Source organism: Equus przewalskii, chromosome 21, assembly GCF_037783145.1.
Source record: "Equus przewalskii isolate Varuska chromosome 21, EquPr2, whole genome shotgun sequence".
NCBI lineage: Eukaryota > Metazoa > Chordata > Mammalia > Perissodactyla > Equidae > Equus > Equus przewalskii.
The window spans coordinates 45,361,241-45,576,653 of record NC_091851.1 but is presented as its reverse complement, the minus strand read 5'-3'; the positions used below and the strand labels follow the sequence as shown (position 1 = coordinate 45,576,653).

Here is a 215,413-nt window from a genome sequence, read left to right as displayed (position 1 = left end):
GTTTCCACCGCAGATTTCACTAATAAACGGTCCTTCTCCTCTAAAGTCGACCAACACTCCTTGATCATCCTGCACTGTCTCTGCCATCAAGTGTGCCCCTATGAGAAGTGATGTATCAGGACACTTCTGGGCCTCGGCCAAGGGCATGGCCAGGTCACTCTGCTGATTTTTCATCAACTTTTTCCAAGCTGGCAGATGTGCACTGTTCTTTGAGACTTTACCTCTCACTTAAATTTTGATTCAAAATCCAGCCTTGAAGAATATTGTGATTTATCTGGATAAGCACCCCCTCAAGTCGCCTCTTCATGTGCTTTATGACTCTTTTGAAGATTGTTTTCCCTTAAATTTAGGGGATTTAAGTGAGAGTAACATAGTTATGTAGTTTTCCATTATCCTGAAGTTTCTTCCCCCCGCCCACCCTAATCAGCGGAAACCCTGGACTTGCTCAGAAACCAGATAATTTAGTGCTTTTCCATGTTGTCTAAGTCTTAGCTATGCACCTCCTCATCATCATGTGGTTCATGGTAAGACGTCCTCGAGGAGGTACCAGCCTCCAAATCCCTTGCTTTAAAAGCGATATAAATTATATATAAACTTCTCAGTGAAATAACATTATCACAATGCGTTCCAAACTTCAGCCCTGCTGATTACGTGTGTTTAAGGGCTAAAGAAATCTGCCGATCCCCAAAAGAAATCCGACAGTGAGTCTAACAACAATTATTTAAGAGAGTCCCCAAGCTTTGTTCTGTGTTCTGTTGTGGACATTTGCTGCTGTTGCCTCTTGGGCATCCTGTTCCTCCAGGTCTGGTGTGGACTACGTCTTCCCCTGGGGAACCACCTTTCCCCGTGCTCTGTGTGCTTTGGGTGGGGCTCCAGGGCCAGGCTTGTGTCTCTGGACTAACCAATCAGAGCATCACATCCCCTTTGAGACAGGCAGACCTCCAGAATTGTAAGATAATAAATTTGAGTTGTTTTAAGCCACTAAGTTTGTGATAGTTTGTTACAGCAGCAAGATGAAGTTAACACAACCTTGAATACAATAATGGGTTTGGAGATAGGCCTGTGAGCCCAACCCAGCCCTATCAGAGCCGATGAAATTAAGTTCTGGGACGTTGAATGTGATGCTCTTCTGGTTTTCCGTGGAGTTGCTGAGAGGATCAGATGGAAACTTGCAGGTCCTGGCAGCTATCTTGTCACCATGCGGGGGAAAAAAAATCTGTCCAAGAAGGGAGCCAACACAGAGAGAGCAGCAGTAGAAAGTAGAAGTAGGGAGATGAGACTGAGACGGAACCGCTGGGTCCGACATGGTGCCCCAGACTTTTCACCTCCATCAGCCAGTACAGCCCCAGCTTTCTTAAGCCAGTTCAAATTAGGTTTCTGCCACTTGCAGTCAAAAGCATCCGGATGTATTTTGTCTCAACTTATTGTGACACTGGAATAGGTTGTCAGGATGACGAGTACAGGGGTGAGGGACGGCGAGTGTGGGCGGGCAGGAGATGCAGCTGCTGGTGGTTGTCTCGAGAAATGGTAACGAGATCGTCATGCTGGTTGACTTGGTCAGGGGATGAGAAGCACTGCCAAAATATTTAAAACTTTTCTGGAAGGTCTGAGGTCCCACACTTCTAGCAGGCAAGGCATGAGTGCTCGTTCAAAAACCGTTTCTTGTGGCAGCAGAAACTAAGCAGGGAGGAGGGAAGAGGGCAGTTCTTGGAACCCTGGGCTGTGTGTTATACAACCATCAAACGCAACACCAGCCCAGAGCCTCCTGGTTGCCTGGCACAAACAACGGACCGCAGAGGAATTGTTTCCTGGTGGAAAGGCACGGACTCCTTCGTCAAAGCAGGAGCCCTCAAGGAAAGCAGATTTAGTTTGGGAATCTCTGTCCTGCATTTCGATGCCTGCTTTCCTTCAGCAAGACTGCCAACTCATATGCTTCCCATCCCCTCCAAGGATCCCCCACCCAGACCACGCTCACACACACACCCTCTCAACTTATCTCCAGCCACATGTGTGCGTTGTAACTGGCGCCTTCAATGCCGTACCTACAGGTGGGAATTTCAGGCATTCTGGCTGATTAATGACAGATACTTTTGAGTAAGTTAAGTCAACATGCCACAAACACACCTGCTCGTTTTACCTACCTTGAAGTAGCCTTGACTTTTATCAGAGGAATTTTTCACAAACTATCCTTCTAAAGCTCACATACTGGTGAGTTCCTGTGTCCAGCAAACACAGCCAGTCAGTAGATTTGGGAAACCTGATCTCAGCAGCTGTCAAATGCCTTGATCTGTTTGCAGAATAAAAATATTCATGAAAGCACTCCTCCATTCCCTTCACTTCATTGCATGAAATCCTACCCAAAGACCAAATGCTGTCCCTTCTAGAAAGTTCTACCTAATTTCCTTGTTTAAAGGGAATGCCTTCTGACCCTCTCATAGCTGCTAAAACATTTGGACTTGGCAGTAACGCATAATGGTAACACGTGTGGGCATTAGAGTCAATGGCATTGAAATCCTGACTCCCCCTAACCTTGCCTAGCTGTGTGACCTTGGCCAAGTCACTTCGTCTCCTTGAGTCTCAGTTTCCTCATCTTTGAAATGGGGGTAATAGTAGTAACTACCTAGTAGGGTTGCTGTACAGGTTAAATGAAGAATGTAGGTAAAGTGTTGAATAAAGGGCCTGGCACAAAATAAATCAGCATTTAATCAATGTTATCCAGCAGTGGTAGTAGTTGTAACTATAGTTGTGTGCAAACTTTTCTCTCCTGATAGATGGAAGTCCTTTGAGGGTGGTGTATTCGTTATCTATTACCACAATATGTGCATAACAAACGTCCCCCAAACCTCAATAAGGGTCAAGGAAGCATCTGTTGGCTAGGCAGCTCTGTGGTCTTGCTGGACTCACTCGTATGTCAAGGAATCGGCTGGCTGCTGGGGACCTGGTTGACCTTGGCTCGGACAACAAACATGACTCAGCTCTGCTCCATTTGTTTCTCCTCCTCTAGCAGGCCAGCCCAGCATGTCCTTCCTATAGCAGTGGAAGGGGCTCCAGAGAGAGAAAACCCAAAGCACAGAGGATTTCAAGTCTCTGTTGATGCCACATCTGTGAACAATGAATTGGCCAAAGCAGCCCCCATGGCCCAGCCCTGGGGACTAGGGAAGACACAGCAAGGTTATGGTCAAGGGCATGGTAGAGGAGGTATGAAAAATGGGGCCCATTTGCCGTCTACCACAGGCAGGAACTTAAATCCAACAACATGCCTAAAACGGTCTCTCGATCCTGGGAAATCTGTTTGTAAATCTTGGCTGAGTTGAACAGAAATTTGGGCTCCAAAACTAAGTTGCCAATACTGCCAAACATCAGAATTAGCAATTAAAAATAGAGGAATTTATAGAGTACAGGTAATTCATTGTTATTGAATTTTGTGGGGATTTTTTTCCCCCTCAAACAGCTAGGTTTATTTCCTTACATGGAGATCTTTAAACTTTTGTTCCCAGGGTCAGAGGAAAAAGACATATTGCATTTGCCTGGATTCCCTGCTGTGTCACCCACTTTGTGTCCTCATCCAGCTCTCCCTTACACCTGAGGAACTGTCCAGACTCACAAGAGAAGAAACTGAAGGGCAGGAAGGATGTGAAAGTAAATGGGATGGAGGAGAGGTTACTGGGGGAGTGTGGAAAGGTGGGACAGAATTCTAAGGGGGCCACTTGAGTCTGGAACTTTCAAAAGTTAGAATAAGGAAGGGACTTCACAGAACTCTTAAGTTATGGCACAGATGGGTTTTCTTCTGAAAACAATTTCACAATCATGTCTTTAATGAGCTCCGCATTTTCTTACGTAAAAATGATTTCCTTCTAAAGACGAGAGGAGCCGCCTCAGCAGGGCACCAGTTAAAGGGGTAACGCAATTAAGTCTGGAAGTCATAACTCAAATTCAGAAATCCACAGAGGGCAGGATTTGACCTGACACCTTCTCAGAGACATAGAGCCCTGAGATGTAGCAAACTCTCCTGCCAGAATGTGGTGATGGATTACGGGAGGAAATGGAAATAATTTGGCTTTTTTTTAAGTTTAGGATTAAATTCTTACTTTCCAGAGATGTCAACTAGTATCACAGTGAAAATACACTTAAAAGGCTTCTAAGTTTGTTTCTTTATTCATTCAACAAGTATTTGTTAAGCACCTATCAGAAGCCAGAGACTGTTCCAGATACTGATATTGGGACTGTGAACAAGATGGATGCCTCCATGATGCCTACATGCTCATGGCGACGAAGACAATGAACAATAAAAATGCAAATAATTAATTAATATGATTTTGGGTTGGGATAAGTGATAGGAAAAAAAATGCACAAATGGAAGGGGTAGAGAATGACAAAGAGGGTAGGGAGAGGGATCCCATTTTGAATGCTGTGGAGGGGAAGTCACTCTGAGGACATGCCATTTAAGCAGAGACCCAAAGAGCTGAGAGAGCCAAGCCACACAAAGACATGGGAGAGTGTTCCAGACAGAGGGGACTGCACGGCAGGGATGAACTTGGCGTGCCCCAGGAAGAGCAATAAGGTCAGTCTACTGCTCTCCGTAGTGTCAGATGGAAGGCGGTTCACTCACTTGACCTCTCAGGCTAGGTTGGGGCTTCGTTATCGATGCTCTTGGAAAGACTCGGGGCTTCATTGTAGAGTTCTTCAGAGTTGTGACAAATGCGTATTTCTGTGATGACCTGGTGAGTGCCTTTTTGCCCTGACATTGCTGGAAAGTATAGACCCTGTCTCCTTGTTCACCACTGTGGCTTCGGTACCTGCACCCGGGCCTGGCACTGAGTAGATGCTCCACAGACACACGTGGTGCCTTCCCTGCATCCTCTCATGTAGTCCTCACCACAGCCCTCCCAAGGGGTACCGCCAGTATCCTGCATTTCACAGACGAGGAGACTGAGACAGAGGGGGGAAGTGACTTGCCAAAGTTCACGCAGCTGTGGGGATAAGGGTTGTGTGTGAGGATTTTAATCCAAGACTGTTTGACTCTAAAACCCAACCAGCACACCTCACCCTCTGGAGAGGTGATTGTTTCAGGGATGAGCACATGACCCAGTCAGAGCCAGTGATGTGCCAGGCAACATTTGCTCAGCCTTCTGGGAAGGAGAGGCCATCTCTCCCCCTGTGGAGCCGTCCCCACTCCCTACTGTGGCCATCACCACCCCAGAAGGAATGAGATGCCTGGAGATGCTTGTGATAAGAGAATTCTGGGCCTTGTCTGCCTTTTCCTCGATATCGTGAATAAATGATTAATTTGTGCCAAATGCTAAATTCAGGTACAGTCATGTGATGGCAGTTAAGCACACAAGAGATGAATCCCCAGCAAGTCAAGAGCATCGTGCTTGGTGCTCAGGGTCATACAGAAGTGTGACACGGTCTTGGCACTTTAGAAGCCTGTGATTTTCCAGGGGCATAAAGGAAATGGCAGGGAATTGTTAGAAACACTGCGAGACAGAGGCAGTCAGGGCCTAAGCGTGTCCTGCGTTCCTTATGGGTGATGGGCATTCAGAAGAGGCCAGGCCAAACCTCAGCCCTTGTCCGCAGCCCCTGCAGCAGAGCCGCCACACGCATTCCACCACGTGGTCTTGCTATGGCTGGGGACCCGCCTACTGTTATCCAATTCATAACTTTCTTTCACCCCAGAACTTTTTTCCTCAAAATTTTTGCTTTAGAAAGAGACGAAGCCAGTTACACAAATGGAACCCAGTCTCGTGTGCCATAAAGATAAAGTAACCGTAAAATTAAATATATTGAAAGTGTAAAACATCATCATCAAACGTCTAACTAGATAATTGTGTGACAAAGACTCTCAGCTCTTGGCTGGCCCTCTCTTCATGCAAAAAAGGAGGTAAGCAAAAGTTAGGGAGGTGTTCAAGCTATGCCATCTGCAGAGAGACTGTCCTGGGGGCGATCAGGATTGAAACAGAACTAGGAAATGGCCTTGTCATTATCCAATTAGTGTAAATGTCATGTCCCTGTACCATCTGAAGCTCTGTCATGCCCTGCCCCTGAGCAACCCTGCAGGGTAGCTGTGGGCGAGGGCGGTCCGGTTCTGATGCCCCTCAACTTGTTGCCTATGAGCACGCTGATAAGCCCTCCCAATCTCAGTGTCCTCCTTGGAAAAATGGTGACAATAATGACATCTCGCTGGCTCGCAGTGTTGTTGGGAAGATTTTACATGAAATGCCTTACGTGCCATAATATGCACATCGTAACTCAACAACAAGTTGCTGTTTTTGCTTCAATAAGGATGGTTACACGGGACACCCACAGCCCTCCTGTGGGGGGAGTGGCCAGAGCTTCATTCAAGGTTTGTTTATCTGGCACACACACTGAGTGCTCCCTCAGGCTCTGTGCTCACAGCCATTGTCTCTTCTGTCTAGGAGCTTATACATTAGGAGGGGAGCCAGCATTAGTCTGACAAAAATCAGATGACGGCTGTGGTAATGGCTGCAGGGTGTTAGAAGAGGACCATCCAGGCTTGTCTGGGGCATCAGAGAAGGCCTGGGTGCTGGTGAGTGGAGAACAGATAAGAGGGAACATCCTGGCCATGCAAATGAGCAGGTCTGGGCAGCCAATGGGAGAGCAGCTTCAAGTACCTGGAGGAGACAGGTCCGTCCTGGGGATTTCCAGCTGGTGGCCCTCTGGGCGAAGGCCAGGCGGGTGCCGAGTGATCCTGGTGAGGGTGTGGTCAGACAGGCCTGCGGTGTGTTCATTCCAAAGGGCTGGCTGGGTGTTGTCTAGCCATTGCCCAAGTGAAGTGCTGCCACCACCCCTCCATTCACATTGCCCAGCAAACCCTGCTTCCCCCAGCAAGAGTTCCTCACAAACCACACGCCAACAGATCCTGAGATCAGGTACTCCCAGGCATCGCCTCTAAAGCAACCCTGGCTCACTCCTTTTGCAAAGTGTAGGAATTATTTATGAGGTTGAAAACTTTGATACAGCATGTCTGATTCGAGGAGACTTGGGGCACTGCAGGAGAGTCTGGAGGCGGTTCCGGAAGACAGTCCGTCTCAAAACCAAGAATTCTACTTTGGCTCCCAAAATGCATCTTTGGAGCAGCTTTCCACGACAGTGATACTGAGCATGATGCCAACATGGGAGGGGAGGCAGTTTCTCCTCCACATGGCCAGATATGAAACCCAGAAGGTAGGTTTCTGCAAAGTTGTGTACAAACCGTTAACTTATTATGATGACCAGCGATCATTTATTGAGTGTCCAGTACGTGCCAGGCACCACGCCAAGCTCTTTTCATATCTCACTTCATTTAATCTTCATGTTAACCATGGAGTAGGTGTTCTTATGTTCCCTTTTCACCATCTGGGCAACTGAGGTACAGAGAGATTAAGTAACTGGCCATAGCTCATAAAGCTCAAAAAAAAAAACGGAGGCACTGGGCTGGGATTTAGGTCTGTCTGACACCAAATCCAGGCTTTTCATCACATTCTCATGCTCCTTCCTCTGTGATAGCACTCCCCTGCCCTGGCACATCCCCTCTGATGGAAAGGGAGCTCCTTGAGAGCAAGGTCCGTGTCATTGTCACCTTCATATCCTTAACATCTTGCAGTACCTGACAGGTGTTGGCACTAAATTGAAGCTCATCAAATGAGTTTGCTGAACTGAGCTGACACAGCAAACTTGGGGACAGGAGTGGCTCATGTCAAGATGTGCTCTAATATCTAGAGTTTATGTGAAAGATAAGTGAGCCCAGCCTCTCCTCCAGAGGAGAAGGCAGGAGTCCCCTGGCCTTGGGGACCTGTGTCCTGTCTTCACCCATAGCTGACTCATCTCTTGGGAGCAGAGGCTGCGAACATGCAAGGTGGGATCAACAGGACCCTATGACAGTGCCACTAGATCTTGTGAGGACCTCTTCAGAGCTCCCTGGGCCCAGCCGTTGGCATCCAGGGCAGCAGTGGGTGATAGGGCACAGGACAGCCAGGAGCCAAGCACGATGGAACCCCAGACCCCTAAATAAGAGGCTCCAGCCAGAAGAGGAGAGAACAGAACAGTGAGGGGCAGGGGCCCTCCAGCACCCAGGCCCTCGGGAGTGTGCTCTGAGCGCTGTCATAGACTTGCTGATGGTCTTGAGCCCTGGGGTTTTCTTCTGTGCACAAGGTAAGAGAACACGAGGTCTGCAAGGGCGGGGCCTTCTCTGTCTTTCATTCATTCATTCATTCTTTCAGCAAATTTACTAAAGACCACTTGTGACACAAGTACTGTTTTTGGTGCTAGGAGCAAGGTCCCAGCCGTCGAGTTGCTTATAGTTCTGTTGGAGGAAGGTGGAGGATAAACAGGTAAATAACATGGAAGAACATAGTTAGACTGTGAAAGGTAAGATAAAGAAATTGGACAGGCTGAGGCCATGTTGAGGAACTAAGGGGGGGCATTTACATCGGTGGTTGGCAAAGACCCCTCTTGGTAGTTGATATGAGTGGACCCCAAGGATGGGAGGGAGCCAGATGTTTACAAATCTGGGGGAAGGGTGTTCCAAGCAAAGACAACAGCAAGTGCAAAGACCCCGGCAGACATGGAGTCAGGCTTGGTGCTAGACAACAGAGGGAAAGGCAGAAAGGTTGAAGGGCAGTGCATTACTTTCCTATAGCTGCTGTAACCAATTACCACAAAATGGGTGACATAGAACAACAGAAATTTATTCTCTCAAGCTTAGGAGTCTGAAATCAAGGTGTCAGCAGGGCCACGCAGGCTCCCAAGGCCCTAGGGGAGGATCCTTCCTGGCCTCTTCCGCTTCTGGTGCTTCCAAGTTTGGGGCAGTGTAACTCCAATCTCAGAGGGTCTCCTCCTCCCTGTCCTCTCCCATTGCCTTCTCTTATAAAGACACTTGCCATTGGATTTAGGGCCCATGCTAACCCTGAATGATCTCATCTCTTAATCTAATTATATCCCTAAAGATCCTATTTCCAAGCAAGGTCACGTTCACAAGTTCTGTGTGGATATATCTTTTGAAGAGGGTCACCATTCAACCCACTACAGTCTGGCCTCTGGCTCCCCAAAATTTACGTCTATCCCGTATGCAAAACACAATCACGCCAACCCAAATCTCCCAAAATCTCAACCCATTACAACATCAATTCCATGTCCCAAATCTCATCTAAGTCTCCTCAGCTCAAAAGTCCCAAATCTCACCATCTAAATTGTCTAAATCAGGTATAGGTGAGACACTGGGCATGATCCATCCTGGGACAAAATTATTCTCCACCTGGACCTGTTCACTAGGGAATAAGTTATCTGCTTCCAGAAAACACTGGTGGGACAGGCATGGAATAGACATTGTCATTTCAAAAGGAGAAGTTGTAAGAAATAAAGGGATCACTGGACCCAAGCAAGTTAGAAATCCAGCAGGGCAAATTCCACTAGGTTTCAAGGCCTGAGAACAATCCTCTATGGTTCTCAGTTCTGCCCTCTGGACCCAGGCTCTGCCCTCTGTGGCTCTTGGCTCCACCCCCTGTACCTGTGGCCCTACCCACTGTGGCTCACCCCTGCCTCCTGGGCCCTCTAGCAGCATGTAGAGCGTGGACTGTCGGTTTCAAGGACAGAAGCAGGGACACCAGCTGGGATGCTTGTGTAGACCAAACAGGAGATCTGGTAGCTTAATCTGGAACATGGTGGAGGGAACAAGAATCATGGTCAGATCAGATTCGTAAAATATTTTGCAGGTATAACCAACTGAATTATGCAACACTGAATTTGGGAGGCAGGGGAAGAGTGATGGACAGGACTCAGAATGCCCTCTAGGATTTTGTCTTGAAACTTGGTAAGAGGGAATGGATGTGGCAGTGTTTTCAAATGTATAAAGTTCTGTCTGAGTGAAAGGAATTCTTCACACCCTTTCAGTGGCTGAAACTATGGGGTGGGCAGCTCCTATACCCCAAGATTAGAATGCTATATCCCAAAGGCTTTTCCTTTAGTGCTCAACCAGTTTCTCTTTTATTCCAACCCTCATCTCTACTTCAAACTCAAAGCACATTTCCCATAGAAGAGCTTTGGGGGCAAGAAAGAAAAGAGTTATTCTTGGAGGCTCACCCATAACTCAGAGTGCTGAGAGGGCCTCCCTTCAGCTCTGGGGCTCCCTACTCACTCCTCCTCACACCCATTCCTGGAGACATTGTTCTTGGCTGGGCCACCTTAGCCTACTTCTGTCAGCCCACTAAACAGACCCCAAGCATTGGTTACACGACCCATCATTCTCACCAAGCCATCCATCTCTCAACACCACAGTCATTTGCAGCCCAAAATAATCCTGGTATTTGTTGACATCACTGCTCTGAACTTGTTGAAGGCAAAAGGAAGTGACTAATGAAAACCATTTGGAAAAACAGATTAATGAGAAAAAGTACCAACAGTACACATACTTCACACTTTGAGGTGACCGGGGGTGGCTTTGTGCTGTGTGCCCTGCATGTGAATTTCAAGAACAGCCAGAGACACTGGGATCTACCATATTTTTAATTCTTGCTTTCATTTTTTTCCCCTAAATGTTCTTTATTAAAGAATGTCTGATAATATAAATCATCCTGGGGGCTTCCTACAGCTGAACCTTAAGAAAATAAACTGAAAATAGTGCTTACCACTTCCTGGGCACCTGGTGGGTGCCACACATTGACACACAACATCTATGATACATGGCAGCAAGGAAGGTCATTTTACCCCTGTTTTACAGATGAGGAAACTGAGGTTCAGAAAGGCTCAGAGACTCAACCACAGTCTTACAAAGGAGAGCTTGGATCTGGAGATTTGACTTTGGGAGTTGTCAGCAGATGGATTGCACTTAAAGCTTTTGGGATAAGCTTGCTGTGGAAATAAATAAATATGGACTGAGAAGACATCTGAATACTGAGACCTGGGTTTAGAGCTAGAAAGAGGAAGAAGATCCAGAAAAGGACCGAAAAGAGAATCCAACTTTGATTCAAGCCCGCTGTGCCACTGCTCCCCGCCAACAATGGGGGGATACAGATCCAGATACCAGTGGGCACTCCCATATTCCCAACATCCATTTATCCACTGGCTCAGTTGTTTACTCAACAACACTTTTTGAGAAGTGAGCAATGGACAGGGCCCCTCCAAGGTGTTCACTGCCCAGAGGAGGAGGCTAGCAGGATAAAATCACTAGAATACTGCCTGGCCTGCCTACAACACTCCCAGGATGGCAAGTTTCAAATAGGGATGAAGGTAGACCCAGCGCTAGGTCACTTATGTCAATAGCGCACCTGACTACATTGATCAGATTAATCCCAATAAATAAAAAAGAAAGCCACTAGGCAACCCCAAGATACGAAATAATAAGAAAATCTGGGCACCGTTCTTGAAAAGATTATAATCTAGTGGAACAGTTAGACAGGAACTGAGATCACACAGATGTTGTGAGAACATAGCAAATTCAAATAATGCATAAATACAGTAAAGGTTACTAATGGCCAGCCCAGAAAAAAACACCCCCGCACACATAGTCAAATGATTTTCTACACACCAAGACCATTCAATGGGGAAAAGATAGTCCTTTCAACAAATGGTACTGGGAAAACTGAATATTCACATGCAAAATAGTAAAGTTGGACCCTATGCAACACCATATACAAAAATTAACTGAAAATAGTTCAAAGACCTAAACGTAAGAGCTAAAACTAGAAAAATCTTAGAAGAAAACACAGGGGAAAACCTTCATGACATTGGATTTGGCAATGATTTCTTGGATATGACACCAAAGGCACAGGCAACTAAAGAAAAAACAGACAATTTTGATTTCATCAAAATTAAAAACTTCTGTGCATCAATGGACACTAGCAACAGAGTAAAAAGGCAATACACAGAATAGGAGAAAATATTTGCAAGTCACATATCTGATAAGGCATTAATATCCAAACTATGCAGAGCATCCTAAACTCAACAACAGCAACAAAACAAACAAACAGATTCAAAAATGGCGTAGGACTGGGGCTGGCCCCGTGGCCGAGTGGTTAAGTTCGCGCGCTCCGCTGCAGGCGGCCCAGTGTTTCGTTGGTTCCAATCCTGGGCGCGGACATGGCACCGCTCATCAGACCACGCTGAGGCAGCGTCCCATATGCCACAACTGGAAGAACCCACAGCGAAGAATACACAACTATGTACCGGGGGGCTTTGGGGAGAAAAAGGAAAAAATAAAAAAAAAATCTTTAAAAAAAAAACAAACAAAAAAAACACATCAGGAGGAAGGAAAAGGAAGAAAGGTCATGTGAAACGGGAGGGCACAAACCCCAATGTGGCTTTCATTTTTCATTTAACTCCAATACTGGACAGTGAGCACTGGCTTTCCATAAATGATACACAGAGATTCCAGACGTGGCTGCGGCCCAGATGATCAGACTACATAATTTTGTTGTAGAATAAACTCTTCCCTGTGCGGAACCTTGAAAACCTGGGTCACGTTGTTTCAACAGATGCATTGAGGGCCGTTTCCCGGCAGGAACGGTCTCTTTACACTCAGGCGAGAAAATACTACCCTTCCGAAGAGGACAAAGCAGCAGTGCCAATTTGTGGCTGGGGTTCACCCAGCAGCTTTCATCTCCTTGGCTTTGGGCTCACTCGAATTATAATTTTTAAACTTCTCTGGCCTTTGAACAAGAACCAACCTCTCTTTGACAAGTTTCTCTCTCTTTTGGGCAATCTTACTGTTAAGTACCACTAGGCCTGTAAATGAGGGCTTCCGTTCCAGCGTGGGCTTTGTTTGCAAGAGATACATTATTTAATGATGTTTTTGAAAATATTTCAAATTAAGGGATTCTTTTTATGTTCAGACAAATAAAAGAGCAAATTGCTTCACAGTGTTGTCAGTGACAGGAAACGAGATTATTTGCCCGGTTTTTTGTTTGCTTAAATATTTATTCTGTGTTAGTCTCTTAGATTTCCTTGAAAAATCAATTTTCAGATATATGTGTACACGGGTTCCTCCAGGCAGGACCTCAGGTTCATCCATCAATTTGATCAAATCAGTTTAAAAACCTGGCATATTGGGTAACTGGTCTTGCTGGGTTTTTTGTTGTTGTTTTCCTGAATTGGCTAATTAAATTGATTTAAATTCAACTTTCACATGTATCATTGAGGAATATAAAATTGTCTCCTCTCATTGGCTGACATATTCTCTTGACTACCGCCCTCCTCTTTCCCCAAAGTTTGTGTGTTTGGGATGGGAAAGAGGTGGGAAAAACCAGTGGGAAGTTGTCTCAGGGGATTAAAAAATAAATTCTGGGCAAAGCACGGGTGATGACATTACAGACAAAACTGAGGCCGGGCGCAGTCAGTCCCGAGAGTTTTTGATTTTGTTCTTGCTGAGGGTACGTTTCCAACCAGAGTCAACAACTCGGACACTTTTTCTGGGAAACAGAACAGCATTGTGGAAAAAGGTTGGATGAGGGTAGTGTTGCTTTTTACCTCTGATGAGGTTATGTAGACTTGGTGCCTTTGTTCAGTCTCACAATAGAGTTAGAAATAAGATTTTATGATTTGAAGTAGCTTCAGACACCCTGGGAAGCAAGGCATGGGTCTCATAAGAAAATACTTACGTAAACTGAATCGGGGGCCGGGGGTTGTCTAAATAAGCTTTGACAAATAATAATTCTGAAATAAGCTGAGACCAACTCTGTGGTGTAATGAGTGTTCAAAGCTGCCCAGATCAACAGAGGAGATGACTGTGCTGTAAGGGGAATCTGCCCAACGTCAAAAGCCAATTAAAAAACTGAGGTGCTGAAGCATTGGCCTACAAAGTCTGGTCCTCTCAGGTGAAAGTGAGGGGAGGCTTCACTTTGCAAGGCCATTTCTGAGGTTTTTCACGCATTCACACTGAAGGAAAGGAAAGTATGCATTCTAGTGACAGAATCCAATTAATTACAGGATCCGTTATAAACATTCAGCTGCATAACTTTGGCAGAAAGCAAATTTGTCGTCTCAAGAAGAATTCGACGTTCTAAATAAATAAGTGCGATGAGTATGATAAGCAAACTTCTGCCTACTTGAAACCCCTTCATTATCAAGAGAGAGTAAGGCAGAGATGGTGCAAATTTGAGCAAGGCAGGAAGTATTCAGCAAGGAACGAGGTGACTCCAAAACAGACCAGCGAGTGAGTGTTGAGTGGCAGCCTCAGATGAAGGAAACCAATTTATCTCCCAGAAGCTCCTGGAATGTGAATGGCTTGGATCAGCTTCAGCATCTGCATCTGAAGATGGTAAACCTCTTCTAAACTAAAAGCAACACAAGAAGCAAGATCTTGACTTTCATTTCATTTCACCTTATTTTATTTTTTGGTGTTCTCTTCCAATCCACGTGGTACTTTTTATGGGAGATATTCAAAAAATCCTTCAAAATGAGGTACTGCAGGTTTGTTTACATCAGTGGCTCTCAATGGGGGTGATTTGCCCCCCCATGGGACACTTGGCAATGTCTGGAGACATTTTTGACTGTCACAACTTTTGGGAGGGATTCAGCTACTGTTGTCTCATGAGTGGAGCCCAGGGATGCTGCTGAACATCCTACAATGCACAGGATGGCCCCTGTAAAGAAGCGTCTGGCCCTAAAGGCCAAGGTTGGGAACCTGGTCCCCTGGACTGTACATTTTAAAGCATTCAGTCACTCAGGAAACAACCCCTTGCTGAGCATATCTTTGCACTCCAGGCTCTGCGTTTAGAAATCAGAGAGGACTCTTTAGATTACAAGAGACAAAACCCAACTTAAATATAAGCTCAGGCAGAACAGGGAATCCATTAGCTCTAGTAAGTAAAATCTATGACTAGAACCTTTAAGGAGTTGAGTACACCTGGTACTCTCACACAAACTCTGCTCAGGTGGACCAACGTGTCTGCAAACAAAAATTCAGATATGCCTTCACTTAATGTGCTTTATCCTTCTGAGGCCACGCGCGTGATCCAGGCAGAACGTCTTTGCTCGTCAATGGAAGGTGGGAGAAAAAAGGAGCCTGGAGCCCCTCAGTTTTCTGTTGTCTTGAAGATTTACTCTAGGACTGGTTGATATACCTCTGGGGTTTGAACTTTTCCCTGGAGAATAGTGACGAAAATAAACGCAATTTATACACTACAGAAATTTAAAACTCCCGGAGCTTAATCACATCCATTGTGCAATATAACGCCACCTCAAGACGTTTTGTGCAGCCTTGCTCAGCAGCACTGTGCTGAGAGAGTAACTGGTAAGCTTTGGGGACATTTTTAAGTTCTAAGAGAACGGGCTGAGCATAGCATGAAATTAGCATCTTTCTCTTGCTCTCAAAAATAAAAAATAATTGGTTTCTCCTAGAATCCATTTTCACCTGTAATCCCAAATGTGCCTTGAGCTCTTTAACAATTAGGAGGATATAATTAAAATGTTTCAATAATTGCAAAGAGCAAAAGGCAGATCACACACATACTCATCACTGTTTCTTCTTCAGCCAAAAAACAATCTGAGTTCAATTGGACATTCACTGCAACTTCAGAACGGGGAAAACCAGAGCTAGGAACATTTGAGACGCTCTTCTTAAAACCATAAAGTTTGCTGAATTGAAACAAAGTTTCTGAACTGTTTCCTTTGAGATTTTCGACAGGGAAGAGATGATGCATTTGAGTTTCAGGGAGTCACCCTCACGGTCTTGTGTCTTGGTTGAAAGATTGTCACATCCTGTGAAAAATGGAGATTTTTCCTCCTTACGCATGGCCAGCCACTGAGAGGCAGGGAAGCCTCCCCAGCAGTGTTTTTCATATTCAAAGATGACCTTCGCAATGAGACCACCATGCTTGGGAGAAGGAGTAACTGGAAAGACAGATGAAGCCCTTGTACCCTTTATTCAAAACATCTTCCATTTGTATTTCACTTCCTATTTTAAAGCATTTTATACATGTTTTGTACCTTTTGAGTCACAGTATTCTAAGAATGAGCATTTTGAGGACTGGGACTTTTTTTGTCTCTCTATCTACGTGTACCCAAAGGATAATCAACTTAAATCGAAGAGAACCTGGTGAGAAAGGCCAGTCAACTATTGCTGTGCAAGGAAACCAGCAATGGGCTGTTTTGGGGGATTCTCCTGAGGTTACATGGGAGCTTAGTGAAGGAGCCACAGTGGTTGTATTTCTTGGCCATATGGTTCTCCTGAGAGCTGTTTGGAAAGAGTCTCCTGGGGCCAGCCTGGAGGCTGAGTGGTTAACTTTGTGTGCTCCACTTTGGCACCTGGGGTTCACAGGTTCGGATCCTGGGCGCAGTCCTAGCACCGTTCACCACACCATGCTGAGGCAGCGCCCCACATAGAGGGGCTAGAAGAACCTACAGCTAGAATATACAACTATGTACTGGGGGGCTTTCGGGAGGAAAAAAAAAGAGGAAGATTGGCAACAGATGTTGCTCGGGGCCAATCTTCAAAACAAAAAAGCTTAAGAAAAAAAGAATCTCCTCTCTTGAAGCTCGCTGTCACCACTGCGTGTAAGCTGTCACTCTCTAAGCCTCTATCCTTTTGTTCAACTGGGCTGTTCATCCTTGGCCGGAAATTATTGTGTGGCTTCATATTCTGATTCCCACCCGCCCTGGCTGCCAGCAGCCACAGTCCTAACTGGGAGGCAGCTGAAGGAAGAAAGTGAGCAAAGCATTATGATCGGCGGTGGAGGCAGCCCTCCACATTCCAGACTGCAGGGTCCGAGGGGCAGGAATCAGGGCTGATTCATCTCTGTCCATCACACACACACAACCTGACAATGAAGATCCTCAGTAAACACTTGCTCAATTAATCCATTTGTCTAATTCTCACGGACCTGTTATGAGCTGGGGACTCCTCCTAGCATCCTACAAGCTTGACATCATTAAATCCTCAAAATGACCCTCTGTGATCAAGGTAAGTGATGACGTGGACCCTTGATATGGTGTGATGAGAAGGTGTGGTCTTCCTCCCCAAAACCTATGTCCCACCCTAATCATGAAGAAGACATCAGGCAGATGCAAACAGAAGGACATTCCACAAAACTGCTGACCAGTCCTCCTCCACACTGTCAAGGTCATGAAAAGCAAGGAAAGTCTGAGAAACTGTCACAGCCCGGAGGAGCCTAAGGAGACGTGACGACTAAATGCGATGGGGGGTCCTGCCTCGGGTCTTCGACCCAAGAAAGGACATCAGGAGAAAACGAGTAAACTCTGAGTAAACTGCAGAGTTTAGTGAATAATAAGGTGCCAGTGTTGGCTCTGTAGTTGTGGCAAATGTCTTATAGAAATATAAAATGTTAAAAATAGGGGAAACTGGATGAAGGTTTTACAGGAATTCTCTGTGACGTCTTAACTTTTCTGTAAATCTAAAACTTTTAAAATAAAAAATTTATTTCAATTAAAAAACTTGCTAAAAAGTAAAACCCTCTAAGGTAGTCACTATTAATTACCCCAATTGGATGGGGGAGGGGACCGTCCAGAGGAGTTAGGAGTCATTGTCTCCTAGCCTGGTTATCATTCTAGCAACTTCTCAGATCCTGCGCTAAGGCTCCTGTTTACACCACAGAAACCTTCCCAGGGCTCCTGAGAATTAGGTCACTAGAGGAGATCTCAAAGGGGTAATTCGCTGCTTGGAAGCATGAGGGACCAAATGGCTCTGAGGGGAAGACGTGAAGGTGTCTGCATGGCCCGGGTGCTGGGAGCTCGCACAATAATTGAATCCTTTGAACGCTCCCAGGGAAAAACTTCCCAAGACTGATTTAGAGGGATGTTCGGAGCCCTCCCCAGAACCCCTGTAAAGCTCAGGTGTCTGAGTAGGTTGAAAAATGGTTCCAATTCAGTGGGGCCTGGGTAGCAGGAAATCATCCGGAGTAACCTCTAACACCAACAAGACACCAAACCTTCTGCGTCTCTGCAAAGTCAAAGGCCCACAGCTGCTCCCAATCAGGGCAGGCAAACTCCCATCCCCAGCACCACACTCTTCACATCGCCGCTGCGGCTCTTCAAAGCGCAGCTCCCTTGCCCCCGTGCAAGGAAGAAAACACACACCCTTCAAGGTCTAGACCCAAGGTTCCGTCCTTCTCTCATCACTAACTTTGTTGTGTTTCTGAGTCCTCGGTGGCTTCCAGCATTACCCACGAGGAATTCTCAGAAGGTATCCTTTCTTCTGGGATTTGAGTCTGTCCACTGAATCTCCCTCATTGCGCTCGGGTCTATAAACTTGCAGCACTGCACAAATATGCACGGACTGTAATGGAACCTGTTGGTTCTACCTTCCCAGCATCCATGCTCCCTTCCTCCCATTATAGTTTAGGCAATGCTCCGTCCTCAGGAGGTGGCTCTCGTCCCCAAGGTTCTAAAAGAAGAGGCCTCGCCTCCCTGGTCCAGGCCTGGCTTCATCACAGTCCCAGAGAATGACAGGCTCATAGACAGGGAATAAGTGGGTTTGAATTGGATTTTGTCACTAGCACGTGAGAGTCCTGAGTGCTCCTCGACAAGAAGGAGAGTCCCCTATGATTTGCCTCAGATGGCTTGTGTGGCTTCAGGTCAGTACCTGTTGTGCAGGTTTAGCAAAGTGTCCTGTCTCTTCACTCTCAAAAGTGCCCCAATCTGGCCAACTAATTATATGACCACATTGCTTAAGATACCTCTTTCCCCTGAGAAGTTACCAGCAACCATTTGATTCATATTCATTTCACCACTTTCTTTTATACTCAACTCCAACAAATTTATTGCTTCTTGCTCATTTTTAAAAAATGCAGGCATCTTATAAATATGGTTTCACACTTTTCTTTTAGGACTCAGTCACCCTTCCCTATCGTACTTATCAATCTGCTCATTCTTTTAAATGCTGCAGAATATCCATTGAATGGATGTACTATGGTTTATTTAAGATTGACCTGTTGATGGGCATTTTGGTTGTTCTCACTATGTCACGGTTACAAACAATGCTGCATTCTCATAAAAATGTCTTGGTGCACTTGTAAATGTGGTTTTGTAGCACAGATGTCTAGAAGTGGAGATGTTACTTGAAAGAGAAAATGTGCAATGACCACACCAAGGATGGATCTCCTTGACCTTGACTCTCTGTAGCTAACTACCCAGCTGGCTTTCTTGTGGCTTTTTCTGTGAAAACTGAGCAAAGTGCTTGCATTTAGTGAGCACGTTGTGTTGGGGGAGCTCAGATGTGCACCTTCACATTTAGAACTGTATGTGCATTTAACTCTGTGAGACAGGTTAATTACTCCCCCCATTATACAGATGAGAAAACCGAAGCTCGGGGAAAGTAAGTAATTTGCCCCGAATCATATAACTGATACATGAGAAGGTATGGAGTTGGCTCAGGTCCTGCCTACTCTGGAGCCTGTGCTCGTCACTCCTCCCCTCTCTTCCCCGTGGCTGTGCGCCTTGGAGCCGGGTGCATTTTCACAGTCCACTCTGCCCCCGAACTCTGCTAATGCCATTTCCACAATAATCGATTATAAATCAGGGCAACTGGTGAGGGGTTGGATATGAAGTTCTTTTCAGCTGGTTTGAATTATTATGAAATCAGGATTACATTGATGTTTTTCATGCTACATCCCGGAGGATAGTGATTATTTTCTTTTATTCATTTATTTTCTTTTTCTATCAGCTTCAGCTACTAAATCCTCCTCAGTATAACCTTCCGGATCTTCCCGAAATTGCACAGGATGAGGAGGCTTTACTGTGTCCTGAGCAAGTCAGCTCTGGAGGGTGGGTCAGGCGGCCTCACAGGCAGAGGGCACCTCCAAAGTCTCTGCCTTTGGGGCTGTTTTGTCCATAAACTTTTGGCTTCAGCAGGGAAAATGCATTTTTCAACATCCCCAAGCACAAACCTACATGAACTCTTTCACAAACAAAACACGTCTGTAGTCAAATAACAGCAAGTTGTGTCCAGCGGGACTGTGGCCGCCATGTTCCTGCGCCACCGCTCGGACGCTGGCACACAATGGGAAACTGCGAAAGACTCCGTGGACAGCCTTAGCTTTACTCTCCGCTCACTCTTGCTTCCTTCCCTGTGGCTTCCTCGAAAGACTTCCCTTCGAATTTCTGGGCTGCTGAGTGGCAGGCAAGATGGATGGGCCTCACAAGAGGGAGCATGAGCTCACCACAATCACCAATGTCCGCTTAGCACAGCTAAGAGGAAGGAGTGAGTCAAATTAGGGGGGTGAGGAGAGGGAGATTCTACCTTCAGAAAGGATGGCCACATCTCCCAACAAATCCCTTTTCTGTCAAGAGGGAGGCACTGACAGATTTAGCAAAAGCATCAAGGTTGTAACACATACAAAAGGTTCACTGGGAACCCCCCCTCCCCCATCCCAGTGTTTGAAACTTGACCTTCTAATGTGTGAGCAAACTGAGACATCCAGCAGACTCCCACACACAGCCACACTGGAGACATTTACAATGCTACCACCAGGAGTTGAGGCAACCCGGAGAGTGGGCAGCTATGAGCAAGCAGGGCCACCCCATTGAGTATTCTATATGAGTTAGAAGTGATCCAACTAGCAACATGGATGGGTCTTAACAACACAAGACTTAATGAAAAAATAAAGAAACAGGACAAGATATATAACAAGACCATTTATGTAAATTGAAAATACAGGCACAAAATTTGCCTAAGGTAACTGAAGTCAGAATAGTGGTCACCTTGTGATGGAGGCCAGTAAAATTGACTGAGAGGAGCTTGAGAGAGACTTCTGGGTGCTGGAGGTCTTCTGTGTCTTGATCCAGTGGTCACTATGAGTACAGACATATGTGAGGTCCATTGAGCAATACACTTAAGATTTGTACGTATATGTATATATGCTTACAAAGCAATAATACATATTTTGCAAAAATACAAACAAAATGGCAAATACATTTGTATGGCAGTCAATGGGGACAAGGGCAAAGGGAGTGGAGTAGGGTGGTAAAAGAGGATGGATGGATGGGTGGATGGATGGATGGATGGGTGGATGGATGGATGGATGGGTGGATGGATGGATGGATGGGTGGATGGATGGATGGATGGGTGGATGGATGGATGGATGGGTGGATGGATGGATGGATGGGTGGATGGATGGATGGATGGGTGGATGGATGGATGGATGGGTGGATGGATGGATGGATGGGTGGATGGATGGATGGATGGGTGGATGGATGGATGGATGGGTGGATGGATGGATGGATGGGTGGACTGAGAGAGAAAGAAAGGGATGGGTGGACGGATAGGTGGATGAATTGATAGATAAAGCTAGTTCGTGGAGATGGATGATATTACCATTCTTGATCCACCAGAGTGGGCACATTTTAAGTTGCAGATATCAGAGGCTGACTCCAGCTAGCTCAAAGCATTGAAAGATTGATCAGAAGGACATTGGTTAGCTCACAGAACTGGCAAAAATGTTGGTGAATCGGGCTCAACACGTAGGCCAATCCAAAGGGAGCTGAGAAGCCACTGAGGTCTAGCTGCAGAGCCCATGATCTGGACGCCCCAGCTGGCCCTGCCCCTGCAGGCAGAACTCCACTGCCAGGTCTTGCGCAGGCTCTAGTGGTCCCAAAGTCTTTGCGTCTCCCTCAAGATTCAAAGCCCTGAGTGAGAGCATACGATTGGCCAAGTGAGGACACAGGCCTAGGCCGGAGTCACAGCGGTGCAGAGAAGGCTTGAGCATCTCCATTGCCCTCTGGCTCCTGGACTGATGGAGGAAAGCCACACTAAGGGGATTCCCCCAAAAAGAATGAGTGTTCCCATGCTGAACACCCTCTCCGGCCTCACTGCTCTGGCATAGCAGAGGAGGGGAGAGTAGAGGAGAGCAGATGTCCTGGTTCAGGCTGTGAGGCCAGTCGTGGCCAGCAAGAGCAAATGCACTCGTGAAACATTAAGCTCCAAGCAAGCAGCAGCCAGAAGGAAAACTGCAGAGATGAAGAAAAGGGTGGTAGTAGACCCAAAGTGTGTGACGTTAATCAGGGATTGTCAAACGTAGGGCGACCAACCATCCTCGTTTGCCCAACCCCGAGGGGGATTCTGGGACACTGGGCTTTCAGCAGTAAAACTTGGGAAGTCCCAGGTAGACTGGGACAAATTGGTCACCCTGGCAAATGGTTCCATCCAGTTAGGGGTGAGAGCATGGAGCATACAGAAGGCTCAGTCTCCATCAGTCCCCAAAGCTGGGCCTGGGCCTCTTGATTCCCAAAGGCAAATTCTAAAAAAGTTTGATCGAGTTTGAGAATGCAGCAAAAAAAAAAAAAAAAGTTAAATATTAATGACTTATTTCCCCCAGATGCTTCTGGTTGAATCTAGAGTGTTTATCCATGATCTGGGGCATGATGGTAATGAAGTAAAATCCCTGTGCTATCCTGCTGGTTCCACCCAGGGCAAAAACTCCATTCCACGCAGCTATCACAGTTAAATCCGTGGAGTATATGACAGGGCCTTGTAAATTATAAAGCATTATGCAAATGAAAGTAAGATATTATTATCATTCTGGTTTGTGAAGCTCCCTGTGGTATTGATGATTTTTTATATGACAAAGACCTATGCTTTTTCTGTGCTGAATTAATAATTCACTTATGCTAATAAAACAAAGAAATCCAGTTGCCAGTGTCTCAAAAACAGTCTCCATTTCTTCTCATGAATTCTAATGCAGCTGGTTTTTTCCCTTCTTTCTAACTGGCAAACAGGAACAGGTGAGTTGCAAAGTCTGAGGAATATTTGGAGCCAAACAGTAAACGGTCCACGGGCTGGAAACAGAGAGAGTGAAAAGTATTTCTCTGCTTTATTTGGCGTCACAGCATGCACCAGCTGTCGGTTGTTTGAGTTGACTACCCACTTTTTGGTAAAAGGTGAAAGACCCGCACTGATGTGGCGTCTTCGCCCTTCCTCCCTTAAATGTACCTGCTTCCTTTGTTCCCCACAAATGTGCCAGGTCAGTCGGCCCCGCAAGGCAAATTGGGGGAGATAGCTGCTCTGATGGCTAAGGGATTTCCAAAGCTTTCCAGGCAGTCAGACAGACAGACAGACTCGTCCTCTGTGAGCAACTTCTAGTCCCTGGAGATGTTCTAGAATGAGGGTTCGGGTGATTAAGAAGATCCGGAATCTTAATGACTATTTTCCAAAGCCCCATATCTTGATTCCAATGGGCTCTTGCAGTCCATCCCTCCCTCCATCCATTTCTTTGAACAGTGAGATGGACTGGCCCTTGGAGTATGGAGGGAGATCATCTGTGTAACAGCGGGATGTCACACTATTCATGGCTGTCCAAGCTGCTCACGTTTTCCAAGAGCGAGCACGTCTGGCACTGTTCTGGTGGTGGTGGGAAGACCTTGGGAGCACACAGGTGGGTTTAAATGCCGCTCTGCTGCTCTTCATCGTTTGGCCTTGGGCAAGTTCCTTAACCTTTTTGTGCCTCAATTTCCTGTTCTGTAAAACGAGAATGAAAATAGTACTTACCCTGGAGGGTTGTAGTGAAGATCAATGACTTACCACAGTGGTGCTCATGGTGTGATCTGGGGTCCCCCAGATTCTTTGGAGGGTTTGAGACCATTTCACAATAAAACTAAAATGTTGTTGGCCTTCTACACTCAGATTCTTTTAGAAGCAAAAAGTGGAATTTTCCAGAGACTACATGGAGTATGATACCACAACAGACATTAAAAGAGATGTGCAAAATGGAAAATAATGCCTTCTTTTCACTAAATTCTTGGTTTGGAAAATATCACTGTTTTCTATAAAAAGTATGTGATGGTTTATTATTGCTCTTTTAAAATGAATTAATATGGAATTTAAAATGTTTCAGTGTTAATTTGTAATATGATAAATATCTATCTAGATTTTATGATAGGGGTTTTGTAACAAAAGCTGTTTCGGGTTCTCAGTCATTTTTAAGGGTGCCAAGGAGTCCTGAGACCAGAGCTGCTGACCAATCAGTGTAAAGCACTCATTTAATGCAAGAAATCTGAGAGGTGGGTCTAACTGTCCCCGTTTTACAGAAGGAGAAACAGAGGCACGAAGAAGACTCAAAGCCAGAGAGAGATTCAGAGTCCAGGCAGACTCAAGGCCAGGTTTATCCAGGTCCTCGGTCTGTAGGTTTCCCCAGACATTGAACTTATTCTCATTCAATCCTTCGTTTTGTCCACTGACTGCTTGACTATGACTGCATATGCTAGGCGCTCTGGAAAGGCTGGCTGGGTGAATGAACAAATGAACGAGTGTTCCAGCTTACACGCTATAACTGAACACATCTTATTTTGAGCCTACCACAGGACAGACCCTGTACTGGGGCTGACATGCTTCCCAAGAGCGGGAGCAAGTCTGTCCATCTCTGAGTCTCTGACGTCCAGGATAGGTAGACTTACAGCAGCTACTCAACACGCGAATCAGGAAGCCCAGGTGAGTGTTGCGGGGGGTGGGGGGGTCTCTTCTCCATGATAGCAAAAGAATTTCTTTCTAAAGGAAACCATCATCCATTCTTATAATCAGCCCCATCACAAAACCTTGTCTTTTGTTTGAATACCGGAGGAAAACTCTGGAAGTTTAGTAGGAGAGGCTCTTCTAAACCTGGATGCTGAAGAATTCATGTGAATTCGGAAAAGGCTCCCTGTGCTGTCCCTCATCTTATCTCGACATTTAGTGGACTCCTGAAACATCATTTAAAGCTAGACACAAGCTGCCTTCTGTCTCTCTGATTTTCAGAGTAGAAAACGGCTGAACACATCTAGAGGTATTTCATATTCAAGGCAGATCTGAAACCTATTCAGGCCAGTGCTAATGCAAGGGCTTTGCAGGAAGGAGAATAAGCCGTGCTCTAACAGAGGGCTGACAAGGTGGGGGCCTTCAGATTGGGGCTTTACAGCCCCACAGTGCTCACCCCCAATACTCCCTAATTGCATCGTTTGTTGGGGTGGTGTGGTTCTGCTCAAGTGTGTACAGACATGGGTTGCAGCTCCCCATCCACACAAATTCTTCTCTCTGTTACACCAGGTAGTCACTTGAAATTCATATGTATGTAATTGAAAGCTACATTTCCTCCCGCTGCGCGTGAAACCACCAAGCAGTGACCACTGTGGTGATTAATAATATAGCTTCCCCTCCCCCAGCTCCTAGGTTTAGGGTAGAAGTCAATTAGATTTCCACGTTTAAGTGTCCTGCTGCTCCAAAGCATATTATTTTATTCAATCTGTCAGTAATTTCCAACAATCTGGTTATAAAATCAGAGTACAATCTGTAGGGTTTTTCCTCCATCCGTCCTCCAAAAGGCTCTTTCTGCCCCAGATGAGGGACTGATGAAACCCGCACAATGAGGCTCTGATCCTTTGCCACACATTGTTCTTCCAAGTCCCCGTGTCTGTGGGTTTCTCCTGGGAGAGGACCATTGCTTCTCCAGCTCTGTTAATGTTTTGTGACAGACGTGTCCCATGGGAGGGGACGGAAGATTTCCTTTCTTTGCCACTTGTGGAAATTGAGTTGACACAGCAGAAGGAGTCGAGGACCATTTCTAATCCCCCTGGCTAGGAAGTAGTTAGCTGTGGCTCGTCTACACAGGCCAACGCAGGTATCAGGACACGGGGACAGCAAGCCCATCTTTGTTACCCAGGGCCTTCATGCCGCCTTGAAGCCACCGGTGGCTTAAGATGTTAAATGTTCTTCATTCTCAACAGTTTCCTTAATTAAAGACCAATATGCACCTTCTGTTCCCAGGCTCCCAGCCCTGAAGTGTTATCTTCTGACACTTTGAAGACAGCACATTTTGAAGTGCCTTTTCTGATGCACTTCTTGTCAGATGTGGACCGTTTTTATAAGTACCAAATAAAAGACGACTCATTTACACTGACCAAGGAATTGGTTTTTTAATTGAATGATCTCTACAGGGGAGAGGTCAGCTACTAATTGAAAGGTTAAGCTTTCCAAACTTTGAATCTATGTGAAATAAGGTCTGAGAGTACTGAGCAAAACATAGCAGGCGGTGGGTGAGGCATTCTGAGTGAATCCTGAGCAGGACCACAAATCCTTACAGCCTGTTCCTCATGCCGAAAATAGGCTTGTTTTTCAAATGCTTCCCCGTCATTCTCTCCGAATGAAGAGAGAATGAGGGAGAGAGAAAGAAACACTCCAAATGTGAATCTAATCTTCTGGAATTTTACCAGACCCCAAGCCATTTAAATTCTGTTCCTACATAAGTTGGAAGAGAGACTTCTTACTCTGCGAGGCCCATAAGACCCAGCAGACATTTGGAATCTTCTGGATGTTACAGTGACTTTTTGCTTTCATCTTTTCGTTCAGATAAATCAAAAAATTGCAAGGCGGTTCAAGTCATCTAGCCCTTCATTAGCGGGTTTATAGCCTGCAGTTCTCACATCTTGTGGTTGACTGACCCTTTAAGTATTTCATTTTATAGTTTGGATTATTCCATTTAGACGAGCTGTTGTGAAAATTACTATGGTCGGGTTAAACGGGACGCTGAGACAGAAAACTAAATGGGTCGCTATGGAATTGTGCAGCTCTGAATGGCTCCCCTTGAGCCACGTTGAAAGAAGCTGTTTTAGTCTTAGGTCCCTCCCATTCTTAAGAATGCTACAAACCTTGCAGGCTGAAGTGTTCATTTACTTTTTAAGCCAATTTCCAGCTTTCCAGCCCCAGAAGAACCTCTTTCCTAGATCTCCAAGCGTGATGTGGATTCCTTGCTCATAGTGTTTAGGATAAAAACATGTTCCTTAGCTCCTCCCGTGAAATCCTCCAGATCTGGTCCTTGTACCTTACAGTCTCACTTGCTGCTTCTCCCCAGCCCATGCGTCCCACACTGTACCCTGGGGGCCACACATTGTCCTTTCTCAAGGCTCCCTCCACCTGGAACATCGGTTTCCTTCTCATCCTAATTCATTCTTCAGAGTTCAGGCTGATGTTTCCCCATTCTGTTGGTTTCCCCAGTTATTTTCTCTCTTCTCACCTGATGTGACCCCTTCTTAGCATGTCTCAAATTGTAAGCAAATAATATGTAATATTGTGTTTAATCATATCTCCTCTACCAGGCTGTTCCTGGCAGATGGCAGATGCTCAATAAATATTTGTTGGATGCATGGAAGTAAGAGAGGAGGGAAGGGAGGAAAGAAGGATGGGTGGACGGAAGGAAGGAAGCGGGGATGGAAGGAAGGAAGGGAGGAAGGGAGGAAGGGAGGGAAGCGGGAAAGGAGAGAAGGAAGGTAGGAGAGAGGAAGGATGCGTCTCAGTGGAGCTTCACCGTAGTGGGCACTGTGAAGTGCCACGTAGATCGCCCTTAATGGAGGACTGCTACCCCCGCTGTGGAGGTGCTGTGGGCAGGCACTGTTGGTCCTTTCAGGGACTGCCTCAGCTGTAGACAGCTACCTCCCCCTAGGTCATACCCCTTCTCCAGAGCATCTCATGGGTTGGCCAAGGCTGTGGTTGTCTGTATTAGAGCTCAGCTTCTCCCTCTGCCCATCCTGCTTCCCTGTTCTCCTTTGCACAGCTGTGGATCCCAAGGACACTCCCTAGTAAACCTCTAGCACACCGAACTCTGTTTCAAAGTCTGCTTCAGGAAAAGACAACCTGAGACTCTCATAAACCTCTCCTTGTAGATGGATGCCGCCCAAAGCCTGGGATGAACCAACCTCTAAAACTCAGGTTCCCAGGTTGGAAAACACCAAGTGATAGTCTCAGCAGCACCTCGTAAGAAGAAATGGCCCTCCTGGAACCACTGTTGGAATCAGCAATGAGGCATCTAGAAGTTTCTTTCACATAATTGAAAGTAATTTTAAAAGTAGAAAAAGCCACAGAAATACAGCCTGGTGCCTGGCAACATCCTAAATACTCCATAAATGTTTGTTGAGACAATGAAAGCTTCTTTTTCCCTTGTTCTCTGTTTCTCCCCTAAGAATTCAAAACCAGAAAAAGATAATAAGACTAACACATTCAGCCCCATGCAGTTATTTTCTCCAAATCATTTGTTTTTAGCACAAAAGGGATAACTACTTTTAATGTATTTTTCCATTATTTTCTGTGTGCAGGAGGTTTTAAAATTAATTTATTGTCTCTCTGCATCAGGTTGTCTTATAATTGAAGAAGTGAAGTGTTTGTCTTCCAAAGGCTGTCTGGCGAGGTCATTTTGCTGTTAACATCGTCTTTGTCTACACTTGTGATCACTGCCAAATTGCTCATGGAACAGTACCACAAGTGTATAAATTATGAGACCACATAGGCACCGCTCACATCAATTTGAGTCTAAATGTCCTAGGAGAGAAGTTTTCTTTTTGCAAAACAAACGTCATCAAACCTTGATTAACTAGAACGTTTGGGGAATGGGATAGTCTGGATAATTTAGCTTCCTGGGTAATTTCCAGACAGCCAGGAATCCGTCGGTATTTTCAAACCCTGATGCGGAAAATCTTTATAAAATGTATTGTTCTTCTTTACGCTTCTTACACGGTAGAACATAATGAAAATTTCGGAGGCAGAATGTGGTCATGTCATAGCAAGAATGTTGGTCTCTAGGGCTAAAGCCCTGTGTCAGTCACAGCTTTGTCTCTGACTCAAGCCAGGACAAAATCCTCTGGTTTTCAGTTTCCCTTAAAAAGGAGAAGGTGCAAACCAATGAACTGGGTCACCCCAATCAAATCGGAAAACTTCTTGGCGCCCAGCATCACACTCCATTCTCCTTCATTCCATTTGGCTGTAGAGGTCAATGGAGACTCTAGGGGAGTTTGAGTTGCCTTCACCCTCACAGTAAAATCCGATCTTTTGATTTACAATATTTCCTGAATGTCTACTCAATGTTCAAATACCTGTTCACATCGACTTGCCTTCCTATGTCCTGGTTCTTTCTCCTGAAGGTGGAATGAAGAGTGAAAAAAAAAATAAGGTTAATTGAACTATAACCGATATATAGTCTACTGTGTGTAGACTCTAGAAGCGTGTCTTAATGCACCTGTGAAAGTTCCAGTTGTGATGTTGTGGAAAGCATCCTGGACTTGGATATGGAGCCCAGACTCTTCTTCTGGTCTTACCAAGGCAAGTCTTTCTCCCCACTCTAGTACTGTCATCAGTATGAGGACTGAGCTGTTCTAGGATCTCTGGTAGACTGTAACCTCATCTCCTTAGCCCAGGGTGCCTCAACCTCCACACTATTGACACCATGGACTGGATACTTCCTTGTGGAGCTGTCCTGTGCACTGGAGGATGTTGAACAGCATCCCTGGCCTCTACCTACAGATGCCAGTAGCACCCCTCACCTGAGCTGTGAAATCAAAACTGTCTTCAGACACTGTCCAATGTCCCCTGGGAGGTAAAATTGCTCTCTTTTGACAACCACTGCCTCTCAGGGTAATCTTCTAACCTTTCTGAGAAAAAGAATCAGGACTGAGAACATCAAGGCATCAAATATTTGGCGGTTTCTCTCAAGGAAATTAGGTCTAAAATAGTGCCCACCTGAGTTTCTTTGCTACTGTAGGATCCGAGAGGCATTCATTCCTGATGTGTTGAGGTCCCTGAAATCATCATGTTAGTGCAAGCAGACCCAGGTTTCCATGTTCAGGTGGAGGAAACGCTTACTGACACCAATTGAAGCTACCAAGAGAGCAAGAAAAATTAGAAGCCCCAAGACTAGTGAGACATCATCCTGCAATATTCTCTGCTTCATGTGAGAAGAATCGAGGTTGTTGGCATGAAGTGGAAGAGATGGATCTTAACGCACAGGATGATTTCTCCCTCTTTAGTGAGGACAATAAAACAAAAATGTTTATTTGAAACAAATGTTTTGAATTAGAGTAAGAGAAACTAACATCACTTAGCTTTCGTAGCCCTCAGCACCATTTGATATTCTATTGTTTAGTATTTGCTTGCCTAGTTGGGTTCATGATTGACACTTCCTCCCCCGAAATAAAAGCTCCATGGTTCCTGTATGTCTTTTTTACTTCTATATCCTCATATCCCTGCTACATGCTAAAGCACTTGATAAATACTGGCTGAACAAATGGGATGGAGCAAACAATGGAAAATTGTTGCTAAATTCTGAAACTGGTGGACAGAAACTTCTCTAGATGCCTTTGTTCATCATGGGGTAGAGCTCTAGGAAAGGGATTGGCCTAAATTACTCATCTTAGATCTTTCTTCCCTCTCCTTGACTTCCGGTGAGCCACTTCCATTCTTTTACTTATCAAATGTGCATTAATACCTGCTATGAGCAAAGCACTGTTCCAGCTGCCAAGAATACCAGGATGAAGACACTAGGGGGCCTGCCTCCAGGGAGATCCCTTTGGGACCATGTATGTGGCTTTCTCATTTCCTCACTATTGGCCCCACTCCATCCAGTTCTTCATTTTAACAAGAAGAGGGCTTTTTGAGTAGGTCCTCAATGTATGGCCTGTGCATGTGTGTGTGTGGGTGGGTGTGGCGGGTGCTCCTTAGAGCAAGCATGTGTGACTGGAACACTAGCATATAGAAAAAACAAGCCTGGATGTCTGACCTTTCATTTATGATGGAGTCAAGAGGCCTCATTTCTGCTTAAAGTGAACCCCGTTTCACACAATGTACACACAGAAGACAACCGTATCTCCACTGTGGCCAGAGACAGGGCTGGATCATGCTGTCCCAGATGCTACACATACAAAACCGCCAATTCTCTGTGGAAATTTGTTCACTGATGTATTTACGCAGAAAAACAATTCACCTACCTCTGGGCAGAAATAGCATGAACTACTCCCGGACGCTCAATTGTAAAGGGAGTTGAATTTGCCTCTGGCAGAAACTGAGGAAAACTGAAGGCAGATGTCTGTGCCAGCAGGAGACAAAGGTCCTAGAGGTCACAGAGCAGCCCCAAGGTCGACAGGCTCCCACTGAGCAGGAGACTAAAAGTTGCTCTCCATGGTTGTTAGCGCAGCCAAATCCATTTGCTACAAATCCGAAAGTATGGAAGCAAGTTCTTTCGGTAGAAGTGATGGTAGTGCTTGTGGTTCAGTGTGAATCCCTGACGATGCTTTCCTGTATATCATTTTGTACTCACCAACCAACCAACCAACCAACCAAATACCAAAAAAGCCACATTTATACAACAGGACATTATACGATTACTCCTTTGAGACTAAAACATATGATAATCCTTTGACTTGGAATATTAATTACTCAACTATAAAATCTGACTGAAGAAATTTATATGGTAAATCTACAATTCTGCTTGTGGTCACAAGTTCTATTGGCTTGGAGAAAAAGTGAGAAGAGCACTGTGCTTAACAGGAACTAGAATAATTAGAGAAACTAACAACACATGTACCTTTTAGATCCGTTGAATGTTTCCCCAAGTGTGGGGGATGTACCACAAGTAGTATGAAGATGATATATATAGTTTTTTAAAGATTGGCACCTGAGCTAACAACTGTTGCCAATCTTCTTTTTTTTTTTCTGCTTTATCTCCCCAAACCTCCCCCCACCCTGTACATAGTTGTATATCTTTAGTTGCAGGTCCTTCTAGTTGTGGGATGTGGGATGCCACCTCAACCTGGCCTGACGAGCGGTGCCATGTCCGCGCCCAGGATCCTAACCCTGGGCCGCCACAGCAGAGCGCATGAACTTAACCACTCAGCCACGGAGCCGGCCCCTGAAGATATTTAATTGGTACATGGATGAACAATTTTAGTAGTTTTATTTTATCTTAATGCATATCAGAAAATATACATAACTACCCAACTAAGGCTGAGATTTCATAGATTTTATTACTTAAAGCAATAATCACTTCTTTAAGACAGAGACGATTTAAATGAAAGTATTAAGTAAATAACATACATGTGGACACATATGGCAAAAGCATTAAGATGGTCCTCAGATAACTGAAGTTTGGAAGTAATGGATTAATTTATCACTACTAGAATTTGATGAGTTAGCAAAAAAGCTGTAAAGACCCATCAATTAGTGTACCTGTTCCTTCCATATTCCCATTCCCATTTTTTCTCCCAATGCATTGTGTCTTCATTGACTTCAAGTGGTTTCAAGAGGTATAGACATAAAAGACTAATATTGTGTTAGTATGTAAAATAAGTCTACTCATTCTTGCAGAGAACACGAATTATCTTCATAAGGAAAAATTGTTTTGAATTAAGGATATTTCCTCTATTAGTGAATAATATTAAATATCCAAGAAACATCAATTCTAAAGGGAAAAGTTTTGGATTATTGCACTGTGGATAGTGCCCTCATGTGGTTTCAAAATTCAGCTACATTTAAGAACTAAAAACAGATTTCTAAATTATGAACTCTAAAATGTGACAGACAATGACAAACGAAACATGTTAGAAAAGGAAACAGCACAAGAAAATGTGATAATTTGCCGTTACCTAATCCTTTCGTCAAGTGGAATGGGATACCAATATGGCGGACAGGATGTCTGGTCAACTACTTGGGAATAATTGGATATCCAATTCATACAGAATATTGCTTATAGTAGTTTTGATTGGAATGTTAACAAATCACACAAGACACTTTGATTTTTAGTTTTATTTTTATCAAAACAAAATAATTTAACCATATAAAGAAGGAAATAAATTTCAACAACCAACCAAGAAGCCAACTGCTTCCATGATTATGAACAATCGATAGAGTAGTAAGTTCTGAACAGTTGACTGCATATGTAAGATATTGAGTCATCCCCTAGTGCTCCAAGTGACAGAGCTATTTTCCCTGGCTCCTTTTCTTCCAATGGTGAAGCAATATGCTCAAGTGTTCTTATACTTCTTCAGATTGAATTATATGTATTCCTACGTAAGTACAAAGCATGGCTGAAAAGAATTGCCCAGGGCACAAATCTAGCACACAAGAGTTTCTGGGTCCTGACACCTTTAATTAATGAGTTCTGAAAGATAAGGACAAGAAATTGTGCTTAAGTATCGAGAAATGTAGTGTTTCAAAAGCCAAAGAATCTCCGTCATATGAACTATGGGAATTACAACTGAAGTGAGGAAAAACCCACAAGCCCTGTTGCTGCAGTTGTAGAAATACGATCGCCATAGAGCCAGGCAGACCATTTTCTGCTCACCATATTAAATTATGTCTGGGGAGTTGAGCAGCAGTACATTCCCATAATGATGACAGTTTCCATAACTATAAAAATCTGCTGCACCAGGCAAATTTTGTGCAAAATGCAAATTTCTATGCTGGGGAAAAAATGAATAATGTGATCATTCTAAGTAATGAATGTAAATGCAAGGAAATACTTTTTGGCATGAGGCTGCAAGTCGTTCATCTTCCATGCCAAGACCTGTGGTCACAATGCATTGCTGCACGGCTCCTCTTGCCATCTGGGCTTTAGAAGAGGGATTTTAGGAAGAGAAGGCTTAGCTTGCCCTCGGTTGCCCACTATGCTATCGGCTGGGTTTTGACTAGAACCAGTGGCACCGTTCCCATCTTTTTTTTTTATCTCTTGGCAAATGAACTGTAGGTTCTCCTGGGTTGTGAATCAAAGGGATGTTAGTTTCATCCAGAATCTCAAAGGTTACACCTGACATGAGGGATGAGTTGTTCTCCACCCCGCCCTACAACTTGGAGGATCAGGCTATCCATTAAAAACCTTGTGACTTTAAGAGTCACTTAAGCGTATAGGTTGCTAAGCGGGGAGGTGAAAATCTCTTCCCTCCATGCGTCTTTAACAAGTGAGATCTGGCCAGGTGTAGGTACAACTGGAAAGATAAACCTGGTGATGAATCTTGAGCATCACGGCTTATGGCACTTGTGCACTTGCTCTGAGAGAATAGTAAAGAATTCCAAGTTGCCCTGATCTTAGTCCATGCCAGCATCCCTGGAGCTATCCTCTGTGGAAGAAGCTGAGGCATCAGTCGGTGAAGACCCTTACGTGAAGGTACCATCAAATTAACAGCAATGGGGAAAAATGGGAAACGCTGACCTTTAAACTCCGATTTGCCCCGTTCTAACATAAATTTGTTTTCTCTTAACCGTTACACAGTACACACTTGGAGAGTAAAAAACTGCAGCAATTATCAGTTGATAATACTGAAATTTGATTTTCAATAACCCAAATTGGGTTATAGGTCTCTGATGTCATCCTTAAAATATATCCCTACAACTGCATTCCACTTTAACAAAGCCCATAGGAAAATTAAGATTTATAAAATCAGAGATTGTTTGTTGCTTTATAAAAGGGTTCTTCATTAAAAAAAACTTTACCTTTGGATGATTTTCAATAGCCAACTAACCCCCCTCCCAGGGTCATTCAAAATATATATATTTTTAAAGTGGCTGAAATATAGCTTTTCACAAATGCGTGTTGATATAAAGTAAGGTGTGCTTGTAAACGTTGCCGCCCACTAGCTAAATAGCCAGCTGAGACAGGATGGTTTGGCAACCTGCTCACCTTTGTAAGGAGAGACCCAGGGAGTTAGAGCTGGCATCAACATTCTGCCGTGTTTGATCTGGGTTGGGATGTGGCAGCCAGCACCAGTGGTTCATAGAAGGACATAGCTCCCACCACCATCCTGAGGTCAGTGCTATTTGGAGCTGTGACTTACTGACTTAGGTCCAGTGATCCAGTTGACAGCTCAGCAGCCACCAAGGAGAGAAGGATCCGGAAGGTAGTGTTCTCCCCGTGACCAGTGCCTCCCAAGACAAAGGAGCCAGTTCAGCCTACAGACATGTCTTTCACTCACACGGTAGTGTTCTGTTTTTGCTTGTAACTATTTAATTATGAGTCAAATTATAAAAATTTATGACTGCACCCCCAAGAACTTAGAGCATCCCTGAGTCGCGTTCTTCATGGCAATAACTGGCTGAAGGTATTTGTGCTGCAGTTCCTGAAGGTCCCCACCCAAACTTCTTGCACGTCGGACCCCTCCACGTGGGAACCCTCTCTGAACCACTGAGCCCTCATACGTAAAGCAGAGGGCAGCTCCTCCACTCTCACAAGGATCAGAGCCTGCAGACACGTTCAGGTCATCTTGTCCAACTCTCTCATTCTCGGTTGGAGAAACTGAGGCACAGACAGGGCATGCGTCTCAACTAAGATTTCTCAGCTTGTTAAGGACAAAGTTAGGCCTTCACTCTCTCTCCCGCCGGGACTCAGATCACTTTCCTGGATGGCCTCTCTCATTACAGTGGCAGATAATCACACATCACTTTTGTTTGGCTTAAAAAGTGCAGTAAGTGAATGCCTAACATCCTTTTACTTCCCTTCTAATGTTTTTCTTGACTGGGCTTGAAATCACTTGGATATTTATGAGTGCATATGAAATGACTAGACACATACGCTAAGTCACTGGGGGGAAGCTGGTCTCACATTGAAGTTTCCTATGATAACCCTAAAATTGGAAAATTCACATGAAGATACTTGATATTTGACCATCCTGAGTCACAGCCAAGGACATGTTAGAGTATATTCATGTGTGTGAGATGTTTTGCATTGCTGCCTCGCCTTTGAAGTACAAGATGTCATATGAACATCATTACATCAAAGTTAAGCCAAAAGAGCTCATCTATAAATTTCAAATTGTACAAAATCATACCAAAAGTAAGTATAAAATTTTATTGAAACGCAGCGGTGTAAATCTCTTTAAGTTTTTCCTCTGCCATTTAAGGAGAAGAAGAGGAAAGCAGAAAATCTGAGCCTTCGCTCAGTGAGTTGGCTGACGTCGATCAGCTATTTTCTTCTGCACAGGGGTGCACTGGCTTGGAATACTGGGGAATTTTATCTGTGCTGTTCTGACTTGCACAATACAGGGGCTGATTTAATTTGACAGCAAAGTAACACCAAGCCCCCAAAATAAAATTACTGAGATGTAAAACAGCGTCAAAACTCCAATTAGTTTTGTATCCTTGAAGCTTCTGGAGAAAATCTAAAAGGCTCCCGTCACGATGAACAGGCATCAATTTAAGCTGTAGAGATTACTAAAATGTAACCCTCTAATTGAAATTGCTCAGAGCACAATATGACAGAAAGAATCAGAGGAAAATAAGCGAATTTTTCCCCCTCAAAAAATGACTCATTACAGACACTCTTCTATTAACTTTTAACACAGCGTTCCTTTGCAGGAGCTGGAAAAACCAAGGGTTTCAGAGGTCTTAACAGACAAGGCACCGGGCACAGGAACGGTACATGCTTGTGTCATTGTATCATATGTAGGCATTGACCATTTGTGCAACATTTACAAATAATCAGCATTTCACCAGATTATAGGCATTTTGAAGGATATTTACAACTTCCACTAAGGAGGCAAATTATTCTGACCAAACTTCAGTTTTTGAATTAATCTGGATTTTGTCTCCAGAGTGAACAGAAGTATCTTGATGCCCAATTCACGCCTCGTCTCCTCTACAAGCTACCCCAGTTATCCCAAGTATGCCCACACCTTTGAAGGAAACCCTCAGCTCACTAATGGAGGAAGTCGGTTGCGTTGGCTCTGAGGGGTTCACTTGTTCATAAATGTGTTGATTATGGCTTTCTCGGTTAATGCCATTTTACTGGGTGAGACAGTGGGAAACCGATGCAGAGGACATGACTGGGAATCAAGCCACAGTCACTGTGTGTTGAGCATTCTTAGACTTTGCTTCCTTGTCACCTTTGCCCTGCCTGGCACCATGTGAACACCAGCGGGGTGTGGCCCAGGGGATCTGGGGAATGATGAGGCTGAGTTGGGGGTTCAAAGTTGGCTGGGGATGTCTTGGGAAGAACCCAAAATGGCTTTCCTAATCTGCAGGTGCTTCACGGATAGAGTTCAGTTCTCCTGCCAGCTTGACATTCCCTTGTGAAGCATCACCAGTCTTTGACTGTAGAAGCGGTCTTTCTCTGGAAGCTTCATATTTCTATCACTAATCGGTCTTCGTCATCACTGCTGGTGTCGCTGAATTCCACTCGAGTTTGCTTTCTCATTCCTTCCAAACTCCTCTTCCTGATTGTTTTCAAAGGGGCTTCAGGGAATTCTGTGGGCTGCCCTGGGTTAAAAGGAACCACGCAATCTTTCAGAGTGATTAATCCAGACACTTGACATTTCCCACTGTCCTTTCCTATAGGAGGGCAGGAGACAACCATTTCCCCACACTCGTACTGCCCCCTGGAAGGAAAAGATGTCTTGTGTCTCCCTTCCTCTTGGGGTGAGCTAGTTGAGTCTGGTCCTGAAGCTGGTATTTCAAGATGAGTTTTTCCAGTTGAACCCAATGGAACTGAACCTGAAATTCTTTGTCCAGATGAAGATTTCCCTGGCAAGAGTGATGGTGATATGCCCTCTGCTCTGGCTTTTCTGTCTGGGGAGCTCTGTGTCAGAGTCTCTCCTGCAGCCTGGCTGTAGTCTTGTGGCTCTGCACTGTGAATTCCCAGGGTTGTGTCACCTGCTCTTGCCCCGACAGAAGTACAAGTGGCGGCCACAGAGGTAGCAACATCATGGCGGGGAGATGTTCCTTTGGACTCCAAGGAAGAAGGCTCTTGAGCATCCAAGAAAACGCACAGTTTGGGGTCTACTGAGACTTGCTCCTGAGAGGGCAGGAGCTGAAGCTCGAGCAATCCCATGTCAAGACCTTTGCCACAGGACAGCAGGCTGTCGTTAGCCACTGCCATGCGGGAATCGGATTGCACAGATAATCCTGACCCAACAGCAGTGTTCTGAGGACAACAGTCACCGTGCTCACCAGCAGATGGAGAAATAGCCTGGAAAAAGTGCAAAGGAAAATAAATGAGGGGAAAAAAGGTTAATTGGTACAAAAAGCTTGTGGTCAGAAACATGATCCTCAATGAAAACAAGGTCCTGAGGTCCTAATGATTCTTCACCTGGCGTGGACTCAATATGATGTTCCCAGTCAGTTTCCATTAATAACTAATTGATGCATTAACTTGAATAAAGTTTCCTGTTGACACAAAATAGCTTACTGAGATTTCTATGTGTTTTTATCTGCTTTGTGAAAAATCAAATCATTCAATTTTCCAACCAGTTCTGAGCATCCAATTTTAAGTTGCCACTGCTCTTGAGGCAGACATGCTATTTCATAGGACTGTGCATTTAAGTTTTTCCAGATTAGCATTTTTAAAAATGTGGTCTGGATTAGGATTTTCATATTTTTTGACATGTAGTGCCCCCGGTCTACCTAGTGGTGATGTCATGTCACAGTGACATCTGCAGCTTGAACATCTCTATTCTATTCAGATATGAATTAATAATGTAGCTAGGATTTTTAATAATCCGTCAGATCATTCCTACAGTTTCACAGCCAATCGCCTATCCTCTCAGTACAGAAGAGTTGGAGGGATGTGTCTGCCTAACAGGCTTTCTGTGCCAGGAAACTTCAACGGGAGCTTGGAGCAAGTTCTGCCACACTGGACACCAACACGAAAGGAGAGGCATAAATCTAGAAAACAGACAGGCAGAGACAGCTCGGAATCAGAATTCCCACCTTCACGGTTGTTTCCTCTGTTTCCTCGGCAGTCCTTGAACTTATGTCAGGAGAGAAGCTTCCTGAGATTTGTCCACCGCCATCCTCCTCCTCCTCTCCGTTTCCACAACGAAGAGACAATTCTGAGACGGCATAAGATGGCTCCCCTTGCAGATTTACACCTGAAAGGAGGAAGGCACATTTATATACACCTGAAATTATGAACTCAGCAAATAGTAATTTCCCAGGAGTTTATCTGTGTCTTCACGACCAGCTCTGAGTTCATTAACCCACATCTCACATGGTATGTACGAGAACTCAATTTACCTTGAATCAATTCACACAGTCAAATAAAATGTCTCCATTTCTACTAAGGAAAGAAATGGCAAAACCCATTACCAAGGCAGAAAAATCCCTAAATTACGTATATTTAAAAAAATACTTCAAGTGGCTCTTTTTTGTCAGAGTCATCTTCCTGGCCACATCGTTAGGTTCATTTTAGATTGGCTTGCATTCTCTGGACGTACAACCAGGAACCGAGAGGAGAAATTTCCCTCTGTGTTCTGCATGGTGTCGTGGTCTCCACCAGAACAGCGGGCAGCAGGAGGGGATTGGTTTTTGCTTGGCTGCTGTTTTGTGGTGGTTATTGCTGTGATTTGTATGGGGAGAGGGGCGGCCAAGGTGCACCTTTGGCAACATGCACAAACAGCATCTCCCTTTCAAGGGAACAGCTGCCTTTCCCTCATCCCTCACCCTTACTCTCTCCTCCATCTTACCATATTGGCTTGGGATACAGGTCAAAAGGACCAAAGGATTTCAGAGAGTAGATGCTATCATTAGATGAGATCAGAAAAACATTCCAGAACGGCTTTGTCACCAGAGAAAAGCATTAGACCCACTTTTAAATCTGCTTTCATTTGGATTAACGTTACATATGAACAGAGTTTTAAAAAGTCAAACCTTAGTACTGACGAAGAAAAACAGCAACACCTGCCCACACACTCATTTCTTCCCACTTCGGGTTCTTTTAATATTTATCTCCTTCACTCCTAATAACACACTTACAGCATTACTGCTCGATTTCTTTTTTTCACTTTGAGGAGAGCTTATGACTTCTGATGAGGGGAGGGGAGGGTCGAGGATGAGTTGCCCTCGTCCGCAGCCTTCATCATCCCCACAGGTGGACGCACTGCGCAGCCCCCTAGCCCCTCAACAGTTCCATCACTATGATGTCATAATTTGTTTAGAATACTCAGTGCTTTCACTATTATGTTCTGGACCACATTTTTCACCCAAGTCATGTAGTATACTATGATTACATTGTCTTTCTTGCCAACACTGTTTCCCTTGGAGTTAATAATTACTTTGTTTTTTTCTTTTGTTTAGTTTTCTACGGACTTATCACTAAAATCATCCTCCAAACTCCTTCTCAATTTGCCTCATTTCCTTAGAAATATCTCTCTTGGAACTTTCTGACCTGCTCCCAATGGACTGCTGCTCCCTGGCCCAATGCATGGCTGTGTCCCTGGATCTCCCTCCACCCCATCCTGGCAATTCTTTTCACCTTCTTGGTTCCTAGACTCCCACATTTCTTTTTCCTTGGTTGACTCTCTTGTTTTTCTAACGCAAAGCCTCTGGTAGCTTCGTGAGAAAGGGTGGGTGAAATAAAATTGTTTAAACTTTAATTGGCCACTTGTCTGGGTATAACATTCTGAATTGGAATTCATTTTCCTTCAGAACTGAAGACACGGCTCCACTGAGTTCTAGTTGTTGAGAAGTCTGGAGCCAAGGTGGTTTATGACTCATGATCCTTTGAGTGCAACCCTTTTGTCTTTCTTTGGAAGCTCCTAGGCTCCTCTTTGTTCCACTGTCACCATGGTCCATGGTCTATTTTCATTCATTGTCTGAGCACTCATTGGGCCCTTTCAATCTGAATCATGTCCTTCGGTTTAGGAAAAATATGGTATTCCTTTGATTTTTTTTTTCCTTATATTTTGTCTTTGTCTCTTTCTAGAACTTCTCTTATTGGGTTATTGGACCTGCTGGCCTGATCCTCTATTTTTCTTATCTTTTCTCTCCTATCTTCTATCCCTTTGTCTTATTATTTTACTTTTCAGGGAATTTTTTCAACTTTATATTCCAAATCATATGTTTCTATTTCTGCTATCATGTTGTTAATTTCTAAGAGCCCATTATTATTATTATTTATTCCTTCCTTATGGCATCCTGTTATTATTTCATAGCTCCCGCATGTTCTCTCACATCTCTGGCGATACGAGTCTGCTGTTACTGTTGTTACTGCCACCGTTTGCCTCTCCTTACACAGTCTCTATTTCTTCTAAGTTCCTTTGTTTCTGTTGGTTTTCATCTTTCTCTTTCAACGAAAGGCTTTCCTGAGATATCCAGCAATCTTATCTACCTACCTATGTTTCAGCAAGAGGCACTAAAAAGCTGGTTGGGAGCTCTTCACAAGTGCAATTTGTCAACCGTGGGCCGCCCTGCAGGGTTATCTGGACACCCTGTTTAAGTGGGAAACCCTGAAGTAACTCTCTTCTGGTCTCCACACAGACTCACTGCCTTCTACACAAGGTGTCCTCCAGCCTCCTACCGGGAAAGTATAAGCCAGGCTGCCAGCATTCTGGAGTCTACATTGGGGTCGAGAATCAGGGGCTCAATATGCAGTGTTAACCGTCAGGTTACACCCTCTGTCTTCACTAGGGTCCCCTCACTCCCTGCTGAACCACCTGTGCCTGGTGTCCCTAGCATTTTTGATGCTCTGCAGAGAACAAGCCCCTGGTACCCTGTGGGAAGAGAGCAAGGGAAGTGACCACACTCTGAGGAGAAGGAGATTTGAAGGGTCTGATGCTGCTTAGTCTTTCAACCAATCTTCCTGTTTTCAGCCCCACCTGATACCATGAATTTCTGAGTTTTTAGGGCTTTATCCACTGTTCAATCAGGATTAAGTTCTCTTGGGTCTGCTAAATCAGTTACCACTCCACCTCTGCATTCCAGCCTCCACAATGATGGCATCCTTTCTTCTCCAGTCATTTTGTCCTTGTGGACCTGTGCATTACAAACATACACTTTTACTAACTTGTCCTGGGATTTTAGAGGAAAGCGGAGGTAAGCAAATGTGTTCTGTCCTCCGTCTTGAGCTGAAAGAGCAGACTTGCTCTTTTGTCTTGGGGGAGGTGACAAGAATATCAAGTGCACTAATCCCGAGCAAATGAACTTCGAAAATCTATAGAAGTGCAACAGTTTGGAAAAGGAAGGAATGATTTTTCCATTAATACAATATTCACTTGAGCACCTGCATATCGGGATTGTCTAATGACACAGAACCAGGCTTTTAGTATTCCATTCGTTTGCTACACAAATATGTCAACGAACCAGGCACCATGCTCGACCCTGAGGAGTTGGAGAAGAACAAGACAGAGGAGCTCTGACCCTCAAGAGCTTTTGCTCCAACAGGGAGGAGAAAGAAAGACAAGTAAACTGATAGATAAGATGATGTCAGGTTGTGACAGGGGTCATGAAGGAAATAAACATATTGATCACAGGGAGTAAAGATAACTGAGGGTATTCCAGAGACGGAGGATAAACAGGGGGTATTCCAGAAAGCAAGAACAAATAAAGAGTACAGTACAGAGAGTAATGGGGGACGGGTAGCTGTTGTACAGAATTGAAGAAGGCTTCTCTGAAAAGGTGACACCTGAAAGGAGAGCTTCAGGATGGGAAAGAACCTGCCCACCCAGGCCACTCCAGACAAACGAGGAACAGGTGCAGCGGTCCCGAGGTGGGAAGAGCTGGGGGGATTAAGGAACCAGTGGAGGCCAGTGTGGAAGGAGGGTGGAGAGCAGGGAGCAGACAGCAGAATAAATGTCAGGAAGCCAACTGGGGCCCAGGCCCAGAAGGGTGCAGGCAGCCATGGGTGGGGTTTAGATTTTCTTCTGCATTTGTTGTGAAGAAGCCAGCGTGGTCAGCAGGCAATCTATCTTTTAAAGATGATTGTTGCTACTATCTGGAGATGGAATTGGGGGCAGAGAGAAGAGAGGTGGGAAGACCAGTTACAAGGCTACCAAGGTCGTCTGGGGACAGATGAGATGGCTTGGCTAGGACAGTGGGCATAGAAATGGAGAAAATGGATGGATTCAAGATATGTTTTCATTCTCACCCATGAAAAATCATCAAAAGATAATAACGATGATAAACGTCTCCAGTGTCCCGGAGCTGACCAAGCACAAGCGCCTCGCTCTAAGCGGATTAAGCTGTGTCCCCACGGTGACAAAACAACCAGGCAATTCATTCAATTCAATGAAGAAGCAAAACCAATTAGTATAGGGAAAATAATCAGATTGGCCAAATGTCTTCTCAGCAGGTTGTTTTGGTTTTTAAACGTAACGAAAGGCCATGTGCGCGTTTGGCCAATAACTTCTGACTCATCTGAGAGAGCCAGGCAAGAAAATCTATTGATTTAATTTGCTTCTGACCTATAGTCTACAGAGAAAACTGAATTATCTTTAATAATTGTGAAAAATGCCCAAATAATGTCACTGAAGTGTGTTAAACTAATTTGGATTATTGAAGAAGGATGCTAACTTGCTTTTAAATGAATGGCCCTTTTCAAAAAGTAAGTCATGCCCTGGCTGAATATTAAAGCACAGAATGTGATCCTGTTTAGGGTTTAGCATCACTGTATGAATCACTTCCTACCTCTTCAGAAATTACGGATTCCACCGTCTTAATGCAATCTTCAGAAATCCGACTGCTCTTACGCAATTATGTGAGTCTTATTAGAGAAACCATGTCATCACAGTTCTGAGAGCCGTTCTGTTCTCCTCCTGATTAAAGGCTGCGTTTTTAATAATTTCCCTCAGAAATAATTGCCAAACCTCGTTTAGAGAGGAGGAGACTGTTGAAAGTGTTGCAGCAAATTTAAATTTAGCCATCTTGAAAAGGCTATAGGAAACTGTAAAATAATTAGAAAGAAAATGGAGTAAAGAAACAATATGATGAAACTTCCAACATAACTGTAGACATTTTTAATGCCAAACCTTCTCCCAGCTGTCTGATTCCCAGGCCTTATTAAAATGCTAATAGACATATTATTCAAATATCATTATCTGAAAATGTAAGTAATTGGATACGTTTCGTTCAGTTGCCCCAGTACGCCGAAAACTCCATTAATTTGGAGTCCAAAGACTCTGAATTATAAGGAAAGGGTAAAAATGAGTCTACCACGTAGGACTTCTAAGCAAGCTGTAAGTGTAAACAGGAACGTGGGAGTAATCTCCTAGACTATTAATTGATCAGAGATTAAATCACGTAGAAGCATTCCAGCCATTGAAGGATGCATAATGTGCTAGCAATTAAAATCTGCAATTACTTAAGGAACACTAGGCAGAACTCAAAGTAATCACTATGTGGGCAGTTATTTGTGCATTTGTTCAAATATTTGTTGAGTCCACTTTTTTGAGTCTGTATTTTCGAGCACATTTTTGAGCCCATGTTATTGAGCCTAAATATTTATTGAGCCCATATTCACTGAGTACCGAGCACAACCAATATGCTCTCCTAAACACAGGCAATTTATTCAGACGCAAAAGAGGCAGACGCGCTCTCGTGGAAATCATGGTCTAAAGGGGGAGAAATTCAGTCAGCAAATAATTGCACCAAAAAAATTCACCGAGCAAATGTAGCAAATACCGTGAAGGAAAAAGCAAGGGTGCTATGAGATGGCAAAACGGCCCCCCCACCCCACCTATAGCTGTGGGAAAAAGGGAAACCCCACGTACTGTAAAATCATTCCACATTACACTGTCCTGGCTGCTTTTCTCCCTACTGAGTCTGAATCATTCATTCATGTAATTATTCAACCAATATTTTCGAAGGCTCTATTTCATGTCAGACATTGCAATAAATTTTTTTGTAACTAAATTCATTTCCACAATCCCTTTACAATTTTTGTTTACAAAACCTCTATAGAAAAAGATATATATGGCTAAAAATGCAGGAAGAAAGAGGCTTTCTTTCTCTCGGGCAGAGGCGGGAGGACATCGATTCTAACGAGAAAACGATCAGAAGTGGGTGGGCAGCGAGCAGCGAGAAGCAGCCTCAGACGTCAGTTGCACAGGCGGAGAGGCACCCCAGGGGGGACCGGAAACCATGCTCATGGAGCGCAGCCTCCACACGGTACTTCCGTAGTATCCTGAGGCGGCCTCTTGAAAGTTTGCTTCTAAGTAATCACAAACAAATCTTTTATTTCAGAAACCACTTTTCTGAGTGGCTTTCCTCTCTTTTCTATTTCTTTGATGAAAAGCAACACGACAGGAGCTCTTACCACACAGAAATTCTTCACCGGAACCATGTTTAGTGCAAAGTGGTGTCTAAAATCTTGCTTTAAATGAAAAGTTTTACCGTGCCCAGACAACAAGAGCGTGACTCTCAAATACAGAGCAAAAATAGGCTTAGGAATTCACGTCAGGAAAAGAGATGACAAAAGAAATGCCATTTGAAACATTCAATGCGGAGACTGAGCCTAGCAAATCCACCTTATGTATCATTATTTTAGAAGTTTCTAGTTGTTAAATGAAAATTGTCTATGCGGGTCTCTTCCCTGGGACATAATTGATATACTTGCAACAGCTTCTCATCTTTTCTCAAGATTTACACCCTAGAATGAAGGAGAAATTATTCTGTTTCAGCAATTTCAGAGCACTATGACTTAACTAATAGCTTTAAGGAAAGAATTAATACTTCTCTATTAATTCTAATGAGAAAAGATGTAGGGAAGTCATTAGCTCCTGTCAGAGAAGGAGAGAGACGGCAAAGGGGGAGAGGAGCCCTGGAGAGCCCAGCCCCCAACCTTCCAGATCCTTCCCGACACTCTGTAAGGCAGCTGAGGAGAGCCGTGTGAGAACAGGGAGCCGGAGGCCAGCCACCGAGGCCAGGAGGGACTCACAAAGGACACCCCCTCGAGAGAGAACCGAGGGAACAAAGGCGGCAGCCATTCCGGGCACTTGTTCCAGGCTCTTCATGAGGGTTTAGAAATGGTCCCTTTTGTGGGCGTGTAATTAGGCAAAGCTTTTACCGCAGAAAACACCTGTAACCACGGCCCTCTCCCCCGCGGTCTTCCTGAGATGAAAGGAAAGTGTTTTGATCACTTTCTCCTCTCAGAGATTTTCTCTAAACTCGGTGAATGGCGGCTGGTTTGAAATATTTCAGTCACTTTAAAGCTTGGTTGTGCACAGAATTCAACAAGATTCCTTCATAAAGCGAAACGGAAGCCTGCAGAATAACGAGAAATCGTGAACACGGCTCACAGACACTCTCGGAAAAGTTTGTCGAGAAATCTGCTGAGGAAAATGGGATTTGTGGATCTATTTAATTCAGTGGTTCTCAACGGGGGTGATGTCCTGGGACTGTGCGGTTGTCCTGACTTGGCAGGAGTAGGGGGTGGGCACCGGGAACGCTGCTTAGCACCCTGCAGTGCACAGGCTGACCCACCTCCCAGAGCGACCCGCCTCCAAAGGTCAGCAGGCCCATGATTGAGAAACCCTGGTTTAAACCAAGAATCACAAACTTCAATGCTACAAATAACCAGATGAATAACCTAAACGAGGGAAGTTGACAGTGGGTGGGACTGTGATGAATGGAGGGTACGTCCAAACTTAAGGGTACAGCTGACCCTCAGCTCCCTGGACTGAGACCCTGAAGGAACAAGGGTCCGGTTTTCCAAGAGAAGTCAGAATTCTGGATTCGATGTGTTTTGTTTTGTTTTGGTTTTTTGCTAAGGAAGATTAGCCCTGAGCTAATACCTGTTGCCAGTCTCCCTCTATTTTATATGTGGGTCGCCACCACAGCATGGCTGACTGACAGGTGGTGTAGGTCTGCACCCAGGATCCAAACCCACAAACCCGGGCTACCGAAGTAGAGCATGTCGAACTTAACCACTAGACCACAGGGCCGGCCCCCATGTATTTTTAAACACTGATAACAAATTAATTTTCGAACAACAGCACTGTGCTGACCTCCGTCCCTGTGGTCCGAATGTGCTGTGGAGAGGCCTCTTGTGACCCCTTGTTAATCAAGAAGCTCAGTGTGCCCACTATGATGGCGAGACTTCAGCCTTCGCTCTTCTGCTGAAGCAAAGTTTCTTTTAAAAAATACTGTTAAAAAACTATTTATGGGAGAGGAAACTTGTTCCTGCAAAGTAATTTGGTAGTATCTTAAAAAATGAAATATATAATTATAAAACATGCATGCTCCAGCAATAGCTCTTTGGGAAACTGAGCAACTGATGCACCGTAAGTTGTGGGAGGAGAACAATAGCAATCAACAGGAATGTCCATGAACAGGGGAAGGGCTGAATAAATCGTTATGGTACAGCTATCCTGCGGGATTTTATGGCATTATTAACCTATCTAGAATATAGGCTCTAGGCCTATATATATAACTCTAGGTTATATAACTTTTATATATCTTTATACATATATATCTATCTATATATATCTTATATATCTTTTATGTAACTCTAGGTTATATAAAAGATATATAAGAAGAAAAGAGTTGCAGATTCCTACATATAGTATGATTTATTTGTGTGAAAAAACAAAAACAATAACAATAGCATAAAGTGTCTGTCCATATTTGTATGTATGTGGACAAGGGTGCAGAAGGAAAGTCAACCTAGTTCTGGCAGCCTCGAGGGGCCATGAGGCAGGGAATTGCCAAGCTTTTCTTGGACACGTCGATGTTGCTTTCTTTGTTGCCACAGGCTTGGTATTGCTTTATTAGTTTGAAAGAAAAATAAGAGACAAATAATGACATTGGCTCTAAAATTCAGATTGAAAATAATGAGGAGAAGCCCTAGAGCACACCCGAGCATGCTCGTGCGAAGCAGTGGTCAGGCCGGCTCAGTCAGAACACGCTGCTGCTGAGGGAGGGGAATCCTCACGCCCTGGTAACAAAAGTTTAGTTTCTCACCCAGAGAAAAGTTGAGAGACTCACAAAAGGAAGAGAAAAATATATTTTTCCACCTCTAACCAAATCTGGAATATTTCTGTACTAACCTCACTTTTTTAAAATTTTGCCTCTACTGAGCAATCATTTTCCAATCTCTTTTTTCAGAAACCACTTTTCTCCGTGGTTCGCATTTCTCTTCTCTTTCTTTGATGAAAGGCAATCAGTTTGAGAACACTTCACTTACCATTTTCTCCCAAAAAACATATTTAATGGGCAAGTATGCTTAAAATCTTTTGGTAAGATGAAACTTTAATCATGCTCAGACAATAAGTGAATGCACCCTGAATAAAGAGAGGACAAATTGTGAGGAAAAAGAAAAACTAAGTGAAGAACAAAAAAATCACTAATATTATTTGAATTATTTAGTGCCAAAACTGAATCAAGAGAACCTACTTTATGGATCATTACCTTCAAACTTTTAACTCTAAATGAAAATTGTAGAGAAAAAAGTTCAGGCTTTGGAATATAATTGATGTGTTTAAGCAATTGGCTCATCATTTCTTAAGATTTACATCCTGGAGAAGGAGGTGTTATCCTGTTTCAGCAATTCTGTAAGCAATATTACTTAACTAATGGCTTTAGGAAAAGAATATCTCCCCATTAATTCTGACAGGAAAAATAATGGTACAGAGCCATTAGCTCTAGTCAGAGAAGCGGGGAGGGAGTTCACGGAAGAGGGAACCCTGGAGTTCAGGCTGCCATTTTGTTTCTCTTAGGAAAACATTATGAGGTGATTTGTGACAGAGAGAGCAGGGTACGAGCAACACCAAGCTCGTCTCCCCAGCCGCACCTCTCCCAGTCCACTCGTGGCCGACCAACAGAAGCTTAAAGGCTAAAAAGAAAAAAGAAATTCTAATCCACTTAATTTCAGAGAATTACATCACCATGCTCACATAATATTCAGCTGTCCTACCTCTTCAGCACGATTAGGTAAACCTTTTATCTCACAAAGTACCTGTCAGAGATGTTCTCTTTACCTTTCTATTTTTTCAATGAAAGACAGCTGCTTTGATAATGTTAGCCCCAGAGGAATTTTCCCTAAACTGTGTGAGTGAAAAAAAAAATCCAGTTAAAATATTTCAGTCACTTAAAAGCTTAGCTATGTACAGAATTCAAAAGAAGAGATTCCAGTGAGAAAGTAAATGAGACAAGAAGGAAGAAAGGATAGAAGAGTCCTCCTCACCCTGGAATTAAAAAAGGGTTTATTGTTAATGCTTTAAGAAGCTTAATTGTACCTAGCTGATGTCGTGTACAGGTGGCTGAAGAGAAGAAAATGAGGACATAATTATACAATGATTGGTATTGTGGGAAACGCCACAAAGGAGATGGGTTATGAATCATACCACAAGGACAACTAATCTGGCTCGAGTCAGAAGTGACCAGCCTGAGAAATCACTAAAATTGTCACCTCACAAAACTGTCCAAGGAGAGCCGATATGATGAAGTCTCAACCCAGTTCTTCAGAGAAAACACAGTTGAAAGACCCATCAGAAGGACAGAAAAACACGTATATCAAAATCTCACTACGTGCCAGAGTATTTCTTTCTCCTAATGCAATTTTCTGAAAGTTTCTCTCTTAGTATATTATCTCAGAAACGACTTTTCTTAGTGGCACGCATTTCCTTTCTATTTCTTTGATGAAAGGCGATCAATTTAAGATTTGCCTCTCAGAGAATTTTTTTTTCCTCTGAAAGATGTTTAGTAGAAAGTGATGTTTAAAATCAATCTTTAAGTTAAAAGTTTGTGCCCAGACCATAAGCAGGTACCTAAAATGGAGAGAGCATTATGCGGACAGGAGGTGAAAGGGAAAAAAAATATAATTATTGAAAATACCATTTGAAATCAATAATGCCAAGATTGAAATCAAGAGTATCTACTCTTTGAATTATTATTTTCAATGTTTTTCATTACTAAATGAGTCTGTAAAAGACAGTTCATTTCTCAAAATATAATTGAGGTATTTGAGAGAGCTCATTTTTCCTCAAGATTTGTATCCTTAAAAAGACGAAATTGATCCATTTCAAGGATAATAGCTGGGAAGAAAGCTCTTGCCTTTTCTCCTTAATTATTCCTGATAAGGGAAAAAACAGACTAATTTCAAACAGGAAGCAAAGGCAAGAAAGAGAATACTGGAGTTGGTCTCATCAATTTTGGTTTTCCGATCAACTTAGGAAAGAGAACATTCCAGGTCCAGCCTCTGTGAAACGATCAATGTTAGGGAGAACGCGGCTCTCCCCTCCAACCCAAACTACAGACTAGGAAAACTCAGTTTGACAAGAAAACCAGGAAAAGGGGATGAGGAAACACTGTCCTGTTTTCACGGCGAGTTCAGATCTTCTATCCTGTGTGGTACTTGGGTATTTTCTTTTTTACCTCAGAACACCTGCCACCAAAGTTCCCTTTGGCTTTCTTGAGGAAAGGCAAGCGTTTCGAAAGCTGAAAACTTTCTCCCACTCAGATGTTTCTTTTAAACAACGTTAGTGGGAAAGCCAGTTTAAAATATTTCAGTAACGTCAAATCTTGTACACACACAGAATTCAATAGCATTTTTCTTACATATCATTTAGGAGCAAGAGGACTGAGATAAAGGGAAAAGAATAAAGGTGGCCCCAAAATACTCTTTAAAAACTTTCATACCAAAATTTACTCGAGAATGTATGCTTTCTGGCTTATTTTATAAGTGTGGTTTTCTTCATAATAAGAGAAACACGGCTGGGTGGACTATGCCGTAATTGAAATACTTTCATCTGGGCTTCGTCTTTTCTCAAGATTTCTAGCTCAAAAGAAAGTGTGCTTCTGTAACCGTCATCCTGAGGCAACGCGACTCAACGAGTGTTTTTTGAGCAAAACCCTCTCCGTGGTTTCTATGGATCCAGATAGAAAATAAGGGAGGATGGTCATGAGTTCTTTCCGACCGAAGCAGGGAATAAAATATCAAGAGCTGGCTCTGCCCTGCTGGTGGAGACCTCAGAGACTTGAACTTCAAGGCGATGAGTAACTCGGAAGCTGAGACGCGGCAACAAAGGGGAGAAGAGGAAGAACAGGAAAAGGGACCAAATTCTTACAGAATTCAATGAAGCCACTCTTTTGTCCTCATGCCAGCTTTAGAAATCCTGTCTTTTATGATGTGAAACTTGAATTACAGGACTTTTTTTTTTTTTTTTTTACCTCAAAAACTATCTCCTAGCCTCAGAGCAGCACCCTTTATCTTCCTCTAAATTGAATCAGTCCGATAAAACGCACCGGAAATTTTAAAGTTCAGTTACATACACAACCAAAAGCTTACCTGAAAATACAGGCAAGACCACCAATGCCATATCACGGAAAGAATACTGCACCAGAAATAATTTTTAATCCTACCAAACTAAGAAATCTGATTTTTACATTTTTTTTTTAGAACAGCAACTGACATATTGGGACCATCTAGAAAGTCCACACTTTGAGGCATTTAAAAAATCTTTACATCTTTCCTGAAGATTTCTACACTACCATCGGTGAGAAGAATCTGTTTTGCAGTTCCAAAGCAATACAGGAAAAGAAATCCACGATCTGACAGAAAATGGGAGGGGCCCCTTAACTCTCGTCTGGAAAAGTGTAAACATCAGACACCCAGAAAATTCCACCTGAAGAAAGGGTGGAGAAGGAAGAGGGAGATGAATCTTGAGGAGGATACACAATTATGCACAAATTATATCCAGAAGCTGAGGGGTTGTGGAAAGAACAGAATTTAAAATATGCAAACCTTACAAGAGGGAGAGAAGAGAATTTTCAGAAACTCTTGCCTTCAAGCAGTTCCTGGTATCATCCCTGGGGGTGGTCTTGGGCAGGGGTTGGGTTGGGGGCATTGGCGCACCTTACCACACAGCTCTCTGCTCGGTTTCTTGAATTTTCTTGAATGAAAGACAGCTAGTTCAATAAGATTACCGCTCTGAAATTTTCTCCCAAGAGAAGTCACAGGGTCTGTTTTAAAAGTGTGCAGAAAGAAATGATAACTAAATCAAGTAGATAAACCCGCGGTCCAATAAGAGAGATTAAAGGAGGGGAAAAAACTGAACCTTAAGCAGTTGTCATCGAAAATTTATTCAGGAAATCTTTTCGACTTATCTTTAAAAATATGTTATTACTAAATTCAAATCAGAAAAGGAATACACAGCTTAGATTATTATGGAGTAAACTAACATAATGGCTTTGAAATAAAGTACTTTACACTGTTTCTGTGAATGCTGACAGAAAAATAATGAGAAAATTGCATGAACATCCATCAAAGAATGAGGGCTGGAAGCACTGAGAGTGGGTTCTGGGAGGCTTTCTCTCTCAGACCCCTCATGAAAATCAAAAAAAGTCAGTGTGGAGAAAGCAGAAGAAAAACATGAAGTGGCCTTGAACCTCGAAGGATGCTGGCACACGGAAAGAGAAAACCCGCGGCGGCCTGCCAGGGCGGGAAATAACAATAATTATAATATCCCACACGCTTTCTATCACTTCAAGGAGTTTCCAACTTCTCTATGCAAAAGCAACCCTCAAAACTTCTACTTTGAGAAATTATTAGTCTATTTTACCTCAAATATTTCTCTCATACAGAGGAAACAAGGCTATCCATTTTCCTTGCAGAATATCCTCCAATCCTTATTCACCGTGAGCGACTGCCAAGTACACTTCATTGTTAGGAAGGTGCTCTCAGGGACAGAAATCCATAGCCAGCCTCTAATAAATACAAGGGGGAGAGGACGAGAGGAGATGAAATAGCATGCGGTAGATGATAAAATTTAAAATAGGTTTTAGAGTAGAAATGTACATAAGATCGCAGCTCCACTGATTACGGTGTCTGAGTGCATTTTCTGAGCAGAGTGGTACTGATGCTTTCTCCCTCACGAATTTCAAAGAGAAGAGAAAATTAACCCCTTTCTTTCCATAGTTTAGCTTTGAAAAGAAAGACAGTGACGGTGGCCTTTCTTCATTGGTGAAATAGTGGGGGAAGGCCCTGGAGCATCCCCACCCCCTCCCACCCAGCTCTCCTCTGGCCGAGGCGCCCCGCTGAGAGGCTTCAGGCAGAGACACAAAGAGAAGTGAAGAAACAGAGAGAGAGAGATCAAAATGGACTGATTACAGGGGATATTGGGGGGTCCCGGTGCCCAGGCCACGGGAACAAGCCTCCACCCCTCTTAAGAGGTAATCACTTAAGAGTCTAAATAGCAGACAGCCCAGAATCAACCAAACTGGAAGAAGGGCCCAAGGCAGACTGGGCTGGCCTGAGCGGGAACCCCAAACCTCATCAGGATCAGAAGTGAAATCCAATGTGAAAGAAAGTTCAGGGTATGGTTCCAATCACATGGAGTCCTCCAGGGACCCCAGGAGGTCTATGCCAGAAGGCTGGTCGGAGGGCCTTAGCGAGGGGTTCCCAGATAAAATGTGGATGCCTGAAATTTGAATTTCAGGTCAACAATGAATTATTTTTAGCATAAGTATATCTCATGCAATGTTTGTGGTGTACTTATGGTAAAAAAAATATACTCTTTGTTTATCTGAAATTCAGCTTTAACTAGGTGCCCTGTGTTTTCATTTGCTAACTGTGGCCATCCTGCTTTAGGGCGTAGGGAAAGGCAGAGCTGGCGGCGGACTAGCTTTGCTCAGACAAGTCTGACTGAAGATGCTGGGCTGGGCTCCAGGTGCTGCACGCTGTGAATCCAGGGATGGCCGTGGCATCTGGATTGATCTGGGATGAGCAATTATTATCAATACAGACATCTCCTTAATTTTGATGGAGAAATAACATATAGGGGCTCCAAAAAAACCCAGAAGTCAAACCTACAGGCAAAAGGCAAAGCAGAGACAGATGTGGAGAGAGAGAGCCAGCATCCCACAGCCCTTCTACCGTTTTTAAGAATGTTTTATCACCACCATGAAAAAACAACCTTCAAAAAGTCTATTTTGAAAAATTATTAGTCTCTATGATCTCATAATTATTTCTGCCATTCCCATGTATACACAGCCCTGAGGCTATGCATTTTCCTCCCCAAATGGCCCCCTGACCCATACCCACTAGGAAAGACCATCGAGTCCAGTTAATTGTTATGAAGGTTTTTTCTGGGTGAGAGACCTTAGTTAGCTTCGGATAGCCACAGTGGGGGAAGGCTGACGATGAGAAGAGCGTCAGCGGCAGGGGGTAGATGATGCGCTGAAAAGGTGCATTATGCAGAGAAGCATTCTAGGGGCCTCAGCACAGCGGCCACACTCCAGCAATGCAGGTTGGGACACATTTTCTAGATGAGAGTTTTGTTATGCTCATAACTTCTCCTTCAAGTATTTTAAAGCGAGGGGGGAAAGGAGAGGAAAAGAATAAACCCCTTTTCTTCTCTTTTTAAGCCAAAGGGAAAAAGAGGGCAAACTTCGGCTTTTTATTGTTAAACTTGTCAATGGCATGTACTTCAGAAAAGGGCAAGAGTTGACATTTTTTCCAGCAGAAACATCTCTTCTCGTTCTCCTGTGGGCAAAGGGCTCTTAGAAAGGCCCCCCATCCAGAGGGGAGGACTCAGCCTCCAGGACAGGGCTCTCTGAAGGGACAAATCAAGCAGCCCCGCAAGACGCTTGTGCACCCCTTTCCCCTCCTGCACGTGGAGAGGAGAGAGAAGCAAGCAGAAGGACGAATGGAACGGCTGGCCCAGCCAGCTGGAAGGGCTGGAGGCAGACAGACACACTCACTTGGCTGTCTGTTGCGTGGTTACAGATTGTCAGAAAAAGGTACAGCCACTTCATGAAAACATCTGGATTTTGGAGGCATCTTGGACAGGTCCAGAAGGCGGAATAAATTTACAAGGACCGTAAATGGACCGAGGAGGCCACAATATGGAAAACAAAAGATTGACGGATGTTCAGGCTGAAAAATCGGTATCCCATCTCCTGCCTGTCAGTTCACGACACTTTTAACCCCACCACGCAGATCAGCCTTCACAACTTCTATTTGAAAAACTGTTAGTCTATTTACCCCAGAAATATTTATTTCTCTACCATATATGAGAACCCAAGGTGACCCATTTTTCTCATTGAACATGGCCCTACCCTGCTACCGTGGACTCATGGGAGAGAACCGGACATGTGCTCCATTATCCTGAAGGTCCTCGGAGGCAGAGAAGGCTACGCCCACCTGCTCATAAACTCAGGGAGAGGAGATGCGAGTCGATGAAATAGTATGAGGTAAATAACAAAATCGAAAATAGGTTTCATTATGGAAATGTACAATGTACCCTATGATTCTTTATTTTTTTCCTGGTAACATCACTCCTCCCATTAGAAGTTCTGGGTATATTTTCTCAGCGAGGATTCTAATGCAGTTCATATGAAGTATTTTCAAGGAAAATAAAAGTGATTTGCTTTTTCAATAATGTTTTGGTTCCAGTAAAGACTATGGTGAACTTGGGCTCATGGAACAGCTCCAGGTTACATTCATTTCAGAAATACTAATTACGTCAAGCCTCGCAGAAGACGTGAACGGGCAGTGGAGAGAGACCCTTCAGGGCAGGGGGCAGAGTTTGCCACAAGGAAACCTCAGGAGAAAAGGGAAACGGGAGGGAGGTTCTGGATACTTCTGGTAGAGAGAAAAGGGATTCCTGTGGGTAAAAAGGCTAATGACGGGAGTAGTTCTCAGGAAGGAACCCAAAATCCCACAGTGGAACCAAAATGACCAGACGGAGGAAAAGTAGTGAGAATGGAGGGTTCATCTGGGTTGTTTTCTCTTTCATTCCTTTCTAGAAGGTGGAGGCAGGCTGGCGGAGGTGTTGGAGATGTGCGTGCACGTGTGTGCATGTGCGTGCATGTGCACACACACACACACACTTCACATCACTTCGTCAACGGTGGACACACGATGAGCGCAGGCGCCAGTTTTGATCCTGAGGAAAATTGGGAAGAACCTGAGAGAGTTCCTCAAGGTGTCCTCCCCATTCGGGCCATGTTTTCGGGACAAGGCAGAGGAACGACAGATGAAACCCTCACCAGACCACAGCCCCCAGAGGGGCACCCGCTATTCCATGTCTGTTGAACTGGACCTACTCTGGACGGGGCAGAGGCATCGATGGCAACTCGTTTGCTCTTCTTCCTCTAAAATTATCATTTTTGAAAGGCTTGGCTTTGGTAGCGTTCAAATTCTTGGCTATTGCCTGGTGAGACTGGGATTTTGTATTTATTTCTTTGTGTTGTTTTGGGCTCTCTAATTGTCCAGTGTGGAAACAGGGGCAGCTGAGTTCCTCCTAGTTCTGGTGAGACCGCCTGTGTCCTTGCTGCTCGAATGTCCCCCTCTACAAGAGAGGCCCAAAGGCAAACAATGGGCGGGGACCCTTGGCCAAAATGGTGGCTTTGTGAGGCATGAGGCCAATCGTCGTGGGGCTCATTCATCTGCCATTGCCCGGTGCCCGGTGAGATGGGAAGTCGACAGACAGCGAGTCCTGTACCTCAGAGCTGTAGAGAAAACCTCACCTCCATGCAGAGGCCGTGTGACCTTCGGGAGGTCCCTCCCTCTCTGTGCCTCAGTGTCCTGGTCTGTGCAATGGGAGGAACCCTAGCACTTCCTGCAGGGCTGGTTGAGGGAATTCAATGAGTTGACACCACAAGCACCAAACTCAGGATCTGGAAGACAGTGCTCCACAAATGTGGGGCTGTTATTCCTGTTATTAGCACTACCTTTATCATCATCACTGTGCGTTGGGGTCTTATTCATCTATTTGTGGTTTATGGCCCATCTCCCCTCAACTGGAACATCTCTCCATGAGTGAGGGGACCTGGTCTGTCTTGATGATCAGTTTTTCCAGCACCTGAAACACTGTGAGTAGCATACAATGGGTGCTCAATGAATACTGCTGAGTGAACTTACTGAGTGAACACTAGTCTGACTCCAAAACTCGTACCCTACGCTGCTTTCCCACTTCATCCCTCAAAATCGCAAATATAATCCCTGCCCAGAGAGCTCCCACTTTGACGTGACTGCAGATCCTGTCACAGTCCTGGGGAGGATCGTGAAAGAGTTAACCAAGCGTCTGGCATCTTGGGGGTCTCAGGGCAGAGCCAGACCGCAGGGAGGACTCACAGTTGGATGGGCTTTACAGAAAAATCTCCTTTTCTGATTAATTCACAGCAGTCCTTCCCTCCCCCCCCCCCACGAGTGAGATCAATAACGATTTGACTTTGCTCCACTATCCTCACTGATTATAATCATATTTAAAAACCCTGATGGTTTTTTTAAACTCCAGTTAATGTCAATTTGCATTCATCAAGGGAGTTTTTTTTTTTTTCTTTAAAGAGGTAGTTCTCTTTAAAGGCTAAAAATGAATTTTGAAGGTAAGAGGTCCTATGTCTGAAGGTAATTTGAAGAAGAAGATTAAAGCTGGCCATGGTTTTCAGCCCTGTCCGCAGGGAGCCTTGCGGTGACGGGAAGCGCAGCATCGGGGTTACAAGCCAGCTCCCGCTCCTGTGTCCCATAGAGTGAATCTCCTCTTGGTGCCATAGGATATGAATTTTCTTCTAAGGGATATCGGTGTATCCACGAGCTCTCCCCGGGTGATCAGTGTGGGTACTGGAAAGGAACAGCACGACACACAGGAACAATGGCCTCTCAGGCAGTTATGACAGTCTCACGCCTTGTTCTGTGTAAATAATAGCAAGGTGTTGTTACTACTGTTATTACTGTAGCTCACCATATAATTTGAGCTTTCTTCAGTGGGCGACAGTGGAAAAGCAGCAGTGACTGAATGGAAGCGGCAAGGACAAAACCAGCTACCACTAGGTGCAGTGCCCGGAATTATTCGGAAAAAGGAGGAAATCTTGTTCCTTGTTTTAAAGTTGGGGCGGGGGGCACGTGCAAAGGGGTTCAAAACAGAAGCATTTGAAAGTGGGAGAACTTAGGAAAGAAATGCTCATCCCCAGGCTTGTAAACATCCACATGGGTGTTTAGTAACAAGACTCCTGAAGTGGTGTCACTTGCTTCCTGCAGACAAACAAACAAAAATGTGTTTTTCTCTAACTAGAACCTCAAAGTTCTATCTGTAATTTTTGGTTAACTTGACTTTTTACGGTGCTAAGGAGACAATAAAGAATAAGATTTTACTACATCCTGAAGAGGCTCATAGTCAAGACGCGAAGGGGGATCTTAGCATATAAACAGCACCCGGAAAATGGCATTACTCGCATGAATATTAACTGAAATTTTTCTTTATAAGGAAAAAGATGTTGTGCTTTCACCCTGTCTCTATCTCTAGCCCGTGTGGCAGAGCGCATGAGTGGCCTCCCTACTTCTGATCCTTTTTCTTAGCAGTAAGAACTCACTTTCCAGCTGGAGTATACTGCTGCTCTGCTAAAAACTCTATTTCTCAGTTTTTCTTGCAGCCAAGTATGACCAGGTAACTAAGTTCTGGCCAAAGAGATGTGAGAGGACGTGATACATGCAATTTCCAAGGCTGGCCCTTAAAAGGAGGGTGGGTACCCTCTCCTTCCTCTTTTCACCTTACTATCGGCTGGAATGCAGACCTATAGGCAGGAGCTGGAACAGCCATCCTAGGCCACAAAAAAGGAAGACCTATGGTGAGGAGAGCAGAGTAGGCACCTGGATCCCCACCACGTGGAGCCACCATACCAGACCAGACTACTTAAACCCAATGGTTATTTGTGAGAGAAACAAACTTTATGTATCTTTCTTAATTCATTGTTATTTTCAGCCTTTATGAGAGCAATCAAAGCTTTATCATACTTAATACCATGGTGATGAGAAATATTATAGTGCAAGAGTCTAAACTTTAGCCCAGCTCCTAAACCTTGGCTGTCCCCATACAACCTTGATGGATTTGCCATGTCTGCTGACCTCCAAGTATTAAGCCTGCGCCATTTTGTAATATCTGCAAATTATTTGGACCAGGGACCAGCAAACTACAGCCTGCAGAGCAAACGTGGCCCTCTTCTGATCTTTATAAATATAAAAGTTTTATCGAAACACAGCCAGCCCATTGATTTACCTGTTTCTGGGGCTGCTTGCCCCCTACGACATCAGAACTGAGGAAGTGCGACAAGGACTGTATGGCCAGGAAAGCCAAAAAAATTTACAATCTGGCCTTTTACAGAGAGTTTGCCGACTCCTGATCTACACTATTAATTACATAAAAATGTTTAACTCCCTTTTTCACTTAAATTTATTAATTACATAAAAATGTTTTAACTCCCTTTTTCACCTAAATAAGATTATTTTAAAAAATAAACTTACTGCCTCGGATGGAACACTGATATCACTTGCTGTGAGTTGCTTATCCATCATCATTCTCTTTCTTTCTTATCAGCGGAACCCCAAAGATCTTTAGTGCTCCTCCAGGACATTCCTCTCCCAGACTCCCCGCAGCCAGGGGTGGCCTTATGCCCCAGCCCTAGACAAGGAGATATAAGTAGGATTGCTGGAAGCCCTCCAGAAGGCTTTGTAAAGGCATACCCCTGGGGGCCTTGGGCCTTTTCCCTGCCTGGAATGCAATCATGATGCCTGGAGAGGCTGCAGCGACCATGCCACCCACCAAATAAAGGCACAGAGTGGGGACAGTGGGGTAGGAAAACAGAAGGATCCTGGGTCACTCGTTAGCTCCTTGGCCAGTTGCCCTAGCCCAGACTGCCTTTCTCTGGTCTATTTGTTATATGAAAAAATGACCCACTTTTTTTTAAGAGCTCCTGGCAAATGTGTTCTAAACTGCTTCACATGCCTTAAACAGAAGATATAGTTGACTGATTGCAAAAACAAACAAACAAACAGCCTCAATTATTCACCATTCCACATGTCTAAATCTTTTGCAATGTGATTTTTAAGGTTTCCCATCAGGAGGCGGAGTCATCTCCCCAACCCTGAATCTGAGCTGATCTTGTGACTCTCCTTGGCCAGTAGAACGTAACAGAAGTCATGTTGTGCCAGTTCCAAACCTAGGAGTTCTGTGCTCTCTCTCTCTCTGAACCCATAAGAGGAGACATATTCTTCATTCACCCCCATTCCCCTTGCTGGCAGCCAACCAACTTCCATGCATGTGAGTGAGGCCATCCTAGACCAGCCAGTCCCTGCCAATCTGCCAGTAGTTCCCCCAGCCGACCCTGTAGATACATGAGCAAACCCAAGAAGATCATCTGAGCCTGGTTCAAGTCGGCAGAATGCCCAGCCAACCCAAAGAATCTACCAAGATGAAGCTAGCTAATGCTGTACAGCAAATATATGTAAGGTTGCCTTTGATATGAGATATATGCATATATTTATCATGATTAATATGTATATTTTTTTGAGAATTAAAATTCTTTCAGAATATTTGTTTATAAATCACAGAGGTAAGCAAACTACACTTTGGGGCTTCCAATTATAACTAGTGAGGTTTGGAATGACCTGGGTCCAGGATCAGGCTGCCTAGATTTGTAGTACTTGCTCGTGTGTACCCTCCAATCAGTCACTCAACCCCTCTATGTCTATATCCTCATAAACAGAATGAATATAATTATAGCATTTACATTTCTGTCAAAAAGCTTAAGGGAGATGATAAAATGGCTCAGAATAGTGGGTAGTTCATGGTAAGTACCCCACTGACATTAGCTAAGATTCTTCTTCTTATTATTCTTATTAGATAACATAAGATATTACAAACAAATTATAATAATGCTGAGCAATTAATAGAACAGAAGTTTAAGAATAAATATGTTCATAATAAAGAAGGTTAAAATGAGTGACTGTTTAAAACAATGCATGAGAAACTACAGTAGTCCCAAATATCCCCATATAATTGGATCATTATTTAGATATTGGGCCTTTTTCTACCTATGTTTGTACTAAAATAAAGAAGGCATTCATTCTCCATGTCCTCCCAAATTTCATTTTATTTTCAGAACGTCCCATCTGAGTCAAGCAAGGCCAGTTGGTCCCATTTCAGCCCCCTTGCTGATCACTCAGAAGATGTGTTATGCTAAGGACTACACATGCCTGAGTGTAAGAGAGGTTTTCCTCCCAAAATTTATCCCTCAGAAAATGACTCACCTTATAATGAAATCCTTACAAGTCATCGCATTTTGTAGGGAACTCTCCCATTACTTCATTTTGAATTACAAAATACTGTTTAGGAAGACACACATTAGCCTGAAACAATGCCAATCAATGCTACTTTGAGTCACTCACGGGTATCACCTGACAGAAATGATTTGAAAAAGATGATGGGAGGAGGGACCTTTAACACAAATTTAGTCATCTTTCCTTGGCACTTGGGACACAATTATAAGCATTGGATGCTGTTGTAAACAAGACTCTTTGAAGACTGCTTCGAAAAGCAAAACAGCACGTTTATTTGGTGGAAATTGCGAATAGACACCTATCTGAGAAATGAAAGCGGCTGTTCTAATGTTATGTAAATGGATGCTTATGGCTACGGATACATTTCTATGATAGTATTGTACTCAGAGCCTAAAAGTACTAAATCTCAAAGAGCTGGGATGAAAGTGAAGATGCTGTGCTCTGAAAACTCTATTAGATGACTCAAACAAGGGGCTCTACTGACGACAAAGGCTGTGTCAGAGATGCATGCTACAAGTTCAGCCACAAGGGCTTCGCGAAATGTGAGCAGAAACACACTATCACTAAACTGATATTTTATGTTGACATGTGATTTAAAGGGGAATATGCAACTAGATTAATACATTAAATATTGTAAGTAGAAATTTACCTACTTCATCTGTATCTTCATGTTATATTCAGGTTGGTTCAAAAACATTTTTTGATCTTTGTGTTGAGAAAATAGAAGACAGCCTTATATTGAGACTTAAGTGGTAAGTAGCTGCATTTCATGGTTTATAGATGATTGGTATCCTGGGTTCTTGTGTAAGTCATTTACTGGGGGGTTGCTCCTGGGAGAAACTTTCAGGGAGTGGGGGAAATGGGAAGAAGTTAGACAAAATTGTGATTTCTGGAGAAGTCTAGCTTCTGCCTGAGCCCGCGGGGAGCTCTACAGTGTGAACTGCATCACAAATTTATCCCACCCAGAGGCAAAGGGCTGGGTGGTCACATGCCCCCATCAGTCAGTCAGTGGCTGTGGCCACCCCCAGTGTCTGCATGTATGTTGAGGGCAAAGTGGTTCCCATCAGCCAAGAGCAGCGCTTTGGAGAAGAGTACGGACAAGAGACGGAAGCAGCAACACTCTCAACAGCTAGGACGTGGTGGGGCGGGGGATGCCTGGCCCGAAAAGAGATCTGGGCGGGGCACCAGCACCATCCACCACAACCATTAACGCGTAGCACACAGCACATGGAAGGTAACTACTGCACAATCTTTGATCTCCTTTACCTAGGAAGCAAGAGGAGGCTGTGTGCCGCTCCTCCACCTTGCTTCTCCTCCAGAGAACATCCCTTCCCAATATAAACTGGCTGGCTCACCAACAGCACCACCTCCCATCTCCAGGGTGGGCATAGTCTACTCATCTGGACAAAGAGAAAGCTCCAGGCTAGGCATATGACCCAAACCTCAGTAAATTAGTCAATACTTGCACTTCAGTTAGAAAGCTCTCTTCCTACCACAGAGACGAAGTGGGTAGGATGTAAACTGAGGTCACAGGGGCCACCACATGCCTAGGGATGAAGGCCACCCAGAGGAAAGCCAACTCAGATAGGAAGAGGGATGAACAGAGCCCTGGTGACATTATTTGAGTCCCTGGACCCAGCCAGGGCTTTTAATTACATGAGCAAACAAACTCTCCTTTGTGCTTAAACCTTTATGAGTTGGATTTTGGTCCCTTGCTACCAAAAATTCTAACCATACCAAAACATTCTCCCGACTCTCACAGACATTTCTTACTTTCCTTGTGCCCCAGAGGATGAGATGGGCGAGTATGATGGATACCTGCTGGCCCTCACCCGCTTCCTAACCATATTAAAGCTAGGATTAAGGACTTACCTAATGTTGCCTAGTGACAGACTTAAAATTCAAACCTTGATTGCCTGCCTCCAGCCCCTAGAAAACCATCTAATATGTCTGCTTATGAGACACCCTCATGACTTTGATGAAAGAAGCCAGTCTCTTCTATACAGAGGCATTTCTAACAGACATTGATTAATCTAGTTTCCCATTCTTCTCAACAAAATAATAGAGAAATCATCATTTTCCTCCTTATCTAACTACACAAGTGACTGCTTCATGACTCCTCAAATTTATTGAGTAGCAAAACTGGAAACAAAGAAGAAATATGTCCTGTGTCCTCAGAAGCATCGAAAGCCTTGAGCTGTCAGGACCAAAGCACGTCTTACTAAAACCAGCCGTGGAAAATCCAAGAGCAGCTGGGGAAGGTAAACACAAGATCAAAAAGAACCCCTTCTCCCGCAAGGAGACTTCCCGAGTTAACCAGGTTAAGTGGCCGTTCTTCACTTTAAGGCAGAATTACTTTAAACTCACTAAAAATGTTCCCCATTTCTTATTTTTTTAAAAAAAGAAATTTATGCATTGAATCTATAATGAAATGCTGCTTAAATGAACCCAAATTAATTGAAATTAAACATGACATAGAATGCAAAAGGTAAAGCAGACAGAGATGAATAAGTGAAAAATGAAGAGCCTTCCCGCTCCACTTAGCAGCACCCTGCTACCCTACAAAGTGAAAAGGGGGGAAAGCGTACCGGCCCACAAAGAAGTTTTAAATGGAAAATAATTGTTTTCACATTAAAACATACAAAACGAATTTTTCTTGAACCACTAACGTGTGGATTTTAAAAAATCAATAACATATTATCTTTAATCCATTTGAACGAAGATAAAGGGGAATGCAGGTCTGGCTCTCAGAAGCCTTCACTATACTGCTCTGCAGCATCACTATAGGATGTAACTCCTGTTGCTGTTTGCTCGATTAAACTTGGAGAAGCTTTAAGGTCTCAACATTTTAGGAGACGGGAGCTCAGCGAAATGTGTTTGATTTGCCCTTCAAGAAACCGTGTCAAGGGCACCGTAGATGCTCAGTAAAGAGCCCTGAGTGCAGGGATGACTGAGTGAATGAAACCACCTCGCCCAGGGCTGGACCATGTGCAAACAGCAGTCAGACTGATCAAAGCAATGGGGCAATAAGAGTAGATGAGTTCCTCCCTCCCCTCCCCATTCTTCCTGGCAGCCTGTAACATAAAGGTCTCAAACAACCTGACTATATTTGGGGCCCAGATTTGTGTGTGTGTGTGTGTGTGTGTGTGTGTGTGTGTGTCTTTGAATGGGAAGTCATTACCATCATGTAAAAACTGGGAGATTTTGCTTAATGGAAAATTCTGGGTCCCTGCTTCTCTATAGAGATGGATTAGGAACAATGAGCTGGCATGCTCATCATACAGGATGCTGCTAAGCAGTATTTTAAATTATTTATGATATAAATGGTATCTCAACAGCCCTACAAATGGATATTGCTATTATCACCTCCATGTTATGAATTGGGAAACTGAGGCACAGAGGAGCTAAGACACGTTCCCAAGACCACACAATTCCGGGTGATAGAGCTCAGCCTGGAACCAGAGCATCTCCGTCTTCAAGCCGGTCCTCTAGATGCTGTACCACTGCTGCCTCTGCTGGGCAGGCTACTGCAGGCTCTGTCCTCTCTGACTTCTCTATTCTAGAACATTTGCTTTTTAATACTTTTACATGTGCTTTTTAAATACATGGCCAGTTCTGAAGGAGAACCAGTGTGTCTCCAAGTTGGAGAGGATACAAAAATCTCACATACTCGGGTCGGAGATCTTTAGAAGTCCTGTTCAGTGTGCAAAGACTGGGAGCCTGTGTTTGCAGCAGATCCCGGATTCTGCATCACGTGCGTCAGGACAGGGAGCCCCAAAAAGGTCCTCCAGCACCGTTTAGTCCTTTCTTCCTTTCACCCCTATCTTCTCATCCTTCTCCTTTCTTCCCCTCTGCTTCCCTCTTGTTCTCAGTTGGGGCTTCTGCCTCTTCTCTTTCAAAGATCATTATTATTCTTGCACATCTGGGTGGTATTTATGTGAGTGCAATACATTAAAAAAAACTACGTAAAACTACATCAAAAAGCTGGGGTCGCCTGCGTGCTGAGACGATGGCAAGGGTCGCTTTTCAGCAGGGGTCTTGCCTATTTCAAAAAGCATCAGGCTCTTGTATCAAAACTCGCCTCTCTTTTCCTTTGGCTGCAACCGTGCACATCAGTTCAGCCACCTGAACACCTAAGAAGACAAAATAAATTCGCGCCGAGGGGGTCCCCTGGTATTCAGAGCAGGTCCCCCAGTGCACAGCCCCCCCACCCCAAGTGAAGTGAGGTCCGGGGCTTGCCCACACACACACACCTGGGCGAGATTGGGGCCCCGAAGGGCAAGAAGCGAAGGTGGAACTGCGACGGGCGGTTGCGGCGGCAGAAGCGAGCCTGTGTCTCGCGCACGGACGCTAGGGGGCTCCCTTGACGTTCGCAAGACGATTTCGCATCAAATAAAAAGTCGTGCTTGGCTTCTTCCGGCTAATAAATTCACAGGGCTTGTTTTTTAACCCCCACCAGAGGTTAAAATAGTTTCATAAAAAGTTTTGGTAAATTCATGGGTAACTTTTGAGGTTATGTGAGGTTTTGTCAAAAAAAAAAAGAAAGAAAGAAAGAGAAGAAAAAAACAGAGCGTTTCTTTCTGCGCAACTAAGACCAGAGTCACGAAGCCCGTGAGGGCGGATGGGAGGGGGGCTTGGGGCTTTCATGTTCCTTCTAGAAAGGGCCACCCAGAGATGGGGGTCTCAAGACCCTCTAATGCCCATCAGTGGGGGGCGCGGGGCCCCCGGAGACCGCGCCGCTCAGCCTGCCCCGGGCTCAGCCTGCCGAGCTGCCTGCAGCCAGACCCTGCCCTGCAAGGGCTGCCTCCCTCCGCAGGCTTCTTGATTTTTCCGGGGCTCCCACCCGCAGTCCGGGGCGAGCACTGGTCAGGGGCTTTCGCACTTCCTGGCAGGTAGTCAGGAATAAAGCAAAAGTTCCAGTCCCTGAGTAGGGGTTAAAAGAACAAGAACTTTATGGGATTGATAAGAAAGAAGACGAGAGGAGGCAGAAGGAAAACAGCGCGGTTGAGGGAGGGGGCGTCGCGCGTTAACTATGATTCAGAGACTCAAAAGCACCGAGTTCGTTTTTCAATCTGCCTTTAGCTAGGGGAAAAAAATAAGGAAATTATAGAAAATTGAGAAACAAACATCTCCGAGAGTGCTTTGCACCCGGGGGTGCTTAATGAACACTTAATAATTTCAAATGCTAGTACTTAGAAAAATGGCTTTTGTCCATTCCCCGCACGCCAGGTGCCTCGTAGCAAAAGGGAGAGCTGAAAATGACTGAAAATGATCACTAATGTCTGCGTGGAGGGGGAACAAAAATTACTTTTTCATGTCTTTGGAAGTTAAGGAAACAACGCAAGCCAAAATTTTGAGAGTTTTAGCAAAGGAAAAACCTTGGAATTAAATTTGCATTTCTTCTCCTCAATGTCTGAACTTGGGCAAAACTCCTAATCAGGACAGAGAAAGGCCACGGCACCCCTGCCCCCACCCCACAGGGCCATATTGAAAATTAGGTGAGGAAAAACATTCGAAGGAAACTCTCCAAATGCTGGAGCAGGAAGCAATGCTGTTGTTGGAGCAGATTCTCCATGCTCCCTGCCAGCATCCAACAAGGGGTAAAGGCCAGTGTGAAGGCATTTATTCAGAGGGAAAGCAGCGTCCCTAAGCAGAGCCCCTGGTTGCCAGGGAGGCCTGAGGTGGAGTGGGGCTGGCTGTGGAGGCTTGTTCAGATCCCTTTGTCTTGTCTACTTTCGGGGCCAGTTTCATGGCAGCAGGGAGAGGGCTGTCTGTATCTGTGCCCTCCAAGTTAAAGCGCCCCCGATAGCCTCCCAAATACCAAGTAACTCCTCATCTGAATGTCACTGTTCGTTGACTCGTTCCTTTGGCTTGCAGATGTCCACTCCAGACCTGGGGTGGAAATTTAGCCCAAGGCCCCAGTGCGGGTCATGATAGCCACCACATCTGCAGAGTCCTTCACAGTTCACACAGCACCTTCCACTCACCCTTCATGCAACTGGAGCTGTCAACAGTCTCAGAGGAGATGAGTGGGGTATTCCTAGACTGGCTTCGTGGGATTTTCAAGGGCCAGGTCAAGTGAACCTGTGTAGTTAAACACCTCTGAAAACTATAGACTCGGAAACTGCACCCCCATTTTACAGATGAGCATCTGGAGGCAAAGAGAAGTAATGACTCTTGCTCAAGGAAGTGGCAGGAGGAAAAGTCAGGATTCAAACAAAGTCTTCTGAATCCAAAACGAAAGTTCTTGCCCTGCATCCTTCTTAGCCTCACAGCAGACTGAGAGAGGGAGCTGGAATAGCTGGCTTTCCATGGTCTATCGTAGGAAAGAGCTGGGGTAGATGGTTCAGAAGGCGTTGAGGTGTCTGGCATAAGAAGGCACTTGTAAAAATAAATACAATAAAAACAGAAGTGTTCTCAAATGCTAGACAGACGTTCAAACCTAAGCTCGCTCTGTTCACAAGGGAGATGACTAAAGGGTTAACTAGGCAGGTGTTAAGGACATGCTAGCATCCAAAAAAGACTTTCTCCATGATGGAATCAAGGGGCTTAAAAGGAAATTGAGAAGAGAATGACTTTCTCATTATGACTCAATGTATTTTAACATTGATCTATGTATCATTGAAAGTTATTTCTCCTCTAGGCTCACCATTGATACCATTCTGCCTCATCTTGCCACTAACACTTTAGTTAGAATTAATCCTAAAGATTAATGTCTCTAAAAGTAAAAAGGCTTTGCCCCTCCTTGAAGACCAGGTACCAGATGGAGGTGGGAGGGGAAAGACCCAACAAAGTAAGTTTTCATAATTTTGTACCCCACCTGTAATTCTGTTGAGTACCATACCTCAAATCACCACTTCTCATCCTGCCTTAACCTCTGATTCCGTTTTGCTACCAGCACTTCACCTAGAAAATTCTATAACAAGACCCAGGCTCCTTTTGTGGACTCTGCTGAGAAGGGGCTTTCCCAACTCAAAGGTAAGAAGGATTTTTAGGAAGTCCTTCAAAAGCAGAACAGTCTCCATTCCAGGTTTGGGATGGAAGGTATGCACTTCTCTTTTTTTTTTTTTTTTTTTAATTTTTAACTTAAACAAGCATTTGTTCTTCAAATACCCATGTTTCAACCTATCTTTAAATGACTGTATTGTCCGGCCCTCCCACCTCCCCAATGGAACCAACCGTGGGTACACTGGTGATTTTTGTCTTCCCACCTTCTGTTGGTACAAAAATCAGAATTCAGAACGTGTCACTCTGTTTCTACAGGAATCTATTAGTGATTGCCAAGGGAAACACTTAGCATTTTAGATAAATAAGTAAATAGTAGTTAAGTGCTGTGTGTCTCCATTTCCAGCAGTTTAGTGTGTATGGCAAAGAGTCTTTATGATCCAAGGAGGGAAAAAGGAATGATAAAGAGTGACAGACTTCAGGCCCCCCGCGTGCCGGCATCACTCCCTTGTGCAGTGGGGGCCCGGACAGAGGGGCCTTTGGGATGGGCGTCGGAAGCACGGCCCCCTCATGGTTATGTTCCTGTTTATGCTAGCCCACTCTCCCTTCTCCGCTCCAGCCGGCCTTGTCAGGATCCCTCATTTGGAAGCTTAATCATATCAGCGAGCTTACCGCATTGCATTTGTAATGACTTGTTTACCAGTCTGTGCCGGCTCCCTCTGCCAGACTGGGCTCTCCCTAAGGACAAGGGCCGTGTCGTGTTCTTATTTGCCTCTCTTCCTGCTCCCACACACTGCCTGGCACAGAGCAGGCCCCGGTAATTGCATGTGGACCTCAAGCTGTGAGACTCTAATCTATTTCCCAAAGGTGTCTCGGTCCACCAACCAGTCCCCAAGCTCCTTCAGAAGAAGGCTCCTGCCATCTTCTGCTTCTCTCCTCTCCAAGGGCATGAGGGGGCTCAACTGCTCACAAACGCTTGCTGAATTGCATTAAACTATGAGTAAAGGGGGTCTAGGGACCTGTGGTTCTTACCTGCCTGGCCCCCCTTCTTTTGGGAAACCACCTCTTCTTTACTCTTAATGGCTGTAGCAGAGGTGGCCCCAACCCATTCCTCCACATGAGGACAGATGCATGACCCAGACTGGGCCACTCAAATCCCCAGTGATTGGTTTAGGAGAGACACATGGTCCCAACCAGGCCAACAAGATTCAGTTTGGGGACTCGGGTTGTGAAAAGGAGTCAAGCCAAAGTGAGTGTGGACAGGCCGGGCAGGTACCCGAGGAGCTGACTGTGATGACCCAGAAGAAAGAGGAGCCAAGAGAACGAGAGAAATTGAGTCCTGGTGACATCATTGTTGCCTCTGGATTCAGCCAAGCCTGAAGCCATTGTCTGTATTACATTTAATAATGAATTGTTTTGTCCAGGTCTGTTTAAATTGAGTCTCTTTTCCTCACATCCTAAAGAGTCCTTCCTAACACAGGCATACAGAATTTAAATCTCTACCTCCAGTAGCAACATTTCAGAGTAAGAGAACCAGGGGATAACAAAAGCTTGCAGAGAGAACCAGGGCTGTGGTACCAGCGGCCGCAGCCCTGTGAACCTTCTCATTTTATTCCAGGAGTCTGGACTGTGGCCCCAAATCCCACACTAAACCAGGAAGGGCTGAGAAATTCATCTCCCTGGCTTCTGCTTATAATGAGGAACGAAGACGCTGCACAGCCATGGCCTGTTTGCTCTGTCGAGCTCCCAGGCGGCCTCGGCTTTCTGGGAGGGAGTGAGTAACACTTAGGGCTCAGCCGCCTGCAAATCAATTAATCTCTTCTGCAAATTGCTAACCGGGTGTAATGAATTGGCTGGGCACAGAGGAAGTCCTGCGTGGCTTTGTGTCCTTCGCAGTGACGGAGCAGACTGAGACATCGTGCCTCGGCTGAGGAACAAATCTATTAATATTTGCAGAGAACATCAGATTGTACCCAGAGGACTTAAACTTTGGTCAAGAGAAACTCACTTCTCTGTGATTTAAAAAAACAGTCTTCTCATCAGTCCATGTTTTTTTCCACTGACAATCCCCTCCTTCCGCATGGCCTGTCTGGGCTGTGGATCCCCCAGTGGGATGCAAGGGGGCACGGAAAGGCCCTCCTGCCCACGGGCATCAAAGGTAGCCTCTTCTACCCACCCTAGGGATTGATAAAAAAGTTTGATAAGGTCAAAGAAAGAAGAGCTGCTCTAATATGGTAGCGGTGGGAATGTAAATTGGGAAGCAATTTGGAAATATCTATTAAAAATGTGCGACATAACACTCAAAGACCCAGCAACTCGTCTTCTCGGGCCTTCCCTGAGAATCCCTCTGCTTGGGCCAAGGAGTTCCGAGCAGCGGGTCCAAGGAGCGCAATGCAGTCGTGCAGTACTGGAGAATACCAAACTATCCATTGTTAGGAGAAGGCAATGCAAACGAGAGTGGCCGCCTCTCCCGGGAGAGGCTCTGTCCCTGTTTACAAGGTCGAGCTGGGTCCCTGTGTGTTCACAGTGGGAAACTACGAAATGTTGTCAAGTGAAAAAAAGCAGGTTGCACACGGGATGTACAGTGTGGTACCACGCGTGTTGTGCGCGCACGCACAGACTCGCACAGAGATCACGTTCTGGCAGATGCGCTCCAAACCCCAAATGCCCGTCTTCTCTAAGGGCCTGGGAAGGGGCAGTTTGATCTGAGGGGGCTCAGGAAGGGGAGTGGGGGTCAAAGTGGACATCAGCCTTGTTACTGTCTCTTAATGCATTAAAAGAAGTATCATTCATGATTATATGTGTAATTAAAAACTAATAATTAACTTTTGTATTCCTCTAGGTGGAGCATCACTTTTTCCAAGTTCTTTTTAAACGCCAATGTGCCCAGCCAGTTTCGGGAGCTTTCTGGTCAGACTCCTGGTGTCCACTCTATCTGCCCCAATCCTTGCTCCACTGTGTGCCTCGAGTGATCTTTTTAACCCCTACATTGAATGGTCCTCCCCACCCTCGTTCCCTGCACCCCACTGTTCTCAGGAGAAAGATGAACCCCACCACCGTGGTCTGCAAAGATCTGCAAATGTGGCAGCTCCTTGCACCCCCTCTCACTCCACCCTGGGCACACTGGGCATATCTCACTGTCCCCTCCCGCCACAGACAGCACATCCACAGTGGGGTCTGGGTCACTGTCTCAGAATCCTAGAAATTCAGAGTTTAAAGCTGCCTGGGAGACCCCTGGCAGCCCCCAAGCCCCCATCCCAGTGAGGCAGAGGGCCTTTGTAGAATGCCACCCCATGGCCTCTGCAGCCAACTCTGTTGAATGCAGAGTTTAAACCTATAGAGGTCAAGACCTTGCAAAAGTTGAGGAAATACTAGATTAGACGATACAAGCCAGCAGCGATCCTATTGACAGAGAAAAGAGGATATGGCAGCACAGGAGTCCCCGAGAGGGGCTCCAACCCCAGTGGGGGTGATTCACAACCTTAGAGTTAACTACAACTGAATTGCACAGCGAGAAAGCTGTTCTCTTGTGGTCCCTCTGACTAAGGAAACAAGAAACTCTCTGCTGATGCTAACCTGTCTCCAGCACCTCCCTGATACTTCCAGATCTCTCATTAGCAAAGACAGTGTGCTCAGGGCCACGACCTCTGCCCACAACAGATTCTAGCTGGAATTTATTTACCAAAAACATTGTTAGTAATGTTTTTCTTTTCTATTACATTCTCTTAATGGCATGTGATACTGGCTTTCCGTTTCCAGCGGTGATAAACAGTTTCTCTTTAAAATAAATGTATTTACGTTTTTTGTGAGAGAGCCTAAAGGATAACATAAGTGAATAATCGCATAGGTGACATGCAGAGGCGACAACATTTCTGAAGGTGGTACGTGAATTATTTGAATTTAGGAAACACCGCTGACCACCAGATTTATCATCCTGGTGGCCCTGGGCAAATCACTGACCACCTCTAGGAGGCTCAGTCTTCGCATCTGCGAAATGAGAATCAGAGTCACTCATCACGAGTTTGTTGGGGGCATTAAATGCGGATGAGCCTCCTAAACTGAAAGTGCCTTCTGAGTTTAGTTGTGGGGAGAGTTTTCTAAAATCTCACTTTGAAATGCAGCCCCGAACGTCACCGTGTTTACTGCTACAAGCTATGCCAGCTGCAGGAAATTGCAAAACCATAAACTCGGTGTAGTTCTTATCGTTCAATAAAACATCTCCCTCAATCAATATGACTTCGGATGTGTCATCCGGGCACAGGGCCATGCGCGGCTCCTCTTCAGCATTCCAATTTTAGTCTGTGTACCGGCAGAAGTGGCACGACTGCCAATGTGCCCAGCAAAAGCCCGAATAATTAACCTCAACCACATCAATGTTCTCCATTCAGTTCCGCAAAATGCGTTTCTGAGGAAATATATAAGAGCACTCTTTATACCACGGAATGTTTCAATGTATCCCGGCATTGGAGTAAACAGAACGGGTCTCCATTAATGGTCCAGGTCCTTTTAACACAAAGGATTTCAATTATAAAAAAAAATGTAAAAGCTGATATGTCATCGGCTAGGGAGAAAGAGATGTGCATATAAACACAAAAACAGAGCAAACCTAATTATGAGATTCTTTTTTGCAGCCCAGGGTCAATAACTGTTATATTAGGAACTGTAATAGGGCTGTATGCCGATGGATTTTAAGCTCCCAGAGACTAGAAAGTCCCACTTGAAATGCAAACAGAATTCAGTGATGTTGCGTTCATCCCCACAGCGCCCCACGTTCTGAAAAGGAAAGTATTCATTTCAGAGCAGTGACCTCATCAGGAGAAATGCATCAGGAATTGTGTAACCACAACAAAAGAGAATCCGCAGTGCCTTCCGCTCAGATGGTGTCACCGACTTTGTATGGACATGTGGGTTTTTCAATTGCTTTTTCTAATGGAAAAATAACACTTGAACACGAGCCGTGTGCGCAGACACACACGCACACACAGACACCTGCAAAGCTTCTCTTCTTAAGTGAGACCCTAACTTGGGAAGTAAACATTAGAGGAACCACTTTCATGACAAGACTTGATGGATGACTTTCCCTTAAGCCAGAAGAGATGGTCTGCCCTACATTTGTTGGCCCAATTGGCCACAGAGTAATTGCCAAGTGAAGAACTGCCCCCCAAATCCTAAGCTGGCAGCAGAAAGACAGGTGTTCAGGTGAGATGAGAAGCCACCCCAGCAAGGTCGCATCACACATTTAACCTAAACCCTGACTTTGAAGCTCTCTGCCCCCTCCCCGCCCCATCGCCCAGAAGACACAACTCCAATGTCTTTGTTAATCCCCACCCCCACAAACTAACCCCTTAAGATGTCATAACAGTTGTGGAGGCTTTAATGATGCAGCAGACGGCATGCACGGCACAGACAAGTGCGGGCGGTGGAGAAGCCCTCGCTCCCCTCCTCAGGGGGAGGGCTGGCTGTCTATCCTCAGAGTAGCTCAGATGGACAGATGGCTGTTTCGTGTCCTCCGTTTACCCCCATGTTCCTCAAACATATTGTGCTTGAGAATTTCTGCCCAGAGTTGTGGACACCAGTCATACGCTTATGACTGATTTACAGACTTTTCAGAGATAATTTTGACTACAGGTGGTTTTGACTAAAGTGCTGGCTTTGGAGACAAATCCCCCACTTAAGATTTGGTTCCACTGGAGCGTCAAGAGGATCCCGGGTTAAAAGACATCAGAGTAAACATCTTCAGGTTCAAAGTCGCCATCTTTATTCCTCCAGAGCTTTCATCAGTAAAACTGAGGTGGCATTAGATAGATTACCCTTAAGGTTGAAGATGGCAATTCCACAAAATTGAATCCAGCAAGGGGGTGGAGGAAGCTGGAGGTTTCTTTTTAGATGAAAAAGTTTCTTTTAGGAAGAAAGGACAGATGAAGTTTCTTTTATGCTCGTTAGCACACCGCCATCCAAACTAGATACCCACTGGCTCCTTCTGTTGTTGATGCGTCTCCAAAACACTATCAGAAATGAAATCTCCAGGGTACACACTTCCATCTTTGTTCTCAAGGAAGATTTGGGGCTTCTTTTGATTGTCTTTTCAACTGAAGCTGAGCTTCAAGGAAGCTTAAAGGAAGAGGTTTACTTCTACTTCTTCAGTTATTCATTCAGCAAACACTCACTGAGGACCTGCTACCACGCTGAGGAACCAGGTACAAAAGTGGAGATGATCTATCCAGCTTGGTAAACAAGGTCCTTATTAACCGAGATCATGGCCACCGGGGAAAGGCCACCTCAGATGAATTCGTTCACAATGGATCCAAAATTTCACAGCAAATAGTGGTGAGTTAGGGACATTGAGAATTTGTCTTGAAAAACAATGAAACCAAAAGTCATGAAAATAAGCTGATAAACCTACATAGATAAAACAAAAACAAACCTTCAGTTTATGGGGTATAATGGAAACCTATGAGCTAATTGTTAAAATCAACAAAGGTCAATTAAGGCCTAATGGGGCAGAGTACACTTCTACACAAAATTGTGGGGTAGGCCAATGGGGCTATTCTTCCCCTTGTATCTACTTTCATCACAAGATCATTGAAAGGGACTTTTTCCCACCCAAAATATATTATAGGGTTTTCTAAATTTTTCCAAGGGCTTCTCTTAAGTCTCTGATATTCACATGACTCTCTTGAAGTTGTCTTCATCAGTTTTCTCTTGTTCATTTGTCACCTCATCTGACTCTACCAATGGGTATCAATCAACCCAATGGTCACTTCCATCAGCTTCATGAAAATCTATGTCTTGAGCATGATTTGTGGTTTCACTTGGCAATCAATGCACCTTATATTGTGAAAATTAACCCGAAGGGCAGGGATGGATGCTAATGGAAAAAGAGAAGAAGAGTACGAGGGAGAGACATTTGAAGAGGGTCTCAATTTATCAGAACTCAGCCAGTTCATCAGGGAAGCTTCTCACCCTGTGACAATCATTGGCTCCCCAGCCACCCACTGACAGGGGCGTCCCATAAAGAACATTTGAATTATAAGGTTTCCCCTCAAGTAGGTGTTTGCTTTCCTTGGGATGTTCAGTCACTTGATATCTAAGAACCTTCTTTTCACCAGTCCCCTCAAAGAAGCAGCTCAGGTGTCTGAGATTAATTCCGCTAACACCACATCTCGGCCCTCGTCCTGCAGCGAACATGGGTGAGGAGGGGCGTGCTTCCAAATCGCGATGCTTCTGCCCATCCGCAGGGGCACTTAGCCTGGCGTGTCTGCTAAGTCAGCTCTGCTTTGTATCTAAAAGGAAACTGCCAGCTTCCCCCATCCCCTTGTTGGAAACTTGGATGGGATGGACCACTGAATTTAGGTTTAAAAAACAGACTCTCGGGACAGTCTCAAAGACTGCAATTACTATAAAATCTTATAAATTAGGTCTTTATCCTTCATAACTCCTCTGGCCTTCTGCTTGCAGACGACTTCACTGCCAAGCCATCTGTTAATTCGAATGATTAGTACCAAGCTATCAGGATAGTTTAAAGGAGAGGGAAATTAAGCATCCTTTTAAAAAATATTTTTCAAAAACATTCTCTGTCTCTCATCCTCATAAATTATTGACAGGAAGATTCTCCAAAAATAAAAAGAACAAAGAATCAGTTATAACATCCTATTACAGCCCCTGCACACGAGTATCCCTGACTGCTTATGTTTTACTGATTCCAGTTGGCCTACAAGGATCAGGGTCAAAGGTTTTCCCTACCTTTTCATTGGGAAATTCCTCCCAAAGGTCATTCTCAATTTCTTTGTTGGATTTCACCAAGTCCCCCCAAGTTACAGCCCCCTAGGTCACCCAAAAAGATCATCCTTTCGTTGTGCTGCCATGGGAAACAGGTCCTCTCCCCCCCAAAATATACACGCTTGGACTTGCAAGCACATGCGCACACAGTCACACACACAGACACGGAGAGGTCAGTCCCTCACTGAGAAGCCAGCTCTGATCTCTCCATCCAGGACCTGCCAGGTCAAAGGAGACAAGAAAGTTGTTTGTAAGTGGTGGATGACCAAGGCCCATCTTTAGGTTACTTTGAAGTTACGGTACTTTGTCTTCAAACACCCAACACTCTCAGACCGCCTGTCACTCCACTGTGAAATATTGATATGGGCAAGCTGTGGCAGTAAAATCCCCAATCCCCTTTGATTTCCAGGTGGTGTTTATTTTAATGCACTCTACCACCCTCCGACTCGATGGTGTCCATCATGATCTGTCCACCTCGGGCTTGCAGGTTTACCCAGCCCCTCATCCCTTCTCCCACTCTGACACTTCAATAAGGAATAGGGGCTGATTAATATTCCCTGGGCCAGTGCTTAGACCTCATCCCGCAGGCTCACACCTGCCCTTAGTGGACATCTTCCATGTTCTTCCTAATTGTGGGGGAGGGAGCCCTTTGAAAATGGGCACCAGTGACCCAGACCTCTGGCTCAACTCGCTGCTCAAATAATAAACATGAAAGCACGGACATTTGTCACCACTCCAGGCTGTTGCTGAGACATTATTACCTATGTAGGGCGGCTACATTCCCAGGGGAATTTGAACTATAGATGGCCTCTTGTTTCTTAGCTCCAGATTCGGATTTTATTTCTGATTTTTATTTTTTTTCTGTTTGGACCTGGTTTTACCCACCATTCATTGGCACCCCTAGTTTGCTCTTACAATTTTGGTATGAGAAACTGATGTTGAGACAAGACGTGTACAGAAGTGGGATTTCTCCCACTGTGGAGGGAATGTTAAGATCTCCACCACCATTAGTCAACATAGGTGGGAGGAGGACCATTTCCTGAGGCTGAGAGAAGCTTTTAAAGGGACAGAGGGATTTAAAGGACAATGAAAGATCAGAGGCTTTCCAGCTGATCTCTCTGCTTACACTGGGACCCTCGGGGTCACCATGAGCACACCGGGTACATGTGCAAATTAGGGGGAGGCACTTGCTTCCATTGGAGGATGTGTGGAAAGGCGCCCTCTGTGGGAGAAGGAGAGAGGAGTCAGGGCTCCTTGCTTTGGGCCAACACAGCCCCATAGCCAGAGCACAGGGTCAGACAAACAGTGTGGTGGCTGGATTTCAGCCCCTGTTGGCACAATCCACACAGCCACACACGGAGGCCCTGCCCAGCCCCTATCCAGCCTGCCACCGGGCCTTCTTCCTAAAGAGAAGCTATGGGTCCCATAGCCCAACACATCCATTTTGGGATTGAAGCCACCTGTAGCCACTTGGATAACACTTCCCCCAAGTATGGAACATGTCCTGCTGCTGGTGGACTGGAAGATTCCGTTTCAATGATTCTATATTGATTTAGGTTTATAATAGAACTTTCCTACTAAAACTGTTTGCACACAGTAAGAGCACAGACAACGTGAATTGTTATATAATGAGGGTCCATGTGTGCCACAGCCTTTTTCATGTAGAAACACGTTTTAAGGCCATTTCTGTTGGTTCACAGAAAGGGGAAAATTGTAAAACTGATGTGGTTGAATCATGGCCCCTAAAAAATAGGGCCAAGTCCTAACCCAGAGAACCTGTGACTGACCTTACTTGGAAAAAAGGTCTTTGTAGAGGTGATTAAATTAAGAATCTCAAGATAAGATCATCCTGGATTTAAGGTGAGCCCCAAATCCAATGACAAGTGTCCTTGTAGGAGAAAGAGGGAGATTTGATCCACAGAAACCCAGGGGAGAAGCTGTGTGAAGATGGAAGCAGAGACTGGAGGGATGCGGCCAAAAGCCAAGGATGCCTGGAGCCTCCAGAAGCTGGAAGAGGCAAGGAAGGAGCTTCTGTTTGAGCCTTGGGAGGGAGTGTAAGACTCCTGGCCTCCAGAACTGGGAGAGAATAAATTTTTGTTAAGTCACCAAGTTTGTGGAAACTTCTTCAGCAGCCCTAGGAAACCAGTCCACGTGGTACCAAGTGGGAACAACGGCTTCAGCGGCTCCCACATCCACCGCGGGGCCCAGTGCACTCCAGCCCGCCTGGAGTCAACCCACCCTCCAAGATTTGGTTCTTGGCCCTGAATCTTTACTCACCATTCCCAGTCCAGAAAGCCTCTGTTCTATTCTCCCTACATCTGAATTTCCTGGAGAAGCCCTCTCTCTCCCAAGAAAACTCCTGCTTTGGGTTCCGTCCCCAACACTGACCTCGTCTTCTACTAAACAACACAAATGTTTGTTACCATGTGCCCCACTCGCATCTGGTACTCAGCATAAGCCAGTTTTTATGTACTTATGCACATTATGCTCAGTAGATAATAACAATCAGCTTTTATCATCTGCTTTAGAGTCTGTAAAGTGCTCACTGCCCTCAGTAGCTTGCTTCATTGTCACGTTGAGCCAATGGATAGGTAAGACCCACATCAACTTGCTCTATGACATAAGATTCCAAGGAAGAAGCTTACAGACCTGCCAACGTTATTCCCCATGTGATCTGAGCAAAGGGTGAACAGCTCGTTGGTCTGTCTGTTTTCACCCTGTACATTTATCGAGAGCAGGAATTTTCTTTTCTGCCCCTTCAGTGCATAGCATGGAGCTTAGGAATATAAACATGGAGGCTGATGTGAGTTTCCAGGGGCAGCTTGATTCAGCCCTCTTTAAGGTGCGGAGAAGAGAGCTGGTGGGAAAGCTCTGCCTTTTGGGACAACTGACCGATTTCTGGTTGGTTCTGTTAGGTTCTATGGTGGAGATGGTTTCACCCAAGCACACCCCAATGGGCAATTCCATTGGCCATATCTATTGGAGAAAGAGGAAGGTAGCAGAGTTGAGGATGAGGGCCACAGACAATCAAGAAAGGACAAAGCTGTTCCCTGATAGCATCTCTGCCTACCCCTGCCCCACCTCATCCCAGCCTCTCCTACATCATCCGAACCCTTGATGTTCCCTATCAAAGACAATGCTTTTCCTTGCACAACTGGCCATCCAGTTGAGTAAATACCTACCTTGGTTTAAATTCTCAAGGAGAAACAAAAGGCTAATCCTCATCCTTGCCTCCTGGGGGATTGGAGGGGAGAGCACAAAAGTGCCATCTGCCTGCAGGGGGCCCTGGAGCTACACAAAGGTGGATGAGAAGATGTCCCAGTCTTGTCCCCAGGGGTCAAATCATCGGGACATCAGACAGAGCCCAAGGTCAGCCCTCGAGCCAAACAGACAACAGTTAGCCACAAAAAGATGGTAATTCAGTCACCCCTGGCCAGATGGGACCCTGCAGCCTTTTCACAGATGGGCTTCACATTTCCCAGTCAACCCCCTGCAAGCAGGCTGAGATTGGGCTCATTACGTCTGGGGAGAGGGAAGAAAGGGAGGGGAAATTGAGGTCCGGAGAAGTTAAGCGATTTGTCCTGGTTGCCCAGTGATTGCAACTTAAAATAGCCCTTTTTCCAGGAAGCTGTCCCCATTAGTTCATCCTTGTTTGTCTCCAAGCATGACAAAGGGCGCACCTCTTACCACTTCACATGTAAGCAATGTACCCTCACTCTCACACGTCATAGCTATTCAGATTGCTATTTCACATGGACTCTAAGCCCATCCTGACCCATTTTACCCTCACAACGGCCCTGTGGAAAGAATCAAGTGAACTTCCTTTGTAAAGATGGAGGGGTGGGGGGGTACCAGGAGTTCTGATTCATGTTTTCCAGGCCCTGGAGAGAGCTGTACTGAGTACAGGGCCCAGCCCACGTGGCCAGTACTCAGGAGTGTTCATTGTCTTCTCAGTGTTGGATTCTCAGTATTCTCACCCAGTACCCTTACCCCTAGTTTAGGGTCACGTTGACTGTTCCACAGATATCACTCTTTTTTTTATCCCTCATGCGTCTGTCCCCCTGCTGGACTTCAGGCTCCTGAGGGCAAGGATGGCCATCTCCTGCTCATCCTGCATCCCCAGCAGCCTGGTGCCTTTGTGTGCCCAGTCTGGATCCACCTCCAAGGAGACCGTTACCTGCCGTTTCTGAAGAAGCCTGCTGGAGGGCCCTGCGTGGCCCCAGCCCCTTGAGCGGAGGCGGGGGGCAATCTTTCCTCGGCACCCAGAGAGGCTTGCGCAGTCTGCCGGCTCGCAGCTGAACTCGGCTCTGTGAGAAATTCCCTTTGTACCTGTGGGACAGAGACACACGTATGCAGTAAGCAGGCTTGAGAACAGCCGCCCAGAAGCTCATGCCCACAAAAAATCTGAAAAGACGATGCTCAGACGGTAAAGCCCAAGTCCCTGTGGGGTGCCTGGGAGAACACACGGGCTCGACCTCTAAGTAGCTCGTCTGCTCTTGGACATTCCTCGTCCCTCCTATCCTCATTTTCCCCTCCGTGACATGCGGATAATAACAGGACCTAACTCCCAAGGCTGTGGCAGAGACTAAATGAGATAGTGCTCATGAAATGCTTCCCAGCTGCTTAGCACATAGCAAGTGCTTAATAAAGGTAGCTGCTGTAATTAAATGCTGAATCACGTGGTCTTGACTACTTAATAAACGGGCTGTCCAAAAACTTTCTGCAGTGATGGAAATGTTCTATCATCTGCATGACCAATACAGTAGCCACTAACCACAGGCAACTATGGAGCATTTGAAATGGAGTTAGTATGTCTGAGGAACCGAGTTTTACGTCTGGTCTCATTTTAATGAATTTAAATGGCCGCATGTGGCTAGTGGCTACTATATTGGACAGCGCCGGTCTCAAGGGTCTCCTTTGAAAAAATGGGTATTGCAGACTTTCTATCTAGAGAAGTCCTTCCAGATCAGCTGGTCTAATCTCCAAAACAGAGTATTTACATCTCAGTGGGATAGCACAACAAGAGTAAAGAAAGAAAATTCTAGAGCTTCTATTTATATTTATTTTCATCTTGGCTTTCTGATATTTATTGTTGCATGGCCTTTATAATGTACATAATACATTCGTAGAATAGAACCTATGTATAATTTGTAAATAAACAATTAGGCCTTTATTAGGGGGCAGACTCAAAATTTTTTACTAATAGGAATGTGCTACCAAAAACAGACAAGCTAGTCTAGCGCCCCCATTTTGCAGGCGAAAGAGCAGAGACGCAGAGCAGCTGAGATGTGCCCTAAGAGACCAACCGCGTGGCCACGTGGGAACTAGACTCCAGATCCAGCGTTCTGTACCATTTCGCTAGGGGTCCCCAGTGGTGCTCAGCTGTTGGAAATGTCTTTGCACTGCTTCAGGCTGCCTGGTCGAGCCACAAGGACTCCCTTCCCTTTACAAGCCTCAGTTTATAAGAATTCTGCTCCCTCAATGCTCTTCAGAACCACCTGGCTGGGGAGTGTGGCGAGGCAAGCTGCTTGGCCATTTTCCTTTCTCCTCTGTCTGAGCCGCTGCCAAGATCCAGCCGCAGTCCCCTAATCACCAGGGCTGCGGGCAGAATTTTAAGTAAGATCTGTGGAATGCAGTATCCTCTTGGGCTCTGATTTTTACAGTAGCAACAATGAGAAAGTGACTTTTTACTCATCTTTTCTGGTGTCCATGTTTGCGGGAAGCTCCACTTACATGGCCCTGTGGCCTCCCCAGCCTTGGGCAGGAGCTGCATTCCCCAGCGGTGCCTGCCTTGCTCTTTGAAGCAGTCTGTCCCTGCTTGTCAAGACCACAGGTGCCTAAAAGAGCTATCTGAGCCAGGATGGGGGGGCGCAACAGGTCTGCCCTTTGCTGATCACAAACCTCTGCACCAGTCAGAGTTCCTGCTGGGCCGGGCATGAGTGGTTTCAAAGTGCAGAGACAAAGGGAGGGAGGGGGGCGGGGGCACGTGGGACAATTCTTCTTCCGTGTGCTGCAGGGCACCTTTGGCCCCAAGTCAGTGGGTGACTGCCACAAGCTTGCAAGTGTTAAGAATGGCACAGTCTGAACTGCAGGGAGGTTTCGATTTTGGAAAATGGATGTGCAAGGGACTCCACTCTGAAAACAGCTAGAGGACTGCTGGGAGAGCCCCAGCCCCTGACTTCAGATCTCATTAAGGTGCAATTTGGACCATTTTGCAGTTAGAGGAGCCCGAGCGGATCTTGGCATTGTCTTCAAAGCAACATTTTGTTTAGTCACAGGCAGAGTCTGTTTCTTTCTCTCTTGGGTTCTCCCAGAACATTCTGCATGCAGCTCTCCTGGAGCAGCAAGCCCCTAGGAATGAACAGCCAGGGTGAGACCAGGGCTGTGACCTGCCGTCACAGTCAGACAAGGTCTCTTGCGGTTTAGCAGATGCTGCGAGGACCTCGTCCCCACCGCCTACCCCAGGCTGCACATCCATGCCCAGCTGCTGGGATCTTGGCTATGAACGGCTCACACTTCCTGCCTTCTCAAGAGGATCGCCCTTGGCCAACGGGAGCCATCTTGCATGGAGAGGCCTAGGGATGGGAGGATGGCACACCCCCCAGGAAAGGCCCCTAGCTGTTGCCTGACTGTCGCAGGTTGTGACAGCTCAGTCCCTTTGCCTCTGAACAGGACAATCTCTGGGGTAAATTTCGCACTCCGGAGCTCCTCATAGGATCAGGCAGGACTGGACCCCCAATATCCCATGTTTGCTTGGTTCTTCCCTTGCCCTGTCGACTTCCCCACTCCCTCACAAGCCTCCTTAGAGCCCACCCTCTGTAAATCAGTCGTGTGAGAACCCCGTGTCAGGCGCTGCTTCCAGGAGCCCCGCCTCAGGCACACCAGGGAGTGTTTCCTCCTACTTCCCTCCGCCTCGCTCTCATTCGTCTGTTTCCCCCAGAGACATTCACTCAAGTGTGTTTGACAAACATCCTTAAATATGCACACGTCCTCATAAATATGTAGTGTCACTTTTGTGTGTGATCTTGTAGCACAGAGCCATTCTTTACGTCACTTTACTTTTACTTAAGGCTGTGTTTTTAAGATCAATCCAGATTTCTGTATTTATGTCTAATTTGCTGCTTTTAGCTGGCCTGTACAATGGTTCACATCTTTTGAGAATAAGCTGCCATTTGAGGTCCAGATTTTAAATCCCGCCCCTACCCTCGGCGCCCCTCTGCTCTCTCGGGCTCTCTCGAGGACACCCTTCAAGAGCCTACATTACTGACACTTGCGGAAGATCAGTACAACACTGTAGCTGATGGGCCTCTTGGAAGACGCATCAGAAGAAAGTCTTCTCACCCCACATCAGCTCCAGCAGGGACACTGACGGCTAGTTGGCCAAGGTCAACAGCTCAGGGGACACCGGCTTTGACTGGAGTCCAATGAGAAGCTCATGAGAGGAGGCAACGTACGGTTTTTGTCATGTACCTCGATGCCGGCTGAAAGCCACTGACCACCCTGCCTACTCCGCCCCTACCCCGCCCCCCACGCCCGCTGCCCCTCTTATAAGCCAACTCTGAGGGCAGGAAGTAGGTCCCAGGAGAGGGTCTTACAGATTTACATGGCCTACCTTGCACACACTCATCCTGGGGAGAGAATATGTGGTCTGTCCTATTATTCCTCTCACTTTCCTCTCTGGATCCCACAGGGAATAACAAAGCCAAGAAAAGTGGAGTGGAGGTGTGGTGGCCCTCCGGATCCCATCAGTCAGGACCTGGGACTGAGGCCAAAGCTGCTGGTGCTGTGGAGAATGTGACAAAGGGTCTAGGCCATGTGTAGTGGCAGCCACCATGTCTCCCGGTTTGTGTCTCAGTCTCACTTCAGAGATTGTGCTGTCATTTCTGAGAGAGCTAGCCATAGAATAAGTAAATTGTGTGATGACTAGAGAGCAGACTCCGGCCTCAGACAGACAGACTTCTGCTTTGTAAGGAAAAACACTATCAATTAAGAGAATGGCATTCTCAGTGCCGGCTTTTCTCCTTTGCTCTCCCTGCAATGCCACATGTATATCTTAGGGTTTACAGAGCGCCCTGCTCCCCTCGCTCCAACCTCTAACCCTCCTCCTCACTCATCCCGAATCACCTGGGACTTCACAATTCACTGTCCCATTTGCCGGAATCTTCCTGGAACAAGTCTCTGAGTGTTTCATGCCTCATACAGCGCTGTACACAGCTGCAGATTAATCAATAAAATCCAATCCCATGGTCCAGCGCTTGCTTTGGGCACGGCAGAGCCGCAGCCTGTGGGCCCCTGAATCTCTATGCCTCTAGTTAATGTCAGGCCAATTAGGCATCCAAGTATGAATTTTCTGCATTTTTCCGTTTCCACTCTGAAAATGGATCCTGAATTTTCTTATCCCTCTCCTTTACTCATGTCCTTTCATTAATGAAACCAGCCATTTTCACTTCAGTGCGGTTGGAGTTGGCAACAAACAAAGAGATGAATGAAATGGAATGCAGTGTCCTGACAGAAACTCCAAATGTAAAGCGGAAGTTAAAATATAGCAAATAAGTGACCAAAAAGTGGCTTAAACCAGGCGTCTGCAGACTTTTGGTATAAAGGTCCAGATAAGAAGTAGTTTAGACTTTGCAGGCCACGTACAAACTCTGCCACACATTCAAATGTAAAAACCATGCCCAGCTCACGGAGGGTGTACAGAAACAGGTCAAAAGCCAAGTGTGGCCCATGGTCCATAGTTGCCTATATGGACAAAAATAAAAATAAATCCTTCCTTACATTAACAGAAAGAGAGAACATAAGAGAATATATTTTTGTATTGGTGATTTTGAGATATTGAGAGTAAGGAAAGATTTCTTAGACAAGACCAAAAAATAATAATCCTAGAGGAAAAGGTGGCTCATTGACGACATCAAATATATAGCTTCTTGATGAGAAAAGAATAATTAACGAGGTTAAAAAGAAGAAGTCCATTTCTAACAGTCCGGTGAACTAGTTACCCTGACTACCACCACACTTACCCTGATACTGAAAACAACTAAAAATGCAGATTAAAATATAAAAATGTTTAAAGCTTATATTAAATGTATTGGTGTTCTGATTAGAAGGTAAGATATTTAAAACTCAAAAACCAAGTGAAAACTAAACCCTGGAAAGGGAAGAGATCTTTCATTTTGAGGCCATCTGCCACACCAGGTTAAGCATGATCTCCCATTTCCGTGGTCTAGTGGGTGCAGGGTGCAGGATTCCAACCCAGAATCTACTCTAGGTGAGTCAAGGGGAAGACACAACCTCTGCTCCTGCATAAAGCTGAGACCTCAGAGGGTCATATATATGAGTGAATTAGAAATCATACACTCTACCTCCACCACCCGCCACAGGACATTAAAAAATCTCCAACCTCATTACTGAGTGAAGGGAGCAAAAGTCTCTCCTGTTAATTGCATAACAATAAGACAATCTTCTCATGGGTTTGCAATCTGAATTCACACTACACAGTGACAAGAAAGAACCTAAAACCAAGAATTTTATTTAAAGTAGTGCCCAGGGAGTGCCCCCCGGCACCCAGCAGAAGCAAAACAAATCATTACTGGAGAAACCTACCTCCAATCCAAATCTCAAAGTTCTAGAAATTTCAGTTCACCATCAAAAATCCAAAAACAAACAAGCAAACAAGTTACCGTAAGTGAGAGCTACTACATAAATCAGAGTCACACATGCCAAACCTCCTATGTTGGCATTATCAGATGCAAAATATTAAGTGTGTTTTTTAAAAAGATTGAAAATAAGAGTAAAAATTACAGAAATAGAAAAAAAATCTCAAAATTCAGGTTGAACCACAAGAGACTCCAAATAACCAAAGCAATCTTGAGAAAGAAGAACAAAGCAGGAAGCTCACTTCCTGATTTTAAAATATCTTACAAAGCCACAGTAATAACAATAATATGGTACTGACATAAAAACAGACATATTGAGCAATGGAACAGAATAAAGAGCCCAGAAATAAACCCACACATTTACCATAAACTGATCTTCGACAAGGGAGCCAAGAATACACAATGGGAAAAGGATAGTCTCTTCAATAAATAGTGTTGGGAAAACTGGACATCCACATACAAAACAGTGAAATTGGACCCTTATCTTACACCATACACAAAAGTCAACTCAAAATGGATTAAAGACTTAAACATAAGATTTGAAACTGTAAAACTTTTAGAAGAAAACATAGGGGAAAACCTTCTTAATATTGGCCTTGGCAATGATTTCTTGGATCTGACACCAAAAGCACAGGCCGCAAAAGCAAAAATAAACAAGTGGGACTACATCAAACTAGAAATCTTCTGCACAGCAAAGGAAACCATCAACAAAATGAAAAAGCAACCTACAGAATGGGATAAAATATTTGCAAACCATCTATGGAATAAGGGGTTAATATCCAAAATATATAAGGAACTCATACAACTCAATAGCAAAAACACCAAATAACTGAATTTTTTTAAATGGGCAGAATACCTGAATAAACATTTCTCCATAGAGGATACACAAATAGCCAATAGATACATGAAAAGGTGCTCAACATCACTAATCATCTGAGAAATGCAGATCAAAACCACAATGAAATATCACCTCTCACCTGTTAGGATGGCTATTACCAAAAATCAAATGACAGCAAGTACAGACAAGGATTGGAGAAAAGGGAACCCTTGTACTCTGCTGTTGGGAGTGTAAATTGGCACATCCACTATGGAAAACAGTAGGAAGCATCCTCAAAAAATTAAAAAGAGAACCAGCATATGATCCAGCAATCCCACTTCTGGGTATCTACCCGAACAAATTGAAATGAGGATCTTGAAGAGACATCTGCACCCCATGTTCACTGCAGCATTATTTACAATAGCCAAGATATGGAAACAAACCAAATGTCCATCAATGGATGAATGGATAAAGAAAATGTGGTATGTACATCCAATGGAATAATATTCAGCCTTAAAAAAAGAAGGAAATTTTTCCATTTGCTACAACACGGATGAACTTGGAAGTCATAAGGCTAATTGAAATAAGACAGACACAGAAAAAAAAATACTACACGATCCCACTTATATCAGGAATCTAACATAGTTAAATTCACAAAAAGAGAGTAGAATGGTGGTCATCAGGAGCTGGAGGGAGGGGGTATCAAGGAGGTGTTGATCAAAGGGTACAAACTTTCACTTACGCAAAATGGATCAATCCTAGAGATCTGCCGTACACTGTAGTGCACATTGTCAACAATACTGCATTGCACACATAAAAATTTAAGAGAACAGATCTTATGTCAAATGTTCTTTAAAAAAAAGAGGAAGTGAATAAACTTGTAGAGATGATAGATAAGTTTAGGACATTGTATATGGTAATGGTTTCATGGGTGTATACTTATCTTCAAGATGTGTACATGAAATACGCATGGATTGTACGCATATCATTCATACCTCAATAAAAAGAAGAAAAGGGGAGTAAAGAGCAAAAGACTACAAAAATCACCAAGCAGATTTGAAAAATAATTACATGGAACTTTTTGGAAAGAAAACGTAGTATATGTTAACAATTACATTTAAAACCTGACAAATCAGTAAAAGCAGGGGGACAAATTCAGAGGCCATTGCAATAGTCCAGGGACTTCTTCTGGGCAAGATGGTGTAACAGTAACTGGATTTACCCTCCCCAATAAAAAACTGGACAAATGTTTGAAACAGTGGTTTTCAGGACATTGGACATCAAGCAATGAAAGCGGTGATACCTGAGAGGAGAGAAACAAATGAAGTAAGACTTGTAATTGCCTCAGCTTACTGGTGGACATGGTTTCCAGGTCCAGCACCATTTGTTGAAAAGACTAGTGCCTTCGAACGCTTGTCAAAAAATCAATTGACCAGCTACATGTGGTCAATTTCCATATTCTTTATTCTGTTTCATTAACCTATTTGTCTGTTTTGATGCAAATACCACACTGTCTTGCATACTTTAGCTTTATAGTCATCTTCAAGTCAGGTAGTGTAATCAAGACAGTGTGGTATCTGCATCAAAACAGATGGATGCACAAATGGTACTGCAACAATTAGATATCTACATGCAAAAATAAGAACTTTGACTTATACATCACACCCTATGCAAAAATGGATCATAGCCCTGAATGTTAAACCTAAAAGTCTAAAACTTTAAAAGAAAACTTAGGAGAAAAATCTTTGTGACTATGAGTTAGGCGAGGGTTTTTCAGTTATGATAGCAAAAGCACAATCCAAAGAAAACAATGATAATTGGACTTCATCAAAATTAAAAATGTCTGCTCTTTAAAAGACACTGCTAAGAGAATGAAAAGATAAGGCAGAGACTAGAAGAAAATATTTGCAAACTACATATCTGCTAAAGGACTTCTAACCGTGTATAAAGGACCCTCCAAATTCAATAATAAGAAAACAAACAAGCCATTCTTTTTAATGGGCAAAAGATTTGAATGGGTACTTCACCAAAGAAGATACATAAATGGGAAATAAGCACATGAAGAATGCTCAGTATCATCAGGCATTAGGTAAATCCAAGTTCAAACTACTAGATACCACCGCACACCTATTAGAATGACTAAAATTAAAAATAACGCCATACTAAGTGCTGGCAAGGATGTGGAGAAACTGGAACTCTCACACACTGCTGGTGGAAATGTAAAATGATACAACCACTTGGAAAATAGCTTGGCAACTTCTTAAAAAATTAATCATGCATCTACTGTATGATCCAGCCAATCCACTCTCAGATATTTACCCAAAAGAATTTAGAGGGTATATCCATACAAAGACTCATATATGAATGTTTATAGTAGCTGCTATTTGTAACAGTCCTAAACTGAAACAAACCAAATGTCTACCAACAAGTGAATGCACAAATTGTGACATATCCCTCTGATGGCTTACTCCTGAGCAATTAAAAGGAGAGAATTATGGGTACACACAGTAGCATAAATGAACCTCAAAATAGTCATGGTGAGTGAAAAAAACCCAAGCCAAAAAAAGAACATATATTGTATGAAGTCTATAAAATTCTAGAAAAAGTCAACTAACATGTAGTGACAGACAGCACATCAGCGGTTACCTGGAGCTGAGAGGGTGGCAGGGTGGGCAAGAGAGAGAAATTATAGAGGGACATATGGAAACTCTGGGGATTATGGATAGATTCATTATCTTGATTGTGTTGTTGGTTTCACAGCTGCATACATATGTCAAAACTTATTTTAAACTGTACACCTTAAATATGCATAACATTAAAATTCAATATACCTCAATAGAGCTTTTCAAAAACTAACCCAGAGGATTAAGAAAACTAGTGGAATTTTGAAAAGAGATCTAACCAAATTATCTAGATGACAGCACAAAGACACAAAGTTACTGAAAACAGAGGCTGAAAGACATGAAAGATAGAGGAGATCGAAGACACGTTATTCCAGTGTCCCGGAAAGACGGGACAGAGCATGGGAAAGAGGCAAGGTGTGGAGACTGAAGGCTGAGAATTTCCTGGGTAGACATCAATCCACAAACCATAAAAGCCCAATGGGTCCTAATGGAATAATAAAAGAAACGTGGACCTGTATACATCAAAGTAAAATTATGGAACACCAAAGATTAAAAGAAGGTCTTAAAAGTAGCCAGAGATAAAAGACCTTCAAAGGACAGATGAGTAGACTAATAGCTGACTTCTCCACTGCAAAATGGAAGCCAAATAAAAGTGCAACAAGAGCTTTGATGTGCTGAGAGAAAATAGCTGTCAACCAAGGACTGCACGTCCGGCAAAAATATGTTTGAACAACAAGGATGAAATAAGTGTATTTTCAGACTAATAAAAACAGAAATTTTTCTTCTCTAAAGGAAATTCTAAAGATGATGCTTCAGCCAGAAGAAAATAATCCCAGAACGAAGGTGTTATGCAAAATAGAGTGAAGAGGCAAGATGTCTGTAATGATGTGGGTCAGTATAAATGAATGGGCTTCAAAGGACAAATAGACATGGAAAAATATTTGCAGTGTATATAACAGGCAAAGAATATATACAAATGTGGAATATATACAGAATCCTACAAACTCCGGATGGGCAAAACATTAAAAATTTGCTAATAACAAGCATTAGTAAGAGCATGACAGCAGGGCAATTCTCACTCACAGCTTGTGGAAACGAGCCATGACACAACCACTCTGGGGGGGATTTGCTGATAACTCGTAAAGTTAAAAATGATTATCTTATAACCCAGCAATTTCACTTTTAGGTGTACTTCTTAGAAAACCTCTTGCATTGTGCCTAAGGAGTCACGTGTAAGCATGCTCATTGTGAAGTTAGCCAAAAAAAGTTGGAAACAATTTAAATGTCCATAAATAGGAGAATGGGAAATAAAATGAGCCACCTTCATGGGATGGAACACTCTGCTACAATTCAGACAAATGAAGTTGATCTGTACATACCAATACAACCAGATCTTCAAAAACACAGTGTTGAGTTTAAAAATCAAGCTGAAGAATGATAAATTCAGTATGATATTTCTATACATAGTTTAAAGAGACAAATCAATAGAATATATTATCAGTGGATAAATTGATTTGCAAAGTATGAAAACATGGATTGAAACAATTAGTGCCAGATACATCAGACTACATCTATTATCTTTTTTGTTTTATTAGTTTTATTTTATTTAATATATAATATAATAAAGTAAGATTTTTTTTAAGACTCAAAAGCAAATACTACAAAATGTTAATATTTGTTCATTCTAGATCGTGCAGGAGGAATCTGTTACGTATTTTCTGAACTTTCCTGTATTTTTAATTTTTTTAAAAAAAGAAGCGAGAACAGACACTCTGATACAGGAATTTTACCATTCTCTGTGAGCTGAGGCCTATAGTGGAATCTTTGCTACAGTATTTCATGTTCTGTAGAATGTTAAGACAACTCACATGAAATAGAAAGTGATTTTAAAAAGAGGCTTCTTTCTTGAGGAGAGAACACACAAATTGATAGATGACAAATAGAGATGCATGCACACATACATATGTGAGTGGGTAGATGGATACATAAATTGACACGTAGATGCACATATACAATCACACATCTGTGGGTGGATGGATGGATAGATGGTGTCACAGGCAGAGTAACGCACTCCTACAAGTTGTCCACGTCCTAGTCCCCAGAACCTGTGACTATGTTACCTTGCATGGAAAAAGGGATTTGCAGTTGTTATTGAGGGGATGGACCTCGAGATGGTGAGATTATCTTGCATTATCCGGGTGAGCCTAATTTAACCAAGTGAGTCGGTAAAAATGAAAGACGAGGCAGAAGATTGGGTCAGAGAGATGAGACTGAAGAAGGAGGAGAGATGTGAAGTGTGGAAGAGACTTGACTCATCCTCACTGGTTGGGGATTTGGCTGAAGGGAGCCACAAGCCACGAATGGAATTCTGCCAACAACCCAAGAGAACAGGAAACGGGTGACCCCCTCCGACCCCCCAGAAGGGAGTGCAGCCTGTGACACCGGATTGTCATCCAGGGACACCTGTGCTGGATTTCTGACCTACAGAACAAGACAGGAGTAAGTTTGCGTTGTTTAAAATAACCCACGAAGTTGATAATTTATTATAGCAGCAACAGAAAACTAACACAGACAGATGATAGATGATAAATAGATAGGTAGATAGATAAGCAGAAAGACAGACAGATGATAGATCCCTTACTTCGTGAAATAGAAGTATTTCTGTTTGGTTAGCTGCAGAGCAAATACGTGCAAAACAAATCCTATGTTACTATTGACTTCTATTACAAATTGGTCATGACTTACTATCTGAAAAATGGATGGATTTCAATATACAGAGTTGAAAACTTTTTATGAGAAAAAATAAGCTCCGTGCATGGCTTCCCGAACAGTGAACTCGAAGCCCTTTTGTAAAGCACTTTTCGACTGGGCACCAACTTTCGGCATTTTCCCAACACTGGCGCTCAGAATTGGGCACCAACTCCATGTTTCTGAAGATGGGTTAAATGTGAAAGAGAAGTGGAGAGGGCATTTCTCCAAGAAGCTCTATCATCTAACCGTGTCACTCCACCACCAGAGAATTAATTAAATTTGAGACCTCACGCGGGTCAAATTGGTAGTCTTCTTTAAGAAATCTTTGCAGGCCAAATGCTGTAGAACCAGTGGCCTGATAAGAAATTTGCCTTTAAAGGGAACTTTTCCTTATAAGCCCAGCATATTCCCTTACGAACACTTCCCTAAATGTGTGTCCCCACATTAAAATCTTAGCAACCGCTCACCATGTGTATGATAGAAGATACGGGGTCAGAAAACTCCAGTGCAGTCCCAATTCCACAGCAGGGTGAGCTGGGGGAACCATTTCTGGCAGACGCACCCGAGGGTGGCCCCATGAGTCACAGCCTTGTATAATCCCCTCCCCTTGAGTGTGGTGGAACCTGTGGCTTGTTTCTAACTAATAAAATATGGGAAAGGTAAATATGTGACTGAGGCAATTAAAATTCCTAAGAAGCTTGCTTCTTAAAAGCCAACAATGGAGAGAGCATGTGTCTCTGCTGCCTCAAATCTCTGACCTCTAGATCTTCTTCTAAAGGCCTCACCTGATTAGGTCAGGCCCCCTCAGGATGATCTACCTTTCTATGACTCAAGAAAATGAATCTACAAAGGAAATAAAGCCAGGCGATGGATAGAGAATAAAAGGGGGAACCTCTGAGGCCTGGGAAGCCCCTGCTGCCGTGCTGCTGTCTTTGCTGGGACGGGGGGCGCTGGCCATGTGAGGAGCCGGGGGCGGGGGTGCAGGTGGAGGCAGAGGGATCTGCAAGTGGAATTAACTCAAAGGACGGTCCTGAGCCGATAGAGTCATAGATGATGGATGCATGGTGGCCAACCAAAAACATTTGGTGGATATAAAAATTTCAGTGGTGTCATCCCCATTTCACCCACTCAGGGGCTCCAGGATAGAGCTGCTAAGTCTTGGTTCAGACCCCTCCTTGTTCTACATGGGCGCCCACTGCCCCTTCACTTTCCCACCCGCAGGCTCTTGCTGAGGAGCTCGCCGACTGGGAAGGCAGTCTTTTGGCTCCCACAAGACCAGATATTAAGACCAAGATTTGCAAGCTCAAATGCCTAGAAGCGACAGGCAGATGACGTGACTGAGAGAGGCAGGCTGAGTGTAAGGCAATAGGGGGAGGTAGGGACTGAGGCAAACTGCAGAGCACAGGTGCTATCCACAAGGGGTGGCCACGACTCAGCTCCAGCCAACTGCTGCCAGGCAGAAAAGGAGGCCTCGTGTCTTCAGAGCTTCAGATGTGTCAAGAGAAGCTGAAAATCCAGATTTTTATGTGAAATCCCCTGATAATTATTATTTGGCTACTAAGTGTCAAAACTTTTTAAAATGGTCCGGGCCTAACGAGATTCCTACCTGAGCCATGTTTGGCCCCTGGGCTGCTGGTAGGCTTTCAAGGCATCCTGGAGAGGTGTCTCCAGGCCTCTTGGAGCACCAGCCTGGACCATCAGTCTTATCTGGGAAAGTTTCCCTGGCGGCCTCCTAGCGGGTGCACGATGAAGGTTTGCTGAGTTAGTCAAGTTGAAGTCTCGGGAAGCAGGGAGCTGTTAATGAGGCAACCCATCCTTCCCCGCCCCCCCACCACATTTCCCGGGACCCTGACAGAAGCCTGGAGACTGCAGGCTTGTCAGTCATCATTCAGAGGGAGTTTAGCATTTCCTCAATGTCAGTTTACGCGTGAGAAGCTGAGGAGGAACAAAGCCAACTGCCAGTGTCCCTGTGCTCCCAGAATCCCGTGGGTGGCTACTCTGGTCTGGCCAGCATCCATCCCACGTTTCCCTTAGGGGGCTGTCCCTCCCCACTCCCCACAGTTTAGGTTAGGGCTGGCTGTCCCTGTTACATAGGCAGGGGTTCTTCTTTTGTTCCGGCTACTTAGAATTGGTCTTCTGTCACAAGAGCCCTGAATGATCTGTGAAATAAAGAACATGCCCCCCAAAATGATGGGCGTGTTGGAAAGGACAGGATGTGGTTTGGGGCAGCATAAGACATTGCTCCTCCAAGCGTGCTCCCTGAGCCAAATCCTCAGCACCATCTGGGAGTGTGTGAGAAATACAGACTCTCAGGCCCCACCCCAGACCCATCGAATTCCACCCAGAAACACAAGAAAACGCCAGAAAGCTCCAGGCGACTCTCATGCCCATTACGGGCTGCGAGCACTGGGGCAAGCTGCTGTTCGGCACACGGCTCTGGAGTAAGATGTGCTGGTTCAAATCCGAGTCTTGGGGAGGTCCCCTGATCTCTGTGTCTCAATTTCCTCATGGGAAAAATGGGGAGTCATCATAGAGGGCCTGGCACACAGCAGGCCCTCAGCGACGTCAGCTCTGGAGACATGGTCCCGGCAGACAACTGAAATGGGGGCAGGGGCCCCAGAAGAGGGTCTGCCATCTGCAGCCACTAAGGGTCTGAGCAGCTGTGGGGAAGAATTAGGAATCTGTGTTCTCGCCTGAAGACTATCTAGGCTGTGGACCCAATACTGACAGCAGGGGAAGAAGGCTGAGCGGCCCAGGCAGGGGAGCGTGCGGGGGCCGAGGCATGAAGGGGGGCTGCAGGAGAGCGCCCGGGGTCTGGGTTTGGAGAGGGAATTAGAGAACGAGAGAGGCAGAGACAGCACGACAGCACGCTGAGTGGTAGAGAGTGTGGGAAAATGAGCCGGAAAAGCTTCGTGGGGGGCCGAGAGAGGGTGGGGGCTGGTTGGAGAATTTGCTTTTTAGCTTGTGTGCCGTGGGAGGCCTGAAGGGTTTTGAGCAAAGGAGCAAGACAACCAGCAAAGACATGATGAGCCAGTGGTATGAAAATCCACACGTCCTCCCGTTTGTTGGCGGTAGATGCCCTGCATGCACGTGTCACAGGGAAAAGTCCTGAAAGGCGTGCACCTAAATGTCAGTGGTGGTTATCTCCGAATGGTGAGATTACCAGGATGTTTCATTGTCTTTTCTTTGCTCGTCTCTATTTTCTAATTTTTCTGCAAAGGACACGCATCGCTTGCATAATTAAAATAGCAATAAAAGCTGTAAATAATTAACACACTCTCTCTTCAGGACTTAAGCTGGATGGATGTGTTTTCAACTCAGTTATTTCAAATATTTGCTGGATCCCTGGCCTTAGAAAGGCTCCATTGAAAACACATAGCCAGTGAGGCCATGCCAGGTGGGCGGACGGGGAAACAGAATGAGCCTCTAACGGTGAAACTGCAGACCCCGGTTCCCACACAGGAACTCTTTCTCTGGAACACAGAGATGCCTTTTGAGTCCCATGTGAAGTTTTGCTTGGAGGTTTAGCAAAATCAGAGTTTGCAGTTCCTGACACTATGGGCACATGTGGACATGACAGCTGCGGCCTCACACCCTACCTTTTGGAGTTGAGGCTCAGTTTTTTCTGCTTGCTGCTCCCACGAGACATCTTCACTCTCCTACGACGCAGTCCTTTTTTCCACTCCTGCTCAGTCACCGGGTCCTGGGACGCCATCCCTGGGGCTAACGGGTGGGAGAGCTGAAAATACCAGGCATGTTGGCATCATATTGCTCAGAGCCCTCATGGTAAGAACAACACAGAAGGGTTCTCTCTCTACAGATAGGATGCCTGTCTGGGGAAATCAAGGCATGGAAATGCTGCATCACCAAATGGTCTGAGCGTTCCTGGGTGGAACCTTCTGGAACTCTGCCAGGGCTGGATCCACAGAGAAAAACTCAGACGTTTGGAGTAAACTGGAGGCTAGGGAACACCATGGCCAGCTCTTTCCCCTCCCCCAACTCTACCTTTCCGGGGACCCCCCACCAATACCTAACTGCCTTTTGGAAGAAGGAGGGCCAAACTGGGCATTGGATTTCCCCTCCCTCAGGCCCCACACATTTTTTATCAACCCACCACTCTCAGGATGAGGAAAGTGCTGCCACTCCCTCAGGCTCTGCCTGGGAGAAGAAGGCAAGGCTCTGGAGTCCAGGCCCTGTCATTGTTCTGTATGGTTAAATTAGAACTGAGGTCCAGGACCCTCTTCAGTTGCTCTGGCCCAAGACATTATAGAGCAGGACAATGCCCTCAATTATAAAATCCAGATGCACAGACTTGCTTTCAAGATGAGACTATAAACTTATTTAACCACCAAGTGAGAACTCTCTAGAGCACCCATCTCCTTTCCCTTTTTGCCATTGCTCCCAGGAAACTCAGATGTAAGTTAAATCTGATCATAGTAATTATTTCTCCAGAGTCCCTGGTACAATAGCTCTCTCCTTTTAAAAGTTGGGGGGTGGTTTTTGCCTGGAGTCCATCTCCCAATAAGAGTTTCTGGTTTATAATCCTAGATTACCCAGAGAGCTCTCCTGGGCAGTATCTCATTTCACTTTTTGCCTCCATTCCCAGGAAGCTCAGTTAAATTTGATGTCCAGTTATGAAAAATATTTCACCCAGAGTTTAGGGTACAATAATTCTTTCCTTTGAAATTTATTTTTTCATGATTTTCTTTCACTTTATTTTGCATTTTTGGCCTTTATTCTCTCCTGCCCTATATGTGGTAGCCCCAACTTCCCTGGGGAGCAGGCTGAGAAGACATTATAATGGACGGCAGATGCTACAAGGGATGGCTTCACACTTTCTCTCTATCATTACAAGTCCTGCCTGCTAAGCGTGCTCCCTCAGCCCTCCGGAGCCCCAGAGCAAAGCCGGGTGTTACCTTCAACGTCTGTGCCTGCCCTCCTTCTCCTGGGCTTGTCCTGGGCCATCCTCCCGACACAGCCTTGCGCCCCGGCTGGGCGTCCGGGCCCTCGTCCCGGGGGCTGCCCCCAGGGGAGTGCAGCGCCAAGTACACGGAAGCAGCCTTCTCCTTCTGCTCCATGGGCAGAGGGAGGCTGCGGCTCAGACAACACCAGACGAGCAGGGGCTCTGCCCTCAGGGTAGGGAAAGGACCCCGTGCCCTGGAGCTCCCAGGGGTCTCTGAGTGGGGACACAAGGCCAGCTCAGGCCAGCCCGAGGGCATGGGGGCCGAGAGGAAGGAGCTGGGCCAGAGGGAGCAGCAGGCACTGGGCCCTGCCAGGGACCCAGAAGGAGGGTCTTCTGGGGCACTCTTGGGAGGAGCCCTCAGCTCCCTGTTGGGTGCCCAGGGATTCAGGACACCCCCAGAGGGCCTGGCCCTCGCCAAAGTGCTGCCCATGCAGAGGTGGTGGGTGTCACGGGTCGCACTCCTGGGGGAGTCACACACTGGCGTAGGCAGGAAGGAGGCTGTCTCCCTGGGGGCTCCGGCAGCCAAGCCAGGAGACTCTCCAGCTGCTGGGGTGCTGGTGTCCAGGTCTCCTTTCTCGTCTCCCTGCACCCCCTTTCTCCAGTCCCCCGGCCTGGACCGGCAGGGATCCTCCTCGAAGCTGTCTTCTCCGCCGGGGGCCAGGCCCGAGACTGCGCTGGGAGGCAGGAGGGCCCCCAGCCCTGACTCCACAAATGATGCCCGCTCTTCGGGACACCTTCTCCCACAGAGAGGGGCCTGGCCTTGCGCTGGTCCCCGGGCATCGAGCGGAGAGGGGTGGGTCTCTCCCTGAGGTAACCTGAGGAGGTACTTAGGAGGAAAGGCAGCGTCCGCCGGGGCGGCAAGGGCACCAGGAGGCCGAGGCTGGACAGCCGGCTGGGAGGGACTCATGGTGGCTGCAGCTGCAGGGCACAGGGAGGGCCCCTCGGCCCTCGGCCCCGCCTGCCACAGCGCCACTGAAGAAGCAGCGGATGAGGCGCTAGAGGTCTCCAGGGGCTTGCCCTGTTGTCCAGCACTGCCCCTCGCCATGCAGTCGCTGCTGCCATGCAGCCCTCCTAGCTTGTTCCCAGGGCCACTGTCCTGGTTCTGAGATGATGGGGAGGCAGCCTGCATGGGGCTGCCGGGCGCCTCTCCTTCTGCTCCCGAACACTCCGATTGCTCCTGGCAGCTCAGCTCCTCCACTTTCAGCTTCTTCCTCTCCGAGGGGAGCTTGTCTTCCAGAGCCTGGGGCTCCCCAGAGTTACTACTGGGCTGCCTGAGGACGGTCTGGGCCCGCTGACAGGTCTTTGTGCCCCTACCATTACAGGTGCCTCCTTCCAGCTTGGGGTCTGGTGAAGCCAGCCTGGGAGCCTGTAGATCACTTTCTTTGAGGGGACCAGGTGCTGGGGACAGCTGACACCCCAGCTCCAGCCTCCCCTTTGGAGGAATCTGAGGGCTCTTGCTACCCAAACAGGGGGGTTCTGTGCAGCTGAGAGTTGGGGGTGAGGTGGCCCTGTTCACCCCAGGCTGGTCACTGCCTCCCGCTCTAGCCACTGTCTCCCTCTGCTTCTGGGGCTCAGTCACCAAGAAGCCCTCTGGGGCTGGCAGACTTCCCCAAGGCCCTGGCTTGGCCCCCACAGAAATGTCCCCAAGGACAGGGGTCCTCTCATCCTGGGCCGGGGCTGCGCCCTTGCACCCTGCTGCCTCCGCCTGGAGAGGATGGTCCAGCCCCGTCCCACTGCCCACTGTCTCCTCCTTTGCCTTCCTGCTTCCGTGGTGGCTGGCTCTCATTTTCTGGTAGATTCTCTTGAACGTCTCGCTCCCATACACCTGCCACTTCTCTTGGGAGAACATCTTCAGCTTCCTCTGGCTGCCTTTCCTACTGGTCGCTCTGGCCTGGCCAGCACCCCTCTCCCCTACAGCAGTTCTTTTTCCATCCGGGGCCTCTGCAGGGGCCGGAGTGTCTCCAGTGGGCGGACACGGCAGGTCCTCCACTGCGGCCTGTCTGACCAGGGCCCGGGGGTGACCGCTGGGGACACCCACCAGTCGGGCAGGGGTGGGCCTGGGGCTCAGAGGCTTCTGCCCCCTGGGGCAGGTGTCCTGGGGGTCCAGCGGCTCCTGCCACATTCTGGTGCCCTCGACGAAGGGCAGTGAGTTGCTCCTGGTGACCGGCACACACTCCACGGTGGTGGAGAGCTGAGTGGGGACCGAGTGAAAGAAGAGGGGTCGCGTCTTGTCCAGGGGGGTGAAGGTGGAGCGGGCCGAGCACAGGGCGGCCTGCCTCCTCCGTCCAGGCTCCAGGGCCCGGAGGTCAAAGTGGAAGGAGTCCTTGTAGGTGTAAGGCATGGGCAGGTCGATGCTGCCCTGCTTGGACAGAACTGTCTTGCGGGGCCGCACGTTGTCCAGCTGGGAGTCGTCCACCACGGCCTGGTTGTGTGAGATGAGCCTGGCGATGCGCTCCTCCAGCTGCTTCTTCTCCAGCTCCAAGCTGGGCCCCTGCTCCCCCGGCTCAGCCCTGGCGCCTCCGGGCCCTGGGGCGCCCTCCCCCTCGGACTCAGCACTGTGCTCTGAAAGGCTGTGCAGGGGACTAGAAGGTGCCAGCGGCTGCTCCACGCTGTCTGAGCGGGACAAGTAGCCTGAGTCGGTGCTCTCGCACTTCCTCAGCCGGCCCTCCGAGGCCTTGGGGTCCCAGGGCTTCTCCGCGGACATCGCCTGCTGCTGCTGCTGCTGCACGAAGCACGACCTGCTGGCGGTCGGAGACTTCTGTTCCAGGAGCTTACGCCTCGGCTGTGTGCCGGCCACTGGGAGCCCAGCGGACGCTGTATGGGTAGAGTCCAAAGGGGCCTCTCTGTCAGTGAATGTGGACCCTGGACAGGGAATAGCTTCCAACTTCAGCTCTAGGTTCTTGGCAACAGGGAACAGACGCGTGGTGGGCAGTGGGCAGTGTCCAGCGCGCTGGGCGCCTGGAGAAAGGGGTCTCTCTGATTGGGCCGCATCGCGCACTCTCTGGCTCCAGCTGTCCCCTCTGCCATCTGCTCTGGAGGTCTCTCCAGCCTTGTCCCCCTCCTCCAGGTGGCTGCCTCCACCACCGTCGGACTCCGAGGACAGCCGAGAGTTGTTGAGGTGCGTCTGGGTGCGCCTGTGCTTATACAGGTTGCTCTGGGTCTTAAAAGCGATGCCGCACGTGGCACATGGAAAGGGCCGCTCACCCGTGTGGGACCGGATGTGCTTCTCCAAAACACTGGGCTTCAGGCAGTCCCGGCCACAGTGAGGGCACAGGTACTTGCCGGCATTCCGCACCTTGCCCGGGCTGCCCAGCGTGGGCCCCAGGCCCGGCGACAGGACAGGCAGAGCACCCACGATGTTCACGGTGAGCGTTGGAGCCACTGGCTTCCCCATCTGGGTGGGGCCAAGTCCTTCCGGCTGCAGCAGGGGGCTGAGAATGAAGGGCACGTTGCCCCCATCCAGGCTGCCTGTCACTAGGGGGGCGCGCGGCTGGAGGCCCCCAGGAGGCACTGTGTGGTACAATGGGATGGGCAGGGCCTTCAGGAACACAGTGGGGGCCAGGCCCTGCTCTGGCGGCAGGATGACAGGGCCCAGGGTCAGGCGAGGTGAGGCCTGCCCACCTGGGGCCCCTGGGGGGCCAGGAGCAGGAGCTGGCTGGTCCCTGGCAGGTGAGGCAGGGCAGGTGAGTTCTGGCACCTCCATCCCACATCATCTGAGTGTCCCAGGATGCCAGGTAACCTGTGGGCAACAACCAAACTTTACCATGGGTACCTCTTTTCTCTCTTCCAACTGTAAATTCTTCCCTGTCCCCACCAGACATTTCATCACCACTTTGAAGCCAGACAACTATCCCCCAAGAAAAGTACTCTTATTTCCATGTTAGGAAAGGGGAAACTGAGGCTCAGAGAGTGGAAGTGACTTGTCAGGTAACTGATACACGTCTCTTATTTAACATGTCTAAAGGGAACTCTCGATTCTTGCCCTCTACACAGGCTTGTCCTCTATGTCCACAGGCTGCCCTCTATGGCAGGCTTGTCACTGTTATCCCCCGACACCCAGCACAGTGCCCGTGCACAGAAGACGCTCACAAAATATGCTGACTTCATGAAAAAGAAAAGTCATGTAGCTCAGCTCAGTGAGGTCCCCAAAGTCCACAATGATTCCATGTACTGGGGCCTGTCTCTTTCCTTCTCTGGAACTCAGTTTCCAGATCTGTAAAACGGGAAGAGAATCAGCACCTCCCCAGGGCCACTCCCCACTCTGAAGTTCTGAGTGTCTGCTGTTGGACGAGGGCACTAAGGAAGAAAACTGACCTGAGGGGAAGCTTACCAGATTTACCAAGTGAAAACACAGGACTCTCAGCTAAATTTGAATTTCAGATAAATAATGCATAATTCTTTAGTATAAGTATGTCCCAAATCTTGCATGGGTCATGCTTATGCTAAAAAAACTATGCATTATTTACCTGAAACCCACACGTAATTTGGCATTCTGTATTTTATCTCCTCACCCCACCAGGAAAAGGAGCACTTCCTCAATCTCAGGATCAGGTTGGTCTCTGCTTCAAGACGGGGCTTCCAAAGCCCCCTCAGATCCAGCTGGAAGACAATCAGGTCCCTCTTAGCCAGGAGGAACAGCTGGACAAATGCCGGGCAAGGGAACAAGAGAAACTCAGCCACACTCTTTGAACCACGGGAGGGAAAGCCAGATGCAATGGGAAAATGTCAGACAGGCTCATGGCTAGAGGATGGGGGTCTCCAGATCCTTCTTCTTCAGATGCCCATCCCCCAGGAGCTCCATAAGCACACAACAACCATCCCCCAGCTCAGCTCCTCAAGAAAAACAAATCCAAATGCCAGCCTTCAGCAGCAGGATTGTTTAAGCAGGGTGAGGTGGAAGTAGTGGCCTGCTGGAGCCAGCTCACACCAGCTCAAACTGGCTCACAAGAGCTGAGTGTTAAATTTTCAGAAATTTTGCAAGTCAGGTGTTAAACATGATCATAATTAAAAGTCAAATTATATAAACTTACAATTAAATAGATTATATTAAAAACCAAAGTATTACAACTGGATACTCACATGTGAAAAACTGAAGTTGAACCCCTGCCTCACACCATATACAAAAGTTTGTTAACTCAAAATTGATCAAAGACCCAAATGTAAGAGCTAAAACTATAAGACTCTTGGGAGAAAAGATAGGAGTAAATCTTCATGACCTTGGATTTGGGAGTGAATTCTTAGATATGACACCAAAAACACAAGCAATTTTTTTAAAAGATTAAAAAAATTAAAAAAAAGATAAATTGGACTTCTTCAAAATTAAAAATTTTTGTGAATTAAAGGACACTAACAAGAAAGTGAAAAGACAACTCACAGACTGGGAGAAAATATTTTCAAATCATGTACCTGTTATACATGTAGCCACTATACAACTCAATTAAAAAGTGAGCAAAGCAGGCTGGCCCCGTGGCATAGTGGTTAAGTTCACATGCTCTGCTTCGGTGACCCAGCTTTTGCAGTTTCAGATCCCGGGCACAGACCCAGCACCCCTCATCAAGCCATGCTGTGGCAGCATCCTATATAAAATAGAAGAAGATTGGCAACAGATGTTAGCTCAGGGCCAATCTTCCTTATAAAAGAAAAACAGCAAAGGACTAGAGTAGATACTTCTCCAAGGAAGATAGACAAATGGTCAAAAGCTAATGTAAAGATGCTCAGTATCATTTGTCATTAGAAAATGTAAATCAAAACCACAATAAGACACAACTTCACATCAGCTAGCATGGCTAGAGTAATAATAATAATGACGAACTGAAAATAAGCAGTGTTCGTGAGAATGTAGAGAAATTGGAACCATTAAACGCTGCTGGTGGGAAGGTAAAATGGTGCAGCCACTGTGGAAAACAATTTGGCAGCTCCTCAAAAAGTTAAACATAGAAACACCGTGTGACCCAGCAATTCCACTCATAGGTATATACCCAAAACAACTTAAAACAGGTATTCAAATAAAACCTGTACATGAATGTTGAGAGCAGCACAATTCAAAATAGCTAAAAGGTGGAAACAACCCATCAGTGCATCAATAGATGGATGGATAAACAACATGCAGTGTACCCATACAATGGGATACGATTCAGCCATGAAAAGGAATTAAGTACTGACACACGCTACAACATGGATGAACCTCGAAAACATTATGCCAGGTGAAAGAAGCCAGACTCCAAAGGTCACATCTTGAAAGATTTCATTTACATGAAAAACCCAGAATAGGCAAATTCATAGACACAGAAAACAGATTAGAGTGGGAGCCAGGGGTGCAGAGGGAGAATGGGGAGTGACTGCTTAACTGGGTCCAGGGCTTCCTTTTGGAGTGAGGAAAATGTTCTGGAACTAGATAGAGGTGGTGGTGGGACCACATTACGGATGTAGTAAATGCCACTGAATTGTTCACTTTAAGAGTTTAAGTGGTTAAAATGGTGAATTTAGTGATATATGAATTTTACCTCAGTAAAAAAGGTACTAAATACTCAAAGCTCATCACTTACTAATTGTTTTATTACGTCTTACCATGGTCAATGCTCTTGAACTTATTTATGTTGATTGCATCAGTACAGTGGAAATACTGCATCATGGTGTGGCACTCCACATCTCCATCTCTTTGCAACTTTGAATTCAGTAATGTCAAGTTTCTAGCTTGGAATTGGCCATGGTGAGAGTATTTACACAACGGGAATCAGTCAGTCCTTTTTTTTTCAATCCTGAGACCATCGCTCCCATTCTCTGTTCCTCATAAACCTGTCTAACATCATGGCGCTCGCAGCATCATGCCACTGCCTCAAAACATTTGAGACCTTATAGCTTTTTAAGGAAAGGTTTAAAGACAGAAATCTTTTGAAATTAGCAGGTGGCTATTATAATTCCTCAGCACTGATGTCAATGGAAGACATCGGCATACCTCAAGGCGCTTCATACTCGCTACTAGCCGAGGTGTTTCCAGATGTTTCCCGGGGGAACCATCAGACCTGAGTTCCTGTCCCCACTCACCCAGCTTGCTGGTGGATATCCCTGAGACCTAGCTCCCTCAGCTCTGAGAACAGGTCACTCAAGCAAAGCTACTGGGAGAACCAGGTGAAATAACAACTGAGTGTGGTGCCGGGCACAGAGTAAGCACTCAACTCGCTTGAGTTTTCAATGATGTGCCATAATATTTTGAACTATTAACTAGCAATTCCTCCCCATCCTATCTTTCCTCCTACCCATCTTTTCTTCCCCATCAGTCAACGCAGCAAGCTCCCTTCACTGCCTCTGGGAAGGGATGCTATCTCAGGTTGGGTTCTCAAAATAAGGATGTCATTACAAGGATCTTATTTGGGAGGTGATCCCAGGAAACGCTCATAGAGAAGCAGGAAAGGTGGGGGTAAGGAAGCTAAGTGTGTCATTGAACAAGTCCCACGGTGGGCAGAGGAAGATCAGTCTGTCTGGGGAACGCTGAGAGATCACATGGAAGACGTGCCTCAGTTACCCCACGTGGGGGCCAGGGAGCTGTCACGATCGAGGGTCACTCTTGAGAGTGATGATATGCTGGCATGTCCGGCTGGCTGAGTGGATGTGCTGAGCCAGCCCTGGTGCCCCCAGAAACCCATCGGGCACAGCAATGCTGCTCACAACTGGTTCCAAAGTGGTCAGTGCAGAGGGACATAGGATGGGCAAGGCTTCTGGGCAGAAGCCGAGTAAGGACTCCTGAATTCCACAGCCCAAACCCTAATGGGAAATCTGATGAGGACGAGCCAGTTCTCCCAATGCTCGGGTTATGACAGTCCCCGGGTTGGGAGGAGGTGAGAAGGAGGAGAGTCAGGACGGAGGAGAGGAGACCCTCCAGCTTTGGCTTCAGTGGGGAGTTGGGTGGAGGGGTGACCTGGACTCCATTCCATGGAACTATAGCGAGAGGCCCCAGGACAAAAAGGAGCCACAGCCCCCAGCATGTGTCCGGGGGAGGGACAGAGGAAGCCCACAGGATTCTAGCACCTGGAGCCATGCAGCCCCAGAATGCATTCCAGAGCACCCAAGAGGGGCCCAGAGTGACAGGACAAAGGGTCAAAACCAAAGGTGAAGCTGTGTGAATGGGGTCTCGGTGGGGGCCTCCCTGGGTTGCTGAGGGCTGAGTGCCACCTTGGACCCCCACACCCCTGCCCTGGAATAAGACCACCCTCAGAGGAAAGAGAAATGAAGCCCAGGACTGCCTGCCTCGGGGTGGGAGAAACGGGGCTTCAAAATAGAAATTCCAGAAAAAGAGCGCCACATTTCTGACACACCTGCCGCGATTATTATTTTGCTCTCCCCGCAGCCTGTTCTGTGATCACAGCAAAATCGACGCCTTTTAGTAGCAGCTGATCCCTGCCGGCAAGATAACAAGCCAACTCACACCTCCCCCCAAGGAGATGGCACTTTTCTCAAGAAAACCTCAAAGGGCTGCCGCTAATTTTTCTCACTCTGAATCGAGGAGATGCCGTTCACATTATCCCCAGTGGCCTGATGGGAAAATGGAGGGACCAGGTTGGGAAGGTGGGTGTGTCAGGGAAGGCTCTGGGAAGACCGCCTAGTCAGATAGACTCATTGTCAAGTGCTCACCCCCGTCACACGAAGAGCTGAAGGGGGCCCTCCCTCCCTTCGTTCTCCCTACGTGTGCGGCTCCCCACCTCCCCCGAACCCCCAAGCTAGCCATACTCCTTGGAGCGAGTGTATAGCTTTCTGAGAGGTGAACAGAGGAGAGAGAAGCTGGAAGGGAAGAAGTGACTATTTCCAAAGCCCCCGTTTTCAGAAACGACCCGTAAATTGGCCTGGGCAAAGAAAGAACATGGAAATGACGCAAATTGGTTTTAGAAATTCATGTTTGGGGCCCTGAGAGAGAAGACCACGGGAAAACGTGCTAAACGCGTTAGACAGATTGGACTTTGGGCAAGACCCTGGTGCTGAGATTGTTGTTTCAGTCCGTCCTCCATCCGCATCACTTGCTGTGCCATGTGGGGACCACTCAGGCCGTCACCTCCTGCCCAGCCCTGGGTTCTGGGGTCTATTTTGCTGGAATATCATTACTTTAAAGGGAACTATGTGCACAACGTGAATGTACTCAGGGCCACTGAACTGCACACTTAAAAATGGTTAAAATGATAGATTTTGTGTTATGTATATTTTACACAATTTTTAGAGAGTGAAAAAAGGAGGGAGGAGGGAACTATATCATTACCCAATGAGCCAAAAACTTGCATTCATTCAGAAACCTGCACAGGTGTTTACAGCAGCTTTATTCATTGTTGCTAAAACTTGGAAGCACCCAAGATGTCCTTCAGTGAGTGAGTGGGTGAACAGACTGCGGCCCATCGACAATGGAATAGTGTTCAGTGCTAACAAGAAATGAGCTATCAAGCCATGAAAGGCTCAGCGGAACCTTAAACGCGTGTAACTAAATGAAAGAAGCCAATCTGAAAAGACTACACACTGCATGATTCCAACTCTATGACGTTCTGGAAAAGGCAAAACTATGGAGACGGTAAAAAGATCAGTGGTTGCCAGGGGTTTGAGGGGAGGGAGGCAGGGACAGAGGGAGTACAGATGAGTGTCACGGCAGTGAAACTACTTGAGTGACACTATAATGGTGGATACATGTCATTATACATCTTTCAAAACCCACAGAATGTGCAACACCAAGAGTCATCCTAATGTAAGCTATGGACTTCAATTAGTAATAATGCATCAAAATTGGCTCATCGATTACAACAAAAGCACCATACTAATGCAAGTTGCTAATAACACAGAAAACCGTATGGGGGATGGGGGTGAGGCGGCGGCGTATGGGAACTCTCTGTACTTTCCCCTCATTTTTCCATAAACCTAAAACTGCTCTAAAAAAATTGTCTATTAACTTTAAAAATTAAAGGACTCAAAACAATTTTTAGAAAAGACGTCTATCCTCACCAGCCAAGAAATGCAAGGTGTATACCGTGAGGCCACATTTTGCCTATCAGAGTAAAAAAAAAAAAAAAATGCCAACAAATAAATGCTTGTAATAACTGGAGAAAAAAAGGCAGGAGGACACTATCATTACCAAAAAGAGAAGATTATTTTTTTTTCTAAGAGCTATTAAAATAAATACCTAACTACCAATCTTTTAAAATCTATATCTGTGGGCCGCTCATACGATCTGGCATACCCCAGTGGTATGGTCCTATACTTGGGGAATGTGCCTCTAATTTAAGACCTTGACCCAGGACACCTTCAGGCTAGACCCTCCAGATAGATCCGATCATCTTCCCTTTGCCCTAGGCCTCTGAGGTTGCAGCCATGGGCTCCCTGGTCCTCTGGTGTTCACTCCTGGCAGGTCAGAGGTAGGAGGGAGGAGAGGCAGGCCAGAGCTGGTTCAGAAGTTGCTCTCTCCCTCTACTGAAGGCCACAGTTTTGTAGATGGTGTCTCCAGGTCCCAGTTACGGTCCCCACTCTGGCCTCTGGGGAAACACTGCCCACTGCTGCCAGACTTCGCCCCCTCATTAAACTCCCCTGAATACCCGCTGGTGGGCATATGGGCCTGCGGGGACCCAAAGCGAAATTACAACTTAAATGATGTTCATGGATGGGTTTTCCCAGAAAGCGAGAGCATCTCTGACTTTCGTCAGATTCTACAGTGGTCTGGAAGGGTCTATGAGAGCAGGACGACCTGGCTCAGAGCACAACCTCTCTGAAAGCAGAGTCTCTCCTCCATAGCTGCTCCAGGACCAGATAGGGCCACTACGGTTCTCACTACAACTTCACCCAAATTAATTCTCCTTGGTGACAAAATGTATTTTGCTTAAACAAATTGAGATAACTGAGAAAGCCACAAGAGAATTTACAAACAAAAACACGGTGTGCAGAAGGTGTGTGCAAGTCAGGGAAGAGCGTCCCCTGCAATTGCCTAATTTTCATACACAAACTACGTGGTTTCCCTGTAGATGGTCAATAGGTTTCAGACGTTTGGAGGAGAAAGCCTGATGTCACAGTGGCTGCAGCAAGATGAGGGGCTGCCATCCCTGCCTGGCTGCCCAGCGCCTGGGGGCCTCGGTTGGAGAAGGAACTGCCCTCCTCATTCAGTTCCAGGTTTGCCTCTTACCCACTGTGTGACTTCAGCTAGTTCCTTAAGCTTCAGAATTCTCATTTGTAAAATGGAGATAAACACGGAGGATTAAACAGATGTTATCTACAAGCATGTATCATTGTGTAAGTGCAAAATGGGAGAGATCTGCTGAAAATTATTAATACGCTTTTCTCATTTTTCATTTTCCGAGTCGATCCATTTCACCTTGGTCAGCATGAGGCATCTATCGGCCTAAAGGGAGACAAGGACTTTTACAGATTCTCAGCAGATGTGGCTGAACCTCATACAGTGCCTACCAGGTGTCCGTCACTGAGCCACGGGCTCTACATGTACCAAGTCAGGGACCAGCGAGACAACCCCACCAAGAAGGGGCTGTCGCTGTCCCTGTGATGGGAATGACGCACTGAGAGATGGAGAGATTTTCCCAAGGTCAAGTTATCGGGAAATGTGTTCCTTCCTCAAGAAAGAAGACAGAAAGAACAAGGTAAGGGTCAGTTTCCAGCAAGAAAATCGGATTTCTGGTAAGACAATAATCTTGAGAGCAGATATGGTTGTTGAGAGTGAAATGTCTTTCAAAATTGCCTTCTCTCTTCATTTGACATTTCCGGCTCCCAGGCAGGAGGACCTGTGCCCGGAGTTCTTCTGCAGCAGAGAGAAGATGCCCCTTCTAACAGCGACTTGGCAAAGATACGGGTCTAGCTGCTTGATGGTTGAAGGAAGCTGTAATGTAAGGGAAGCACAGTGGGTTGAATTGGGACCCCAAAAGCATACGCACACGTTCCAATCCCCGCTGCCTGTGAATGTGACCTTTGTTGGAAATAGGGCCTTTGCAGATGTAATTAAGTTAAGGATCTCAAAACGAGAGCATATCAGATTTAGGGTAAGCCCTAAATCCAATGCTTGGTGTCCTTATAAGAAGAGAGGGCAAAGAAGTACAAGAGAGAAGACCACGGAAGACCCGTGTGACCACAGAGGAAGAGACTGGAGTGATGCAGCCACAAGCCAAGGAACACCTGGAGCCATCAGAAGCTGAGAGATGCAGGAAGGCTCCTTCCCCGAAGCGTTCAGAGGTGCACAGTGCTGCCCACACCTTGATTTTGGACTTTCAGCCTCTAGATCTGTGAAAGAAAACGTTGCTGTTGTTTCAGCCTCCCAGTTTGTAGGACTTTGTTACAGCAGCCACGGGAACCTAACACAGGAAATAAAAGAAAATGCCACTCTTTTCCTAGCCCTGGAAGATGCTGAGGAGGGCACGGCCCAAATGAGGAAGGCAGAGCGGGGAGTCGGGTTTCAAGCATGAGAGCAGAAGGTGTCAGTCAGGACAACATCAGGACTGCTGCCCAGCTCCCAGGGAAGGAGCTCGGGCAGAGGGCCCCAGGGCTGAGCAGGATGGCTTGGAGCTCACAGAGTGCTGAGAAGGGACACCTGGTAGGAAGAACAGCTCTGTAATGAGAGCCCCCAGTGGACCAAGTGGACTGCCAGGTGCCATCTTGAAGACATGGGGGTGGTGGAGGGGTAAAAGAACACCAAATGTGGGGACAGGAAGGAAACCGGCCAGCTGTGTAGTTTGCTTGCTGAGTGGTTTCGGGAGAGGGCTGTGGAGGCGGAGTCCATATGCCGCCTTGCAGTTAGGAGTGCTATGACCTCAGAGGACCTGCACAGCCTCCCTGTGATTCAGTTTCTTCATCTGTAAAATGGGGGAAACAGTAACAGCACCCACAGGGTCCTCTGAGAGTTGAATGACTTCTAAACGTGCCTGGCCCAAAGCACAAGCTCAAAAGAATCAATAAATACATATTAGCTTCTTTAAATTTCCTCCCCCCAGCCAGGGAGTAGGGCTTTGGAAAAGACCTAGAGTTACAGGAAAGGGAAGGAACATTTTCTCCCAGATATCCAAGTTGTAGAGTGAGTCACGTTTTTTCCTGCAGTTGAACTGTCTCTGAATCATTACACGTAATGGCTGCATAATTCCATCATTGGCCCCGGGTGGCCTGGTATCCTGAACACTGCCTGGCAGATAGTAGATGTTCAATAAATATTTATCAAATGAATGGAGTACAGCCTCAGAGAAGACTATCCAGATAGGGCCTAACTTAGGTGAAGAGCTGAGTCAGCCCACAGCAGGCCCAGTGAGGTCTTAGGAGTCTTATCAGGCCAAGACCCACCCAGTGACTCCCCACTCCATCCGCCCCGAACAGAAGAGATCAGCCACAGGCAACATCCCAGTGAAAGCCCAGGGGGAAGTTCCTGGCTCCTGGCTCCCCAACTGTCATATCCGAGGAGCAGGAAAGACTTACTTCCATGGACCTCCAGTCTGTCTAAAGAGATCCCTCACATAGTGTGGGCCAAGCCACGCTGCTCCAGTCTTTGATTTCTCAGAAACTCCCAAAGGTGTATACAGTGGAGCTCTCAACATGCGGTGAGGTTGAATTCAACTTCATGGGTTGGACAAAAAATAAAATAGTTTCAACCATTTGGCAATGCCCTTAGCCGTCAACTCGATGAGCCAATGCCTGGTTGGAATGAGGAGACTCGAAGCCCTGCTGGGCTCAACCCGCCTTGGCCTCACACCACGAGCGTCTCACCGCTGAGTGCAATTCCAGTGTTTACAGCATTTTGGGACACAATGTGCACCAAACATACAAGCCCCTATTGCATTTGTTGATTTTAAAAGGAAATGAGACAAGTTTCAAGACTAAAGGAAAAACTGGCTGAGTTGGAGGTACTGAAAAATACTGTTAGCAGGTTGCAAAAAATGGTCTCAATCCAAAGGGAACCCTCGTGCACTGCTGGTGGGAATGCAAACTGGTGCAGCCATTATGGAAAACAGTATGGAGATTCCTCAAAAAACTAAAAATAGACCCACCATATGACCCTGCCATCCCACTACTGGGCATCTACTCAAACTTGAAATCAACAATCCAATGTAGCCTATGCACCCCTATGTTCACTGCAGCACTATTCACAATAGCCGAGACATGGAAACAATCTGAGTGCCCAGTGACTGATGATTGGACGAAGAGGATGTGGTATATATACACAATGGAATACTATGCAGCCATAAAAAAGACAAAATCATCCCATTTCCGCATGGAAGGACCTGGAGGGAATTATGCTAAGTGAAATAAGCCAGACTGAGAAAGACAAACACCAGGTGATTTCACTCATATGTGGAATATAAACAAACACATGGACAAAGAAAACAGTTCAATGATTACCAGGGGAAGGGGGGTCAGGGGTGGCATAGGGGGTAAAGGGAAGCATCTATGTGGTGACAGACAAGAAATAATGTACAACTGAAATTTCACAATGATGTAAACTATTATGAGCTCAATAAAAAAAAAAAAAAATGGTCTCAATCCTTCATGCCTCCCTGCTTCCACAGCCCTTGCAAGGAGACTTTGCCACTCTTCCCATCCAGAGCTGGAGACTTTCTATCCACCCTTCGATTCTGGGTCATAGAATGGCGTTAGCGATGCTGAGTTGGTTCTAAGCCTAGGGCCCAAGAACATTGCATGCTTCAGCTCTGCCTCAGCTATGAGAACAAGCCCAAGCTAGCCGACTGGAGGATGAGAGACTCTGTGGAGCTGAGACAAGCACTCCAGGGAGGCCCTCCTCATCCACCCAGTCCCCGGTGAACCTGGCTGCTGCCCACAGACACAGGAGTAAGCCCAGCCAAGACAAGAAGAACCACTCAACCCAGCCCAGCCTAAAATATCAACCCATGGCTAAATCAATGGTCGTCATTTTAAGCCACTATGTTTTGGAGTTGTTTGTCAGATAGCAAGAGCCAACTGAACATATAGTGTGACTTTCACATAGTGCCTGGCTAAGGAATTTTAAGACTAGTTTCAACCAGTGGTGATTTTTACTTTATCACATCCCTCATGAACTGTGACTCCACTGCCAGCCCACTCTTCCCAGGGCACATTGGTAGGAAAGATAACCACACCAGCATTGAGACAGGTCATTATTGATTAACCCCTCTGGAAATGGCATTGTACTTTCCATTTGCTTCAAATATCACAAGGTCTTGACATGCTTCAGACCTGAGTTTCTTCAGCTTCCCTTCTTCAACCACTGGTCACTCTTCCACGCTCACTTGGTGACGATGTCAGCCTCTGTGTCTGCTGATCTTTACCCTATTTTCTCACCTATTTCTTTGAAGGGCCTGGACAGCCCATAAATTAGCATTTTAACATATAGCAAGATTATCTTCCTTTGTTTCTTGGGGCAATCCAGCTCAAGCACTTGCATAATTTTTGATAGGCATTTTAGGTCAAAAACGTTTGCAGGAATGCAAAATGAACAGCTGGGAGAGAGGCCACAGCACACACAGTGGAGCTCTGACTGGGCAAGAGAGCGGGCAGCACGGAGCTCCACTCTCCTTGACTTAGAGAACGCGCTGTGGTCTGCCATGCTGGGTCTCATCATTGTGGGCTGTGCAAGAACGATGGGGGCCCTCGTGTTAACTAAGCACGAGGTTGATTTGGTAAAATAGTTTAAACAAAAAGTGGTGGAATGAATTAGCACTCTTCAGGATGACACTAAACGGAGTATACGACTATTCCAGTTTAGTTTCCACCCATTGAAAATTCATCTTTTCATCATTCAGGTGTTTACAGAGCACGTGCTCTGTGTCAGGTGCTGTTTTATGCGTTGATCTCCTTCAGGGTACACCAGTAAACAAAAGAGCTTATGGGACATACATTCTACTTAGAGAGAGAGATAAGAAAGTTTTAAAAACTAAATTATACAATGTGTCAGAAAATGGTAACTGCTGTGGAAAAAATAGAGTATAGTAAGGAAGGATAGGAGTGTGGTGGAGGGAGGTGGGGAGGGGCCCCGGGCAGGGAAGGTTGCCATTTTAAATGGGATAGGTCAGGTGAGCCTCACCAGGAAGGTGATGTCTGAACAAACACAGGAAGCTAGTGATGGAGCAAGCCATGCTGGTGTCTAGGGGAAGAGGGTTTCAGGCAGGGGGAACAGCCAGTGCAAAGGCCCTGAGGTTGGAATATGCCTGGCATGCTCGAGATGTGACATACTAAATCTAAAAGAAATGCACCCAGAGATACCAGCCTGTCCAACAATATTTTGCAATTCTTTCTGGGTAAATCTTCTATTTCCTTGAGCCTTTGTTTCCTCTACTGTAATATAGGGATAAAAATGTTTGTGTACAAAAGGACCTGAAATTGTAAATATGGAGGCACTGTTCTTAGCTAAATGACAAGTAAGAGCCTGTCTTTGTGACTGTTGGGGCTGTCATTCTCCTCTAAGGCAGATGAAGAAAGCATAGCTTAAATCTTTGTGGTTGGCTGAAAAAAGGGCTATCACAACCATCCAGGACCACCCCCCTTTTTCCACGAAACACAACGCTGGAGATGACCTTTGCTAGCCGTCATACATCCCAAGGGCAGCTCTTCCCACCACAGGCCTGGCCACGCTGTGGGTCCATCACGATCACTTGCAGCTTAGAACACGTAAAATGAAATGGTACATAACGCCACAATTCACGATCACCTGGTAAGCTGCAAACAGATTTATTTGTGTATGATGCAAAATAGTATAATTCAGAATATTGTATTGGTGACGGTTGTTGTTTTATATAATTACATTAAATAGTCAGGAAAGTAGCAAACAGATGCAACGCTGAGTTCAAGGCGGGGTAGGACAGAGGGAGCCAAATCGGGATGGGACTCAGAGGATTACAAGAGTTAACCCCTACATATTAAACTGCCCACTTTGGAAACACAACCTAGGGATAGGCACTCTCTGTAAATGCACGCAGTGTGCACACTAAATGCAATGCACGGATACACGTTACAGGAGGCCTGTGGGTTTTACTCATAGAAGTATGTCAGTTAGGACCTGCAAAGATGATCTTCTAGCTGCAGACTCACAGTTGACAAGAGCTCATGCTCCTCAAACTTCTCCGTCTTTCAACAGTGCCGTCTTGGTTTTTTAATTAAGGTACAATTTACATACCGCGCTATTCACCCTTTTTAATGTGTAAGTCTATGATAGACAGATATAGTTGTGTAATCACCAACAGAATCAAGAGACAGAAGAATGCCTTTCCCCCACAAATTACGCCATACCTCTTTTGGTCAACCCCTTCCGCCACCCGAGCCCCTCGCAACCAGAGATCTATTTTTGTCCCTATAGGTTTGCCTTTTCCTGGATGTCATATACATGGAGTCATAGACTATGTAGCTATTTCAGTCTAGCTTCTTTGGCCTAGTGTAATGCCTCTGAAATCCATCCAAGTTGTTGTGTGTTTCAGTAGTTCATTCCTTTTTATTGCTGAGTAGTATTCCAGCATGTGAGGGGGCCAGAGTTTGTTTATCTGCTTCCCCTCCCTGCTGGATGCTGTCTGAGGAGGTGCAGGTGGAAAGCCAGGGTAGTCACCATCGCCCAACAGCAGCGAGGCCACCCTTGCCCACGATGTCAGTGGAAGTCACATGGGGAGCAATAACAAGGCATCCTGTCTCTCCCAGGTCTTCCTGTCTCCCAGGGAGATGTCACTGACAGCCCATCAAGGAGGCAGCACTGCCACTCTTACAAGCAGACATGAGGAGCTTCTCTGGGGGGTCAACAGAGACTAAGTGGGCAACCTGGACTTCTATCCACCCTCTTCCCCTGCTGAGTAGTATCAGAGGAATCCAGCCAAAACAGAAGGTTTAATAAATCCAGACTCTCATAATGTAGCACCCAAAATACCCAAGTGCCAATCAAATTCATTTGTCATACCAAGAACCAGGAAGATTTCAAAACAAGTGACAAAAGACAAGCCACAGATGCAACACCAAGATGCAAGAGATTTGGAATGATCTGGCAAAGGTTTTAGAGCAGCCATCGTAAGTATGTCTCAATAAACATTTACGAATGTGTGTCAAACAAACAAAAAACAGAAAGTCTCTTCAGAGAAATAGAAAATAAAAGAACAACAAAATGGAAATTTTAGAAAAATTGAAAAATACTATAACCAAAATTTTAAAAACTCAGTGGATGGGCTCAACAGCAGAATGGAGGGGATAACAAAAAGAATTCACGAACTTGAAGGACAATAGAAATCTCCCAATCTGAACAACAGAGAGAAAACAGGCTGAGAAAACAGAACCTCAGGGACCCGTGGGACTAACAAAAGATACAACACTCATGTCATCAGAGTCCTGTGAGGAGAGGAGAAAGAGGACTGGGCTAAAACAGCACTCAGGGAAGTAACAGCTGAAAACTTCAATCTGGCAAAAGACATCAACACGTGGATTCAGGGAGCTAGTGAACCCCAAACAGGGTAAACTCAAGGAAATGCTCACAACACACATCATATCTGAACTCTAAAGACAAAGAAAAAATTCTTGAAACACTGAGAAAGAAATGACATCTTGCCTATAGGGAAAAAACCATTCTAATGACAGCAGGCTTCTCATCAGAAATTCGGAGGCTGGGGGCTGGCCTGGTGGCTCAGTGGTTAAGTGCGCACGTTCCGCTTCTTGGCAGCATGGGGTTTGCTGGTTCGGATCCCAGGTGTGGACATGGCACCGCTTGGCACACCATGCTCTGGTAGGCGTCCCACATATAAAGTAGAGGAGGATGGGCATGGATGTTAGCTCAGGGCCAGGCTTCCTCAGCAAAAAGAGGAGGATTGGCAGTAGTTAGCTCAGGGCTAATCTTCCTCAGAAAAAAAAAAGAAAAAAAAGAAAAATTTGGAGGCTGGAAAGAAGCAGCACAACATTTTTCATGGGCTGAAAGAAAAGAAGAGTCAACCCAAAATTCTATATCCAGGGAAAAGATCCTGCTTGAATGAAGAGAAAGCAAGACCTTCTCAAATAAAGAAAACAAAGACAATTTGTCACCAGCAGACCTACCCTATAGGAGTGGCTAAATGAAGTTCTCTAAACAGAAAGGAAATAATATGAGAAAGACACTTGGAACATCAAGAAGAAGAACAATGGACAGATTAGAAAATGTAGGTAAATATGATATTGTCTTTTCAATTTTCCAAGTGATGTTTGACAGTCGAAACAAAAATAACATTGTCCAATATGGTTCTAAATGTATGTGGAGAGAGGCAGCCCTGATGGCCTAGCAGTCAATTTCAGCGCACTCTGCGTCAGCGGCCCGGGTTCAGTTCCCAGGTGTGGAACCACACCATTCAGCTGTCAGAAGACATGCTGTGGCAGTGGCTCACGTACAAGAATGAGAAGAACATACAACTATACACAACTATGTACTGGGCCTTTGGAGTGGGGAAAGGAAGAAAAAAGGAGGAATATTGGCATCAGATGTTAGCTTAGGGTGAATCTTCCCCTGAAAAAAAAAATGTAAGTAGAGAAAATATTTAAGACAATTATAAGTGGGGGAGGGTAAAGGGAGGTAAAGTTTCTATATTTCACTCCAACTGGTAAAATAGTGACACCGATGGACTGTGTGAGTTCTCTATCTGTAACATAATACCTAGAGCCGCCACACAATCAAGATGAGGATATCCTGTGGAACCTGCCAGGACCGCAGGCCACAAACGTGCTCCCTCTGCAACCACACAGCCTTGGGCTGCAGAGGATGTGTCTGCAGCCTTCTTGACAGTGAAACTGGGACCCTGTGCAGCCAAAGCACAACCCAGCTGTGTCTGGGGGTCCACACAGAGTGGCTGCTCCCTCTGCCAGCCCTACCTCCCTCTCTGCGGCCCATGGACTCAAGGCCTCTGTCCCCACTGGTGTGCAGACTCCTAGTGAGCACCCACGTCTCCTGTTGTCCATCTCGTGTGTCCTCCCCGCACTCGAGAGCGTTGTCTGCTGTTTGCCCAGCAACTCCAGACAAGCTCCAGTCTGGCTAAACCGGCCAACTTCTGTGCTCTTCCATGGCCAAACCACAGCTTCTCCAGTGAGGTCTGAACCCTTTCCAAGTCTGCCCTTTCTCGAGTGATCTCTCTCAATCCTAGGGTACCATAGAGAGTTTCCTTACATCTCAGAGTGACTCTTTTATTACAGTGAATCACTCTGATGGCAAACTTCCCAGGGTGACCTACTGTGTGGCTTCTATATCCTGATTAGACACAGACTACTACAGAGGTGGTACTGAGAGTGGCCCCACGAGCTAGATCCCTAAAGATGGGATCTGAGGATTGACTTAGTTGTACCCTTGGTCCTGAGTGCGATGCTGAGCTCTTTGCCAATGAGAAATGTGATGATTGTAATCATGACATGCAATGGTGTCAATTAATCAAGCCATCACCTGTGGTTGACTGTGATAAAGTGCCAAGCGGAGCACTTGCTTTGGGGGCTCAAGTGGCTTCTGCTCTTCCTGTATGACAGTAATGATGACCATAAGGGCTGTGGTGTGAGATGAATTGTTTTGAGTGCCCTTGAGCACTTACAGAGAGAAAATGACAAGCTCGGGTCCGTTAACTCCCACCTCAAATCATGGTCTGAGGATCACACAGCTTCCGTGACAGCCTTAAAAGAATCTTTTATTCCTTGTAGCCACATGGCTGACATTGCTGAAAATCAAACACAGAATTTAATGGTGCAAGTTGCTGAATTAGAATAGCAGTTGAATTCATAGTCTCGCCAAGTTTCCTCTGTGAAAATTAGGGCATCAATCGGGTAAGAACAAGATCCTGAAGCTGGGAATAAAGATGTCTTGTTGGACTTAGCTAGAGAAACTGACACTGCTGGCCCCCAAGTCACTCTGAGCCTCTCTTCCCAGTAGCAGTACCTTCCCCCGCAGTGACCCAGAAGACTGGTCCTCCTCAGTGTGAAAATCCGGTGATACCCTCACTTGGGGAAGATGCTTTGAAGGGGGATGCTCATTCTGCTCAGAACCCCACCACAGCCACCCCCATTGCCAGCAGACCCATAATTAGAGTCAGGTCTCACCTTGATGCAAGGGGACAGGTACACACTATGACCCAGGAGGAAACAGCTTATGCTCCAAAAATGTTGGAGGCCCTTTCTAATAAAAATCAGCGGAAACCTGAGGAACATTTGTGTAGGAATAGATTCTAAGGGTGTGACACCAAAAAGGGCAGAAAACAACACCAGCGATCAGGCCAAATTCATTAACTTGCTAGAGATCCTCACTTTAATGTACTAGTCGTGCAGCTGGATGGGGTTTACCAGGTTACCTCGTTGGCTGACTGAAATTTGGACACAACGGTGACCTGTATTTAATGAGGCTGGGATGCCAGAGCTTCCAGGTGTGATGTGGAGGAGGGAGTCCAAAACCTTAGGTGAACAGGACTGGAAGTACCATGTGCAGCCTTCAGACCCAAGCCACCCCCCCACCCCAAAACTACAATGCTCCGAAGGGTTTCCTTTCACCAGGACATTGAGAAATACACTAGCGGGGGGGGGGGGGGGCGGGGCACACGCATCCCTGAAAAGCTCTGTGGTTGTTCTTTTTTAGGCCAAGTATGACTGCAGGGGATGCCACCCTTGAGATGGGCTCCCTGGTTTCAATGGGAGGATGGAATCCCAGGATATCAGAGGCCAAGTGGCAGCACTTAATTGTCAAAGGGAAAATGAGCATGCCAACCACAGGACAATAGGGACAAGCTAGGAGTCAGAATTCTTTGGGTCACAGAGACCTTCAGCAGTAGCTGATTGATGATGCGTCCCTAGGAGGGAAATAGTCGGTCAGCCTATTAGGATATTGCTTGATCCATATAACAAGAAACACTCTCAGTACGGTAGCTAGTACCCTGACTTGAGTCACCACATAGAGAATCACAGCCTGTCCCAGTTTTCAGACTTAAGTAAGTTCACAGACCCAGAGGCCCTTGATTGAGGGAAGCCTGGGTCCCCTTTAAAAAGGACCCTATACTGTTTATTGCCACACAGACACACTAAGTCTTCTCCTAGCCTCCCCCCAAAGAGACCTACGGCCACATACTAGAGTGGCTGTAATTTGGGAAAAAAGTAAATACTCAAACTTCTCAGGGATTACGAGATACTCCAAGAGATAAAGAACCCAGAGCAGGAAGAGAACCCAGAGGGTCTGCCGCGAGGGCAAGGGACACATGGAATGGGCAGTTGAAGAAGAAGGTCATAGACATGGACTGCAACCTCACGGCCAATTACAGAAATTCATCACAGTAGCTTTGTGTACAATCGCCATGCACATTATATGAATGCATTTATTTACTTACATCATCATTCGCTACTTCTTTCTCCTTCTTCATATTTCTAAATTTTATACATGAGTTATTGGAGGTTAACTTTACAACTTAATCTTTAGGGAATAGAATACTCAGTGAACCCTTGACTAAGTTTGAGGAGTAATTAATATAACCCATGATGGATACGATGACTGGGTCTTCTCATTTTTGAAGATAAGTGAGAACCTCACTTGCAAGAAGGATAGATGTACCTGGTTGGGTAGAGACATAGAGTTGTCTTATTGTTTTAAGGAAGTTCCAATGTGTGTAAAAGGGTGCATATGGAAGCTGCGTAGCCAAAGAGATCGACTATGTCAGTTATTGATTTATTGCCTCTCAGCTCTGAAAGCACCCTTCAACATACGCTGTATGATAAACAATGCAATTCCTTTAAGCTTTTCCCCTTTAAAGTGGGCACAGTGCTCAGTTTACTCAACAGAGGATGCTGGAGAGACACTTCAGGAGAGAAAGGCTTCCTGCAATTTCCAGCAGTGGCCAGGGAGAACGTCAATGGTATGGGTGTGAGGACATGTGCTGGACCCTGCCCCTGCCAATTGCCCCAGATACACTCCCTGTGCAACCTCTCAGCCTCAGCCTGGCACTAACATGCCTGCAGCCCCCACACGTGGAAACCAAAGCTCCTGCTTAGTCTGCACACAGCCTGCCCGTGACGCAGAGTGTGCACATGGATGTATAGCTCCTTCTGCCACCCCATGCAGCCTGCACACAGCCCACATGTGGCCAAGGCTTCCACAGAGAACCAGTCCACCTCCAACCCATGCAGCCCATGAGCTCCAACAGCCTCTGTTCCCACTGGTGTCCAGACTCCCAGTATACACCCTCATTTCCTATTGTCTATCGTCTGCTTCCTGCTTGCATTCCAGAGTGTTGCCTGTTGTTTGCCCAGCAATTCCAGACAAACTCCTGTCTGGCTAAACCAGCCAACTCCTTTGCTCTTCCATGGCCAAACCACAGCTTCTTCAATGAGCTCTGAACCCCTTTCAAGTCTGCCCTTCCTCTCAGTCCTGGAGTACAGTATAGAGTTCTCGTATGTCTTATAGTCACTCTTTTTTAGAGTTAATAATTCTTATTGCAAACGTCTCTTGTTGAACCTACTATGTAGCTTCTACTACCTTTGGGTCCAGAGTGCTACACCAAGATAGAGCACATCCCGGGCCATAAAACAAATCTCAGCCAGTTTAAAGAATTGAAATCATACAGAGTATGTTCTCTGACCATACTGGAATCAAACCGGAAATCGATAACAGAAGCATGACAGGAAAATCTCCAAACACTTGGAAACTAAACAACACACCACTGAATAACCCATGGGTCAAAGAAGAAATGTGAAGGGTGAATAAAAAATACATTGAATGAACGAAAATGAAAATACATCTCAGAATTCGTGGGACACAGCTAATGCGGTGCTCAGAGGGAAACTTATAGCATGAAATGGTTATATTAGAAAAGAGAGAGGGTCTCAATTAATAATCTAAGCTCCTACCTCAATAATCTAGTAAAAGAAAAGCATAATAAACTAAAATCACATCTAAAGAAGGAAATAATAAAGATAAGAAATCAAAGATTATACACCATGATCAAGTGGGATTTATACCAGGGACACAGGGATGGTTCAACATCCGCAAGTCAATCAACGTGATACACTACATCAACAAAATGAAAAACAAAAACCACATGATCATCTCACTAGATGCAGAAAAAGCATTCGACAAGATCCAACACCCATTTATGATAAACACCCTCAATAAAATGGGTATAGAAGGAAAGTACCTCAACATAATAAAGGCCATATGTGACAGACCCACAGCCAACATCATACTCAATGGACAAAAACTGAAAGCCATCCCTCTGAGGACAGGAACAAGACAAGGGTGCCCACTTTCACCACTCCTATTCAACATAGTACTGGAGGTGCTGGCCAGAGCAATTCGGCAGGAAAAAGAAATAAAAGGAATCCAAATAGGTAACGAAGAAGTAAAACTCTCGCTGTTTGCAGACGACATGATCTTATATATAGAAAACCCCAAAGAATCCATAGAAAAACCATTAGAAATAATCAACAACTACAGCAAAGTAGCAGGGTATAAAATTAACGTGCATAAATCAGTAGCATTTCTATACACTAACAATGAACTAACAGAAAAAGAACTCAATCCCATTCACAATCGCTACGAAAAGAATAAAATACCTTGGGATAAACTTAACCAAGGAAGTGAAGGATCTATACAATGAAAACTACAAGACTTTCTTGAAAGAAATTGACGATGACATAAAGAGATGGAAAGACATTCCATGCACATGGATTGGAAGAATAAACATAGTTAAAATGTCCATACTACCTAAAGCAATATACAGATTCAATGCTATCCCAATCAGAATCCCAAGAACATTCTTCACAGAAATTGAACAAACAATCCTAAAATTCATATGGGGCAACAAAAGACCGTGAATTGCTAAAGCAATCCTGAGCAAGAAAAACAAAGCCGGCAGAATCACAATCCCGGATTTCAAAACATACTACAAAGCTGCAGTGATCAAAACAGCATGGTACTGGTACAAAAACAGGTCCACAGATCAATGGAACAGAATTGAAAGCCCAGAGATAAAACCACACATCTATGGACAGCTAATCTTCGACAAAGGAGCAGAGGGCCTACAATGGAGAAAAGAAAGTCTCTTCCACAAATGGTGCTGGGAAAACTGGACAGCCACATGCAAAAGATTGAAAATTGACCATTCTTTTTCACCACACACCAAAATAAACTCAAAATGGATCAAAGACCTAAAGATTAGGCCTGAGACAATAAGTCTTTTGGAAGAGAATATAGGCAGTACACTCTTTGACATCAGTTTCAAAAGAATCTTTTCAGAAACTATAACTCCTCAGTTGAGGGAAACAATAGAAAGAATAAACAAATGGGACTTCATCAGACTAAAGAGCTTCTTCAAGGCAAGGGAAAACAGGATTGAAACAAAAAAACAGCTCACTAATTGGGAAAAAATATTTACAAGCCACTTATCCGACAAAGGGTTAATCTCCATAATATACAAAGAACTCACACTGCTTAACAACAAAAAAACAAACAACCTGATCAAAAAATGGACAGAGGACATGAACAGACATTTCTCAAAAGAAGATATGAATATGGCCAATAGACACATGAAAAGATGTTCATCATCGCTAATCATCAAGGAAATGCAAATCAAAACTACACTAAGATATCACCTTACACCCGTTAGATTGGCAAAAACATCCAAAACCAAGAGTGACAAATGTTGGAGAGGTTGTGGAGAAAAAGGAACCCTCATACACTGTTGGTGGGAATGCAAACTGGTATAGCCACTATGGAAAACAGTATGGAGATTTCTCAAAAAGTTAAAAATAGAAATACCCTATGACACAGCCATCCCATTACTGGGTATCTATCCTAAGAACCTGATATCAGAAATCTCAAGAGTCCGTTGCACCCCTATGTTCATCGCAGCATTATTTACAATAGCCAAGACGTGGAACCAGCCTACATGCCCAGAAACTGATGATTGGATAAAGAAGATGTGGTATATATACACAATGGAATACTACTCAGCCATAAAAAAAGACAAAATTGGCCCATTCACAACAACGTGGATGGACCTCGAGGGTATTATGTTAAGCGAAATAAGCCAGTCAGAGAAAGACGAACTCTATATGACTCCACTCATAGGTGGAAGTTAGTATATCGATAAGGAGATCAGATCGGTGGTTACCAGGGAAAAGGGGGGTTGGGGGGAGGGCACAAAGGGGGGAAGTGGTGTACCCACAACATGACTAACAAAAATGTACAACTGAAATCTCACAAGGTTGTAATCTATCATAACATTAATTAAAAAAAAAAAGAAATCAAAAAAGTTGGAACAGAAAAATAACAGAGAAAGTCAATGAAGAAAAATCTTGCTCTTTAATAAGAACAATAAAATTGATCTTTAGAATCTCTACGAAAATTGAGAGAGGAAAAATGAGAGAAGACACAAATTACCAGTATCAGAAATGAAACAGCGACTATCACCACAGACCTGCAGACGTCAAAAGGACGATAGGGGAATATTGTGACTAACTCTATCCACGTAAATTTGACAGCCTAGAAGAAATGGACAAATTCTTTGAAAAACACAAACTACCACACTCAACCTATTATGAAATAATTTGAATAGCACTATAACAATTAAGAAGATTGAATTTGTAATTTTAAAACTCCCAAAAAGGACATCTCCAGGTCCTGATGGTTTCACTGAAGAATTCTGCCTAAGGTTTAAAGAAGAATTAACACCAATTCTACAAAACCTCTTCCAGGAAATAGAAGAGGAGAGAACACTTCCCAAGTAATTGTATGAAGCTATGTGTTACCCTGACATCAAATCCAGACAAAGACAGTAAAAAGAAGAAAGAAAGAAAGAAAGAAAGAAAGAGAGAGAGAGAGAGAGAGAGAGAAAGAAAGAGAGAGAGAGAGAGAGAGAGAGAGAGAGAGAGAGAAAGAAAGAAAGAGAGAGAGAGAGAGAGAGAGAGAGAGAGAGAGAGAGAGAGAGAGAGAAAGAAAGAAAGAAAGAAAGAAAGAAAGAAAGAAAGAAAACTGCAGAGCAATATTCCTTGTGAACATGATGCAAAATCTTTCACAAAATATTAGGAATTATACACCACAGCCAAGGATTCCAGGGATCCAACAATGTAATCTACCATATTAAAGTAAAGAAGAAAAATCACTTGATTACATCAATCAATGTAGGAAAAGTTTCTGGCAAAAGTCAACACCTGTTCCTGATCAAGTCTCTCAGGAAACAAAAATAGAGTGAAGGCTTCTCAACTTGCTGAGAGCATCTACAAAACATCTACAGCTAAGGTTCTATTCAATGGGGAGAAACTGAAAACTGCCTTCCTAAGACTGGGAACAAGACAAAGAGGCACCTCTTATCATTCTTATTCAACATAGTACTAGAAGTTCTAGCCAGTGGGATAAAGCAAGAAAGGAAATAAAAGACATACCGATAGGAAAGGAAGAAATAAAACTGTTCCTATTTGCAGCTGACGTGATTGCCTACGTAGAAATCCCAAGAAATCTACAAAAAATTGCATAGAACTGTTAAGTAAGTTCAGCAAAGTCAGAAGATACAAGATCAACATACAAAATCAATTCTACTTCTATATACTAGCAATGAACAATTGGAAACCAAAATTAAAAATACGATGCCATTTATAATCACTCAAAAAAATGAAGCACATAGATGGAAGTCTAACAAAACACATACAGGACCTATATGCTGGAAACTACAAAACAGTGATGAAAGAACTCAAAGAAAATCCAAATAAATAGACATATTGTGTTCATAGACTGGAAGGCCGAACACAGTAAAGCTGTCAATTCTCCCCAAATTGATATACAGGCTTGATGGAATTCTTATCAAAATCCCAGCAAGATTTTTTGTAGGCATAGGCAAGATTATTCTAAAATTTATATGCAGAGGTAAAGGAACTAGAATAACTCAATTTAGAGAAAGGAAAGTAAAATGGGAAGAATCAGTCTACTTGATTTGAAAACTTACCACATAGCTGCAATAAGCCCATGTTGTGTTGGCAGAGGTATAGACACACAGATCAACAGAAGAGCATTTTGTTAAAAAAGCCAATATATTAATTATAGGGGAAACTGTGTATGTGGCCAAGGGCGGAAAGGGGGTATATGGGAACTCTCTGTACCTTCTACTTAATATTTCTGCAAACCTAAAACTGCTCTGAAAATAAAGTCTATTAATATTAAAAAACAAGAAGAAAAAAAACAGAAATAGACCAACACAAATATGCCCAACTGATTATTAACAAAGTTTCAAAAGTAATTTATTGGAGGGAGTAAAACCTGTTCAATAAATGATGCTGGAGCAATTGAAAACCATAGGCAAAAAAATAAACCTCACACCTTACTTACACAAAAATTAACTCAACATGCTAAACAGGCTTAAATGTAAAATGTCAAATAGAAAGCTTCGGAAAAAAACTAGGAGAAAATTTTCAGGATCAAGGACATAGGAAAGAGTTCTTAGACTTGACACCAAAAGTTTAAGTCATAAAGGGAAAAATTAATAAATTGGACCTCAACAAAAAAGATTTGCTCTTTGAAAGCCCCTGCTTTGAAGAGGATGAAAACACCAGCCACAGAGCAGGAGAAAATATTCACAAACCACACATCTGGCAAAGGACTTATGTGTAGAAGATATAATGAACTCTGAAAACTGAACATTAAAAAAAAATTCAACAACAATTGAATTAGAAAATGAGCAAAAGACCTGAAGAGATATAGCAGCAAAGAAGACACACAGATGGAAACAGGCTCACCAAAGGCCGTTCAACATCAGTAGCCATCAGAGAAAAGCAAACTAAAACCACAATGGGATATCACTGCACACCCGTCAGAGTGGCAGAAATAAAAAATGGTGACAACGCCAAATGCAGGTGAGGATGTGGAAAAACTAGACACATCGCTGGCGTGAATGTGAAGTGGTACAACCATCCTGGACAAGAGTTTAGCAGTTTCTTAAAAAAACATTAAACGTGCAACTGCCAATCAACCCAGGAATTGCACTCTCGGGCATTGATCCCAAGAAATGAAAACTTATGTTCACACACAAGCCTGTACACGAATGTTCACAACTGCTTTATTTGTAAGAGCCAAAAACTGGAATCAGCCCAGATGTCCTTCAACACATGAGCGTTTAAACCAACTGTGGTACATCCGTATCATAGAATATTACTCAGCAATAAAGAAGAGAGAATTATTACATGGAACAATTTGGATGAATCTCCAGAGAATTATGCTAAGTGAAAAAAGCTAATCCCAAAGGCCACACACTGTATGATTCCATTCCTGTAACACTCTTGAAAACAGATTATGGAACTGGAGAACAGATGAATGGTTCCCAGGGGTTAAGAGGAGGGGAGCAGGAAGGAAGTGAGTGTGGCCACAAAGGATCCTTGTGATGATGGAAATGGTCTACATCTGACAGTATCAATGTCAATCTCCGGGTTGTGATTTGAAAATATTATCATTGAGGGCAACTGGGAAGGAAGTACATGGAATCTCTATGGAAAATTTCTTACAACTGCACTCAAATCTACAATTATGTCCAAACAAAAAGGCTAATTTATAAAATAATACATAGTAAGTAAATAAAAAGAGAGAGAATTAAAACAGGAACAACCTTTGCAGCACGTGAGTCAGTGTTATTTACTACAGCATCTAAAATTTACCTAAAACCATGTCCCTAGCCCTGAGGGCCACAAGGCTACCCTTGGAGAAACATTGACTCAATGGACATCATTTTCCTTGACATAGTTTTCTTTGTATCAACTCACTTTTCCTTATGTACCCTTACATTCAAAGGACATCTTACGTCACTGCTATCTATGGAGAAGCCCTGCCATTGCTCTGGATGCAAAGTGATCATAATGAAACCGGAACTAAAACAACAAAAACCTGCAAACACCTCTCAATTGGTTGCAAGAAAGCGTAGAAAAGGATGCCCCAAACAGAGTCTTCAGAAATTCCTGAATTTGACCCATCCAGAGCAGCCCAGCCATCAGTGAGGTCCCTTTGGGATGACCTGCTCAGGTGGGTCAGCAGCTCCTCCGGCTTCATGAGCATCCCCCTCCGCCGACTTCCCGCTCCAAGTGCAACTGAGGCAGCAAATCTTCATCCTTCGGCTTCTCGGAACCTTCCCACAGCCCCCAAGATTGATGTAGAAAATAAGCACTTGCTCTAATTAATATTAACCTTGTGATCCTAAATATTTGCTCTCAGCAGCAATGTTAGGGTGGTCAAAAGGCACATTATTTTAAACCGGCCCTGACATTTATTCTGTTTTTCCCAGTCAGCTCATGTTATCGTTTCTCTAAGTTGCATCCTGTCCCCTGTTGCATTCTGGCAGATAACATCTCTGGTTTCATTCTTACAGAAAGATTTGCTACGGGAACGGAGGAGCGCATTACCTCTCAGAGCATGGGCTCCACGGCTTATCTGACAGACCCTCCATCTCTTTGCTATTTTGGATACTGGGAAGCCAAATACGTGCATAAATACATGCTCCAGGGTCCATGGTCCCTTGTAAATCTCATTGAAAAATGCTACCCTTGGTGGTTGATCAGTAGAACCGCCATAAATAGTACCTCTATCAAACATCTTGCTATTTAGATTATACTGTACATTTTGTTTTCAAACTCTTGAGCTAATATAACTGATGTTTCTAACCAAGTCACGTCATCTTCAGTTTAATTAGGTCCATCTTTGGAAAAATAAAACTGCTCACAAAGCAGCAAATTTCTTTATAGGTTGTTTTTAGGTTTAGAAGAACATGGATTGTGGACCTCGTTTCTGACAGCCATTACAAATTGCAGTAAATATTTTGACAAAAGCAACAGTAGCATTAAGCACACAAGAGATTTGCTGAACTGGGTCAGATCCATTTTTACACAGCATTTTCTTTTTAATTGTGTGCTTGAAAGTAAATATATCCGTAAGAACAGAGGGCAAAAAAAGAGTTGCTTTTTTAAAAAACTGACATCCTCTGTACGCTTATCTTCGCGGAGCACGTTACATACCTGTACGAAGAGTGACGTATTTCCAGCCAGTGATGCTCCGATTCAAACATGGATGACGTGGCCTGAAACTGAGAAGACACGCATTGCTCCAGGAAAGACCCCTGGGCTGGCCGCCCAGAGGAGACAGGAGCTCGCGGGCCCTGCTCCCACTCCGCGGAGGGAGGCCGCAACTCTCTGCCGAGAAGGCGCCTTCGGATCCTCTCCCAGTGCCCACTCTGCAGGCAACATCTCAGAGGACGGAGGCATGCTCCCTGTGTATTAGAAAATGAAAGAAAAAAGGATGGTCTCCCATTGCTTGGCCTTTGAGTCAACTCCGTGCTTCACTGAGAAAAGCACCATTTTGAGCAACCTAGAGGAGACTCAAGCAGAGATGAAACTTGGGTCGGCTCAGAAATAGGAAGTCAATTATTTTCATACGTTACTTAATGTCACAGAAGCAACCCTTAGAAAACAGGAAGAGATAGACGCAGACAGGGAAAAAATAGAGCCACAACTCATGTTTTTAGTAATTGTGACTATTGATCTAACAACCCATAAGCAGAGACTGCTGCCTGGCAGTGGAGGCGTGCAGCTCACTGCCTTAAAGATGAGGCTGTTCTGTGCAATAGTATGAACTAGAGCCAGTGTCATCATTTTCCTGGACATGGGGCTGGAGCATCTGCAGAGCCTCCACCTGTAAGCCTGGAGCTTCCTGAGGGCCCAGATGAGCAATTCCATCACAGGTATGACTGCAGGAGGCCTCTCAAAGATCTCTATGATGCGGTCTTTATTTAAATTTTGATATTTCATTCAATATGGAATTTTTTGCATTAATTTTTATTTTTAAGGTACTGCACTAAAATATTGTCTTGATGATGGAGTTTTGGGTGCCCCTTAAATTCTGCACCCACAGTAAGATCCTCTCTCCCGACACCCTGGTGCCTGCCCTGCTCTCTGACTTCGAAAGGAGCAAATACCAGAGTGATGGATAAAACACAATTATTCCAAATGGGGGAGGCTAAGAGGCAAAATGGTTCTCTAAACCAGGCAATGAGCCATTGGAAAGAGATGCATTTGGGGGTGAGACAGGGCAGACCAGACGCAAAACTGGCTGTGCAGAGTGGCGGTGTGTCAGCCCCTGTAGGCGGTTTCCCGTTGCTTTGAAATGCACCATTTTTCCACTGGAAAGAGGAATGTTTTCTTGTCCCACTTTGCCATCAACAATATCCAGCCTCCAGAGACTGGAGTAAGGAGGGATGAGCGAGGCTCCCTCGGCAGGGCCAGGCGCTCTCTGAGGGGCCTGGGCCAGATGTTGCCCCAGATGAGCCAAGGAAGAACAAGGAAGGCCTCAGGGACGAATCTGTCTCTATATCCCAAAAGGACATCGATTTGCCCTTTTTCTCCAAAGTTACAGTCTGAATGCACTTCATTAAAACAAATTAATGAAAAGGTTTCCTGAACGAGGGCTACTTAAAGCGCGCACACACACACACACACACACACACGTTTGGAGTTGATTGAAAATAAACGTATCAACAGATGAACGGATAAACAAAATGTGCCCTGTCCATCAATGGACTATCACCAGGGAATAAAAAGGGAGTGAAGCACTGACACCTGCTACAACGTGGATGAACCTTGAGGAGGCGATGCTGAGTGAAAGAAGCCACACACAAAAGGCCACATTTTGTAGGATTCCATTTATATGAAATGTCCACAATAGGCAACTCGGTAGAGACAGAAAGTAGATTAGTAGTTGCCTGGGGGCGGGGGAGGGAGTGGAGTGACTGCTAATGGGTATGGAGTTTATTTGGGGGTGCTGAAAATGTTCTGGAATTAGATAATTGTGATGACTGCACAACTTTCTGAATATACGAAAAACCCCTAAATCGTACATTTTAGAAGAGTGAGTTTTATGGTTTGTGAGTTATATCTCGATATAATAATCACTCCCCTTCCAATTTTTCTAAGCACCGTGATATAATTCAACTCTCCAGAGGGTGCAACAGATAACCAGTGAGCTAAACATGTGGCAATACTCACCAAAGAAAAAGAAAAATTATTTCGAAAGAATGGTGAACTTGCTTTCTGGGGGCTTTCTTCCCCAAGGAAACAAAGGAAAATGATATATTACCCCCTTGCCAAGAGCAAGGCTCATTTGGCAAAATTGCAGTCTTCAATGACTGCTCTTTAAAACAAAGCTATCTTGTGCAGCTAAAAGAAAAAGAAGCAAAAGGAGAAGTCGTCAGACACCCTAGATGTCCAAGTGAGACAAGGCGGGAAGAACAAGGCACCCAGGGTGATGCCACGTCGTGCTTCCACCTGCTGCACACACATTCCTGTCGAGAAGCTGTGGAGGGGGAGCAGAGTGATCCCCTGCCTTTGGGGTTGGGTCCCCGGGACCTTCCCCAGTTCCCAAATGTGCAGTCACATGGCAGAAAGCCACAAGGAGGGGGATTGGCTGCAGCTGGCCCGCTTCTTGCAACTCTAAGTGCAGCCACCACCCGGTTCCCCCAGGGCCGAGCGTGAGGATGAGTCTGAGCAGGAAAGCTGGGGCCTGGACCTCACCCAGCCTCACCAGCAAGCAGGGCACTAAGGGTGCTTCTCAGGGCCTCGGGTGAGTCAAACCAATAGTGACTACGAGACACGTCTCTCGGGCTCATCCCCAGGTGCTGTTCCTCTCCCCCACATCCGGCTGCCTGCCTCCCTCTCCCCCACTGCAGCGGCCTCTTCAAAGCACTGAACCGACCCAGAACAGCACCTTGCACAGCGTCGTGGTCCCAAAAGTACGTATTAAATAAACGAACAGGAAGGGATGAATACGTTTGTTTCAACACTCTTGTACACACCATGGAACACAATTTGTGAAGAGCAAAGACCGCACAAGACCAACCAAGACAGACCGGATCCCTTCCTCTCCAGAGGATGGACACTCTCTCTCTCGGGATGGACACTCAACACATCTCTCGTTTTATGTCTCCGCCCCTTCTCAGGCTCCCAAGTGTCATAAGTGATCCTTCGGGGGCCCCCCTCTGTCCCCACCAGGCCCTTGCACACACTCCACCGCACACCCAGCGGGTGTGGACAGTCAGCCCTCGGTCAACATTCCTGAAGGACAAACCCTACCAACTCCGGCACTTCCTGACCAAACTCAGACCTCACATTGAGAGACTTACAAACTCACAACCAGGGGGCACCTGCCTGCTGTGGGAAAGCTCCAAGGCTCCCAGCGGCCTGTGATCAAATGTAGAGTGCTGTCACAGCGGGCTTCTCACAGGGGCAGTAGGACACGTTCGCTCTGGGGGTCCACAGCCTCGTGCCTCGGGGACACACGCACAAGGATTTTCACGTAAGCCCTGCCCTCTTCGGGTTCAGGTCCCCTTAGCATCCTCCACACGCTCTCCTCACTGTCAAAAGAAGTCTGTAATCACAGTCCACGTGTGATGAGAAATGGGTTTGAACCTGTCGAGCCCCTTTAGCAAGGAGCCCTCCACAGATGTGTGACATTGTGCTGATGGCTGTTGTTATCATTTCTGGGCAGAGAGAGAAGTGTCCCCCCCCCAGAAGTGTAATTGCACGAGTGCCCCAGGCAATTAACTGTCTGCGCGTCCTCAGGGCCACTCCAACAATGTTTTTATTTAAAACATGATGCATGCAGCCAGTTTTTGATTATCCGTGGTAATAGGGGTCAAGGATCAGCTGAATAATTGAAATGGAAACTTTTTTCCCAGCGAGTTTCGCTCTCCTCCACCTCCTTCCTTCCTTCCGCTCAGGAGAGAGGCGCTGTTGGATTATGGAAGGGCCGCTGGGCTGGTCTCCATCCCGCCCCGCCGGGACTCTGTGACCGGCTTTCTGCAGGACGCTGAACAACGCCCTTCCCTTCAGTGGGGCTGTGAAGGGAAGGGGCTGGACCACAGCCTGCCTTGTTCCTCATCACCAAGCTGCCTGTCATCTTCATTTATATGTATGACGTATTTCTTCAAATCCACTTGCTTTTATCATTTAATTTGTCCCAAGCTGTCATCATAGTCGATGTGAATATATTTTTGTAATATCTATTAAAATAACTCCCAAAGGATTACACTTTTTTTAAAAGATCTATCAAGAGATACCACCTGACCCTGGCCTGGATCCTAGAACAGAAAGACAACATTCATGGAAAGACTGCTGAAATCGCACTGAGTCTGGAGTTCAGTTGCAGTCACATGCCAACAACCTCCGCTTCTCAGGCGTGACGCGTGCCCCGTGCACCCGTAAGATGCTCACGGGGAGATCTGGGGTCAAGGGATGTGGGAACTCCTCGCTCTAACTTTGCAACTTTTCTACAAAACTAAAATGATTCCAAAATGAAAAATTTATTAAAAAGAAAAAAAGTGTTCCACCCAAAGTTAAGAAGTTAAAAAAAAAAAATTAAAAATACCCACAGGGTCTGCATAGAAGTCTTTGGGAAATCTCAAACCAGAATGTGTGTTGGCCCTCCCAACTCAATTTTCTGATGCCAGGGATGGGTTTGGGTTAGTTTCTCTGGCCCAAATTCCCCCTGGGGAGGGCTGAGGGAGGAAGCCAGAACCAGAACCAGGTTCCAGAACCAGGCTTGGTGGGCAGAGTGCAGAAGTTGGCCAAGATGATGTCCTTCTGACTCTCGAGAGGGTTTCCGTGACTATCCTGGTCCCCTCTTCCTGTACAACGCAGGCTTGTGGGGATAAACGCCCCCCCGTCTTCCCTGACTCTTTCTGGAACAGCTCCCATCTCGCTGATGGAGATCGCTCCATCACGCTGGCTCCTGGCACAGGGCAGTGACTGTGGCGCGTGGGGGAAAGGTACAAAGCTTCCTGGGGCCCATTACACCCGATGTTCTCGCCGTAATTGGCTTCTGCAGTTCATTTGCCCAAACCATCGCCCCTGGCTGCCCTCTCGCAGAGTCACACATAATGAAAGTGCCTGAGTGGCAGACAAAAAGCGAGGGGAAAGCAGGGCATGTGGTTTCCCTACAAACTGTATCCCTATTTAGGACCACGTGATGTGGCTCCTGAGCGCTTGGCGATCAGACTTTTAATCATAGAGTGTAAAAGTGAAATCACTTCCAGCGCCTCAAGTGGATTTGTTGGCATCACCCACTGTTTCTGTAGATTAATTTTTTTAGTCCAGAAAGAAAAAGCCTTACCTTTCAGCTATAACAGAAAAAATTGGTTCCCCGCTCCTCCCACTCTCAAAAGTTTCTTATGTAAGGGTTTGTTTTCTTGTTTTTTTCTAAGGGGAGGAGTTCGCTGGTCCAGATGGGGAACAAAATGGTGGGGAGAAGACCCCACCCCACCTCACCACTTGAGAGATCAGCTAATCAGTGTCTTTGGGATGTATTTACAAAAACAATGTGTTTAAACATTCAAATAGATTAAAACACAGATTTGTATATTAGCGTCTGCCAGCTGCTTCTCCAAGCCAAAACTCCTTTTGTCCTTGTGAAACCAAATGATGATTGCTCCTCGAATCCAAGTCCTGGCCTGAAAGACCCTGGCCCTTCTCAAAGATGTGGTTTTCTCTTCCTCTTGGCGGCCTCCGAGCTCACGTTCTGGCATTATTTCTCACTGTCCTATCCTCTGGATATGTTCTTACTGTAAGTTCTCCCAAATCCTTTTTCAAAGGAAGCAGAGCTCAAATTGCAAGCCACCCAATTTCCCTCCAGAGTTCAGAATCCCAGCTGCACTCAGACGGAAGAGCTAGCATGACCTCGGTGTCACCGTTCCTGCAGCAAAGGGACCACCAGCTCCAGCAACCAGCAGGACTTGTTTTTAAGTGCCGGGAATCTCAGGGTCTTTGGTTGAGCATCAGGGAAAACACACAACCCATCCATACATTCCTGAGGTCGACCATCACTTCACACCTTCCAGGAGAGGTTTTCCAGCACATCTCTTAAGGTCGGACTCTGAAGATGGTCTTCCCAACGCAGGAGAATTTGCCCTTTCATTCAGGGTCCCAAACTCATCTTTTACCATTCCCAAAGGATGAGGGCTCCTGGAATTTAGAGCTAAAGTACTTCAGGGGTCATCTAACCCAGCGATGTCAAGTACAGGTGCACATGTCCCCTTCCCTTCTGACATCCATGGCTACTTGGTCACAGCACTCTTCCCACAGAGCCGGTATCAGAACCCTCTTTTCCTGCACCTCCAGGAAATCATTCCCAGTAAGATTCGGCATCTGAGCAAAAACCAATTTGCCACGCCCTCGTTTTACAGATCACAGAAGTGGGACCAGGACTCACCTCTCATCAGAGCCCATGCCATTACCCACACCAGCAAACTCTCACTGCCATTGTTTTCGTCATGGTGTTATATGCATATACATGCAAAAGCACACATACGTACAGGTGTGTGCCCATGAAAACATTGATGCACGCGTGTGCCCAGGCTTGCCTATTTTCCTCTCTGCTAAAATGTGTTCCGGCTTTGTCCAATCTCTTCCTTCACTTCCCACTGCCTGGAGAGGGTTTTGTCTTCACTAGACTGCTCTTTAGTCTTTTATGTGATTCATAATCAAGATAATTGAGGAGAAAATAAGGACAAAAGCCAAACAGGCAGATTCTAACCAAGAAAGCAATGAAAGAAGGCATCACCCTCCCAGGTGTCAGGGAAACTGCCCTCAAAAGCTACTGCTTCCACCAAATAGTTCTTGAGTTCCAGCCAGGTTCCAACTGGTGTTCTAGGGCAAAGGATGAGGGGAGAATAAGACAGAGAAGGTCCTTGCCCTTGTGGGGCTGACATTCCAGTGAGAGAGATGACTGTGAAGAAGAAAACCCAGAAATGAGTGCGGTGATTTCAGGTAGAGATAAGAGCAATGAAGAAAGAAAAATGGGGTTGTATGGCAAGTGGTGATGGAAAGGGAAGAGGGAGCATCCCTGAGGAGAGATGAGGAAGATAAGAAGCATTCAGCCATGGAAATCTGAGGGCAAGGGCTTCCAGACAGAGGGAGCATTAAGTGCAAAGGCCCTGGGGTGAGCACACACATGTCAAGTTAAAACCAGAAGACAATGGGTGTGCAGAGTAATAGCAAAGAAGTACCAGAGATGAGGTCAGAGGGCATGCAGAAGATAAATGATGCAGAGCTTTTTAGGCCACGGGGGAAATTTTATTCCATGTAGCATAAGGTTTGGCACAGAGATGGAGAAAGCAATTGAGCGAAATACCAGGACCAGAACACAGGAAGGAACTTCTCACAGAATTTGAGGAAGAGGGGCATTGGAGTTGCCACAGGAGGAGAGCAAGTGGATGGAAAAGAAAGAAGAAATTTTACAAGTATCGCCATGGATCATGGTTCTACTTCCAAGTGCCCAAGAAATGCAAGCAAAGAACGTGAGTTATCAAATCGCTTGCTGTTTGCCTCACTTAATCTGGTGCTCACAGAGCTGCTCTGAGACAGGGCCACAGTCCCCATTCCAAAAGGGCTACATGTACATTCTGTGGAATTTGCCAGTATGTGTGAATCTGCATGTACGCATCCCCAGAGAAGTCCCAGTCCCGGAGGCGTGTGTCCCCCTTGCTGCAGTAGGACAATCTGCTCCAGGCTGTTCCAACATCCCATCCTCTGGGAGGCACAACCCCACTCGCCCAGGCAGCAGGTGCCTCCTCCACCCCCAGGATCCCATGGTCCCTTGCACCTTCTGACTCGCGCCCTCAGGACAGCGTATAGTCGTGATTGGTTTGCACATCAGTTTCTCTCATCAGACTATGCACTCCTTGAAGATGAGGACAAGAATTTAGCTTTCTTAGCTGAGCTCCAAGTGGGTCCTTGGGAAGCAACCACTGAAGGAAGCCTCTCAGCCGTGTTGGCAGAGAGAAAGTTGCTTGTGGCTTTTTCAAAGGAAGAGTTCACTCCAGCACAAAGCAGCAGGCCAGCCATTCCCTCTTGGAGGCCATGCTGGCCAGGGCATCTTCCTACTGAGCCCACAGCCCTCTGTAGCTCTGGGTGGCAGGGCCATCATACCTCTGCCTTCCCTTCATCGGGTGGGCTGGTGGCCCCTTGGGACAGTCAAATATGTCCGTCCAGCCTCCCAATCAGGTCTTGGCAGCTGGACCCTCCAGCCCGCCTGGGCCACAGCCAGCACAATAAGCGCTTCACCTTGTGGGCCTTGGAGCGCGCTCTCTTGGTGAAGCAATCAGCTCCTCCTGCCAAGCTTTGCTCCTCAGGAAGCCCAGCCCGAGAAGATGCGCCCAGCCAGCGAGGAGGGCCTGACAGAAATCAGGCCCTGACCTTCTCAGAAGTCAGGCGGGGGGTCTTAAGCATGCTTCACGTCTCATTGACTCCTTCCTCTTCTCTTTGGGTCCAGTTGTGCAGAATTTGGCTCAGAGAGGCTGAACTCAGAGAGTGTGGGCCAGGAGCCAATGCACGTGTTCTCCGAAGGAAAGTTGTGGGGAAGCCAAGCTGGCGGTGAGCTCAGAACAGGGTCTGCGTGAGACACCGCTCCAGGCCCCGAACAGTGAGCCACTCAGCCTGTTGGGCAGGGAGGTGGGGGTGTTAGGCAAGTGGGATTTTGATTGCCTTGTGTGGACCCCAGCTGGCTAAAGTCCAGTTACCTACTTTCACCCTTGCCCGCCGAAAATCCTGTCTCCACTCCACAACCGGACGGAGGTTTTTTAAGCACAAAATGACACCACACATCCCCACTCTAGTCACAACTCCTCAATGGCCCCGTTGGTCTCGGAATTAAGTGATGTCCTCTGCCTGCAAGGCCCTGTGGGCACCAGCCTCTGCTCACTTCCCCGGCCCCTTCTCAAGCCCCACTTCTTGTTTCTGCACCACAGCGACACACCGGCCTTTCAGCCCCTTACACTCCTGCTCGAGCCAGGGCCCCCGCGGGAGCCACACCCACGGCCTCAAGTGTCCTTTCCTTTTCTCTCCACCTCATGGCCTCCCACCAAACCTTCGCATCTTAGCTCAGGTCTCGGCTCCTCCAGGAAGCCTTCTTAGATGCCCACCCCCTCCCCGGGTCCCATTCGCCCGCGCTCATCACAATGAGAATCACACAATCAAGGTATCATTACTTGACATTGCAAACCCCCTCGGGCAGGGAACTTTCTACCTTGTGGGCTGGCAGGGGTGGGTGAGTGGACAAACCCTCCACCCTAACTGAACTGCTCACAGATGCCCCTCCTCACTCCTGCTCATGCTGCTCCTTCAGACTGGAGTTCCCTCCACCTGAAGTCCACGTGCCAAAGCCCCTGTCTGTCGCCATAGATCCGAACGTGGCCCTCTCAATCACGGCCTCCAGGTCTCCCCAGCTAGAAGTGATCCCCCCGTCCTGAACCTCAGCAGCACGTTCTCTGTGGCCCTTTGGGGGTGTAACTTTACCAACCTCACGGTGTAACGGGTTTAGCTTGGTTTCCTGGATTCTAAGATCTTCAAGGCAGAGCCGCAGCTTTGGCGTTGCTGGAGCTCTTGCAGCCCCTGAGTGGTGCGTGGCACATAGCACTGACTCATATAAAAGCCCAAACTGACAGCGCAGTCGGCCAGCAAGACCTTGGAGCCCGGATGTGAGGGAGGCAGCCAGGACGCACACAACTTTACAGCGGAGGGAAAGGAGGATCGTCCAGGTGAGGCAACTTGCCCCCACCACTCAGCCAGCAATCAGCAAATATACCATTTGGACACAGGCTACCTGGCGCCATGCCAGCAGGCTTAGCCACTAAACCAAGCTCCTTCCTTCAGGGGACAAGAGAGAGGGGCCCCCTCCCCATCAGTCTTCCCTGGGCTCAGCTCTCCTCTTGGAGAACGTCTCCCAACACATGGGCTTCAGTTGGCACCAACATTAGGACCAGCAAATTAACTCTAAGAGCACAAATCCCAAACCATTTCGGTTAAAATTGTTGCAAATCACCATAAAGAACTTATCAAAATAATGCTCCCTCCTCAGACGGTCCATGCCCAGGATCCAGGTTCACACTGTCTTCTATTTGCCTGGCAGTGACCCATCTGGCCGGTTACAGAGCAAGGGAGGGAATGGCAACCGGAGTCGCACCTCGGCTCCGTGTCTCACTAGTTGTGGGTGAGTCACTTTACCTTTAAATGCCTCCGTGTATTCCTCTGTGAAGCAGGGACAATAATAATACAGGCACTTGTGAGAACTGAGTACAAGTTGCTCATACAGGCCAGGTGGACCTCGAACACCCAATGAATGCTAACGGTAGCATTGCTACTGCCATTATTCTCGTCAACAGCCTCCAATCGTGGGCATCCCAGCAGGAGGATACCCAGGGAGAGGGGGTGCCTCCTTCTCTCCAGAGAAAGGTGCCAGAGAAGCCTCCAGAAAGGTTATCCCAGGAGACAGGAGCCATGAGGCTTGCTGGGAGCTCACAGATCAAGGTGGCAAGTCACACACACATCAACATGCTCCCCCAGCCTCACGCATCCACCTCCACACCAGCCCCCTCGCATCCTCATCCCGGCCGAGAGAGAGCACGTGCATGCACTCGCTCAAGCACACACACGCCTCCTACCCAAGCCCACGTGCACCCCGGGAACGTGGACCTCTCCAGGGGCCCAGCAGTGCTCAGCCTGGTACACCTGTCCTGCCGGAAACCCAGGGTGGCAGGGGGCCATGCTCACAGATCTTTCATCCAGGTAGGTGAGCCTGCTAGGCAGGCAGGCCAAGAGTATTTGCATATAATTTGCATGTGTTGACACAGCGTCCCATCTCTGCAGAGAGCTCTTCCAGGCTAACCTGTTATTACTGCTTCTCTGAAGCCTGGCGCTCCTCAGTGCTCGCACTGCTCACCCACCTACTACCGGAAAGTACTATGAAGCGAGACAGGCCGGGAGCAAGTCACACCGGCCTCCCTGGGCCTCAGATTCTCCCCTCAACAATGGATAACAGCACACCTCCATTGGACAAACCCAAGGAGACCTTCCCCCAACACACAATGTTAGCGTGTGCCTGGAGCTGAGCCCCCGTGGAGGGGACGGTAGACTGCTCTGTTATTAACAGAGAGCCAGAAGGCAAGTCTGATGAGGAAGCTGGCCAGATGAAATTTCTGAGTCTCGCCTGGTGGATCCCTATGCTACAGTTACTAGTGGTAGCAAATATGTGAAAATACAGGATGCCCAGTTAAATTTGACCTTCAAAGAAACAATGAGTAGTATGCTAGTATAAGTATGTCCTGTGCAATGTTAGAGGCATGCCTATACTAAAAAAGTATGCATTGTGTTGTATTGGAATTCAAATGTTGACTGGGCGGCCTGGATTTTATCTGACACCCCGACCCGGAGCCTGAGCCCCATTGGCTTCTAGAATTACTAATATCCTGTTTTCTCACCGCTGCTACCTAAGCCCAGAGGAAAAGGGGCTTTATTTCCTACATGTCCAGCTTCCCAACGTGGGGTAGGAAGGGAGGGCAGGGGTTACATGGGAGGTAAATTGAGAATTGCTGAGGGGAGAGAGAGAGGGAGGGAGGGAGAACATGTGTTTCCTAATTTAGTTAAAAATCTAAAATCTGTTCCTCTTCGGTTTCTGTGAGGAGCCCGATGGTTATCACGGTGAACGTGAGGCCGCGTTTCCTGTGGCAGAGGGGACGTGTGTTTGCATCAACAGGGCCCGTTTCTAGGGCTCCTCTCAGGATGTGAGGCCCGTGGCAGGTCACAGAGGAAGAGGAGAGGCGGCCGGGGGGGCCTGGGGGCAGGGGCTGCTTGGGAGTTAGAGTCTAGCTCTGGGCAATCCCTAGAGAGCTCCAGCCCGTGTAGGGTAAGAGCCTCCCCTCCAGCTCTTTGCCCAGCTTCCCCATCACACACCAGTCAGCTGGGACCCATCATGGATGCAGATTTGACAACGTGTCCAGTTCCTTGCTTATGCTGGGGGCCTGAGCCAGGCAGCACAGAGCAAAGGGGGTTCTACCCTTCACTCAGAGTTACCATCAAATGCAGAAGGCTCAGGCACGAAATGTACATTGAGAGCTTCTGCTCGGTACTCAGGACTCTGCGGCCTGTCTCTCCAATGGGCCAAGCTCAGGTTTTCCCAACTGGGGCACCTGTTCTTCCAGAATGGGCTGAGTGCCACAGGGGTGCCATATATTGATGCTACAGGTAACGTGTGCCTCACCCAGGAGTGACAACTTTTCTTCAAGATTTTTTTTAGGGGAAAGTGTTATTTTATAGTAAGATCAATGGACAAACTATGGAGAACAATGCAAAATTTTTGTATTTTTAAGATAAAATGCAAAAAATAAAATGCATAAGGCTCAGTTTCCTCCTCCATCAAGTGGCAACAGGGAGCGTGCCAGCCTCGCAGGGCCATCGCGAGGATTAAATGAAGAAATGCCGGTCAAGCCCTTTTGTGCACAGCCCGGGCTGGGGGGAGACCTTCTCCGATCGGAACTTTGATTACCACTGAGACAGGGCTCCCCCATAAAGATTCCTTCATCTGGGCTTGCACATCAGACTGCACTGTGCCTAAGGAAACCACAAAGCAGATAAAGGACTCCAGGTTTGGGGCACCAAAGAAAGCTTTCACTTGATTTTCTGATCGCATCCTCTGGTCTCAAACAGAGGACGAGAGACTGAAAGTCACCTGCCTTGTCTGACATGCCAAGATGGACACCCATCTTGTACATTTGTGGCCACAGACATGGGTGGCCTGGAAGGGGCCTGAGATCCTTGATACCAATGGAGAGACCATCCACTGGTTCCCCGCTCATGGCCTCTCATCAAGGCTGAACACAGGTGTTCCCAGCCCAGAACTTTGCCTGCTGAAAATGCCAGGCTGGAGACGCCCTGGGGAAGGATGCAACCAGCAGTGTTCAAGGAGCATGGTGTTCAAGGAGCACGGTGTGGTTAGGAGGGAGGACTCACCCAGACACGCATAGCTAAGATGGGTGGGCTTAGGTTTTCTGAATCAGCTGTCTGGGTGAAAGGATGGTGTTGAGCCTCATAGCATGAGACCCAAGGCCAACACCCTACTTGCTCATACCCTCTGAGTTCTGACCTTTCTTAAGAACTTCAGAAATTCAGTCAGTAGTGGTAAAGCTTCTTGAGGACCTAAAAATTAACTTTGTCAATGGTCATCAGAGATCATCTACACTGTTTGTATTTCTCCACTCAACAGAGAGGCCAGCCACGTGCCGTGGGAACTCTCCTAGCCCACTCTGAAGAGATTGTCCATGCCCCTTTTTTGGATGGATCTACCATAAATGACTTACGAACTAAACGAAGACTACACATAGTCCTTGATAAATGGCACGGAACGACTAGTAGACAATGGCTTGTTCTGACTCTGGGATAGTGGGAGAGTATTCTGAATAACTTCACAGAGTACAAGGGATGTCTTTTCTAATTAGGGGCCATGATGTAGTCACACTTTGTTGTGTTGACCTAATAATTGTTGCAAACGTACAAAAAGTTGTCCCAGGAGTTCGACTCCCACTTGGCCTTCCATTTCTCATTCTTGCCTCTTTCTCAAGCCTGCTGTTACCCTGTTGTCACCTCAGAAAGTGGGGCGCCATGCTCACAATAACTCCTGCATTTAAATTGCTCTTCAGATTTACAGCCTTGGCTCTGAAACAGGGACAGGCTTTTTCAGGGTAATTAGCCTCACACACAATTTCAGCCAACATCCAAGCTGCCCCAGCCCAAGAGAGAGGTCCTGCTCAAACACTACGCTTTGTCTACACTGCATTGGAGGATGTTCCCCAGTTGTGAAATCTACTTCGTCAAAATCAGCCTTGTTTGGAGATTGGGGGACCTCATCTTCTTTGTGGTAGTAGAGCTGCCCCCAAAGACGCTTTTTTTTTATTCCAAGCCATGATCCAAAATCTTTTTTTTTTTCCAATTTCAGCCTGTACAGCCTTTCCTTTTTGAAAAACAAAGCATAACAATTACAATTCTCCCTTGGCCAGTGGCCAGACATCCAAGAGCTGGAGCCAGGAGAATAACGGATACACCCGGAGAGGGCAAGGTCAGAGCGCGGAACATTCTGGACACATGTTTGTGTCGGACACCAGACCCTGAAGGAATGGAGAGCGCCCATATGTGAGGGTCGACACCTCTGTTTGAATGACATGCTAAGGCCCTTCAGAACCCGTGGATGAAACATGCCTGTGACATTAATTAATGCCAGGAAAATGTAACAGCAGATCTTGGAAACTAAAAATAGACCTATGCCAACTGATTCATCCCCTGACTGCACAGAATTCGGAGCTTTGTTTTCTGCTTCTCTTCTGCATGTACGTTACATTATGGCCTTTTTCCCTTCCCTCCATCTTTGTCGTTCTTGTTTTATTTCTCTCCTTCTTGTCGAGAGGTTTAAACCTTCCAGAAGAGATGTCCCCACTCGGCTACCCTCCGACCCACAAACATGCTTAATAAGCAAGGAAATCATTTCTTTTCCTGGCTCACATGGTTGTGAGCTATGTAATTTGTGCTTAATATTTTCCATGCGGATGTTTCTGCCTGTTGCATCACACACAGAACGCTATAGCTTCGTTTCCGATTACAGTCCCTTCTATTTTAAACTTTGTTGATTTCTACTGGGAAGGAAGCCTATTTCATACAGATTAGCTGGACAGCTGGGTCTGATTGCTTCTGATTACCGGGCTTGGGGCCACTGGGGAAACAGGTTTCCCAAAGCCCCTTGGATGGAGAACCAGTCCATATGGCCCCAAAAGGATGGGTCAGTGCTCGCTCGAGGGAGGAAGGGTCAGCAGCCTCAGTCGGAAATCAACAGGTCAAGGCAAAGGCAGGATCAGACCTTAATCCACATCTCAGACTCAGGAGGCTGTGCTGAAAGGTGGAGGAGGGGGATTAGAAGCCCCCTGGTTCAAAAGCTCTCACAGGGACCTGAGTGGGGGCTTGTGTCAGAGATAACTGCGTGTGCTTAGAAGGAAGCATCCATCATGCTTGCCTCGTATAATCACTCGGGAGGCAACAGACAAGGCTCAATGATTAAGGTCCCTTCACCTGGCCTTGCATCCCAGACCTCCAGGTGCATAAAGAAATCACAAAGTCCTCTCTCACCTTTAAGTGGTCAGTCCACAGGCAGGTGGGGGCTGCCGCGCTCTCCCGAAAACCGGTGGCTCCGATGAGGCAGGAGAATTCTCCCTGCTCGTCCCATCTCTGCCTTTGCTTCTCTTTATGCCTTCTCTAGAGAAAACCGAGTGCTGGAAATTTTTTTTAAAAACTTGTGTGTGTGGAGGGTGGTGGGTGTCGGGGGTGCCGGGGCGCTGGGGGATTGGCAGAGGGACACCGGGGGGTAGGTGTGCAGCCTGCCCTGGTGTGGGTTCGGGTTTAATGGCCGGCGCTGGTGATATGGTTTGCCTGCTGAAGCTCATTGCCACTGCAGCTCTGTGTGTGGGCGGCGGCAGCTACACGGCTGGGTTTCAAACCATTACACTGAACATTTGCAAACAGACAAAAAAACAAAACCATCCAGTACAAATGGAAACTTCTGTTTTCCTTTCTCTTTCTGCACTCTCTGCCCTTTCACCTCTCGTCTTGGGTTTTGGAGGAAGAGAGTGAGGGTGCATATTTCTCCCTCTGGACTCCCCCGGCCCCATGTCTTTCAGACACACCGTCTACCCCCATGGCGACCGACATGGACAGGGGCGTCAGATCATCAAGACTAACCTCACAGCTTTGGGGACACACAGACATTTGAGAAAGATTTCCTCTTTGCCAGGGTCTTGCTGGGAAGCCAGCCTCTGAGAACTATCACACCCAAGAAGGGTTTGGGCTTCCACATTTGGCCATCTCTCATCCTTCCTAATTTCAAAAATACCTTAGAATTGGCCATCAAAGCAGGTGGAGGTGCACTTTCATACCTCGGTGACACTTTTCCCAAGGACTTTGTGTGAATGGTGGCCTGAGATACTCCATGAAAAGAAAAAGTCCAATTACTATGGTCAAATTGCTCTGGGAACTGCTGCGTCCTGTATTGCTCTGGGATAATCACGGAGCACATGAGCAGGTAAAGGCTCTGAAAAGTCCTGCAATAAAGAATTCTATTTAATTTCATTTAATCTAATATTTCCAAAATGTGTATGACCTAAGGTGAAAGAATGCCCTCTCCTTAAACAACGCCACCACCAATGACAACCCTCACACACATACGAACACTAGTACCCACTCCCCCAGTGGTAGCTTGACCCAAATTAACTCTTTCAGTCAGAGAGCAAGAGAAGGCAGCAAAGATAGATAGCAGGAACCAGGAGGTGAGAATTCACCTTCTCAGGACACTCTCAGCTTGGTATTAACGCGGTGCCCCAAATGGTTATCAATGTACATGAGATTGGGGTTCTGGCAGCCCAGCGAACACAAAGGATGCAGACGATTCCTCAGGAGTGTGGGGGATTGTCAGTGCATCTTCTCTCCCGCCCCAGCAAATCCCCTCCTCACTTCTCCAGCCCAGATTGGGGGGCAGCCTGTGGCTAGGAACTGACCAAGCTCCCAGGGTCACTGTGGGGCAGACCCGCTGAAGGAGTTTTACAGCGTCCTGCCCGTGGACCTCTCTGGACACTATGAAGGTCAGACGAGGTGCGTGAGGCTTCTTCTAGAGCATGCCACTTAGGAGGCAGAAGAGCAGAAGCAGAAACACATAAACTCCAAGAAACAAATGTGCCAAACAGAGGCATTCAGGGTGGAAATGACTCTGACAGCAGAACAAGCAGGGAAGTTGAACAGGGGATGGGAGGGGAAATGATGGTGCCCTCTGCCGCATTTGGGGGCCTCTGTGGTCCATCCGTGCCAGCAGACTCCAGTTCTGTAGCACTCATGGATGGGGCCTTGGGCAAGCCCTCTCAGCTCTGGCCTCCTCTTCTGAAAACTGTTCTCAACTAGGGGTGATTTCCCCCCTGCCCAGGGGACTTTTGGCAGTGTCTGGGGGCATTTTTGGTTGTCAAAACTAGGGGACAGCGTTATTGGAATCCAGTGGGTAGAGACCAGGGAAGTTGCTAAACAGCCTATGATGCCCAGGACAGCCCAGCAACAGAGAATGATCCAGCCCAAATGTCAACGGTGCAGCAAAAGTGGAAAACTTGGCCTAGGCGGACCTCAGGGCCTCCGCGGTGGGGATCAGGCAAGACCATGCACGTGAGGGCTCTGAGTAAACCAGAAGGCAATTATGCTATATTTGGTAAGAAAGAGGCTTCCATAGTGCTCAGATGGCATTTAATTTCTTATTGGGTGACAAGATAGAAACAGATGGGAAGTGGAGGAAAATCTCTCTGCTTCAGACCAAAAAGAGAGAAGGCGCGCCTGCTTTATAAACACTCCAAATTACATGACTTGAAAAAAAATAATAAGAAAAGGAAAGAAAAGAAATGCCTCCTCTTACTTAAGTACACCAGAGAACTTGAACTCTGTGTGAACAAAGTGAAATGGGTGTAGAAAAGCTTTAAAAAGCTTGCAAGCGCTTCGACGGATAATCATCGGTAATTAGAGCATTTTATAGAATCCATTAAAGAGGCTTTAAACAAAGCTGAAATTATTTGTTGACCTTTCCTCTGAAAGAGGGGAATGGTTGTGCTGACAACACTAATGCGTCCGGCCTGGTTGGGGGTTTTCTTTTAAGGAAATCTTCAGCAAGGCTTGCAATACTACCCTCGGCACACGGCAAATTACTAGAGGCCGCCAAAAAGAGAAAGTGAAATTAAAGTTCAGGCTCATGTTCCAGGTGACTGCCCAGCCTCAAAGAAGAAAAGTTGTCCACCTCACTCTGCCCTCCCACTCCTGTAGGACCCCCAGGGCAGGACCCAGTCCAGGCCCAGGAGAGTTTTCTCCTGATGTGAAGTCCCAGGTGCGTGTGAGCTCTGGAGAGGCAGGTAGGGCCAGGCTGCTGTGGCTGAAGCGAGGCGGAGGCCCGTCTCAGGCGGGAAGGAAGAGAGGACGTGAGGGGGAATAAGTGCAGAGACCAGCGCCCTTGCAAAGAGGCTTTCAAGGAAGGAACAATGAGCCAAGTTCCTGACGTGGACACTGAACTGGGCCCACACTAGCCAGTTACATCAGCTTCCTCCTGGACCGAGAAGGGAGAGCAAGGACAACCTGATAGCCTTGACTTTCTGGTGCCTTCCAACCACCTATCTGCTCACTGACCAGGACAGGCAATGGTCATGGATCTGAGAATTTTCTATGCCAGCACTTTGCTTGGCCCTGGGAACAAAATGGTGAAGGAAAAACAAAAAGCACAGTCTTTGCCTTCAGGGGGTTCATAGTCAGTTGGGGTAAAAAGACAAAAATCAAAGAATGATGAAAAAAATCCAATTCATTCAATCAGTCATTGGCCGAGAATTTGAACCTCTATGATTTGTTACGCACTATTCGAGGAGAAAAAAACATGCAAGCAAATTACTATAAAAAACGACAATGAAAGGGAACGATATTATGAAACTCTAGCTGAAGAGTATTGCTCATCAAAAGCTCTAAAGCCGAGGCCACCTCTCTTTGTTAAAAGGGTTAAAGGGGCCAGGTGTTAAGGACCTACTGATCTAGGCTGAGATGGTTGGAAAGGGAGTAGCCTCCCATCCAGCGATGCAAGTGGAGCACCAGGTTCTGCACCCCTTGAAATCATCGTCTGCTCCACAACCGCTGTGAACCCCGAGCTCTGGAAACACTACCTCAAACAGGAAGTAGTTGCTGAAGAAGAAGAGGACCCAAACCATCCAAGCCACAGAGTTGAGGTCTCCTGGAGGGAAGGCTGTTCAGAACCTAGGACAGCTCTCATGTGCCCATGGTCTAGCTCCCCACCCTCCCAGGGGGCTGCCAGCCTGGAAGAGGTGCCCAGCTCCCTGCTGAAGTGTTTCCCACCAGGGGAATCAGTTGCTCTTCACATCAGTGTCTGCTGCTTTCTGCATGCCTCACTCCCTCACCTCTCAGCTTCCTCTTGGCTTCCACCCTATTCCCACTGCCAACTCCTGACTCTTTCTGCCTGATACTCAAATGTGCCAAGAGAGGATCTAATTGGTTCACTTAGTCCATATAGGGCCTCTCAATTGGGCAGAGCTTGCCTTCTGGGCCAATCTGTAAGCAGCACACCATCTTAAAGATGCCAGCTGTGGGGTCAGTCTGCCACCATGAGCCAGCCTCAGACAAGGGACAGACCACATGAGTTTTCCCCAAGGAACACAGCCAGAATTCCATGGAGAGTTTCCCTCATGATACAGGAGTGCTGGGCAATGGGGGTCCAGGTCAATCTGGTGGTTCATGAGGTCATTTCACCTGGTTTACAGATGAATTTTTTAATTGTAGTATTTATATTTTTATTTTAATGTGACTTACACAGTACTATGCTAGGGAACAGATCAAACTTGAGTGTTTCTCTTTTAAATCGATTTTAATCACCAATTTAAATAAAAATATTAATTTTCTTCTGATGCTTATGTGGAAATCTAAATGAACTAGAATAGCTAAAATGATTTTGAAAGGGAAGAACAAAGTTGGAGAAATAACAATACCCAATTGTGAGACTTACTATATAGCTACAATAATCAAGACAGTGTGGTATTGATGGAGATAAACACGTAGATCAATAAAGCAGAATAAAGAACCCAGAAATAGATCCACACAAATATGCTTGAGTGATTTTGACAAAGGTGCAAAAGCAATTTAATGGAGGAAGGATAATCTTCTCAACAAAAGATGCTGGAACAATTGGATGTCTTAGGCAAAAAAAGAAAAAAGAAAAGAAAAATCTATGCTAAACCTCACACTTCATGCAAAAAGTAATTCAAAGTGGATCATATACTTAAAGGTAAATGTAAAACCATAAAACTTTTAGAAGAAAACATAGGAGAAAAGCTTTGAGACAGAAGCAAAGAGTTCTTAGACATAACACTAAAAATACAATCCGTAATAGAAAAAATCAATATTTTAGACTTTATTAAAATTAAATCTTTTGCTCTGCAAAAGACACTGTTAAGAGGATGAAAAACAAGCTTTATTGAATAACTGGTGCTGGAATAACTGGACATGCACATGCAAAAAAAATGAATCTAGATGCAAACTTTAAATTCTTCACAAAAATCAACTCAAAATGTATCATAGACCTAAATGCAAAATGCAAAACTATAAAACTCCTGGAAGATAACACAGGAGAAAACCTAGATTACCACGGGTATGGCGACGACTTTTTAGATACACCACGGAAAGCATGATCCATGTAAGATAGAACTGATAAGCTGGACTTCACTAAAATTAAAAACTTCTGCTGTGTGATAAACAGTGTCACGAAAATAAGAAGAGAAGCCACAGACTGGGAGAAAATATTTACAAAAGATATCTGACAAAAGACTGTGATCCAAAACATATGAAGTGCTCTTAAAACTCAACAATAGGAAAACAGACAACCTGGTTAAAAAATGAGCCAAAGACCGTAACAGACACCTCACCAAAGAAGATATACAGATGGTAAATAGGCATATGAAAAAATTTCAACATCGTATGTCATTAGGTAATTGCAAATTAAAACAACAATGAGATACTACTATATACCCGTTAGAATAGCCAAAATCTGGAATACTGACACCACCAAATGCTGGCTAAGGTGCGGAGCAATAGGAACTCTCTTGCTGGTGGAAATGCAAAATGGTACAGCCACTTAGGAAGACAGTTCGGCGGTTTCTTATGAAACTAAATATACTTTTACATATCAAACAGCAATCGCACTCCTTGGTATTTACCCAAAGGAGCTGAAAACTTATACCCACAAAAGAACCTGCACGCAGATGTATATAGCAGCTTTATTCATAATTGCTAAAATTTGGAAGCAACCAAGGTGCCCTCCGGTAGGTGAAAGAGTAAATGATCTATGATACATCCAGACAGTGGAATATTATCCAGTGCTAACAAGAAATGAGCTATCAAGCCATGAAAAGACATAGAGGAAACTCAAATGCATATTACGAAGTGAAAGGAGCCAATCTGAAAAGGTTGCACACTATATGATTCCAACTATATGATGTTCTGGAAAAGATAAACCTATGGTGACAGTAAAAAAGATTAGTGGTTGCCAGGGGTTGGGGGAGAAGAATGAATGGGCAGAGCACAGAGGATTTTTAGGGCAGTGAAAATGCTCTACAATAATGGGTACACGTATTTATACATTTTTCCAGACCCACAGAATGCATAACATCAAGAGTGAACCCTAATGTAAATGATGGACTTTGAGTGATGATGATGTGTCAATGCAGGTTCCTCACTTGTGACAAATGTACCACTCTGGAGAGCATGCTGATAGTGGGGGAGGCTGTGCAGATGTAGGTATAGGGGAAATCTCTGTACTTTCCTCTCAATTTTGATGTGAACCTTAAATTTCTCTAAAAAAATTGTCTTTATGAAAAAAACTGGAAGAAAATATTTGTAAACCACGTATCTGACAAAAGACTCGTGTCCATAATATATAAAGAACTCTCAAAACTGAACAGTAAAAAAAGCAATCCAATTAGAAAATGGGCAACAGACGTAAGCAGGCACTCACGCAAGACGACAAGCAGATAGCTAAGGACATGAGGAGGTACTCAGCGTGGCAGCCACTGGGAACTGCAAACTAAAACCAGGCTGAGACATCACAGCACACCTATGGGAATGGCCAAAAGAAAAAACTACCAACAATACCAAATACTGGCAAAGATGGGGATAAACTGGATCACCCGCACGTGGCTGGTGTGAATGTAAACGGGAGCAGTCACTCTGAAAAACGGTTTGGCAGTTTCCTATGAAATTAAACACACCCTCACTAGACAACTCCGCAATTGCACTTTGGGCATTTGTTCCAGAGAAATGAAAAGTTATGTTCACATACAAACCTGTATATGCCTGTTTATAGGTGCTTTATTTGCAACAGCCAATAACTGGAGAAAACCCAAATGGTCTTCAACAAGTAAGTGATTGAATAGATTGCGGTGTGTCTATACCATGGAATACTATTAAGCAGTAAGAAAACAAACAACTGATTCGTTCAACAACTTGCATGAATCTCAAGGTAACTATGCTGAGGGAAAAAAAAATCATACACACTGTATGATTCAATTTATATAATACTCTCAAAATGAAAAAATTGTAGAAATAGAGAACAGATCAGGGGTTGCTAGAGGGTTAGTGCCAGAGAGTGGGGTGAGACCGTGCAGGGGCAGCCCAGGAAGCTCCTTCGTGGTGATGGACAGTTCTGTACCTTGACAGTGTCCACACGTGATAACATTGCATAGACCTACATACGTACACACATGAGTGCAGGCAAAAAGTGGCAAAATCTGAACAAGGTCTGCAGCATAATGAATTGCATTGTACCAATGTTGGTTTCCTATTTTTCATATTGTGTATTTAACATAGTTTTAAGATATTACCACTGAAACTGGGTGAAGGATCAACAGGACCTCTCTGTACTACTTTTGAGCCTACAGTTATTGAAAAATAAGTTTTCAAAAGAGAAAAATATTACTTAAATAGCAGTACAGGTGATTCATGAATTCAGCAGAAAAACTGTGATGGTGACACAAGACACGCCCAAGGTCTGGGGATGGCTGTTCCTCTGGTGCTGAGGGGCCTAGCCCCACCAAGAGGCACCTTTGGGCATCCGGGCCTTAGACACCCAGTGGACATCAGAAGCAAGACTCCAGCTCTTCTCCAGCTCAGGGCTGGTCAAATTTAAAATCACAGTGGCCTCTAAGTCCAAATGAGCCCACTTTCTAAATGGCCAGAGGCCTTGTTTAAACTCATCTGAAATTGAATTGAATGACACAGCAGATGTCTTTGTGATGAGAGCAGCCTCAGACAGAAATAACACGTTTCATCAACTCTAAGACACACAATTGCAAGAAGCACCATTATTTTTTGTTCCCCTGTGAAAGAAAAATACACTGCCAATTAAATCATGACACAATGCTTTCTTATCGCTTAGAATTTTTAATTTTATTTATTGAAAGAGTTCTTTGAGACTTAATTAGACAGATTTTTATCACATATTACTATTGTGCATACATAAAAATGAAAATACAAGTAAAATAAATTGGTTGTTATTCCTCAAACTTCTTTATACTGAGTCCAGCCCTTATGACTCACTTTTCAACTCAAACTCATCAATGTCTGGGTTTTTTCCACACTCTCTCATCCTCTGTGCATTCATCCATAGCACTGATGAAGTGGCATTTCTTAAAAGAATCCATAAAAGGATTAAAAGTCATGAGTGCTAGGGTCTTAAGCAGACTGTAAAATTACATGAAGGTTTTTTGCTTTGGTTCCCACTTCAGCAATGTCACTAGACACGTATGATTTGCTTGAGTCCTCCATCCCTACAACCACGACGTTCATAGTGGTTAAACGAGGGCTCCCTGTCCAGTCAGGATTTTCTCCCTGTCCGCTGACACTGGTCAGTTTCATATTAGTTATGTATGTTCACTGCAGAGGGGAACTTCAGACTTGGATGCTGGTCATTTTGACGTTCACACACACACACAGGCAATTCGACTATGTCATGGCCTTAATAAGACACTGTGGATGGTAAGATCCACTCTGACTTCAGAAATACAAATGTGAAAAAAACGTTCATCTTAGCAATAATAAAATACGGTAAGTGGAGAAATAAACAAAATTTTGTCTTAAGTGCTATGAAGAAAATAGAGTAGGAAAACATGACCAAGAGTGGCTGGGGGGAGGTGGACAAAGAACCTTTCTGAGGACAGGATATTTGAGAATAGGTGCAGAATAAGAAGGAGAAGTTTGATTATGCTCCAGAACCAAACAACCCCCAAGTCTCAGTGACCTAAAACAAGAAGTTTCTAATTGATGCTCTGTGTCCATAAGCAGGGAGGCTGAAGTATCTTTCTCACGTCAAGACTCAAGGTGGGTGCAGAAGCTATGGTCTGGAAAATCTCCAGTTGCCATGACAAAGGGAACGAAAAGAGGTAAATTCCACGTGCGTTCTGAAAGCTTTCTCCTAGAAACGACAAGTCACTCTGCCCACGTTACCCTAGTGAAAGCAAGTTACTAGGGCTACCTAACTCCCAGGGGCTGGGGAGTGGAGCACAAGCCACCATGTGCTTGTGAGAAGAACCAAAAAGATCTGGTGACCAGCAGTAATGATGACCATACAAGCAAAGAGCAGAGCAAGCACAAACACAGCGAGGTACAAAGAAGCCTGGCGATAAGGGGACAGGGAAAAGGTCAGGGCAACCGGAGAAGGGTTGAAGGAGGGACAGATGGCAGAAGAAGACAGCTCCCTGAAGAGTGGAGATACCTGTCCTAAAGCCCACACATGCTGGAAACCCCAACTTCATCCTGGCCGTGACCTCACATGCCTGTAGACAGAATTAACAACTAATTGTATAATGAGGTGGTTGAATTACACCTAATTTCCACAAATGCTTTTGTTGAGCAAACATTGCAATGCCAGAATGTGGTTTTCAATCATTTAATTAGTCTTCCAAAATGCTCCAAAATCGGTGTTAATCACTGTTTTAAAATAATACATTTAATGTGTCCTTAAATACTGTGTCTCAGCCTTAATCTTGTAGTTAAATACGTTGAGTAACTGATACACATTTCACACCTGGAGCCTGCAATCTTGGAAATAATGCATCTCAGAAAGCAGGTAGCCAATGGGTGAGGTCCAAGGGGCCTTAGCAATTTTCTTTGGGATGGCCAGGAAGAGAGGGGCCTGGCTCTTGGATTTGGAGCGGATGCAGAGATGAGGCAGGCATTAAAATGAAGGACTTGGTCTTGATGCAGGGTCAGAGAGAGCCTATCTTAGAATAACACAGCTGTGCCCATGGGAATCTACAGGCACCGCTGGGTCCCTCCAAGCGGTGCTGGGTTGCTGTAAATGCTCTGTGGGCATTGTCCCCACCTGCCTGGAGACTCTGCCCGGATGTGGCCATGTCAGTGATGCTTCTGAAAACCCAAGCTTGAAAACCGCTGGTGGACTGGTTCCTCACAGCCCCGACTCAACACAAGATCCCTGTCCCACCTCAGCTTAACCGCTGGGGAGCTGATGTCAAGTTCAAGGGGATGGAGAGCTGCCAGCGACGCCAGTCCTGAAAGCCCCATAAAGGTCCTCTTGAGACCCAGAGAATCAAGAAACATCTCTACACTCCCAGTTCTTTATCCCAACTTCACCAGTGAACAGAAGTCAAGAGGGATTTGTCACATTTAATAGAAAAACATAGTGGAAAATGCAAGATATTTTTATCTTGTATACTATGCTTCATTGATTCCCTCCAAAAGAGGGTTTATTGGGAGCACATTAAAGGCATTTTAGAGTATACGACATGTCAATAGTCTGGATATTGCAGTCTTGGGATAAAAGTTTTTACTTTTGTCATAGAGACCCCACAGTCACAGCGGCTTAAGCAAGATGGATGTTTCTTCTTTTTCTGTTATATAACAGTCCCAACACAGGCAGTCCAGGAATGGGTGGCGGATCCACAGAGTCAAATGCCCAGGCTTTTTCTAACTGGTTGGTCTGCCTCCCCGGCATATGCCCTGCCCACTGATCCAAGATGGTGTCCCAGCTGCTTTTAGGATGGACAAAGTGGTGGGAGGCGGGCACACTCCTCCTCTGTAAGGGCTTGACATGGAAAGTGTATAATTCTTTTCTCTTCACATCTCTTTGGCCAGAATCTAGTCAGAGGGCCATATTTACCTGCAAGAGAATACAGAAAGCCTTATTTTTAATCTGGGTGACCATAAAAACTGGGGGATGAGTTACTCTGAGACAGAATGGATAAGTGATGTAGGCAAATAATTTGCAGGCCCTCCCACATTGCCCTCCATGAGTTTGGAGTCTGCTAGGGAAGAAAAGCTTGCGGTCAAGTTCCAACATCTTGTCTTAGAATGGGCCAAACACCTCTTACGACTGAAGCTCAGAGGAAGGGGTAGTTTTGGGACCAAAATCAAAAGGGAGCTACAGTATCTACCGCAAAGGATAGTTACAGGCTTAACCTGAACTCAAGAGTACAGAGACAAGCTGGGTGCTGGAAGGCAGAATGGGTTCCAGGATCACGGAACAGAACTTGAGTCCTGCTCTACAACTCACTTTCTGGGTGACTGTCAAAGGCAGAATTCTAAAGACATCTCCCCACAAGATTCTCTACCCCCAGTTATTCGATCAAACATGAGTCTAGGTATGGCTGCGAAGAGGCTCTGCAGATGGCATTCAGATTACTAGTCATCAGACTTTAAAGATAAGGAGAGTATTCTGAATTATCCAGGAAAGGCCAATGTAATCACATGGCCCTTAATAGCAGACGAGGAAGGCAGAGAGATGCAGGAGAAAAGAAGGCCAGAGATAAAGCAAAAGGGGAGGGAAGAGCAAATCAAAGCATGAGAAAGACCCAACTACCAATGCCGGCCTTGAAGGGGGCCATGAGCCAGGGAATGTGGGTGGCCTCCAGAAGTGGAGAATGTCCCCCAGCCCCTTGAGTAAGAAAATGAGGACCTCAGTCCTGCAACTACGTAGAACTGAATTCTACCAACAACATGAATGAGCTTGGAAATGGGATTTTCCCCAGAGCCTCCAGACAAGAACACAGCCCCACTGACTCCTGGATTTCAGCTTTGTGAGACTTGGAGCAGAGAACCAGCTGAGCCCAACAGATTGTGAGACAATAAATGGATGCTGCTTTACGCTGCTAAGTTTGTGGTAATCTGCTTCGGCAGCAATAGAAAATCAATCCAGGGACCTGGGGGAAGTCCCTTTTTGGTGATTCGTTTTTCTCATGGGTCAACAAGAAGAAGAATAGCAGTTACTCCTCAGGACTGTTATGAGGTTAAAAGAAGACAGCTCGAGCGGCTGGTACATAGGAAGCAGTCAACAAATTCTCCTGTTATGAAACAGATGATGATTATTCTCACCTTGGTGACAATGGGGCCATTGAGCACAAATGGAGATGGCACTTTAGACAAAAGCCCAGTAGAATTCCTCCCTTTACTGAGCAATCATGGAGCTCCTTCTTGATGTCTGGCGCTGTCCTTGGTGCTGGGTCACATCACTGAGCAAGACGGACACAGTCCCTGCAGGGAGAAGAGGACAACAAGCACATAAATAACCAGGAGAGTAAATCAGATCTTTGTGGAGAGAGGAAGCCCCTCAGGCCTGGTCCGGCTGCTTTGAGGCTCGCATGGGGCGGTGGATGAGGGGAGTGCTGGCTGCTGCTGTTACCCATTGTCCACTGTTCAGTAAGATTCTGGGCATCATTGTCCAGGTTAGAGGAGTCTGGAGTTGTCCCCAATGCCACTAGGAAGCTGGCACGGAGCTAACACAGAGACATGCCCAACACGTCCCCTGGGAACCAAGGAAACAAGGAAGAGAGTCTGGACTGTGACTTGTTCCCGTATCAGGGTGCTGGTCTTCCCTGCTGACCATCAGTGACCCACACTTCACGACAATGACCCTCTAAACTCTGGAGCTCAAGAATGAGCAGAATGGAAGTCAAGCAGAGCCTAAAGGAAAAGGAGAAGGAAGAGGAGGCATGACATCTCCATCCAGGGCCAGCCCTTGCCTCCCTGCTCTGAGCCTCCCAATCTCTAGAATGAAAGAACAAAGGGAGAAGATCCCTCAAGTCTCCAGCTCCTGGGCTCCGACATGTGCTTATTCCTCAATCACTCAACCAGCACTGATCTACTGCCCGCTGTGCACCCAGCCCTGCATTCATAACTATAGATTGACGCTTTGGGTTCCCTCTTCATGCTTGGTAACTGTCAAATCGAGCCATATGGAACTACCTGGTCTGTCAATGGGCAAGGCTGTCTGGTTCTGCAAAGAGGTGCAGATCTGCATTCACATAGGTTGCTTTAAATCATCTTGAAAATTGACTTTGGGAGAGAACTTGACAGGTGAGGCGTGTTTTCCTACTGGAAAAACAAGCAGAGCAACAGCCCAAGGAGACCCCACAGCAGTCATGTGAGACCAGAGGTTGAATGGGCCCTCACAGATCAATTTGAGAAGCTTCCAGCTGCGCTCAGCAGCACAAGGGGCTCCTGTCAGGCCCTAGGAACCTCAGTGTGCAGAACTCCAGCCCAGCGAGATTTTCACCTGGGTCATCAGGGTCCGCGAGGCTGGAGAAGCAGCCTGTTGCCCCTAACTGGCTCACCTTCTTCCAGTTGAGCGATGCTTGAGATAGAGTTAAGGGTTTGCAGAGCACTTGAGTTAATTCACCAGTTTAGCAATCCAGTAGTTTACAAATAAGTACGAAAAGAACAAAGAATGCAAAATGCACAAAGATATTTCCAGAAGACAGGCAAATGTCCAAGGAGCGCATGAAAAGATGCCCACCTCTAGGATCGCCAGGAGAAGAGCAAGTGAAATGAGATCACCACGAGGTAAAATGTTGCCGACACTTGGGCAGCAAAGGTGCTGAGAGATTGCCATTCTCTACCCGCTGGACGGGCATGCAAAACGGTCAACTTTTGGGAGTCCAACATGTCATTAGTGGAACAGCAGTTAATCATCTAGGAATTTTTGCCTGACAACAGAATCAGACAAATCCACAATATGTATGCACAAGCTGGTTTGTTGGAGCCATAAAATGCTACTCCCCAACCACAAAAAACTTAAATCCCCAACAAAAGAGGCTTGGCCAGGGGCTGGCCCCGTGGCCGAGTGGTTAAGTTCGCGCGCTCCACTGCAGGCGTCCCAGTGTTTCGTTGGTTCGAATCCTGGGCGCGGACATGGCACTGCTCATCAAACCACGCTGAGGCAGCATCCCACACACCACAACTGGAAGAACCCACAACGAGAAATATACAACTGTGTACCGGGGGGCTTTGGGGAGAAAAAGGAAAAAATAAAATCTTTAAAAAAAAAAAAAAAAAGAGGCTTGGCCAGCTAAAATTATGGGACATCCACACGGTGAAATGCAAGGCAGTCATTTAAAATGCTGGTATAACGGTACATTTTTTGACTTAGAAAGATGTCTCTATCACATCATTGGGCAGAAAAATAGCAAGTTACAGAACAGCACATGACAATGTTCTCATTGATGCAAAATTGCTCATACAACGGCGCGTGTGTGTGCCATGCAGGGTGAGATGCTGCAGAAGACATGAATACAATGTTAGCCCTCTGTGGAGAGAACTGGAGAGATTTTAATTTTCATCTGTATGCTTTCCTAGGTGGTTTGAATACTTTACAATGATGACGTATCATTTTTATCATCAGAAAAAGTACAATAAAAACAGTTTCCGTCTTAAGAAGAGAGCAAATTCAATGAGGCACAGAGAATGCAGGCATTCTGAAGGCCCTTGCCTTGGCAGATAAGTCTGCCTCCCGCCCTGGAGAGCAGGACCCTGCAAAGCCGTCCCTGCCTGCACCTGCACGTGCCGTGTCAGACTTCCCTGCTGCCGCCCCATCGCCACGTGCCACTCACCCCCCCCCCCCCACTTCTGCTGGCAAGTTCCCATTCATGCCAAGAAGCAGGCCTCCCTGCTCCACCTCCTGGCCCCATGAGGACCACAACGCCCAGAGGGACACATGCACAGGGCTCAGAAGTGGAGGACGAGCAGGCGAGGGCCACCACTGGGAGCATCGTTTGAGGTGCAGGGCAGAGTGGGCAGCAAGAAGCCCAGTGAGGCCACGGCTTCTGCAGCCAAACCGGGCATGTGTCAGTGACCAAGGGACTCCACCTCCTCTTCTGCCCAATGAGATGTGACAGTACCTGCCTTGCATGGATCCCCAGAGCTGATGCACTGAGGGCTAAGTACGGCCTCCTGACTGGCTGCTGGTGCCTGGACTTCGCAGAGGGAGCAGACAATAACATGAATCATTATTGTTATTAGCTGTGTGGTTCCCGCCCTTCGAGGAAGTCCTGTCTCCGACTGGCGGTGAACTTTAAGTGTGTGGTGACCTTGGGCATCGAGGATCAGGGAGCTGTACTTGAGCGTGAGGAGAGAGGCCTCTCTGATGCTGGATGGGGCCGCGCAGAGAGGCGGGCAGGTGAGAGCAGGAAGCGTAGCGTTTCTGCACCCTCGCTCGGCCTCAGAAGAGCATTTCAGGCAGAAGCCCGTTCAGAAGCAGCTCAGGCTTGCTGAGCACCTACTGTGTGCCACACGCTTTCACGACAACCTGTGATGGGAGTACCGCCAGCCCTCGTTTCAGATGAGGAAGCCGCGGCTCACAGAGCTGAGTGACAGCCTAAGTCGCCCCACCAGTAAACATCAGAGGCAGGAGCTCAACTAGACGCTGTGTCCAGAGCCCCACAACCACCCCGAACTCCTGGACCTCCTGCCTAAGAACCACATAGAACACCTCTTACACCCTAAAGTCACAGATGTTTTCGCACCCATAGGGAGTTTGGGGCATTTTATCATTTCTGGGTTAATCTTGTAATCAGTGGCTTCCAAAGTCACTGTCAAGCTCTGAGGGAAAGAGAGAGAACCTTGCATTTCAAAAGTGCTCGTGTACCTTCTGAGGAGCTGAAGTGCATGAAGCCCGTGTCACACATGAGCAGGACAAGGACCAAAAGCCCCAGATGTATTTTCTGGCGCTCGCCAGCGATGTGCAGGATGAAAGGGAGGCACATCGGGTGACCCTTTGCTTGGAGCACCAGCCCAGGACACCAGCAGAAGTTCAGTGCACCCTGGAAACGAGGGGACCTTTCACACTTTGAAAATCCGCACGTCTCCCAACTGCTACGATGATTCACGTCCTGTTGGGAAAACACAGGGAGGCAAGGACAGTGAAGCCGAGGCCAGGAATGTGCTTCTGGCACAGCCCGAACACACGCCCCTCAAGAACCGGCCCAAGAGGAGCCTCCCCCAGCACGTCAATAACCCTCCCTCCCTGATAACAGCAAATGTTGGTGGATTCTGACCAGATGCCAATCCCTGCTCAGTCACATTCCCACCAAGCCTATGTGGAAGGTACTTTTACTCCCCCTCCACTTGACAAACGAGGAAACTGAGGCTATGAGGTTAGGTTCATTTTTTTCTCTCTCTAACACACACCCAACCCAAGTGCCACTGGCTCTACCTTCAATATACATCCAGAAGCCTAAAATTTTCACAAGGCCTGAATCTACTTAATAGTATAAACAGCATAACTGCCGTTCAACAGGTGAATGGTTAAACCATGGTGCTTTCATGGACTGAAGGTTTGTGCCCCCTCAAAGTTCATATGTTGCAACACTACCCCTCAATGGGGTGGAATTAGGAGGCGGGACCTTTGGGAGGTAATTCAGATTACATGAGGTCATGAAGGTAGAGCCCCCACGAATGGGATTAATGCCCTTCAAAGAGAAGACACCAGAAAGCTTGCTTCCCCCCTCTGCTCTCCACCACACGAAGATATAAGAAGCCTGCCATCAGTAAACCAGGAAGCAGGTTCTCATGAGACACTGGATCTACCAGCACCTTGATCTTGGACCTCCCAGCCTCTAGAACTATGAGAAATAAATGTTTGTTGTTGAAGCCACCAAGTCTATAGTAATTGGTCATAGTAGCCCAAATGGACTAAGACACATCCATGGAATACTATGCAGCAATAAAAAAGGAAGAAGCTATTGATACACTCAACAACTTGGACAAATTTCAAGGGCATTCTACTGAGTGAAAAAAGCTAGTTATCCATACTGCATGCTTCAATTTATATAAAATTCTCAAAATGACAAAATTACAGAGATGGAAAACAGATTAGTGGTTGCCAGGGGCAAGAGATGGGGAGTGGAGTGAGACCATGCAGGGCCAGCACAGGGAGCTGGACGGCTCTGTATCCTGAAGGTGTTGAGGGTCATATGGATCCACATGTGATAAAATTGCATAGAAGCACACATACACACGTACACATGTATGCACGAAAACACTGGCAAAATCTCAGTGAGGGCTGTAGCATGTTAATAGTATTGTGCCAATGTCAATTTCCTGGTCTTGATAATGTACTATAGTTACATAAGGTGCCATCCTTGGGGGAAGGGTCCATGGGAGCTCTCTGTAATATTTTCATAACTTCTTGTGAGTCTAAAATTATTTCAAAATAAAATGTTTTAGACAATACCTCCGGAATCTGACCACTTCTCCCCACCTCCCCAGTCTGAGCAGCAGCATCTCTTACCTGGTCACCCGAGTGGCCACATCTCAGGAAGAACAAAGGCCTAATGCACCGATGGCCGGCAAGGCCTCCGGTGATCTGCCCACCAGCCGCTCCCCAACCTCGCTTCATCTCATCAGGACACTCTCGTGCCCGGCTCTCCCGTGGCCACCACCTTCTCCTCCTCCTGATTCCAGAGGCCACCTTTTCAGAGAGGCTTTCCCTGACCCCTCATCTATAGGACCCCTTCCAGGTCTGACATGGGAGGGACACAGGGAACTTTCTAGAATGATGGAAGTGTACCCTGATCAGGGTGTTGGTGATATGGCGGTACATTGGCCAAAGCTCATCAAAGTGAACACATTTGGAGCTGGCCCCGTGGCATAGTGGTTACGCTCAGCACACTCCACTTCAGCAGCCTGGGTTCACGGGTTCAGATCCCGGACGCAGACCCACATCACTTGTCAGCCGTGCTATGATTGCAACCCACATGCAAAATAAAGGAAGACTGGCAACAGATGTTAGCTCAGGGAAAATCTTCCTGAGCAAAAAAAAAAAAGTGAACACATTTGATCTGTGCATTTCACCTGATGTAATTATGCCAGATTAAAGCATACAATCACATAATTAAGAACTCCTCTCCGTTGTGACTGTTTCATCACCCTGTTTATCTTCTTTGTGGCACCTGTCACAATCTGTCATCATCTATGTGTCATTTATCATTTATGTGTTTCCTTGTTTATTGTCTGTTCCCTGACGCATATGCACACACTATGCGCACGCACACACATATACACAGAGTTATAAACCCTCCACACTGGGCGAGTCAGAGGCCTCTAGGACAACAGGAGCCGGATCTGGCCTCTTCACACCTTATGCCCAGCATCCAGCTTGGTACCTGGCTGGATAGAGTGAACAGATGTGCACCAGGCTCATCTCTCCACATGTGTGCTGCACGGTGAGCTGGCCAGGAAGAGTTTCTGGTCTTTTCTACCCTGTATCCTCCCAAAAGCCCTCTTCTTTTGTCTTGGCCAGAAGAAGATCAGCCTAAATTCAGAAGACTCCAAATGACAGACAGATTTGCTCATGTGATGAATACTTACTGAGCGATGAGGGATGCAACAGCGACCAAAACAGCCAAGGCCTGCTCTTGAGGGTCTTCCATTCCAGAGGGGTGACAGACGCTAGGCACATCGACATCTCACAAGTCAGGAGATGAAACTGCACAGCAGAAAAATAAAGTAGGAGACATTTGAGTAGAGCTTGAATGAAAGGATGAATGAGCCAGGCATGTGTCTGAGGAAGCAAGTTCTAGAAGTAGAAGAAAGTAAGACTCAATGACCTCAGTTGACAGCATGTTTGGGCTGACCCAGGCAGAGCAAGGGACAGGAAGACATAGGGCCTCGAGGCAATAAGGACTTGGGACTTCACTCTTAGTAAGAGGACAGCCGTAGGAAGATTTGACCAGAGAGTGGCATGATCTGACTTAGATTTTAACAAGATCTTGTGGGCCACTCTGTAGAGGAAAGATTGCATGACGCAAGGGAAGGGCAGGGGAGCCGCGAGGTGAGGAGGTCATCACCCTGGGGAGCAGGGATGGTGACCTGGACCTAGGAGACAACGATGGAGGTGGTGAAATTCCAAACTGTAGAGTCAACGGGACATGCTGATGGGTTAGACATGGGGTGTGAGATGACGAAAGGAGTCAAGAATCACTCCAAGAGTTTTGCCTGGAGCAACAGGAAGAAAGGAGTTGAAATTGACTCAAGAATAACTGATATTTAATCCACCAGGGGAGGTGCATCCTCGGGGGGGAATCAAGAAGTTAGAGATGGTTGGGCTTCAGACGGGGACAGTCAGGTTGGCAGCCAAGGCAAGGCCCAAGCAGCACTGTAAACTCAGAACCCATCGGCATAACACAGGTGGGTGGAGACTCGCTTTCGAAAGCTCACCTGGGCAAGAGTCAGGGGACGAGGCCAAGGGCACACCAGCATTTAGAGACCAGGAGCTGAGAAGGATCCAGCGAAGACTGAGACAGAGCAACCAGTGAGGCTGGCGGAGAATCAAGAAAGAGCTGAACCTAGAGGACAAACAAAGAAAATCTTTCTAGAAAAAGGAAGTGAAAGACCATGTCCAATGCAGCTGACTAAGGACAGACCTGGAATCAGTCCGCCTTAGGCCTTTGTGAACAGGAAAAGAGCCACATCTACAGGATGTGGAGGTGAAGGCTGAATTTCAGTGGATTTGAACAAAAATGGGAGGTAGGTGGAAAGAAGAGGAACAGTCAACTCTTTGAAGAGATTTCGGGTAAAGGGGAGCAGAGCAATAGGGTGGTGTTGGAGGAGAATACAGGATGAGACTAGCCCTTTTTTTAAGGTGACAGAAATAACATCAAGATATAAACAGCTTATTGGAGAGGGGACTGACATCGAGGGAAGGAGCGTGATAAATGCAGGAGCGAGCACATGAGCACGTGGAGACATTGGCGGAGATAGGAACACAGACCGCTGAAAAAATTGCATTTCCTAAGAAATCCGTTACTTTCCAGCACGGGTGATGATTAAAAGTATCTTCTAACAAAGTGTGTTCTGCCAGGTAGGGACATGGGCATGAGGGACGCTCGATAAATATTTGTTGATGGATTGATTTTCAAGTACGATTCCCGCTGAACTTGAACACACCGAGTTTCATTTATAATTGGAAGCATCTCGTTGCATCCACCTAGTGAGCTGAAGTCCTTAAAAACAGTTTGCTCTCAATCTTACTCTCACTCTAGCCAGCCCACAGCCTGGCCCCAATTTATATTATCACTTCAAAATTGGTGAGGCCTGAATTAAGGAGATTTTACTGCACTCTCAGCTTTAGATTAAAATCAATGCTGAACCCAAATGCAAGTCAATGAAAAATGGATGCGTAAAGCAGAAACTAATAAACAACTCTCCCATATTTTCCTGTGAGACACGGGCCAAGGCCCTCCCTCCATCTTCTGAGCTTTTCCCTAATTCCTCGGGATGCCTCCAATAGGCACGTCAGAACCTGCAGACCCAACACCGACTTTTCTGTCTCGGAGGGAAATGGAGCCCACTACTGTCAAAACCAAAGTCCTCCTCAATAGGACTTGTTGAACAAAAAGTGTACCCATTAGGGCAGGGCTTCTCACACTTTGGTGTGTGCACAAATTGCCTGAGGGTCTCATTAAAGAGCAGAGTCTGAGACCCGGGCATGGGGCGGAGTCTGAGATTCTGCCAATGCCCCTAGTGGGAGGACCATTCTTGGAGGAAGAAGGCATTTAGGATGCACTGATCTGCAAGCAACAGCAGCCGGCACTTCATAAAGGCTGAAATGATGAGCACTTTGTGTTATCTCACATAACAAGAGGTCCCACAGCAGGGCAGGGCCAGCGACCGCAAAGTCGGGGGCTCGACACTTCCTGGCAGGGATCCTTGTCCTTTCCCTCTCTCTGAACTTGCACCCCTGGAATCCAAGCTTTGTCTGGGGCTGTCACTGTGACAAGATGGCCTATGCCATCCCAGGCATCGCATCCAGTCCTGACAATGTCCAGCCAAAGAAAAGAGCCATCTCTGCCTTGAGACTCTTTTTGAGAGAAGCCTTTTCCAGAAGCCCTCAGCGGACATCCTCTAGTGCCTCATTGGCCAGACCTGAGACACTTGCTTGGCCCAAAGCTTGCACTATTCAGAGGGATGGGATTGCCAGAGCTGACTTGCTCCAATCAGAATATAACCCCTGCATGAGGGTGGGATCATCACGCCCGAACAGGTTCCCAACTTGAAGGAGGGTGGGCACTCACACCAAATACAGTTTCTGTCAGCACGGATGAGGAGTGGTGGCCAGCAATGCCTGCTATGGTAACAGCCATTGCATTCCAAATTGAGTCTTGCAGAGGGGCCACCCCACTACAAGGGAGGAAGCTGCAGTTCAGAGGGAGGTGACTTGACCTGAGCCCCGTCTTCTGACTATAAGCTCAGGGTTGCCTCATGTGACCTCCTCCTTGCTCAGACGGGGCGCCCAGTGGTAGAAGCAGATGCTCCCGGACATGCTGTACCCACAGAATTCTCTGACCACATGGCAGAGCTTGCTTAGGTGCATCTGTAGTCCCGAACTGAGGGTTTAGAGTCAATAAAAGCCAGATCAACCACTAATCATGGTTGTGGAGCCTGAATTATCACAGAACTTGGATTGCTAACCCTGAGACAGATGGCAAGTTGGGTACACAAAAACAAACCTTACGTGGCATTGGGGGATGTTGCCAAGGGACAAAAGAGGAGACAATTTTATTCAAAATCAGAATCTGTACCCAGCTGTGCTTCCAGCTAGCCTATACTAATACAAGGCCAGACGAGGCCACCAACACAGCAACCATTTTTCTTTGCCAATGGAGCCTGAGCAATGACCCTCTAGGCTGACGTCACAGAACACAAACATAGACGGCCCTGTGTCTGCTCCCCATCAGAGCCTTATGAAAAGAAACAGCCATAGGAGGAAAGTTGATTTTTCCTGAACTGTTGGATGATCACCTGACATTGCCACCAACACAGATTATTTCGCATCAGACACTCTCCCTCCCTCACTCCCCACACCTGAACCAACACTGCTGACCTTCACGGAGAATGGATGCACGTTCTCCTAGCAGAAGGGAGGTCTGTGTTGTCTGCTCTTGTGTGCCCCGGCTAAGCTAGTGAGTTTCAACTTAGAAGTTGAAACTTCAATATCCTTTCAACCGGCACCCACTTCAAAGATGCCTTGCAGACCTTAATCTGGTTGATGTTCTGCGAATGAGAAGGCTCATCAGAACCCATAAGAGTTGCCATTAAGCAGATGCACAGATCAGAGACATCCATCGGAAAGCAAGACCCCTCTGTTACTGGCTCACGTTGACAGTGGTGGGAAGACTCTGCCCTCTTGGGAGTTCATGGGTAGCCCACTCCCCTGCCTTCTCTGACCCTGTCATGGAGCCCCCTCCATTCCACCGCCTCCTCCTCCTTGCTGGCTTGTCAAACACAAGAGCTGCTGATTTGTTCTACAAACCCTCGCCCCCCCAAATAACGCCCACCCACCCCACTTGGATGCTGGCTCAGCTTGCCCACTGGTGGCGATCTCTTTGGACCTCTGTGGGCCCCTCCCCTCCGTCATCCAACCAGGCTGTGCACAGCGACATTTCCCGCCCCTTACAGCAGTCGTTAGCTGGAGTTGTTTAGCTGGGACAAGATGTTCAGGTCTGAAATGTGCCTCTGAATATGCAGGCAGTATTTGTCCATCACTTATTTGCCACGCATAAGACTTCCACATACGGCTGGTGATTTTCTCTCATAAAGAGATGCCCCAAACTTCCTCTCGCTCTGTGTTAAACCCCACATCTGGGCCAGCTGTGTGGATACGCCATTCTGCGGGGGCAGCCGCATGTGGGGGAAGGAGATGCACTCAAGGGAGCCGGGCTTCAGCCCTCGAGCAGACGAAAACTTCCTGGGGACTTCAGGCAATTTCCTACTAGACAAAGTGAAAAAAATGAAGCTATGTTACCCTTCCTGGCTGCCTGGCTAGGCTGCTAGGAAGAGGAAATGAAAGACGTAACTGCTTTGAAAATTATAAGCTGCAACATCAAACTGTAAGACACAGAAAATGACAGTGGGCATCTTAAAAGTCACCATCAAACCTCTCTGAGAAGATTCTGCCTCTAGTTGGTCCTCCCCAGCTTGACTCCAATGACACTGAAGAGAAGAGGCAGAGTGACATGGTAATAGTAAAAATAACAGCAAGCAATTTATTGCAAGCTCACTGCGGGCTGGAGACTGTGCTCAGTGCTTCCCATGCATTAGCTCATTGAGTTCTCACCACCTGTGAGGCTGATAGTATTACCATCCCCATCTTACAGAAAGAGTCTGAGAGGTCAGCCGGCTCGCATAACATTACACAGCTCGTAGGTGGTACTAGGACTTGTACCCAGGGCTGACTGACTCCAGGGCTGGGGCACATACCCACTGCACTAGATCAAAATCGTAACATCATATCTGCCCTGGAGCAGCCCCTTGCCCTCTCTGGGGCTCAGTTTCCCTGTCTGAAGAAGGAGAGAATGAGCAAGGGACTGGATGCGTTAAGACCCCTTCCAGCTTCGGCAAGCTCTAATTCTTAGAATGAAACCTGGTTGAAAGCAAATTGCAAGCTCTTCAAGGCAGCACTTAGTGACTGTGCTTCATGCTGCTCCCTGGCTGTGCTATTTCCTCCTGCTGTGGAGATGGGCCATGAAAAGAGAAGAGCTTCCTGTTGCTCACTTTATGGCCCCCAATTCAGGCAATGCTTGCTTCTAATAGACTGACGACTACATGGAGGCAAGTTATTGTTTGGGGGGCAAGCTTTTTTAGGCTAATTTCCTCCCTCCTCCTGATTCTTCCTATTTTTTTACAGTCTTTTGCCTTACCAAGACTCGGATTTTCAAACCTGTTGTCAAGGCAACACTAGGTTTCTCTCTTTGCACTCTAATGTCTCAATGGGGGTATCCATAGCAACAAGAATACCTTGCATTTTCAAAGTCAGTGACCTCCCAAAGCTTCGTGGGACTTATGGAGATAAATTATGTTGAACCAACTTTTTACCACAGCAACCAATTTATTACCTAACAAGCCTAATTGATGACGTCTGTAACAGTTAGCTTTTGCTGCGTAACAAAACTTGGTGGCTCAAAAAAATAAGCATTTATCACTGTTCCACAGTCACCTGGGTCTCAGCTTGGCTCACTCATACATCTGTAGTCAGTCCCAGGTGGGTACACAGCCCTGCTCATCTTGGCTGAGATCTCCCATATATTTGGGGGTCATCTGGCCATAGACTGGATCAGGATGGCCTGAACTAGGACAATCAGGCTCTCCTCTATGAGGTCTCCCATCCTTCAGCAAGCCCAGGCTTTCCCACGTGGAGGCAGCAGCTTTCTGAGGCAGAGGGAGAGAGACCAGGCCCAGAAGCACCAGGGCCCTCGAGGCCTAGGTTTAGAACTGGCACAGAGTCACTTCCACCACATTTCATTGGCCAAAGCAAGTCACAGGCCAGGCCAGATTCAAGGGGTACTTCATTTTTTTTTTTTAAAAAAAGATTTTACTTTTTTCCTCTTTCTCCCCAAAGGCCCCTGGCACATAGTTGCATATTCCCAGTTGTGGGTCCTTCTAGCTGTGGCATGTGGGACGCCACCTCAGCGTGGCCTGATGAGCAGTGCTGTGTCCGCACCCAGGATTCAAACCAATGAAACCCTGGGCCGCCTGCAGCGGAGTGCGTGATCCTAACCACTCGGCCACGGGGCCAGCCCCTAGACTTCACTTTTTGATGGAGAAACTGAAAAGTCACATTGCAAAGAGAGTGGGTGAGTGGAGGGGACGGCTGGAGAACTGTGGCCGTTTTTGTAAACAATCTACCACAGTAGCTCTCCACTTTTCTTGTGGGAAGATTCAGGCACCACTTAGTGTACTGAGTTTCAATAGCCAAGAAGAGGTCTTAGCGCAGATGGAATGGAAGCCTCAGAATTCTCGAATTTCCCCTGCTCCTCTCTAGAAAGAACTCTGGATTCCCTCCTTCTCACAACCACTCAGTTTTAGCTGTAGCATCACTTCCATCTGTGCATGTTGATCAGTCCACTTGATCCACGTGGGCTGAGAACACAGTGGGTCCCCACAGAAAAGACAGATGCTGTCACCAGAAAAAGGGACGTGAGTGCTGGGCAGCCAAAATCAACAGGTGACTATGTCAGGCTCACCCAACCACCATGAGCCAAGAAGCAGGACTCTACGCTGGGTCGACAGTCAGCTCTTCAGTGAGAGCAATGAAGTCATTTCTTATCAGGCAAAGCCTCCTCCACCTGACAACCCTGGCACGTTTCAGAACTCTGTCAAAACTAACTCCAGAAGTCTCAGCTGGCCTCATCTTAGACCAGGAAAGCAGGAGCAGCCTTCTGCTTCGCAAGAGGATTCTGCTTCTCTCCTGAGGCTGGTAAAGAATGTGTTGTTCCAGAACGGTCCACAATGGAAGGTCACAGGACATGTGGGGCTCACCAGCACCCCGACAAAGGTGGTAAAAAATCACCCTCAACGGAGTGCTCACCATATGCCTGGAGCTGCCCTCACTTAGCAAATGTTAGCTTCCTAGTCCTCAAGATTCTTGGGGTGGTAAGTGACAGATCCCAATGCAGACCAGTCTATTTCCAAAAGGAATTTATTTATCAAGTCAGGGACTGAGACCAGGCTCAAGCAGGTTACTACAGATGACATCAGCAGCCACACCTTCCCCTGCCCCTCTGATCATGGACAAGATCATTCCGAATACTGAGTCATTCGTGGGCTGTCTCAGCCCCACTGCAGAAACCCCAATGTCTTTTATTGTGCCTGGGACCTAGTAGGTGCTTAGAAAAAAAACTAGTGAAAGAAAGATTGTGAAAAAGAAATTTCTCATGCATCAGAACTTATTGGGCAATGCAGCATTTTCCACTACGACCTTGAAAACTATCCTGTCTGCCCTTGGCTCCAGCAGGGAAGATCCTAAAGGGCTGAGCCAAAAGCTCAAACCCCCTCTCCCGCATTCCCCTCCGAGGCAACGAAAGAGTTAAGCTGCTTCTCCAGCAGGAACCTGCCTGCCTCTTTACCGGGGCTGCGCCCTGTCGCCCATCTCCCACTCCCTGCTCTCTGTGCATCAGTGAAATAAGTTATTCTCCACCATTTGGCCTTCAGAAAGCAGAAGCACAGTGTTGCGTTTCAGAATAAGCCATGCGATCCGTTGTAAGCTTCTCTCTCCAGCTGCCCTTGCTCCAGATCTAATCCCCCGGTGATTCATCCACTTTAAAATTCCCGCTTTCCTCCCACTCCTCGAAATGTCAGGAGCGCTATGTCACCACATAATCAATTCCCTAATCCCCAGTTTGAAAGTCTATTTTTTAAAAGGTGGTTCTTTTAAACAGAAGCAAAAAAGAATATCACAGCATGAAGTCATGACGGTCCACAGGGGGAAGCAGTCGAGGACAAGGATGATTGACGGCACTTTCCGGATACTGTCTCTTTATTATTTCTTTAAGGGAACTTGCAAAGTGCATTCAGGGCCAGCGATGATTAATTTACATTTATCTCACTCCTGTGGGAAACAGTGGCTGGAAATCGTCACCCAAAATAACCCTTGCATGACTTCGCTTCTTACCCAAGATGTAATAAGAGAAATCCTGGTCTGATCTTTATTAATAAAGCATCTTTTTATGAAATGTACTTTAGATCAGCAGCAAGTTCAATGGCTACAAAGTCAACAAAAAAGCAATATGTCAAAATTGATTTATCTCCTGTGTTTTTAATGCTTTCAGGTCATTTTCTAATTCACGAATGTGCTGATTTTCAATAACGATGTTCCATTTTAGTCTAAATTTAATATGAAGAAATTGGACTGATAGAGGAAAGTATGAGGCTCAGTCGTCTCATGGGTCAGAGATTATGTTATTGGCTGTTTCAGTAAACAATTGCATTTAACCCAGCTTAAATCTTTTCACCTCTATGGGCTATGTGTGTTTCTGTTTGTTTGTTTTGTGATATAGGTATACTTCACATTTTGTAATACATTTGTGAAATCTCCATATTTGTGAATTAAATTGTTATAGCACAGTCGGGATTTTTACCTCTAAGCTCCTGCCACGTCCCCAGCAATGTGTTTCCGACACAGAGCAGGCTGTCAATAGCTGCTAAATGAATGAAATCTACTTTGAAAGCCTCCTTTAGTATCATAACAAGTAGCCCTTGAATTGATGACTATGTTGAGTTTTCCTGAAGTAGCCCACCAGAGTAGGCAGCCAGGTACTTCTCAGACTACAGGGAGAAAGCCAGGCATTATCTTGAGCTGGAGAACAAGCTATTGGCACATAAAGAAGAGCTGCCATTAGTCACCTTCTCTGTATTGCTCAATCTACTATTCCCTCTATACCAACACATTACATTAAAATAACTGTTGGAAGGCATCACTTTTGGAGACGGGACTAGGACCAGGGTAGGGGCAGATGGGGAACCTCTCCACCTGTTCTTCTCATCAGTCATGTCATAAATATTTTGGTACGTGCTTCTTTCTCCTTTTACTCAAAGTTCTCTAGACTGAATAGGAGTCCAAAATCCCACATTTGGCAATGTAAGGATTTTCAAAAAGCCTTTCCTCCAATTTTCCTTTCGTCTATCAGTGCTGTCTTCCCCCACACAGGGAGCTGGCACTTCAGCACCGGGAAGACGCAACGTCATTGTTCTTCCAGTAAGAACAGAAAGCCTCTTACCACGCCCCTGAAGTTGGCTTGAAGACTCTCTCCATGCAGATTTCATCTGGGCATCCACTCAGAAAGCTTCATGCCACCTCGAGGTCCAATATCCTCTGAGGATATTAAGGAAGAAAAGTAATCTCTTGGTAGAACGTGGTAATTAAACCTTTATGTGGCCCAGAGCAATGACTATTTATGGGCACTTATCAGCAGGCTCAAGGGTGATCTTTCCCAGCGTTGCAGAAGCTGCGGGATGAGATCAGAGTGGTTCACGTCACCAGAAGCTGCACATCTTGGCATTTAGCACCCTTTCTCACAAATGCTGGGGAACAGGATTTCGGAGGGAGGAGAGGGCATTCAACTATTGTTCCAATAACAGTAAGATCTTAGCTCCATGCAAGGAACCACCTCCCCTCCGAGTCAGCTCAGAAACAGACAATGGTACAGGAGCGAGGCCATGTGCTGTAATGGCCCGCAGAGTGAAGAAACAAGGGCCTCCTTGGGGCTTGAGGACACTAACCCCTTGTATGGACTCAAGAACAACTCAGCCACTTGTAAGGCAGAATTTGACACCCCACCACTCAGCAGGATAAACCTTCTCCCCTATGAAGTTTTCACGAATTATCTGCTTCCGGAAGGTACTCAAGCCCACTTCAGCTTCTTCCCACAAGTAAATGAATTTAAAAGATTGAAGGTACATTATCTCTACTCCTAACAACAAAGACTTGGGTTTTTATCTGTTGTCAAGGCAACACTAGCAGTTTTCTCCGTGGCTTCTTAATGCCTAGATTTATGTTTCCATAGTTACAAGAAATCCCTAGGTCTTCAAGGTAGCACACACTGGTCTACCAAAACTTTCAGGGATGGGATTGTGGCTGTTGGCCAAAACCATGTCCACAGGCACTGCAGATGCCTGTGTCTCCCTGCTCACCTTCACCCAGGGGCTGGGTTTCATACCCCTTCCTGTCCCTGAGGCCTCATGTGCACCTAGGAATGGCCCCTTCTTGGACCACTCCAGGAATCTGAGAAGTTAGGAAGTTAGAGTGGACCCAGGAAATGGAGCTCCCTCAAACCACCACACTGAGTTTTTTAGACCCACTGCTGCCATAGATACCATGAAGGACTCTTCAAGTAAAAGCTACCCTTTGGGGCTTGGCATGACAATGGCATGAGGACAGGTCACTTGGAGAAACTCTGAGATATGTAGAGCTGCCAAGGCACCCTGCTGGGACTTCAACCCCCAATGCCCGGGCTTGTGATATCAATTCCTAGGACTCAGGATTAACTCTCATGGAACTGACCTTCCAGGCATTTGTACAACTGGGCTTACATTGCTTTCTTTAAGCCAACTGATTAATAAATCATTACATCTCTCTGCGGCCTTAGTGGTGTTTCCCAGCATTTGATTTTCTCAGGAATATTCTGGCAAATAGTTGGATACTGTTGCTCAGAGTATTAGAACGAAAATTGTGTGTACCTGTGAGTGTGGAGGTGGGGGTGGGGGTGTATGTCTGTATGTGGCAGGGAGTGGGAGGGGCCTAATTAATGAATCAGTAATATTGTCACAGAAAGAGGAATATGGCCGAGTTGAGGAACCTGAACAGGAACCCTGAATTGGGGCAATATAGCCCAATTTTCAAGCTCTTCCTAGTCAACAACATCAACATCTTTACCAACGACTTGTTGCCTCCGGTTGAGAGCTGAAGAAGGTACTGGGCAGGTGATGTGGGGAACACAAAGACAGGGACCCCCACTGTATTAGCTTGCTAGGGCAGCCATGCATAGTGCCACTAACTGGGTGGCTTAGAACAACAGAAATTCATTTTCTCACGGTCCTGGAGGACACAAGTCCAAAATCAAGGTGCTGGCAGGACCACATTCCCTCGGAAGGCCATGGGGAAGGATCTGCTCCAGGCTTCTCTCCCAGTTTCTGGAGGTCGCCGGCAATCCTTGGTGTACCTTGGCTTGCGGCTGCATCGCTCCGATCTCTGCCTCCGTTGTCATGTGGCCGTCCTCCCCGTGTGTCCTCAGCTCTGTGCCTTTTCTCTTCTTACAAGGACACCAGTCACGTTGGAGGAGAGCCCACCCTACTCCACATGGCCTCATCTGAACTCACTACATCTGCAATGACCTTGTTTCCAAATGAGATGACATTCTGAGGGTCAGGGGAGGACGTGAAGTTTGGAGGGACACTAGCCAACCCAGTACAAGGATCAAGCCTACTGCTTAGGGAACTGGCTGTCTCTGCACAAGCTTTCAGCTGAGCAGCCCCTTCCTCCAGGAAACCTTCTCTGACCCATCCAGAGCCAAGTCAGCTGCCCCTCTTAGGAGCCCTCAGAGCACACTGTTCCTCCCAGCGTGACAGCCGTATTGTAATTCCCATCGACTTGTCTGAATCCCTCACGTGTCGGAGGGCAAGGAGCTCTATTTGGTCCTCTCCCTGAACCCTCAGCCTTGGGGATAGACCTCAGTGAATGTTGCTTGCCTCTGACTTTCAGTAACAGAAAATCTGGGCTCCTAAATTGGCTAAAACGTAAGGGAACTAATTTTCTTGCCCAACAGAAAGTCCAGAGGTGGGTCAGCTCCAGGCTCAGGAAGTCAGGCCTTGGCTGTGGTGTGCCCTCCTCACGTGTTAGCTTCAGCCTCAGGTGAGGGGCAAGATGGCCACCTCAGTTCCAGAGGGGCTGTTGCCCAGACTTCCTGCTGTCAGGATGGGTCACATGGCCAATTGCTGTCTAGGCCTGGCTTGGTTCCTTCTGAGGGCGGAGAGGGAAAGATCTGGTCCAGGCCTCTCTCCTTGGCTTACAGGTGGCTGGATTCATGATCACGCGTTACTCTTCTATATGCCTGTCTGTGTCCAAATTTCTCCCTTTTGTAAAGATACCAGTCATATGGATTAGGGGCCCACCCTACTCCAGTATGACCTCATCTTAACTAATTACCTGTTAATCTATCTCAATCTATTTCCAAATAAGGTCACAGTCTAAGGAGCTAAGGGTTAGGACTTCAACATATAAATTTGTGGGACACAATTCAATCCATAACACCAACCTTGACATTTTGGAGGAGGAGATGGCACCTTCCATTCATTGGGCTCTAACTATATGCCAGGCATTGGGCCATGCTTTTTTATTTTTTCTACAACACTCGCTTTTTTTTTTTTTTTTTTTTTTGCAGGAAAAGATTTTCCCTGAGCTAATGTCTATTGCCAATCTTCCTCCTGTTTTTTCCTCCCCAAAGCCCCAGTGCGTGGTTGTATATCCTAGTTGTAAGTCCTTCTAGTTCTTCTATGTGAGCCACCACCACAGCATGGCAGCTGACAGATGCATAGTGTGGTTCCACCACCTGGAAACCAACCCTGGCTGCCGAAGCAGTTAAAGCACTGAACTGCTAGGCCGTCAGTGCCGGCTTGGGCCAAGCTCTTGACAACATACACGATGCCATGTCCTTTTACAGAGAAACAACTGAGGCTAAGTAATGTCATACAAGTAATAAGTAGCAGAGCAGGGTGTCAAACCCAAGACTGTTGGATTTGAAAACCCCGACTTCAAGACATGAAAAACTAGCTGATGGTACCTAATGGTACTGGATACATCCTAGAGTGATATAGGGACCAGAACGTTCCTGGAGCTTCCCTGTGGGGAGATTATGTCAAGGGAAGGTAGTCAGGGAAGGCTTCACGGAGAAGGTGAGATCTGGGCCAGGCCTTAGAGCGAAGCAAACTTTTTTGTGCACCAGAAACAAATCGAGGAAACATAAAAATGAGTCACAAATTTTTTTAATTATAAAAACACTATTTTATTTTATTTTTTTAACTTTTTATTGCAGAAATGATCGAGCACACACAAAGTTGAGAGAATAATATAATAAATCCCCATGTACCCACCACCCAGCTTCCGTGATTTTCAATATTTCGTCAATCTGCTTTATCTCCTCTTTTTTTTCTAGACTGTTTTTGAAGCAAATCCCAGATAATGTACTATTTTACTTATCAACGCTGTTAACTTACATTTCTGCCAACTGAAGACACTTTACATAACCACAATGCTGCTATCACATCTTTTAAAAACTAACAAAACTATCATCCAATATCCAGGCAATCACATTTCCTTAATTATCTCAAAAGTTTCTTTTTACAGTTCATTTACTTGAATGAAGTTACAGACACAGTCCACATACTGCATCTGATTGCTATGTCTCTTACATTTTAATTTGGAGCTTTCTCCTCCCTCCATGCCCTGCTTTTTTTTTTCTTTACTATTTATTTGTTAAAGAAACCAGGTCATTTGTCCTATAGAAAGTCCCACATTCTGGGTTTGGTGGTTGTTTCCTTGTGGAGTCATTTTACTTGTTCCCTATCCTTCATATTCCTAAAGACTGGTAATGAGCTCTAGAGGCTTGATTAGATTCAAGTTCAATTTTTTTTTTTTTTGGCAAGAATACAGGTGGTGCTATGTTCTCACTGTGCGCCACATAAGGAGGCGCGTGACGTTGGGATGCCTCTCTTTCAGTGATGCTAGCATTGATCGGTGGGTTTAAGTGCTGCCAGCCTGGTTCATCCCAGGTAGAGCTCCCCATTAAACTTTCACCTAAAGGTTTTAAGAGCTTTGACGATTGCTGCCTAGATCCAGATTTCATTAGAGATAGCAGAATAGTAATATTCTAATTCTGTTATTCCTTCTCCATTTATTAACTAAAATTCTTCCAGAAAAAAACTTTCCCTCATCAACCTTGGTTACCATGAAACACAGTCGGTACAAGAAAGGCAGTATAAATGTTTGTTTCTTCTCCTTTGTTTACCATTTTTCAGAATAAGTTGGTGTGCTATCAACCTTCAAAGAGTGACCAAGGAGTTTTTATCTTTTTAGTATCACTTGGACCTTACTCATTTGTTTCAATTATTCACAGTCATCACTTCTTTTCTTGTCCAAGTTGAGCTGCCTTTGGCCAGTGGATGCCCCTGCGTTGGCTGCTGTTTCCTTTTGGCGTGATCATGTTGGTCTTTGACAGCTTTCTTGCTTTTCGGTAGAACAGAATCTCCCAAATTCAGCTTGTCCATTTCCTGCCCCAGACCTAGAACTGACCATGTTTCTGAGGACTTCTGATTCTTTTTAGTGGGAAATGGTATTTAGAGGCCACAATCTGGATACTTGGAGTGCTCAGTGCCACTGGGTCAGTCATTCTTTCCAGGCCTTTTCAGTGAATATAATTAAGTACATAATTTTTTTTTAAGAAAGGGAAAAATAACTCATGAGTTCACACTATTTCCAATTCAAACTTCAAGATTATAGAGCTTTATTTAACTTCCTTGGGTTTCACATGTATATCTCTTTCCTTTTATACTGGAAACTTTGCTTCCTTAAGATGTTAACATAACTGCTCTTTGCTTTAACCTACATTATCCATGCAATAGCTTCAAAATAGCAATGCTAATATTGTTACTGAAAGTAAGACTTTTGAATACAAGTTAAGATTTATTGACAGTTCCTTTTATCCTTAAGATACATTCTACTAGGGAGAGAGAGCCCAAATACTGTGTTTTAAAGTCATTTGAAATAATTCTTTGTGTGTGTGGGCACCAGTGTGCTATTCACCTAGCTTCATTTAGTTCAATTTGTTTTCAATTTCTAGTGGTTTTATTTTCATTTCTTTTTCCTTTTTTAGTGAGGTCACATTGGTTTATAACATTATATAGATTTCATTATCTTTATTTTTAACTATGTAAAATATGTACAAGGTCCAAAAATCACTTCTGTAAAATAACATCCATTCTCATACCTCACTTCCACTCCTGTCTCCTTCACCCCCTTCCCTCCCTTCCCGTCTCAGTACCCATATTAAGTAGTTTTTTGGTTTATCTTTTCTTTTTTTAGTTCTTTTTGAAAATGTGAGCATATACATATTCTCCCCTTTCCTACACAAAAAGTAGAATACTATTAATGCTATTCTGCACTTTGAGGAGTTTTCTTTCCACTTAACAATATATGTTGGAAGTCACTCCATAACAACATGTAAAGATATTCATCCCTTTTTCACAGCTGCATAGTACTCTACTGTATGGATTTACCACTGTTTACTCAGCCAGTCCTCTATTGACGGGCATTTCATCATTTCCAGCCTTTTGCTCTTACAAATAACACTTGAAAAATTGTTGTGCTGTGTCTCATGAGAAAAATGCACATTTTGTCTCTTATTTTATGGTTAAACTGAAGGATGCCAGCAGGGAGAACTACTCCAGTTTTTGCCACTAAGATGTTACTATTTGGACAAATTGGAGAGGTGACCAAAAAGAGGCTGCTTGGTTTTGAGAGGCAAAACAAGGTGGTGGTCTAGAGCTCAGGCTTGGAGTCCGGAATGCCCCGGTTAAGATCCAAACCCTGCCAGGACCCAGCAGTGTGGCTCCAGCAGGTGGCCTTGCCTTTCTGAGCCTCAAGTCCAACAAATGTAAAACTAAGTGTTAGCGCTACCCCCTCATAGGTATATCATATTTTCCATCAACATCAAATGAGATCTCCCACATACAGCCCTTATCGCATAATAAATGCTTGGCAAATTTACCTACTATTAACTTTTTTTTCCTAATTTTTGAATATTTCATCACAAAACTAGGAGGCCCCAGACACAGAAGGAGTCTGTTCCAAGCAGAGGAAGGGCAAGCACACCTATGATGCAATCAGGAGGGCCACCTGCCCCCCTCAGCTGGCCAAAAGGGTTCAGGGAGGAGGGTAACAGGAGATCAATGGATAAGAGTTCCCCAAGTTAGATTTCTTCATCCTGCTCTTATTTTGAAAGTAGAAACACCACCAGTGCCTTCTTTATCCCTGCAGGGACACGTCTAAATAAAGACTGATCTTGCCTTGCGATTTCTTGGCTTTCAAAAGTCACCATCCTCCCTTTCCCCCGCCCTCCCCTTCTTTTGCTGACCAGTTAGAGCCAAAATCCTGAGTTAACGAGGGCAGCCGTCTGTCCCCTGACTAGCGTCCAGGCCAAGCCACACTCATTCAGAGCCTCAGAGGAGCCTGTTCCCCCACAACCCTGACCTCAGAGCAGCCTGGGAGCTCTGGCTCAGGAACACGTAACTTTCCAAGAAAGAAGTTGGTTCCTGCCAAGAAAGAACATCGAGCCATCCCCTCAGCTGACCTCCATGGGAGCTGGCATGAAGAAGCAGTCATCAGGAGATGCTGGCCCGATCCAAAGGAAGAGTGTTTCCACTGGTCCTCGTGATCCAGCAAATGCCTCTAGAGCTCTGAGCTGGGCCTTTGGAGCTTTCAAAGTCACCATGCAATCAAAAGGCCACGGCAAACAGAACGTTGTCCCAGGCCCAATGCTGAGACAGCAAAGCAACAAGGGTGTATTCATTCACATGGTGAGGTGGTCATGTTGGTAGAATGCCCAACATCCAACCTCCCCAAAACGATTAGTCTAAGTCAGGGCTTGCCGGTGATTGGTTGACAAAAGGACATGTGACCCATCCTGACAGCAGGGCTTCTGGGCAACAGCCCCTCTGGAACTGAGGTCGCCATCTTGCCCCTCACCTGAGGCTGAAGCTAACACGTGAGGAGGGCACACCACAGCCAAGGCCTGACTTCCTGAGCCTGGAGCTGACCCACCTCTGGACTTTCTGTTGGGCAAGAAAATTAGTTCCCTTATGTTTTAGCCAATTTAGGAGCCCAGATTTTCTGTTACTGAAAGTCAGAGGCAAGCAACATTCACTGAGGTCTATCCCCAAGGCTGAGGGTTCAGGGAGAGGACCAAATAGAGCTCCTTGCCCTCCGACACGTGAGGGATTCAGACAAGTCGATGGGAATTACAATACGGCTGTCACGCTGGGAGGAACAGTGTGCTCTGAGGGCTCCTAAGAGGGGCAGCTGACTTGACTCTGGATGGGTCAGAGAAGGTTTCCTGGAGGAAGGGGCTGCTCAGCTGAAAGCTTGTGCAGAGACAGCCAGTTCCCTAAGCAGTAGGCTTGATCCTTGTACTGGGTTGGCTAGTGTCCCTCCAAACTTCACGTCCTCCCCTGACCCTCAGAATGTCATCTCATTTGGAAACAAGGTCATTGCAGATGTAGTGAGTTCAGATGAGGCCATGTGGAGTAGGGTGGGCTCTCCTCCAACGTGACTGGTGTCCTTGTAAGAAGAAGAGAAAAGACACAGAGCTGAGGACACACGGGGAGGACGGCCACATGACAACGGAGGCAGAGATCGGAGCGATGCAGCCACAAGCCAAGGTACACCAAGGATTGCCGGCGACCTCCAGAAACTGGGAGAGAAGCCTGGAGCAGATCCTTCCCCATGGCCTTCCGAGGGAATGTGGTCCTGCCAGCACCTTGATTTTGGACTTGTGTCCTCCAGGACCGTGAGAAAATGAATTTCTGTTGTTCTAAGCCACCCAGTTAGTGGCACTATGCACGGCTGCCCTAGCAAGCTAACACGGCCCCCTTCATCTTAACAGAACAGCATTTGGGGCAGGAGGAAAGGCTATGTGCCCATCTGAAAAAACCTACATTTCCCAGATTTCCCTGCAGCAAGAGGTAGTCACATGACACAGTTCTAGCCAATGAGATGTAAGCAGCAGTGGCTAGGGAGATTTCCAGGAAACCTCCTTAAAAGAAACATGTGGCTGTGCTTTTGCCCTCCACCCTTTTCCCTTCTTACTGCCCAAGTCAAAAATGTGGTGAGTGGAGCTGCCTCAGCCGTCTTGCAACACACTAGGAAGGAAAAGTTAAGAGCACTGCAGTGACCTTGGACCCCACGCCCCTGAGCGGCCACACCATCCTGAAATGTCCACCTCGGGCTTCTTGTTGCTGGAGAGAAAAGTCAGCCCCGATCGTGCTTCAGCTGCTCTGGCGTGGATTTTCTGTACCCGCAGTCAGCTCAGGCCCTGACTGACATAAGCCGACAGATGAGGAAGAGTCAGGCCGACGGCAGGCGAGGAGACAGTCCTGGGCAGAGAGACTGTGAGCTAAGTCCCAGATTCAGAGAAGGGCCTGGCATATAGGGGAGCAAGAGGTTCAGACTGACCGTGACACAGAATGGAAAGGAAGGGTGAGGAAAGAGAGGCCTGCAAAGACTGGACCGTGGAGGACGGCAGCCCCCACCGACAGCGCCGCCCCCGTCACCTGGCCGGCTCAGTGCACCCAGGCCCACCCACAGCTTCCACCCCTGCATTTCCTCACTGGAGCACACTCTGTCACCCAGCAGTGGGCCAGAAATGCCAACGTAGCCACACCCTTCGGGAGCCGCCCTCAGCCAATGACTGATGGGAAGAGGCCCACAAACACCTCCGCTCTCTCACCCTCGGTGGGCCGGCTCGCAGTTGCATATCGTGACATGCTAACAGCACACCCTGTGTGGCTGCCTTCCCTGTCCTGTCTCCTACCCTTTTGAGTGTCCTGGGGCTGCTGCAACAAATGACCACAAGGTAGGTGGATTAAGACAGAGCAAACAGAAATGTATTCCCTCACAGTCCAGGAAGCCGGAAGTCCAAAATCGAAGTGTGGGCAGGGCCGTGCTCCCTCCGATGGCTCTGGGGAAGGACCCCTCCTCGCCTCTTCCAGCCTCTGGTGGCATACGGCAGCATCTCTCCAGTCTCTGCGTCTGTTGTCACATAGCCTTCTCCCTGTGTGTCACATCTCCCTCTTCTGTCTCCTATAAAGATACCAGTCATTGGATTTAGAACCCACTCTAAGACCAGGATGATCTCATCTCCTGATCTTTATCTTAATTACGTCTGCAATAAAATAAATTAATTTGGAAATAAGGTCACATTCCCAGGAACTGGGGGTTAGGATGTGAATACATCACTTGGGGGACAATTCAACCCACTACACACCCTCACTCCCCGAGCGGAAATTCCCTCCCCTCCCAAATAAGCTACTTACTCTCAAGTCCTTATCTCAGGCTCGACTTCTCCAGCTTCCGGGTGAACCCGAACCTAGACAGGAGGCTGGTACGTCGTGGAGACAGCAGAGGTCTGATGTCTGTTCAGGGAGAGAGGTTGTACCCATACAGATGAAAAGACCTGCTGAGAACTACAAAGTAAAAACGATGAAAATTTGGTACATTCTATGCGTGAAACTCGCAAGGCCTTCCCACTATTCTTGTTCAAGCCCCCTTTTGACTGTTACATCACATTGGATGTAGAAGTGATGTGTGTGTGCACATGTATGCATGTGTGTGCACATGTGCGGGTTGGTGTGTGGTATATACATGTGTTTTCAGAGCCACTGACTGCTTACGGAACGTTCTCACCTTCGTACCCTCATTAATTCTTATAGCAACTCTGAGAAACTTGACTCCTATAGATACCCACGTACTTCCCAAAAAGACATGCGCTTACACAGTTAGAGGCACACACCGTCAGCTCATAAGACTTTGAAGAGATGCCTAAAAGAATAAGAAAGGGGGATGGTGAGGGCAGGCAACGGGAGGTCAAGTACAATCTTAGCCGTGGAAAACTATACCAGTTAAACACAAAAACTTTTCTGTAAGCTTCCTGGAAACCAAGGCAAAAAGAGAAACAATTCTAATGGTCACAGAGCTCTTATTATCTAAAGAAGAAAAAATAGATACAAGTTTGCCAAGAAAAGCAAACTTTTTCCAAGCCCTACCTTTAAAGAGACTTTTATCCCAAGGGCTCTGAATAAGGGGCAGAGACCAACCTAATAGATGGTGTTTTGGGGAACAGTTTCTCAGAAAATGGCCACTTCTCCTGCCAGCCGTGGATAAAAGCTCCGAGCATGATGCTGGAGCATGTTCTCTGAAGGCACATCTGCAGGAAGCTCCTGCAGCCTGCACCTTTCCAGCGATCTGGCCTCGTAGAGGCTGGAGCTCTCCGCACGGAGAGAAGGAGCAGCCGGCCTGCCCCTTGGGGCTGTCTCCTCCCAGATAACAGCCCACTGAGCGAGGCTCGGGGCAGAAGGCGGATTCCACAGCCCTGGAGACTCGGCGAGCTCCTAAGGCGCCGTCTTCGGTGTTGTTTATTCAGAGCGAAGCCTCACGCTCCAGACCAGGGGTTCTCAACTTGATGAATTTACAGGCTGCTGTCAAGCTTGTTCTTTATTTAGGGGAAATGATATAGAGTTTCCAACTTCTATTTTGCCAAATATAGACCCCAAAATGCCCTATATGCTCCGTTGTCACCGTTATTTCCTTAAAAGGGGGGCAATTTCATACCAAAAAAATCAGACATTTCTTTAAATTGAATAAATCGAGTTGGATGGAAAAATTCACCACCTTCTGCTTTTTTTCCCCCTGGTTTCACCACGGATGTGAGAACTTACTCTTGGACCAACTTTTATGAAGCCCTACCCCACGCCTGGCTGAAGATGGCAAGGCTGACATTTGGTTGGGATCATGGAAAAGCCTGGTCTGTTCCTTGGTCCACAGGGAGGGGCAACCCCAGTGACCCTCCCAGTAGCCCTGTCCTTGTGTAATCCTCTCCCCTTGAGACCTGTGACTTGTTTTTAACCCATAAATATGGCCAAGGTGGTCGGAGGTCACTCCCTTGATTGCGTTACATTATGTAGGACTCCATCCTGGAAGACTGGAGAGAAAGATTTCCCCCTGCCTCCTTGACAGAGTGGGCAGCCACGTGGAGGAAGCCCACATTGCAGGTGTATTAGTTTCCTTGGGCTGTCATAACAAAATACTTCAAAATAGGTGGTTTAAACAACGGAATTTATTTGTATGTGTCTCTAGGTCCAAATTTCCCATTTTTATAAATACACAGTCATGTTGGATTAGGGCCCACTCTAATGACTTGATCTCAACTTGATCATCTGCACTGACCCTATTTCTAAAGAAGGTCACATTCACAGGTATGGGGGGTTGAGATTCCAACATCTTTCAATCATCACAGCAGGAAACTGTATCCTCTAGGACCTGAGAGGGGCCTCCAGCCAACAACCAACAAAAAGCTGGGGCCCTCAGTTCTACCATCACGAGGAAATGGATTCTAAATTCTGCCAACCACCACATGCGCGTGCCAGGAGATCCTGAGCTCCAGTTGAAAACACAGCGCAGCCAACTCCTCAACCGCAGCCTATGAGACTCTGAGCAGAGGATTCGGCTAAGGCAGGCCCAGACTCCCGACCCACAGACACAGTGAGATAATAAATGCATGTGTTGTGTTAAGCCACTAAATGCGTGGTGATTTGCCATCCAGCGTGGAAAACTAATACAGGGGGAGCATCTAGCCTCTTTGGGAGAAGAGCTGCTATGTCCAATGCCCGTGGGAAGTCTAAGACCCTCTTCCCAAGACATGTGTTGACATATCAGCAACTACTAACAGGACCAGTGCCCCTTCCCAATCCACAGGACAAGGAGAATCCAGAACGCAGATCCCACAATTACCCATTGTGGTTTTGAACTTAATGATGAGAGTGGAAACTTTCCGAGTAGAGGTTTGATAAATGTTTTGTGGGCTGAGTTGAATTATTGTGCAGAAGGGATGTGGGCAAATTAGGATCTAGTGTGTGGACTCCAGGACAGCATTGTCCTCTTTAGAATAAGGGATGAAAGGAAGCATCTTATCTCCTAAGAAATTAAGTGCATCACTGGAGCATCTTCTTGACTTGTAGATAAAAAGAAGCTGACTCTAATTAAGAAAACAGGAATGAGTTGGTCCACAAGGATAGTGGCCATTTCGGGTCACAGCAATTTTGCCCCAGACATGAGATCTGATTTCACTGTCCCTGAGGTTTCCAAGCTGTTGCTTAGCACCCTGATCCCCTCACACTAAGCCTCATAACCCCAGGGAACTGACAATAACCAAAAAGAAGGAAAAAAGCTAAGCAAACAATACATCAAATGAAATTATAGCAGAAGGTTTGTGATAAGACCCAGAGAGAACCTGAGGCCAGGATGAAGCCGAAAACCCTTGACTAATCAGAAAAAGCCACCTGGTCTCATTAAGCCGCTGTCCAAGAACCCGTGTTCACCCACCAGTTGAGAGTTCTCAGCTCTCCAAAAATTAAATATCTGCATCAAGCATGCAGCTGGCAGCCAAGGGTTTGGGCCAAGCAACCTTCACCTTTACTCTGTTGGGATTGCAAGGCTAATTCAGGAGGCCACAGGAAAGGGCCACAGGGCAGCCAGAGCCAAGATGCTCTCGGGAAGAAGCCCAGAGCACTCCACAGTGTTCCATGTGGGAAAGTGCCCTGGGAACGGCAGCACAGAACTGGTGGGAGACAAATGAACAGCCCCTCCTCGAAGCACTCTTGAAGGTGCTGGCAGCCCGGCCCGCTGTTTAACCCAGTAAGCTTCACTGCCTTTTTATTTTATTATAACAGGCTCCTGAAGAAAACACATACAAACATAATGCTCTCCGTCAAGAGTGAGTTAGACATTATCCAGCAGAACATTATAATAACGGCAGGGATTATTTAGACACTAAAGAAAACTTCAAAAAGGTTCTATTCACAGGCATGGGTACTTTCCCCAGGGCATGATTGGCAAGTTGATTTTTGCTTTTAATCAAAACAGAATGGAAGTTGCAAAAACGAGGAGGCTGATGCCAACTGACAGAAAGGCATGGGACTGGACCAGGAAGGATCTAGAAGCAGTCTCTCAAACTTGGCAACCTTGACATCTGTTGCAAGGGGCTGTCCTGTGCACTGCAGGATGTTTAGCAGCATCTCTGGCCTCTACTTACTAGATGTCAGTGGCACCCTCCCCTGAGTTGTGACAGCAAAATGTCGCCAGACGTTGCCAGATGTCCCCTGGAGGGCAGACTCAGCCCTGATTTAGAAGCAGCCATCTCTATTATTTACTAGCAGTCTGACCTCCAGCAGCTCCCTTCACCTCCCAGATCTCACTTTCCTCATCAGTAAGAGTCTCATAGCTGCCCTTCTGGCTCTGAACTTTCCGGAAGGTCAAACAAGACCATGACAGGAAATCACTTTTAAATCTCTGAAGTTCTATATCCATGCAGTTTATAGGAGTTCTATCATCTGCTACCTGAAAAGTTTTTAATACCTAGAATTTTTCATTTTTATTCTGGAAGCAAACATGAGTTTCTGGAGGAGAGAGCAGTCATCGCTTACAGCAGAAACTGCCCAGATTCTCATGCCCAATGCCCCACGGGAACCCAGTGACAACCAGGTGTCATTAGGTATATGTGGGAGTCTGTTCTGTAGGACAGGAACCCCAAAGTCTTGAATCTGGGAGTTTTTATATAGAGGCTACACATTGACCCCCTCCCTCTGAGAGATAACCTTTGCTTCCTAATGTCTTACAATCCTTTGGAATATAAACAGTTCCTTTAGGAAGAGGAAGAGGGAAGTCCCTACCCCAAAATGCAAGTATTTGACTGTGGGGCAGGTAAGGTTTTTTTGCAGCTCAACTGAGATATAATTGACAGATAACTTTATGTAAGTTTAAGGTGCCTAACATGATGATTTTATATATTGTATATTGTGAAACGATTGCCACAGTAAGGCTGGCTCACACATCCGTCAGCTCAGTTACCTTTCTGTGTGTGTATGAGAACATTTAAGATCTACTCTTAGCAACTTTCAAGTATACACTATCGTGTTGTTAACTATAGTCATCATTGCTGTACATAAGATCCCCAGTACTTACTCATCTTATTACTAGAAGTTTGTACCCCTTGACCAGTGTCTCTCCATTTCCCTCATCCCCAGCCCCTGGCAACCATTGATCTACTCTTCGTTGCTACAAGTTTGACTTTTTTGGATTTTGCATAATAACTGATATCATACAGTACTTGTCTTTCTCTGCCTGACTCGTTTCACTTAGCATAATACCCTCTAGGTCCATCCACGGTGTTGAAAATGGCAGGATTTCCTTCTTTTTATGGCTGAATAATATTCCACTTCTTTATCCATGCATCCATCAATAGACAGTTAGGTTGTATCATGTCTTGGCTATAGTGAATAATGCTGAAATAAACGCTGGAATTTACAAATCCATTAATCTCATCCCCAGGGAAAAATCTCACATGACAAACGTGTATTATCCCTTTAATGTGCTATTGAATTTGCTTTGCTGGTATTTTGTTGAGGATTTTTGTATCTATATTCATCAGGGACACTGGCCTGTTGTTTTCTTTTCTTATGGTGTCCTTATCTGCATTTATTATCAGGGTAATGCTGGCCTCATAAAATGAGTTTAAGAGTGTTCCCTCTTCTTTAATTTTTGAAAGAATTTGAGAAGGATTGGTGTTAATTCTTCTTTAAGGGTTTGGTAGTACTCACCAGTGAAACTATCTGGTCCTGGGCTTCTCTTTGTTGGGAGGGTTTTGATTATTGATTTAATCTCTTTAGTTGATATTGACCTGTTCAGATTTTCTATTTCTTCTGATTCAGTCTTGGTAGGTTGTATGTTTCTAAGAATTTATTCATTTCTTCTAGGTTATCCCATTTGTTGGTATATAATTGTTCATAGTAGTCTCTTATGATCCTTTGTATTTCTGTCATATCAGTTGTAATGTCTCCTCTTTCACTGGTAATTTTATTTATATGAGTTCTCTCTTTTTTTTCTTGTTAGTCTGACTAAACATTTGTCAATTTTATTTATATTTTCAAAAAACCAACTCATAATTTCATAGATTTTTTCTATTGTCTTTCTAGTCTTCATTTAATTTATTTCTGCTCTAATCTTTACTATTTCCTTCCTTATGCTGACTTTGGGCTTCGTTCGTTCTTCTTTTTCTAGTTCCTTCGGTGTAAAGTTAAGTTGTTTCTTTGAGATCTTTCTTTTTTCTTCATGTAGACATTTATTGCCAAAAACCTCCCTCTTAGAATTGCTTTTTTTGCATCCCATAAGTTTTGTTACGTTGTCTTCCCATTTTGATTTATCTCAAGATACTTTTTGATTTCTCTTTTCTTTTCTTCTTTGATCCACTGGTTGTTCAAGAGTGTGTTATTTAGTTTCTACATACTGTGAATTTTCCAGTTTTCCTCCTATTATTGATTTCTAGTTTCATACCACTGTGGCCAGAAAAGATACTTGATAGGATTTCAATCTTCTTAAGTTTGTTAAGACTTACTTTGGGGCTCAACATATGATCTATCCTGAAGAACGTTCCATTTGAACTTGAGAAGAATGTGTATTCTGCTGCTGTTGGACAGAATGTTCTGTATATGTCTGTTAGGTCTATTTGGTTTATAATGTTAGTTTTAAACACCCTTGAATGGGAGTCAATGGCTCCAGGTCTAACACCCTTTAATTTCCAAAGCTTGTTTGTCAGTGCAGATGCCAGTAATGTTTCTTCAGACAGCCCCAACCATGCACAAACGTGCAAATACTCACTTTTTGACAACACCTAAGCCAAAAATCTGGACATTTTCACTGGCTCCTCTTTCTCCTTCATGCCTCCATCTGACTGGTCCCATGGTCTGTCCATTCTCCTTTTGTATCTGCCTGTCCCACTTCAACCCCAGATGCTTCTTTAGTTGGGGCCGCCACCTCCTCCCCTGCAACACCTGCAACAGCAGCCTTGACGTCTTGCTGAGCCCTCTCTCCTCCCTTAATCCGTCAGCCACTGAGGATCATATCACTCCTCTGTTCAACATTTTCTGAGACTCCCCACTGCCCTCATCAATGTTGACCCAGCGTGCAGGGAGTGTACCAATGGTTTGGTACTACTCAAGACAGTTGTAGGTGGCACACAGTTAAATATTATTTTTATTTTAATTGTTATCTTTTATGTTATGTTAATATAATTTTTTGATGACAGGTAATCCCAATTTCCATTCACAGCTGTGACACTTCCTTTTTAAAAATAAATACATTTGTTTCCTAGATGCTAAAAGGTGAGTTTATGTAAATAGACATTTTAAATAAATAATTGTATGAGAAGTTCCTAATTCCTGCAAATATGGGAAAATGTGTAAAGGACTGAAGTTTGCAGATCATTCACCTACAGTCACGGGCAAAAACACCTTTGCACATAGACAGAACTTCATGATTAGTGCCTTCCTTCCTCCCTGACCTCGTCGCCTGTCGCTGCCCCCTCCCCCTACACACACACACACACTCCTCACTTGCGGTAAGGCAGTCCTCGGCGGACTCCTTCACTAAACAAGCTCCCTTCCTCCCTGCTTCATTCAACGGGCTGGAGAGAACTGCTGCGGACAGTATGTACCACTACCTAAAACTGCCTCATAAATGTCTGTATTTCTCTGTTTATTGACTGTCTTCCCCACTAGAATGTAAGTGCTGTGACAGCAGACAGCAGGTCTGATTTCGCCACTGAATCCCCGCTATCTGGAGGCGTGCCTGGAACAGAAGTATTCGTTAAATGTTGAATCTTCTTGAACCCGAGGTTCCAAAACACGCCAGGCTGCTTCCCATTAACATGACACTTGCAAGCGCCTTTTCCTCTGCCTAGAATGTCCTTCCTTACCCTCTTGGTAAACTCCTCCACGTCCCTGAAGACCTTTTCAGACATCCCCTCCTCTATGAAACCTCAGAGTTAGGTGTACCCCCTCCATCTCCTATAGCACCTTGAATATAGTGATCATAATAAAAGCAACAGCCAAGATTTTTCTGAGCGGTGAGGATGCAGTAAGCATTGGGCTAAGTACTTTACATGTAGTAATTCATTTAATCCTCACGATGAAACTGGAACTGTGACCATCCTCATTTACAGGTGAGGAAACTGAGACTCAGAGAGGCTAAATTATATGTCCAGGACCACAAAGATATTAACTGACACAATCAGGATCTGAGCCTACAGCTCAGGCTCTGGGACCCACAGAGCTCACTGGTTTGCCATATCACCAACCACCATGGCCAGTCTAGCACTGGTTTACTTCTCTGGGTCCCCTACATAACAGGAAGCTCCCCACAGGCGGGGCTCTTATGTTATTTCTCTCTATAACCTTATTGCCAGGATAGGACCTGGTACACATGAGGCACTCAATTAATGTTTGTGGAGTAATTGATTTCTATGTTGCTGACATCTCCTTGGGATTTCTTTTTCCATATCCAAAACCAATATGAGCTTATAAATGAACCAAAACCAAAAACATCCATAGCAAACATTGATAACAAGATGAGCACGAAGTTCTCAGAGTTGTTTGCCATTTCTGATTTCATCCAGTGACGTCAAACACTGGGAATGTAAATTAATTCTGGGTTGAAGTTAGGAGAAGTCACTGGACTGAGAATGACAAACAGGCAAAAACAACAAGAAGAATATAATCTGTCCCCAAGCACAGCATCCAAAATCAGACAGGAAAAGATTAAGTTTTACAGTTGACTTACCTGCCCAGAAATTCAGCCCAGAGCTGAATAGAAAGAAGAAACCAGGCTATTTACTCCTAAATATTTTTTAAAGACCAGATTTTCAGCCTATAAAGTATGGCAAGGAAAGATAACAAGTTGATTTTCCACTCTTTAACTGAATTTGGAAGGAGAGAAACATTTCTTTTTATCAGTTTCTCATTTGCTCTTGAAGTTGATGGAAGGAGCTTATGGATACCCAGTCACGAGGTATGGTACGTCCCCAGTCACCATCTAACACCATGTGAAAATTACAATTATCCCGTTCAGCAGAATTGATATCACCTTGCCTCTGGAGAGCTCTAGGCATTATTCAAATTACATTTAAACACCAAATTAAAATTTTAACTATAAAAAATAAGGGGATAAACAAGAGAGAATCATATTATAATATTATATTAGTAAAAATATGGCTGGGAGAAGGAAGTGGATTTTCCATATTGCCATTATGCAAAATACAACGTTATTTCCATTAGAGCCACAGGAAGCATATGGCCCATTTAGCATCAATCTTCATCAGTGCCCTGGTCTCTCACTAACAATTATTAGGGACCAATGGATACCAGCTACTCTCCAAGTCAAGGCACTAGAGAGTAAATTCCTGAACAAGTTTTCCTAATGGTGACTAACGCAGACCTACAGTTTCCTATTTTCCGACAGACATTTTAAATGAGAATAGAGAAAGGCATCTGGCCAATTTGAGAATAGGCCTGCCATTGACTTGATTCTTTGCTTTTCATCCAGATGCTCTGGCTCGGGGGCAAAGCTTTGTTGCACAGTTGTGGCGGAGAAGAGTTTCATCTTCCCTCTCAGGACCCCCCTCTTCTCTCCTTCCTCCAGCCCCTCTCCGCCTCCCCAACTGGAGAGGCCACAGAACTGTTTCAAGCTATCAAGGCTCTTTAAGCAGTATTGGAAAAGATTGAAGGACACATTTAAAGGAGAATTTGGTCCCAGGACTGATTTATGTAAAATAATAAATGGTGCCACTTGGCTGTTTATAGAGTTAGAGATAAAATTAGATTCTAGACAGTCCTTCCTTGTGCACATGGGGTAAGTCTGATGGATTGCTGCCTTCATATGACTTAGGATAACAGGGCTCATGGAAATTTACAAGGGGCTCCTGAGAACACATCTCACAGCCACATCCAATAATTCAGAAGGATATTTTGGATCCCCCAAATGACCCAAATTTAATATGGGAACAATGCTTGAAAAGAGTAAGCTGATGAAAAGAATCAAGTAGTTAACAGTTTTGAAAAGTTACTTGACTCTCCACGGCTAAGCAGAAATCATTTCTATTCAATTTCTCCCCAGTCTCACCTCCACTGACACACTCTTAGCCTGGCTACTCTTTAAAAAAAAAACAAAAAGGGGAGCAAGGAGTGACCCTGGGGATTGGAGAGATGAACATTTCATTGCTGGACAAGAAGGAAGGAGTCTGGATTTTAGAGAGCCAATGCTCTTGGCCTTGGGAGTTGTACTCTTTTACAGGAGGTTGGAAATCAGGCCAACCGAAGGATCAATTTCTACATAGGCTTTAAAATCTTCTTAACCTGGATGTTAGCTGCCCTCTGGCAACCGTCAGCTGTGTTGAATCCATTCATTTGTACAATAAATATCTATTGGGCAACTACTATCTCCTTGGTGCTTTGCTAGCGAAAGCAGCCCTGGAGAAGCCGTGAGCAGAGTTGAGAGCTCCAAGAACGTGTAAAGAAGTAAACAAAGGGGCTTTAGCGCACGTCCATGTGTCCGCATTTAGATAACAAGAGGAGGAAGTTAGAGCCTGGAGAGTGAGAGAGGAGAGAAGGAGAGAGGTGGGTGAGTAACAAGGAACTCTCCACCTGGCAAGTCCTGGCCGTCGGGGTCTTGTGTCTTTCGCTCACAATGCATCTAAGAAAAGGTCTGATGATCTTCGAAATGCCTACCTTTGTATTAACTTTCGATTTGGAAATAATTCTAAACTTACGTAAAAGTTACAAGACTGGTACAAAGAGTTCTCAATACCCTTTACCCAAATTCACCAATTGCTAGCATTTTGCCACTTTTCGCTTTATCATTCTCTCTCTGTCTGAACCATTTGAGATTAAATTGCATACATCATGTCCCTTTATCCCTAAATACCTCCATGTGCATTTTCTAAGAAAGAGGACATTCTCTAATGTAATGGCAATACAGTTATCACGGTCAGGAAATTTTACATTGATATAAGACTCTTATCTAATCTACAGTCAGAACCAGAGGGAATAAATGAAAGAAAAGGCGGAAGCGGAGGGCGGATGGATAACGCAAGGCTGTGCCATATTCCAACTCCACCAACTCTCTCAGCCACGTCCTTTAGAGCAACTTTTTTCTGGCCCAATATCCAATCTGATATCATGCCTTGCATCTAGTTGTCCAGAAATAACTAAGTTTTTCTTTATTAACCTGAACATTTTGGACTTCAGCACTCAATATCCACTGACCTAGTTCAAAGATGCTAGGAAGGGAATTTAAAGCAAGGTATCTTAAGAGGTAGCAGAGACGTTAAGGAAGGGTTGAGATGATGGGAAGAGCTAATAAAAGGTATAACTGGACAGCCAGTGTTTGTGAACCATCGTGAGTACAGAAGATGGTGCAGCTGGGCCCTCAGGGACGTGCAGCGTTCCCCTCTGTTCAGGTACATGACATTACCTGATGTCATCTGAGTGACCTCTGTTCAGGTATCAAAGAGACATTAGGGAAACAAGGCCAAATAAAACTGGCCCCTGCCTGTGAAGAGATGACAGTCTAATGGGGACAGCAAACATGCAAGCAGATCATTTCAATACGAAGTGGTAAATGACACAAACACCAAGACCCGTGTGCACACCTATGGAATCACAACATGCTGCCGATTCATTTTATTCTGGACCCTCAGAGACTTAAAAGCCCTTGACTCGAGTCTCAAGACATCAGTTCTATTAGCTGTTGCCCCAGCACAGAGCACCAAGTTCTCATCACAGAATTTGGAGGGATTCTCCCTACGGTCTCCCCAACCATGTCCTGAGAACCTTAGAAGGATTCCACATTTCTGCTTTGTTCTTTAGGCCTCTTCTGGGAAACCTCCCTCTTTGTATCAATTCTATTTGGATCAGGCTTTTCTGAGTTTCAAAAATCTAGACCTATTCAACCGAGTTCAACTAAAGGGTGCAAACGATGGCCGGAGCCCCCCAGCAGGGCAGGGATGGCGCACGGACACCTCGAGGGCGGTTTCAGCAAGGAAGTGGGTATGGGTCTCCAAGGAAGAATATGGCACTTCAGGGTTGAGAGCAGGGCTCTGAAAGCGTGGAGAGGTGGTCAAAGCAAGTTCACGCTGGCGTGTCAATTCCAGTCTCATTTTATAAACGTTTCCTTTGTGTCTTGAGAAACCAGAAAATCATTCGTCTTCTTCTGCTCTTAGAAAAGAACATTACTAAAGAAATATTTCAGCCTATATCCTGTATCTTTTTAGATTGCATGTGGAGTAATTTGGATGGAATGTATTTCGTGGTGGAATTTATCTCTGTGTTCTGACCACAGTAAGTCTTCTTGGTGAATCGTCAGGAGAAGAGCAGAGGTCTCATGCTTCCTGCTGGCACTGCAGGTCCACCCACCTGAAACACTGTTACCTTCACAGCAAGGCGCCAGCAAAGAGCAAATTAAAAAATATAAAATGTCAATACTCTGCAAGTGAAAGAGTGTCAATTCAAATAATACAATCGGGCATCATTTACCTAGCATTATTTGTTAGATGTTCTGTGGTAATTTTTCAGAAAACTAAAGTTTGTAGTATCGTAATGACAAAACTTAACAAGTCATTCAAATTGGGAGAGGATTAACTTTGAAAGGGCACAAGAGACACGCTGTACTGATGAAAATGCTGCATCTGGATTGTGGTGGGGCTGCACAACTGTGTGCGTCTGTCAGAAGTCACGGCACTGAGCACTTTTAAAGGGTGAATTTTATTGCGTGTAAATTATACCTCAATAAACCTGACTTTTGAAAAAGAGAAAAAGTAATTAAGATACTATCAAGAAAGTGAAAAGACAGCCTACAGAATGGGGGAAAACATTCACAAATCATGTATCTGATAAGAGTCTAGTCTCCAGAACATATAAAGAATCCTTACAACTCAACAACAAAAGGACAACTCATTTAAAAATGGGCAAAAATTTGTGGCTCCTCAGAAAGTTAAACATAGAATTACCATATGACCCAGCAATTCCACTCCTAGGTCTATAACCAAAAGAATTGAAAACAGGTGTTCAAACAAAAACTTGTACATGAACATTCATACCAGCGCTATTCAGAATAGCCAAGAGATGGAAACAGCCCAAATGCCCTCAGTGGATGAAGAGATACACAAATTGTGGCATATACATACAATGGAACATCACTCAGCCATGAAAAGGAATGAACTACATATTGATACGTGCTGCAACATGGACGAACTTCAAAAACATGCTGAATGAAGAAGCCAGACACAAAAGGTCACATATTATACAATTCCATTATATGAAATATCCAGAATAAAAAAAGCCCAAAGAGACAGAAGGCAGATTGGTCACTGCCAGGCCTGGAGGGAGGGGGGAGGGATGGGAAATGACTATTTAATAGGCATGAGGTTTCCTGGGATAACGAAAATGTTTTGGAACGAGATAGAGGCAGCGGTTGCACAGAATTATGAATGTAATAAACGCCACCGAGCTATTCACTTTAAAATGGTTAATTTTAGGTTCTGTGAATTTCATGTCAATAAAAAATTGTTTAAGGAAAAAAAATAGTATCATTGATAGAAGTCTTTCCAAAATGTATTGTGCTGTTCCCAGCTTTCTTTCCTATAGTATAGGATCAATAAAGGCCTTGAGAGACATGGTAGGGGTCTCTATGGGGGCCCATCCCAGAACTCTGAGCTGCCAGAGCAGGTCATCAGTAGCCATGTTTGCTTGAGGACCCTGAGTGGGAGGCTTCCTGGGAGAAAGTAGTGACGGGAATCTTTAGGACTGACAGGCCCCTGGCCCATGGAGATAATGTCTATCCAAGAGGCAGGACTAGATGCCCCAACTCTTTACCATGTCTGTAAAACTCACAAGGCAAGGCATTCTCCCTAAGCTTGGAGATCTCCACGTTCCTCTGCTCTGACCAGATCTCCAAGCTGTTACTGCAGCTGTGGTCCTAGGCAGCACCCCTACAATGCCCTCTGAGCTTACCCCTGGGAATTTGTTGCAAGTAATTTGGTAGAAGGAACTAAAGAACTTTAAAAATAAAAACTACATCTACTGTTGGGCAATCAGCAAAGCTCTGTGAGCACCCCAAAGTGAGATTATCCATGGTGGGTGGAGAGAAATGTATTTACTGCTAGGGACAAAGCCAGTCCCCAGCACTGGACATGGCTCCTCAAGAGAAGCAGTGAGAACAGAAGCAGACGAGAGGCGAACATCACTGGCTCCGCTCTGCACTCTCTGAAGCAGAAAGACAGCGCCAGAGTGTCCCAGAACCCAACCGCCAAGATTCAAAAGGAATTTCACGGGTGGAAGATGAACCAAAATAAGAAGAAATCTAACTGGAATGAATGTAAAGACCTGGATTTCTTTTCTTTCTTTTTTTTTTTTTTTTAAATACAATTAAAGGATGGCAGCAGCTTGGTAAATGGTGTGAATGGCCACTATGTGCTGGACATTTGACAGGCATTATCTCATCTCGTCCTTGTAACACTCCTGCAGAGTAGTGAATAGGAAAACCGAAGCCCCAGGAGGTCAAGTAATTTGTTCAAGGCCACATAGTGTAGGTATCAGGCAAAGCTAAGCTAGGTTCCCAGAACTCCAAAATACGTTCTCCTATTTTCCATAAACAGTTACTCATGGAATAAACCTTACCCGAAGCACAACTCACATAAAAAGACCCGGGGCTCCACTTGACAATGGGTCTTTAAAGACTCTGCAGATTGAAGCCTACATTGATTAAAATACAGGGTCCCAAAATTTCAGGGACATGACCATCCCACTGTACTTCAAGGATTCATTGGAGGATTTGAGGCCCAGCTTGAGAAGGAACTGAGAGCCTCCGAATCGGATTTGTCAGTTTCAGGGTCTCGCTAAAGATGCTGAGTTGGATCCTGAATCCAGGAATCTTAACCAACTGGAACAGCCCCTGGGGAAATCTCAGAAACGAGGCGCCCCCTGGTGGTCTTCCTGATCAGGGACAATGGCCCATTCCAGAGTATTCTACCCACTTACACAGAGATGCTTCAAGCAATTCACTTTATTTATTTTTTAAATTATGTTTTGATCGTTGACATTATTTCCATCTTAACCCTTACGACCAATATCTTATATTTCAGAGAATACTTTTATGTACTTATTACGATTGCATCCCAAGTTCAGAAACCAATAGTTAAAATTTCAGCTCTTTCCCATGAGTTTCTCATAAGGAAAAAACAAAAAACGAGAGAATACAAGCCCACCTCCCACTCAATATAGAAGTTTTTGAGCTTTATTTAAATTAGCATTGTTGCGATGCCTTTGACGGGGAACATTTATTTCACAGAGAAGAGGGTGGGCTCGTTCTAAGGGAGGTGAAGGACTTCCTATAACTAACGTTATCTAAGCAGCCTCAGGGCAGTCTTCCGCTCTGAATTAGTATCTTATTATTTATATTATCCATTGTATATCCTATTTATTCTCTGCCTCATTTATTTTCATGAAAATAACTTGCAGAGTATTTAGTTCTGATGAATGATTTTGCTCATTTGCTTTTGAGCATTGATCAGCCACGAGTCCTAAAGCAAACACATAATTGGAGTGTAGAGAAACGAAGAGAAGCAAAACTAATTAATTTGCCGATTCACCATCATCAGTGAATCTTAAAGTACTTATAAATGATCACTATTCTGAATGATTCTATAAGCCAGGGATCAGCAAACTTTTCTGTAAAGGTCCAGAGAGGAACTATTTTAGACTTTGCAGGCCAGACGTCCTCTGTCACAACTACTAGACTCTCCTGTTGCATCCCAAACGCTTCCAGAGACAGCATGTAAACAAACAGATGCGGCTGAGTTCCAATAAAACTTTATTGACAAAACTAAGGAGTGGGGCAGATTTGGCTTGCAGGCCATAATTTGCTAAATCCTACTATAGCGAACAGTTTTTCTCCATTGATGCCTTCCATTTTAGGAAACACTTGTGGAATATACATACTAACAATGTCTAGTAATAATATGGAGATCACAATTCTATTTCCACTATACTAGTATTTACTTGGTGTTTTCTTGATGATTAATTAAAGAATATTTATAGGCCCCAGCCCCCTAGCGTTGTGGTTAAGTTTGGCACACTCCACTTCGGTGGCCCAGGTTCACAGGTTTGGATCCCAGGTGAGGACCTACACCACTTGTCCACCATGCTGTGGTGACAACTCATGTATAAAGTGGCAGAAGACTGACACAGATGTTAGCTCAGGGCTAATCTTCCTCAGAAAAAAAGAAAAGAATATTTATAGAGAAATTTGTTAAATCTTAAAATTGTGATTGCATCAGAATAAGTCACATCAGCTACATACCTTGTCATATGGTACATAAGTCACCTTTCTAAATTAATAGCAAGAATTTACCACCCATTTTTTTATTATTGTCTGGCTAGCCTCCTAACAAACATTAAAATGATGAAAACATCATTCTCTTCTACTCCTAGGAATTCTTGCTCTCCCAGGCATATAGTCTGGTTATTATTTCAAAGTTTTAGACAAGTACATCTTTTTTATATTTCTATTCTAACGTCTGTCTTGTTCTATATAAAACCTCCTAAAGAATTTTATGAATTTTATTAGAAGGCTTATAAGCTTTCTGGCTGATATATGCTTACGTTATTTGCATTTAATTTAATTAGAGTTTTGAAGGAAGTGCTGTAAAATCAGATTTTGAGTTTTTATGCCATTGGAAATTTGTTTCCTACCCAGGTCACGGCACCAGTAATCAAGGGTCTTATTTTTGAAGGCAGTTTATGTAGCTGTATTTTGATGTTTTAAAAATTGTCTAGAGGATAAGACTCAAAAAAAATCAAGGTTTGTGTTTTTTGATTTTCCTTTCTTAATGTTTAGGTTAATGAATTTTTAGCTGAATCTTCATCAATATACAAGATTTTCATTTTGAACCGTACTTGTCTTTCGTGATAAATCAGAATGTCTTTATTTTGAAGTTACGTACCACGGAGTCACCCAATTTCTTTACAAACCTTACAGGTAGAGCAGGGGAGGAGTTTTTCGTATCAAGCAGATTCATTTTTAAATGCAATTATGCACTCATTCTGTCCCAGAAAAGTTTCATCCTCAGCTCTGACCAGACAGCAATCAACAGGGGTTTGGTGACAGTCACTGAAGATGGAGAAGACACAGGCATGGGGCACTTTGTTCCTAGGGTTCTCTTTTTTCAACAGCTAATACTTCACTGGAAGAAATTTGGAAATGAATAGGAGAAAAAGGTAATTTACCCCATCTGTGAATGACACTGAATATTATAAGGCAGGTCTGTACCTTCCCTTTCTGTTAGAATTTTATTTTCAGCATGTCTATAACTTATAAAGCTGATTGTGCACCCTGTTAATGTACTAGTAGAAGGAAAGGGTTCTGGAACTTACCATCTTTTCTTCTCTATATGGCAAGCATTGTCTGGTTTTCTAGAGTTAAGTGGGGAAAATTGACTTGTCAACTCAGTATTCCAAGTGAAAGTTAAAATCTAATAAGAAGCTGTCTTTATGTCTTTTTTATGTCTCAGTATCCAGAATCAATTTCATAACCAGCGAAAGTCATGGATGCTGCAAAGAGATGCAACAATATCTGCGATCAGAAGACACAGTCAGAAACACCTCTGCCAGTTGAGTTTCTCTGCTCCTTAGCCATTAAAGCAAAGATTTTTCCACTTTATTTTGAAATGCCGTGCAAACATAGAGCAAGATAAAATGATATATTGCCTAAAAAAGGAGCATTAAATATTTTTTAATGGAGCACTAAAATAAGGGTAACCGTTTCATTTTTTTAAAAAATAGTATGGAACCTCTTGGGTGCACAGCTGCAAATCCACATGTTCCAGCCAGACTAGACAGCTTCTTCAGGCCGGTCTCTGCCAACACCAATCTGGAAACCCTGCCAGGGACTTGGCCCCCTCATCTCTCAGGGTGGGTATTGGTTTTGGCTGAGATATGGCACCACCTAGCCAGTTTCCAGCATTGCAGGTGAAGCAATTAACAGTACATTTTTTAAAAACATTAAGTTTTAAATGACTTTACCTAGGAAATGTACTCCCTAGGATAATGCTGTCCAGTCTTCCCTCACCCGCCCGCCTTCGTGATTGTCACCACGTCCCCGCATCATCTGTACCATTATTTACTTTACATTTTTTTCCCTTAGTGGGTTTATTTATTTTACCTAAATAGATTTATTTTAAAAGAGAACTTTATGAAACCACCACGAATGGAAAAGCCAGTATCACTAGCCCGGAACGGAAAGTCACCCTATGCAATGACTAAGGAACTGCTAGGTATATGTGCCCATCCCAGCCATCCTGAGCCTTCCCTACTCTTGTCATCTCCTGTCCTGCCCCAGATCACATTGCCTGAAACTTTACAAGACGGAAGCATCCTGCAATAATGATAAGAAGCCACCATCCGAGGGCTTTTTTCTCTGGGGCTAGAGCTCAGAATAGCCTGATCGCATGGCCAGCGCCCTCACCAGAGCCTGCACTGCCTTTGGCATAAGGGCTCTCAAAGTCCCCACTTTCCACCTAACATCTAGGAAGTGTCCCCTCTACCCCTGTCAGGGGAACAAGTCCTCCCCTCCCCTTTGCTGAGCTTTACCCTGTCGCCTCTGCTCTCCTCTGGCCTGTACCCTTTCTCCAAGTCCCCTGCTTTCTCCATCCTCTCTCTCTCCTGACCTTGTCCTGGCCTGAAATAGTTCTTCCCTGGGTTTTCCTGCCCACCCAGGACATCCTTCCAAGCACGTGCATGCCCTTCACCCCAAGCCTCTTGCAAAATGGAGTTGGGGGCAGTGCTTCCATAGCCCCAGTTGCCTTCTAAGGCCCAGGGGCTCTGCCCTGTCCTCCCCGTATAATTGAAGATGCTCCCAAAAAAGCCCCAATTCTTAAATACCAAGTGCTTGCAGACTCTCCTCCTCGTCTCACCCCAAATCTCTCTTTAGCTCTCGACCCCTATGAGCTGGGCCCTCCTGAAGCATCTTCTGCGTCTATTGACTACTTAGGAAGCCCCTCCTGTGCTCCTAATCCTGTCCCTCTGCCTGCTCCTCTTCCTCCCTGAAGTAGGAAGTCACCAAGAACCTACCTCTGATCCTTATCACTTCCCTCTCCCTTCTTGCCCTTGGCAAGCAGATACCATCTCCAGGTTTCACTGTGTATGACCTCAAGCAAGTTATTTAAACCCCTTAGACGTCAATTTTCTCGTCTGTAAAGTGGGGATAATGATGGTCCCTAGATCATGGGCTGTTCTGAGGAGTGAATCACTTGTGGTGTGTAAAGCGCTCAGAACAGTGCCCAGAATTTGGCAGACGTTCCATAGATGTTACCCGGATCCACCTGCCATTGTGTAGTTTGCAAGTCTGCATGGCCAGCGCTTGACCCTGGGAAAGGCTCCCACAGGCATTCCCAGATTTGCCCAGACTCCTCCTCCTGAGGTCACTATGCAACACAGGCTTGCCAACTGCCCACTGTGTGCTATTCCAGGCACTGGATGTCCCACCCTTGACCCGAGGGTAGGGCTGATGACTGTCAGTCCACCGGGCACGGAGCACCTCGCCTGGAACGCGGCAGACACTCCTCAAATCCCTGTTGAATGAGTGGACACCAGCCTCTGCTAGTAAGAGAAAATCAGACATGATTGGAAGAGAAACTTCATAATAACAATTAGTAACATCTAGGCAAATAATTGTAAATACACAGAGAAACAAAGAGTTGCAGTAACTTTGTACAAGTAGAAAAACTGAAATTTTTGAAGTCCATTGAAAGTGCTCATTCTTTCATGGAATAATTCAGTGTTCCTTTTAGTAATACAATCAGTAGTCACATGGTTTCCCCATTTTATAAGTTTGCATTTTTATCGTTTCCTTAAAGCATGAAAATACAGATATTTTCATTTGGGTAGCTTTCTTTTAACCACAATCTGAAATAGGTAGTAGAAAAATGGTAAACAAAATATCATATTTTATTTCATCCTGGTTAAATTGATCACATTTTGATATACTTTATAAATAAAAGAATGAGCTCTTAGTAATCATGTTAAATAAATTGTAGTTTTCTTAAAGGAGTATTTAAATGCAGTATGTGGGTTTGTTTTCTTGACATATTTCTTCTCAGTACATTTCTTTCGAGTGCATTCAAAAGTCATGCACCTTAATCGCGTTACTGTAATTGCCTCAATATTATCTCAACCACAAGGTTTAAGCCTCTGGACAGAAGCCGAGCAGAGCACTTTGGAGAGCGGCCTCGTTTGTCCAGCGTGACATATCCAGCTTTTCACTGTGTTATTACGTTTCACCGGACGTAATTTGCCCGATGATACAAATGAGCTCTGTGAAAGTTATCCAGGTTATTACTGGGTTCTATGGAGGCATTCTTCAAGTCACAGGACCTAATCTTGATTTTTCATTCCTATTTTTATTATATTACTTATACTTTTTTTTCTTAATACAGAGTATTACATGCTAATTATGAGATATTTGGAAATACAGATAAAAAAAGAATTGTCAACCATAATCCCACCACATAGTCCTCTAAATCCACCTACCTAGGAATCATCACTGTTGACGTTTTTGTGTATAATCATATGTATGATTATTTTTAGCATGTATGACAATGAATACCTATAGACACTGTTTTCTTGCCTACTTTTATCCTTTTTTCCCACTAAATACATGGTGAACATTTTTCCTTGTCATGAGATAGTCTTCTCCGTAATCAATTTTTTATACTGAGGAAAAATTCACATCACATTAACCATTTTACAGTGAGTGACTCAGTGGCATTTAGGACATTCACAATGCTGTGCAACCAGAGCCTCTCTCTAGTCCTAAAATGTTGTCATCACCCCAAAAGGAGACCCTGGACCCTTCAAGCAATCACTCCCCTATTCCTTCTCCCCGCGGCCCCTGACAACCAATCGTCTGTTTCCTGTCTGTATGGATGTACCTCTGCTGGAGGTTGCATATAAATAGAATCACACACTATATGGCCTTTTGTGTCTGGCTTCTTTGATTTAGCATAATGTTTCCGAGCTCCATCCACATTGTAGCATGTGTCAATGCTTCATTCCTTTTATGGCTGAATCATATTCCCACGTTTGGATAGACTACAATTTGTTTATCCATCTTCTGTTGATGGACATTTGGATTGTTTCCACCTTTTGGCTATTGTGAATAGCGCTGCTATGAACATTCGTGTTCCGGTATTTGAGTCCCGATTTTGAATTCTTTTGAGTATACACCTAGGAGTGGAATTAATGGGTCATACAGTAATTCTATGTTTAACTTTTTGAAGAACCACCAAACTGTTTTCCACAGTGGCTGACCCATTTTACATGCCCACCTGCAATATCTGAGGATCCCGCTTTCTCCAATTCTTGCCAAAACTTGTTATTTTCCGATGCTGAACTTCTTCCACCTTTTGTTGAGAGGACGATGGCTGACGGACTTAGCGCACTAGCGCAGTAAAGCACATCTTTGGTGAGGATCTTATTTCCCTTTGCAGAACGTGAAGTAAAATTGATCATGGAGCTGATGACGTGTGTCGCTCTTTATCAGAGAAATAGCGTCTCCTACACTTTGAAAGTCCTACATAGAATTAGGAATTGAAGAAAAAGATTCTATGGGCAAGATGAATAGCAATTTGAATTTTTTAAGGTTTTTTTTTTGTTATTTCTAGGATATTATGAATAAACTGCACAGTAGGAATTTGGATATACCCACTTCCAGAAAAACTTAATAACCATGAGTTGGTGGTATTTTTTACAGCATCTTGTTTTATCGTAATAGGTTTCTATTTTGTTGGAGCATGACTTCACCAAGTTGATCCAGCACAAGTAACGTAAGGCCCTGTTTTTTTTTTTTTTTTTTTTTATTAATGTTATGATAGATTACAACCTTGTGAGATTTCAGTTGTACATTTTTGTTAGTCATGTTGTGGGTACACCACTTCCCCCTCCGTACCCTCCCCCCACCCCCCCTTTTCCCTGGTAACCACCAATCAGATCTCCTTCTCAATATACTAATTTCCACCTATGAGTGGAGTCATATAGAGTTCGTCTTTCTCTGACTGACTTATTTCGCTTAACATAATACCCTCGAGGTCCATCCACATTGTTGTGAATGGGCCAATTTCGTCTTTTTTTATGGCTGAGTAGTATTCCATTGTGTATATATACCACATCTTCTTTATCCAATCATTAGTTTCTGGGCATGTAGGCTGGTTCCACGTCTTGGCTATTGTAAATAATGCTGCAATGAACATAGGGGTGCAACGGACTCTTGAGATATCTGATATCAGGTTCTTAGGATAGATACCCAGTAATGGGATGGCTGGGTCATAGGGTATTTCTATTTTTAACTTTTTGAGAAATCTCCATACTGTTTTCCATAGTGGCTGTACCAGTTTGCATTCCCACCAACAGTGTATGAGGGTTCCTCTTTCTCCACAACCCCTCCAACATTTGTCGTTCTTGGTTTTGGATGTTTTTGCCAATCTAACGGGGGTAAGGTGATATCTTAGTGTAGTTTTGATTTGCATTTCCCTGATGATTAGCGATGATGAACATCTTTTCACGTGTCTATTGGCCATATTCATATCTTCTTTTGAGAAATGTCTGTTCATGTCCTCTGCCCATTTTTTGATCGGGTTGTTTGTTTTTTTGTTGTTAAGCAGTGTGAGTTCTTTGTATATTATGGAGATTAACCCTTTGTCGGATAAGTGGCTTGTAAATATTTTTTCCCAATTAGTGAGCTGTTTTTTTGTTTCAATCCTGTTTTCCCTTGCCTTGAAGAAGCTCTTTAGTCTGATGAAGTCCCATTTGTTTATTCTTTCTATTGTTTCCCTCAACTGAGGAGTTACAGTGTCCGAAAAGATTCTTTTGAAACTGATGTCAAAGAGTGTACTGCCTATATTCTCTTCCAAAAGACTTATTGTCTCAGGCCTAATCTTTAGGTCTTTGATCCATTTTGAGTTTATTTTGGTGTGTGGTGAAAAAGAATGGTCAATTTTCAATCTTTTGCATGTGGCTGTCCAGTTTTCCCAGCACCATTTGTTGAAGAGACTTTCTTTTCTCCATTGTAGGCCCTCTGCTCCTTTGTCGAAGATTAGCTGTCCATAGATGTGTGGTTTTATCTCTGGGCTTTCAATTCTGTTCCATTGATCTGTGGACCTGTTTTGGTACCAGTACCATGCTGTTTTGATCACTGTAGCTTTGTAGTATGTTTTGAAATCGGGGATTGTGATTCCGCCGGCTTTGTTTTTCTTGCTCAGGATTGCTTTAGCAATTCGTGGTCTTTTGTTGCCCCATATGAATTTTAGGATTGTTTGTTCAATTTCTGTGAAGAATGTTCTTGGGATTCTGATTGGGATAGCATTGAATCTGTATATTGCTTTAGGTAGTATGGACATTTTAACTATGTTTATTCTTCCGATCCATGTGCAAGGGATGTCTTTCCATCTCTTTATGTCATCGCCTATTTCTTTCAAGAGAGTCTTGTAGTTTTCATTGTATAGATCCTTCACTTCCTTGGTTAAGTTTATCCCAAGGTATTTTATTCTTTTCGTTGCTATTGTGAATGGGATAGAGTTCTTGAGTTCTTTTTCTGTTAGTTTATTGTTAGTGTATAGAAATGCTACTGATTTATGCACGTTAATTTTATACCCTGCTACTTTGCTGTAGTTGTTGATTATTTCTAATAGTTTTTCTGTGGATTCTTTGGGGTTTTCTATGTATAAGATCATGTCGTCTGCAAACAACGAGAGTTTTACTTCTTCGTTACCTATTTGGATTCCTTTTATTTCTTTTTCCTGCCGAATTGCTCTGGCCAGCACCTCCAGAACTATGTTGAATAGGAGTGGTGAAAGTGGGCACCCTTGTCTTGTTCCTGTCCTCAGAGGGATGGCTTTCAGCTTTTGTCCATTGAGTATGATGTTGGCTGTGGGTCTATCATATATGGCCTTTATTATGTTGAGGTACTTTCCTTCTATACCCATTTTACTGAGGGTTTTTATCATAAATGGGTGTTGGATCTTGTCGAATGCTTTCTCTGCATCTATTGAGATGATCATGTGGTTTTTGGTTTTCATTTTGTTAATGTAGTGTATCACGTTGATTGACTTGCGGATGTTGAACCATCCCTGTGTCCCTGGTATAAATCCCACTTGATCATGGTGTATAATCTTTTTGATGTATTGCTGTAATCGGTTTGCCAAAATTTTGTTGAGGATTTTTGCATCTATGTTCATCAGTGATATCGGCCTGTAGTTCTCCTTCTTTGTGTTGTCCTTGTCAGGTTTGGGGATCAGAGTGATGTTGGCTTCATAGAATGTGTTAGGGAGTTCTCCATCTTTCTCAATTTTCTGGAACAGTTTGAGAAGAATAGGTATTAAGTCTTCTTTGAATGTTTGGTAGAATTCTCCAGAGAAGCCGTCTGGTCCTGGACTCTTGTTTTTGGGGAGGTTTTTGATTACCGTTTCTATTTCCTTACTTGTGATTGGTCTATTCAGATTCTCCATTTCTTCCTGATTCAGTTTGGGGAGATTGTAGGAGTCTAGGAATTTGTCCATTTCTTCCAGGTTGTTCAATTTGTTGGCATATAGTTTTTCATAGTATTCTCTTATGATCTCTTGTATTTCATTGGTATCTGTTGTGATTTCTCCTCTGTCATTCCTGATTTTATTAATTTGCGATTTCTCTCTTCTTTTCTTGGTGAGTCTGGCTAGGGGTTTGTCAATTTTGTTAATTCTTTCGAAGAACCAACTCTTTGTTTCATTGATCCTTTCTATTGTCTTTTTTGTTTCAATATCGTTTATTTCTGCTCTTATTTTTATTATTTCCCTCCTTCTACTGACTCTGGGCCTTGTTTGTTCTTCTTTTTCTAGTTCTGTTAGGTGTCGTTTGAGGTTGCTTACGTGAGCTTTTTCTTGTTTAGTGAGGTGAGCCTGTATTGCGATGAATTTCCCTCTTAGGACTGCTTTTGCTGCATCCCAAATGATTTGGTATGTCGTGTTCTCATTTTCATTTGTCTCCAGATAATATTTGATTTCTTCTTTAATTTCTTCAATGATCCATTGTTTGTTGAGAAGCGTGTTGTTTAGTCTCCACATTTTTGCACCTTTCTCTGCTTTTTTCTTGTAGTTGATTTCTAGTTTAATAGCGTTATGATCAGAAAAGATGCTTGATATTATTTCAACTCTCTTGTATTTATTGATGTTTGCTTTGGTTCCCAAAATATGGTCAATCCTTGAGAATGTTCCATGTGCACTTGAGAAGAATGTGTAACCTGCTGTTTTTGGATGAAGTGTTCTATATATATCTATTAAGTCCATCTGGTCTAATTTTTCATTTAATTCTATTATTTCCTTGTTGATTTTCTGTCTGGATGTTCTGTCCATTGGTGTTAATGGTGTGTTGAGGTCCCCTACTATTATTGTATTGTTGTTGATGTCTTCTTTTAGTTCTATTAAGAGTTGCTTTACAAATTTTGGTGCTCCTGTGTTGGGTGCGTATATATTTATAAGTGTTATGTCTTCTTGGTGGAGAGTCCCTTTTATCATTATATACTGTCCCTCTTTGTCTTTCTTTATCTGTTTTGCTTTGAAATCTACCTTGTCTGATATTAGTATAGCGACACCTGCTTTCTTTTGTTCATTATTAGCTTGGAGTATTGTTCTCCATCCCTTCACTCTGAGTCTGTGTTTGTCTTTGGGGCTGAGGTGTGTTTCCTGGAGGCAGCATATTGTTGGATCTTGTTCTTTGATCCATCCTGCCACTCTGTGTCTTTTGATTGGGGAGTTCAATCCGTTTACATTTAGAGTGATTATTGAGACGTGGGGGCCTACCACTACCATTTTGTGTCTTGTTTTCTGGTTTTCTTCAGTTTCCTTTGTTTCTCGTCCCATGGTTTAATCTGTTCTGATGTAGAGCTGCTACTCTCTGTTGTTGTCCTTCTACTTATCTCCTCTGCTCTTGGTTTTGTAGCCCCTTTCCTTTTTTGGATTTTTCAGGAATGAGGGTTTTCCTGAGGATTTCCTGAAGAGGAGGTTTTGTGGCAATGAACTCCCTTAATTTTTGTTTATCTGGGAAAGTTTTTATTTCTCCATCGTATTTGAAGGATATTTTCGCTGGGTAGAGAATTCTCGGCTGTAGGTTTTTGTCCTTCAGATTTTTGAATATATCATTCCACTCTCTTCTAGCCTGTAAAGTTTCTGCTGAGAAATCTGCTGATAGCCTGATGGGGGTTCCTTTGTAGGTTAGTTTCTTTTGCCTGGCTGTCCTTAATATTTTCTCCTTGTCGTTGACTTTTGCTAGCTTCACTACTATATGCCGTGGAGTTGGTCTTCTTGCATTGATAAAGTTTGGAGATCTATTGGCTTCTGTCACCTGAAGATCCATCTCCCTCACCAGATTTGGGAAGTTCTCAGCCATTATTTCTTTGAATAGGTTTTCTGCCCCTTTCTCCTTCTCTTCTCCCTCTGGTATACCTATAATCCTTACGTTGCATCTCCTAATTGTGTCTGATAATTCTCGGAGAGTTTCTTCATTTCTTTTAAGTCTTGCTTCTCTCTCCTCCTCTGCCTGCAACAATTCTATATTGCCATCTTCCAAATTGCTAATTCTTTCCTCCATATTATCGGCCCTACTGTTCAGAGCATCTAGATTTTTCTTAATCTCCTCTATTGTGTTCTTCATTTCCAGTATTTCTGTTTGGTTCTTCTTTATCGTATCAAACTCTTTTGTGACATAGCTCCTGAACTCGTTGAGTTGTCGGTCAGAATTCTCTCTTAACTCAGTGAGTATTTTAATGATGGCTGTTTTGAAGTCATCATCATTTAGGTTATATATCTCATTTTCTTTGGGATTGTTTTCTGTGTATTTGTTACTTTCTTTCTGTTCTGGAGATTTAATGTATTTTTTCATATTGCTTGATGATGTTGATTTGTGCCTCCGCATGGAGATAGAGTTTAGTTGCTCCTTTCACTTGTTTCAGCTGCTGCGGTGGGGGGAGCAGCTGTTTATACTTCACCAACCAGGAACCCTGTCCATAGTTGCTAACTGGGCCTGGGCCCCTCTTCGTAGCCACAGTGGCCCTTTGGATTCCCTCCTCTGCCGTGGGGGCCGTCACGGGGGGCTTCAGACTGCAGGTGCCTACTGTTGTTGCCCACCTAGATGCGCTCTCTCCTTGGGGTCTGCAACGGTGTTATGGGCTTTTCCAGCAGCCAGGGGTGGGATCACTTTTATTTGTCGCTCGGTTGCTGTCGGCACCCACCAAATCTCACTTGTCCTCTATGGGTCGCAGGAGAGCTATTGGCATCTTCTACAGTCTGTGGTTAGTACACCTAGCTATGCTGCTTTTGCCCTGGGGTCTTCCAGCCTTGTGGCTGGCGGCTGGGTGCCTTCTACTGGTGCTGTGCAGAGGCTTTCCCTAAGGCTTCTGTGAGCCTGTAGGGTTTCCCCCTAGGCTACTAAGCTGGGTCTCTGGAACTCTCTCCAGCCCCAGTCCTCTCCGAGATCTCCGGCAATCCCTAGCCTCACCGGGTGGGCAACGGCAGCTGGGGGTCGCCCCGCCCTCTGGGCTTCTCTCCGGGCCTCTGCCGGGAGCTCTGAATGCTCAGCGTGGCCCCTCTGCTACCGGCAGACAGAGAGTTTTGTCTGCTGCCTGGCGGAGCTCCGGCGCTTCCCCTCCGGGTCGCCGGACCCGCCTTTGAAAGTTCCCCCGCCCCGGTCCTCTCCGAGATCTCCGGCAATCCCTAGTCCCACGGGGCGGGCAACGGCAGCTGGGGGTCGCCCCGCCCTCTGGGCTTCTCTCCGGCCCTCTGCCGGGAGCCCTGAGTGCTCAGCGTGGCCCCTCTGCTACCGGCAGACAGAGAGTTTTGTCTGCTGCCTGGCGGAGCTCCGGCGCTTCCCCACCGGCTCGCCGGACCCGCCTTTGAAAGATCCCCCGCCCCGGTCCTCTCCGAGATCTCCGGCAATCCCTAGTCCCACGGGGCGGGCAACGGCAGCTGGGAGACCTCCGTGCCCACCGTGTCTCTCTCTGGGACCCTCCGGGCGCCCCGAGCACCAGGCCGGGTCTCCCCGCCAATGGCGGGGAGAGACTCTCCCCGCGGGCTCAGGTGTGCAACTCCAAAGTTTCCCTCTGCGTTTAGGAGTAATTGCGGGGGGTTTAAGTAGGGTTCTGGTCACCTGTTTCCACCGTCGCTCCTCTGTTGTGTTCTCGCTCCTGCCCTAGATGTGTGTGGATCCTCTGGGGGCGTCCGTTGGAAGAAAGCCGCTTGCGGGTACTAGGCTGCCCGTCGGGGTCGGAGAGTTTTCACCTATTTCCACATCCTCCCGGAGGAAAGTCCGTCCGCCTTCCGATGTATAGTCGCGTGGGTGTCTCAGACGTCCTGAGATGCTGTCTGGATATCCTTTGTCAAGCGATAAGTGTCCATATAATTGTAGACTCGAAGGGCGAGAGACAAAGAGCCGTAAGGCCCTGTTTTTAAAGGAAAGGGTGGTTGTAGCTTGAGGAGTGTGCAGAGGCATAGAGTCGGTGGGACTATTCAGGAACATTAAAATAACTAGTTCATGAAGACTGAGAGAAAGTGGAAGACATTCAAGGGGGAATTTGTAGCCTAGGCACATGGCACAGACAATCATGGTCATCATGAACAAATCCCTTCTGCCTTAGGGACAGCACTTTTGACTTAGTGTGAGAAAACAAGATGATTGATAATTTATCCTCTCGCTCTGTGAACATGCTCTGGGAGTGCACTGACTTCCTAGCGTCATAATTGCTTTTTGCCTCGGAATGTTAACCAGGGAGAGACACCAAACTGAGCTAAAGTATGAGAATATTTATTATACAGCTCATCAATTTCAACTACTGGGACCTAATTAATAACTCTCTAGTTAATAACTAATTTTCTAATTTCAATTCTAAAACAGTTCCTTCTTTTTTAGTATTGAAATGAAGAATAATTTTCCTTTTTCACATTGTGGTTTTATTAACTGTTTAAAGTTTCCAGTATTTTGTGGTGTTAACGTGGAGTTTGTCACTTAGACTGTATAGTTACTTAAGCTGCTTTTACTCACACAAACCATTTAGATTTTTTTAGATAAATTTATTCAGAAAAGTCTCATATGTTTTTGAAAAGAGTTTGTTCAGCCTGCTTTAAAAAATCACAGTTGAAAAAATCACAATTTCTCCCCTAACCTAGTGGGCATTGTGTGCTCACTCTGTCTCTCTCTCTCTCTTTCTTCTTCTCCTCCTCCTCCTCCGCTCCCCACCCCTTCCTCGGTCCCTCCCCTGACTCTCTCCATTCTGACCCTCCACTGTGAGGTCTCTGCCTCCCAGAAAGAGCCAAGGTAGAAAGGGTGCAGAAGCATCCTTTGTCCATTCCCCAGTGGCCAGGATATGGGCATATACCGAGGCTCAGCCAATTGCACGTTCTTGTCCATGGCTTTGAAATTTTAGGGAGTGACCCTAAGAAACAGATGCACCTACAAGTTATTAAGCGTGATGGCAGCAGAGTTAGGAGCCAAGGGCTGGCAATGGCCGGTGCACAGACAACAGGTGCCAGTGGGGAAACCAGCAGAACTTCCTGGTAGTATTTTCTCGGTGTTCTTGGCTTCCCGCTCCTGCACTTCTTGCTCACATTCCAAGACCCTTTTGCCAGCCTTCTCACTGGTTCTGTGAACTGTTGATGTCCTTCCAATAAATTCCTGTCCTCTAGAGTTAATCAGAACCCATTTCTGTTGTTGGTAGCCAGAACCCTTGATTGATAAAGTGTTTATCTCAGCTTAAACCCGAGATACAAATCTTGGGCTTGTCACTGATTGAATTTATTAATGGAGAATAAATTTGAAATTCAAATTCAATAAAAATTTGTTGAGGAACCATTCTGTTTAAGGCATTATCTCAGGGATGAAGAAAGGCTAAAGACATTGTCAATTTTTTCTTCTTTGGACCCAAAATCTATTGAAGACACACATATCTGATCACGCTGCAGCACAGATCACACAAAATTCTACAGGCGAAGTAGAAACCAAGAACTGTGGGCCTGTGGGGAAGGAAGAAACCGTTCTCACTTGATTGATCCAGAAGGAATCTGTGGAGGAGATGAGCTGTGAGTCGGACTACATCCCTCTACGTTGATCAGAGAGCATCAGCGGATTTTCTTGTCTAGGACAGCGATGTGCTAAGAGCTCATGAAGACTCGTAAAAGAAAATACTTTCTTGAAATGATAGAATAGTATATCAGGGAACTCTTGAGCCGACACCCCAGTCTCACTTGGAAGTCACTAGAAACAGGATCATGTCTGCCACGTGGTGGGTGCCAAAGTCTTGTGTCACTGCTTTTTTGCAGAAGTGCCCCCGGTTCCCAGTTCTTGCCTTCCCTGAAGAGGCGGCCAGGAGGCTGCCCCATGTCTCTGGATGAAGAGAGAAACCTTCTTTTCACTGAAAGATAAAGTAAAGCTATGGCGACATCAGTGGTTCCGTTAAAAAAAATACTTGGTTTAAACATAGAAGATCTTTCTCACAATGGGCTGAAGGCTGAGTGGACTATTCTTGTGTCATTAACCCCTTTTTCCTGGTAGCACTCACATTATTCCCAAAGTTGTCAGACTCCCAAACTCTAAGTACTCTCTTGTCATGCTGTACTGGCTCCAAAAAATATTAAAGATATAAATGAAAGAATTAGAAAAAATAGAACACGAGAAGTTAGAGTTTAATTATGACTGTTCTGCACTCTTTGACTATACACATCACATTTCAACTGACCATTTTATATTTGAGCACAGTAAAAATGAAGTTATTTCTCAGCTCTAATTTCCTATAGCAAAGGATAGAAATACTTTGGAATAATTTGCAAATTGTCACCATATGTTACAAGGACAAAGAGGAGGTATTTGATACTACACATTTAAAAATTCGATATCTTGTATTAAAAATTCATTTGCTTAGAAAACCTGAGATTTTTTTTGTATGGATAAAAAAGTAAAATTTAAATGTTTGCTTTAAGGAAATGTTCTCCCGACTGAAAGCGTGGGTGTGCAAATCCAGACAGGGGAGATGTGGAAAAGGTGAAAAGGTAAAATGATACAGGGCAGGCATCTTCGAGTCACAAAGACCTGGGTCCCAACCCAGAAGTCACCTCTTACTAGCCATGTGAAGTTCCCACTTTACAGATGGCAAAGCTGAGGCTCAGGTTAAGGGACCTGATAGCTGGCAGATGGAGAGACCCAGCAGAAACCAAAGTAGTCTGATCCCAGACCCTGTAGGCTTCACTCTTCTGATATCCACAATGATGCTGGAGCTTGCCTTCATCTTGTGCCCTCCTGTTGCGCTCAAAGGGTACAGGGACAAATCAAGCCTGCATATTGCCCCTTTGACATTTTACATGGTGTAACTGGAAAAAAATAGACACACAATTAGGGGGAGATGGGGAGAGTATTCTTTCTCTTTTCCCTTTGACTTTGTCCTCTACTTCTCCCTGGTTCAGTAATGGCACAAGCCAGAACCCTGCACCATCCCTGATGCTTCCCTCGCCCCCAGGGCAGCTGCATACAGGTGTTCATGCTGTGCACTGCACCACATCCAAAGGGGTGCCATTCACATTGTAGACTAACTTACATGAGAACACACAGGTGGCACAAAGTGAGATACTGGGTCTCCTAGACAAGTCCTGGTTCAGTGAAGGAGAAGACCCTCCTGGGTAAGCCCACACCTCCACATGCTAAGGGGCATATGTATGCACATGCTCTCTGAAACACGCTCTCAGGACTGCGGTCATGCCTCTCGCACTCGAGCCCCAACTCCCTCACCTAATCTGAATCTGACTGGGTCCCTCTTAGGGAGCAGAGGGAGATGGGGGAACTAGGTTGAGAAGAGGTGTGAATGCTGCCCCTCCTTCCTCTTACTTCCCGCACACGCACACACTCCCGTCGTCCAGCCCTCAGGGCATCGGCCTCCCATCCCCTTTCCTGAAAACTCTTCTTCGGGCTGGCCAGAGGGCTGAATCTTTTTCATCCTTCAGATCTCAAATTAAGTGTCACCTCCTTGGGTACCCACCTCAATCTGTCTCAGAAGGCACCTGCCTCTCTCTCGGCGCTCCCCGCCGCGGACCATCCTCTGTTGCTCTGCCGTGCTCGTAGCTCCATGCTCTATGACGCCTCATAATCAACAAAGTGTTTGCTGGTTGTGAATCTTCCTCTCCGACTAGAGGGTGAACTCCATGAGGCCCGGGCTGTTTCCTATTTGTTCTCCTCTCTAGTCGGCACGTAGTAGGTACTGGATAAATACTCTGCTAATGAATAGATGATTATGTTAGAACACTGGAAAACTCTAACAGAATCAGCTCTTAGGAGATCTTACCACTTCCTCAGAACTTTGCCATTCCACCAGAAAAGTTTCCTTTGGGGGGAAAAATTAATGAGTGCTTCTTCACATGGAAAATGTGTTTATAATGACAGCAAAGCTGAATCATATGAACACAGGACTTGAATAAAAGCTGACCTTTCTCACATATACCGGTTAGTCTCTCTCCTCCTTTATAAATGAAGATAGGCTGCAAAGAATACTTGGTCTGTTTCCGAAGTTTTCCCTTTGAAGTTTTGTTGCTAAGGTAAAACCCCCGTCTTCCATCTTGGAACAGGAAACTGAAGCAGAGGGCCCTGACTTTTCATAAAGGTGTTATAAATTAGTAAGGAGGACATGGTTGCCAGCTCATAAGTGTGAATCAGTTTTAATTATTTCAGGCTCGATTATTCTGTCCTAATATCCTCTTGTTGAAAAGACACCAAAGTGAAAAATCCATTGCATGATCTCTTCAGGCTCTGGGGGTGCAAAAGGAGAGGAAACAAATAAAGTCACTTGGGTTGTTTCATCCCCAGACATCAACATTTTCACACCATGTTTTTAAGAAATACAGTATTCTTAAATTATCCAAAATGTCTTGAATGTACTTGGAGAATAAATGAGGCCATTTTCAAAATTATAGACGAATAAAGAGCCCTCCTTTTCCTTAGAGCTTGGCAATAGAGTCTGCATTTAAAAAGACTTTTAAATGTACCCTGTAGCACTCTCTGCAAAAAGTTATGAAAGTGGCTCCCATGGAACTTCCAGAAGGGGCTAGGTCATTGAGTGCATTATCTGGGGATAGTACTGCTTGTTTAAATGATTGATAGCCTGATTATTAGTGATTTGTTATGGTCAAGATAACTCTCTGCGATACATGCATTGGGTCCATTTGTGTTATTATGGAAACTCTGTTTGAAACTCCAGTGTCAGTGTTACTATGAGTCAGCCAGGCTGGAGACTTTATTTCAACAAGCGCTATGAGTCATTTGAAATTATGTATCATTCATAAGCAGAAAACTTCTTAAATTCTGTTGTATCCCACCTACCTGTGACATTTTGATTCTCTATAGAGTGGGAAAAAAACAGTATACATTGTAATTTGGTGTCTATTTTTCAGGTAATTGACTTAATAAGTTGAAATGAAATCGTGTGCCACCCAGTTTGCAGAAGAGATCTGGAATTAAGCAGTAACTTTCTGAGAGGAGCATCAAAGTTCAGCTTGGTAATTCTGAAAGTTGTTTTTCCCCCCTTGGTGTGTAAAAGCTAGGAGGATGTCTAGCAAGTTTTTCTATCTCAGAAGTGCTACTGAGTTGATCAGAATAAGGTACACTTAATAAACTTACACTGAATTTTAAGCCCAGAAGTATATATTTTGCAGATTCACATTAGATAAGATGCACGCGGTGTGAGGTGCTACTCTGCCTGGAGAAATGTGATGGGCGTTTTATGGGACCCTTCATTGTAAGCATTTCAAACTTCCTAACACAATACACCAATGTACCGCTTCACTGAAACCACCATGATTTTGATTCTTATTTTTTAAGAATTCAGAGGATCAAATAATGATGCCTTCCAGACAGACTGCATGAAGAAAAGAAGTCCACTTTTTCAGTGGAGTGTCTCCGAATTGATCTGAGTTGCTCTTTATTTGTTTGCAGGAGGTAGAAAGATGAGTACACCACTTTCATTTACTCTATGTTACCACGTGACGCGTTTGTATTTAGTGTCTGTATACTTCATCATTGTCGTTACCCATTCGTGAGACCTTTCCATGCTTCTCACTGTCCATAACTTAAGGTATTAATTACTGGACCCTCCTGTTTGCCCCTTTGCAAGCCGAAGCTTGCTCCTGACCTAAGAATTGTGTTTCCTAAGCTCATCTTTCCTTGCCCTTAGCTCTCCCACCCACCTCCCCAAGAACGAGATTTATGAACTCCTAGTAGCAATTCCATGTACTCAACAGATTACTGTGAAATTCCACTTATGCCCTCTTTTCCTTAAAGGTAGCAAGAAAACTATGTAAAAGATCAGGTCCTCTGTGAGCGAGTAATAAGAAAGTCCTCAAAGTCTGAAAACATCCTATTTAGAAGAAGCTACTAAGGGAAATCAGAGAAAAAGACATTCTTCTGCTTCATTGGCTCAGGACACACTTGTGAAGCATTGCTCTGTACCAGGAACTGTGCCGGGCTTGGCCATTCGTGGACCAACGGGGAGACCTTGCGCTGTCATGGAAGAAGAATGGGGCTTGGAGCCAGTGGATCTTCCAATGATTAGCTGTAGGACCTTGGCTACATTTTTGTTAAAGTCTCTGAACTTGAACAGTGGCCACAGCAGTGACGATAATTAAATGTTAGAGCTTGGCAACTAACTGGGTAAATGTGGGTGAAAGCAAGGGGGAGGGAGAGGTCCTGGAACTGAGGCTTCCAGTCTCGGCAACTGAGGCCAAGGTCGTTTGAAGAAGGAACAACAGGATTTATCAGCTGGTAAAAACCCAGAGCAGAGTAAAAAGTAACTTTCAAATTGCGCATCTCATTAATTAATGCTCTGCATCCGCCCCCCTCCCCATGCCACCCACTGCTATCAACACATCCTCACCCTCTAGCGTGCTTCACTCTGTGCCACAGCCTCTTAACTGCCTTCCAGTTTATTCTGAAACCCCTCTCCACAGGCAATCCTTCTTGGTCAGTGGCACCCTTGACTGCCAGTCCACCAGAGTGGTTTCTTGTTCTTACGTAATGGAGAGGGGCATTGTGTAGAAGTGCCCCACAAAAGACTTTAGAGTGGAGCCCAAACCAACATTTAAGCAGTGGACATAGGGAGAGAAAATTTTGAAGAGATGGAGAAGCCAGCACATGGTTCTAGAGTCTGGATCTCAGGAATCGAGCCAAGGAGAGGGGTGTAGGGCATGCTGACTATATTAATTTCTTGGGGCTGCTGTAACAAAGTACGACAAATGAGGTGGCTTAGATCAACAGAAATTGTTTATTATCTCACAGTTCTGGAGTCCAGAAGTCTAAAACCAAGGTGTCGTCAGTAACATACTCCCTCTGAAACCAGTGAGGGGAAAACCCTTTCTTGCCCCTTCCGGCTGTCGGTGTCCCCGGGAATCCTTGGTGTTCCTTGGCTTGTAGATCTCTGTCTCCATCATCACACGGCCGTCTTCTCCCTGCACGTCTCTGTTTTCACAAGGTGTCTTCCTCTTCCGATAAGGAAAGCAGCCATATTGGATTAGGACCCTCTCTCATGACCTCAGCTTAACTAGATTGCATTTGCAAAGACCCTATTTTCAGATAAGGTCACATCCCTTGGCACAAGGGGTCAGGACTTCAACATACCTTTGGAGAGGATACAATTCAAACTATAACAAGCACTTTGGGGAAAACTGTGTGGTTTAGGGTCTGGAGACTTGAGAGGTGAGAAAAATCTCATAGGTGTAGCCAGGACTAGGAATAGAGCAAAGCGAGGGAGGCATTCACCTAGGGACAAAATTTAAAGGAGTGCCAAAAACCTCAGTAAGCAAGGTAAACAACATTTGAATGCAATTTGTTTTAAGAGAAAAATTATTGCAAAAAGAATCCATGATGAACAAAATATCACCATTTTCAAGACAGGATCAGTGTTATTGATTTTTCTTGTGGCCACAGGGTCCAAGGCTGCTCCACGGTTACCATCAGCTGAGGCGGCTGAGCTGAAAGGACAAGGCCCAGAATCGCCAGGGGCCATTTTCGCCACAATGTGGAGAACACAGATTGAGAATGAGACTAACAGAGATGCACGCAGAACCAAGAGGGAAAGAGAAACTGTACTCTGAGGCCATGTTGGAGTCCCTGGCTCTAGCCACGCCTGAAAGTAAGATCTGCTGGCTTTTTGTGATAGGAGCCCTGTTCCCCTTGTTTACTTAAGCCAGCTTGAGTCGCATTTTGGTCTATTCAGTTCAGGAGCTAGGGACAGGTGAGGGAGAAGCCAGTCCCACCCTGACATGCTCCTCCTGCTCTGACAAATGGAGCATCCTTTTCAGTTGCCTTGAACCTTCCTGAGCTTTCCTCAGCTCTATGGTTTTCTCCTTCATTCTCTCTTCCTGAATCAATGCGGCGTGTGCTTCCCCCGTGGGCGCAGCCCCGAGAGATCCCTAGAACGGCCTCCCACAATGCTTTGAGAATCTCGACCTCATTAAATGTGGTTCCATCGTAACAACATTGCTTCTCCTGCTTCCTTTGTAATTATAAAAACATATCCCCTTTATATCATAAGATTAGATAAATTCTGTGGATCAGCTATTGCAGGAAGCTGAGCACTGTTTATCATATTTTCTGAAGAAATGAATTCTGAGCCCAAAACCTTCATAACCAACCTTTGGGGATATAACCTACTTATGTTTTGGGGACTTCCCATGCATTCCAGCTGTGTCATTTGTTTTTATTTTCCTGCCTTCTCACTATCGTTAATCCAATCAGTCAGCAGTATTGAGCCCCAAGTCTGCATC

At 45.4% G+C, this 215,413-nt stretch overlaps 1 protein-coding gene and 2 long non-coding RNA genes across 5 annotated transcripts; all 3 read right to left on the bottom strand.

The window, feature by feature from the left end:
- Nucleotides 1–25,798: 25,798 nt before the first annotated feature.
- On the bottom strand, nt 25,799–29,551 carry LOC139078313 (uncharacterized). Its single transcript, XR_011531250.1, has 2 exons — nt 29,414–29,551; nt 25,799–28,812 (listed from the first exon to the last, which is right to left on the bottom strand). It is a non-coding gene; the product is annotated as an uncharacterized lncRNA (long non-coding RNA).
- A 5,939-nt stretch (nt 29,552–35,490) lies between these two features.
- On the bottom strand, nt 35,491–142,176 carry ZNF831 (zinc finger protein 831). Of its 3 annotated transcripts, none has more exons than XR_545797.2 (7): nt 126,876–127,241; nt 95,905–99,690; nt 94,588–94,727; nt 79,318–79,469; nt 51,922–52,066; nt 38,360–38,520; nt 35,491–37,619 (listed from the first exon to the last, which is right to left on the bottom strand). XR_545797.2 is itself a non-coding variant. In XM_070589644.1 (7 exons), exons 3-7 carry the CDS (start codon nt 99,652–99,654, stop codon nt 36,774–36,776), a joined length of 5,049 nt encoding a protein of 1,682 aa, XP_070445745.1. In that variant the 5' UTR covers nt 99,655–99,690; nt 126,876–127,126; nt 141,846–142,176; the 3' UTR covers nt 35,491–36,773. The 3 variants fall into 3 exon arrangements, 1 of the variants encoding a protein (XP_070445745.1); XM_070589644.1 differs by lacking the exon at nt 51,922–52,066 and adding an exon at nt 141,846–142,176 and having other exon boundaries at nt 126,876–127,126; XR_011531249.1 differs by lacking the exons at nt 35,491–37,619; nt 38,360–38,520 and adding an exon at nt 50,530–51,322.
- Nucleotides 142,177–151,941: 9,765 nt separating this feature from the next.
- Nucleotides 151,942–160,912, bottom strand: LOC139078149 (uncharacterized). The gene is made up of 5 exons (XR_011530958.1): nt 160,785–160,912; nt 159,936–160,053; nt 157,213–157,456; nt 153,666–153,824; nt 151,942–152,454 (listed from the first exon to the last, which is right to left on the bottom strand). It is a non-coding gene; the product is annotated as an uncharacterized lncRNA (long non-coding RNA).
- Nucleotides 160,913–215,413: the final 54,501 nt, after the last annotated feature.

Excerpts from the sequence above, each read along its gene's own strand:
- ZNF831 (XM_070589644.1), bottom strand. The coding sequence starts at position 99,654 with ATGGAGGTGCCAGAACTCACCTGCCCTGCCTCACCTGCCAGGGACCAG. Across the intron at positions 79,470-94,587 it reads CTGAGCCTCAACTCCAAAAG|GTACAAAGGGAATTTCTCAC; the intron begins GTAGGGTGTGAG and ends TCTGTCCCACAG. Across the intron at positions 38,521-79,317 it reads GGCTTCTTCAGAAACGGCAG|GTGTAAATCTGCAAGGGGAG; the intron begins GTAACGGTCTCC and ends TCCTCCTTTCAG.